The sequence below is a fragment of the Microtus oregoni genome, unplaced genomic scaffold (genome assembly GCF_018167655.1).
Source record: "Microtus oregoni isolate MIOR12 unplaced genomic scaffold, Mior012 000009F_ref0000495, whole genome shotgun sequence".
NCBI classification, from domain to species: domain Eukaryota; kingdom Metazoa; phylum Chordata; class Mammalia; order Rodentia; family Cricetidae; genus Microtus; species Microtus oregoni.
This window is the reverse complement of record NW_024543068.1, coordinates 16,206,416-16,493,502: the sequence shown is the minus strand read 5'-3', so window position 1 is coordinate 16,493,502 and position 287,087 is coordinate 16,206,416. Positions and strand designations below refer to the sequence as shown.

Sequence of the window (287,087 nt, the reverse complement as noted above, 5' to 3'; positions counted from 1 at the left end):
GCCAAAACCAAACCAAAACAAAAATGGTCTCACTGTTAAGTGGTTGCAGCCCAGGAAGCAGAAGGAAGAAATGCTTACGGGGAGCCTGGAGGAATAATAGTAACGTAACAATAATACTATTAGCTGGAGGAATAATATTAATGTAACAATAATACTATGAGCTGGAGGAATAATATTAATGTAACAATAATACTATTAGCTGGAGGAATAATATTAATGTAACAATAATACTATTAGCAGCATCCACGGGACTCATCATTCCAGGCCCTTCATCTACCAATACCTCAATCTTTGTTAAGATCATAAATCAAGCCAGGCGGTGGTGGCGCACGCCTTTAATCCCAGCACTTGGGAAGCATAGGCAGGTGGATCTCTGTGAGTTCGAGGCTAGCCTGGTCTACAAAGAGCTAGTTCCAGGACATTCAGAGCTAAACAGTAAAACCCTGTCTCAAAAAACCATTAAAAAAAAAAAAGATTTTAAGTCAAGTGGTCTGATTTTATTTTATTTTTTTATCTGTGTAGCCCCGTTTTACTTTTTTATTTTTCTTTTTTTATTGATATTTATTGAGCTCTACCTTTTTTGGTCTGACTTTATGATGTGATATTCGCTACAGCCTGTTGTTCAGAGGACTGGCATTCCTCCCGAGGCAATGGCTCCGCCCTTCAGTAACCTCACGAGAAGGCTCTAACACTGGTGACTTGTTCAAAGCCTCGCTTGACCACACTTTGGCACTGTGCCGAGGTTGAACTGGTTCACCAATCCTTGCTGAAATTCCTATAGCTTTATAGATCCTGAAGCTAATAATTCAAAGAGTTCACAGTGGTACCTGTTTGGTTAAAAGCGTCACCCCAGCTGCTAAAATCCATATACCCAAAGAGTCTGGAATGTTTGGGTGGAGATTCCATTCCAAGTCCCCTCCCCTGGGAGTTGCCTCAGTCCAGACTCCACCTCTGAGAAAGCCCACCAAACAGTGACCCCTCTTCAGAGATACTTCAAGATCACTCCCACAGAGTATTTAAACTGCCTTCCAGAGAACAAACACGTGGTTTCCCAGTCTTCCTTCCCCATCTCCTCTCTGAGGGTCTGGAGGGCCACCCGGGAGCCTGGCATCCATTAAACCTGGGCTTTTTCTAACTATCGACTGCAGAATCTTTTCAGTACCTTCAAACAGCTCAGAGTTCTAGAGTTGTACTGAAGAGTTTGGTGTCTAAGTGTGGATATGGTTTTTATTTTAAACAAGTAGTTTTATTTTTATTCTCTCTGTGTGTACCAGGTGTTAAGTAAAAATAATAAGAAAAGGGCAGCTCCACCTACGCAAGAAATCCAATTAGGTCAAATCAAACCAAATCAAAATGTCCAATGTTTTATTAAGAATGACGCTCTCACTTACATAGATATAATCTACATGGGAAATAGAAAGTAGAAAAAGACAAGATCTCCTGAGTAAATTGTGAGCATGGGGACCTTGGGGGAGGATTGAAGAGGGGAGGGGAGAGGCATGGAGGGGAGCAGAGAAAAATGTAGAGTTCAATAAATATCAATTAAATACATAAATAAATAAATAAATGACAATCTCAGGTGGCCAAGTGCATGGCAGGGAGACAGGACAGCAGGGAACCCATACAGACCCGAAAACCACGTGTTTCTCCTCTGGGAGCTCACTTAAATACCCTGTGGGATTGGTCCTGCCCGCCCCACAAGAGGGGTCAGGGCCTGGCCTGCTGGGATTTGGAGTCCAGAGCAATGCAACTCCCAGGCCAGGGAGGCTGGGATGGATGCCAGGGGCTGGTGGCTATGCTCCCAACTTAACAACTTAACACCAGGTGTGTCTGAGAGGATCAGAAAACACTGGGTCCCCTGGAGCTGGAGTTATTGCTGGTTGTAAGTCCCAACATGGGTGCTGGTACCTGAACTGTTCCTCTGGAAGAGAAGGAAGTGCTTTGACTGGCTGAGTCATCTCTCTAGTCCCTGGCTATGACTTTGTACCAGAAAGGCCACAGGCAAGAGTGACATCATTAGCTATAATGTTTAAAGATCAATCTTTAACATCTGACTCTATTTAACCTATTGTTGAAATATTCTTGAACTCTGTGTGATGAGATTGCTATTTGAATAAAATAAGACCCATGAAAAGTCCAGGCGGTGGTGGCGCACGCCTTTAATCCCTGGCACTGGAGGCAGAGGCAGGAGGATATCTGTGAGTTCAAGGCCAGCCTGGTCTACAGGGCAAGTGCCAGGACAGGCTACAAAGATACACAGAGAAACCCTGCCTCAAAAAACAGACAAACAAACAAATAAATAAATACCCATCACCCACATGGCAGCTTCCTACCATCTGCAACTCCAGTTCTAAGGGATCCACTGATCTCTTCTGACCTCTGAGGGCACCAGGCATGCAAGTGGCATCCATAGGTACATGCAGGCAAAACGGAATAGTAGATTTAATTTTTAAAAAATTCACAAAACATAAACCAAACCACTGAAGAACCCAACACAACTTGGTACACACCTGCTAAGACAGGCTCTATGGAGACCAACCGGAAAGTAGTCCTGAGTCTCAGTAGTTTGCCCGAAGGCAGTACCTGGTTTCAAGAAAGACCACTAACTGAGACCACCCAGGCACCACTCAGGAACAAACCATTCAAATGAAATTCCTGTCATTCCAACTTTTGTAGATAGGATCACTTGATGTCCCTTAACCTAGCATATACCTACCCCCTTTTCAGCAGGGCACCCCAATCTTTGCTTCTATAAAAACTCCATTATGCCCAGTTAACAAATCCATTTTAGAGAACCTCTTCAATGTCCCATCTGCCCCTCCCCCCTTTTATTGTGGACAAGGTCTTACCCTGGCTGGTCTAGAACTCTCTATGTAAAGCAGACTGGCCTCAAACTCACATAGATCTGTCTGTCTCCATGTGTTCCCAGCTTTTACCTCTTAAAAAAATATTAGACCAAAAAAAAAAAAAAAAAAAGAGCCCGGCGGTGGTGGCGCACGCCTTTAATCCCAGCACTCGGGAGGCAGAGGCAGGCGGATCTCTGTGAGTTCGAGGCCAGCCTAGTCTACAAGAGCTAGTTCCAGGACAGGCTCCAAAGCTACAGAGAAACCCTGTCTCAAAAAACAAAAAAACAAAAAAAAAAAAAAAAATAGAAGCCAGGTAGTAGTAGTGCACGCCTTTAATCCCAGCACTCGGGAGGCAGAGGCAGGCGGATCTCTGTGAGTTCGAGGCCAGCCGGGTCTACAAGAGCTAGTTCCAGGACAGACTACAAAGCTACAGAGAAACCCTGAATCGAAAAAAAACAAAAATAAATAAATTAAATTTAAAAAAGTTAGAATGTATTTACATATGTGTATGGGCTCCAGTATACTAGGGGTGTGTGTGCGTGTAGAGGTCAGAAGACAGTTTACAGGAGTTGGCGTTCTTATTCCACCACGTGAGTCTCAGGGATCAAAATCACGTCATCATGTTCAATGGCATCTCAAGAGTCTAGTCTCATTTCCTAGTGCCTCATAATGAAAGTTAAATTTCAACAAGTAATTTAAAGAGGGCAATCTGCATTCAAGCCATCAGAATATACGCTGGTTGACTTTTTTTCTTTTCCTTTCTTTTTTCTTTTCTTTTTTTCTGGCTGTGTTTGTTTGTTTGAGACAGAGTTTCCAGGGTTTCCTGTGTAACAGCCCTGGCTGTCCTGGAACTCCCTCTGTATACCAGGCTGGACTTGGACTCTGCCTCTGCCTTGGAGTGCTGGGATTAACGGTGTGCATCACCACACCCAGCCTTTTTTTTTTTTAAGAGGAGAAAAAAACATATTTAATTTTGGGAGTACCACAAAAAGGGACCTGTCTCCAATGGACTTCATGCACTTAAATGGGGCATGTCTCAACTATGTGACATGTTATGCTGCTATCCTCGGGTTTAAGATAAAGATTCTGAAGCCGTTTGTCCAAATCACACTGTTAGCAGTAATAAAGCCTGGGTCTGCAGCCTGGCCGCCCACCATCCACAGAAGAGGCTCATTCCTAAAGCTGCTGTGTTAGGAGCATGCCGGAAGGTAGAGCCTGGAACGTGAGGTGGCTTTGGGGAGGTCAGTACTCCAGGGGAAGTAGTGCGTCCAGCTGTCTGTCTGTCCAACCATCAGGCAGGTTTCCATACAGATAGCTGGGAAGAATCGGTTGTCATGGTGGGCATAAAGGTGACACAGACGGAGAAGTGACTTGAAACCTCCACATACCACTAACAAACACAGGTCAAAATTTTGCTTCAAACTTGCTACAAGGTGGGAGGTATTCTTAAAAAAAAAAAGAGGAGGATAAAACAATTTTAAAATAAGTAAACATAAACCTAAGCAAAGGTCCTGAGTGATGGCTCAGCCCTGAGAGTGCTAGCTGCTTCTGTAGAGGACCTGGGTCTCTTCCCAGCAGGCCACATCAAGCTGCCCACAACTGCACCTAACCCCAGCTCCTAGGGCACTGACAGCCTCCTATGGCTTCTGTAAGCACCTGAATGAATCAGCATACTCATAAATATAATATATATGTATATATAATGTATAAAACAAACAACAACAACAAAACCAAACAACTAAGGCAAAGATTTGTCTCTGGGCAGAAATGTTTTGTTTCTTTCTTTACTTTGTGAGTTGGTGTCGTTGTAGCCCAGGCTGGTGGGGTGTAGAACCCACTAAGTGTAGCCAAGAATGACCTTGAATTTTAGATCCTCCTGCCTCTAACTCCCAGGTGCTGGGATCATAGGCATAAACTACCACACCCAGCGGATGAGCTGCTGGGAAGGATCGCCTGGTTTCTCGCGTGCTAAGGAAGCACTCCAGCAATGGAGCAAGATCTCCAGCCCCGAGGAGACACATTTTAAAGGAGAAAGTATAAGGCAGTTTTGGATTGTGAAGACTGAATTGGCCGGGCGGTGGTGGCGCACGCCTTTAATCCCAGCACTCGGGAGGCAGAGGCAGGCGGATCTCTGTGAGTTCGAGGCCAGCCTGGTCTACAAGAGCTAGTTCCAGGACAGGAACCAAAACCACAGAGAAACCCTGTCTCAAAAAAAAAAAAAAAAAAAAAAAAGACTGAATTGGCCAAAGCTTAAAATAGCACATAAATGGCTTCATACTGCTTGCATGTTGACCTGATACTATTTGTAATATTTTTATTTAATTAAAATATGTCTTCAAATGGAATTACTGTGGGGTCCTTAGCTCACTCCAAAGGGCCAGAAGACACCTGATTGGTAATTGCAGAAAACAGCTTTATTCCCAAAAAACCCAGCATGCTTCGAACCCGAGGGAGAGGGTAAGGCAGACCCAGTTAAGCATGCTTAAGGGAATTCCAACTGTGGTTAAGTGTACTTTGATTAGGTATAGACCCTTCCTGATACAGGAACCATTTCATGATTGGCTCACAGCGCCTGGCCAGCTACTGTGGTTGCTGTGTCAGGAGTATGTCCGCGGTGTCGGGGGTCTGTCTGATGTGTCAGGGGTCTGTCTACTGTGTCTGGGGTATGTCTGCTGTGTCGGGTGTCTGTCTGCGGTGTCGGGGGTCTGTCTGCAGTGTTGGGGTCTGTCTGTGGTGTCGGGGGTCTGTCCGCAGTGTCACGGGTCTGTCTGCTGTGTCGGAGGTCTGTCTGCGGTGTCCGAGGTTTGTTTGAAAATAACAAAAACAGTTCCTACTTGTGACAGGGTAGGATCCTGGTTGGTTGTCAGACTGGACATACTTCCTGAGGGTCTGGTCGAAGCCAGATGAGAGTCAACATAGGATGATGGGGTAATAACCGGGGCAGAGGTCTTAGCAAACTGGCCCCAGGGGGGAAAAAAAACAACTGGCCCTGGGCCTTTCAATTACAACTGTTTAAATTTTATCTTTCAAGTGTAGAGCCACTACAGGTGGATTTCTGAGTTCGAGACCTGCTTGGTCTACAGAGGGAGTTCCAGAACAGCTAAGGTTACACAGAGAAACCATGTCTTGAAAAAACAAAAAATCAAAATAAAGACAAAAGAAGAGGGCCACTCACAGATATAGTGGTTCATGTTACTATGTCTACTGGACAGTGCTGGTTAGAGAATCACTGTGGGCTAGAGACACTTTTAAAAAGTAGCCAAGGGATGTCTAGTTAAAAGTTACCCAAAGCTTCCTAGGCCTAGTCAAAGGTCCTTGGATTTCTCCCAGTACCACAGTTGGCCAAGGGAGCATCCCCATAAAGGCTTCTTCAGCCATAGTATTACATACCTGTAATCCCTGTAATGCCAGAGACAGGAGGATGGCAAATTCAAGGCTATCCTGTGCTACGTGGTGAGACCCCGTTTCAAAACAAAACAACAAAACCAGTCTAGCAGAAAATTGCTCAAGCCTTTCACTAGAAGACGAGGGTCCCATTCAGACTACAGAGTTCCACTCTGGTTGGGATTTGGGACAGTCTCTGGTAAATCTGTTGCCAATGGTTAAGGAAGGCCCAGAGATAATGCATTTTTAATCTTACTTCCCACTGGGGCTTGACCTGCTGCTTCTCTGAGATGCAGAAGCATTGCCCTAAAAGTCCCTTGCAGTTGGGCCTGGTGTGAGTGAGCTCTAGGCAAGTGAGGGCAGAAGGATCAGGAATTCAAAGTCATCCTAGACCCTGTTGTTAGTTTGAAACCAGCTTGGGCTGGATGTTAATGGCGCGTGCTTTTAATCCCAGCAGGAGACAGAGGTGGTTGGTGTAAATTCAAGGCCAGCCTGGTCTACAGAAGTAAATTCCAGGACAATCAGATTGGTTACACAGAGAAACCTTGTCTCGAAAAACCAGAAAAACAAAACAAAAGCCTAAACTTCTTGGGTTACACAAGGTTCTGTCTCAAAAAAGGAACAAAAAGGGACAGAGGATCAGGGCTGGAGAGATGGCTCAGCAGTTAAGAGCATTTGAGGTTCTGAGTTCAAGTCCCAGGAACCATACGGTGGCTCACAACCATTTGTAATGAGATCTGGTGCCCTCTTCTGGCATGTAGAGATACGTGCAGGCAGAACACTATACATCATAAAGAAATAAATATTTTTTAAAAAGGAAGAGGAAAAAAAATGCTTGCTTAGGCTTTTAACCTTGGTGACAGGAGGCAGAGATGTACCCAGAAAGGACTCTGAAATGCCCTTTGAGCCATGTGCTTAGAGAATGCCACTGGGGAAGCGGGGTCAGGTTCAGGCTTGGTGTGAGGCCAGGGCCCAGCATGCTCCCTGGGGACTCTGGGAACTCTCATTGCTTCAGCCCTCTTCCTTGTGTTAATGAGTTTAGCTCAGTGACCCATTGGGTGGACCTCTATGATTGCTGTTTACCTGTCCTTTAAGAGAATTTGGGATGGGGGGGGGGAATGAAAGATAACATACCTTTTCTGGCACTTTACGTTAACATTTAGAACTTTAAACCATCAATCTAGAGAATTACAGATATGGGGCTACTGCTCTTCCAGGAGACCCAGGTTCGAGTCCCAGAGCCCATATGGTGGCTTACAACCGTTTGTCACTCCAATTCCAGGGACTCGGATGTCTTCTTCTGGCCTTCCAGGGCACTGGGCACTCCTGTGGTCCATAGACATACATTCAGGCAAACACATCCCTAAAACAAAAATTTTAAATCTTTGAAAAAAAACAAAACTGCATAGCATAGAGTCTCACTTCCGGTTCATCTGGACGTCCTCTATCCTCTTGCAGCGCCCGCAATCGCTGGCAGCTGGAGGGGGAGGCAGAGATGGCTGGCGTCGCAGATGAGCGTCCTGTGACTCTCCCTTCTCTGCTTCTAATAGGAACGTGTCAGTGGCTCTGTTAGACTAAGCTATCGCTGTATTTGTACTGCTCAAGTAGTTGCCATGACTACTTGCCATGGTAATCTCCGCATCAAAACAGCGTTGTGTCCTGAGGACAAAAGCCGTACTGTGAAAACAAGGTACAGGATTCCACCCTCCCAGCCTCTCCATTCTGTTCTATAGCCGACCTTGGCCCAGAGGAAAAAGAAAATGGGCTTTCGGTGCAGACAGATTGGGGCTTGAATCCCCCGCAGTGGCAAATAGCGCTGAACTTGGGAAATAAACCTCTTGGAACCACACTTCCTTTTCCACCAACCAAGGCCAACAACTGCCATCTTAGGGCTCTTGAGAGGATCACATGGGATAAACCAGTGCAATGAACTGGACAGCATCTGGCGTACGACAGACCTCCAATTACTCCTCCTGAGCTTCCACGGTACATAGGTAATTATTAAGCTGGCTTCCTACGATAGCGATGGTGAAGGAAACGGGCATGACTCAGCAGGTGAAGTGGGTTCAGGCGGCTGCTGCCGAGGCAGAGCCTTGTGCCGGGAGGGAGGATGCTTTGCACTGCTCTGCGGGAAGGTCAATGGGTTGTTACAAGTTGTGAACTATACCAACCCAGGCCAGTTGAAGTTGAGTTTCATGTTTATTCAGCATCTGGGATGCCGGTGTTGAGGTCAGGCCACCCTGTCCTGGGTTACTTCATGATGTGTAAAGCAGTGTTTTGTCAGACCGTCTACTTTATCAAATTTTGACTACATTTTGAGGATGGAGAATGAAATGAATAACATTGTTTGTCAACTTGACAGGGTCTAGAACCAACTGGGAGCTGTGGGCCTCTGCACATGCCTATGGGGGGGATATCTTTTTTTCTTTTTCTTTTTTTTTCCAAGACAGGGTTTCTCCGTATAACAGTCCTGGCTGGCCTCGAACTCACTGAGTTCTGCCTGCCTCTGCCTCCCGTGTGCTGGGATTAAAGGTGTGTGCCACCACTGCCCAGCAAGGGGGATTATCGTGGTAACATTAATTGAGGCCAGAAGCCCTGCCCATTGTGGGGGTCACCACTTCCTGGCTGGGGTCCTGGGCTGTCTAAGAGGAGAAAGGGAGCAGTCATGTGGTCGTTCAGCACTCTGCCTCTGATTATAGATGGGATGCGACTAGCAGCTGCTTCGATCTCCTGTTGCCTTCTCTGCCCTCGTGGGCTGTAATCCTTGAATCCTGAGACTGAACAAAACCTTTCTCCCTTAAGCTGTTTGGTCAAATGATTTTTATCCCAACAAAAAGAAAAGAAACTTAAGACAGATGATATCTGTGAGCCTGAGTGGCATCCCCCAGTGGTACAGACTGATAGATGATTATTCTTGGAAGTAGAGAGGGTGCCATCTTAGAAATGTATTGGGGTGGGGCTTAGCAGGTAAGAGCACCGACTGCTCTTGCAGAGGACCCAGGTTCAAGTCTCAGCAGCCACATAGTAGCTCACAACTGTCTATAACTCCAAGATCTGACATCCTCACTTATACATGCTGGCAAAACACCAATGCACATAAAATAAAAATAAATAAATAAGGATATTAAAAACATTCATTGGGGTGAATTGGGACTGTAGGGGTGCCTAAGTATCTCAAGATTAAAAGCATCTCAAGAAAACCAAGCCTGCTAGAGCATTTGTCAGACACATCAGCCTTAAGAAAGATCACTCCCTTCCCTGGCCCCCATAAAGAGGTGGAGACCTAGTCCAGCAATGGCAGTCAGGCCCCCTGACCTGCCATCTGGCCACCTGGTGCATGTATCAAGGGACCACTGGAAGAGACTCCTGACTGTCCCCGGAGCTTCAGCTCAGCTTGGTCCTGTTGTTTGACGTGAGATTTGACTCTTATCTCTGTTTAACTCTGTCTAGTTGATTGCCGTGTTGTTATAATTGGCCTCATCAACATTTCTCCAAGTCACCCCTTCCATCCAACATCCGACGTCCCGTCTCATGTGTATTATTCAATATTTATTAAAAAAAAAAAAAGAAACAAGCTGGGAGGTGGTGGACACCTTTAATCCCAGCACTCGGGAGGCAAAGGCAGGCGGATCTCTGTGAGTTCAAAGTCAGCCTGGTCTACAGGAGCTAGTTCCAGGACAGGCTCCAAAGCTACAGAGAAACCCTGTCTCGAAAAGAAAAAAGAAAAAGAAAAGAGAAAAAGAAAAGAAAACAAACAAACAAAAGACAGGATTTTTTTTAAAAATTTAGAATAGGAGTTTTTTTGTTTGTTTGATTGATTGTTTTTTAAAGGGAATTAGGCCTCCTGATCATAGGGGCTGAAGGTCCGCTAATAGGCTGTCTGCAGGCCGGAGAGTCAGAGAAGCGAGGAGCATGACTCAGTCCAAGGCCAGGGGCTGCAGAACCAGCAGCCAGCAGTGCACCCCCAAGCCTAAAGCCCAAGGCTGAGAAGCTAGTCTGGAAGCGTCACAGGTCACTCCAGACGGCAGTGCCAGAGTTTCCCCTTTTCCTTTCCTGATCTGCTTGGTCTGGGCAGTTGGGTGGTGCTTGTCCTCACTAAACTAATCCATGCACTGGTTTCTGGAAACATTCTCGCAGACACGCCCGGCACTCTTCAACCCAGGCAAGCCTGCACCCCAAACTAACCATCACACCTCAGCCGGCTTAATACCCTGCTGCCGTTTCACCGCCTTATGTGATGAATGTAACCATTTAAAAGACAATAAACATGTATTTCAGTTGTTTCTGTAGGTGTCTGCCCGAGCTTCTTAGCTGGGTGGCTCAGGCTCAGACTGCTTTCAGTGTTGTGGTTGCACCACCAGTGAGGACAACAGTCGTTCTCAGAGTCTGCCTCCAAGCCCATGCATTCTTCTTGCTGGCTATTGGCTGCAGATTTCAGTCAGTTTTACCATAAATTACCTTGTGGCAGGTGGATTCTCCCCAATCACGGTGTGTGTGTGCGTGTGTGTGTGTGTGTGTGCGCGCGCACACACACATGAAAAAAGAGAGAGGTGGAGGTCTTTTTTTTTTTTTTGGTTTTTTTTGAGACATGGTTTCTCTGTCACCTGGAACTTGCTCTGTAGATCAGGCTGGCCTTGAACTCAGAGATCCACCCCCCCCCCCCCCCCCCCCGCCTCTGCCTCTGCCTCCCTCCCCAGTGCTGGGATTACAGGCATGATGACAAGGTCTTTGTTTTAAGTTGTTCACCTCATATATTTTGTCGGAGCTGACTAAGAGAATGATAAATCTCAGTAACACAACAGTCAGTCCGGTGTTGTGGGATGTTTGTACACTGTGGGAAGGGGCATTGCTGTGATTGGTGTAATAAAAAGGCAGGAGGTGTGGTTGGGGCTTCTGGTCAGAGAGAGAACTCTGGGAAGAAGAAAGGGCAGAGTCACCAGCCAGAGAAGGCAGGATGTGCAGGTGGAGAGCTAACAGCCACGAGGGTTGTGGCAGGATATGGATGAACAGAAATGAGTTCATTTAAGCTCTAAGAGGTAGTTGGGAACACGTCTAAGCTTTAGGCTGAACTTTTATAATTAATAAGAACTCTCGAGTTGGCTGGCTGGGCAGCCTTAGCGGTAGAGTCAAGGAAGAGTAGATAATTAAACTGAAAACACAGAGACACTAGGAAATATTTGATGGTGCTTCTAGAGAGGATCAGAGAAGGGGGGTGAATGGAAGGGACCGGGGAGAGGGCTCATCAATGGTAAGCGCTTGCTGTGCAGGCATAAGTTTGGATCCCAGCACCCATGTAACAACCATGTTACAACCATGTAATAAGCCATGTGGCCCATGCACACCTGCCACCCCGGCTCCATACGTGATAGAGATGAGGGTCACTGGAGCTTTCTGGCTGCCAGCCTAGTTGAGAAAACCCAATCCGCAGGTTCAGGGAGAGAGAGACCTTACCTCAAAGGAATAGATGGATCTGAGAGAGGAGGGCTTTTGACACCCTCTTCTGGTTTCCTCACATGCACACAGGCTCACACAAGAGCAAGCACAAGTTTATACACTCTTGCACAGATACATACAAATAAATAAGCAAACAAATTGGGGAAAAAAGAAACTTCAGTGGAACTCAGGAGTGGATGGTATACACCTGGGATTTCAGAACGTCGAAGGCTGAGGCAGGAGGATAATGAGATCAGGAGGAAGAGGAGGAAAAGGAGCTGATGAAGCAAGCCGACCCCAGATGAAGGTGATTCCTGTGGGAAGCAGAGGCCAAAGCTGGAGATACATAGACTCTAAACTAATCTAAGCCTACAGCAAAGTAATCTAATTAACCCAAGGCAGCTAAGCCTGTCTGTAAAACATTCACTTATATTAGCCAGTAAATAAACCTCCTTTTTTTCTATGCAGGACTGAAGTGAGCCAAGTGCCTTGTGCATTCTGCCAAACACTATCACTGAGCTGTGTTTCCACATAAACTGGATCATGTTATTTTCTTACACAACACCTTGCGGCTTCTATGAAGCTCCCTTCGGTAGAGCCCAGGGTCTGTAGCATGCCCTAATTAGAGTCACAGTGATCTCTGCCTCCCATTTCTTTTTACCTTGTTTCTGGTTTTGAGTTTATTATACCTTCTATCCTTGCCCAGTGTGGTGGTGCACACCTTTAACCACAGCGGTTGGGAGGCATAGGGAGGCAGATCTCTGTAGGTTCCAGGTCAGTCAGGGCTACGTAGTGAGACCCGTCTTAAAAAACACACTAACAGCCAGGCGGTGGTGGCACACGCCTTTAATCCCAGCACTCAGGAGGCAGAGGCAGGTGAATCTCTGTAAGTTTTAGGCCAATCTGGTCTACAAAAGCTAGTTCCAGGACAGGCTTTAAAGCTATAAAGAAACCCCGTCTCGAAAACAAAAACAAAAACAAACAAACAAACAAAAAACTAACAAACCCAAACAAATACACCCTGCCCAAGAGGGACATTGACAGTGAGTTTTTGAGGTTTAGTTACCATAAAACAGTAGAAGCCACGAGCAAGATGACCATACTCAACCTCATCAGGATAGCCTAGACACCTAAGAGCTAGGTGCAGAGGTTGGACCAGTTTTATCTGCTAATGAGATCCAGGCCTCTGGCTGTTATGGGTGTTTTGTCTGCACGTACTGTGTGCGTCATATACATGCAGTACCCGTAGTGGCCAGGTGGGGGAGGCAGATCCCTTGGAACTAGAATTATAGACAATTGTGAGCTACCATGTAGGTGCTGAGACTTGAACCCTGGCCCTCTATAAAAGCAGCAAAGGCTTTTAACCACTGAGCCAGCTCTCTAGGCCCTTACTTTTTTTTTTTTTCTTCGAGACAGGGTTTCTCCGTAGCTTTTTGGTTCCTGTCCTGGAACTAGCTCTTGTAGACCAGGCTGGCCTCGAACTCACAGAGATCCGCCTGCCTCTGCCTCCCGAGTGCTGGGATTAAAGGCGCGCGCCACCACCGCACGGCCCTTACTTTGTTTTTGAGACAGTCTCACTACGTAGCCTAGGCTGATCCCGTACATTCTATGTTGCCAAGGCTGGCTTTGAGCCTGCACCAGTCCTCTGGTCTTTTCACGAGTACTGGGATTGCAGACCTGCTCCAGCCTGCCCAGCTTTAGTAAGCCATTTCTTCTGTAGTAAATGTAGCTCATGAGTGGATATTCTGATTTATTAATGGATACGGTGAATGAATGAAAAATAAAATAAAATAAAAAGGAAAGGAAAGGACATGACCGCTCCTAGATATGGTGGAGGAGAAAGTTTATCGTAGATAGGTGGGAGAGCATAGTCAGAGGTGGGGACATCGGGGATAGTCTAGAGTGGACATGCCCAGACTGAACTGTACCACGGGGTGGGGGAGAGGAGAGGGAGGGGACCAGGTGGGACCAGTTAGGTGCCCAAAGGTGCAAAAGGGGCAGGTAACCAAAATGTCTGGATTCTTTAGGGAAGAGTCTCTGGGAAAAAGACAGCCCAGCCCCTGGGCTGGAGAGTTCGGGGTAGAGGGTGGGGTGTGCCATCCATACACTGTAACAGGTAGGGACTGAGGGATGCCGGGAGAACCTGGTGGCTAGGTCCTCTTTGCTAGTTAAATAGGCACCTCAGTCATTTGTCGCTGATCCTGGAAACCCTGTCAAGGAAAGAAGGATTGAGAACTGGGCCCCGGGCTGGCAGGTCTGCAGTGGTCACACTAGGAGCTAGATCAGGCACTGCTATCCGAAGCTTCCTTCTTGATATCAAAGATGGCATTAATTCAGCAGGTGATCAATCCCAGTGTTGATCAGCAAGGCGAGCAGAGGAGGTTAGAGGGCAGCTCTGGAGGACGGCCCTTTGGATAAACAGTTCATTGAGCACATTGCAGAGGGGCATGCAATGGGGCAGTAGCTACAGTACTGTCTGCAGCACAGGAAAATGGGGCTGGATTTAAATGTGTAATTTGATATTTGTATTAGACATCCACTTAAAACTCAGTTTCAATGAGGAACCATTTACACACAATAAAATGTACCAATTCATATCGAGAATTTCATGCGTGCTTAAATGTTCGGATCAAATTCATCCCCAATTCCTTCCCCTTTCATCTCCAATTCCTTCAACATCCTGCCACTTTTCTTCATATGAACTCTATCTCTATATCTGTATATGTATATGTATATATATATATACACACACACGCACACATACATACACATATCCATATATATACAGACACATATATGTGCATACACGATCTATATATTGCCCTCTCCCTCTCTCCCTTCCCCCTCCCCATTATGTCCACTTAGTGCGGTCTGCATGTACCTGTAGTGTGTGTGAGGCTGTCCACAGGAGCGTGGGAGCCACTTCAGGAGTTGCATCCCTGAAGAAAACTTCGTCTTTCTCCTTCAGCAGCTATCGATTACCAATCACTTCTCTCTCTCTCTCTCTCTCTCTCTCTCTCTCTCTTTATTTTTAAGCTTTATTTATTTATTTTTATCTTATGTGCATTGGCATTTTGCCTGCATGTGTGAGAGTGCCAGATCGCCCGGAACTGAAGTTACTGTCTGTAAAGACAGTTGTGAACGCCATGTGCTTGCTGGGAATTGAACTCAGGCCCTCTGGAAGAGAAGTCAATGTTCTTAATTGCTGAGCAATCAATCCCCAGCCCACCAAATCACTTCTCAGCTAGGGGATATTTTGGGAGTTTTATTTTGGTCTGTTTTTATTATAAAACAGAGTCCTGCTGAGTGGTGGTGGCGCACGCCTTTAATCTCAGCAGTCGGGAGGCAGAGGCAGGCGGATCTCTGTGAGTTCGAGGCCAGCCTGGCCTACAAGAGCTAGTTCCAGGACAGGCTCCAAAGACACAGAGAAACCCTGTCTCGAAAAACAAACAAACAAACAAACAAAAAAAGACAGAGTCCCAGACTGGAGAGATGGGTCAGTGGTTACGAGTACTGGCTGCTCTTCCAGAGGTCCTGAGTTAAATTCCCAGCACCCACATGGTGACTCACAACCATCTGTAATGTTATCTTGTGCCCTCTTCTGCTCTTCTGGCCCGCAGGGCAAGGACTTGGGAGCCTGGTTTCTCCTGGCAGCCCTGAGCAGGGGCTTTATAAGCACAAGCATCACAAATTTGTTGCCAGGTTACAGTTAAAATGCTCACCCATCAGAAGTCAAAGATTAGGGACTTTTCTTGTGTGTTCCATCGTTATCAATGGACACAAAATGGAGCTTTTCAGTCCAACCAATCAGATACTTGTTCTTTCTGTTGTTAGGAGCAGCCACAGTGTATAAAGAACTAAGGAGCATAACAGACTATTTCTATTGCCTAAGGAGGAGGTTGGTCAGCTACTGGAAAGTTCCCAGCTCCCCTAGGGTTGGGCACCTGAACTGTGTTTCACCCCTCAGATAAAATGGATTCTGAAGTCAAAATGACAGTAATTAGGCCAAGGTGCTTTTGTCTGCTCCCTTCGTGTCCCATGTTCATGTGGTGCCCAAGGGGGAGTTACAGACAACTCGAAACCCCATATGGGTGCTGGGATTCAACTATGGACCCTGGATCTTAAGTCCTTTGGAAGTGCAGCCTTTGCTCTTAACCACTAAGCCAGCGTGTCTCCAGCCCCTGCTGTAAGGGGTTTGATTCCCCTTGGAGCAACTCCTTGAGCAACTTCTTTCAGACCCACAGGCTTGGCTTTACTTCAAGGCTCCACCACTTGTTGACTGTGTCACTCCGAGCTTTGGGTTCAGTGTTTCTTTAAGGGGAGGTTATTAATTAGTGTCAGGGAGTTGTGCAAGGGCCAAGTAGGCTAATTAATCTAGCACTTCAAGCCCTATGCCATCCCATAGTATGATAAATGGCAGTTTTTATGAAATAGGATGATGGTTATCAAGATGCCACTGAATTTCGCAATTAGGTGGAAGGTGAACTTAGAGACCAGTTTCAGTGGGAAGGCGGGGAGGAAGTAGCAGGAGGTGAAAGAGAGCTCGAGAGAGTGGCATTCCAGAGAGTAAAGACCCCACGAACCGCTCTGATACATAGGAAAAAGAAGTTTTTTTGACATCAAGCTTTAGAATGAAAACTGTGCGTATTTGAAAGGTCAGATTAAAGTGGTTGTGGACAGAGTGGGACTTGAAGATCGAAGCAGACAGGTGTGTGTCAAAAATCAAAGCCTTAGCCAGGCCTGGCGGTGCAAACCTGCAAGTCCCAGCCCCTGGGACGCAGAAGGAGGAAATGTAGGTGATCCTGGGTTGTGGGGCGAGAATGAAGGGAGCCTTCATTCAGCTCCGTGAGAGCCTGTTTCAAATCCCAGGCTGGGGAGATGACTCAGCATGTAAGAAAGCTTGCCATGCAAGCCTGACAAGTGAGCTGGAAGCTTGAACCCACAGCAGAAGAGAACCAGCTCTGAAAGCTGTCCTCTGAGCTCCACGCGTGTGCTATGGCGTCCGCATGCTTGCGTACACACACACATGCACAATTATTTTAAAAATAACAATAAAATAAAGTAGAATAGACGCCTTTAGAGCTGGGCTTGGTAGGAGACACCTGTAATTCCAGCCTTTGAGAGGCTGGACTGGGAGGAATGTGAACTTGAGGCTAGTTTGGGGAATTCTTTCTATAAATGAAAACCAAAATAAAAAGCAAACAAAACCCCCTCACACCTTGGGAAGATATTAAGCTCTTTAAGGCAGCTGAGCAGCAGCAAGACACAAGCATTTGAATACTTTCCAATAGGTCCTCTGACCACCCCACTTCTTTTTTTTTCTTTTTAAATATTTTTTATTTATTTATTATGTATACAATATTCTGTCTGTGTGTATGCCTGCAGGCCGGAAGAGGGCACCAGACCCCTTTACAGATGGTTGTGAGCCACCATGTGGTTGCTGGGAATTGAACTCAGGACCTCTGGAAGAGCAGGCAATGCTCTTAACCACTGAGCCATCTCTCCAGCCCCACCCCACTTCTTGTTTTACCCTCCCATGTTGGACTAGGGCTGAGCTGTGTGAATGTGATATGAGAAAAACTATGTCTTATGAACTGTATTGTGTTCTTACAAAAAGTGTATGCTCAAATCCTCCCCTCTAGTGCCTCAGAATGAGACCTTATATAGAAATAGGGTCATTACAGAGACTGCTGAGTTAAAATGAAGTCATTAGGGTGAACCCTGGTCCAATAAAACTGGCATCCTTTTTAAAGGGGAGAAGACTTGAAACACAAAGACAAACATGCACAGAAGGAAAACGACATGATAGCATTTAGGAAAGAGCAAGCCATTTGCTTGGAGTGCTTACATCTACAATCCAGGAATACTAAGGCTTGCCAACAAATGCCAGAAGCTAGGAAGAGGCAAGGGAAGGCCCTCCCTGGAGCTGTCATAGGGGAAAGACCCTCCAGACACTCTGAGTTTTAACTTGAAGTCTCCCAAAACTGCAAAATACTAAATCTTTGTTGTTTGATTCACAGTGCTGGTGCCCTAGGAAAAGTAAGTCACTGGGTGGTGATAGCGCATGCCTATTATTAATCCCAGCATTTGGGAGGCAGAGGCAGGCGAATCTCCTTGAGCTCAAGGCCAGCCTGGGCTATAGAGCAAATTCCAGGACAGGTTCCAAAGCTACACAGAGAAACCCTGTCTCAAAAAAACAAAAACAACAACAACAAAAATAAGTTGAGGTATTCTCTTAACCAACAATACTAAATACCTAGTCCTATATTTCCATGATCAAGTACTGTATACTGTGCAGTACTGTGTACGCTATGACTGGCTGCAGGGCAGGCTTGTTTACACCAGCATCGCCACAAACACGTGGGGAATGCCTTGGGAAGAGATGCTGTCCCGGCTAGTACACCTCACTAGGCAATAGGAATTTTCAGCTTCTGTTGTGTGATGTTTCTTGGGTCAAGAAATAGAAACATTCGTTTACCTAAGAGAGAGGGATCCAGTGGACAAAGAAAGGAGCTCACCAAGTTCCAGCTTGGTGAACCAATGAGCTTGCTGGAGTTACTTACCGGAGCATGTGTGATTCAGAGGCAGCTGCAACCCGAAAGCCTCCTCCCCAGTAATTATTTACTACTTATCTAACCTTGGAGCGGGGTCTTGTGAGCCACCTTCATCCCTTCACTTAGGAGTGTAAATAGGCCTGGCCCTCTGAGAGTCTCCTTGTAGGTGATCAACAATTGCTCTTATTCGAGATGGCAATGTCCAACCCAGAGAGACAACTTTATCATATAGAAAGGGCCACCCTCAAATACTGTAGTCTACAGTTGACAGAAACAAAATGTCTGTTCTCTATGACTCTAGTGCCATGGATATTTACGGGTATTTTAAATACTATGTAGGTTTTTTCTTTTTGGCTTTTTGAGACAGTTTCTCTGTAGCTTTGGAGCCTGTCCTGGAACTCTCTCTGTAGACCAGGCAGGCCTCGAACTCACAGAGATCCGCCTGCGTCTGCCTCCCAAGTGCTGAGATTAAAGGCATGCACCTCGTAGGTATTTTTAATTAAAAAAATATTTAACAAGAGATAGATAGGCTTGTAGGGGTGAATCTGAGTCAGAAACAGACATTCTTATTTTTCTCTCTCTCTTCTTCCTTCCTTCCTTCCTTCCTTCCTTTTTTTTTTTTTTTCAGACGGTCTCACTGTGTAATTCTGGCTGACTCTGAACTCACTATGTAGAGCAGGGTATCCTTGAACTCACAGATACTTGACACCTCGGGCTCAGAAGTGCTGGATTAAAGTGGTGTGCAACTATACCCAGTCACCGTTTCATTTTTGACATAGGGTCTCATTCATTTTGTAGCCCAGGCTGAACTCTAACGCTTGCCAATCCTCTTGTTTCAGCCTCCTAAGGTGTGGGGGTTACAGGCAAAACCCAGGATTTCAACATCCCAAAGAAATTATTTCAGGATAATTATTCTTTTGAGAAGTCATTTGGGCTAGAGGGATGGCTTAGTGGTTGAAAACATGTACTGCTCTTCCGTAGGACCCAAGTTTGATTCTCTGCCCCATTGGGCAGCTCACAGCTGCCTATAGCTGCAGCTTCAGGGGATCTAATGCCACTGGCCTCCAAGTGTCCTTGGACTCCTGTGCACAATACCTACACATATACATTTAATTAAAAATAATGAAATAAAGAAAAACTTTTGGAACAAAATCTGGAAGAAAGTTAATGAAACTTTTTGCTGTTTTGTTTTGACACAGGTTCTCACTATGTAGCCCTGGCTGGCCTGGAACCTGTTATGTAAACTAGGGTGTCTTCAAACTCAGAGAGACTGGCCTGCTTCCAGAGTGCTGGGATTAAGGACATGTTCCACCACAACCATCTTGACATTTTTTTTTTATTGTCAGAAATTTTAAGAGTTTGGTTATATTGAGGAAACTGTCAAAAAACAAAACAAATAAAATAGACGATCTGGTCAGAGTGAAAAGTGTCCTTAGGAATGTATGAGATAAGAAGAAAAACAGTAGACACTTGATTGCACATGACCACGGATATATTGAAGCAAAAATAGTGGAAATGTCCACAATTCTACAGAAAAAACCTCTTGTCACACCAAAATTATGTGCAGAAGGTTGGTGCAGATCTTGAAAGTAGAACTGCGCTTACAGAAGAAACTTAGATGCTTAGTAATGTTACTCCTTTGAAAGTTAGGAGTAAAGATTTAAAAATATTACATCTATCTTTTTTCTTTTTAGATATATTAACAATTTATTGCATCACAGAGCAGTAGTGGTGCACACCTTTAACCCCAGCACTCAGGAGACAGAGGCAGGTGGATCTCTGAGAGTTTGAGGCCAGCCTGGTCTTCAAGAGTTAGTTCTAGGAGTCAGGTTCCAAAGCTACAGAGAAACCCTGTCTCAAAAAAAAAAAAAAACCAAAAAAAAAAAAAAACAAAACACCCAAACCAAACCAAACCAAAAAACAAAAAGAAAAGAAAAAAAAAAAAGAAAAAAGAAAGCATGCTTAGTCACCATGCCTAGCTACTGCAAACTTTATCAACTCCCTACAGCTTCAGGGAGGGTGTGACCTGATTTCTGGGAAGAGAGAGGCAGCTAGCAGGTGTGATGCGAGGACAATAAACTTGCTCTGACTTCATGATCTTTGCATCTTTTTTCCTCTACTAGAAAAGTTATTTACTTGGATGTCTTTGGGAAGGGTGCCCATGCACCTAATAGAATGACTTGGGAGAAGAATGTTCATACAAATACGGGTCTGTAAGGAGTTGTCCTCCTTCCCCAGGCATTTCTGGAATGGTACATGTTTTTAGTGTGTGGTGTACATGCATGTGTATGGGGCAGAGGTTAAACTCAAGTGTCTTTCTCAATCACTCTCCATCTTATGTATTAGGGCAGGGTCTTTCACTTGGTCTCTGAACTCACTGATTCTGCTAGTCCAGCTAGCCTGCTTGCTTCAGGGACGGCATGCTGGGGTTGCAGGTGACCTGCCATGTTGGACTGACACTTCACTTAAGTAGGTGCTGGGATTTGAACTCCTGTCCTGATTGCACAGCATCCCTCTTAGCCACTAAGCTCTCTCTAGTAAGCTTTAAAAATTTTATTTGATAAATATATATCTTGTTTTAAATTCACACCATAGATCACTGTAAGTTTTATTTATTTTTTAATTTTGTTTTGTTATTTGAGACAGGGTTTCTCTGTGTATCTCTGGCTGTCCTGGAACTCACTCTGTAGACCAAGCTGGCCTTGAATTCACAGAGACCCGCCTGCCTCTGCCTCCTTGCGTGCTGGGATTAAAGGTGTGTGCCACCACCACTATAAGCTATAAATTTTTTATGGACCCTCTGATGCTGCTTTTATTTGCATCCCTAACTGACTTGACAAGCTTATCCCCTGTGAACCAGTCAAGGTCCCAGGTGCTCTGAGATCAGAACTAGGGCTGCGCTTCAGCTTCCTAACTACTAATTATCTCCTTGAAACCCTAGCCGACAATCTGTGACCCTATTCTAGGGACATCTTAAAATCGAGATGATGCTTTGGGTTACAGATAAAACACTAAAGAAAAGTAGCCTTCTCACTACAATGGCTTTTTTTTTTTTTTTTTGCCAACGTTTCTAGATCTCCTGACCTTACTAGTGGAGGCAGAATGGAGTTAAGGATGTGGAGGGCTTCACCCTGGAACCACATTTTCCATTTTATGTGTTATACAGAAAGGACTGGATAATGGCCAGTTGGATTGAGAAAATAACTTGAAATCTGTTCCAGCAAGTTGGAGCCCAAGAGTGGTACTAAGTTCGGTGCAGGAGCGTTACTATCCACAGTCACTTCACTACCTCATCATGTAAAATCCCTTCGTTAGTGGAAAAACAATTCAGTTCTTTAGCTTTAGAACGAAAGCCCAAATTGAAAGAGGAATTCACTTGAGACTCAAGGAACACTCCCTCCTTGAAGCACATTGGGAAGAACAATTTGCAGGCCTGGTAGTTCAGGTTTGTAATCCCAGCACACTGAAGGCAGAGACACATGGACCTCAGTGAGTTCGAGGCTAGCCAGGGCTGCTTAAGGAGACGGTGTGTGTAAATAAATTTATATATATATATATATATATATATATATATATTTTTTTTTTGGTTTCTCTGTAGCTTGTCCTGGAACTAGTTCTTGTAGACCAAGCTGGTTTTGAACTCACAGAGATCCACCTGCCTCTGCTGGGATTAAAGGCGTGCGCCACCGCTGCCCAGCCAGTAAATGAACTTTAAAAAAAAAAAAACGGGTGTTTTTGTAAATCCTGGGTTTCTTTTACCTGTTTAAAAAACAAAAAAATCTAAGAGAGCTGTGTCATGGTGACTTTTTGGGGGCCACTCACTGTCCCCACCACCCACAGACAACCCGCTGCCGCCGGCTGGGGGAGGGGCCACCGTAAGGAAGCCCCGCCCCAAGGGGGACTTCCGGCTCTGCGGTAACTTCCGTTCTCGGCTCCGACTGGGCGTGCCGCCCCTGGAAGTGACGCAAGGACGTTCCTTCCATTTTGTGCACCGCCCGAGCCGCTAAGTGCGTCAGTTGTGGAGAGACGTAGACGAGAGGAGGTCGGGTCTGTAGGGAGGCAGCCGGCTCCGTCGCAGACTACGGACCGCCCCGGGTCCCAGCCGCCAAAGACCCCGTCCGGTAGGTGAGTGGCTCTCTTGGAGGGCAAGGCTTCTCGGATCGAGGCTTCTTCATGGCCGCTCGGGTCGCGAGCGGCCGGGGCTTCGCTCTGTGCGGAGGACGGCGTCTAGAGAGCGGAGTTGATTGAGGTGGGCGCTGGGGCACGACTCCCTCTTGGTGGTGCTTGAGGGGGCCACAAGGCGGAAGGGAGGGTGTTCGGGGGAGGGCGTTTTAGAGGCGTTTTAGGGGGAACCGGGGCGCTTCTCCCCGCCACCCTTCGGTGCTCCTCCTCCGGCTTGGGACGCCCGGACGCCGGGAGCCGGCGTCGCCCAGGGCCGCTAGGGGCTCCCTTTCGGTCGGCAGGCGCGGCGCTCGGAGGCCCGGCTCGTCTGAGGCTGAGGACGGAGCTCGTCCTGCTCGCTCCTCCCCCGCCGCGGACCCCCGCCGCCGCCATTTTGTGCTGCGAACGCGCCCGTCGCCGACTGCGCACGCTCGGCTGTGGCGTCGCGAGATTCCGGCTTGTGACGCTCTGGGAGGCCGCGGCGCGTGCGCGGCCAGCTGCGATTGGACGGGGCCCTGCGGAGGGCGGGGCCGGCTTCGCCCGCATTTCTCGGCCTTTCCGAACTGCGGCAGATGGGAGGGGGCCGGGAGCCGGCCTCGGAGCGCGGCTGCGCAGTCTAGAGAGGTGGCAAGTGGGCGTTGCGGTCGGCCGCGGTGTGGGAACCTGGGGGAGAGGGGGTCGTTTGGGGAGTGGAGTTTAAATTTGAATTTTGAATGCGAAAGGGGCCTGAACTCTTGCCACAGCCGTTGGTAAACGTCTTGAGGCTTTTGTATGTATGTTTGACTGCTTGACTGATCCTTTTGATTTACTTGCCTAACAGGAAACACTAGCCGGGCATCATGAGTGGCTGTCGGGTGTTCATCGGGAGACTAAATCCAGCAGCGAGGGAGAAAGATGTGGAAAGATTCTTCAAGGGTTATGGACGGATCAGAGATATTGATCTGAAAAGAGGTTTCGGGTTTGTGGTAAGTGTTGCGAACTGAGTTCCGTTAACTGTCGAGAAGTGGGTAAACGGGCGGTGGTGGCAGCTTGGGAAGGGGAGGCAGCAGATCTCTTGAGTTTAAGGATAGCCAGGGCTACACAGAAACCCTCTTTCGAAAAACAAAACAAAAAGTAGTTAGAACTTTTGTGATGAGCACTGGTTTTTAAATGGATTGAGTCTTTTTTTAAAAAAATATTTATTTATTATGTATACAATAGTTTGTCTGCAGGCCAGAAGAGGGCACCAGACCTCATTACAGATGGTTGTGAGCCACCATGTGGTTGCTGGGAATTGAACTCAGGACCTTTGGAAGAGCAGGCAATGCTCTTAACCACTGAGCTATCTCTCCAGCCCCCTGGATTGAGTCTTTGTGTAATGTTTTTTCCAGAAAAAATGTTAGTTGCAGTCTTGACAGTGAATTCCATTAGGTAGAATTAAAAATAATGGCGGAATGGGGCTCGTTCACAATCACCCCTTTCTATGTATTGAAGATATACCTCATTCTGAAACTTGTCACGATTTTAAAAGGCTGTAGAGTACGTGTCTAAATGCTGTTTAGTGTCTTACTGTAATGTAAATTTTAGGAATTTGAGGACCCAAGGGATGCAGATGATGCTGTGTATGAACTTGATGGAAAAGAACTTTGCAGTGAAAGGTAGTGAAAATCAGTTTCTATCTACTTCCCCCAGGATAACAGGAAACTGTTGGGAGTGTCGGGTAAGCATGTCATAGGCTCTTTGATGTCTTCATAGGGTTACTATTGAACATGCTCGGGCTCGGTCTCGAGGCGGGCGAGGAAGAGGACGATACTCCGACCGCTTTAGTAGTCGCAGACCACGAAATGATAGACGGTACGTGGTGCGCAAAATAGTCTTAAGCATAGGAACCGTTAGCAAATGGTTGTGAGGCTTGAAGTCTGGTTACTTAGTCCACATCCTGGGAACCCTGAATCTTGGTGGGAGTGCTTGCTCGAGTCACTGTCAGTAGAATGTTCTGGCACAGACCATCTGACAGTGCTTGTTCTCCTCCTCAGAAATGCTCCACCTGTAAGGACAGAAAATCGCCTTATAGTTGAGAATTTATCCTCAAGAGTCAGCTGGCAGGTTTGTTGAAATACAGTTTTGAGTTATTTTAATGTGGCATTTAAAAGTGTTAATGGGTAGTTAATGTTTTATTAATATTAAAAGTTTTAAATTAATGGATTTAATTGAACTATACTTTTAAACTTTAATTAAATGTAACTGGGGGATGTTTCAGATATTAATATTAGTGATCAAATGTAATTGTTTTGAGGTTATTTTTTTCATGTTTTTAAAAATCAATTTTAACCAAATATTAAACCCTTTATTTGCCAGCCTATCTGTGTCGTTGGCCTTATGACGAGGAGTGCCTGTGGGTTATCCTAATCGTTGTCTTGGTCACTCTTGGTTGGGCCTGGTTGACTTTGCCAGTCAGCTCCTACAGTGATCAGTTGGCCACCTCTAGATCTGTGTTTGCCGGTCTAGACGTAATCGATGCACTTACTTGAAGTGCCGGGTTGCAGCGATCCCAGAACGTTGATAACGTGATCTGATCCCTAAGTTGAGAGCTGTCTTCCTGTAACGCTTCCGAATAAGAGGTCCTGGTCGAAAGAGTTGAAAGATACGCAATTAGTTGGTCGTTGGAATCCTGATCGCAGTAAAGTGGTCCTTGGTAACTGCACAAGAGTAAAACATGTCTGCATCGCCAGTAGTCTGCTAATAGGGAGGGCTGTGCGATTAAAGGCTTCCATCGATTGGGTAGTATCCTTCAAGTGGGTGGCGAAGAGCCAGTCGGGCCTATGTCATGAAGGTTTCTCCGACCGCTTAATGGTTTGCTGCTTGACTAGCCTAGGGAAATGTTAATAAAGGTAAAGTAAATTTTTTTAATGACATATGGGGCACAAAATAACTGGTGTCTTTGTAAATGTTTTTTTTTTTTTTTTTAAATATAAAACTAGTCTTTAAAACATGTACTGTTCCTTTTTGGTTTTTTTTTTTGTTGTTTGTTTTGTTTTTTGTTTGTTTTCCCCCTCTTGTACTGAGCTCAGTTAGACTAATACTACTATAATGTTAAAAATTGGAATTTCCCTCTAGCATTTTGCTTAAAAGCAATATGCTATTTGCTTATTTCGTGCCCTGGCATAATTTTTGAACTCTGATAGAATACAAGTGTGGTATACGCCATGTTTGTACTTTATCTAACAACTTCTCTTTCAGTAGTCTTGTTTTTATACCGTGTGGTTGTTTGTGTGTCACTTTGCCCTTTCTCTCCTTAACATGATTGTCTTGTGTTAAGGACCTCAAAGATTTCATGAGACAAGCTGGGGAAGTAACCTTTGCGGATGCACATCGACCTAAACTAAATGAAGGGTGAGTATGCACTGGAGTTGAGCCTTTCAGTTATCTGGGACTTTCATGGTGGCATTGCTAGGATCTAAAGTATGCATGTGCTTGATTGTGGTCGTTTTGCATTTGGCAGTTTTGGGAGAAAGTTTTTTATCAGGGGATTGTTGGTACTGCCATTTAGTAGGGATCTGGCATCCTGCACATCTGACAGATAGTACATGGTAAGACACCTGCAAGCAGTTGTCTGCCTCAGCACTCACAATAATGGACTGAGCAGGGAATCTTCTGAATGCTTGTCTTGATCTGTGTAGACGCATCTACATGGCTGTTGGAGATACAAGCTTTAAAGACATTTCTTTCCCTCCCATTTTCAGGGTAGTTGAGTTTGCCTCTTATGGTGACTTAAAGAATGCTATTGAAAAGCTTTCTGGAAAGGAAATTAACGGGAGAAAAATCAAATTAATTGAAGGCAGCAAACGTCACAGGTATTCTTTTGTTAATATTTTTAAACCAAAAACTTTATGTAACTAACTTTTAGAGCTTTATCATACAGGTTAATTTCCCCTTCTTTCTTTCCTCCCCATTTTTCATAGCAGGTCAAGAAGCAGGTCACGATCTCGGACCAGGAGTTCCTCTAGGTCCCGCAGCCGATCTCGTTCCCGTAGGAGCAAGTCTTACAGTCGCTCAAGGAGCAGGAGCCGGAGTCGGAGCAAGTCCCGTTCTGGTAGTAGGTCTCCTGTGCCTGAGAAGAGCCAGAAACGTGGTTCTTCAAGTAGATCTAAGTCTCCAGCATCTGTGGATCGCCAGAGATCCCGGTCCCGGTCCAGGTCCAGATCAGTTGACAGTGGCAATTAAACTGTAAATAACCTGCCCTGGGGACCTTTTTTAAAAAACAAAACAAATTCCCAAACCATACTTGCTAAAAATTCTGGTAAGTATGTGCTTTTCTGTGGGGAGGGATTTGGAGGGGGTTGGGCTGGATTTCTTTGTAGATGTGGACCACCGAGGGGTTGTTGAAAACTAATTGTATTAAATGTCTTTTGATAAGCCTTCTGCTCACACTTTTGTGACTGTCTGAAGTATATAGTTTGTGTATATTGACAGAGCTCTTTTATAACTAAAGCATTTAATTTTTTGTACTAGAAAAACTTTTGAACATTTTAGTTCATTGTTCAGATATGTTAACTCAAGATTAGTTTAATTACTCAATTAAACTAATAGCTTTGGACACTTTAAAAGAGCTCTAAATTTGCGTGTATATAAAGGCTTAATATGAGTTTTCTTTGTTAGGGTCGTGGGTGTCTTCTCACCCGTTAACAGCTGTAGGACAGACATTAAAGCAGCTGTTTGTTATTGATAATAAAATATATTAAGTATTATACAACTGCTTTTGGTGTTTTCCTCTCAAGAAGTCTTGTATGTTTATTCTGTTCCATTTTGTGTTAAAAACACAACACATGTAGAACCCTGAAGTAGTGTGTGGGCTATTTTTTGGTATTTGAAGCTAGTGAATGAAAGAGGGCCCCAGGAGCCAGTGAACTGTTCAAAGCTGACAGCTGAGTGGAATGGCAGTTAACATTATTTCTGTTCCTCCCCTGCTGTCTTATTGTCACCTGACTTGTGTCGTCAATGGGTTACATATCCTCAGAGCACAAAGGGCGGTGATTTGGTAACACATACCATCCAGTGCTGGTGTTGGCTTGGCTTCTTGATGATAAAAACAGTTGGCTTAATCGTAATTTCTTAGTGGTCGATCTTAAGGAATTTTCATGTGCTGGTTTGGTTTTAGTTTTGAGATAAGCAACTATAATCATGTTTTCACTAGGTTTTTCAAGTCAAGTTTCTCTGTGTAGCCCTGGCTATCCTGGAACTCTCTTTGTAGATCAGGCTGGCCTCTGCTTTCGATTACTGGGATTAAAGGCATGTGCCATCACTGACTGGCTCTGGCTAATACGTGATTCTATGTTAGTGAGGAAATAAGAAAAATACTGTATAGATGACTGTCTTAACTGCATGTATGTGTGTATACCACTTGGATTCCTAGTGCTCAAGGAAGCCAGCAGGTGGTGCAGGATTCGTTGGAAATGGAGTTAGATATAGAAGCAGCTGTGTGGATGCTGGGAATCAAACTCCAGTCCAGATCATGTGGGATCTGGGAGAGCATTAAGTCGTCTTTAATTGCTGAGCCATCTCTCTAGCTCGGTTTTAATGGGTACTCATTTAGGTCTACTCCCATGTCATTTAATAAATATCCCTGTGAGAGTGAGAGCCACCCTAGAAGTGTAGGAAATGATTTATATTCATCTTGAAAGCCTAGTTGCCAGGTACTAGCTTGGTGTATTTGATAGCAGAACATCTTACTTCAGCTGCATTACCACTTAGGGAATTTAGGGGCTTTTCAAAGGACAAGTTAAGGGCAGCTGTTAGGGATCCAGGATTTCAGGTTCTAACGATCCCAGGTCTATAGACAGGCAACACTCATGCCTGCCTTGTGGACTAGAAGTAGAAAAAATGACCTTGTTTGCCTCCTCAAAGTGGGCCTTTGGAGTGAGAGTTGTCATTTGGGAGCGCTTGTTAGGAAGGCTGGTGACTTGCTAGTCTAGGAAGAGAGTGGCCATGAAGTACAGCTAATTCTTAGAACATTTCAGTGTGCTTGCTTACTTAGGGACCTGTTGCCATAATACTGGCAGAACACAGCCATCTCTTTATTGGTCACCTCGCCTGCCCTTCATGGGAACTGCATCAGGTTGAAGTTTTGCATTGAGCACAGACCTAAGGTTTGAGAAGTTATGATCAGATTCTTTTGAGGCAAGGTTTCACTTTGCCTGTGGGCCTGGCTGATCTGGGACTTGCTATGTGCAGGCTTTAAACTCAGATGTACCTGCTCACTGTCTCTTGTGCTGTGATTCAGTGTGCCAGTCTTAGAATTCTAAGGGAGGTTTTAGTACTAGTTTTTTGGTGTTTTTTTTTTTTTTTTTTTTTTTTTTTTTTTTGTGTGTGTGTGTTCTTTGATCTATTTCTAAGGATACTGTGAAGTCCCAGTTCAGTCTTTCCTAAATGCTAGATTCTTACATAAGTTAACACATCTTGCAGTGTTAGGACATCATTGATCAGATGAACCCAAAATGTAAGAAAAAGGTTAAGTATTTTGTGGTAAGAGTTGATGCTAGCGTATACCCTAGACTGATATTCACTTTACTATGTAGCCTCAGTTGGTCGTCATTCTATGCTCTCCCAAATTGGTGGTGTTAGACTGCCCCAACATGTATGTAACCTTTCTTTGGTTTGAAATTTGGGATTGCTATGTAGCTGTGCCTTGCTTCGTACACTATGTAGCTATGTAGCCCAGGCTGGCCTTAAACCTGAGACAAACCTCCCACTGCTTTAGCAGGCATGTGAGCGTGTACTTTAAAGGGCTATGGCACCATGTTTTTTGTTGTTTTTTTTTTTTTTAATTAATAACAGCCCAAATGGTCAGTCGTTTCTTCCTGTTCTGGTCCCAGGAATGCTTGTTAGTCTCGCAGCTTTGTCAAATAAGTGCCTTAATGTGGCTGCGGTTGCACCTGATCACTGTTAAGAAAAACAAAAGTAGCTATGTTCAGCTGTATGCAATGGGGAGTTTGTTCATCTTTCAGTTCTTTTTGGCATCCAAGTAAAAAGTGCACAATGTTTAGGTATAGAGGAAATATGAGGGTGCAAACATTTTTCTGTGTGATAGCCTCCCAAGTTTTTGGAGTGCCTGATGCCACTGACAGGCAAGCTGATAGAGTAGTTATGAAGTCATTGTGCTGGCTTGTTTCTTGGCTTCTTAGGAATTTATCTTTCTTCTGATATTTGAAGCCCTTTCATGTGGTGGTGGGTGGCAGTTTTGTCTTGCTTTTTATGTGTTTAGTTTTTTTTTGAGAAAGGGTTTCTCAGTAAGTAACAGCTCTGGCTGTCCTGGTGTTGTAACACTTTGTAGACCAGGCTGGCCTCGAACTTCTGAGTGCTGGGATTAAAGATGTGTGCCACCACTGCCAAGACACTTTTGTGGGTACTTGGTATTGGTACTTGAACTTGAACGCAAGTCATGTGCCACAGAAAAATAACAGAAATTTTGTAAGTTAGAACCATTGTGTTATAGTTTATTTCCTCTTGAACAACATACCCACCAACGGGAAAGTAAATAGTGAAACCAGTATAAGTCAGATACTGCTGTAGAGGGCAGGTGAGTGCCTTCATAAGCATTCATAGCTACTGAAGAGTATGTTTGGTTTGACAGTCTTTCTTCATACTTTAAGGTCGACATTTCAGTTACTGAGCATTGGGATTATAAACATGAACCACTTTGCCCAGTTCTTGTTTGTTTTTTGGACAAATAGCAGATTTCATGTTGAATGGGTAAGGGTTCCTGGGTAGGTTGCCCATTGTTATGGCTTCATGATTGTGCTGACGAATTTCCTGGAAGTGCTATACAGACATTCGGGCAAGCCTGGTGGTCTTTTTGTTGCTGTATCTGATCTTTTACAAGGCATTTTAAATTGCCACCTGACCAGAATCCAGGCCATTGGGGGAAGGGCTAGGTTGTGTAGAAGGAACATTCCCATTGTGGGTACCTTTTTCTGGAGCTTCTGGAATAGTATCTTGAGTGGCAGCAGCCTTGTAGGTCACCTTGGTTTCATCTGTGAAGGTAAGATGGAGACTGAGTAATAATGTGAAGGTTTATAAGGATGGCTGCTATAGGCCTGTAGTTGATGCTTGGTTTCCATTGGAGGAAAGATTAGACTGGGTGGCCTTGTTGGGTGTGTCAGTGGGGGTGGGCTGTTGAGATTTCAAAAACCTTAATGCGGCACCATTCCTGGTTAGCCTTTCTCTGCCTGTTTGTGGTTCAAGATGTAAGGTGTCAGTTTCTGCTCCAGGGCAGTGCCTGCTGCCATGCTGCCTGCCATGATGATCGTGAACTCTTTGAAACTGACCTCCTGTAAACACTTCTATAAGTTGCCCTTGCCTGGTGTCCAGTATCGTAGTAATAGAAAAGTAACTAAGGCAAACACAAAACTTACTCAGCTACAAATAAAAAGGCACTTCAGAGGGTATGCTCTTCTACCATCCCATCCCTGGTGTGTTAGCACCTCAGATGCTTTGTACATTTTTTATCACTCTAACCACTCATAAAGCAAAGTCGTAGAGGAAAGGTGGGTAAATAATAATGACTTCAGTTATGAAGGAAGGGAAGGCAGGAAGTTTAGGGGAATCCTGACGTTTCAGGCTGCCAACCCCTACCTTCCTTAATCTTTTTTCTTCTATGCAGAGTGGTGAGGAACTTAGACAGAAGTCAGACAAGGCAGGGTCTATCCTCCCTGCTCTCACACTTTAGAAGTGGTGGGTCAACTGTTGGCACAGTTTTGGTACTGGGATTTTCAAAATTGGCCTTTTTAAGTAAGGTCTTAATTGAAAATCCATAGAGTGTCACACTGAAGGCTATTACAGGTCTTCTGGAACCGTCTCTGGAATCTGTTGGCTCTAGAGGTGCCATTTATTATAGTGCATATTGAAAGGGTAACTACTAGGTAGTGAATGACTGAGTTGTTTAGATGAGACTCAGACTTAGGCTTTTTCTGCCCCCAGCTGGTTTAGAGCTAAGGCAAGGTTTTAGTGTCCTGTAGTGTACTCTTGGCTTTCCTTTTTGGCTTCTTGATAACCAGGATTACATCTCAATTGCCAAGGGAACGTTGGTGTTTGCTAGTTGAGTAATGGGACTTCCACCAGGCAGAATTTTCTGTATGTGTTGAGGTACAAACCACAGCTTCTGGGTTCTAGGAAGAATCTCAGCCTTGGTTTTACTGGCAATACGATGCAGAAGAAATTGGGTGATTAGGCAAAATGTTAGGAAATACATGTTACAAAGTATGTTGAGCTTTTTGTTTAAAAGATTGAGGGGTCTGGGGGTGTGACTTGGGAATGCTTTCCTAGCATGCCAAGTCCTGAGTTTGATTTCCACTACTGATGACAAGTCTGGACATGGTACATAATGTTTCATTTGATGATCACTTGGAGAATCTCCAGTTTGAGACTAACCTGAGCTACAGAAAACAAGGTCAAGGGTCTTTGCTTTGTACACATGAACTACTCCAGTGCTCAGTACCTCAAAAACAATGGTTAGAGGATTCGGATGGCAAGGACTCTTAGCAGGTAAAGGTGATCACTGCTAAGCTATCTGACTACATGGGTCTCTGCGTGTAAACATGTAAACAAGTACTTTCAAAAGGCCGATTTGTTTATATGTATATGGCTATTTCGATGCTTGTCATTGCACCGCATTCATTATCAATGTAGGCCAGAAGAGGGCATCTCCTAGGACTGGATTGTGAGCTGCCTTGTGGATCCTGTGGAAGAGCAGCCATGTGTCCTTAAATTGCTGAACCATCTTTCCAGCCCCTGAAAGTGCTCTTGACTATCCAGTTGCCTCCAACCACTCAGAAGCACTTTAAGGGGAGGGATTCTAATCTATCTAGGCTTACGTTCTGAATGTTCTCTAAGCCACTTGGCAATGGAACGAACACATCTTTAGTCCCAGAATGCGAGAGGCAGGTGGATCTCTTGAGTTTGAGGCCAGCAAGCCTACTCTACAGAGCAAGTTCAGGACAGTCAGGGCTACACAGAGAAACTGGTTAAAAAAAAAAAACCAAAAGAGCTCTGCTCTAGTAATATGTACAAACCATACCAGTTATGTATTTAAGAAGCTTTATTTTAAGAAGATTAAATTACTGTGTAACCAGAATGGACTCTCTGGATTCTTTTTTTTTTTTTTTTTTTTAATTTTCGAAACAGGGTTTCTCTGGTTTTGGAGCCTGTCCTGGAACTAGCTCTTGTAGACCAGGCTGGCCTCGAACTCACAGAGATCCGCCTGCCTCTGCCTCCCGAATGCTGGGATTAAAGGCGTGCGCCACCACCGCCCGGCTGAATCTCTGGATTCTGTTGTATTAGGGCTATCCTGTGTTTTCCCTATGGGGGTGGTAGGGTTCTGACCTCGTTACAGAAAACTGAATACTGTAAGATTGCTGACGCTTCCCAAACACCCTAGAAATAGCGTAGGTCCAAAGTAGTTTTTCCTATTACAGTGGGGAATGATCTCATATAGTGAAGGTTCTCTTGCTTAGACATAATGGCCTCTTACTGTCTTAATCCCTTGAGGAATATTCCACAGGGTGATTTTTCTCAACTACTGAGAAATGACCCTTTTAAAGTCTTGCGTACTCGGTACTACCTTGGTTTCCTGCTGAAATGAACCCTGGAAGCTCAGGTCCAATGTGGCAGTACTCACCCTCGGGAGGCTTGAATTTCTCATAGCACCGAAAGATAATAATGAAGAGAATTCCTTCTGCAAGTTGGAAAATCATATACAGAAGAGGAAAGAAGAAAAGTGGTCCAATGACTTCAGGGGGAAAGGTCACGTTGAGGATGGTAGAACAGAGTTGAACATTTTGGAATCCTGTTTCCATGCTGATGGTGCGGCTGCAGCTGTGAGGGAGGGGAAAAATTACTTAACAGGAGGCATTTGGCTGCTGCTGTGCCTGCCCTTCCTGTTTGTGAGCCATTAGACCTAAGCACCCAGCATAGGAAGGTGGGAGGAAACAGGTGGTTTGTTGATGTTGAATTGCTTGGAAATTTTGTTTGGTCCTCTTTTATAGAACTAAGTTAAAACTTGAAAGGGACTGGCAGATAATTGAACCTGGGAGCCAGTATCACTCATTAGTTTGTTCTGTTAGTCTTACATGATGACAGTTGCACTTTTGCCTATAGACAGCAGTAGATTGTTACATAGCTCTAGCTCCAGAACTTGTCGTTAAAAGCAAATGTCAGCCCCACTGTGTATCTTTGAAAGTTTTTCTTTCCTAATTTTGCCTTTCATTTTGTGGATGTTTAAATTTAATGAATACATATTCCAAGTGTGTTAATTTACTAGCTTTAGTGCATTTTGAGAGGACTGAGATGACCTTTGTGATCTGGAGCTCCCAGAAATAGTAATACTGCAGCACTGTGGTCATAGGGAAGGCCGCCTTTTGCCTTGTGTGGAATATGCACAGTAATTTGGTCTTTATCAACAAGTTTGTAATAGTGGGTTTTGTGTGTGTTTAGTTCCTCGCTGGGTGGTGGTGGCGCACACCTTTAATCCCAGCACTCAGGAGGCAGAGGCAGGTGGATCTCTGTGAGTTTGAGGCCAGCCTGGTCTACAAGAGCTAGTTCCAGGACAGGCTTCAAAGCTACAAAGAAACTTGTCTCGAAAAACCAAAAAAAGGGGGGGAATTGTAAGGCAGTGGTTCTTAACTTGGGGGTTGAAATGACTCTTTCACAGAGGTCACCTAACACCATTGGAAAACAGACTTTGAAGTAGCAATGAGGTAATGTTATGATTGGTCGTCACCACATGAGGTGGTGTGTTAAAGGGTCGCAGCATTATTAGGAAGGTTAAGAACCACTGTGTTTTAAACTCTACGAAAGTTTATTTAGGGTAGCGGGCCTCTGTTCCCACAGACCCTCAGGTTGATGACTGTATTTGTGAGTTGGGTTGCATTGTAAAGACCTGAGTTTTGGAGTACCACTTAGCATATAACTTCCATCCTGTATTCTTAATTGTCAGAAGAGCAAGAAGAGTGGGCAGGGAGGAATATTAGCGGAATTGAAGCTACCCCAGTGCCATCAGTTGCGAGGCAGCTCCAGGAAGCACTATCTCGACAGAGAGCAGGCTTTGCTGTTCAACCCCCACCCCCACCCCCAGTATTTCAGTTGGCGCCTTTGACCATATGCCAGGAAATGCTCAGCCCTTTAAAGGCCCTGAGGAAAATGGAGCTTCAGGAACCTACCGTGGATTGAGCTGGAAGAGGGCAGAGAGGATGTAGCCCAGAAGGAAGCCAGCGAAAGGCATCAGGGAAGAGGTGGCCAGCAGTGGTGGTGTCATGGCGAACACAATGCTGTTGCCCACATTGATGACAGACAGGACTGTGACAGCCACACTGAGGCAGAAAGTGATGATCAGCCCTCCCTGGATATGGGGGACAAGAAGAAACTTAGAAGGGTGGGAGACGGGAGTTTGTACCAGAGGTCATTTTTATTATAACAGGAAAGATAATCTTTACCTCCCATCTTTTTTTTTTTTTTTGGTTTCTTAAGTAAATGTAAACATTTTGCTAGTGTTTTTATGACTAAACATCAGCCAAGCATAGCCAGTTGCTTTTGACATAGCCCAGACTGCTGGGAAATTTTCAATGATCTTCTGTGGAGGGATGAGATTTCCTGGTCCTATGAAGCTGATATTTATAAATGACATTTCCAGTCTGTAAACATTCGCATAAGACCCCCTAAAAACACTTTGGGACTTTGCTCAGTCTACATTATAGGGAGGGACTTCATTGTTTAGGGTAGCAGTTCTCAACTTATGGGTTGTACTCCTTGTGTGTGTGTGTGTGAGGGGTTAAATGGGTCTTTCACAAGGGTTGCCTAAGGCCATTAGAAAACAAACGATACTTTTTTAAAAATAATAAACTAGCTATGAACTAGCAACAAAAATAATTTACTGGTTGTGGTTTGCCACAGCTTGAAGTATTAAAGGTTACAGCATTAAGAAAGTTGAAAACCACTATTTCAGGGTGAGCTGGACTCTACTACAGCACTGTGAATCTTTAATAGGTAGGTTCTGGTGAAATGGCTGCTCAGGGTTTTCATTGTGAAACATAAGGATGTACGTTTTCTTGAGTGCTTTTTGCAGCATGCTCCAAAATGGCAAAAATGTGTAAATTTGTGCCTTTCTCATCTTTTAAATAAATAGCAAAAAATTACTGATTATCAACTATATGCTCAGCTTGACTCTAGTGTCTATTCCTGTGTGTGACGCTTACTTGTTCTTTGGAGACAGGGTCTTGGCCTTGTGCTCCTAGCTGACCATCTAGAATTGTTGTGTACATGAGGCTGAGAAGGTTGGAGGGTATGGGTAACTTGACCAGTTTCTCATTCTTCTAAGGGCAAGCAATGATGGGTGCCCTGTCTGTGCACAATGTTTCTGTGAAATGCTGGAAGTGTTTGTTTCCTCTTAGTCTCGTTGCTAAAGTTAGCCAAGTTTGCCCTATTAACCTCTGTTCTCTAGTTGGCCTCTCTCCAGGCTTTTGTAAATCCTAGGCTGTGTGTCTGGCTCAATCCCCATTCAGGCCTTCAGCGGTCTTAAAAGACCACCAGGCTTGTTTGCTTGCTGTTGTTGGACTCTTATTTTGCATGTTACTTTACCTTCAAATATGACAAACTGAAGACAGCAAGCCCTTAGTGTATGGCATCAAAGAGGGATTATAAATTTAATTATACTATAATTAATGTATACTGTGTTCACTTTCTCTTGATGCTTCAAAAAGGTTTTTTTTTTGTTTGTTTGTTTTTTTTTTTGGATTTTTCGAGACAGGGTTTCTCCGTAGCTTTTGGTTCCTGTCCTGGAACTAGCTCTTGTAGACCAGGATGGCCTCAAACTCACAGAGATCCGTCTGCCTCTGCCTCCCGAGTGCTGGGATTAAAGGCGGTGCGACCACCGCCTGGCTGCTTCAAAAGTATTTGTTCCTATTACAATCCCATGAGGTACTATAGAATAGACTTTATTTTACTTCTGTAAGGAAAACCTGATGTGTGTGATCTTCACCCACCTCCCACATGTCTTTTGATTAAAGGCAGATCCCTGGGGTGACGCCACTAGGAAGTACTGTGGGCCTCTCTGCTCATCTTGGGATGTGAGTGCCCATCTGACAATGAGTTGATGCTGTGATGAACTGCTGTTGCCAAGTGACCCAGCATCCAACCAGAGCACCTAGTGAGCGAGTCAAAGAAGAAAGAGCTCTCCTAAGTAGCCTGTGGTGGTAATGGCTCAGTCACAATACTTTATTTAAGCAGGGCCCTGAGTTTTCTTACCTTGATGATGTAGGGAACATATTGTGGCTTTTTGGTTTTGAGGAAGATTCCTATGCTACAAGGAATGAGAACCATGACCAGCGATATCATAATGCCTTTGTAGGGCACCTTGTCCTTAAGATCCCCATCATAGATCCCTTTGGTGTAGATGTACAAGAGGAGAGGCATCATGCCCAAGGCAGTGAAGGAGGAGCAGGTGGTCATCACAATGCTGAGTGGAAGATAACAGGGAGAACAAAGAAACCAATTAGATGTTTGAGTACCTTTTGTATGCCAGACACTGTTGGGCTGCATACCTTATCCCATTTTCTTTTTTTTTTTTAAATATTTATTTATTATATATAAAATATTCTGTCTGTGTGTATGCCTGCTGGCCAGAAGAGGGCACCAGACCTCATTACAGATGGTTGTGAGCCACATTTTCTTGGCCAGCAAACATGCAGCCTTTTTTTTTTTCCCCAAAAGAGTTTTGACTTAAATTGCACATAGTAACTGTTAGAATAGAAAGCAGACCCCTTGTGCTTTATTGAAGAAGATGCCATTTCAATTTAAATAAAATTACTTTTTTTTTTTGATTGGTGATTGATGCTGGGGGGCCCATCTCACTGTGCATGTCATCCCTGGGCAGGTGGTCATGAGCAAGGCATGAGGAATAACTTAGGAAACAGCATCCCTCCATTGATTGACCAATACGATAGAGTTTGGATAAAAGCCCAACCATGTTTGACTAATAAGAAGTGGTACTAAATAGTATTGGTAGAAAAAAATGAATGGTTCTAAAAATATTCACATGGAAATGTAAGATTAGCAAGTTCCAGGACAGCGAGAGCTGTTATAAAACAACAAAACAATTCCATGTGAAAGGCTGTTTTTGTTGTTGTTTTTTTCGAGACATGGTTTCACTGTAGCTTTGGAGCCTGTCCTGGAACTAGCTCTTGTAGACCAGATTGGCCTCGAACTCACAGATATCCTCCTGCCTCTGCCTCCCAAGTGCTGGGATTAAAGCTGTGTGCTATTGCCCGGCTGAAAGGTAATTTTCTTCTTTTTTTTAACCACCTAGTAGCTGTGTAAAGGTAATTTTTTAAAAAAGAACATAGGACATATTTATTAAACCTCTGATTAGTCAAGACAAAGCAGTATAGAGTTCAACATATACGTGTAAGTCCCACGCTGTGAGGAGATAACATTCAAATCACTTTGCAAATCAGTAAAGTTCTTTGAGAACAACCCCGTAGAAGCATAGCCCATCCCATTTCCAGATGAGGACACCCAAGTGACTAGTTAACCCGGAAAAGGTGCTAGGCCTCGCATGACATCCATTGGAAATGTGGTTTGCTGCAACTGACCGGTTGGCAAAAATGACAAAGCCCGGCGATTCCAAATAAAAAGATGTGGAAAACAATTCCTATGTGTGAAGTCGAACAACTGGGAGCTTCCTTGCTGACGTGGGAATCCCATGATTTCCAATTCCTGCTTTTCCTATCCATACTTTGACCAGGGAAAAAGAGACCCATGCACAGGGCTGTCTATAGAAGCAGGCCGTGGAGTCAGGAATGTGTCCCAAAAGGTAAGCGCAGCAAACCACACAACAGTTCAAATACACACAGTAGGTATTCTACTGACAAGCCTAACTGCTGGCTAGTTTTTGCGTCAACTTGACACAAAGTAGTGTCATCTGGGAAGAAGGAATCTTGATTGGAGAAAATGCCTCCATAGAGTTAATTGGCTCGTTGATAAGCCTGTAGGACATTTGTCTTGATTGAGGATGGGGGAAGGGCCCAGCTCACTGTGTGGTGCCCCCTGTGGGCTGGTGGTGCTGGGTGCTGTCAGAAAGCAGGCTGAGGAATCCATGAGGAGCAAGCCAGTGAACGGCTCTGCTCTGTGGGCTGTGCATCAGCTCCTGTCTTGAATTCCTGCCCTGACTTCCCTGGATGATGAAGTAGCTGTAATGTAAAATAAACCCCTTTCTCTCCATGTTGCTTTTGGTCAGGAAGCTAAGGCACTGGCTCTCAGAGCCAATTGCCAAATATATGATCCAACTATATGATACCAAATTGAAAACATGCAAATTCAGTAGATTATCTGTAATAGTTTGAAAATATCTTGTATGTATAGTGATAGTTTTTAAAGAGAACTGGGGGGGGGGGGAGATGGTCAGGGGTTAAGAACACTAATTGCTCTTCCAGAGGTGATGAGTTCAATTCCCAGCAACCACCTATAATGAGGTCTGATGCCCTCTTCTGGTGTGTTTGAAGTACAAAGCACTCTTGTACATAAAATACATAAGCCTTAAAAAAAATACAAAGGGAGAGAACCAAGGCCTGGAAAAATGGTTTAGCACTTAAGAGTGCTTGCTGTTCTTTCAGAGAACCCAGGTTCATTTCCCAGTACCACACTGGGTGGCTTAGCCCCCTGTAACTCCAGGAGTTCTGACATCCTCTTCTGGCCTCAGCAGGTACATGCATACCCACGGCACATACGTACACAGACACATACATTTAAACAAAGAGCCAGGAATGATGGCCTCTGGTAATCTCAGCAGAGGGTTGGAAATCAGAAGTTCAAGGTCATGTTTGACTACACAGTGAGTTCAAAACTAGCCTGGGCTATGCTAGATTCTGTCACAAACAGCAACCTAAAACAAAAGTTTAAAAATGCCCTTGGTGGGGGTGGGGGGTTGCTGGAGAGATGGCTCAGAGGTTAGGAGCACTGGCTGTTCTTCCAGAGGTCCTGAGTTCTATTCCCAGCAACCACATGATGGCTCACAACCGTCTGTAATGAGATATGGTGCCCTCTTCTGGCCTGTAGACAAACACAAAACAATGTATACATAATAAATAGATGTTTTAAAAAATGTCCTTGGAGTTGCTGGAGCCAAATCCTGGGAGGTATTCCCTCTGAGGTGTGCTGGAGGGAATGAGATTGAGAAGTGTATGGGTGCTTCTGTGCAAGCTGTTGGTCTCTTGGTAGAAGACTAACTTACAAGTCATGTGCTTGTCCTCCTGTCCAGAGAAATGCTTACTTTGGCTTTGTGTCAGGAGTTCTAGACTGTGTTCTGGGACTTTGTGTGCCTATGTCCCCTTAGATGTGTAGAGCCATGTTTCCAGAACCTCGGGCATTTTCCTCCACAATCATAGATACTGGGGGCTGTCAGAGGTATCACATCCCCAACCTACCGGCATCTGTTACTTGCTATCCTCAGTTTACCCTAAAGGACCCGGATGGGAGGTGACCTCCAGATTCTAGCTCCTAAGATTGGGACCGTTGCAACACTGGGGACCTTGTTTCTGGTTACAGTGGGATAGCATGTTTATGTTTTCATTCTTTCTTCCTATATATGATCTTCGTTTTTGCTTTTTCAGACAGGGTCTTATGTAACCTACAACTCCCTGTGTAGTGGAGGGTGACCTTGAACTCCTGATGCCTTCTGTCTTTGCCTTCGTGCTGGCGTTACAGGCCGGTGCCACCATACCAGGCTTACTTCCACGTTCTTTTATTTTGAGATGGACTTAAGCTTTCGCCTACCTCAGTCACCCGGGTAGCTGGGTATGCACCGCTGTACCCAGCCCCTTCTTAGCTTAAGAATAATCATGTTACATAGGCCCTGCTTTTTTTTTTAATCTCTAAACTTGATTAGAAAGATGAGAGGTACAAGCTGAGGCCACTGTGAAGTGACCATCCAGTCTCTATGGTGAGGTGGGAAAGGTATAGGAATCCCAGTTGCTTCCCAAGTCATAAGTGGGGAACTTGTTGGAATCATGGAGTGATATCCAGGTCTTTTGTCTCCCCGAGGCACTGGCTCTGGGCTCTTTGGGGACCAGCAGGTTACAGGGAGCAGGGGAGTTAGAGGATGGCAAGAGTAGTCAGGGTTGTTCCAAACAAGCTCACTTCTTATAGGTGTTTTTCTCTTCCTGTGTCTTTGAGGAAGGAACTACCCTGTCTGGCTGTCTGGTGTCCCCCCTCAGACTTAATCCATTTGGAAGACAGAATAACCGGGAGAGAGGGCTCTAGCCTGCTCTGGACACAACTTTTGTTGTTGTTTTTTTTTTGTTGTTGTTGTTTTTGTTTTTGTTTTTCGAGACGGGGTTTCTCTGTAGCTTTGGAGCCTGTCCTGGAACTAGCTCTTGTAGGCCAGGCTGGTCTCGAACTCACAGAGATCCGCCTGCCTCTGCCTCCCAAGTGCTGGGATTAAAGGCGTGCGCCACCACCGCCCGGCTTGGACACAACTTTTGCTCAGCTCTTAGGAGACCGTTGGCAGGTTTCCTGACTTCTGATTCCTAGTGGGTAAAACAGGAGTACTAGGAGTCTCACCATTTACTTCTAACTCTTAAGTGGGACTTAATGAGCTTAAAGAGAGGCTTCAAAGTAGACCTTGGGGCATCTGACCCTTAGACACTGCTTGGTTTGCACAGCCTTTTAGGTACATTCGTATGACTTTTTGATGTTTGAAGTTTTGGAGATTTTACCTAAAGTTGGAGGTTCAATTTTCTTTTGAGAAGCAGAAAACTTAGGGCTGCAGAGATGGTTCAGCCCAGGGTTCAACTCTTAGCACCCACACAGTGACTCACAACCATCTATGGCTTCAGTTTCAGGGGATCCAGTGCAGTCTGCTGGCCTCTATGGACACTAGGACATGTACACAGTGTCCTTACATACACACAGAAGAAAAACACTCATACATATAAAATAGAAATAAATATCTTTTAAAAAGAAAAGCAGAAAACTGTGATGACTATGGATTCCCCTCCTGTACAATACGCATGACTGATCAGTGGGACCAGGGCCTTTGAGCCTGGCAGGCAGCCTCTATTCACTCTGCAGTGAACAGGCTAGCTCGCAAAGCAGCCAGCCAGCCAGCCCCCGGCCAAAGGTGTTAAGCCCTACGACTGTTTCCTCATCTGTCAATGTGGTCAGTTATGGTACTCCCTGCTGTATGCACCTGTCTGCGCCAGCCACCGAAACAAGGATCAGTGCAGGAGTGTACCGTGGACAACAGGGTATTAAGAGAATAAAATAGGCTGTGTGGTGGTGGCGCACGCCTTTAATCCCAGTGCTTGGGGGTCAGAGGCAGGTGGATCTCTGTGAGTTCAAGGCCAGCCTGGTCTACAAGAGATAGTTCCGGGACAGGCACCAAAGCTACAGAGAAACCGTCTCGAAAAAACATAAGCAAGAAAGCAAACAAACAACAACAAAAAAGAATAAAATAGTACTTTTGGGGGAGAGGCGCTGGAGAGAGCTCAGTGGTTAAGAGCACTAGCTGCTCTTCCAGAGGATCTGGGTTTGATTCCTGGCACCCACACTGCATCCCATAACCATCTGTAACTCCGGTTCCAGGAGAATTCAGCGCCCTCTTTTGGCCTCTTTGGGCACTAGGCACACAGGCAATGCAGAGAGCCATACATGCAGGCAAATCCCCACCTGCATAAAACAAGTTTAAAATTGACTGTTGAAAAGAATATTTAGTACCCACTGTCATTGCTATAGCGCATGTCGCAACTTTTCAGGACAACTGGGATTCAAAGTCTGGCAGGGCAGGAGAATAATATTCCCACTCAGCCAGTGGGAATCAAGGCATGGTTAATGTGTATAAGCAGGTCAGTTTGCTTGGGAGAAAGGGACTTTGACAGAAGATGGCCACAGCAATACCTGTGGCAGAGTCTGGAACTTGGAACCAGAGGCTGGGCAAGCAGCAGCACACAGGAACCCTGTTCTTGATCTCACCACAAGCTGGGGGTAATTGGAGGCCTTCCACCTTACAGAGCAGCTGATACTGGAGAGGTCTCCTTAGCAGTCACCAGGTGGTGAGAATGGGGCACTTGATTACGCTTAAAAGCTCGCCCATTGTCCTTCATATGGTCCCCAACCCCGTTCGTGTTCTGCCGCTTTCACAGATAACAGGTTCCCTCAAAGTCCCTTCTCTAACTAGTGTGACTCAAATTCCTTCTGCATCGGAGCTGAGTCTTAACCTGGGGTTCTTGGGACACATAAGATACAACAAACCTTGCCCCTCCCCCTAGTTAAACTAGTGTTGCCTCGCCTCAGTGGGAGAGGCTTCTTGGTTGGGTTTCTTTGTAAAGTTCAGCCACAGGCGGGATGCACATGGACCCAAGTTGATAGCTCTAGGTTCCCGGCTTCACCTGACACTGAACATCTCCATTCAGGACAGACCTAGAGGAGACTGGTTTAAGTCTGAGGCTTTGCTTCTGCTAGTGAGTTCAGCCATGGCATGGATGAACCAAGCAGTCAAGAGGGCCTCCTCTGGTAGGCAAGAGTCACACCTGTGTGAAGGACAGATAACCCCACCAAGCCCGAGGAGTCAGGCTGTTCAGGAGAGGGACCTTGCTGGTTTCTGATCAGGATGTTTTGAGCTCAGGCTGCTGTTGGCTTGCTCTCTGATTGTTAGACTAACCTGGGCAAGTGCTGGGACCTCAACTCTACCTGAGGTGTCTTCAGAGGGCTCTCTCACTACATCTGTCAACTGGCTGATGGGTCTCAGCATACCTTGGATGCCCATATACTTGGGGAGAACCTTTGGAGTCTCTTCTCTGCAGGAATTTGGGATGCTCATTTGGTCCAAGTCACCCTGGTCTCCCTGGAATGTTCAGAACCCATATTGCCCCTTCTAGTTTTTCAGCTTCAGAGCCACATGCCACAGTTAGGTGACTTCAGTTCTCGGGGACCCTGGTTGAAATCTGTGCTCCTTTACAACATTCTTTGAGACACTTCTGTGAGTTCCGGGGTGTCTAAGATGCCTCTTGACCAGCTTGACATCTTTCACTTGGTACTTAAAGAGACTCCAGAGCCTGTTCTGACTTAGCATAAGCCTTTGACTAGCAGTGCCAACCTTAATCAAACTCCTACTTTCAACTTCCCCCTTTCCTGGTCCCCAGCCCAGACTTCCCCCAGATGATGATATCTCCGCCTCACCCCATCCCACCCCACTCCCTCCTAACCCTCAGTCCTACCTGAGGTTCATGTCCCCCTTCATGGCCAGGGTGAAGAGGTTGGACAGGTTCCCTCCAGGAGAGCAGCCACAGATGAGGATGGCCAATGCCTCGATTGGGTTTAGACGGAAGACCTTGCCCAGGACAAAGGCAGCGAGGGGCATGATGCCATATTGTGACAACATGGCAATGATCACCCCTTTGGGCTTTAAGAAGTGAGCCTTGATCTTGCTCAACTCCATGGTGCAGCCCAAGGAGAACATGATGAATAGCAGCATGAACACCAGGATGATGCTCAGTGCCTTGTCTGTGGCGCGGTGGCCAAAGCCAGGCGGCAGAGAGAAATTGAAGGGGACCGATACATTGTGCACCTCCATCCTCTGGCACGGCGAAGACCACCCTTGTTCTCCGCTGCTGGCCTTCCTTGCCCAGTGCTTGCTGGATGTTTTCTTTAGTTCCCTTTCAGGACAGAGTTTCTGGACAAAACGTAGCTGTGGGCAAATAAAAGATGACGCAACCAGCAGAGCCAGGGCTCAGGTTGTGGCTCCACTCCACGGGGAGGAGAGTCACAGCCTTATCTCCCCGGATTCCCTACCTTGCTCAAGTTTCCTGACCTCTGTGCCTGCTGGGTGCCACTCACACCCAGCACAGGGCTGGTTCATTCCTCTGCCCCCAATTGAGCAAGCTTCTCTAGTGTCTCTGAGACCCACCCAAGGACCTACAACAAACCAGGTCTACTTTTTCCTCTTCTTTTTAGCTCCCGCTTTCAGCCCAGTCCCTGATGCCTCAGGTTGTTTGCCTGGGAAGGTGCCCGCCCCAAGTCCAGTGAGAATCACCATTTGTGCCCAAGTGAAAGGGACCACGCTGCCTTTGGTTCCCTCACATAGGCATGGCCCCAGGGCAGTGGGACAGTAGAGGGGCCTGTGGTGTTGCTGCCTGCAGGAGAGGATGTGTTCAATGCTTTGCTCCTGTGAGACCTCGTTTTGTGCCCAAAGGTGTCCTGCGGGGGTGGGAGGGGTCACACAATGAACCCCTGAAAGGCTTACTTACCTCCAGAGGGAAGAACTTTCTGGAGTGCGGTCGGATTCTTGGAAGACTATGCAAAGCACCACTCAGAAGGAACTCTTGTGGAGGCTAGCTGTGCCCGAGGCACCTGTGGCTTGAGAAACTTGTGAGGAGGGAGGGAGGATGAGCAATCTTTTCTTGCTGAGCTCCTGAGGGCTCTACTTTTGCATGTTGAACCTGTGTGTCCTTCCATTCCTGCCAGGTGTGGGAAACAGTGGCTCTTTTAGAAGCACACTTTTCGAGGGCCTGAGGAAACAAGCTACACCAGGAGCAGAAGCCAGGAGCAAATCCAGTCCTGGAAGCCAACCCAGTCGGGGCAACTGGCAGATCAGGATTGAGCCAGCGACCAGATCCAGAGTAAGTGATCTCCACCAGAACAGTTCCAACTCCAAGCCAGGGACTTCTGCAGGAGGGGATCCAGACCAGGATTTACGGAAATGGGGCAAAGCTGGCAACCTAGGCCAAAGTAGGCCTGAGACAGCAAACTGCAAGGGAGAAGAGCAAAGCACAGGAGCGCTGAGCTATCTCCAGGAACACCAAGTAACCAACGGGGTAACTAGAACTGTGACACTAACTGTACCACGAAAAACAGCCATCTGAGCTTTGGATTCACTGGCACCTAGAAGATTATTTTACTGAATCTCAGACAGCCCCAACCACACCTATTAGATAAAAAGATGAGTAGAAAAAGTGAGATCATATGCTACACCACAAAGAGCAACACAACATCAGTAAAACCTAAAGACCCTACAACAGCAAGACATGAACAGCCAAATATGGATGAACCAGAAGAAAATGACCTAAACAATACCTTCAAGAGAATGTTTGAAATTTTTATAGATGAAATGAGAAATTCTCTTAAAGAAATTGAGGAAAAGACAAACACAAAATTGGAAGATACCAGCAAATCTCTTAAAGAAAACCAAGAAAAAGAAATCAAACCTATAAAAGAAACTATTCAGGACTTGAAAACTGAAATAGAAACAATGAAGAAAACACAAGTTGAAGGAATTATAGAAACAGAAATCATGAGAAAAAGATCAGGAACCACAAACACAAGCATGAACAGCAGAATACGAGAGTTGGAAGAGAGAATCTCTAGTGCTGAAGATACAATAGAGGAAATAGACTCATGAGTCAAAGAAAACAGTAAATCTAACAAAAGCTTAACCCCAAATATCCAAATGTTGAACATTCAGGGCAGTTCCTGAAAGCAGGCAGAACCCACAGGCTTTTCCAGCCAGCTTGGAAAAGGCTCTCAGAGGAAAGACTAGGGTTCTAAGGCCATGCCTATTCTGCTACATATTTTTTCCTCTATAAATCCCATAAATAGACAGGATCTCAGCATATATGTGGCTTAAAGTTAAAAAAAATAAAGTGTACAGTGAAAAGCCAGGCTTCCCCTTGTGCTCTGGCCAATCAGTTCCTTCCAAAGACACTCAGCATGTAGTTTCCCCTTATGCTTTTAAGAAAATCTGCGCATGCAGACTTATTCTAATATGCCCCAAAGAATGGGATTCTTACTTCAAGAGAGAGAGCATAGAACAGCAGAAATAACAGCTTGTATGGGGGCTCAGAACAACTCTGGGAGAAGTGGCGCTTCTTTTCATCAGGAGAGGAGGGGTAATTTGAAACAAATGCAATGAGAATAGAGAATATAAGTTAAACCCAGAGAATTCAAAGTATCCTAGTTTAGCTAAACTGGTTAACAAAAACCTTAGCAAGGACCTTGACTCACAATAAGAGAAGCTTGCTATATGTTTAAGGTTCTTAACAAAAACAGTTCAGTCTAATCTAAGACGGACCAGATTATTTCAGCAGTATAACAAAAGTAAACTTAATATAAAATTATTTTGTGTTTATCTATGAAAGCCATTCAAGGTAGCAAGCTGGAATACAATAGGTTCAGCATCAAGACAGACCCGGGTTCAGGAAAAATAAAGAGGCTTTAGAATAAAGGGTCAGAAAACAACAGGCAAAGCCACTTTGAGGTATCAATGGTACACATGCAAAATGTTCTTTAGTCCAAAGAGGGAATGTGGCCACAGGAAAGATAAAATATAGGCCTTCAGTGAAGCCTGAAGTTCACAGGAAAGGGAAGACCATCCAGGGAAACCAAAGCCCACAAAGCAGATGAAATACTCAGTAACTTTGGGAAGCCGTGGTCCTCCTGGCCAGGAGGCTGACAAGCTATCCTTCAGATTTTCATGGGAAATTCCTCACACAAAGAGGGAATTTCTTTTTTTTTTTTTCTGGTTTTTCGAGACAGGGTTTCTCTGTGGTTTTGGAGCCTGTCCTGGAACTAGCTCTTGTAGACCAGGCTGATCTCGAACTCACAGAGATCCGCCTGCCTCTGCCTCCCAAGTGCTGGGATTAAAGGCGTGCGCCACCACCGCCCGGCAAAATATCTCAAGACAATTTTTTTTTTTTTTTTTGGTTTTTCGAGACAGGGTTTCTCTGTGGTTTTTGGAGCCTGTCCTGGAACTAGCTCTGTAAACCAGGCTGGTCTCGAACTCACAGAGATCCGCCTGCCTCTGCCTCCCGAGTGCTGGGATTAAAGGCGTGCGCCACCACCGCCCGGCTACAAAGAGGGAATTTCAAGCTTTGTTCTTAACCCTGGGAATAGAATGAACTCATCTGATTTGGCAATATTACTTAATTTTTAAGAGGGCTAGAAAGCCAGACGACTTACAGGGGAAAAGATTCATTCTCCTAGCTGCTGTCTCTGAACTCTATCATCTCCCACACATACTTAGGGCCCTAGTGTTAAATGGCTTGTCTCCTCTGAGACTTTCTCAAAAGGAACACTCAGCTCCATAAATTTCAAGTAAAGCAATATCTGAAACTGTCTTGTCCCATGTTAAGTACATGACTGATACAGATAATTCTTTGTTTACTTTCACATAGCAAAGTAAACCCTCAGGGGAAGGGGTTGACCTATCAGAAGGCAGTGTCTCCAGGGGAAGCTAACATAACTCGCTGTGAGCATTCAGTGACTTTCTAGCCAGGCAGCACTGGGAACATAAGTTAGAGAGAACTGATCCAGCCAAGTTTCTGCTTCAGGTTCACCTTGGCCTCACACATGCCTCAAAAGCCAACAAGAACCCAAAAGCCCTTCTAAATGTCCTGCTTTTGTTGTTCTGGTGCCCAGTCTTTCAGGAAAGAGACAAATTACAGCAAATTTTTATAACAGCTCAACAAGCAAAATTAAAACTCCAGGAAGGGCCTCGGGGTAAACAGAACAAATACTTGAACCCTTTCAGACAAGTAGGAAGCTATAGAAAGTAGGGGTATGCAGCCAGCCCCCAGACTCTAAGGGATTAGAGGTGGGAAGGGCCGGCAAACATTTAAATATCCAGCATGTTTTCAAAAGACTAAACAAAAGAGGTTTCTGGCTTGTAGAGATGAAGCGAACAGGCCTGCTTTTTGTACTGCCTGGCTCCAGCTGGCTAGCTTAGCCCCGGAAATAATAACACGGAAACTGTATTTGAAACACTGCTTGGTCCATTAGCTTCAGCCTCTTATTGGCTAATTCTCACATCTTGATTAACCCATTTCTATTAATATGTGTAGCACCACGAGGTGGTGGCTTACCAAGAAGATTCTAACCTGCGTCCATCTCGGAGAGGAGAGCTATGGCATGTGCCTGTCTCTGCTTCTTTCTCCCAGCATTCTGTTCTGTCTACTCCACCTATCTAAATCCTGCACTATCAGAAAGCCAAGGCAGTTTCTTTATTAACCAAAGAAAGTAACACATAGACAGATGACCCTCCCACATCATTTTCTCCTTTTCTGTTTAAACAAAAAAGAAAGGCTTTCACTTTAACATAGTAAAATTACATATAACAAAACAGTTATCAAGCAAGAATTACAATTACAATATCTAGATCCATTTTATCTTTTACCATAACAAAGGAAAACTATAACTATAACTAACCATTCTTCAACTCCCTCAAAGACTCCACAAGGATATAATATTACCTAAGTAAACAAGAACTAAGCACCTTCCAAAACTCTAGAAATGACAGAGACATCTTGTTGCCTGGATAGTCACCCAAAGTTCCTCTGTACTGTTGGGGCATTCATCTTTGGCTTACAGGTCCATAGTATCCAGCAAACATTACCACGAAGCAGGAAATTCCAAAGACAGTTCAGTCACTATCTGCTGTGTCTTTCAGAGTGTCTCGCAGAATCTTTCATGAATCAGGAACTCTGAAGGATTAAAGCCGTGGCTTTGCTGGCTAGATCCCCATTCCTTAGCTTTCCAGCCTCATGGAGGAGATACTGCTGGAACCATTTTTAATGCCACAAGTCAATGGTGTTTCAAGGTCCCTGACAGCCAGCAAGCTGCAGCATTCTGCTCACAGACCACACTCAGTCGGACTGCCTGCCTGAAAGAGACAGAGTTTGCCCAGGCAGGATGGCCCAGAAAGCCAGCATTTTAAAATGGCGCAGCATTTTTACTGCTATGGCTGAAAACCAAAAAATATGCATTCAGCTTTTCATCAACACCATTTAAGTGTTTCGTGGCAGGACCTCTTAAAAGAGTTTAGCTGCAGAGTTTTGCAGCTAACGCTGAGTCAGGAAGCCTCTCTTAGATGAGAGGGTTTGCTTGCCTCTAACAAGCAGAGCAGACCTGAGAAATTGCTGCTACTAAAAAAACATGCTTTACTCTCTTCTCTCCCAAGCTTTCTCAGGATTCCTGTAGATGCAGTTATCCACATCTGGGCAGCATTTGTAGTGATAAGGCAAGCAGGACTGCTTTTCGTCCCACTGGGCTCCCACATGGCTAGCTTAGCCCTGGAAATATTAACATGGAAACTGTATTCTTTTAAACACTGCTTGGCCCATTAGCTTCAGCCTCTTATTGGCTAATTCTCACATCTTGATTAACCCATTTCTATTAATGTGTGTAGCACCACGAGGTGATTGCTTACCAGGAAGATTCTAACCTGCGTCCATCTTGGAGAGGAGAGCTATGGCATGTGCCTGTCTCTGCTTCTTTCTCCCAGCATTCTGTTCTGTCTACTCCACCTATCTAAATCCTGCCCTATCAGAAAGCCAAGGCAGTTTCTTTATTAACTAAAGATAGTAACACATAAACAGAGGACCCTCCCACATCACTGGCTAACAGCTACCAAGAAAATATTACACTATGAAACACAGGAGCCTCAGGTTTAACAAACTGCGTTGTGTTTAAGTGTTCACTGGAGGTCTGAAGCAACACAGTTTCACACTAAAATGTGTTATCATTCGGGATACAAATGAGCACAAAGAAACAGGTGTTTAGAGGACTGGAGAGATGGCTCAGCAGTTAAGAGCAATGACTGATCTTCCAGAAAATCAGGGTTCCTTTCCTAGCAGCACACGGGGTATCTCACAATCCTTTATAACTCCAATTCCAAGGGATTCAATGCCTTCTTCTGGCCTCTACAGATGTTTTATGCATGTGATGTACAGACTACAAGCAGGCAGAACACTCATACACATAAAATAAAAAATAAATCTTGAAAAAAGTGTTTAATTTGAAGGAAGATGGGCAGAGAGAAGCTCTTCTGGGAACTGACAGTGGGGGAGGGAAAGAGAAAGAGGTCCCAGACCCAAGTCTCAGTAATCACTGGAGCAGGGGCTGAGGTAGTACTGTAAATGCCCTATTGAGCTATAGTTACAGAAAACAATTAGAAGTAACAAGAAAGAACATAACAGTATGAATAGAACCTAGGGTCTAAATTCCTTGGTCTGTTAGCAGCATGACCTCCTTCCTCCCATTCCACCTTCCACCTGTCTCTCTTTTTCCTGGCTACCCCCAGGAGAAAAGAGCTGTTTCATCATGTTTTCCCTTCCTTGCTACAGGCTCAAATGACTGTGGGCTGAAACAGTGAGCCATTGTCTTCTTTTAAGTTGCTTTTCTCCAGGACTTTGTCACAATAACTGAAAGCTAACAACAGGGCTAGGAAAGGCTTAAGTTAAAGGTCAGCAGAGTCTTAGTGAAATGAGTTCTTGGCTAAATATTGGAAGATAGGTTTGTGGACCCCCCCCCCCCAAAAAAAAATAAACCAGCAAAGATCTATATGATGAGCATGAGACATGATCAGGTGTGGTGGCCACACTCCTATAACTCGACCATCAGGAGGCTGAAGCAGGAGGATTCTGAGTTCAAGAGGACAGCCTAGACTATACAGTGAGATGTTGCCTCCCCTACTCCTGAAAAAAAAAAAACAGTCATCCAAAAACTCAGCATTTCCTGGCGCACGCCTTTAATCCCAGCACTCGGGAGGCAGAGGCAGGCGGATCTCTGTGAGTTCGAGACCAGCCTGGTCTACAGAGCTAGTGCCAGGACAGGCTCCAAAGCCACAGAGAAACCCTGTCTCGAAAAACCAAAAAAAAAAAAAAAAAAAAAAAAAACCAAACTCAGCATTTCGCACAGAGGACCCTTTAAGGTTATTTAGCAGAGGACTATCTATTCACCTGTAAAACTCTTTCTTCATGTGTAAAGGTTCAATTTCTACTTCCAGTTTACTAGCAGTAGAGCCAGAGAAAAGACAAGGGGATTATGGAAAGTAAAGCTGTTCCAATATGTTGTGTAGCACGAATAATAAAAACCCAGAGACAGATATTGTGGCTCAAGCTGAAGATCAGAAAAGCAAAGCAACCAGCCACTCTAACTCAGATAGAAATGAGCAATCCTGTCTCCACAAATCCTCAGACCGAGACCGAGACTTGTCTCCTTCCTCCCATCTTACACTCCTCTCTAGTGCTGGGATTAAAGGTGTGCACCACAACTGCCCACCCCCTAGGGCTAACTAGTATGACTGCTGGGTTGAAAGGTGTGTGCCAACAATGCCTGGTCTGTATAGTTGACTAGTGTGGCTGCTTTGCACTCTGATCTTCAGGCAACCTTTATTTATTAAAATACAAACAGTACAGTTTGGGCATGAGTGAACCTGGGACCTCCGAGGGAATAGGCAGGAACAAGACATCTCACAGCTCAGCAGGGCCAGGTGTGAGTCTGAGTCCTCAGAGGGAGTAGGCATGAGCCAGGACCTCTGTGGGTCTGGTCATTTGTCTGGGACATCAAAGGTGATAAGCAGGAACCTGGAACCTCTATGGGTCCAAGCATGAGTCTGGGACCTCTGAGGGAGTAAGCAGGACCTCTGCGGTCTGGGAACACCCGAGCCTGGGACCTCCAAGGCAGTAGACTAGAGCCAGAAACCTTTACAGGTCCAACTCCAAGCCAGGGACTTCTGCAGGAGGGGATCCAGACCAGGATTTACAGAAATGGGGCATGCCAGGCGATGGTGGCGCATGCCTTTAATCCCAGCACTTGGGAGGCAGGGGCAGGCGGATCTCTGTGAGTTCGAGACCAGCCTGGTCTACAGAGCTAGTTCCAGGACAGGCTCCAAAGCCACAGAGAAACCCTATCTCGAAAAACAAAAAACAAAAACAAACAAACAAACAAAAAAAAAAACAGAAATGGGGCAAAGCTGGCAACCTAGGCCAAAGTAGGCCTGAGACAGCAAACTGCAAGGGAGAAGAGCAAAGCACAGGAGCACTGAGCTATCTTCAGGAACACCAAATAACCAACGGGGTAACTAGAGCTGTGACACTGACTGTACCATGAGGAACAGCCATCTGAGCTTTGGATTCACTGGCACCTAGATTATTCAGCTGAATCTCAGACAGCCCCAACCACACCTATTAGATAAAAAGATGAGTAGAAAAAGTGAGATCATGGGGGCTGGAGAGATGGCTCAGTGGTTAAGAGCATTGTGTGCTCTTCCAAAGGACCCGAGTTCGATTCCCAGCAACCACATGGTGGCTCACAACCATCTGTAATGAGGGCTGGTGTCCTCTTCTGGCCTACAGATATATATGCAAACAGAATAGTGTGTCCATAATAAATAAATAAATACTTTAAAAAAAAAAGAAAAAGTGAGATCATATGCTACACCACAAAGAGCAACACAACATCAGTAAAACCTAAAGACCCTACAACAGCAAGACATGAACAGCCAAATATGGATGAACCAGAAGAAAATGACCTAAACAATACCTTCAAGAGAATGTTTGAAATTTTTATAGATGAAATGAGAAATTCTCTTAAAGAAATTGAGGAAAAGACAAACACAAAATTGGAAGATACCAGCAAATCTCTTAAAGAAAACCAAGAAAAAGAAATCAAACCTATAAAAGAAACTATTCAGGACTTGAAAACTGAAATAGAAACAATAAAGAAAACACAAGTTGAAGGAATTATAGAAACAGAAATCATGAGAAAAAGATCAGGAACCACAAACACAAGCATGAACAGCAGAATACAAGAGTTGGAAGAGAGAATCTCTAGTGCTGAAGATACAATAGAGGAAATAGACTCATCAGTTAAAGAAAACATTAAATCTAACAAAAGCTTAAACCAAAATATCCAGGAAATATGGGACACCATTAAAAGGTCAAATCTTAGAATAATAGGTATAGAAGAAAGAGAAGAAGTTCAACTGAAAGGCACAGAAAATTTATTTAACAAAATCATAGAAGAAAACTTTCCCAACCTAAAGAAAGATATGCCTATGAATATACAAAAAGCTTACAGAACACCAAATATACTGGATAAAAAAAAGTCCTCTTGTCACTTAATAATCAAAAACACTAAATATACAGAGTAAAGAAAGAATATTAAGAGCTGCAAAGGAAAAAGGCCAAGTAAATATAAAGGTAGATCTATCAGAATTACACCTGACTTCTCATTGGAGATGATGAAAACAAGAAGGTCATGGTCAAGAATTATGCAGACAAGCCGGGCGATGGTGGCACAGGCCTTTAATCCCAGCACTCGGGAGGCAGAGGCAGGCGGATCTCTGTGAGTTCGAGACCAGCCTGGTCTACAAGAGCTAGTTCCAGGACAGGCTCCAAAGCCACAGAGAAACCCTGTCTCGAAAAACCAAAAAAAAAAAAAAAAAAAAAAAAAAGAATTATGCAGACATTAAGAAACCACGGATGCCAGCCCAGACTCCTATACCCAGAAAACCTTTCAGTCACCAAAGAAGGACAAAACAAGATATTCCATGACAAATCTAGATGTCACTAATACCTAGCCACAAATCCAACCATACAAAAAAAATTTCCTATTGATGTCCTTAGATGTTAAAGGACTAGCAAATGCTAACAACTCAAGACTGCATCGGGAAAATGCCAGTGCAGGAACTGTCCAGCACTATGTAACTGAATTTTAACAATGAATACACCTTAATCTAGACCCAAATCAAAGAATAGAAAAGAAAGTCATCATATTGCAGCCTTTTAATGCAATAATCGATGAAAGTGAGCATTGCCAATTGATGCTAAAACCCTTGTGGGGAAATGTGGTTGGTGATTAGAAGGTTCACATGGGACAGGGTCTCACCCTACAGATTAGTCATCAATTACAGTGGGAAGGCATGTATTGAGACACTGGGTAGTTACTCACCATAACCAGTAACCGGTTCAAATTAGGAATTACTCTATTGAGATAGATTCTTGTTACATGACTCCTAGCACATAAAATATAAGATGTCATTATAGGCACAATGTTGGATCCAAGCCTAACCAGTCTTTAGACCTAGCTGGAAAGGTAAATGCTAGAAAAGGGAGAGAGATGAAATGTAAAGAAACAATGAGACAACTTTAGGACATTTAATAAAAACAATTGGAGGCTGGGCCGTGGTGACACACGCCTTTATTCTCAGTACTTGGGAGGTAGAGACAGGTGGATCTCTGTGAGTCTGAAGCCAGCCTGGTCTACAGAGCAAGTTCCAGGACAGTCAAGAGTTATACAGAGAAGCTCTGTCTCAAAAACTCAAACCAAACTAACCAACCAACCGAACAAAAAGTTGTCATGTACTTTTTAAGAAAGTAAAATCAATTCACTTATTATTTGTGTGTGTGCACATGGCACATGTGTGGAGTCCAGAGGACAGCTTTGGGGAGCCAGGCCTCTCCTTTCACCTCTATGTGATTTCCAAAAGTCAAACTCAGGCCACAAAGCTTGCACATTAAATGCCTTTACCTACTGACTTCACCTGCCCTTAGCATGTGTTCTTGAATACAATCTGTGAGTGATTATTGATTTGAAAAAAAATATCTAAAAACCATTTTCAGGGTAGCTGCAGATACACGAATGTATTGTGTATTAGCTGATTTGGGTATAATTCTTGTTATGTAAGTATTCATGTTAGTGCTGCTAGTTTCTAAATGTTTCTGTCCTCCCAAAATTTGCATGCTGAAATCTAGCCGCCAGTGTTACAGAAAGGTGGCCTTAAAGTCATCCCTTCATGGGTAGGATTTGTGGCCTTACCCTGGAACCTTATAGGGTTGTCTTGGTTCCCGCCCCCAGCCATGTGAGCAGCCCTTACCAAATGCCAAACACACTAGGTCTTGGACGTCTCATTCTCTGGAAACTGGACCCATGGCCTCGTCCATGAGCCCCACCACTGTGCTACACCTCCAATCCCAAGAAAAAACATGTTTTAACTGTGAGCGAAGTGTTATTGACTAACACTGGGTAAAAGAGGAAAGAAAAAAGAAGAAGAAGAAGAAGAAATGCACAGAAGTTTTCCTTGTTCATTGTGAGGAACAAACAGATAACTGCTTAATCATAGAAAAATAGAGATAGTAGTTTAATTACAAAAGTAGTAAGTAAGCCGGGTGGTGGTGGTGCACGCCTTTAATCCCAGCACTCGGGAGGCAGAGGCAGGCGGATCTCTGTGAGTTCGAGACCAGCCTGGTCTACAAGAGCTAGTTCCAGGACAGGCTCCAAAACCACAGAGAAACCCTGTCTCGAAAAACAAAAAACAAACAAACAAAAAAAAGTATTAAGTAGAACTCCATGAGCTGGGAGTGGACATAGTTCAACAGTAGGATACTGGTCAGTGTTCACAAGGCTCCTGGTGCTGTCCTTCGCATGTTGGACTCGACACAAGCTGGGGTGAGGAGAAAGGAGGGAAGCTTAAGTAAGGAAATGGCCCCCATAAGACATAAGATCTAGCTCTAAAGCATTGCCTTCCTCTGCCTCCCCAATGCTGGGATTAAAGGCTTGTGCCACCACCACCCAGCACAAAGCATTTAATTAGTGATTGACAACGGAGGACCCAGTTCTAGGTTTTATAGGAAAGCAGGCTGAACAAGCCACGAGGAGCAAGCCAGTAAGTAGTAGTCCTCCATGGCCTCTGCATCAGCTCCTCCTCCAGGTTCCTTCTCTGCTTGAGTTCCTGTCCTGGCTTCTTTCAATGTAGAAGTGTAAGTTAAATAAACCCCTTCCTCTCCAACTTGATTTTTGGTCATGGTTTTTCATCATAGTAATAGTAACCCTAACTAAAGACACTTTGTACCACCAAACAGCCAACCAACCAATCAAAACCCATTAAAAACAGCAATCAGAAAAACCCTTCTGAAAATTGAGAATTACTTACAGAAGCAAAGATAATAGACCACATAGTGTTAGCTTCTTCAAAGTTACAAAAACAGAAGTAGTAGCATATTAATGTGACAAAATTAGGTCGAAGGTGTCTGTCCTGTCAATAGATGTTGATGTAGGTTTAACTCACCTGTCAAGAGAAAACAGATATATAGACTGTATCTAAGTAATACTTCCCTTTATACTGGGATCAAGCAATTGACCAGGTAGGAGAAGGTGTTTTCAAAAAAATTGCTTGTGAGTTGGTGGGTGAGTGCAAGCATACATGTGTGTATGTGCCTGTGTGCATGCATGAGTTCGTGTGTGTGTGTGTGTGTGTGTGTGTGTGTGTGTGTATGTGTGTGTGGTGAAGTCCAGTTTTTTTTTGAGATAAGAGTCTTGTGATGTAGCCCCAGATAGCCTAGAACTCACTATGTAGTGCAGGTTAGCCTTGAGGTCACTGCCTGCCTCTGCCTCTTACCTGTTCGGATTAAAGGCATGGGTCACCATGCTTGGTCAAAAAAATTGTTTGGTGCTGGGAATTGAAGCCAGGGCTTCTCATATGCTAAGCACGTATTGTGCTATTTAACTACACTCCCAGCTCTGATCACAATTTTATTATCCTCTAAAGTGGAGATGAAGGAAGGCTATTTATAATGCAGTGAGCAATAATTGGATAAATGGTCATCTGTGCATAAATAGCAAAGTGCAAAATTTACAAAGTCAGAATTATAGGAGATGCAGGGAGGCAAACGCATAGCAGGTGACTTTCGTTGAACTCTTTGATCAATGAGAGATCACTGGGAAAATGAGCTGGCATAGAGGGTCTGAACATATTTGCAGAAACAGAGAGCCTTGTCTCTCTCCTAAAGAACCTCACAACCTTCCCTTTTTAAAAGTTAATAATATACTATAGTTGAAAAACAGCTTTATTTTTTTTTAAACTTTTTTTTATTTATTTACTTAACTTTATTATGTTTGTTGGTGTGAAGGTGTCAGATCTCATGGAACTGCATTTTCAGACAGTTGTGAGCTGCCATGTGGGTGCTGGGAATCGAACCCGGGTCCTCTGGAAGAGCAGTCAGTGCTCTTAACTGCTGGGCCATCTCTCCAGCCCCTAAAAAACAGCTTTAAAAGGAAGTATATATTTTTAAAATTTAAGTACTTGTTGTTGTGGTTTCTGTCCTGCCCAGTTCCTTCAATCGTTAAGTCCCAAAGAAATCACACAGAGGGGGCTGGAGAGATGGCTCAGTGGTTAAGAACATTGCCTGCATCTTCCAAAGGTTCTGAGTTCAATTCCCAGCAACCACATGGTGGCTCACAACCATCTGTAATGAGGTCTGGTGCCCTCTTCTGGCCTACATACATACACACAGACAGAATATTGTATACATAATAAATAAATAAATATTTAAAAAAAAAGAAATCACACAGAGTCAACATTAGTTATAAACTGATTGCCCACTAGCTCAGGCTTTTTATTAACTATTATAACTTATTTTAACCCATTATTTTTGTCTATGCTAGCCACATGGCTCAGTACCTTTTTCAGCGAGGCAGTCACATCTTGCTCCTTCTGTGGCGGGGCTGGGACTGCATCCTCCTTCCCAGAATTCTCCTGTTCTCATTGACCCGCCTCTACTTCCTGTCTGGTTGTCCTGCCTATACTTACTGCCTGGCTACTGACCAATCAGTGTTTATTTAAAATATAATTGACAGAATATAGACCATGGTCCCACACTAAGCACTGAGTGCCTGTCTGCATGATTTGTTTGCACTAATGTGTGCAGGTACCCTTGGAGGTCAGAGGAGGGTGTTGTATCCTCTGGAACTGGAGTTAGCAGCAGTTATGAGCAGTCGTGTGGGTGATGGCAACTGAACCTGGGTCCTCTGCAAGTGTACATTTTTGGGAGCTAAGTTATCTCTGCAGGTCCCACAGTTCCCCAAGGCAAGGAAGGTGACATAGTAAACACACTGTATATTATCTGGGTGCAATTGTATGTTTTTTTTTTCTGTGTAGCTCAGGCTGGCCCCGAGCGTGTGTTCTTTCTGCTGCCATGCCCTCCAGGTGTCACCATGCCTGGACAGGACTGTCCTTGCTGCGAACGCTGTGGGGTGAATGGAGGCTTCAAAAGTCACCAGAAAACGTTTAGTTTCCGAGCACTTTCAACTCAGGACTTGAGGCAAAGCAGGAAGGCAGCCCTATTTGTTTTCACATACAGGAAATATCCTAGCCTAGAACTCTCTAGAACACTTTGGAAATGGCCATCTCTGGGTCTGGGGTGTGTGGGGGAGAGGGTCAAAGTGAGGTGACCATTTTTGCAGGCCTCACACTTCAAGTGGGGAGCTGGACAGGAGGACTCCAGAGTCATCTTCCAAGCTGAGGGGATAGGGTGTGACTAGCTGGGAAAAGGCAGCCAGAGAAGAAGGCTGAACACAAGGAAGGTTTCCTGTAACTCTAAGCACCATCTCTTAGTTCTATGGCTGTCAAAAGGAGCTCAGGCCTCTACTGTGTGAGTGGGGCATGTTGGTGAGGATGACAGGGAAGGAACTTTTCATGAACTCAGCAAGAAAACCATCCTAAAACAAGCTGTACTGAATGGTGGTCACGAGAGAGGCTTTGAATTTCAATGGGCATTACTAGGCATTGCACCAAGGACCTCGCACATCTTACACCCTAAACCTTGGCCCCGGTCCTAAGACAGCTAGCTTGTCTTCTTGTTTCCCATGGTTGGACATACTGCTTTTGCTCTCAGGGCACTTCTGAACTCTGTCCCACAAAATATACATACAAATGCCAGACTCTAGATCCAGAAAGCCGGGCCAATGACAGTTCAGGTGATAGTGGCAGTGCTATTAATCACAAAGGACATGCCCAGTCTCTGAAAGCTGACAGTCCAGTAGATTCTGACAAGGCACAGAGGAGGTAGGTGGCGGGCAGAGGGGGTTGGGTGGTGGTGGTGGATGGGGACACCAGATGTTGCCTGATTTGATGATTTCCAGCTAGAAGAGAGTCCTTTGGTGCCCGTTAGTACTCTGTGCCATGAGTCAGTGTCCTCTTTCCCAGGCATGAGGCTTCCTCATGGCTATGGGCTTTTCTTTAATTTCATCAATCCATCCATCCATCCATCCATCCATTGCTGAATTACCTAGTTAATTCATTAGTGCCAAGGCTTAAACCCAAGACATTGGACATACCAAACACGTGCTCTTTCACGGAGCTTATCCCTTTGTAAAAGTTTCCAGTCTCTTTGGAAAGAAAGCATTAGTACGTTCACTGGACAAGTTCTTTCTGTTTTTCTGGAATTGCCCCAGCAGGGCTTATTGCCACACTCCGATCCTCCACCGTTTAGCCTTCAGGATGACCTTTTTCTCATCACCTCCTGAGTGCTGAGGCTTACACAGGTATGCACCACTGTGCCCAACTGGAGAGGAGTCAAGACAGCTTTCCATACCCGCGTCTAAGCTGAGGACAGTATGCCAGAAATCCCAGGACTTGGGAGACAGAGGCAGGAGGCCCGGGAGTACAAAGTGTGTGCTCATGTGCCGTTCACGAGGCTGTCTCAGCAGAGGAGAGCTTCACCCCAAAGAGCTTTGACCCTCTTGCAAATTTCAGTGAGTACTTCACGGTCTGGCGGGAGCAGAGGTCATGGGGGTGGGTGTTAGACAGCAGCGAGACCCGGGGGTCAGAAGTCCTCTCCAAACATTGATTTTTCTCCCCTGACTTACATAAAATGAGGTGATTTACAAGGGCTCACTTCAGAGGCGGCAGAAGACAAACAAGCATGACATGCAGAACATAAACCTCGCTGCTCAGAACCTCGTCTGCGTTTGGTGCTTCCACCTTGGACTTTTAGGAGCACTGGGGCTCTGTGAAGGGCCTTCTGAGACTCTGCAAATGCAGCTTAGTATTTAATTAAAAAAGTGAAGATTTAGACTGTCTAAACCACTCTAAGCAGATGATCGGGATGGAGCAGCAATTTCGTAGAGATTATGAGCACGTGTGTCTCTCAGTCTGTCTCCAGTCTCATCCTGGTGTTCACTTGTAACTGTCAACGTACTGGGTCAGAAGGCTGGAGCCTCACAGTGCCCAGTCCTGCCTGGAGGCTCAGGATCTGCTCTTCTAGACGTGTTACATAGTAAATTCAATCCAGGCTGGGCTACATAAAAATGAGCCGGGCGGTGGTGGCACATGCCTTTAATCTCAGCAGGGGCAGGTGACTTTCTGTGAGTTCAAAGTCAGCCTGGTCTACACACACACACACACACACGAGAGAGAGAGAGAGAGAGAGAGAGAGAGAGAGAGAGAGAGAGAGAGAGAGAGAGATAGTTTCAGTATAGCTAGGGCTACACAGATAAACTCTGTTTAGGAAAACCAAAAAACAAACAAAACAAAAAGAAAAAGAACAAAACAGATATTTCTTGGCCAAGGGGAGGAGGTTGGGGCCTAGAGGCAGGAGGATCATCTTGAGTTCAAAGCTAGTCTACATAGTAATTTCTAGGCCAGACTGGATTACAGAATGAAACTCTGTCTCAAACAGAACAGAATAAAGGAACAGGATTGTAGTAAAAGGAGCAGTGAGCCGCTTCCTGCCGCCCGGCTCTCTGGCTAGTTTACACCTGAAATAATTACATGGAAACTGTATTCATTTAAACACTGCCTGGTTCATTCGTTCTAGCCTCTTATTGGCTAACTCTCACATCTTGATTAACCCATTTCTAATAATCTGTGTACCATCACGAAGTGGTGGCTTACCAGGAAGATTCTAACCACCATCTGTCTTGGGTAGGAGAAGCATGGAGTCTGCCTGACTCTGCTTTCTTCCTCCCACAATTCTGTTCTCTCTTTCCCACCTACCTATGTTCTGACCAAGCAATTTTCTTTATTAATTAACCAATGAAAGCAACAGATATATAGAAGATCCCCCTACATCATTGGAGCTGGGCGGGACGAAAAGCGGGCCTGCTCGCCTCATCACTACACATGAAGAGGGTTTAAACAATGGTCTCAGAACCATGACCAGTCAAGGAAGAGTAAAAAAATCAGATGAGAAGGAAATAAGGTCTCTGCTTCTGTCCCCACTTTCCCACTTGGATTGGGGACAGTCACCTGGGTAAATCTGGGGACTCTGAGTATAGAGGACATGTTCTCTCAGGTGTGGCCCAGGAACATTGTTTGAAATCCCAGACCTTCAGTGGTAGGTCCTAGTCATGTAGAGATGGCAGGGTGGTACATGTGGGCAGAGAGGTCCCCCCTGCAGCCTCCAGGGCATGCCCTTGGCTGGCTGGCTGGGAAGAAGATAAGAAGGTTCTGTGGCTGAGGGGAAGAGTCATTGTGGAGGGTGAGGGCTGGGGTTCCTCACCTAGCTTGAGGACAGTGAAGTGGGTAAGGCTTGGAAACAGCGGAGGGCAGAAGAGTAAGTGACAGGGAAGGAAATGGAGAAGAGACGAGATTTTATTCTCAGAGTCATGAGAAGCAGGGAAGATTCTGAACAACGGAAGTGACATCATCTGACTGTTTGACTCTGGCTGCCTGCGTTCAAATCCTTCAGGAGCTTCAGTTTCCCCCATGGCCCAGGATCACGGTGGGAAGGAGGACCCCACATGGAAAGTTCGTATCAGGCAGTTGTGTATCAGTATCTGTGTGGGAGAGAGCAGAGACCGACCCTGGCAGCCAAGGTGTTGAAGTGACTCACAGGCCCGGCACCTGCATTTTCCAAGTGAGATACATGGGTAGGTCCTATGGCATCAGGAGAATGAAAAGATTGCTGCTCGTGGCACAGTCTGTGGATCCAAGCAGAAAAAAAATCCTGAAAAAAGGTCTGAAGGCATGGGAGTATGAGTTATCCCAGGTGCATCTATATATGTTTTTTTCTTAGGTTTCACCTAGTTACTTAGCTTCTCTAGGGTCATGGACTGCAGGTTCATTATCCATTTCTTTACAGCTAGTATCCACTTATGAGTGAGTACATACCATGTTCATCTTTCTGGGTCTGGGTTACCTCACTCAGGATGTTTTTTTTCTAGTTCCATCCATTTGTATATGAATTTCAAGATGTCATTGATTTTTACTGCTGAGTAGTACTCCATTATGTAAATGCCCCACATTTTCTTTATCCTTTCTTTGGTTGAGGGGCATGTAGGTTGTTTCCAGGTCCTGGCTATTATAAATAATGCTGCTATGAACATAGTTGTACAAATGTCATTGTAATATGATTGAGCATCCTTTGGGTATATGCCCAAGGATGGTGTTGCTGGATCCTGAGGTAGGTTGATTCCCAATTTTCTGAAAAACCGCCATACTGATTTGCATAGTGGTTGTAGAAGTTTGTATGCCCATCAGCAATTGAGGAGTGTTCCCCTTACTCTTCATCCTTTTCAGCATAAGCTATTATTCATGTTTTTGATCTTAGCCCATCTGATTTTATCTCAGAGTCATTTTGATTTGCAATTACCTGATGGTTAAGGATGTTGAACATTTCCTTAAGTGTATTTCAGCCATTTGAGATTCTTTTATTGAGTATTCTCTGTTTAGTTCTGTACCCCATTTTTAAATTGGATTATTTGGAATTTTGATGTCTAATTTCTTGAGTTCTTTATGTATTTTGGAGATCAGTCCTCTGTCTGATGTGGGGTTGGTGAAGATATTTTCCCATTCTATAGGCTGTCATTTTGTCTTATTGGCTATGTCCTTTGCTTTACAGATGCTTCTCAGTTTCAAGAAGTTCCATTTATTTATTGCTGTTCTCAGTGTCTGTGCTACTGGTGTTATATTTAGGATTGAATTCTAGGAAATTTTAATTTCTTTATTTATTTCTTCTCTTGACCCAGGAGTGGTTTTATTGAGCACTGTTCAATTTCTATGAGTTTGTACGCTTTCTGCAATTGGTGTTGTTGTTAAATTCTAACTTTCAAACATGGTGATCTGATAAAATACAGTGGGTTATTCCTGGTTTTTGTATCTGTTGAGGTTTTCTTTGTTACCAAGTATGTGTCAATTTTAGAGAAGGTTTTATAAGCTGCTGAAAAGAAGGTATATTCTCTTGTGTTTGGGTGAAATGTTCTATAGATGTCTGTTAAGTCCATTTGAGTCATGACTTAATAAATCTGTTAATTCTCTTATGTCTCTGTTAAGTTTCTGTCTGGTTAACCTGTCCATAGTGTAGAGTGGGGTGTTGAAATCTCCTACTATTAGTGTGTGAGGTTTGATGTGCAATTTCAGCTTTAGTAATGTTTCTTTTACATATTTGGGTGCTCTTGTATTTGGGGCATAGATATTCAGGATGGAGACTTCATCTTGATGGCTTGTTACTCTGATAAGTATAAAGTGTCCTTCTTGGACTCTTCTGATTAATTTTAGTTTAAAATCTGTTTTGTTAGCTATTAGGATAGCTATACTCACTTGTTTCTTAGGTCCATTTGATTGGAAAATCTTTTCCCAATCCTTTACTCTGAGGTAATGTCTGTCTTTGAGGTTGAAGTGTGTTTCTTGTATACAGCAGAAAGATGGATTCTGCTTTTGTATCCATTCTCTTAGTCTGTGTCTTTTTTATAGGTGAATTGAGTCCATTGATATTAAGATATATTAATGACTAGTGATTGTTAATCCCTGTTACATTTCAGTGGTAGTGTTTGTGTATTTTTCTTCTTTGGGGTTTGCTGGTGTGAGGTTATCTGTTGCCTGTGTTTTTGTGGATGCAGTTAGCTTCCTTGGGTTGGAGTTTTTTTTCTAGTAATTTCTGTAGGGCTGAATTTGTGGATAGGTATTGTTTAAATCTGGTTTCGTCATGGAATATCTTGTTTTGTCCTTCTATGGTGATTAAAAGTTTTTCTGGGTATAGTAGTCTGGGCTTGCATCCGTGGTCTCTTAGTGTCTGCAACACATCTATCCAGGACCTTCTGGCTTTCATGGTTTCCATTGAAAAGTCGGATGTAATTCTGATAGGTATGCCTTTATATGTTACTTGACCTTTTTCCTTTGCAGCTCTTAATATTCTTTTTTTATTCTGTATGTTTTGCATTTTGTTTATTATTGGCGGGGGGACTTTTTTTTTGGTCCAGTCTATTTGGTGTTCTGTAAGCTGTTTTACTTTCATAAGCATATCCTTCTTTAGGTTGGGAAAGTTTTCTTCTATGATTTTGTTAAATTTATTTTCTTTGCCTTTGAGCTGGAGTTCTTCTCTTTCTTCTATTTCTTTTATTCTAAGGTTTGGTCTTTATATGGTGTCCCAGATTTTCTGGATGCTTTGTTTTAAGAATTTGTTGGATTTAACATTTTCTTTGACCAATGTATCAATTTCTTCTATAGTGTCTTCAATACCCGAGATTCTCTCTTCCATCTTCTGTATTCTGTTGGTTATGCTTGCCTCTGTAGTTCCTATTCATTTACCCAGATTTTCCATATCCAGAATTCTTTTGGTTTGTGTTTTCTTTATTGCCTGCATTTCAGTCTTCAAGTCTTGAACTGTTTGCTTCACCTATTTGATTGGTTTTGTGTTTTTTTTTTTCCCCTTGGGTTTCTTTGAGAGATTTATTGAGTTCTTCCAATTTTTTTGTTCATTTTTCCCTCCATTTCTTTAAGGGAATTTTTCATTTCCTCTGTAAAGGTCTCCATCATTTTCATAAAATTATGTTTAAAATTGTTTTCTCCTGTGTCATCTGGGTTAGGATTATCAAGTCTCCCTACTGTATGACCATTGGGTTCTGGTGTTACCATGTTGCTTTTTAGGTTATTGAATGATTTCTTTTTTTTAAATATTTATTTATTTATTATGTATAATAATATTCTGTCTGTATGTCTGCCTGCAGGCCAGAAGAGGACACCAGACCTCATTACAGATGGTTGTGAGCCACCATGTGGTTGCTGGGAATTGAACTCAGGACCTTTGGAAGAGCAGACAGTGCTCTTAACCGCTGAGCCATCTCTCCAGCCTCCTATTGAATGATTTCTTAATATTTATTTATTTATTTATTATGTATACAGAATTCTGTCTGTCTGTATGCCTGCAGGCCAGAAGAGGGCACCAGACCCCATTACAGGTGGTTGTGAGCCACCATGTGGTTGCTGGGAATTGAACTCAGGACCTTTGGAAGAGCAGGCAATGCTCTTAACCTCTGAGCCATCTCTCCAGCCCCTGAATGATTTCTTGCATTGGCATCCACCCATCTCTTCCTTCACTTAGTGCCAACAGGATTGCCTCTTGGTCCAATCCTTGCAGTGGCTGTCTGTGTCTTTGGGAACTGGTCTTGGTCTGCTCTGTACTGTCACTGTCTGTGTCTCAGGGAGCTGCTGAGGTCTCTCTTGGCCTGCTCTCTTGGTTCACTCTCTTGTGCAGTCACAGCCTGTGCTTCAGGGTTCCTCTCTTGGTCCTCTCTCTTGGTCTTTTCTGTGTAGTTACAGCCTGTGCTTCAGGGTTCCTCTCTTGGTCCTCTCTCTTGGTCTATTCTGTGTAGTTACAGCCTGTGCTTCAGAGTTCCTCTGAGGTTGTGGGGGATAGGAGAGTTGGGGGTGGAGTGGGACTTGTAGCTTACAGGGTCCCATCGATGGGATGGGGTGGTTGGAGCAGCCTACCTGCAGGAAACTTGCCTGTTGCCTGGCTAGAGAAGCTAAGGCAGGTGAGGAAGGGGCCTGGGGTATGGTGGACCTAGAAAGTGGGTGTCCCACCGGGTGGGTAGTCACTCACCTCTTGATCCTTTCTGTGAATTTGCAGCCTGTGTTTCAGAGCTCCTCTGAAGTTTTAGGGGATAGGAGGGTTTGGGCAGCATTTTTTTTTTCCTATGTTAAAAAAAGTGGTTTCATTTTCTCAGTGGGAAGATAAGAACAGCAATGTAGGTGCTGCTTTCCAGCTCAACGTTTGCAAATGGCATCCTTTGGCTGTGTAAAAATGACTGGAACTTCCCAAGGAAAGGTGTCAGGAATTCTTTATTAAAGCAGCATGGGTGATATATGTTATTTAAAAAATACAGTCCCAGTCTTGATGTGTTAAGTGGTGAGCACCTTTAACCCCAGGTTCATAGAGAATTCAAGGCCAGAATGGGCTATATGAGATGCGTTTCTAAAAATTAAACAACCAAAAAAAAAAAAAAGCCCAAGGAAAACCACAAACCAAAATCAAAGCAGCAAAATAAATACAAACAAAACAAAACAAAACAAAAAACAAACCACCATATATTGAACTAAATTGAAGAAGTCCCAAGGTTGGTTGTCAGCTTCCCAGAAGCCCTGTGTGGTGGTTTGAAAGAAAATGGCTACTAGGTGTAGGGCCAGCATCCCAGTGTGTCTTTAGTGCTGGTAAAACAGAGGTGCTAAAGGTAATTACCGGGGTAGTGTAGGAGGTCCTTCTGTTCATGTGTTTGCTTTCATTGGTTAATGAATAAAGAAACTGCCTTGGGCTTGATAGGGCAGAACTTAGGTAGGTGGAGAAGACAGAACTGAATGCTAGGAAAAAGGGCAGAGTGAGAGACGCCATGGATCTTCTGCCTGAGATGGATGCCGGGTTAGAATCTTGCCAGTAAGCCACAGTCACGTGGCAATGTACAGATTACTAGAAATGGGTTAAATTGGGATGTAAGGATTGGCAGTGGGGGGCTGGAGAGATGGCTCAGAGGTTGAGAGCACTGACTGCTCTTCCAGAGGTCCTGAATTCAATTCCCAGCAATCGCATGGTGGCTCACAACCATCTGTAATGGGGTCTGGTGCCCTCTTCTGGCCTGCAGGGATACACACAGACAGAATATTGTATACATAATAAATAAATAAATCTTTAAAAAAAAAGAATTGGCAGTGGGAAGCTAGGGCTAATTAATGGGCCAAGCAATGTTTTGATGAATACAGTTTCTGTGTGGTTATTTTGGGTGTAAGCTAGCCAGGAGGCTGGGACAAACAAGGGGCCATCTCCCTCATGTAACACGGGGTGGGGGTGGTTGTGCTAGTAGTTAGCTTGGGAGGAGGGGGAGGCATCTTCTTATCTGAGCTGGGGTTAATTACCTTATTGAGGCCTAATGCTACGGTCACAGTCACGGGAGGTATTGCAACAACTCGCAGGGAGAACAGGATCCCTATGTCTTCCCCTCCTGAAACATACAATTGTAACCCCCACGTCTTGCCTGCTAATCAGTTAGCTCTTTTCCCCTCCTCAGTAAAGGCGATTGTGATTTTAGACTCTCCTGGTGTGGTACCAGTGAAAGAGACTAGGTCTCTTTTGCTAGTCCTCCACTGGGAGGTGCTGGTTTTACATCCCCAAGCAGCACAGTAAAACATTTCAGGCCCACCACAGTGGCGAGTTTGCTTACCCCCTGGACAAATATACCAGTCAGAATGTCTACGTGCAGGGTAAGAGTCCCGGAGAGTTCATTCAGTGTTCTCCCAAGAGTCCTTTGATAAAGCACATAGGTTGAAAGTTACCTGAGGGTACCATGTATCTAGGGGATGAACTTCAGTGGCCAGCCTTAAGGCTGGCCCAGTCTCGGGGTTAGTCAGGGTGCAGGTCAAGTTCCAGTGTGTATGGGGGTTTTCAGTATTCCCCGGGCACAGATGAAGTAGCAGGTACCATGTCAGCAGGGGGAACGTCATCTTCAGGTTTCCGTGGTAGCTCCAGCTACAGAGGATCGGTGGGGTGCCTGGAGATCTCCCAGGTCCCGTCCAGAGGCTTCTCTGCCACAGATGCCACAGGTCTGGCATGGGAGTGGTGAATCCAGGTGGAGATGCCGTCCACCTTGAGAGCAGTTGGGGTAGTCAGGATGACAACGTAGGGCCCGTTCCACCGTGGATCCGGGGACTTGTGGTGGTGTCTGCGGATCAGGACCAGTCACCAGGCTGGAAACTATGGGGCTTGGGGAGAGATTGGGATGAGTATAAGGCCAGCAACCGAGGTCAGATATCTGTCTGTATCTGGGACAGCGCCCTCAGGCTCCCTAAAAGGTCCACTTCTTCTGGAGGCAGAACCAACTCGTCCTGCAAGCTAGGCACAAGAGGTGGGGGTAGACCATGCATTATCTCAAAAGGAGTCAGTCCCATCTGGTATGGGGAGTTCTTCACCCTGAACAGGGCATAGGGGAGGAAAGTCACCTAATCACCGCCATTCTTTAAGGCTAATTTGGTAAGGATCTCTTTTTAGGGTTCAATTTATTCTCTCAACCTGCCCTGAACTCTGAGGATGATAAGCACAATGTAATTTCCATTCAGCCCCCAGTGCAGTGGTTATTCCCTGGCTTACCTGAGAGATGAAGGCCATTGTCTGACCCTAACATGTTTGGAAAGCCAAACTTGGGAAGGATCTCTTTAGGTAATTTTTTAGCCACCACATAGGCAGTCTCGTGTTTGGTAGGATAAGCTTCAGTCCATCCTGAAAAAGTGTCTATAAAGACCAACAAATATTTATATCCGTATTTACCTGGCTTGACTTCTGTAAAGTCCACTTCCCAGTATATACCTGGGCGAGTTCCTCTCATCCGCACACCTCTTGTTCCTTGTGTTTTATAGGAGTTTACTAACTGACATGCTTTAGAGTCACTTACAATTTTATCAATTAGACAGTTTGCTTGTTGAATCTTTAGTGGAGATCCGGAGATGAATTCTCTAAGCTTCCGGGTTCCCAGGTGGGAGGTTCGATGAATTCTTTGGAGTAGGTGCTTCCCTAAGAGTTTTGGAAGGAGCACCTTTCCTGTTGGAAGTCTCCACCATTTATCTTTTTTATAGCCTCCCTCTATTTGGGCAGCCCAGGTTTCTTCATCTGAATTATAGTTTGGCTGGGGAGGCAAGCTACGAGGACCTGGATCAGTTAATATGGGTAGAGTCACTGTAGCTGTCATCAGGGCTACCTCTTCTGCTTTTTGGTCTGCTAGATTGTTTCCCCTAGAGATAGCATCTGTTCTCTTTTGGTGTCTGGACAATGCATTACTGCTAGGTTCTTTGGAAGCCAGAGTGCTTTTAGAAATTTTAATATTTCTTGATAGTCTTTCCCTTTGCAGTGAGCAGCCCCCTCTCCATGTAAATCTCCATCTCCATGGATGTGCAGGGTAGCAAATGCGTACCTGCTGTTCGTGTAAACGATTCTCTTGTTTTTCTCTAGCTGCAAGGCTTTGTTAATGCTGTCAGTTTGGCCCTCTGGGCTGAGGTACCAGTGGGCAGGGCCTCTGCCCAGACTACTGCGTGGGCTGTTGTCACTCAGCCCCAGCATATCTGTGTCCATCTCGCACGGAACTGCTCCCATCCGTGAACCAAGTCTCTTCTGCATCTGTTAATGGCATATCACTGAGGTCAGATCGAATGCAGTACACCTGAGCTAGAATTTTGGCTCAGTCATGGAGAGGAGCCTCTAGGTCAGGGTCAGGCAGCATGGTAGCTTGGTTCAGGGTAGTTGGTGTTTGAAAGGTTATTCTGCTAGGGTTTAAGAGAAGAGCTTGGTAATGAGTTACTCTGGCATTACTTAGCCACCTGTCAGGAGGCTGCTTTAAAATAGATTCCAAAGCTTGTGGGGTACATGCCTCAAGAGTTTGTCCCAAAGTCAGTTTATCAGCATCTTTGACCAGCAGTGCCACGGCCGCAATGATGCGTAAGCATGGAGGCCACCCAGAGGCCACAGTGTCCAGTTCCTTAGATAAGTAGGCAACTGGCCTCTTTCACGATCCAACATTCTGAGTCAGCACTCCCTTTGCTATTCCCTTGTTTTCATCCACGTATAAGAGAAAGGATTTATTGATATCAGGGAGGCCTAGGGTGGGGGCCTCCCACAGTCTCTGTTTGAGACTGTCTCTCTGAGTTTTAAGTTAAATTTTTCTCCTTTGTGGCCTCATAAAGAGGGCGGGCAATTTCAGTGTACCCTGGAATCCACAGTGTGCAAAATCCTGCAGAGCCTAGGAATTCTCTGACTTGTCTCACTGTCTTAGGCAGAGGTATGTTTTAACACAGTCTCTTTTCTAGCTTCAGACAGCCATCTCTTACTTCTTGTAGTATATATCTTAGATGAGTCACTTGCTTCCTGCAGATCTGGGTCTTCTTTGTTGACACCTGATAGCCCAATGTTCCCAGAACTGTCAGAAGGTCTCTGGTTCTGCTCAGGCATTCTTCTGCTGACCTGGTGGCTATTAATATGTCATCTACATGTTGGAAAAGGGAGACATAGGGTGTAGAGCTCGGTACTCTTCCGGTAGTCCATTTATAGGGTTTGGTGCCCATCGCACCTTGCACCCCAGTCTGTTTTCTAGACAGGGGGCCCTCAGGTGTCAACAATACTGAACTTTTTGCCCCAGTATCCGCCATTAATTGGATAGGTTTCCCCTCCACGCTTAGGGTTACCCTAGGCTTGGGAAGGGGGACCTAAATTGTTGGCCTTTCCCCTGTCTTCCTGCCTCAGTGGTGAGGAGAACTTTTTCCATCTGAACTTGTTGTCCATCTAATATCTTGGTTAGGTTCCTCGCTTGCCTTTTGTCTTGCTCTTCCTCCCTTTTTTTGACGTTCTCTTTCCCTTCTCTCTTCTTTCTCATCCCCTGTTTCTCTCTTATTGTAAACCTTTCCCGCTACTGCTATTAAATCCCTTATATTTTTTCTCCTAGTCTTTCTAATGACTTTCTTAATATCTGGTGCTGCTTGATTGGCATAGGCTAAGATAACTGCCTGCTGCGCTTCCCCAGACTCCGGGTTGAAGGAGGAGTATTGTTTAAAAGCCCCCATCAACCTCTTCAGGTATGCAGCCGGGCTCTCTTCCTCTCCCTGCTTTACATCATAAGTTTTGTCATATTAGTGGGCTTGAGTGCTGCTGCTTTTAGACCCCCCAATAGAGCCTGGCGGTAGATACGGAGACTCTCCCTACTTTCTGCCATGTTGAAATCCCAGTTAGGGCATGTTGCTGGAAAGGCCGCCCATGGCTAGCACAGGGTCCATTAGGGGGGCGCCGGTAGGTCCTGGGACCAGCTTCCGGGGCGTTCTCTAGGATCCTGTTTCTTTTCTCATTCGTGAAGAGAACTCCCAACAACTGCTGGCAATCGTCCCACGTAGGGGCATGGGTAAAGAGAACAGTTTCCAACAGGTTAATCAAGTCCTGTGGGTCCTTGAGAATGGTGCATTTTGAGTCTTTCAATTATATAAGTCACTGGTAGCAAAAGGCCAATAATGGAAGGGTTGGTTTCCTGAATCATTAGAAGGGCCAGCGGGTCTGAGGGGGAGGGCCAGCGGGTCTGAGGGGGAGGGCCAGCGGGCCTGAGGGGGAGGGCCAGCGGGCCTGAGGGGGAGGGCCACCGTGGAGTCTTGGTGTGGGGTCTGCCCTCCTGCTACAGGTAGATAGTGCTGATGGCCCTTCTCCCTCTGCCCCTGACTGCTGGGGGGCTGGGGCCTCTTCCACAGGAACTGTGGGACACTCAGCTGAAGGAAAATAAGGTGGTGGGAAAAATCTCTGTCTCCTCTGTTCCTCCCTGGAATACAGTAGCTGGCTTTGTTTTATTCTCCTTTGTAGCTGCTGGAGGAGCCCTGGTCTTAGCAGCCAAGACTTGGGTCCGCTGTGGAACTAAGAATGGTGCAATCCAAGGGAGGGGCCTCCTATTCTATCTGTTAACCCTGGCCATGTGACAATCTCCTTATACTGGGACTTGGTCAGGGTGACCACCACGGGGGCAGAGAATTATCTCCTCCACTCAGGGGATGGTTGCTGCATCGAAGGTCCTGCTGGCTAGCCATCTGACACTAAACGTGGGCCATTCACCTGTACAAAGGGTGACCCACTTTTTCTTCTTGACAGTTGCACTGTGATTGCTGGTGGTGTCCTGTATATCTTCCCAAGGTGTAAGAGTTAAGCTTAGGGGTGTTGACTGGGCATTCCCCATTTCTGAAGAGGAGGGTTTAAGGAAAGAGCTAAGAAAGATAAAGAAAAAACCAACAATTAACACAACAAGACACAAACAAATTTCAATACATTCCCTGGATGGAGCACGAAGTGGCGCTTCCTCTTCTTCCCTGTGTGGATAGATGCATCCAAATATAGTCCTAACAAGCTGCTGAATGTCCAGGAGGGGCTCCTCTTGATCACTTCTTGGTGCCTGAAACCAAATGGCTGCCTCTGACTCAGGGCAAATGACTCAGGGCAGGGAAAATGCCTGCATCTGTCTACTGACCCAGGACTGGGAGAATGCCCACCCCTGTCTACTGACCCAGGATTGAAGGCATAAGTCATAAAACAATCCCACACCAGTTTGGAATTATGATTAATAAAAGGATTATTTATTTAAGGGGAAAAACTTACAGATCACCGTCCTAGACAACAGCTCTCTGCACGACCAGGAAAGGAGTCTAGTAGCCAGAAGTGGAGCTGGAAGCAAGAGAGCGAGCACATGGCTACCATTGATTTTTAAAGCAAATGAGACCACGCCCAAGTGGGCTGGTATCTTAAAGGCTATTGGCTGAAGAAGTGGAAGGAGCTCCTGAAGCACCTCCCCCTTTTGTTTAAGTAAGAGAGTTCTAAACCCAATACAAAACAATATACACTAGGAACAGATATTAAGTATAAGATTAGAATTACAATCAGCATAAACAATATTAAGCAAGCAACATATGCTAAATGTTTTAATAAACCTGTGGCTGCCTGGGCTAAGCTAAGTGACCTTGTGCTCAGGGAATCTCCCGAGTGGGAGGGGGGAAGGAAAGTGCTGCTAGTCTGTGTTTCTAATTTTAAAACATTCTGCTAGGAAATTCTCATCCCTTTGAGAATAAGGGATGTGGGTCTCTCAGTCTCTTGATCTTAGAAGCCCCAAATCCTTTCTCTCTAAATCCTGACATCTCAGGAAAATCTCCAACAAAAAAAGGCACCAAAAACCTAGTTCCCCATTCTTGGCAGCAGTGGTAGCTCCTCCCCTGAAGCTGCCAGCAGCCCAAGTCCCTACCCAAAGCATTAGAATTGGGCACAAACCCAGTTTATGGAGGACACATCATCGACCCTGGCCTACAGGGCATGTAAGCGCCCTGCTTTAGGTCAGACACTTGATTTCTCTCACCTCTTCTCCGTCTCAATCTCTGAGGACTGGAGAACTCATCTGGGAGTTGCATTGCTAAAAATAAACCTGTCCTTCTACTTTTTCAATTTGGCTTGCTCTGGTTTACTGTGGCAGTGGAGGAACCTACTATCAAAGCCTATTGTCCTAGTGCTGAAAACCTGGGAGGTGTTGAGCTTTCCCACAGGTGGCCCTGGTCCCTTTACTTCCCTCTCTGCCATATGGGATTGACTTTTGATTTATGGAAAGTCACCCATTTCTAAGCCACCGCCTAAAGGAGGCACCAGGTAGCTCTCCCGGTCAAGACCTCTTCTGGGTCAAGACCCTCGGGATATTCTGCCAAGCCTCGGCCTCACCAGAGCAAGCCTGATCTGTTACCAGAGCAAAGACTGTCTTTGTTCCAGGGACCTTTACAGAGGAAACATCCTCCCCAAAGACCACTCCACCGCTTGACCCCGAGCTATCACGAGGAATGCTTTGCCCTAGTCTCCCATCTCTGGCATAGGCTTGGAAATCTGGCAACCCCAGGAAGTCTGTCAGATCTTCTGGGTTTGGCAGCTGACCTCTCTCCCCAGCGACCATGAAGGAACCTGGGGTAGCTGTCTAGGTAGTCAGTAACTGGTCCCTGTCATTTTTAACAGACTTGGAGGCTGCTTGGTCTGCACTTCCGCTTACTTGGGTGAAGTCTGTCCTTCTTAGATGCGATGGTGTTTGAAGACTAGGTTACTGATGGCTTCGTCAGTTTAACAGCCTCCCCCCCCAAGACTGTAAAAACTGTAGCTATGTACTTTGGTAGTTCATTGGTTAAATTTATTGCTTAAAAAAATACACAGGCAGGTTTGTCTTGTTTACAGGCTTCATAGTAAAGGGTAAACAGGTTTTAGATGTCACTTCCACTAAAGGAACACAGAAAATCATTGAAGGTATATCAGAGCAAGCTGCGAAGGTGTAAGAAAATGATTTAAGGCATTTAAAGGTGTTTCAGACGTCTGTCCCCTTGCTGTGCTGTTATACTGGGATTTCGGAGGTTCAGAGTTTTAGCATTGACAGATGGAGTTCTGATAAGCTGAGGAGCTCTGACTATTTCCTACGCAGTCAAAAGCTCAAGATTGTAAACTCCCTCTGGTTGTCTTCTAAGTACAGACTTCAAGGTATGTTTCGTCAGCTAAAACCAGACTCTCTAGACGTAGGGAAAAATGTTCATACCTTTTGACCCACTTGCTTTGACACCAGCATGTGAATCTGCTGCAGCTGTTTTACAGACAGCTGCATGTGCCTGGGGAAAGAGTGCTGTTGCTGGATCAAGGAATCTGGCCTGGTGGAGACTGATATCGAGTCGCTCCACACATTGTCTGAAGAACTTGGTCAATGCAGCCAGGGTGTGTCTCTGTCCCATTCTTCTTCCTGGCAGTCTTCACTCTCCCCGTTCAGAGGGCTGGTGTTCATAATCTATTTTCTTTTTGTCCTAGCAACTTGCCTTCTCTGCTTCCACCTGGACCAGATTCCTGAGGTCTTGGTGGCAGTTAACTAGATGCTTCTTCACCCATACCTCCCGCTGAACATGAGTCTACCAGCTTCCTACTCTCCCTCCCCACATTGTCCTATGCCAACAGGAAGTGGCCAGATTTGAACCGGTGTCCATCTACTCAAAAAGGTCGGGGTGTTCATTTCGGCTGGAGATGTCAGCTCCTTCCCGCTTGGTCTGGGAAGCCCCGTTCCTCTGTCTCCAAACCCTGCCTTCTCACCTAGGAGTTGCTTTGCTCAAAAAGAAACGTTTTTTTTTTTTTTTTTTTTTTTTTTACTTTTTAAATTTGGCTTGATCTGGCTTACTGCGTCATGGGGAAACCTACTATGGAGGTGCAAAGAGCCTATTACAGCCTCGTATTGATTCCCCTGTGTGGCTATTAGTAGTCCCTCTTAAGATTTATAATGAAAAGGAGCAAGCTGAACAAGGAAAAAGTGCAGAAAAAGGGTATCAGGAAATGATGGAGATAAAGCCCGTGTTCAAGGAGATGAACAGGTTAAAGAAAAGGAGTAAGGCCCCACCCAGCTAAGCTAAGCTTCTAACCTGTGAAGATGAATTAAAGGGGTGGCATACGCCTTTAATCCTAACACCCCAGAGGTGGTGTGTGTGTGTTTCTGAGTTTGAGGTGAGCCTGGTCTTCCACCAGCGAGAGGGCAGGGTTTGGAGCAGGAGGAGTGGGGCCTACGTGGAGCTTCCAACTGAACAGTTCCCCACTTTCCTTCAGTTTGTGATGCGTATCCTGTGCCATGGTTTGTTGGAGGGATGTGCTCTGCTTTTCATCTTGATTTTACAGGGGATTACAGTTAAGAGACTGGATTTTAAACAAGTAAGAGAGTGTTAGAGACTTTGGGGCCTGTAGAAGTTGGACTGAATGCATTTGCAGTAAGACACAGCTACAAGCCTATGGGGATCAGGGAGTGAATGGGGGGCCTGGAGGAAAATGGTCCCCATAGGCTCATAGGGGGTGTCACTGTTAGGAGATGTGGCCTTGTTGGGAGAGGTGTGGTGCTGTTAGAAGGATGTTGCTGTCACTTCCTGTTGCCTGCTGACCCAAAGCCCTGAGTTACCTCTATGGAACCACATCTTCCTGCGCGCTGCCACGCTTCCTGCTGTGAGGATAATGGACTAAACCTCTGAACTGCAGCCACACATCAGTTAAACTTTTTAAAAATATTTATTTATTTATTTATTATGTATACAGCATTCCTTCCATGTGTGCCCACAAGCCAGAAGGGGGGTGCCAGGTCTCATTATAGATGGCTGTAAGCCACCATGTGGTTGCTGGGAATTGAACTCAGGACCTCTGGAAGAGCAGTCAGTGCTCTTAACCAATGAGCCATCTCTCCAGCCCCCTAAATTTTTTTTTTTAAAGTAAGAGTTCCTGTGGTCATGGTGTCTTCTCACAGCAAAGAAACACTAACTAAGACACCTTGTCTTGGACCTGGTGGTGGTGGTACATACTTTTAATCCCAGCACTCTGGGGAGGGCAGAGTCAGGTGGATCTCTATGAGTTCAAGAGAAGCCTGGTCTACAGAATGAGTTCAGGACAGCCAGAGATACACAGAGAAACCCTGTCTTGAAAAATCAGAGAGAGAGAGAGAGAGAGAGAGAGAGAGAGAGAGAGAGAGAGAGAGAGACCCTGTCTTCATGTAGTTCTGGGAAGGAGTATAGACTGGTCTGTCTCTCTGTTCCCTGTAGCTGCACCATGGATGGCGGTTAAATAAGTGATTGATTACACGTGTGATGTATCCGCGACAAAAATCTTAGCTGCCCTTACCAATTCTACCACTAGATGGCGACATGGCCCCACAGATGGATTCCTCTGGGGCAGTAAATGGTGTGCAGGCGCTAGTGAAGGACAGGTGTTTTGAGATGGAGCCTCACTGCCAAAAAACAGAAGTCTTATAAGTACAGCTCAACTTTAACAAGTTAATGCACTGTGGACAAACAACTTTCTTGTAATTTTTCCTGTGTTTACACTCTGCCCATCCGTCCATTTCTTTTAATCGGTTATGTAGTGTAGTTCTGAAATAACACATGCATCTCTAGATTGCATAGCTCAGACATCTTCTTCTAAGCTCCAAGACTCTTTAATTCATTAATTTCTTTAACAATATGGCTTTCTCTTAGCCTCTCTGAGAAGTGGATGGGGGTGGGGTGGGGGAAGGCGGGGGAGCAGGAGGAGGGGAGGGAGTGGGGCTGAACTAGTTAGGTGAAATGAGAAAAGATCATTTAGAAAATTAAAAATTAATAAAAACAAACAAACAAAAATCAATAGGGCTTTCTTCCTTTCTCGTTTAAGGGCTCCTTTTATTTACCGAGGGCCTGCTGTGTGTATTTGTATATATTGAGTTCTCTTTATGTCTCACAATGACCTTGTGAAAGAATTTCCATTAATCCAATTTTACAAATATGAAAACCGAGGTGGGGGGGGCAATAAAGCAGTTGGTTCCAGAACAAGATAGTGGCAGAGATGGTTTGGACTCCCAATCGATCCGCTTCACCTTCGCCTGCCTCTCAGAGCCTTCCTCCATCTGTTGATATGTAGGGCTGGATAACTCTTTGGTGAGGAGAATTCTCAGGGCGGTGGCTCTCAGCCTTCCTAATGCTGTGACCCTTTAATACAGTTCCTCATAAAATTATTCTGTTGCTACTTCATAACTGTAATTTTGCTACGCTTATGAATCCTAATGTGAATATCAGATATACAGGATCTCTGATATGCGACCCCTGTGGGGGTCACGACCCACAGGTTGAGAACCACCTCTTTCTCCGCCTTCCTTTGTCTCTTAAACTGTAGGGATCTCGCTAGAGCTGCACCCGCATCTAGTCTTTCCCATCCCCAAGATGAAGCCTGCTCCCTTCCTCCTCCTTTCTTGTCCCTTAGGACCAACCCATTTTTCGTATTCCTTGGGACTTGCGCAGAAAGCTCTAGCCGTATTCTCTTTTGGTGGCGGAGGTGGGTGGGAAGCCAGCTTGGTTTGTCACACTCAATACTCAAGGTCTAATATTTGCATACTATTTGCATATTGTTTTCATTAGCTGAAATTCATTCTTAAATTTTCCATATTCTGGGAGTATGTGATATGCTACTCTAGTGATATAAGCAATGCGTGCAAAGCTTCCTAGTGATTTTGCTGTTGTAAATCTGTGTGTGTGTGTATGTGTGTGTGTGTGCACACGTGCTCGTGCGTGCATACTTGTACATTGAACTTGGTGCCACAGCCTGTGCTCTGTGTATTTCCTGTTTGCTAGGCTGGGGTTTAAATCTTTGGCATGTGAGCCAAGTGCTCTGCCACTGAGCTAAGGCTTCTAGCAGCAACTGTGTATTTTCTTTATTGATCATTTAAATTGAAATTTCAAGAAGGTTTACTATGTTAATTAAATTAAGCATTGGACAATTTATGCAAATTCTTACTCTATTGTGGGTTAATGCAAATGTCAGCTGTAAAACTCATGGAAAACAGAGCCAGGACTGGGAAAATTGCTCAGTGGTTAAGGGTGCTCTGGAGAATGAAGTTAGGATCCCAGCATCCATGGAGCAAACCAGGTGACCCCACAAACTCCTCTCACCCCTCTAACTTGCTCTAAAGAGCAAGGCCTGGAGGATTGCTGGGACTGACTGGCTTCCAGTTCAGCTGCGAAACACGAGCCCAGTGAAAAGTTTTTGTACCCTGATAAACCTTTCTGCCGACGCAATAATCCGAATCAGACCTATTTAAACCAAATTAGAAAAAGCCCAGGTTTATTGGGTACCAACGCTCCTGGGTGGCCTTCCAGCCCCTCAGAGAGGAGACCAGGAAGAAAGATGTGTTTGTTCTCTGGGGGGCAGTTTACACACCCTGTGGGAGTGATCTTGAGCATCTCTGGGGAGGGGTCATCATTTGGTGGACTTTCTCGGAGGGAGGTGGAGTCTGGACTGAGGCAACTTCCAGGGGAGGGGGCTTGGGATGGAACTTCCAACCAAACACTCAGGTTCCCAAGGAGACCCTGCCTCAAAGAAATGGGTTGACAATGATAGAGGACCCCCACCCCTGCAACAGCCCTATTCTAGCCTCTGCATCTGACCAGGCATGTGAACCTGCACACGTGTGTGTATAGTATGTGCATACACACAAGTAAAAGAAGCACCAAACAAGGTTTAAAGTTAAGCAACAGAATCTGCCACACGGGCAAAGTGATTTCCAAAGGCGAAGCTGAAAGTCAGGACCTGGACTAGGAGCTGTCCGGGGTATGTGGTACCTCTCGCCTTTATGTGTTATAGATAGAGCTCTGCCTACATGTAAACTCAGAGGGGTTGAGGAATAATCTTTTTGTACACTGTGAAGATGAGTCTTTGCCAAAGCGCCTTCTGATTGGTTTAATAAAGAGCTGGGTGGCTAATAGCTAGGCAGGAAAAGAGGTCAGGTGGGACTTCTGGGGACATTGTAAGCTGAAAGGAACCCTTTCCTCCCCAGGTTGCTGCTGGTCATGACATTTATCACAGCAACAGAAATCTAAGTAGGATACCAACTACCCTTCTCTCTCTGTCTGTGAAGGTGTGTGTGTGTGTGTGTGTGTGTGTGTGTGTGTGTGACTGGAGACTGAACCCAGGACTTTGTACACTCTAGGGAAGCAATTGTTTTATCACTGAGTTACATCCTCAGCTCTCTTCTCCTTTTCATTTTGAGACAAGATCTTAAAAGTTGTTCACAGTTTGGCCTTGAATGTACTCTGTAGCTAGGCAGGCCGTAAACTTGGGATTTCAGCTTCCCCTTCTAAGTACCTGGGAGTACAGGCTTTTGCCATTAATCCTGGCAGATGTTCCTTTCTCTTGAGGTCAGAACACCTACACCAATTATTTTATATTCTTCTGCATGGGGGAGTCTCTGTTTTCTTTCTAACTTACATTATTTAGTCTATCATTTATTTATACCAGTATATAATCCTATTTGCATTTTTTTAGTTAATATAATTACACTTTATTTTGTTATTCACACCATTGCAGATTGGGGTATTGGGAGCTTTTCAGTTGGCTCTTGGATTCCTTTGATCTGTGTCCATCATTGTGCATGGGAATAGCTTTCTTTACTTTTTGACCTCCCTGTCTTCTCTGGGTACCACTTCTTTCCTGCTTCATTTCCTGCCTAGATTCCAAAGCCAGGAGTTCCTGGTGTACTCTTGTCTTTCCACAAGTGAGTGTCAGAATCTTGGCCACTTTGACTTGTTCTTGTTCAGAGAGACCGTTGAGCTCTCGGTGTGACCTGGTAAGCTCCCATTCTCTGTGGTGACTGCTCTCTTATGCTCAACCCTACTTCCTACACCCTTGGCATCTATTTACTGGACAACTTCCCAGAGCCTCAAGGCAACCGAGCAAAGTAGAAATCATTTCTCCTGTCGTTCCTGCTCTGCAGCGGACTCTGCCCTTCCCTGCTTCTCTCTCCCCAACTCTAAGGCTGGAACCTTGGGTGCTGTAGGCTGACAGAACTCTCACCTTCAGCATGGCCTCTCCCTTTTCTCTCTTGCACACCCAGTTGGTGGCACTGCCTTGCCTGTTCTCAAATGCACCCCCTCCTCCCCACCCTCCCTGCTTTGCTTTGGTTCTACTCAGCCCTCAACATTTGAAGGGTTGCATTTGACTCCTCATCATTCTGTTGGTCTCTGGATCCGTATGCTTCTTTCAATCCAAAGATCCCCACTTTTCCTTCTAAAATACAAACGTCAAGATCCTCTTCCACTGGGAAAGTCTCAGGGTGGTGACTGACACCTCCTGGCCTATGTTTCTCCAGGCTGATCTAATGGTCCCACCTGTGAGACCTGTTAAACTCAGACGGCTAAGATGACCTCAGAACCAGGGCATCTGTGTTTGGAAGATACTCCAGGTGGGTTCTGATTCCTGGTGGTGTTTGAGAACCATGGCTCTATGGTGTAACCCATGTTTTTTTGTTTTTTTTCCTAGACAGGGTTTCTCTGTGTAGCTCTGGCTATCCTGGAACTCTCTCTGTAGGCCAGGCTGGCCTCGAACTCAGAGATCCACCTGTCTCTGACTCCCGAGTGCTGGGATCAAAGGTGTGTACCACCACCACCTAGCAGCCCATGCCTTTTATCTGACTTATAACTTGCACCCTTCCCTCTGCTAGCTCTAGACACTTAGCTTCCATGGATGCATGGCTACTAGATGATGAACCCCAAGCAGAACTCTATAAGGACTGAGGCCAGCTTCTTTTCCTCTGGAGATGCCTGGCTCTTTGTTGCCTGTTGAGAGTCATCTGCCTGGCTCAGAGAAACTAAGACTCAGAATGGTAAAACACAATATAAGACGGCAGAGCTAAACAGGGCCAGGGCCGGAATCAAGCCCAGGCATATCTGTTGTGGGTGTCTGAGCTTCTGAGCACCCTAGTGAAGTAATAAGAGCGGCGGCGGGGCTGCGTCCCCAACACCCCATCCGCCTGCCCTGCTAGCTTATGCCCCGAAATAATTACACGGACATTGTATTCTTTTAAACACTGCTTGGCCCATTCTCTTCTAGGCTAATTCTCACATATTAATTTAGCCCATTTCTAATCATCTGTGTGTAGCACCCCAAGGTGCGCTTACCGGGGAGATTCTAGCCTAGTCCATCCTGGGTCAGAGCTTCATCCCGGGAGAGGGGCATGGCGTCTCTCTCAGGCGTCTGCTCCCGAGAGGAAAGCGGTCGAGTCTCTGAGCTCACTTCCTCTTCCTCCCAGCATTTTGTTCTGTTTACTCCTCCCACCTATCCTCTAACCAATAAAATGGGCCAGGGCAGTTCCTTTATTAGCCAATGACCTTCCTCCATCACCTAGTGTGCTGATCATAGAGACTGATCCCCCCCATAGTCAAGGCCCTCACTACTTCCCCTGTCTATATCCGAGTTTCAGCTCTGTCTCCTCCTCCTGAGCCTTCTCACCAAGGGGTCCTTGTTTTCTTTTATCTTCAGTGTAAATGACTGTCTGCTCTTCCTAGCTGTCCACAGACCAGGCCATTTCCTCCTTGCCCACCTCCTGCTATCAAGCTGCAGAGGGGCTCAGTAATGGGAGATGGGAGTGGAAGAGGTAGAGCCAGGAGGGGGAGGGAGAGGGAGGCAGAATCAGGGCAGAGAAGGATGGAGTCTGAGCAGAGGGCCAGAGCCACAAGCCTTAATTTAATCGCAGGGCCCCCACGCTCAATTTAGCAGACACAAGGGCTCCGAATGGGGTCCCTGTGTGGCGGTGGGGCAATCAGTCCCTGCGGTTCCTTAGAAAGTATTAATTGGGGATGACAATGTGTAAACAGCGGGGAAGAATGGAGTGTGCAGGTGTGAGCTGCTGGGGCCAACCCCGGGCTGTTTTCACACAAGCCAGTGAGCTGCAGCTCCACTGTGGTCCTTTCCCGGATTAGAGGCAGCGGTTGGGGAACTATTGAGGTGTTGGAGGTTGGCCTGCAGAAGGTGCATGAACAGTGTGGGAGAGCCAGGGGCCTGGGAGGTGGACTGTGGCGGGGTGGCGATGGGGGGGGGTGACTTCCATGCCTGTTCACATGTTCACATGTGTGTTTTCTGGCTTACCCTTGAGAGGCCATGGGCTCTCCAAGATTCAAGGCTAGATAAAATTTTAAAAAAAAAGATAAATGAAGTTGTCAGGTCTGTATAGCATGTGGCAGAGTTGGGTCTGCTCTCCATGTGGGCCAAGAAAGTCGATGGATAGTGGAAGCTGAAGGGACCTACCTGGTCTGCAGCTGAATTCTTCCTTAAGAGACCACATATCAGCTTGGGAAGGGCAGCCAGTGCTGAGGTCCAGCACTTGATGTGGGAGACAGACGGTTGCTCAGAGCCAAGTCTGGGGTAATTGAGATATTTGAACATCTTTCAGGAGTTCAAAGCTCTGTTTCTTTCTTTTCTTTTTTCTTTCTTTTTTTCTTCAAGATAGGGTTTCTCTGTGTAACAACCCTGGCTGTCTGGGAACTTGACACTATCAATCAACTCCTTCTTGTCAGTTTGTGCTAAGAGTTCTGTCACTTACAACCAGAAGACTCTTAACATATTTTTAAAGGAGAGATGGTATTTGGTTGCATTACTTGTGAAAAACTGTACATGTTGCTCCCATTTCTCTGAAGTTAGAGCAGGTGACTGGCGATTTTATAGAAGGCACAGATTCTCCCTCGGGTCGTAGGGAGCCCTTTCCCGGGCTCTATAACAATCCCAGGAGCCTGGGGGCTGTGTGCAGCTTAGTTTTAAGCCCATGATCTTAGCAAGTCAGTTATCCCCTAAGCTATAAATGAGGTGACATGGTGGGCTGACAAAACGGCTCAGCAAGGTGCTTGATGTGCAACCCTGGAGACCTGAGTTCGAGCCTGGGAACCCAAGGATAGGTGAAGGGAGAGAAGTGACTCTACAGCATTGTCCTCTGACCTCCATACCCAAGTCACGCATGCATGCACTCCCCCCACCATCATGAATACATACTACAATAACCAATTCTGAAAAGAGATGACCATGTCGTTGTGATGCGATCTGGTGGCTAAGAAGTGTTTACAATTATCTGGTGACTAGAAGTATTTCCCAAGTTAGAGATGTCAGATAAAATATATGGTGCTTAGTTAATGTGGAGTTTCAAATAAGTAATGAAGAGTTTATTTTTGTTTGTTTGTTATTTATTTTTGAGGCAGGGTCTCACTATGTAGCTTTGGCTGGCTAGGAACTTGCTATGTATGCCAAGCTGGCCTGGAACTCATAGAGATCCCTCTGCTTCTGTTCCCAGGGTGCTGGAATTAGCTGCCATGCCTGACATAATAAAGATTTTTAAACATATCTTAAATATCACATGAGATTGTATTTTATACTAAAAATCTATTTTTCCCCCACAGACAGTTTATTGGGAAAAACCAAAGCCAGTGAAAGGGTGAGAGGTCCTGTTTTAACCTCTTGTAGAAGCTGCTGCCACCAGCAATGATAGGATCCAATGGCAAGGAGGGCCATAGAGATTCTGGAGACTCCTACCTCTCCATAGTCTCTTAACCTCAGTGCCCGAGTATGAGAGAAGACCCACGCCAGGAAGGTGCTGAGGAAACAGCTCTACCCACCCTGTCCTCCTTCAAAGATCTCAGGAAGAAAGGCCAGCATACTTAGCCCTGATTGGCCAATCTAATCCTCAGTGTGAAGACCTGGGCAAAGGGCATTGCTGGTGGGTCTATTCAGACCTCAGGGATCTACACTATGAGTCAGTATCTAACATTGGAACATGATTCAAAACACGCAGGACAATTGACTTGTTGGCAGAAGCTGCACCCCAGATAACAGCTGTCCTGCCTCACTCTGGCTAGAGATAGAAATCCTAGCAGACTGGGTGTGAATGCATGAGGAAACCTCTCTTGCCCAGACTCAGCTTGGGCCCAGACCCTGGGTTTCTCACTACCGAATGCCATCAGTTCCTCCCTGGAAGGCGAAAGGGAGGAGCAGGCAGAGAACATGTTGAGAATCCACCCTCTACAGGGCTGGAGGTCAGTTCTCCTGAGGGGAAGAAAAGGCCACAGATGGGCAGGACACCGGAGAGGGAGCACTGGAACCTTTCTCAGATTCTGGCATGTCATCCTGGAAGTACTCAGCCTGGCGCTACTGCCAAAGACGCAGGCTCCCATCCCACCAACAGCCGACAACCTTTTCTTCAGAGGGGTGCCAGCTGACATCACGCCCACATGCCCTGTGGTTGGTCAGCTTCTTCACAATATGGCCGCTTAGGAGGTCATATACCGGTGGGTTGTTTCGATCTCCAAGGCGACCGTTCCAGGCACTGTCATACTCTTCCTCTGAGTCTGAGAGGACCTGGATGAGGTGTGAATTCGCTGTGCCTTCTCCTCCTTGCACCAGACTCACTTGGCCTCTGCAGAGGAAATAGGCCAGTACTGGGGCCGGATCCACATTGTCATCCTTTTCCTCTTCTTCCTCTTCCGGACAAGCTCTGGGAGGGCTCTAAGGACCCGGATCCTGCGCTGCTGCTGTTCCATGATCCCATCTTCTGGTTACAGCATCCTTATGCCCTGTGCAAGGGCTCCTCCTCTTACCAACTTGGGTTTAGTGAAAGTAATTTCTGCTCTAACAATACCAGGGTTTTCAGAAATGGGGCAGTGGCTATCTTTAGAGGGGTACCCCCTGCTGGAGACAGAATTCCTTCTCTTTAGCTATGACAGATTCCGAGGTTTCGGGAATATAAACCTTCCTCAATTCTGTGAAGCAAAGAAAGCCATATGAAACCTAGGGTGCAACCCTAGCTTACTAGTGAGTCCATAAAGAGGAATTTCTCATTTTCCTACCGAAACTCACCTAATCTAGTAACTGTTGATCTAAACTTCAATTTAACTAGGTAGGTGGCCTGTTCTCTTTTCTTTTCTTCTCTCCTCTCTCCTCTCTCCTCTCTCTCTCTCTCTCTCTTTCTTTCCTCCTCTGCTCCTCCTCCTTTTTTTAATTTTTGAGACAGGGTTTCTCTGTGTAACAGCCCTAGCTGTCCTGGAACTCACTCTGTAGACCAGGCTGGCTTCGAACTCACAGATATCTGCCTCCCAAGGGCATGCGGCATTTATCTCAACACCTTATTCCCTCTCTGAGGTCCCTCAGGAATACACTTTCCAGGAAGGTGACTCTGCAACTCATTTTTGTGGATAACAGAACCCAAATCCTATGGTGTCTTAGGAAGAGAAAGACTGTGTTCAGATTGCCATAAGGCCAGTCCTTTGAGTGAGCGTTTTTATACCGAGTCCCCTGGTGGGCTGGTAATCCACAGATGTCGTAATAATGCTTTGCAGGGTCTAACATCTAGTGGGGACTTGGTCCGTGGCGGCTGCTAATGATGGCAGCACTTATCTGGACAAATAAATAGGAGGTCCCAAGAAGGTGAGGGAGGAGATTAACGGTTATGGGAAGGCAGCCTTTTCACTTCTACCCTGTCCCGCTCTTTGAGCCAGGGGGAAAGCCAAGTTCAGAAGCAAAGACGGTGCTGCAGGCAGAGATGGGAGAGGATGTTTCCGGGCATTCAGCAGCTCTTCAGGACTAGGTGTGGATAAGGGGCTTTGAAGGGTTAGTCCTGAGAGACGACATTCCTGGGGGAGGCTCATCCTACTCTACAGGGCGGCCAGAGGGACTAGGAGACTTGACGGGTTCCACACCATCAGTAAGTGTGACAGTGTGTTGTGTCCCGCCACATGCTCAGTACTGTGTGCGGCGTGGTCACTGCAGCCCTTTGGGGGGTGTGTGTGTGACGGGCTCTGCCATGCACCTGAGGATGCTGAGATTTATGTAGTTTACCCAAGGCTATAATATTACAGGGGCCATGATTCAAATGTGCACTTCCATCTTGCAGGTGCCTGGGGGGTGTCAGGCGGGGGAGGAGGCCAGGATGACCTTTCCCCTCTGTCATAGTCTTAGGAAGTCTTGCAAGTGCCTGCCTCATGCCTTTGATTTGTAGTGGGGAACAGATTTAGGTTCGGCTGTCAATTTGAGAAGCCACTCGAGGATTCTATTTATTTATTTTTTTTAAATAGCCCTCTAAACTGTGGTGTTGGGGAGAAAGCAACTGCTACCACCTAAACACACGGGGGCAACAACCTTAAAAACCACAGCTAGAGGAAGGGGTTAACTCAGTTGTGGAAAAGCCCATGATGCTGTGTGTTGCAGCTGTTTAAAAACATCACATTTTCAAAGACTATGAACATACAAAAACGCCCCGATATAAATAAAGACAGGAGATAAAACCACATACACAATGTGACTCCAATTATACAATGATAATTTTATTCATGACTTCTAATGCTCAAAGAAGAGCAAGGGAAAATAGTCTGCAAAGCTGAGGGCTTGCTTTGGGCTGTGACATTAAAGGCTATTTAAATTGTCTTAATTATTCTATCACGCACTTGCCAAATGTCTCACAGATCTGCCCCCCCCCCCCTCTCAATTTTGGGGTTGAAAGCCATCAAGGTGGCTTCCAAACAAGCATTTTAAAGATGGGAAAACTGAGTTTCAGATCTGGGAAGGTGGCTCAAGCCAATGGTAGACCAGGTTTGTTTGCCCAGCTGGTCCAGGCCCATACAAAGGGATACACGCGCCTCCCACAGGCATGAGGGAGCAGTGGTAGAGGAACATGGGGAACCCTCCCCCAGGGGCACAGCTGGAGCGAAGCGAGGTGTGTAACGCCCCCGCCCCACCGCCCCGCACTCGAGTGGAGGCTGGGTGGAAGCAAAGATTGGGGAACCTTTCAGAAATGGAAACCAGATGAGCCGTTCAAAGGGGAGCAAATTCTCCACGGCGCCCTCCTTTGTTGCGAGCGTGTGAGGCGGCGGCAGCTGCGCGCCTCGCCGCCAGCCCACGGCTCGATGGGGCGGACACGGATAACTGCATTAGATGCACTCAGCTCTTTTCAATAAAACGCCCTTGTTGGAGGCACAATAGGGGGAACGGGCAGCAACCCCAGGCCGGGCTGGGGGCACCCTGCCTTCCCCTGGAGAGCAAACTCATTTTTCAGACTCAGCTAATTGGTATTGGACCCGCTGTGCGGTTCCAAAGGAGAGGCGCGGGCTGTTCAAGTCCACTGTCACCGGAAATGAAGTCGTCCACGTCCACCCGCGCCGTGGGGCTGCGGACGCAATCCAACCGTGATGCAGCTGGCGTTGCAGAAGTCTCAGACACCCTGGGGAAGACAAGGAGGTGTGTAGGGTGTAAGGGCGTCAGCCCCAAACACTGGGGAAAGAGGCAAGGTGACAGCTCCAGATGTCAAACACAATTTCCGGGCTGAAGGACTTCATGTGTGATCACCCAAGTGTTATACCCTTTAAGTGTTTGTTTGTTTTTTCTCCCTTGAGATAGGGTCTCTCTATATGGCCCTGACAGTCCTGAAACTCTCTCTGTAGAACAGGTTGGTTTTGAACTCAGAAATCTGCCTGCCTTTGCTTCCTGAGTGCTGGGATTAAAGTTGTGTGCCATCCGCTTGGCTTTGAGTGGGCTCTCTTTTTATATTTTTATTTTTTTATTTTTTAAAGAATCTTTTACCATCCCCAGCACAGAGATTGCTTTAACTACAAGTGCAGTGTTTACTCACCTTTGCTGATGCCGAGACCCAGGCTGGAAAGGCTTGCTGAATTTGTACAGCTGCAGTTTGAACCCAGGTGCTCATGACTTGAAAGCTGGGTGTTTGCCACTGTTGACATTTTCGCTGGGATCATTCTTGGGAGGGCTGTCTTGTGCGTCTCAGGATGTTTGACAGCATCCCTGGCCTCTGCCCTTCAGGTGTGACCCCCAAACATGTGTTCAGACATTGTCTAAACCCCCCTGGGTTGCCCCTGTGGAGAGCCGCTGTTTTAAAGTGGTCTAGCCCGCTGCATTTGCTGGCGAGCAAGCCTTCTTTGGGCTCATTAATTTAAACTGTAGGGAACCGTAGGATACCTCTTGGATTCCTCAACTTTAGTCCTGTGGTTTGTAGTCTATATGGCAGAAGGGTGGTCAGAATTAGACAAGTCTAGATTTCATACCGAATCCAAAGCACAAGGCGTTTTGAATTGAGTGTCTGTCAGCATTTTAAGGTCCACACTGAGACTGTCCCAAGTAAGGCACATAGGCCACCGCTGGCCCCTGGAAGAGCCTAAAACACGAGGGAAAATTCTGGTGAAGGCGGCATGAAGGAACCGGACACTACCAGGGCAAAACAGAGCCTCACCTGGCGCTGAAGTCAGTAAGGAGAGGACCTCTTTTGGGGCAGTCTGTCTGTCGCTGGTCCACCATGCTGGAATAACATGTGACTCGATTTTCATTCTTGACTGCAGCTTGTGAGCGATCCCCATTTTGCCACCTCCAGTCCCCGACCTACTGTGGCCTTCTATGCTGTCACCCACTGAACAGTTCCATTCCCCAGGTCCCAAAGCTTACTGGGGCCTCTCCAGAGCTAGCCCAGGCTCCAGGGCTACACTGACCTGAGGCTTGCTTCAGATCGACTGCTTTCTTTTCTCGTCCACAGTTGGCCTTCAAGGTATCAGAATTCATATTCCCATTCAGTCCATCTGACAGAAAGGCCATCCACTCAGGGACACCTCGGGGAGGTCCTTTCCACCCGAAGGGGACAGATGCCAGGGATGACCAGAATGTAGGCTTGTCATCAGCACCCTCCTGGCTTATGTCTGGGTGAAGGTGCTCAGAGGACCGAACCCTTTGAGTAGGGGAGGGCCTCAGGGAGAACAGGAGAGGAACAGTGACAACACTCAGAGGGTGGAAGGTTAGGGTTTTCTTTTTGGGGGTTTGGGGGTATCTCACAGGTAAGTGTACTCATGCCGAGAAGCAAGCAGTACTTATGCAGATCTGCTTATGCTGACAGGTGATTGACAATCTGTTTAGTGTATACAAGTAAAGCTGGTTAGTGGGGACGGAGCAACTCAGGCTAAACTTTTCAGCTTAGCTTTTTTTGGGGTGGGGGACTGCGGGTTGGTTGACCTGGGCTATGAGACTATGAGAATTGGCTTTATTTTTTGAGACAGGGTGTTTCGGGATATCTGTTCACACTGCGACACCCCAAGACCGTGTTAATAAAGTTAACCTTGAACCAGTGACTAGCTGACCGGAATTAGCCTTACCTAGGAATATGGATAGAGAAGACGAACAGGAAGGAGTAGGGAGGGACTTAGAGATTTTGAGGTCTTTCCGATCTGTGAAGTGTGGAGAGAAGGTCAGTCAGTTGGTTGCTCCTCTGTTGCTTCTTTGATCTATCAGGGTTTTCCCCCAATATCTGACTCCCCAGCTTTATGGGTAATAGAACAACTTAGATAAACACAGCATCACGGTCTTTCTATGGAGCCCTGACTGTTCTGGAGTTGTATAGCTTCTACATAAACCAGGCTGGCCTTGATCTCACAGAGATCCTCCTGCCTCTGCCTCCTACACGCTGGGATGAAAGGTGTGCACTACCATGCCCCACCCCTTTACCAACACTCTTGATTTTTATAAATAATAAAACTTGCTAACCCCACTCTACCCAAATCTTGTGAGCTCAGGCATAGTATGGTTTTATGGCTACATTGCTGATGCTTTCATGCAGTTTGGTTCTCAACCTTCCTAATGCTGCAACCTTTTATTACAGTCCCTTATGTTGTGGGGACCCCCAGTCATAAAATAATTTTTATTGCTCCTTCATAACTGTAATTTTGCTAATATTATGAATTGTAATGTAAGCAGTTTCGGAGATAGAGGCTTGCCAAAGGAGTTGTGACCCATAGGTTGAGAACCACAGCTTTTTAAATTAATTAATTTACCTTTTTATTGATTGATTTTATTGAGCTATACACTTTCCTCTGCTCCCCACCTTCTTCTCCCCTCCCCTTTAATGCTTCCTAGATCAGCATCAATGGCTCAGGCTGCAAGGACTCCACACTGACTTGGCAAGGTCACAGACAAAGACTTTTTTTTCTTTCCCCAAAACCAGTAGTCTTGACTGTGTAGCCCTGGCTATCCTGGAACTCACTCTGTAGACCAGGGTGGCCTTGAACTCACAGAGATCCACCTGCTTCTATCTCCCAAGTGCTGGGATTGAAGCATACTCAGCAAAACTTTTACTTATTTATTTATTTTTAAGAAAACAAAGCAAAACAAGGTTTCATTTTGTAATCCATTCTGGCCTTAAAGTCACTATCCTCCAGGCTAAGCTTCATGAGTGCTGGAATCACAGGTCTGTTCTGTTGTCCCTAGCAGAAGTTTTGGTAACCGAAGTCCATCCTCATCAGTCTCTCTTCCCCTAACATGTCCATATACATAAAAGCCTGTATAGAGTGCACTCTGTAACACCACCGTTTTCCTCTCAAAAACTCTTGGTTAGTTAGGTGCGGAGCTTCTAGATTCCCCTCTTAGATAGGAGTGCACTTTGGTGGCCATGACTTCTGAAAGGGTCATTTCACAAAAGGAAGACACGAAAATAAGTGTGTGAGAATGTGTGTGTCTGCCATGTGCAACGGCTTTCTTTTCGTCCCTTTGAGTGTCTCCCCTCCCCTGGGTGGTTTCCATTTGCCCGCCTTTTGCTGAGATAATTCACACTCTCCGGCTTCATTAGCCGCAGCCCCCTCCTGCCCTGGGACAAAAAAATAGAACCAAACTGTTCAAAAGAACACTTGGAGACCCCATTAATGATGGCCCTAATTGTGCCAATTCAAACCCGTCAATAACTCTAATTAGAACCTGTCTTATAGGAGGTGCTGAGTGGGAACACAGCTGCTGCTCCAGACAATCCCCTCTCTGGGCGGGGAGGAAAAGAGACTCTCCGTGAGAGAGTTTTGGTGTTGTTATGGAAAGGGTCAGTGAAGGAGGATTAAGACAGGGGAGTGCAGTCAGAGTAAGGAACCTTGAAAAAGTCTTGGGTGTCCGGTCACAGTTTGAAGTCAGGAGACCTTTAGCTTTTCCCCTCAGCTTCCCCCTCACTCCAGGGTGACACCTGCAAGCTGACTGCAAGGAACCAAGGCCACCAGACACATGGACACCACAAGTAACAGAAACACCCGCAAGAAGAGGAGGGGAAACCTTGCCAAAAACTCAACTTAGCAAAACGACACACCAAGCCAAGCCAAACCAAACCAAAACAAAACAAAAGGAAACACCAGAGTCGCCCGCTGCCCCCAACCTGCTTCCAACTTTGTCTATTAGGATGCAGCTGGTCTTTGCTGGGCGCGGTAACGAACTCTGCGATTACCTGAATTGGTTGCATATTTGTTGACACTAAGGCAGAAGCCCTTGCCGTTGGGAGAGGCAGGTTGCAGTTGTGTTATGACACTCTCCCGTTCCTCTCTGTCTGATTTCCAACCTCCTCATTTTGTTTTCCTGAATCAGAGGAAACGCTATGCCAGCAGACCCATTTCTGCAGAAGCTTTGTCAGCTCCCTATCAGACTCATACCGCATCTGTTGACTACCCCTGGGCCTCTAAACCCACTGAGTGGATAAGTTTTGTTCCACAATGGGAGAATTTGAGAAATGGATTTCTGGTACCACTTAAGAGTTTAATTTCTTCTGGAGGGTAGGAGTGTAATAAGCTTATTAATAAACCTATTATTTGGATTAAGTAGGAATCAGGTTGATGGTTGCTTGGATGCCCAGGCCTAGCTTGGATTTTGGAACTGCAGTCATCACTAGTGTATGCGGACTTTCCAGAGCCATGTGAGGATTAAGAAGCTCCTGGGATATTACTATACCCATAGATCTGTGTCTCGCACAGCCATCACCAGAGACGCTTCCCACAGCTGGACAATGTTCAGAGAATGAAAGTCTTTGGAGCTCAGTCCATCAAACACCTCTGCTTTTAGGCTGGGGGTGATGGATGACATCAAAGAAAACAGCACCTCCAGGCACAGCAGGACTGATGCACAGATGGACCCACAGACTATGACAGCACACACAGGACCCTCACAGGTCCAAGCCAGAGGGGTGCCTAGCACTGAGAGGGAGAAGTAGACACAGGGTCCTACCCTTAACCAAGAAGCTATTTGCAATTGATACCTGGTGGGAAAAGAGAAAAACAACAACAACAACAACCCAGTTTTCTCCAATGCAGTGTCATTGGGTACATCAACCACACGGGGGGGTGGGGGGTGGGGTGGGGTGGGCAGGCTTCACACCCAAGAGGAGTTGCCAACAGAAAATAAACTCCATATTTTATTTATTTATTTATTTATTTGTTGTAGGCTTTTTGTTTCATTTTGTTTTTGTATGTCTGTCTTATTTTGTTGTTATTTGTTTTGATTTTTGTTTTAGTGGTTTTTTTTAATTTTTGAGAGAAAGAAAATATGAAGTTGGGTGGGTAGAGAGATGGGGAGGATCTGGGAGGAGTCAGGTGAGGGGCGAATATGATCAAAATATATTGCATGACATTTTTTAATTGAAAAAAAAAAGAAGCTCATGCGATTTAATATAAGCAAAGTTCACCCCATGGCTTTCCCTGTGCAGCTGCTGCATGGAGTGCAACCCTCGAAATCCTGGCCTCTGGTTTCCTCACTGTGGGCTAGGATACTGTTGTCCTGTAGGGTGGGGAAGGGCAGTGCTGGATCGACCTGCCAAAAGCCTGGCAAGTCTGGCCCCTATCCCCCACTCTGAAGCATCCTTCTACCAGATGGCGTCATGACTCTAACCCATCTCTGCTCTCCTGTCACCAGAGGGCTTCCCCGTGGAGGATGGTAGCTATCCAGAATAGCAGCTTCCCTCCCCCACCAGGTACCACACACACCATTGCTTTCCTGGTTTATTTTTCTTTGTGGTGTTCAGCACTCCTGATAAACTGTGTATGGGTTGATTTGGTATCTACTGTGCTGTTTGGTTGTTTCGTCAAATTGGCACAAGCTAGAGTCATCTGGGAAGAAAGAGCATCAGTTGATGGAATTGCCTCCACCAGATTAGCCCACTACTGTGGGCATTTTCTTGATTAATGATTGATGTGGGTGGGCCCAGCCCACGGTGGGTGGCGCCTGAGCAGGCAGTCCTGAGTTGTATAAGAAAGCAGGCTGAACAAATGGGTAGAGCAAGCCCGTAAGAACAGCACTTCTCCATGGCCTCGGTGTCAGTTCCTGCCTCCAGACCCCTGCTCTGACTTCCTTCTGTGATGGAGTGTGATGTGGAAGTGTAGAGAGAATAAACCCATTCCTCCCCAAGTTGCTTTTGGTCATGAAGTTTCATCACAGCACTAGAAGGCTAAGGCATCTACCTTCCCCTCTTCGTCTCCGAGCTTTATGAGAATAGAAACTTGTTCTGTTCTTTGCTGTGATCACAGCGCCTCACATTGTGTCCCACATAGAGATACTTGATGAGCATTTTACTGAAAGAGTGGCTGGACGGAGGGGCGGTGATATTTTTGCTCACTTGCTGAGAAGATAATGCCTGCCACTAAGTATTTGCCGTGCTGTGTTTCTAATCTAGGTCTCTAGAACAGTGAGAAACCTGTTAAGGTCATGATCATTGGAGGAAGGCAGATGTGGGGTTAACAGTGTGGATTGAGCATCACCTCCTCGCCTGGCAATAAGAATGCCCAATGAACACTATGCTTGTCTTAGGGATTTACAGCTGTGAAGAGACACCATGACCATGGCAACTCTTATAAAGGAAAACAGTTAACTAGGGCTGGCTTACAGTTCGGAGGTTTAGTCCATTATCATCATGGTGGGAAGCATGGTGGTATGCGGGCAGACATGGTGCTAGAGAGGTAGCTGAGAGTTTTACATACAGATCGGCAGATAGCAGGAAGAGACACTGGGCCTGATTTGAGTATCTGAGACCTCAAAACTTGCCCCTAGTGACACACTTTCTCTAACAAGGCCCACCTACTCCAGCAAGGCCATGTCTCCTGACAGTGCCACTCCCTATAGACCAAGGGAGGCCATTTTTTGAGGTCAAAACACCACAATGTTTGACAAGTGTGGTTTTTTTTTTTTTTTTTTTTTTTTTTTGATTTTGATTTTTCGAGACAGGGTTTCTCCATAGCTTTTGGTTCCTGTCCTGGAACTAGCTCTTGTAGACCAGGCTGGCCTCCAACTCACAGAGATCCGCCTGCCTCTGCCTCCCTAGTGCTGGGATTAAAGACGTGCGCCACCACCGCCAGGCTTGACAAGTGTTTTGAACAAGCCTTATGACAATGTGCAGGACGGATAGATTCCACAACCATCACCACTATTGTTATAATTTTATCTTGACATCAAGGCCCTTCCACCCACCCGTATCTGAGAGTAGCATGAAGGAGGTGGCGAAAAGGGGTGTAGGGTTTTATTTAAAGACTGCTCTCTTAGCGAAGCCCACTTTGGAAGGCAGGCGCCCTGCTTTGTGTGTTGCTCTGCTCTCTTGCTTTTGAAGCTTGCACTTGGTCGTCAGTCACACAGTCACGTAGACACAGGAGGACCACAAATTCCTCACCAACTTTATTCTCTCCGGCTTGAACAGCTGGCAGAGAAGGTCCCTGAATGGTATGTAGGTCATTGTCACCTCAGTGAGGAATCAGATTCCAAGGGCAGACTAAACACTGTCCCCTTAGAGGCAGACAAGATGAGTCAGGAGCGCACACAAGCTCTGTTTTGCTCCATTCCTGTGAGTGGACACACTTTCTCACCACGCCAAATGCTGGCGTTAGGCAAAGGGACTGGAGGCTGAGCCAGCCCTGTGTAGACGTCTGGCTCTTCTGGGACCTGTCTGTCTTGCCTGATGACAGCTATGTATCTGTGTGGGTCTGGTACTTAATAACACCTATGACTGCAGACGTACGTGTACATGCACATGTGCGTCTTAGGAAACACATGATACAATGGTAGCTGTTCTTTCTTTTGGAGAATCAAAACAGAATGAGATTTTGAGTGATCTAAACGTCAGCTTCAAGTTCTGGCTTTGACATGGAGTGGTTTGGTAACTTCCTTTCCACAGGAGTAATTGGCTGAATGAGGAAGAACAGGGAAAGGGACAGACTTGGTGAGGGAGAGACTAGTGGGTGTGGAGAGTGTTTGTGCAGTGGCAGGGGCAAGGTCCCCCATGCTCTGGCCTACTTCATACAACCGTACCAAGTGCTGCTCGCCTGGATGCGCAGCCCTTCACAGTTTGCAGTCTGTGCCAGGTGTCACTCTGGCTTTTGTTCAGCGGGAGATGGAGTGAAGTGTCAAGAAAGATCTAGACTAGAATAAGATCTAGGGATATAGTGGAGAAACAAGGAGCTTTATTAACAAAGGGCCTCTAAGTGGTGTCCACCATTAGGGCAGCCTCCATACCGTCCTCAGGGTGGGCAGGACAAGACTAGGAGGACTTCTGTTTCTGTATGAAGTCTACCTACAGCGACAAAATTGCTTCTTAATGATTAGTCGGAGTGGCTCTTACTGCCTCTTCTAGTCCATCCTTCAGACAGGGCACACACAATGTGAGCATAGGTAGCAGCAGAAGGACCAGAGGGCTCGCGTGGCTCACCTGATGATGAGTCACAGTGCAGTTATGTTTACTTGTATCTTATTCAGATTACCCAATGTCTGTCCTCACAAGATGGATAACAGAACAAGGTTCTTGAAAAAAAAACTTTAAAAAATAAATATTAAAACTGCAAAATAATATCAAATCATACCAGTGGTTGAGCAGATACTTTTCTAATTTCACTTATGACCTTTCCTTTTTCCACAGCATGAGGCAAAAACAACAGTCTGGCGAAAACAGAGCAGAGACCCAAACAAATTAAAATGACTGTGTGTGTGAGCATGGTGTGTGAGTGTGTGTGTGTGTGTGTGTGTGAGTGTGTGTGTGTGTGGTGTGTGAGGGTGTGAGTGTGTGTGTGTGTGAGCATGGTGTGTGAGTGTGTGTGTGTGAGGGTGTGAGTGTGTGTGTGTGAGTGTGGTGTGTGAGTGTGTGTGTGTGAGGGTGTGAGTGTGTGTGTGTGTGAGTGTGGTGTGTGAGTGTGTGAGTGTGGTGTGTGAGTGTGTGTGTGTGAGGGTGTGAGTGTGTGTGTGTGTGTGAGTGTGGTGTGTGAGTGTGTGTGTGTGAGGGTGTGAGTGTGTGTGTGAGTGTGTGTGAGTGTGTGTGTGAGTGTGTGTGTGAGTGTGGTGTGTGAGTGTGTGTGAGTGTGTGTGTGAGTGTGTGTGTGAGTGTGTGTGTGTGAGCATGGTGTGTGAGTGTGTGTGTGTGTGAGCATGGTGTGTGAGTGTGTGTGAGTGTGAGTGTGTGTGTGTGTGAGTGTGGTGTGTGAGTGTGTGTGTGAGTGTGTGTGTGAGTGTGTGTGTGTGAGTGTGTGTGTGAGGGTGTGAATGTGTAAGTGTGTATGAGGGTGTGAGCATGTGTGAGATAGTAAGGGTGTGTGTGTGAGTGTGTGTGTGTGTGAGTGTGTGTGTGAGTGTGTGAGGGTGTGAGCGTGTGTGAGTGTGAGTGTGTGAGTGTGTGAAGGTTTGAGTGTGTGTGAGTGTGGTGTGCGAGGGTGTGAGCATGTGTGAGATAGTAAGGGTGTGTGTGTGAGTGTGTGAGTGTGTGTGAGTGTGTGAGTGTGTGAGTGTGTGAGTGTGTGAGGGTGTGAGTGTGTGAGGGTGTGAGGGTGAGTTATCGGTATTTGAAGCCAGGGCACTCTACTGTTGAGCTACACCCTCATCAAAATGATCTCGGAGTCTTCTTGGAACAGATTTACTGCAATGATGATCATTACTGATGGATCTTCTCCTAAGTATTTTGCCTTGAACTGTCACCAAGGAGACACTGAAGCCACCATGGTTAATCAAACACATGTTTGGTTTTTGAGACAGGTTTTATGATCTCAGGTTGGGTTCAGATTTGCTAAGACCAGCTGACCTGCTTCTGCCTCCAGAGTGCTGAGAGTAAAAGCATCGTTGTGCCTGCTAAGCCACAGCGCCAGGGCCTATCCTTTGGCATTTTCTGTACATTCTTCACGTACTATGCCCAGAGTTTCTACCGGCGTGAGATTTTGCTTGTTTTTACTAGTGACATAGCACCTTCCTGCCCCAAAACATTTACTAGCGTGCACAAAAGCCGTTTACAATGTTGCTATTCTCCCCCTTCCTGCATTTTAACAGTATCTGCCTGGCCAGGATTTACTCTGGTAAGTCACCTAAAGAATGAGGGCTTTTACTGGAAGATCTCAAGTTCAAGGTCAGCCTGTGATCTTTAGCAAAATACAGTGAAAACAAAACAAATGCCATTGATAATAACAAATCAACAACGAAACCCAGAGCTTACTCTCCACTAACTAACGCATGGACTCCATTTTATTTGCATCTATTAAAGACTTTCAGAGCTCTTATTCTGTGTAGCTCTTAGCAGGCAGCGAATATTCTGGTATTGAAAAAACATTTCTCTAAATATCCTATTCACCAGTGTTTTACACAATCAAATTGTTCTTCCTGTGATTAAAGGAGATAGAGAAACATTTGCTAGAGCCTAGAATCTGGATGGAGCAAGGAGAGGGCCCTGCTAAGCCTGCTCTGGAGGGAAGATGGGGAGAACTGAGCGGACAGGGAACAGCAGGGAATGAGATGGGGAGGCCTCCCAACGGAGTCCAGGGAGGGAGTAGGGAAGAGGACAGAGCATGGAGGGGGAGACAGGAAGAGATAGGGTGGGTGGAGGGGTACATGGTGGGAGGAAGGGCTGTGGGTTCACCCCACTCCCTGCTTCTATTAATACAATTAAAGTGTTGAAAATCAGATCTCATGTGGAGCTTTGAACATGAATTTTTCATTACAGCATTGGGGGCGGGGAGGGGATGGAGTGGACAGGGAGAGAAGCAGAGGCACGTGGTCATGAGAGAGGCAGAAGGCCTCTAAGCCCTACCTAGACCACATGGTCTGTGTGATACTGGCCAGGCCCATTCTTCTTTAATTTTCTTTAGTCCTTGGCAAACCCTGTTTCATTGGTGGGGTGCTTGGCAGGAAGGTCCCTGCTGCTGCCCCAGAAAGGCCAGTTCCGCTGTCCACACTGTGAGGACAGTGGCCTCGAAAGACAGGAGAACAGAGACATCGGTACTGGGACCATATGTCCAAACACCCATTTGCTTAGAAACTTGAAGTGAAAAAATTAGCTGAAGAGCTCCAGGCATTCAGGTACAACACTTCTGATCCTGAAAACAATGGTCAGCAGGCAAAGAAAAGCGTGCAGCCCTATCGTCAGCCAAGCCTGCCCTTCCTGGGTGCACCCTCCCTACCCAGTTCAGTTGTCCTGAGAAACTCAAGGTGTCTTGGCTGATGCTAACTGTGGGGTCTCCAAGGCTGAGTGACAGGGCAGTGAGCCAGACATCCTGGGGGAGGTGAGACAGACCCTGGACAAACCTGCTCCTTTCCAAGGGTGTTAGAGCAGAGGCTGCGGCCAGCAATACACTGCTTATCTGCTTTGTAGCCTCCCCTCAAGGTCTCTGATCAAAAAGCCAATCGCCTGCAAGTTAGGCCCAATCTTTCAGCTAGCAGGTGGGCCTGGGGTGAAAACTTAGACTGTACCCCTCCTTCTGTTTTCCCTCCCTCAGGACTTCCTCCGGGATTAGGTTTGTTGTGTGGTCAATGAATTTGTTTAGATTGGAAAAGGGGGCACGTTTCACCTCTTGCAATACAGGGGAGGGGCTCGCCCCCCTGTGGCTTTGTCTGCCACCCCTCCCCCAGCTGATTGCATGAGGGACTTGAGAAACTGAGGGAGGGATGGGGGTCTCACGGATGGCCCTCTCCCTTATAGCCTTCCCTGGGCAGCCTGTTTTCTGGAAGGGGGCCTCCCCCACCCCTGCCGACCGCCTGGGGTTTAATCTCTGCCAGGCCCCCACGCTCTGGGCTGCTGGTGTGTGGTCCTGCACACTGATGAACCTCAGCAGCTGGAATCAGTGAAGAAGGGAGCAGGGACCCAACCCTGGCACTTCTCAAAACAAAATGAATGACTCCAGTTTCAATCAGTTTATGGCAGAGGCTGGAGAATTATATATTTTCAGGGGTGGGGGTGGGGTGGCCATGCAGTGTAGCTTAGACTGGCTTGGAACCTACAGTCTGCCGATGGCCGTGCTGGGTGTTTAGGTGTGATAAAGTGAGTCCCTCCTGAGGTTTCTGCAGAAGGATTTGTGTCAGTCCTTTATGAGGATGGTGGCAGCATCACAGGTCACAATGCTGGACCCAGGGCGGGAGACCAGACTTAAAAGGCACACATAGAGATTGGGCGGCCACTAGCTTCCTCTGCTGTGGAGTCAGGGGCCAGGTACCCCCTCTTCTATCAGAATCCAGAGGAGTCGCAGCTTTGGGGCCCATGGCCTATTCTGTTCTACATTACATTGTCATTTTTAGCCCAGAACTTGTTAAGTTGCTGTTGACAGGCCTTCCACAGCAGAAGAATCCCCCTGTAAAGCTGGGCGCTCAGTCCCATCTCCCGGCTCTTCTCTGTCTTCAGATACGCAGCTGTCTTAGAATCTTGTCATAGATTGTGCGGAGTGCTGAAGGGTGAGGCAGGTCTCTGGCCTAGGATGGCCAGAGTTAAACAAAAAAAGTAAGAACACTGGAGATTCAGTTTGGTTTGAATTTCAGATAAACAAGGGAATGCTTTTTAGCCTAAGTGTGTGTCATGCTATAAAAGAGAGGTAGATGGTTCTTATGAGGAACTCCTGCTAGTGTCTCTGTTTGGCTGACATTCAGATGACATTCGGAGGGTTGCCTCTGCCCTGCAGCTCTCTACTGGCCCTCTTTCTTGGTCAGTTGTTTTAGTGTTACCGTGGCCATATACCTGAGAGAACCAACCCGGAGGGAGAAATGGTTTGTTTTCCTCATGGTTTCAGTCATGTGTGTGTATGTGGTGGGGGCGGCAGAACAGAGCTTACAGCATGATGGCGGGGTTGGTGATGGATGGGTGAGGGAGAGGGGGAGAGGAGGGAGACAGACATACAGAAAGACAGAGAGACAGAGAGACAACAGACAGAGACAGACAGACACATAAACACACACACACACACACACACACACACAGAGAGAGAGAGAGAGAGAGAGAGAGAGAGAGAGAGAGAATCACACGAGGCTTGACTGTCTCCTTTCCTGGCTCTGTGGGCCGATGTGGCCTGTGGGTCTGCCACCCTTAGTTCATTCTCTCTGGCAATGCCCTCATCTCTAGATTTGCTTAATTAATCTCCCAAGGGCTTAACCATCTACTCAAATTGACATTCACTGCAGTCCCAGGCTGGCCTTTCTCTTCCTGTCTCTTTCAAGTTCTCTCTTTTTCTCTGGAGCATTTCCTGTCATCTTGAGATCCGCACTCCTTCACGTTTCTGTCTTCCTACACCTCTCCCCCACATCCACTGAGTTACTTTCTACTCAACAACTTTCTTTTTGTTCATATACTTATAGATCCTGGATGGGTTCAGGTTCAGCCTTCTGAAAACTAAAGGCAACTGTGGAGATAGCTGCTGAAGGCAGTGGGGGTGGTAGCTGCTGAAGGTGATGGGGATGGTACCCACTGAAGGTCATGGGATTGGTACCTACTGAAGACCATGGGGGTGGTACCTACTGAAGGTCATGGGGATGGTATCTACTGAAGGTCATGGGATTGGTACCTACTGAAGGTCATGGGGATGGTATCTACTGAAGGTCATGGGGATGGTACCTACTGAAGGCCATGGGGGTGGTACCTACAATTTGGCATTCCTCTCCCAGCTGTGCTCCAGGAACTGTTATTTGCTTCACTGATGTCAATAATTTACCCTTTGTAAGTATAAGGATGATAATTTTTATTGTATGAAAATGTGTAACTTCTAATTTGCTATTTCAACTGTTTTCTGGAATGCGGCTCAAAGCCATTCAGTAAGTTTTCACTGTGTGATCATCACCCTCATTCTGAACTTCATCTTCTCAAATGGAAACTCTAGACCCACTAAACCTAGTCCCTTTTTTCTCCAGGCTCCGGCAGCCACCATTCTGCTTCCTGGGTCTTGGAATTTCACAGGTGTAGTCAATGGATTTTTAGAGTCTTTTTTGTTTTGAGTCAAGATTTATTCACGCTGTTACAGTGCTGTAAACTCCTTCCCTTTAAAGGCTGAAACAATCCATTGCTTGCAGAGACCACATTTTGCTTCTCCATTCATTCCCCCCCCCCATTGGATCTTTGGATGATTTCCACCCTTTCTTTGGCGAGTGTGAATGAACTTGCTACGCACTGTAGGGTACACATAGTGATTTGAGCCCCCGCCTTTATTTCTGTTGGGTAGATAGCCAGCAGGGAAATTATTGGATTATATAATAATTCTGTGTTTGAGTTTTTGGAGGTGGTGCCATGCTATTTTTCTTAGCGACTGTATCATTTTACATGTTCATCAGCAACACATGAGAGTTCCCCGCTCTCCACACTCTTGCCAACATTCTATCCAACCTTGGATGATAGCCATCCATGGTAGGTAGAAATAAGGAAGGCACTTTTAATTACTGTTTTTACATGCGAAATCTGAGGTTCAGGGAGGTGGAATGGCTCGTCCAGCATCAGCCAGCTAGTCAGGGATGGTATTGGAATCAAAGGCTTGCCAAACTCCCAAACTGGAACTCTTAACTGTTATGTCCCGTTTCCTGTCTGGAATACAATTATCCAAGCACAAACTTTTCCTGTCTTTGGGCAGATGTCTAATTGCACAGGACATCTGGTAAAGGAACGAGTGTAAGAACAAAACACTTCTGAGGAGTTTTTGTGTATTCTTATTGAAGCTATGCCTCGCACACGGGAAAACAGTGATGATGGATAATTTCCCTTTAATTTACATTTCCTTCTAATAATTAAAAAAATAGTCTGTTCAGCTGGGCCACTCTGCAATTCTCTACCTTAATGTCACATGACCTTCATAATGGCCCATAGCTGCATCCGGGCAAGGCTTTGACCTTGGGAGTATGAAGAGAGGCTAGTGAACCTGAAAGTAGGAGATAAATTCAGCCGATTGGCCAGAGAGATGCCAGCCCCTCTGAGGCATTACCCAGAGCACAGGTGCAGGAGGCACCCAGCTGCTGGAGAGAAGGCAAGTGGACAATTGTGTGGGGGGTACCCAGAGTGTAGGTGCAAGGACCCCAGGAAGCACCTACTTTCTGGGAGCAGGAAAGTGAGAAGCATGGAGGGGTAGCATCCTTGTGGCCGGCGGGAGTGCAGGGTAAGGCTACGCCCTTGGCTGGGTGTACAGCCTGGCACGAGTTCATAAAATAGAGCATGGATCAGGAAGCCCTGGTTAGTTAACACTGCATTTTAGAGCCTAGCTTTCTTTGAAATGCCACTTTGCCCAGAGACTATGCCCCTATTCAGTTGATTCACTGACTTGGATTAAAAATATTTAAAAAAATTTAAGTTTATGTGTATGGGTGTTTTACCAGCATGTGTGCCTGGTGCCTAGTACCCACTGAGGCCAGAAGAGGGCATTGGATCCCTGGAGTTGGAGGTACAGAGGGTTGTGAGTTGTCACGTGGCTGCTGGAAACTGACTGCAGTCCTCTGCAAAAGTGGCCGTGTTTTTCAGCGCTGAGCCATCTCTCCAGCCCCATGCTTCATTGGCTTTGAGTGTGGCTCCAATGGCTTCCTCTAGTGCCAGCTGAGTTCTTAGAGGGACCCCAAACCATCTGGTTATCTGGCTTCAACCAGGCCGGTGACAGGGTTAGGCATACTCAAGTTGAAAATAACGCCGCCACGGGAGCCTGTGAAGCCATAGGAGACTGACTTAGATGGTTTCCCCATCTCAAATCCGGGAGGGATACTGGGATAATGAGGTTGTCCGCGGACTGAATTAAGATAGTTGTAAAGTACTCCATACATTGTGTTTGCTAAGCAAACTGTTAAAGCCCATAAAAGCGAAACTTGTAGGAGCGCATTAGATTCATTCCTCCGTGCTGAATACACATGTCAGTCCAGCTGTACCACCACGGTCGTTCTGTGGAGGATGCTCTGTCTTCTGAGCAGGAAAAAGTGTCCCAGATGGGGACTGAAGCTGAATTATGCAAGGTGAGGGCCTCACAGCCAGTTGGTGCTTGCTGAATATTGGATGAATCGCCATTTCAGTCAGGATCCGGGGTGGGGGCTGAAAAGGATAGCAGTGACTTTGTCTCTCTGGCAAGGAGACAGCCCAGGAAGGCATTGAAGTGATCTTCTCTGGCAGAGGACAAAGCTGGGGCAGGCAGAGGGAGTCTTCTGATGTTACTGTTGCTTTAGGGGTAAGATGCCCTTATTTGGCCGTGCACAGAGCAGGCTCTGCTCTTTGGTTTTTTTTGTTTTGTTTTGTTTTTTTAAAATTTATTTATTTATTAAGGATTTCTGCCTCCTCCCCGCCACCGCCTCCCATTCCCCCCCCTCCCCCATCAAGTCCCTCTCCCTCATCAGCTCGAAGAGCAATCAGGGTTCCCTGACCTGTGGGAAGTCCAAGGACTGCCCACCTCTATCCAGGTTTAGTAAGGTGAGCATCCAAACTGCCTAGGCTCCCCCAAAGCCAGTACGTGCAGTAGGATCAAAAACCCATTGCCATTGTTCTTGAGTTCTCAGTAGTCCTCATTGTCCGCTATGTTCAGCAAGTCCGGTTTTATTCCATGCTTTTTCAGACCCAGGCCAGCTGGCCTTGGTGAATTCCCAATAGAACATCCCCATTGTCTCAGTGTGTGGGTGCACCCCTCGCGGTCCTGAGTTCCTTGCTCGTGCTCCCTCTCCTTCTGCTCCTGATTTGGACCTTGAGATTTCTGTCCGGCAGGCTCTGCTCTTTGACCTGTGCCCTGGTTACTCAGCTTTCCAAACCTGCCCTGGTTCATTCACGAAGCTGACCCCTGGGTGATGTAGCACCAAGAGGAGCAGGTCTGAACAGCCCCAGCCCCAGCCTCAGGGTCCCTCTTCCTTCCCGGTGGCCAGTTTTTCTTTTTAAAAATCTCTCTCTCTCCATATATATATATATATATATATATATATATATATATATGTGTGTGTGTGTGTGTGTGTGTGTGTGTGTGTGTGTGTTCGTGTGGGTCAGAGGACAATTTGTGGGAGTTGTGGGAACAGTTTCCTCCTTCCACTGTGTAGATCCTGGCCATTGAACTCTGGTCATCAAGCTTCACGGCAGGTTGTTTTACCTACTGAGCCATTTTGATGGCCCGCTGAATTGTCTTCCTTCCTTCCTTCCTTCCTCCCTCCCTCCCTCCCTCCCTCCCTCCCTTCCTCCCTCCCTCCACCCTCCCTCTGTCCCTCCTTCCCTCCCTTTCTCCCTCCCTTCCTTTCCATAACCTTTTATTTTATGTATATAAATATTTTCATCTGCACATATGCCGCAGTTATGCCTGAGGCCGTTAGAAGAGAGCATCCCACCCCCTGGAACTGGAGTTATGGACAATGTGAGCTTCCATGTGGATGCTGGGAACCTCAGTAGGGTCCTCTGCAAGAACAATGAGTGCTCTTCCCTGCCTATCCATCACTCCTACCCCCTTCCAGCCTGTTTCCTCATCATGACCATACAGTTGAGTTTTCACAGATGCTTATCCCTAGCAGATAGCAAAGCATTCATAATGGTTTTAGAAAGCTCCTTTTACTAACGACTTTCCAAAGCAGCATTTCTTTCCAACTATTCTCTGTCACCCTGAGGTGGTTCTCTCGTGGTTTGGTTCACTTATTTCTCTGTCTTGACTGGATGGAGTCTATGGTGTGTTTGTTCTCAAGGCTATGGAGAGCATCTTTATCAGTGACTTCAGGCCTAAGGTGCTTTATTCAGAGAGTGAAGCTCTGTCCCACATCTTGGTGAAGGTTCTCTTACAGGCAAGATCCTAAGACAAAGTGTTCCTGTACGAGCCCTCGACTGGAGATTAGGGAGCCCAGTGAGTGACTGGAGAACACAACAGGCAGGTAGGAAAGCTTATAGATGGTCCATTCACAAGAGAGGCACAGATGGCAGCAAGAGGGGCTCCATTCTGCTGGGACCCAGTGGGAAAATTCCCTGAAAAATAGTGAGGATCCTGGATAATTTATTCATCGATTCTGGTTCCCGTTGTGTGAGGGCTATTCTTACCTTCCAGGTACTTCTGAGATGTTCTATGCATAGGGTGACACATTTGTGCTACCAGGCACAGAGGAGACTCCTTGGGCCGAGGAGAAGTGAATAAGACATGAACAGTGTCTTCTCAGGTCACCTCAGGGTATTCTTTCTCCTAATTCTTCCATTAGTTGTACTAATGCCATCAGGGTCCACTGGGGGTTCAATCAGTGGTTTTTTTTTTTTTTTTGAGACAGTGTTTTATGTGGCCCAGGCTGACCTTGAACTTGCTGTGTAGCCAAGGATGTCCTTGAACTTCTACTCCTCCAACTTCTACGTCCCAGTTCTGGGATTGTAGTTGTTGGTCACTGCTTAGTGTGTGAGCTGCTGGGAGCCAAACCCAGGGCTTCACGTGTGTCAGGCAAGCTCGCTGTCAACTGAGCTGCCTCCTCAACTTCTTAGCTGATTTTTAAAAAGAGCACTTCTAGCCGGGCAGTGATGGCGCACGCCTTTAATCCCAGCATTCGGGAAGCAGAGGCAGGTGGATTTTGTGAGTTCGAGACCAGCCTGGTCTACAAGAGCTAGTTCCAGGACAGGCTCCAAAACCACAGAGAAACCCTGTCTCGAAAAAACAAAAAACAAAAAACAAAAAAGCACTTCTAGTATATAATTAAGTTTAAAAGTATTTATTTTTATTATTTTAAATTATGTGCCTGTGTTGTGTTGTGGGTATGTGTATAAAAATGCAGGTGCCCACAGATTTCAGTACATGTTCTTAGCCACAGAGCTGTCTCTCCAGCCAACATCTAATTAACTTTTAATTTCGATATTGCTTGACTTTTACCTTTAGATCTCTTCCAAAACACAGCGGTAAACTTTACTTATTTTCAAAAGAGGATAAAACCCATCCTGTCTTGGGTCATAGTATTTATGTGGTACTTAGGACTGGACAATTTGACAGGATCTAGAATTACCTAGGAGACAAGCTTCTGGGCGTGCCTGGGAGAGAGTTCCTAAACTGGGTTAATGGAGATGGGTATACATCCCCCCCTAAATGTGGACAGCATCATCTCATGGGCAGGGGTCTTGGACTGAGTAAGGAGAAAGCAGAGGACCGGCAGGCATGGCTTTCTGCTTCCTGACCAGGTACCTTACTCTCCTGCCTTTCCTGCCATAGAGGGCTGTGTCCCCTCTAACTGTGAGTCAAAATAGACCTGTCCTTTGTCAAGTTGTTTTTGCTGGGTGCTTGTTCATAGCTATGAGAAAATGAATGCAATACCGAGTCCTTTCTTACTATCTGAGACTTTACACATAGAACCTTAGTGTCTTACTCTTCCTGTCTTAACACACTTAGTTGTCATTTAAAATCATTTTCTTTACTTCTCAGTTATTTCCAATGATGCCAAGAATGTCTAAAATGTGCAAAGGGAAAGAATGATAAAACCACCTAGAATGTAATGAATGCACTTTTTCATTAGAGTTTATATCATCTTTCAATTGTTTACTGTATTGTCTAAAATGTTATATTCCTTTTAAAGCGTGTATTCAATAAGGCCAGATCTGCTTTTTGGCTTTCATTATACAGAGTTGAGCCTGTTATGGGAAAAAGAGGAAAATCCCTAGAGGAGAGATGTATGTAAATATTAGGTTAAACAGTAGATGAATTCAAAGAGACAAGGGCTTAGGAGGAGAGAGGAAATAATTGATTATCCAAGTGGACAGCCTAGATGATTCCTCTCAAAGTCAAGAATAATGAGCAAAGATTATATTTTTAAGGACAGAGGGAATAAGAAGTGGTCATCGAGTTTGCTCCCTAGAGAGGCGAGTCCTGCTGTGTAAAGATTTGTGCAAACGCATGACCAGGAGAAACAGAGAAGTGAATCTCCAGATGCTCACGGGCCAGACAGCCTGGCATCCACATCAGGAAAATAGCAAAAAGACCCTGCTTCCGAAAGGATGGAAAGCTTGGTCGGTGGCACACGCGAGCTGCTTCCACACACGCTAAATAACAGTAATTACGCGTCGGCCAGGTTTTAGGAGTCTTGTTTGGATGACGTAGACAAATGAACACAGAAGAGCAATAGGAAGGACACGCTGGAAGTGATGAGACCTACATTTGAAGTCTGAAATGTTCTCAGGGCGTGACATTTGATGAATTCGTGGTTCCAGTCAAACTTTGGGTTTGTGGCCTCCTCCAGGCACATTACTTCAAAAGTGGGATACAAATTTGGTTTTTATTATACTTAAGTTCTCTTTACCATTTATAATGCTGTTTTATTTATTTTCTGCTCTCTGTGGTAGTCAGGTTCTAACATGTTCCCAAGAGCCTGTCCTCCTGGCATTCGCACCTTTGTTCAGTTCAACACAACTGATGGACTATGGCACAGATGAAGAACTCTCGAGGACGGGTTAGAGGGGCCCTTGCCTCCCATTCTAGTTCTATGGTCCCATCACATGCTCTGGGTGGGCAGACAGCTGTGAGCTCTATGTGGACAGGGACTGTGCTTTCCTGGCAACAGCGTGGACGTGCTGAGGTCTGCTAACAACCATATAAGTGAGCTTAGAGCAGCCAATCCTAGATGGCTGTAGCCCTGGCTCCTAAGTTGATGTCAGCTGGTGCTGGGTGCATAATTTAGAGGGAAGAGAGGCTCCTTGTTAGTGGAAAAAATTCCAGGCAGCAATGGTAGACGATCAAACCACGTATGAAGTCTCTGGGATTGCGCAGTTGGCCTGCTCTGAAGTTGGACTTGACCATAACTTTGTGAGAACCCTCGAGTCAGAACTGCTCAACTATGCTATTCCTACATTCCTGACCCGCGGAAACAGTGAGGTAATGGTTCTGAGAGACTAAGTCTAAGAAGGAAGTTGTTCTTGAGCAGTAGATAACTAACTCACCACCCTTTTATGCAGCTTTCTGTAAATTCGTCACTAAAGGACTTGAGAATGATTATCAGGCCTGGATGGTAGCTGGTGATGACTGTTTTTCATGGGTTGCCAGTGGCTGAAGGGTTAGAGTGATCTCATCAGTCATAGGCCCAGATCTGTCTTCTCCCAGCTCAGTGCCTTTGCACGTGGTGTTTGCTGTGGCCAGACTGTTCTATCCTCCAATACTTACTTTAGCTTAGGCTCGAGAGCTTTTAGATCACAGTCGCTTCTTCAGGAAACTTGTTACTAAACTTGTAGCCCCTTTGCACCAAACTCCCGAAACATCCTGGACCTCTTTGCGGCACTGTGGAAACAGGGAACTAAGGACTCAACTGCTGACAACTGGTTGCCTAATGTCTACCTTTCTACCTGACTGCAGCTCCTCAAGGTCAGGTATCCGCTTGGTTCCCATTGTACACACAGTGTCTGGTACAGTGCCTGGTGCACAGTAGGGGTCAGTGACTTGCCTCAGTGCCGCTGAATTGGCACCGAATAGAACATTTAATCCCAGACTGAGGGAAGATCTTATACAGGCTGTCTCAGTAATTTTTCTACTGCAATGACAGGACACTGTGATGGCAACTTGCAACTTGTAAAAGAAAGTGTTTAGTTGGGGACTTGCTTACAGTTCAGACGGTGAGTCTATGACCATCATGGAAGGGAGAGCCGCAGCAGGCAGTCAGGCATGGCACTTGAGCAGTAGCTGAGAGCTCACATCTGATCCACAGGTATGGGGCAGAAAGAGTGAGATACTGGGCCTGTCTTGGCTTTTGAAACTTCAGAACTTACCCTGAGTGACACACCTCCTCCAATAAGGCCTCCTAATCCTTCTCAAACAGTTCCACCAACTGGGAACCAAACATTAAAACATATAAACCAATGGGGTTCTTCTTACGTTTTTTTTTTCCCAGACAAGGTTTTTCTCTGTAGCCCTGGCTGTCCTTGAACTCAGTCTGTAGACCAGACTGGCCTCAAACTCAGAGATTCACCTGCCTCCACCCCCCGAGTGCTGGGATTAACGGTGTGCGCCACTACCATCACCTGGCTAGGTGTTCTCATGCAAAGCTTTACATTTCAGTCCTGATTCTCAAAGGCTGATAGCATATCATAATGCGGAATACATTCTGTCCAACTCCAAAAGTCCCCATCATCTTTCACAGTCTCAACACTGACTGAAAGCCCAAAGTCCAAAGTCTCTTTTCAAGACAATCTCTTAACTGTAACTCCCTGTAAAATCCAAATCAAAAAGAAAATTATATACTTCCAATATACAAAGGCACAGAATATGCAGTACCATTCAAAAAGGGAGGAATGGGGGATATTGAGGAAATACTGGACCAAAACAAGACTGAAACCCAACAGGGCAAACTCCAAATCCTGTCACCCCATGTCTGATGGCAAAGGGATTACAGGGACCTCTGAATCTCCATTTCTATCAGCTTTGTTCTCTGTAGCACAATTCTTTCTCTTGGGTGGGTTCCATTCCTGTATGAATTTTGCTGTGCCTAGACTAGGTGCTTCTAAACAATACACACTTAGTTCGCAAAATTCTGCAGGCTAAGAATTCAAGACCAAGGTTCCAGCATGGTTGGGCTTTGTTGAAGCCAGAGTGTCAACTTCTCTTTAGGACCTTACATGGTGGAGATCTGACAGTCTTGAGAAGCAAGCTTTCCTACGACTCGTATAAAGGCATGAATCTCATTCCTGTAGACTCCTCCTTTATGACCTCATCTAGTCCCAAGGACTCCTTGAAATCCTGAAGGGGATAGGGTTTCAAGAGATGAATTTTGTGGGAGGGGCACACATTTAATGCTCAGCAGCCATATATATATTTAATATATTTATATTATATTTAATATAAGGGAGTTGAAGACCTTTCATTTGGCAACTGAGCATCACAATGTTGATAGCCTCTACTGCCAACTGTGTCTCCTTCCTTAGTAACCATTTGTGTTTACCTGGATACCTATAGAGCTGCAGTCAAGGAAATAGAATACAGTGTAACTTCTGGCAAGTACATATTCTTCTTTCTCCCTTTTCCATCTTGTTTGCTGGAAAACAGATATGATAGCAAGGACTTGAGCAGCCATCTTGGGCCACCAGATGGAAGCTGTTTATTATGATAGACTGTCAATAGGAATCTAGATTAGAGGCAGATAAGTTTCTAATTTTTTTTTTTTTGGTTTTATTCAAGCAAGAGCTTTGGTAAGGTTAAGCTCTGTGGATGAGCCTCATGTGCAAAGTTAGAGTAATGAATAACCTTAACCGAATTGTAGGCTTAAGCTTGGTATCCCAAACTCCTGACTGAGCTCGGAAGTGCCTTTGCAAGTCCTCACCTTCCACACCTCAGCTCGGGGCTGCTGCAACAGCAAAGCAAACATTGAGCTGACATTATCGACACGGTACCAGCACTTTGTTCCCGATCCCCTTCAGGGTTAACCGCTTTCAGGGGTCCTTCCTGCCGGTTAGATATACAGCACCTTGCTCTTTGAGTTCCCATACAATGCAATCTTTACTCTTAGATATGGTCTCCAGGTACCTCTCTGTTCCCTGCGTTAAACTGTAGGACAATGTGTGTGTGTGCCCAAAGATCCCATTTAACAAAGAACATTGTGTTCGCTAGAATGAGCAGAATGTTGCTTTTCTGAACAGGACAAAAAGGGCAGACATTTCAGGCTGCTGTTCCCCACTAGTGCTACAGACCTGAGTCCCCCAAGACCTAAGTTATGATATAAATAATTATTTTCTTCCGTTAAGATATCCTTTTGAAAAGAGAAGTCGCAGAGGGCAGAGTGTGACTAAAACTGGACAGGGCAGTTGCCAGGCCAGCTAGATTTATTCTGGGGTCATAAACCTGGCCTCCAGGGCAAGACAGCGTGTCAATTTTACTTTTTTTTTTTTTTTTTTTTTTTTTTTTTTTGCTTGGATCACAAGATTGAGCCTGGTTGGCAGGGAGATGCTGTTTAGGACTAGGGGTTCTCTTGGATTTCGGAGTTTCTCTGGGCTTTGGAGGAGTTGGGAGAAAATGTGTCACAAGAATGGCAACCGGAGTCATGACAGGCCCTGCATGCCGACCAGCAGGAAAGAAAATACTCACTAAGCAAAGTAACTGGAAAGCGGTTGCTTGTATTTTAAATTAAGCTACATGGTTGAAGGCCAGCACGATGTCGACTTTTGGACCAGTGACTGTTTGGAAATGAGTTTTCTGGCTGGAAAGCAGCATTTGGGGTTGAGGATGGAAAGCTCTACTGTAATGCTTCTCTCTGGGGGCTGCGTGCTGCCAGATACCAGGGGCCATCTGAACATGCTCGCTGTCTCCAACGGCTTTCTCAATAATTCCAACACCAGCAGGCAGTGGGTCGGCTCCATGACTGTGTGTGCCCAGGTGGCAGAGTCAGGAAAAACCTACAGCTTGCTGCGCCCCCTGTGGGTAAACACTGAAGGTGCACCGAAACTGCCCAGGGTGCTACCGGGACACTCGGGGCTGGACAAGTGTGGCAATCCAGCTGGTTAAATCCCCAGTATTCTGTACCATAAGGGCTGTTCCAGGACGGCCCGACCTTTGCTGCTTAATGTCTTTTCTCCTGGTGCTTGGTAAAGCTGAGTCTCCATAGAAGTTCCCAGTGACACAGTAACAGGAGACTCCATGCGACAGAGGCAGGATAGGACTCCAAGAGCCTAGCCTAGAAATTTGGTTCTGTCATCTACTAACCAGATCAGGCCACAGACAAGTCAGTCTCATGCCTTGCCCGCATGAGGAATATTTAAAGTAGGAATATTTGCTTTATGTACTGTGAAGTCCTGGGCTGTTTTCTCCATATGTCATTATAAGGGCTGTACTCATTCCATCTCCTTTAGCCTTGCCAATGAGACACACCTGGCGTGGATGTCATTTTAACTCCCGTTTTACAGAGGGGGAAACAAACCTCAGATGAGTCCTGTTCAAGGTTTGACCACTAGATGGCAGACCTGGGAATCCCATTCCCCCCCACCCCCCACCCCCGTGCTGATGGTGGGATCTTGCTCTAGTGTCTGATCAAGGCGCTGGCTTCAGCCCTGAAAAATGACACTTCTTTTTAGAGATGTTCTTTACTTTTGTTTGGAGTACCCTTTTTTCTTACCTGGGCATTTCTGTCTGAGGCCGATGGGGGAGGTGCAAAGTCCTTTGAGCTTTGAGCAAAGTGGTGCACTCCGGTTTGTTGTTCAGGAAGACTGGCTGTATGTAGGGTGAGTGTTGTGTGCAGCCAGATGGTGTGGTGTGGTGTGGTGTGTGTGTGTGTGTGTGTGTGTGTGTGTGCGCCCGCGCCCGCGCGCCCTTTGGGAAGCTTGCTCATATAATGGAGAAGAGAAACTGGAAGGGAGCAGAGCTAGTCTTTGTCAGGATCTCTCAGGGCAGCCAGGGAGCTGCGAGCCTGTGCTTTATTGCACTCTGGTTGAAGAAATGGATCTCTCCCCACCATGGGAGGGGCCCAGACCGGTGGAAACCAATCTCCAAGAGCTGGGTTCCACACTTGGAGATAATCATGGGTCTCTTGTGGGGCAGGCAGCAGACACCTTGTAGCGTCGAGGAGCTGATGGTTACATAGCTGTGGCCATGTCTAGGTTGGTCTCTGGGACCATTGTGGGCAGACCTCCAGCTCCTGGCGGGTCTGCTTAGGGCCAAGTTCCCCTCTCCAAGACTGGGCTCCCAGGAAAGATTGCTCCTTCCTTGGAGGAGTCTAGGATTTTTGCTCTCACAGACCCTTTTCCTTCATGTCTTGTCCTGCTCCCCATATGAAACTAGGGTTCCTCCGACCGGTTTCTTCAGTGTTGGTAGGCCACAGAGACTCTGCTCCTGGGGACTTTCAGTTCAGATGGGTAAGACAGGGTGCCGGGATTCTGATCCCAGGTCATGTGGACCACAGGGCCACAGGTGTGCGTTAACAGAACCTCAGGAAGCCTCCACAGCCTCGGATGCTTCATTTTGCCTCAGTGAGACTTCTCTCAGGCAGCCTCTGTGGAACTCGTATGTCACCCACAAGGAGATTTTTTTTTTTTTTGAAAAAAAGTGAACACCCATTCTTTCTAACAAAGGTCACAGCTCATCCTGTGGGCGGCAACTGGTGGCTTTCCAGGTTGTGTCCGCCGGGAAACATTTCTCAAGGTCTTTGTGTCATTTGGAAAACGGAGCTATTTTTTCCCTGCCTTCTTCACGGAACTGTTGAGACAACTCCAGCCTACAAGCTGAAAACCGATAAGTGTTCAAGGTTTTCTTATTAACCAGGTGACCAATCTGGAGGGGCTAAAGTTGCTGGAGGGCTCGGAGGTTCCCAGAGTGGACTTGCCAGGAGAAAGTTACTCTGCATCCCAGCCTCTGCTGGAGTTCAATCCGACCGGGAAACCAGTGTGCCTCCTAGGTGGGGGGCTGACCACGAACCGCCCCTCTTGTGTCTCTCCCATTGGCTTCCACCTGCCGTAGGGTCGACTGCTACAGGCCTCGCGACCCGTCAGTCAGCCCCGCCGGGCCCCGCCCCTCCCCTCCCGGGGTTTAAAACGGGAATTCCCATGGCCCGGGCTCAGGCATCCAACCTGCTGTCGCCCCGGCCAGGCCGAGCGCAGCAGGCGCCACGCGCAGAGCACACGCTCGCGCTCCAGCTCTCCAACTCCGCCGTTCATGACCGTGACCCCCGGCCGCAGGCTCCGCCAGCCCCTGCTGCAGGCTCTCTTGCCGTACCCCGCCGCCGCAAGGGTCCCCCCTCGCCCCAAGCGCTTTGAAGCCTGTCCGCACCCCCTGCCCGCTAGCGGCTGCCTGGCTCAGCTGGCACCATGCTGTCCGTGCGCGTCTGCCTGCTCACGCCCCACTTGCTGCTCGTGTTGGTGCAGCTGTCCCCGGCCAGCGGCCACCGCACCACTGGCCCCAGGGTAAGTGCGTCTGCCGGCAATGCGCCCACCTGCGCGGGGAGAGAGGTCTTTTGGCCGCTCTTCGACTGGAGGGGGAAGGGAGGTGACAGACCTTGTCCCCGACTCTACTGTCTAGTCCCTTGCGGGCCTCTTGGAAAAGTTGCTGAAGTAAAATTTCATTGCCTCTCCCCGCCCCCCGCCTTTTCTTGCAGTACCGACTCCCACGACCTGTCACCGGTGGGTTTTCTTTCCCGAACTTCTCCCGAGTCTTTTCCTTCAAGATCCCGCCCCAACACCAGGCGCCTCCTAGGTCGGTGGGAGCTCGGCCTTGGCTGGAAGCAGAGCTTCCCTATGGTGTCGCTGCACTGGTCCCCGCGCTGGCGTTCTTGGCAGGCGGAGGGTGTGTGTGTCTGTGTGTGTGTGTGTGGGGGGGGGATAACGGGGGGGGGGAGGCTACTCTGCCTAGAGAGTTTTAGGTTACCCGTGAGCCACACAACGACCCTGTGTTGTTGTTGTTTTAAAAAGCAATCGCTACTCGTAAAACCCACAGCAGATAATTTTAATGCCCCCTCGTGCCGTCCTGGCCCTGGAGGAGTGGCAGGGGTGGGGAGCTGTGGAGAAGTTGGGAGAGCTGCACAGTATTCCAGGATCTCCTCCCCTGGGTTGGATCGGTTGAACCTTGGTCTGACTGGAGTTTCTGAACCACACGAAATGTGCCAATTCTGTGCACAGGACGGATTGTCCAGGGCATTGTAAAACGGGAACCGGCAGCATTGTGTTCATTTCTGGTCTAGATTATTGCCCTCCCTGCCCCCTCCTATTGGTCTAATAAAAAATTTCACTGCCTTAAAAATGTATTTGTTAAACCACCTAGTGGTTCCTCTGGTAAAACATAAGGAAGGCAAGCTCTGGGCAAACATCAGAGGTAGTCAGATCAGAGCCTGGACCTCCGGGTAGCAGTTTGCCCGCACCCTGGGGGAACCTCCCTGGGAAAGTAGCTGGGACCTCTGAGCAAACAAGGTTGGCTTCTCAACCAAACTGTGCTTTCTTTCCTGGAGATCCTCTGGCCCCATTTCCTGGATGGCTAGCCCCATTACCACCTGTTCCCATAGCTGCTTCTTTATTCCTGGCTTTTGCTATGCGGGAATCATCTTTATAGCTGTCGTGCATGGAGGAAAAGCTTTGCAAAACCTGACTTAACTTAATGACTGCCCAGATGCTGGGCTGATTACATCTGAGCCCACCTATCACTGGGAGATCAGATTTGCAGCCACTTAGGAAAGAAAAGTGTTTGTCCCCGTGTTGGGCCGGCCCTTGCTTTTATGACCAGATGTGCAACAGCAGCAGTTAAAGTGTGGCAGATTAGATCCAGGGTGTGTCATAAATCCTCGACAGCATTCCCAAAGCTGGGGCAAGCCAGGGCTGCAGGAGCGACTTTTATGGATGCAGATGAGGATGCCTTTTAAATGAGGCTGATGGTTTGATATGAGGACTCGGAGCTCTTAAATTCTGAGGTCAGGCAAGAGAGAGCCACGGCGTTCCCTCCAATAATTAGGAACAGTCAAGACAGAGACGCAGACCAGAGCACCCCTAGCGCAATCTGGATGCCCGCCCACACGAGGGTCGAAAGGAGAGAGGCCCTCCGACAAATGGTGGGGGGGCTTGTTTGCTGCCGGGCATGTCTAACGTCTCAAGCCATATGGCTTTCCTTCCCTAACTCCTGGAACCGGAGAAAGCACCTTTTAGGAGCAAGCTAGGACTTCGGGGCAAACAGATTCTGACTAAGCTTCCCGACCACTTCTTTAGTTTGTTAATTTGACCAACGTGATGGAACATAAGCAGGACCTGTAAGTAGGTTTGCTTACACCCTAGCTCACTCCGTGTCAAACACACACACATTTAGTACATACTAAGGAGACATGGCTCTTTTTAAGAAAGACTTATTTATTATTTTTAGTTACATGTATATGTGTCTATCTGTAGGTGAATATGAGCCTGTGAGCGTAGGTGCCCTCAGAGGCCAGAGGCATCAGCTCCCCTGGAACTGGAGTTGTGAGAGACCCTACAGGGGTTCAGAGAACTGAACTTGGCCCTTCTGGAAGGGCAGCCAGTGCTTGTAACTACCGAGTCATCTTTTCAGACTGGAAGCAGCTCTCTTAAGCTTCTGGTTGTCTGGTTGCATTTATGGGCAACAGTAAGAGCCACCATTTATGAACATTTGGACTTGGTATTTTATACAATCTCTTAAGAACAAGAGGGGCAGTCTTTTTAGACCCACTGTAGAGTCAGGGAGGTGAAACACGGGGGCTTACTGCCTTGTTTGTTTCCACGTGATGTATGCATGGCTCTGGGAGGTTTTCATGGATCACATTGTATGCATGAACTATATTGTATTTTCCAGGTAAATGGAAAAATAGTTCCGTGAGAAAATTCTAAACCCCAATACGCCAGACAGGGTTGCAGAGGAATCTTTTCTATCTGTATTGATAAAGGTTATGTTTGCATTTCAACCCTGGCTCAGAAGATGCTGTGGCTTCTTGGTGGCTCCAGAAATGTGACTCTGGTTGAGGGCAGTGGAATCATAGGAAGAGCAGAGACATCTGGCTTGTTGAAGAATTCCCTCTGGGCACCCTGAGGTCTCCTCTCTTAATCTTTTGAGTGACAGAGGCTTAAGGATTGCCATCTTTTCCAGCTGGCTTTCTAGGAAACTGAGAACCTGCCCTTTCGCTTTAACTATCTGATTCACTAATTGAGCTCCCTTGAGGCCTAGACCCCCGTCCTTGCCCCCCTTTCTGCTTCCTGCCTTCCTTCATAAAATTCCTGACATTTGTTTGACTCTGGAAACCACCAGCTATCAAGTATCAGATTGGAGGTTGCTCGGTGGGAAGCACCTGATGCTTGGGTCTTGGAGGTCTGAAGAGCCACTTGGCTACCTGGGAAGCTGTGCAGGATTCTTCCAGCTATGGGGAAAAAGGGAGAGGCTGTCTCAGGCTGATAAAGTCTGAGTGATAGACAGGCCAAGTGAGCAGTCTTTGTTTAATCTTCTGTCTACCCTTGAAGATAGGGAATGGGAATGGGGCTGAGACTGAACCCCATCTTCTTCATCTGTGTATCCCCAGAGCTCAGTACAGGGCTGGCCACCTGGTAGCAGTCTGCTCCGTCAGTGTTTGTGGAGTGAAAACTAAAGAGAATGCCATGATCCTGGGTCTGTAGTGAGGAGCCCCGAGCTCCTCTGGTGTCTGAGTGTGACCAGAGCTAGGAGCATTTAAGAAGTGTGAGAAAGCCTGGGCAGTAGTGGTGCACATCTTTAATCCCAGCACTCAGGAGGCAGAGGCAGGTGGATCTCTGTGATCTGCAGAGTGAGTTCCAGGACAGCCAGGGCTACACAGAGAAACCTTGTCTCAAAATAACACCCCACCTAAAAATGTGAGAAATAGGAGACTATGCAAAAATCAAGGGGTGTGAGTCAGAAACTGAGTTTATAATTATTTTAAGTATATTCTTTGCTCCCTGCCTCCTCCATCAGGGTCTCTGCGAAGGCTTCTGCAATCCTTAACTTTTGAGTCCTTCGACAGTGAGCATCTTCTCCTTCCCAGCACTGTGCCCCCTCGGGCACTTCATGCCTGATCCTGTCTTAGAGAGCTTGCGAGTTCCTTGAGGAAGAATAGGGACTTGATTCATCTGTGAGCTGGTCAGACTGGAAAACACTCAGCTTGTGGGTATAGAGATGCGTTAGACTGTATGGTGATGTCCAGTCTGAGCCTCCTCCCCACTGTCATTTGAAATCATGTGACTTACACACTAGGCTTTCCGTTTTCAGGTTTTTGTTCTTTGCACAAGCAGTGATTGTAAGAATGAGGCAGAAGAGGCTGAGTGAGCATCTTAGATGGGAAATGAGCTTTAACTCTAATGTAAACATTTATTTCTCTCTCCCATCTATGTAAATGGAGACTGCGCTCTAGTTTCCTGGCCACCCAGACCTGAATAATTACACAGAAACTGTATTAATTACAACACTGGCCAATGGCTCAGGCATATTCCTAGCTAGCTCTTACATCTTAAATTAACCCATTTTTATTAATCGATGTGTCACCACTAATGGTAGTAAAGCATATTCACAGCATACAGAGGGGAATCCCACATCACATTTGCCAAAAGTAGAACAGCTACTGGGCTGTTTCTTCCCATTGGACTATCCTACCTCAATGTCTAGACTAGGTCTTGGCTCCACTTAGGTTTCCTTCCTGTAGTCCAACCCTCTCTTCCGTGTAGGAAAATTCACCCGAGATGCTGTGCAAGAACTTGATTTAAACATTTTGGTAGAGCTGATATCTGATACTTAAAGAAATCAAATGGAAAGGGTTGGGGGGGGGGGAATGTGCATTTAAGACGTGCTCGGCACCATAGACGGTTTGCTACCAGCTTGTCCCCTGAAGTCACGGGGTCACACTTGGTGTGGCCTAGCAGTTCTATTCCTAGGCATGCGTGCCTTAGAGAAACTTGGGCTGAGAAGGCAGCGACTGTGTGCCGCTGTGCTGTTATCCCCACGAGCTTGGAAGGAGTCCAGCTCCCCATTAGTGGGGAGACAGATGAGCAAACTGTGGTGAATTCACGCCGTGAAAAATTCTGCTCAGGCCAAGCATAGGAGCAATAGCAACAGGTAAGCTCTTGTCAGGAGATAGTTCAGGAAGTAACGTGCTTTGCTATGGAAATATGGGACTTGAGTCCAGATTCCCAGAATCCATATTAATTAGTCAGATTTGATAGTGTGTGTCTGTAATTCTGGTACTCCTATCAAGAGATGGGAGGTAGGCACAGGAGAATACCTAGAAACTTTTGGGATAGCTAGTGAGGCATCTGTAGTGGCAAAGCGACAAAGAGACCCTGTCCCTCAGAAGACAAGGTGGACTATGAGAACTGACAACTGAGATTGTTCTCTGACCTCAACATGTGCATCTGCACACACACGCAAGCACACACATGTACACATATACACACACAACAACAACCACACACACATTGTACATACGCACAAGAGATCAAAGTTGATTTCTCTTAGCAATGCAATATTAAATAAAAGAAACATACCAAAAGAGGCAGTGTGACATCTTTTGTAAATTTATAAATAACCGAAATTAAAAAAACCTTTAAAGAAATACCTGTAGCTACAAAAAAATATAGAAAATCAAGGTTTTTATATATACTGACTTGGGAGTCATGGGGTGAAGGGGTTAGATTGGGGGGATACGACATAATTGGCTTTGGTACTTTAGTGAGAGAGGGTGGGCTCCCAGCTCTTTGTCCGCTATTAAAGTTCTAATAGCCGATTAAGTAAAAAGTAAACACAAGCCCTGCACGAATCAAAGGGTGTCATGAACTAAGGGCTCTGATTAATTCAGTTCTTTGCATCCGAGGTCAAATGCTAGTTCTCAGGGTCGGGGGCTCTTTCCTCACTTCTGTTTCTCCTTCCTCTCCCAGATGTGTCCCTATCTAACATATTCCACGGGGACATGAGCAGAGCAGGCCCAGGTTCCAGCACAAATATGACATCAGTTGGCCCAGCCCAGAATAATGTTATTGTATTATTTATTTTTTAAAAGTGTAATTTTCTTTAGTAATTTATAAATTTATAGAAGACGTCACGCTGCCTCTTTCGGTGTGCCGGCGAGGACGGATGCTAACAACGAGTGTCTGTACCCTTAGCTCAGCCGAGTAGAGCCACCTACCAGCTGGTGTGGCTCTTGAGCTGCCTCTCTGAGTGCAGCGGAGGCCGAGGCCTGTTTCTCATTTGACTGGGGCCTTAGGTCCCACCTCCTCCCTTCTCTCCACTCTGCAGGGGCTGAGTTGGGTGTATAGCCCTGCATACATCAGGTACAGGGTGGCCTTTCTCTCCAGACCACATAGAGATTTATTGTTCAGGCGGCCAAGTTCTGGCATGGCTGCCAGTGGTGAGGCCTGGCAGTGTGGAAGGCCCCCTCCTTCTGTGTTTGTCACTGAGCTGTTTGCAAGAGGACAAGGGTTGAGTTGCTGATGAGAAATCGATCGGAGCTGCTGTGAAGCCTGCCAAACAGGGTTAGCATTGTGCACAGGCCGTGCTTTGCACAGCTGTGAGTCACCAGGGGGATGAGAGAATTGGGTCTCTACGGACTCTTCCAGTCGTTTCCATGAAGACCCGAGCCTCACAGGTCATTCTAGAGGAGAATTGGCTTTTCCTTCGCTCTGACATCATTCCACACTCAATTGCTAGATCACAAAATAATCTTCCCTGTGGCCACTGCCTTAGCTTGTTAGGTCTGGAGCTCTGTGGACTTCCTAGTATTGCTTTGGTTGGTTTACTCCTCCCTTTTGGGGGCCCAGTGTGGGGCACCCTGCACTCAGCAGAGAAGGCAGCTCTGATCTTAGCAGAGCTTTCCCCCAGTTAGCCAGGCAATTTGTCAGGTGACTTGAAACGTGACAGATACCTCATAGCTGCGAGCAAGCTTGCCCCTCTGATAAAATCAGCTTATAGGTAGAAGATAAGATTCCACAAGGTTGATATTCTCGAAGGTTCTGGCAGTGGGAAACCCAGGGGCTATCTTGCATGTGTGTACACACATACGTGCAAGTGAAAGTGGAAGCCGGAGGACAACCTTGGGTTCATCTTTGTTTTTAAGGGTCATTCACTAGTCTGGAACTTGTCAAATGGGTTTGGCTGGCCAGCCTGGGAGGCCCAGGAATCCTCCTGCCTCTGCCTTCCCAATGCTGGGGTTACAAGCCATCATCATACTAGTTTTTTTTTTTTTTTAAATGTAGATTCTGAGCATCAAATTCAGGCCCTGGCTTGCAAGGCAAACTGGTAGGAATTGAATAACCTACTCAGCCCTGGGTGAATGGTCACTTTTAGTCTAGACAAGCATCTCTCCAGGTCAGAGCCTAAGGTTTAAACTAATTGCTGCAGCTAGTAGTTTATTTATTCATTACTTATTATGTATCTGTTCTCGAATCCCTGGCACGGGGGAAGGAAGTAAAAGCGGGAAATATGCAAATGAGGTACTGAGTGTTGTGAAAGGACAGAGCCATCAGCCAGCTCACAAGCAATGATGGAGGTGCTGTCCGATAGAATGGGGGTCTGATGTTAGCCACACCGACAACAGCCATTACCCACCGGAAATGTGCATGATAGACCCAAGGGACGGAAGGATTGTCGATTAGCATATAATAATTACACATAACGAACTTCATTTTGACATGTGCATACATGTATATAATGCGTTGCGATCATATTTACACCACCGTAACCTTCTCTTGCACCCCCTCCACTCCTGTGGACCCTATTCCTCTTCCCCACTTTCCACAGTCACCCCCTCCCCTCCCCTTCTCTCACTGCACCCACTGATTTTAATTCAGTATTGGCTGAGAGGAGTCGCTTATATAGGTGCATGGGTGGCGATTATTTACAGAACCCTGGGTACCTTACCAGTGGTTACACCCTGAAGAAACAGTCTTAGGCTCCTCCAGCCGCCATCAGGGGCATGGTATTTATATCTGTGGGGTGTGTTTGGTGCCTTACCGTCCTTTCCCCATTCCATGCCAGAATGTTGCTGGGCCTTGGTGTTGTGTGGGTAATCACAACCGCTGAGAGCTCAAGAAGGCAATGGCTGCGTCATGCCCAGATGAAAGTGATCTGCCACACTCTTCCCCATCCCCGGCTCCCCCTTCTCCTCAATAGTCCATGAGTCCTGGATGGGGGGGGGGCGGAGAGACATAGAAGTTGGTTTTTGAAGCTGGGTCTCTTGTAACTCAAGCTTTTCATGAGTGCCCTATGTATCTGAGGCCAGCCTCGAAGTCCTGAGCTACACTTCTTTACCCCAAGTGCTGGAGCTGCAGGCGTGCAACCACTATGCTTGGTTCAAAAATTTATTTTCTTGCCCCTTTCAGCTTCTGGGAACTGCTCACAGTCCTTAGTTCATGGTTCCTTCCACCTTCAAAGTCAGCAGCGAAGGTCAAGTTTTTCTCCCCTGGGCTGTCTCCCTCATCTGCTGTCTCTTGTTGTTTAAGGAAGGACCTTGTGATAGCACCAGCTCTTCCTGGATGGTACAGACTAATTTTTGGGTTACCCAATGAGCAACTGTGATTCTCTGGCACATGACATAGTCGTATGAGCGATAGAACATAGGCATCTTGGGTGGGGCTTGTTCTGCCTGCCACGTTCATTAGGGGTCCAGTATGACTGCCAGGCCACGGAAAGCATGCGACAAATGAGGTTGTTATTGTGTTCTGTGTCTGCAGTCTCTTATGGTAAAGTTGCTTAATTTTTTTTATGGACTCTGCCTTGCCCAAGAGCAGGTGCTTAGTGAATGTTTATTGAATAATGGAATTTTCAATAAATGCAGATGGTTTCTTTCGTTATAAAGATATACTGGACAATTAAAAAAGAAAGTAAAATGCCAACCAGAATATATGACTGTCTTTGTGCAGAAAGAAGAAAGTCAGTTCACGTAAGAGTCAGAGGGCTGTGCTTTGCCGGAAGTGGGGCTATCATGGGGAAGTTCAGCACGTGCGTGCGATGCATCTTAGCAACCATTAAACCAGGTTCATGTACAGGGAACATCTTCCAATCCTACAGGAACCTAATACAAGTTAAAGCAGGTCTGTGCATGAGATGGTAGTGCCACTTCTCTAGACCCTCTGCCCAGGGTTGCCTTTGTTTTCTCAGGAGGCTGTCTACCTTCAGGAGTGTTCAAACCTGTAGTCTCTCTTCCCACCACAGCTGCTGGCCACCTTCCTGCTGTTCCCCCCACCCCAAACCCCTGAGCTCATGGCAGGTGCAGCAGCTGCTTCCTCGTCCCTCAAATGCCTTGTGGCAAATCTCAGTCCAGGCTGATTCATGGATAACCTGCAAATTTAGTCTACATCATTGTTGGCTGTGCCCATGGCAGGTCTGCATTTTAAGGCTAGGAGCTATTAGCACCAGGCCTCCTGCTCATTTTGAGCAGGCTTTGAACCCCTCTAATTTAAAGGGGCATTTTCAATTAACCTCAGCAGGACATGACTATAAAAATTATTTATTGCTACTGGTGGGAATATAAATTAGTACGGTCACTTTGTAGAATTACGGTTGAAGTTGCACACACTTCTTGACCTTGTAACTCTACCCTGTTATATGCCCTAGAGAAATGCTCTTAGACTCTATGAAGAGATGTGTTCAAGGATGCTCATAATAGCATTTGGTGATAGGAAAACATTGGAAACTACCTAAATGACTATCAACAAAAGAATATAACCAAATAATGGACTATTACATAGCACCAGACATGATGATTTAATGATTAAATTGATTAATTTCATTATTAAAAAGGAGCATGAACAAAGGAGCATTGAGGAAGAATACATAGGCCAGGCTACTATTTATATGAAGGTTATTAAAGTTAAGGATATGCAAAAGCCACACATTGTTTAAGGGTACAAATAAGTGTGAAAATGTATGAGAAAATTAAAGAAAATTATAACACAAAGATCATATTCCTGGATCCCTAGGGTAGAGGGTGAGGATAGAGAAGAATTCATTGGAGGGACATAGGAGACTTTTAAGGAATTTATATTTTTTGTTTGTTTGTAACTGGGTTATAAGTACATGGGCTTTAAAGTCCCTTTGTATATGTTCAATAACACATAAGAAAGTTAAAAAAAGATTGCAATGCATTTAGATCGACCACAATAGAGTTTGTTTTGATACTGAATAAAAAGCTTAGAAATATATATACTTTTTGCCTGTGCCTTATGTGTGTGTTTGTAGGAGAATGTGTGCCACAGTGTGCATGGGGAAACATGACAGTCTTGGGTGGTGGCTTTTTCTCCCCCACTCGAGACAGTCTCTTACTGCTTACCACTGTGTTAATCTCATCTTGCTGTAGGAGCACTGGGATTCCAGGTTCACCAGCTCTATCTAGGCTGCTTTTTACTCAGGTCCTCATCTGTAGTTGCCAAGTGAGCATCTCTCTGCTCCACAATGAGGTTCAAGAACAAAAGAAAGGGTTGCTTCTTTGAGGGACCTGCTGCTAACAGGTGGGGAGCATGCCTCTTCTCTCTTCAGATATATATATATATATATATATATATATATATATATATATATGAAACAAAAAAGTTTCTCTGATAAATGGAAAGAACCCAAAGACAAAGCCTGAGTCTATTCTTTACCAAAGTTCTAATGCTATTACCAGGACAACCAGCTTACCAATTCACACTTTTTACATAAAGTTTCCCAAAAACCAACCTTCCCAAAATGCTTACAACTGACATGACATACCTTCTTTTCAAATGCTTCTGGGAAATTTTGAAACACAAGCCAGGCACATTCCACAGGGTTGCAATAAGGAGTTTAGTACACAGAAAAATACTACTTAAATATAAACATTAATAAATGGACCATGAATAACATACTGATGGTTGTTGATGCAGTCCAAGTCTTAAAAAACTTATTCATTCTAATTTCTCTGATCACCAATATTGCAATAATAATAATAATAATAATAATAATAATAATTATTCCTATACTTATAAGAATCAGACTTGCATTCAGACAAATGGTGAATAATTTTTATTTGGGTCTTTCTTTACTGTCACTATTTGAAAGGATTAAACGAATAGTAGTTATGGTCTTGTAGGAGGAATTGTGTCACTGTATGTGAGCTTTGAGGTTTTAAAAGCCCATGCAAGGCCACGCCCTCTCGCTCCATCCCATTCCCCACCCCACCCCACCCTCCCATCACGACCCCCTCCTGGAGGATCAGGATGGTTAATACCATGCCTGCCTGTGTGCTGCCACGCCCCCTGCCATGATGGTAATGGACTAAGCCTCTGAAACTGTAAGCAAGTCCCCAATTAGATGCTCTCTTTCCTAAGAGTTGCCTTGAGCATGGTGTCTCTTCACAGCAACAGGACACTTACATTAAACTGTTATCTGTTGTTGTTTTTCTGAAACTCAAATTTAACTGGACATATTGGATTTTCACTTGCTAACTTTGAAATTCCTAAACTAGTTGCCTTAAGTTTGAAGGAAAAAAAAAAAGACTTCTTCTTAATCACCCAGAGAGAGCTAAAGAGGCTGGAGTGAGCAGGGAGGGACGCCATACTGCAAGGCTAAGGCACCTGCCCAGAGCTCTGGGGAGGAGGTGTGGTCTCAGAGCCTCAGGCAGGGGAAGAGGGAGGAGGCCAGCAGATGTGGGGAAAGGGTTTGAGTTTGGATGTACATTCCTTCTGAAGAGAGAAGAGGCATGCTCCCCACCTGTTAGCAGCAGGTCCCTCAAAGAAGCAACCCTTTCTTTTGTTCTTGAACCTCATTGTGGAGCAGAGAGATGCTCACTTGGCAACTACAGATGAGGACCTGAGTAAAAAGCAGCCTAGATAGAGCTGGTGAACCTGGAATCCCAGTGCTCCTACAGCAAGATGAGATGGACATAGCGGTAAGCAGTAAGAGAGTGTCATATATATATGTATGTATGTATATATATTTTATATTGATTTTTATTGAGCTCTACATTTTTCTTTGCTCCCCCCTGCCTCTCCCCTCTCCTTCTACCCTCCCCCAAGATTCTCATGCTCCCAATTTACTCAGGAGATACTGTCTTTTTCTATTTCTCATGTAGATTAGATCTATGTATGTCTCTCTTAGGGTCCTCATTATTGTCTAGGTTCTCTGGGATTATGATTTGTAGGCTGGTTTTCTTTGCTTTATGTTAAAAAACCCCCTATGAGTGAGTACATGTGATAAATATCTTTCCATTTCTGGGTTACCTCACTCAAAATGATGTTTTCTAGCTCCATTCATTTGTCTGCAAATTTCAAGATGTCACTTTTTTCTGCTGTGTAGTACTCCATTGTGTAAATGTACCACATTTTCCTTGTCCATTCTTCGGTAGAGGGGCACGTAGGTTGTTTCCAGGTTCTGGCTATGACAAACAAAGCTGCTATGAACATAGTTGAGCACATGTTCTTGTGGCATAGTTGAGCATCTTTTGGATATATACCCAAAAGTGGTATTGTTGGGTCTTGAGGAAGGTTGTTTTCCAATTTTCTAGAAATCACCACACTGATATCCAAAGAGGATGTACCAGCTTGAATTCCCACCAGCAATGCAGGAGTGTTCCCTTTTCCCCACAACCTCTCCAGCATAAGTTGTCATCAGTGTTTTTGATCTTGGCCATTCTTTTAGGTGTAAGATGGAATCTCAGAGTTGTTTTGATTTGCATTTCTCTGATGATTAAGGATGTTGAACATTTCCTTAAGTGTCTTTCAGCCATTTTAGAATCCTCTGTTGAGAGTTCTCTGTTTAGATCAGTACTCCATTTTATTTTTATTGGATTACTTGTACTTTTGATGACCAATTTCTTGAGTTCTTTGTATATTTTGGAGATCAGACCTCTGTCTAATGTGGGGTTGGTGAAGATCTTTTCCCATTCTTTAAGTCTGTTGTTTTGTCTTGTTGACCATGTCCTTTGTTTCACAGAAGCTTTTCAATTTCAGGAGGTCCCATTTATTAATGAGAAACTTATTTTTTAAACTGTCAAGGAAATATCTAAGTGCACATCCAGAGGGTAGTGTGATGACTTCCCATGGAATGCCACCCAGCTTCAGTGATGAACAGCTCAGGGTCAGTCTCCTTTTGTCCGTCATCTTCCTAGTCCCCAGTTCTGATTATTCTGAAGTGAATTTGACATCAGCAAACGTTGTCACTGACTGGATGGCCCAGGGCACCCCACTCCAAAGTGCTCTGTTTCTAACTCTGACTCTCAGTGGACTGGTCAGATGAACTCACATTCCTGTTACCATATTGTCTATTTATGATGAGCTGGTTGGGGTGTGAGACCCACAGGAAGGGATGCTTGCATTACCTTTAAAAGACTGGGATGGACCAACAAAAATCTAATACAGAGGCAGATCACAGCCAAAGAGTATTAACAGTTCTTTAGTATAATCTAAATAATCAGAGTTCAGATCTTGAACATTATCTCAAAACTTTTTTTTTTTTCTGTTTGCTTCATTCAGGATCTGAATTAGTGCCACATGTTGGGCTCCGAGGCTCCGTCTTTTAAATTTTGTTTGATCTCTGGGTTCTTCCCTGACTCCTTCCTTCCTCCGTAACTTGTTTGGTTGAATAGAGAATCGTTTCACCTTAGATTTCCTGTTTCCATTTAACTCTGTTTTGTATCTGTTTGTCTCATTATTACTTTTGATTTTTTTTTGGAGTCAGAGTCTTGCCATGTAGCCCTGGTCCTGTGTGCATGGCAGGCTGCTCTCTATTGTCTGTGATCCTCCTGCCTCATCATCCAACAGGGCTGGGACTGCAGGTGTGAGCCGCCACATCCAGCTTCCCATTGGGTTTTAAATATGGCCCCTCTGTCCTTTATGCTCCTTGTAAAATCTGTAGGCTTAATTAGATACAAACGGATATGTGTTTGGGGGAATGGGTGTGCACTTCCACCAGGAGGCGTGTAATGCCCGCGACAGACATACCTGTGCCACCCACTGTCATGGAGAGACCTGCTGTTAGCGACCTTTAGAGTTATTGGAACGACTCTACAGAAAAGGGTCTCTGGTTTTGTGTGTTTCTGCTGTGGCTCTGGCATTATTGTGGAGGGACGGGAGGAGGGGTGAGGCTGGGTGCCATGATTCCCTTCTTAGTGGCCTAGATGGGCAGGCTGGACGTGACTGCAGAACTGCAGGAGGGGAGCTCTGCCCCAAGGCTGGCCCTGGGAAGGACGCTTCCTGAGTTCTGGTTGAAGCTGAGAGAGCATGAGGAAGTGCGCTGCTGGGTTCTCTTTTGTGAACATGGAGGACTCCAAGGTATGACTAGACCCACTTGTGAGACCTTGGGTTGGTTTGTGGGAATTCATGTTCCAAGAGACAGACAATATCTTTTGGAGCTGTCTTAGACAGTAAAGGTGTGGTGGGCTGAACTGTGACTCCTGCAAGTCCCCTGAAGCCTAATCCCCCAGTATCAGAATGTAAATATATTTAGAAATAGGGCCTGCTAACTTAATTTTTAATTTTAAATTCATAGTTTAATATTATGCTATATAAAGAAACATGACATATTACTACACTAATAGAAGAATATTCTTGCAATGTTAATATCTTTATGTAGTAGTGAAAATAAATCTTAGTATAATAAAATTTAAAAATGACAGAGAAACTTAGCCAAGTTAATTATAATAAAATAGGGCCCTTACAAAGGTACGCAAGGTAAGCTGGATTGTTTAGCCAGATCCTCCTTTAATCTGACTGGAGTCCTTATACAAATGGGTTCGTGTCTGGGCATGTCACTCAGTTGGTGGAGTGCTTGTCCAGCTGTAGCTGGATCCTTAGGAGTGAAGGCGGGTGCCTATGATCCCAGTACTCAGATGGAGGATCTGAACTTCAAGGTCACCTTGGCTGTATCAAGTTCTAGGCCATTCTGGGATACAGGAGGAGGAGGAGGAAGAGAAGGAGGTGACTCGTGGAGAGACACCAGGGCCATAGAAACCCTGCAACGGGGTAGTCAATGAGCAGCTGTCTGTAAGCAAAGGAGAGAAGTGTCCGGAAGCCAACCCTGCCAGAACCTTGATCTTGGATTTCCAGCATCCAGCGCTGAGGGGAAATGGTTTTCTGTTGCTAGTCGCCCAGGCTATGGCCTTTTGTTCTGGCAGCGCTAGCTGCCCAGCACAGGGCTTTAAGACTTGTTTACTTCAGCGGTTCCAGAGTGATATTGAATACTTTCTCTCCCTCCTCCCTGCCTCCCTGGAGCCCACTTTATCCCGAATCTAGCATTTCCCATGGCTGCTGGTCATGGTGAGGGAGTGAAAGGGATACCGAGGCCACAAGCACAGGGCACATTGGGGTCTCCATAAAATGTAAAGACCTGTGAGTGGGGAGGGTGGGGGGAACGGCGTTGGACATTGGCGGTCAGAGCCAGCAAAAGGGTTGTATTCAAGTGTGACCAGTGCCTTCACCAACTGAATGCAGGTCAAATGACCTCCAAGGTTAGTCCCAGGGTAGACATTTCAAGAGGTAACAGGGAAAAAAAATGTACAAAGACTTTGAAAGCTTTCAGAGTACAATAGATGGGTCATGTGAAGACTATTCCCGAAGTTCTGGAACAAGGAAATCGTGATCATGTAAGCCCACAATTGGAGGAGTCTCCTGGATACTTTCCTCTTTGGCACGAGGCTGAGGACCCTCTTGACACTCACAGCTAGCTAGGGGCAGATCACAGGACTGTTACCCCCACCCCCACACCCCATTGCTCTGTCCACAACTTTTCCATTCAAAGATGCCCTGGAACACTTAGAAAGTGGATGAGTTCCAAGAGGAGGAAATAGCTTGAATTTTTATAGGATATTGTGTTTCTGGGTTGCCCTTGGCCAGTCCAGCCGTTTCCAGCAGTGGGGAGGAGACAGGTGGCCCAAGCCTCAGGCCACAGGGACTCTTCACCTTCTCTGCCGCCTGGCTCCAGAGGCACGCACTTTCAGTATTCTTGCCTCTGTCAGAGGGCACAGCTGCTGGTTTCTGCAAACATTGTGGGGGAGGAGTAGGTTCAGTCCGGGGTAGCTGGGTCAAGGGGCCAGCAACGCAATTTGAACAAGGAAAAGTGGATCTGGGTATCACGCTCATCGAGGTTGTTCACAGCCCAGAGGTGGCTGTGACAGGCCCCAGGGACTGTGCTGGGGGACTCTTCCCGCCTCTCTGGCAATGACTTCAGAAAACCTTAACGTCAGGGACTGAATAGCGAGATTCATTGCTTTCACCCTTCTCGTCTTCTCCCTGCCTCTGAAGACCACAGGCACCTTCTTGGTAGCATAATGTTAAACTTTCTCCCACTGAGGCAGAGGTAGACTTACAGCCCCATCCCATGCGTCTCTTCTTCTGTGGCTAATGACAGGTGGATCTTCTTTTCTTAAAGCTGTCTTGACAGGGAAAAGGAAATGTCCCTTTGGTCTCATGCTGGGTGTCACGGTGGCCCAAGCCTCTGCTCTTGGCTTGGCTACCCACTTCCCAGTCCCTCAGAAGACACTGGGGCAGAGTGCATTGAGGCCAAAGTGACCCGAGATGAATTCGGTCACAGCTGTGCTGTTTTTCAGTGGTGTGCTTTTGGGTGAACTAACAGAACTGAAGTCTGCCCCACCTTCCTTGTCTGTACGTGGAAGATATTACTAACTTCATTGGGTCATTGTGTGATGTGAGATTCCCTCTGTATGCTGTGAATACCATTGGTTAATAAAGAAACTGTCTGAGGCCTGCACAGGAAATAGAGGTAGGTGGGGAAAGCTAAACTGAATGCTGGAAGAAAGGAGACAGAGTCAGAGAAGCCATGGAGTCTCTGCCCAAGACAAACACTTTGCTGGTAGGCCATGACCTCGTGGTGATGCACAGATTAATAGAGATGGGTTAAACAGAAAAGGGGAGGTGATGTGGGATTCCCCTCTGTATGCTGTGAGTATCATTGGTTAATAAAGGAATTGCTTTGGGCCTATGGCAGAGCTATAGGGGAACAGAGCTAGGTGGGGAAAACTAAATTGAATGCTGGGAGGAAGAAGGCAGAGTCAGGGAGAAGCGATGTAGCTCTGCCAGAGATAGATATCAGGACTTTTCCTAGTAAACCACAGCTTCGTGGTGATAAACAGATTAATAGAAATGGGTAAAATTAATATGTAAGAGTTAGCCAATAAGAAACTAGAGCTAATGGGCCAAACAATGACTTAAATAATATAGTCTGTACGTGATCATTTTGGGGGCCGAGCAGCCGGGAACCAACAAACAGCTTCTCACAACAATTGTGAACTCAAATGAAGTTATGGCTGGACACTCAGGAAGTATTAATTATTCATAAAAATGATGGATGAAACAAAAACATGAATGATTCTCATAAAAACTCTGTAGAATTTGTTTCCTTTTGTTTCCTGTCTCTCAGAAATATATAATCTGTGGCTCTGTTATCTTCTGCTTAAAACAAACCCGTGTGGGTATGTGTGCGTGTGTGCACGGGCATGTGAGATAAATAAAATTCTTCCCCTTTCTTTGCCTTAGACAGTTTAGGATGTCTTCTTAGATGGAAATCAGTGGAAAAAGGATGCCCCTCAGTGTGGTCTTCCTCCACAGGGAGCGTGGCTGTCTTTTCCTTTGGCAAGTAAACACCCCGTCCTTACCAATGTCATATTTCATTTTTTATGTTCCCTGGCTTCACAGGTTGTTTCCCCGAATTCAGAGTCTGAAAGCAACTGGTGGAGTGGTGGCTACCTTGTTATTTTCTAGGTCTGGGAGGCAGGCTGCTTTTCCAAAGTCTTGTCAATTGATGTACCCTCCTGGTAACTTCCTAGGTTTGGAGATATGGCTGGTGACCACCCAATGCACTCCCAGTTCTGGTCCAAGAAAATTCGGGGGAGCTGGATAGAGGAGCAGGGCCTGCTGCCCACTTTCCCTCCTCCTTGCTCTCCAGCAAGTCTGTCCTCTCCTGGGGGTTAGGATGCTGCTGCAACAGCAGGGCCTCCAGGCTGCTATCTGGGATGTTTGCAGACATACACTGCTTCTGGAAGTTTATGACGTCTTGTAGCAAGAGTTCCAAAAAAAAATGTGGCTGTGCCAGCTAGACCCACTTTCTTTACTTTCTAGAAACTTTTACTTGAGTGCGTACCATTGCCACTGAAGATGATTATTCTAAGCAGATAATATCTTTTGTTTGTTACTATTTCCTGTTTATTCTTGTTCGATGTTCTTTTTTTTTGGTATTTGTTTTTCTCTACTCTTTCTCTGGTCTATGTGTTTCTACTTGAATATTTTATGTGATTTGTTTTGTCTGTGTGTGCATGTGTGTGTGGAGCTCAGTGGTCAACGTCCTGGGGTCTTTTTCACTTACTTCCCCACCTTGTGTTTTCGAGAAGAGTCTCTCACCGAAACAGGCCTCCTGAATGACCAGCCTGGCTGGACAGCCGTCTCTGGAGACCCTTCAGTCTCTGTCCCCTCAGTACTGGATGACCGGCTGGCACCACTACACCTGACTTTTAATGGGATTCAAACTCGAGACCTCATGCTTGCCCCAGAAGCATTTTTACCAGCTGAGCCATCTCTCAAAGCTCTCCCCTGCCTCCTTTTTCCCTCCCGTTTTTTCCTTGGCCCCAGTGTGGAACCCAGGGCAGTGCACATGCTCATAGTTTCTCCTCTCCAAAAGTCTTGTTATGGAAGAATGTGCCTAGACCTTCCAAAGGGTTACTTCTCCTCTCTCTGCTGGAAATACAAGGGAATTTTTTTTATGTGACACCATTCTGAGAGCCCTGTAAGGCTCCTGGAGGCAAAAACCAAACCAAACCGACCCACTGAGGGGTAGACATCCTCTTTAGCCTATGTCTCTGGAGTTTTAAATTCTGGGCCTGTCCACACAGAGCCTCTAGCAAGTGGTCCATTAGTTTAGGTTTTCCTACCACACTGGCTCCCGTGCAGGTCTCTGCCCTGTGAGCCGAGATTCTCTCTACCTGCCTGTCTCTCCAGTTGAGAGGCTAGTGGTTCACCCTGAGACTGCCTTTCTTCGGAAGATCTAAGAAGAGTTGCTGGGTTTCATTCAGATTCTTCCTGGATGCTGGGATGAGTGGAGACCTCTCATCTCCACTGTCATGGTCTCCATGCTCACCATGTTGATCCAAACACACACACACACACACACACACACACACACACACACACACTTGGCGCTCAGCAGTGAACCTCAGAGATGTCTTCCCAGTTGCTGCTCAGGGCTGTGCTTTGCAAAGGTTGTCAGTGTGGAGGGAGGTAAGGAGTGATGGGAAGACTGGCTGCTCCTAGCGCCAGCCAAAGCTGCCACCCAACTCCGTTGCTCTGGGCTGGGGAGGGTGGACAGAGACTGTGATCAACTTATTTTCTTCACGTTGAAGCACAAAGCTGGGGTTTCCTGCTGTCTGAACCAGACTCTGCCAACATCTATTGAGCCAGTGTGATGACACTGGCTTGGTTCTTATGTTGTAGGTGTCTATGTAAGCCCCTCACAGGCTAAGTCATTTCATTATGACCACCAACCTTATGAGGAGGCTTTGTGATTATCCCTGTTTTAGAGATGAGGAAACTGAGGCACCGAAAGCTTCAATATTCTGAGGTGTTCACTTTCAGTGTCTCTGTAGGTGTCCACTTATAACTCAATAACACGAGGAAAGCATAAAGAGGCTGAGCCTGTTTTACTCCCTTTGTGTTCCACAAGACACTGAACCGCAGAGAACAGTGCGCCCATAGCCTGTGTTCACCGTTACCGATGAGACACAGGACGGCAATCTCAGTGGCTCAGTCCTTCACAGACTCTGTAGCCACGTCAGCCTGTAGCTGGACACCTTTAGCAAAATCTTGACCCTGTTTCCAGGGAGCTGAAATAACACTTGTGGGTCTTAGGATACCTTTCACAGAGGGTGTTTGCCAAAGGGCAGTCTAACTCTGCAGGGTGAGAAAAGTGAACGTCTCTAAAGTTCCACAGGCGGTTCTTAGGCAAACATCAGCCTAAGACCTGCTTCAGGCTAAAATGGCAGAAGGGAATAACATCTACCAGGCAAGGCCTGTGGCCCATGGCCTGGGCAAATGTGGTTTGAAGGAACGCAAACAATGACGCATTTCATTTGTTCTTAGCTGGGCATGGTGGCGCACACCTTCAATCCCAGCACTCAGAAGGCAGAGGCAGGTGGATCTCTGAGTTAGAGGCTAGCGGGTATATATAGTCCCAGGGCAGCTAAGGCTACACAGAGAAACCCTGTCTTGAAAAATGAAACAAAGCCCCCCAAATTTCATCTGTTCCTGCCAGTAACTACTTACACGCACCCAGACAAACCCCTGGGAGAGGAGCCTCTGCTGATGTCTGCCTCTGTCCCCAGATCTTACGCTCATAGAGGAGCACCTTGCTTGTGGGCCAGAACTAATCAGTTTCAGAGAGAAAGATTTAGTGTGGTTCATGGCTGTAGAGTTGCAGCCTTGACTGAGCAGATCTGTTGCTTCTGGACTCTGAAGGGAATGGTGGATGGCACTGGGAAACCATGTGGAGCAGCAGACAGCTTACCTCATGGAAGAAAAAGAGGAAAAGAAAAGAGCCGGGGTTCCTCAATCTCCTTCAAGGCCACTCCTCCAAAGAGGTCTGACTTCCTAATACCATGCCGGGGACCAAACCTTTAACACATGGACCTAAATAGGAACCTCACCCCAACATTTAGCATGCCCAGACCTGAAGATAAGCTACAGTATATGGGTCAGCAACAGCCCAAGAGGCAGCAGAGAGATGGATGGGTTTGATTGCTTAGGTCCATGCTCCCCCGACAGTCTGCCTCAGGACCTGAGAGCTTTGGACTCAAAAAGTACAGCGATAATTAGGATGGGGGCTGGGACTCATTTGCTCATTCTTTCAGGTTCTGTTGTTGTTGTGGGGGAGGGCCACATTTCTGCAGGTTATACTGTAGCATTTTTGGGGATGCAAACATTTGGGGAGGTGGTGAGGAAATACACTACCTTACTGCAAGCACAGATCTCCATCGTTCTCCCTCACTGTCAGCACAGGCGCCTCCACACAGTCGTCTGAGTTGTCCTATAACGGAGCTGCGGAGCTGCGGTAGGCCAGGGGGAAGTGGTGTTTGCTCTCTCTCCTCTAGGAAAACCACGGATTAAAAGACAAAGCATCCTGATTCCGTTTAGGGTGGGGCGCCTGCGGAAGCCACTTGACAAATGTCTGAGAAAGGCCGCCTTCCGCCAGGCAGGAGGGTTGTGTAAGTGGGTGTTGCAAAAGGCTTTGTTCTGTGTCTTTGTTTCCATATAACATGACGAGTTATACGGTGATGCACATGCCACCCTGCTGGGTAACTGGGACTTGTCAGCTGGCAGAGTTGCATGAGGCATTAGGAGAGGGAAGTTGAAGGCCTTCTGTGGTGGCTTTCGCCCTGTCACCATCTGAGAGCTCTATTGTAGGAAGCATCTGTTGATTTGGCCTACTGAGCGTCTCTTTTTCTCTCTCCTTCAGGGAACACCCTTCTTCCCTCAGCTTGAGTCCCCATTGCTTCAGTGGACATACCCCAGCTCCCAGTTCCGGTGATCCAGGCTGGGTCAAGTAGTGTCTAGGTCAAGGATGGTCATGTGACACAATGTGAGGCATTGGATTTAATCCTGGGACTTTTCATTGAAACCTTTGGGAGAAAGAAGCCGTGGGATTATTACACACTGAAAAGAGAGGTCGGGAGTGGTTGGTGGTCGGTTTGTCACTAGGAAGCAATACCCTTCCTTGGCATAAAGCTAACCCGGCAAAGCAAAGCCGCAAGAGAAAAGAGAAACTTTCTAATCACATATTGTGAGCCCCTGGCCTCAGCTATGCCTAAGACTCCTTTGAATTTCTCATTTATATGGAGCAGTGACTTCCTGTGGAAGTTAAACAAGGCACCTTTTGTCAAGAGGTGACACCTATTTCTCCATTTCTGGGTCCTAATCACTGGACCTCCAGGGAAGAGGGTTATTTCTCCACCTCTGAATTTGAGCTGTCTTCATGATGTGTGGATTCCACTCCTAACAATGGTGAGAGTAACTTACACATAACGGTGTAGATTATGGAGACCCAGCCTCAAAGGTCTTCCTGCTTCTGCCTTCACCCTCTTTGTTCTCGTCCCTGAGACGAGATCAGGAAAGCCAATGTAGCCAATGTAGCCTGCTGGAGCAGGGAGGACCCGGTGGAGGAGAGCTGCAGCCCCCAGCCACTGTTTGTATCAGCTGCTATACATGTTGGAGAAGTCATCATGGACTCCTGGTCTTACCGACTCTCTGGTTGAATGCAGTTGCATTGGCGAGCCCAGATGGACCAGCGCATGTTCCACCCCGTCAACTCTGGGAACCAGAGTTGCTATTTTAACCCAATGGTCTTGAGTGGTGCATTGCATACCAATGAGTAACTAATGTACTTCCTTTTCTTTCTTTCTTTATTTTTTTTGTGGTGTAAGTCACTTTGATTTTTCTATTTGGTCATTTGTAACAGTGTTCTGACTGTAGTAGTAAATTGAACCCCAAGATGTGCTTTTGTAAACTTATTTTGGTCTCTGAATGAAACCAGCTGCCTTGAGAACATGTGTGCATGCGTGTGCATGCACGTGTGTGTGTGTGTGTGTGTATTTAGTAGAATCCCTTTCTTGTTTATAACTGTACAACTCATCTTATCGACAATGCCACAGTCTCTGGGAGTGTGTACTTCTCTAGTGCATGCTCCCGAGGGACACTACTCAACTTTTTCTACTGCTCACTAATGGGATTTACTCTATGGCATTCCTCCACTTCATTGGTAGATTCTTTTTGTAGGCTTCCACCCCGCAGAGTTCATTTCTGAGTTGCCTGATCTATCCTAGATGCAGTGAGATCACATGGGCTCGTGAGTTACACATTAATGGTCTTAAAGCCTAACTCTGTCACCTGCTAGCTGAAGGCCTGCTATATACCATTTAACCTGCAGAAGCCTTTTGCTTCCTTCTAGAAAAAATGGTGATATTTCTTGATGGGGTTTTGGTAAACAACTCATCAGATAAGCAGAGGGAAGACCTGGTAGGCAATGCTGGTGGCCTAAGTTTAATTGCGTTCTTTCAACGTTGTTTCTCTTGAAGTAGGATAGAAACCTACTATTTTAAAATTTTTATTAAATTCTTTGTGTGTGTGTGTGTGTGTGTGTGTGTGTGAGTGAGTGATAGCACAATGTGGATGTCAGAGGACAACTTGCAGGAGTTAATTCTTTCCTTCTATCACATGAACTCAATGTCATGCTTGGTGACAGGTATCATTACCCACTGAGTCATCTTGTTGGTCCCCATCTCCCTTTTAACACTACAAAGACTCATGTCTTGGTTTGCTTTCAGATTTGCAAAGGGTTGCCTGTGATTAAGAGGACCTTTGCTGGCAGCAAATCCTTTCAAATAGGCACATATTGTTACGGTGACTGCAATAGTGATAAAATATAACCACGTTATAATACATGTGATAATGTTGTGTGTGAGGGAAACACAAGGTGTTTGTCAGAAGTGGTAGAGCAGGAGACACAGCCAGCATGCAGCCAGTACCTTATTCTTTACGAGCGACACCAAGGAAGAAGTGGCTAATGGTATTCTGGTGGCGGAGTCAGCGCAGCCCCACCGGCTGCGGATTTTTGACCTGGAGTAGTGTGTTTATGGCAGACGTTGGAGAGGAATATTCAAGCAGAACTTAGAGCATGGATAAAGGCATGGAAGAATAAAAGAGCAATGCAGTATGTTCTAGAGACCTACAATGTTCAGTATACTGTGCTGGAGCGTTACCGTGAGATGCCAGGAGGATGGAAACTGGAAACCCATCAGCCTTCAGTGACAACGCAACTGTATGCCAGGGAATCTAGACTTGATCCTATAGGCAGTGAGCATCACTGGAGGACTTGGGGCAGAGAATGATACAGATGTGAGTTAGAAAGACCAGGTTGTAAGGGCTTTTGAGGGCCACAAGGCTAGAGGTTTGTGGATGAGTCGTAGTTTAACTACAGAAGTCCTTTGGAGATGGTGAAGACGTAAGTTCAGAAAGCGGAGGGAATAACTGTCAGAGCAAAGGAAAGACTAACCACATATTGAAACAATATACTGTTAACAGGGTGGCTAGGTGGGTGTGAAAGGGTCATGGTGGAAGGCAGGGTAAGATGTGATACCTATTCCCTTCCACTGAGGGGACTTCAGAAATTGATGGAGTCATGAATCACACTGAAGATGAGAAGCAGACTTGATGAGGCCCAAGGAAGGGGTGTTTTGGATATTACTAAATTTGAGGCACCTTAAGAAATGAGTACCTTAACCTTTATTCTAAGTCAGATGTACACCACAAATTCGTGAAGGGGAGTTGAAGTCGTCTGTGTGGATAAAGTTGGCCAGAGTCATCCAGCGATCAGAGTTTGAAGCATGCTACCAGGGAGTATAAGAAGAACCCCGGGAGATTAGAGCAAGCTCCACTCAGTGGTGTCACACCGATACCCTCCTCCCCATGTGTGCTGCTCTAGTGCAGTGTTGACTCTTCTGTCTGAGAAGGTCTTATGTCTATTTCCCATGACCAGAAAGAGGTCATCACTCCATTGGGGGTGATGCTGTGAGTCTTGAGACTTAGGTACTATGAGAAGATACAGCTTCTCCTGGTTCTAGGATATTTGTTTTTGGAGCCTTGAATAGAGGGAAAATCTGGGGCTTCCACGAATTGAAGAACTCAGGTCAAAGCGAGAAGCTCTGTATAGGTGTTCCGGCCAACAGTCCTGCCAGAAGTCCTAATGATAGCCAACATCAGCAGCTGCTGGTTAGCATCAGTAGAGAACTCTGTCCGCAGTCATGAATTCACCCACAGCCTGGGAGCGTCCATGGATCTGGGCTAAGCCATCCCTTCTCTGTGTCTTCTAAATTCCTGGTCCTTAGACTGAGCGTTATGAAACTGTTGCTTTAAATGACTATGTTTTGAGATAATTTCTTATAGAACTAGATAAGAGGGACCAAAGAAGAACAGGGTACATCCAAAGAGATGGGAAGATAAAAGAGAGGGAGGGAAGCCTCAAGCATGCCTAGACAGCTAAGATCTAAGAGCCAGTATCAGGACACCAGCAGTGGCCTTATAAGGAGCACTTTGCTGGCTATTGGGAGGTCAAGGCAGATGGCCATGAGGGAGAAAGGAGGAAACTGAGGGCAGTGTACTTTTTCCAAGTTTGTCCATGAAACCTGAGACAGGAATGATGAGATGTGATGGGTATGAAGGTTAAAGAATTCTCTATAAAGGATGACAGAGAGACATGATAGATGAGTGAAACTGGAGATGCAGAAAGGAACGCTACTTATTGGAGGGATAGCCGGAGGGTAGGAGAACTTAGATGCAACTAATCCCAGTGATGTAGATATGGTCTTGAGCAACTGTGGTGAAGATGGAAGGAGAGCTCCCGGGTGGTGGAGACAACCATTTCTGAGGTCGAGAATTATATCTGCTGGCTTCCGCAAGGAACAAGCAAAATCCCCTCAGAATATGGGCTTGACAATAGCAATAATATGTATGTTGTCAATTGTCAAATGTGTGCATGCACATGCGTGTGGAGGTCAAAGGGCACTCTGTGGTAGTTGGTTATCTCCCTCCACCACGTAGGTCCTGGGACTTGAACTCAGGTCATCAGGCTTGGCAGCAAATACCTTCTACACCCTGAATCTTCTCACTAGCCCAATTAGTGGCAGTCACTGAGGGCTTGTATTAGTGCTTTGATAGCCAAAGTTAAATAAATTCACTATTTATAAAATCTACTACAGGATAATCGTCTTTTGGCTGTATACTGATAAATTCTTTCCATGATGTTCTTACAGATCTTCTGTTATCTTACTTGTCTACAGAGAGTGTGTTCTCTCCGTTAAATACAGGGTTAGGCTTCTTAGTTGTCTCTTATTTGTCCTTGTTCCTTCTTTGGAGTTGTGCAGAACAGTAGAATCTCACATTCCATTTTTTTCTTATAACTAATGCATGGAATAGAAATTAGAAGAGAATTAAGATGAGTTTTAACTAGACTAGGTATCTTAGGCCCATAGAGCTGCTATGGCAAAATACCACAGCCTAGTAGTTTATCAACAACAGAAGTCTGTCCTCATGGTTCTGGAGGCTGAGAAGTCCATGCTGAAAGAAAAAGTAGTTTTGGTGCCTAGGAAGGTCCCTATCTTCTTACACTAACTTTAAGGGGTGAGGGGGGATGAGATCTCTCTCAGTTTCCTTTAACGAGGCTACTAATCACATCCACAAAGGCTGTACTCTTGTGACGAGTCGCTTCCCCAAGGCTCCACTTCCTAATATTGTCACCTTGGGGATAGGGATTTGAATGCGTAAATTGTGGAGGGACACAGACATAGACCACAGCAGTAGGTGAATGAGTTCTGGCACAAAAATCTCTAAAAATAGGCTGTGTGTGTTTTTTAAAAGCTTATTTTATTTTTATGTGTGTGCTTTTGCTTGCGTGCATGTCTTGCACCGTGTGTGTGTGCTTGGTGCACTTGTGTCAGAAGAGGGTGGTAGAACCCCTGAAGCTAGAGTGATGGACAGTTGTGAGCTGCCACGTGGTTGCAGGGAATTGAAACTTGGTCCTCTGCAAGAACAACACACATTCTTAACAACCGAGCTATCTCTTCAGGCCCCAGGTAGTAGTCTTTTTGACATGGATAAGTTCATAACAGGTACTGCGTGGGAGGAAAAAGCTAGGTTACAAAACATGTTGTAGACAGATACAGAGAAGGCTCGTAGGAACACCGATGGTGGGAGGGAGCATGGCGGAAAATTAAATTTTCCATGTTTAAAAGGAACATATACTTGTAGTGTGAATGCACACAAGCAATAAAATAAAGCCATCACTGCATGTTTGCTCAAGGGTTATCTATACGTGCAGCTAGAGAAGACGAGACAGTTGCAGCCTTTGCTGAGTTGTGCTTTTGTCCGGGTGACTGCTGCTCTAGAGGGCAGTGGGAAGGGGACAGTCTCTGTCACAGGAATGACTGTGTTTAGACAAAGCAAAGGGGAGAAGCTGGCAGGATTCCCGAGGACCCGGCAGCAAGGCTGCCAGGCCTGGACCCCAGCATCCTCTTTGCTTGCTCTGGTTCTCTTGCTTTCTTGCAAACTGTCTAGCTTGGATGAGTCTCTCAGTCTGTCAGAGCTGTCGGTTGTATGGGTGCTGGACTGGCCTGCTGGTGTCCTCTGAGAGGTCTTTCTGTTGGTGCTGGAGGCTGAAGGAGGGAGAGGACGTTCTGGCTTACTGTGGCAACCTCTGCAGTGGCCATTACAGCTCAGGGCCCATGGAGGTCAGAAGAAACAGCTGCCTTTTCCTGTTGTTATTGCTTTATTTAAATATTCTTTCTCTTTTAAAATTAAGCATTGGGGCATGTATGTGTGTGCCCGTACATGTATGTTTGTATAAATGTGTGCATGATACCAAAAGCTACGGAGAAACCCTGTCTCGAAAATTAAAAACAAGTGTTCATGAATATGTATATTTGTGTGTATATATGTGTGTGAATATGTGTGTATGTATAGTTGTATGTGTGTTTCTGTGTCTATGTGTGTAAATGTGTGTATGTATATTTGTGTGTATGTGTGGTATGTATACACATATGTATATTTGTGAGAGTGTGCATTTGTGTGTATATGTATATATATTGTGTGCATATATGTGTGTATATTGTGGGTGCATGTATTTGTGTGTGTATGTATACATATGTATGTGTGCGTGTGTGTATTTGTGTTTTTAAAATATATATATATATACATATATATTTGTGTATATATGTGTGCATGCATGTGTGTATATTTGTGGGTGTGTGTATTTGGAAATTTATATGGAAGAATTCTTTTCCCTTATGTTCTTCTGAAATGTCCCTTTCTACTCTTCAGCTCCTTCCCTCCTTTCCTCCCTCCCTCCCTCCCTCTCTCCTTTCCTCCCTCCCTCCCTCCTTTCTTCCCTCCCTTCCTCCTTTCCTCCCTCCCTCCCTCCTTTCCTCCCTCCCTTCCTTTCTTCAGTTTTCACTATTGGAGACTGAACTCAGAGCCTCACAGATGTTAGGCAAGAAGAGCTTTGACACTACCCAGAGTACTTCATTTTCATCTGTGCTGAAGCCCATGGTGATGGTTCTCTTGTTCCCTGTATATGTGTCTCATTGCCCTGTTAGGCTAAGGGTGGGTTCCTTGAGAGTAGGGGGGCTGTATTTCTGACTGCATCAAAAGAACTCAGAAGATAGTGAGCTGTCTTAGTGTCTTAACCCCAGTTTTGGCCTTTTGTGAATGACTACCTATTAGCAATAGCATCAAGCAGTCTTCATCACAAGACAGCTCCTGTGGGCCTGGGTTGCTGCACTTGCGTACTCTCTGGTAGGCTCTTTTACCCTGGTGTGTGCAATATTGCCTTATGATCTGAGCCTGAGACATCTGACAGCGGGGATTGGATGAGCCCTTCCCTGTGTGGTGACTTCCTCCAAGCCTACTTCGCTTCCAGTGGACTTCACTGCGATTTCACAGGCAGATGCACCCAGTGCTTCTTATGAAGCTGGAAAGTCTGGCTGAGGAGGGAGGCACCTGCAGCTGAGTGTAGCCCCAGGAAGCACAGTTTCTGTTGGAAGCTATGCAAAGGTGTTTTTTTGTTTTGTTTTGTTTTTAGAACCACGATGTATCTTTAGTGGATGCCTGCAGAGTTTTTTCTTTTAATGAAGAGCTATTTATTGGAAAACAATCAGATTTTGCTTTATATTGTGTAAAAAAGTTTCCAGGTACTTTCCAAGGGCACCCTGGAAGGTAGGAACAATTTTTAAAACACAAGAAAACTCTCTTCTCATTGGCCGGCCATTTAATTAGTTGTTCGTTGTTGAGCCCAAAAGGATTCCAGGTGGGCATGAATGAGGACGGGATGAGAGAGCAGAGGCTCATGGGTCTCAGTTCCTAGCTCTGGCCTGCCTTAGTTATTACTCAAGGGAGCAGGTGGAGACCAAGTTGAGTCTGTGCTCACATAACATGCACACCTTTGAGCCCCATCCCCTGGCCACTCATCTTGCTCCTGTGTTAACTTAGGATTTCGGCTTTGCACACAATGGCTCCAGACAAAGGGAATTAGGGAGAAGGAGGACTTAAAGTGGTGTGAATGTCTCAGGAAGCAAGGCCTGGGTTAGATCTTCCGTAGACTCTTACTCCACTGACAAACTTGCTAACCGGGCTTGTTATCACTGCCACTTAAGAATAGGCAAACCAAAGCTCAGAGATGTTGGGGAAAGTGCCTGGGGTGCCTTGGAAGAGTAGATCTGAACCCAAGGCTGTCTAGTTACAAATTCACCATGGCTTCCCGTCAGCAGGTGACTTTACTTACTCCTGACTAGAAGGCTCAGGTTACTGGACAGGTGGATGGAAACCAGCAGCCAGGAAGATGACTTTCTGGACAGGTTTTATGGTTCTGGCAACTACAAGATGCTGTGGACTATGGAAGGCAGCTGAAATGATTTATGCCTGAAGGATCTGTGTGTGTGTGTGTGTGTGTGTGTGTGTGTGTGTGTGTGTGTGTGACCAAAATTCTCCTATTGCAATAAACCTTGGATTTTAATACCCCAGACTTAGCAGTTGTGTAAGGTTAAGGGACACAGACTGTGTTTACGCAGAGGAGGTATTAGGGCAAACGTGTCCCTGGTCAGAATCTCTCCTGAGCGGATAGAGTTTTCCATGGCCTGACTTGCAGGGATTAGCCTTCGACATTGAAAGCTTTAGGGTACATTGTTCCCTGGAGGTCCTCAAGGAAAGCTGTTAGGAAGCCTGAAACTGGGGCTCTGTAGGCATGGGTCTGTTGATTATATTATTGCCAGGGAGTTTCCAAGGACGGAGACTGTTATGAGCTATAGATTTAAGACTGACACATTGAACAGTATCCAGACTCCATTTTCCCCTGGGCAGATCCTCAAGTCCTGGGAGTTGGGCAGCTGCAAAGGGCAGTAGCAGGGAGTCACCATGGAACTCGTTGCTAATGTTTATGCAGTGACCGGTATGGAGCAGCATACAATATAGCTATTGTTCTGTGTTTCGGGAGTGCCAAGAGTGGCCGGTGTTAAAATGTGTCCAGGATTTGGATGGAGACTCCTCTCTTCCTACCACCGTATTCAGCTCTGGAGAGCCATCAGCCACGCCTGGGGCTAGAGGGTGGGGGTGGAACAGACTGAGTAGATGCTGAGAGTAGGTCCGAGGTGGATTGCCTAGAAGAGCTGTGTTGTCAAAGGACCATTCTTTTCAAACATCGCAGCTTACATACAGTGAGCGAGGCAAACTTTCTGGTGGAAAGGTCTGTGGAAGTTTTGTTTTTGTTGTTTGTTTTTGTGGTGCTGGAGGTTAAACAGAGCCTTGTGCATGCCTGGAAAGTGCTTTACCACTGAGCTACACCCCCAGGCCCTAAGTCTGTGGATTTTAACAATACATGAGGTTGTGGTAACTACCATAGCCCAGGGTCAGAACACTTCCATGGCTATTCTCCTCTCTCAGTTGGTCCCGCTTCTTTTAACTAATCCACTTCACCTAACACCTGGTAACCAGCAGTCTGTCTCTTGTCTCTAGAGTTTGGCCTTTCCCACAAAAATGTCCTGTAAATGGGATTAGGTTGTCTTTGGAGTCTGGCTTCTTCAATGCACCAGAGGCTGTCCATGTCATTGAGTGTGTCAGATTTGCCCCCCCCCCCCCCCGCCCTTTTCACCACTGGAGCTTGAACCCAGGGTCTTGTGTATGTTAGACAAGTGCTGAGTCCCAGCCCCAGCCCATTAACTCATGCCTTTCTATTACTGGGTAGTAGTCTGTGGTGTTATATGTAAGTTTTACCTACTTATCAGTTGAAAGTTGTTTGGTTCATTTCCAGCTTCTGATGATGCTGAATAAAGCCACCAGCAACATCCATGCATAGCTCTCTCTCTCTCTTTCTCTCTCTCTCATGTGTGTGTGTGTGTGCGTGCATGCGTGTATGGACATTATCAATGTATGTTTGGAGTTGTGCACATGACATGTGTGCATGACTGTGTGGAGGCCTATGGGTGATATCAGAAGCCCTCTTCCATGGCTCATCTATGCTATTTATTGAGGCAGGGTGCCTCAGTCAAACCCAGAGCTCACCCATATGTTAGTCTTGTTAGCTAGCTTACTCTCAAGATCCCCTGTCTGTACCTTCCAAAGCTGGAATTACAGGTAAGCTGCTGGCATTTACGTGGATTCTGGAAGTCTGAATTCTGATCTTCTTTCTTGTAAAATAGCCACTGAGCAATCTCTCTAGTTCACTTACCTCATTTTTTTTGAGACAAGTTTTCTCGCTGAACCAGGAACTTAACAATTCAACCAGACTGACTGGACATCAAAAGCCCAGGGACCCTCTGTCTCCCCAGCACAGGAATTGCAGGTGCCTAGCTTTTCTCACTAGTGCCAGGGATCTGAATTGAGGTCCTCATGCTTGTGTGGCCATCTCCCCAGCCCCCAGTGTACAGGTTTTTATATGAAGATAAGTTTCATTTCTCTTGTGTCAACATCTTGAGTGAGATTGCTGGACCACATGGCTAGTGTTTGTCTAACTTTATGGGAAACTGCCAAACTCTTTTTCAGAGAAGCTGTACCATTTTTGGTTCCTACCACTATGTATATGATTTTAAGTGACAGTATCGAATGTAGAGGGAAGGGTAAGCATGAAAAAGCAACAGGAACCTTGAGATATATTTGATATCGTTGCTTCACATGTTTATTTATATTTATTTTCAGGGTTCAAAAATAGGTGTATTGGCGTCTCACTGTGGTTTTAACTCTGATTTCTATTTAGATGTTTTTGATGTTTCTAAGTGAGCTCCACGTATGCAGTCAGTGTTTTCAGGACTGGAAGAAACAGCCAGCCAGATTACACTGAACTGTATTTTTGTGTATGGAAAAAACATTTATCTGTCAAGTTTGTGTATTTAAAATTTACCACAATTTTGATTCCCTTGTTGTGGTGTTTCTTTATATTTTAATATACCCTGAGCCTGTGGCATTTAAGAATGGTGTCTGGCTGCCATTAACAGATCCCAACCGTGGAGGAAGCATAATTATACATAATTCACATAAAGGAATTCCAGATGTGGACAGCTTAGGGCTGGCAAGGTGGTTCCACAAAATCTTCAGGGACCATTTCTCTCTCTCTCTCTCTCTCTCTCTCTCTCTCTCTCTCTCTCTCTCTTTCTCGCTCCCGTTACTTTCCAGACAGGAGAAAGACTTGGAAGATTGGAAGAGACTCTTCCCATTTTTTTCCCTTATGGTGGGAGAGACTTACTCCCCTCTTTGTGCAGGTTCTCTCTCTCTCTCTCTCTCTCTCTGTCATTCTCTCTCTGAGCATGTCCATTCCACAAGTGTCACTAATTTTTTATTCTTCATTTTTGAGACAGGATCATCCCATGGTCTGGAACTTACCAATTAGGCTAGCCTGTCTAGCCAGGGAACCGCAGGGATTCACCTTTCTCTACTTCCCCAGCACTGGGATTATAATAAGCACCACCACGCCTAAGCACCACCATGCCTAACTTTTTTTTTTAATTTTAAATCTTTCATGCATGAGCCATGGGAATTGAGCTCAGGTCCTTGTGTTTGCAAGGTGAACACTTTACTGACTGAGCCTTGCATCCCTCCACCTTCCTCACTGTGATCCTGATCAAGCTGTGGTTTATAATTATTACCCAGTACATTTGACTACTTTCTGCTTTGGGGGAAATATCTAGGGATTTACTTATTTCATTAGGAAATAGCTAGGCCTGTTTACTTCCAGTGAAAACTCAGCTGGGAGAAGTATGCTTCTTTAAAAAGTTCATTTGAAAACTGGAAGCATCCAATTAAAAAGTTGCAGGAGGGATGGTAGGAGCTGGATGTGGAGACACTGATTGTGGGCAGCTGGATGACGAAGGAAGAGTCGAGAACAAACTCGATGAGAGCCAGAGGCCAACTAGTGTGGGGACAGAGGCTCTGTGCCATTCCCAGCCTCTGACATCTTGAGCGTGTAGGTTGACTGATGGATTGTGCAGGGACCTGGTGGGTTTTCCTGCCCACATCTCATGTTCTGCCTCGGTATGCATGTGTATTGTGTACTCTTGAAAGCCTCCTTGGAAGACCAAATGAAGCAAAATGCGAATGCTCTGAGATCCTTATCCTAGAGCTGCTAGGTAAAATACAGTCTACCTAGTTAGATTTGAGTTTCAGATGCATAACAAACGTTTTAAAGTGGACGCATGTTCTAGATTGTTCATGGAACGTACTTATGCTCAAAAATCTCAATGGGTTATCTGAAATTTCGATGGACTAGCCAATGTGTATTTTCTTTGCTGAATTGGCCAACCCTGGAGTGTGTCAGAGGGAGGCCCTGACCTAGCTGCTACAGTAGAATCCTTTTAAAGGAAGCAGTCTTGCTTGATACAGTGACAGAAACACCTGGGGGATCTCTGAAGCTCTTCTGAAGCAAAGAAAAGTTTCTCCCCTCACAGCCTCTGATTAGCCAACTCAGCAACTCTTTTTCTCATGTTGACATGGTCAGCCCTTTCCCCAGTCAGCGGTCCTCAGAGTGTGGTCCTTGGATCAGTAGCATCATCATCATTTGGAAATGTAGACCCCTTGAATCAGAAAGTCTGGGAGTGGTGCTCAGAGCTCTGTCTTCCAAGTCCTTGGGTGTGTGCAATTCAGATGCATCCTAAGGTTGGAGATGCTGAAGTGAACAGTCTGTAGACTTACCCTGGAATGGAACAGTTGGAAAATGGTGTAGGCTCTGTGGGTCAGAGTCTTTGCTGAGTGCTTTAGTGGAAGAGAAGCCACAGTCACGTGAAAGAATGGTGCGGCTGTGTCATAAGGTAGTGGTAGGTCTCCGAAGAATGGGGAGCAGGGCCAGATTTGTCCTTCCTGAGGGGTTTTCTGGCCATCTGGCAATGAACGAAACCTGAACAGCTTCTCAGCCTGGTGAAGTAGCTTCTGTCCTCTGAGAGGCCCCAGGTTGCCAGAAGCATCTTCCCATCTGTGACTCTGATACTCGTGAATGAGACTATTCTTGCTGTTCTCATTGGAATTGTTTTGTTTTAGTAATTGCTTTCATTAAATATTTAAAAACATTCTGACAGTTTGATTAATACATGCAAGCAATGTACCTTGAACATATCCACCCCTGCTTCCAAAATCCCCACAAAACACCGTTGTCTCAACTTCATCTCCTTTTGTCTTTTTTAAAATCCCACTGAGTCCAGTAAGTGCTATCTACCTGTGCATGAGGTGGGGTCATTCACCAGAATTTGGGCAACCCATCAAAAGTGGTCACACCCCCAAATAGAAGTGACACCCCAGCAGCCATTCAGTGCCAAAGGCTTCTCAGCTATAGTTGGAACCTCGCGAGTCCCTCCCTCATCCTTGATGAAATGTTGCTTGGATTGATAGGCCTTGTGTAGACATCCACAATTGCAGTGAATTTGTGAGGGCACCGTCCTGTCACGTCCAGGGGAAATATCTCACCACTGTCCTCCTGGTCCTGTAGATCTCACGTTTCCCCCCTCTTCTGTGATGTTCCCTGAGTTTTGAGGTTGATATAGATGTCCCATTTAGGGCTAAAGAGTCAGCAGTCACTTATTCTAAACCCTGTAACTAATTACAAGTTTCTGCATTAACTATTGCCCCCACCAAACAAACAAAGAAAAACAAACAAAAACAAACAACCTTCTCTGGCAAAGCTTGAGAGCAACACTAATCTTTGGGTATAAATATAAATATTTAGAAGGTGGTTTGAGAGCATTTTCATTTAGCAAACACCAATGGTAGACTCCCTAATCCCAAGACCTCCCCAGTCATGGGGCTATGTTCAGGCTTAGAATATCCGGCATGATACTCTACTCTTGTGGACTAGGTCTCAATCCCAAAGCGGTTAGTCACTTCAATAATCTTCATGGCACGATTTCACCAGTGGACACATTCTGCCTGCCAGGTTGGCCTCGTCACATGCAGGATCCATTGCTGGGTAAGACCATTGAGGACTATTTTTCTTCACTGACCTGCATACCACCTTCTGGCACTAGGGAAGCCAGCCAGTAGGGAGCACCTTTTCAGGCAGATGTGGTGGCATATGTCTATAATCTCAGCACTCGGGAAGCAGAGGCAAGCAGATCTCTGGGTTCAAGGCCAACCTGGTCTCTAGGACAGCCAGTGCTACACAGAGAAACCCTATCTCCAAAAATGAAAAGAAAAAAAAAAAAGGAAAAAAGACCCAAGCCATTTCTATCTTTGTCTATGTCTTGCAATCCAAGCAGAATGTATCTTCAGCAATAGGGTTTTACAGTCAAGTTTTCATTGGTAACCAAGAGCAATGACCATAGCATAGCATATGCTGTTTTGGGGTCTCCTGGGGCCTCCTTGACCATGACACATTTTAATAGCCCATGTTTTCTGGGATAGCTTTGTCCATTCAAGCACCCACCCACTAGAAATTTGCTTCTGTGTACCCCGGTGCTACCTTTCGCTAGCCCCTTTATGCTTCCATTGTTTTAGAAGATACATTCACACATTTTCTCCTCAACCTTCAAACACACATGCCTGCCTTCTTCTCTCCCAGAGGGTAGCACTGCTTTCTGTCTCATAGAAAACAGAAGAGAATTTATGTGGGCTGCCATTGCTGTTCTTCAGAACCGACCCATGTCTATATCCAAGTCTTCCCTCACCATGGGTGACCGGGCGTTTTATCAGTCTATACCCTTCTATGTCTGTGACAAATCTCATTTCTTGTGCTCACTAAGGACACTGTTGTAGTTGCACAGAATCCAGCAAGAATCATCTGTACCCTACCCCAATTGCTTGTATCATCACTCGGTCCCACAGCTTGCGGAATCAACTGTGCTTTAATTTCTCCCGGCTCTCTAATCTCTCTGCCCCTTTGGCAGGGCGACTCTCTCAAATGGCTGTCCCTGCTCATGTCCCACGGTCTCTTGCTTTTCTCTTGTCTCGAGCCTATCAGGCTTTTGTCTCCACCATCTTCTTCTCGGAAGCAGCTTGCGTCACCTGTGACCTCTGAGCTGATTAGCCTGTGGTCAATGTGCAGTGCACAGTGTTCTAGACCTGCGGCGGCACGTGGCATAGTCAATCCCCACTCCTTCATGAGATGCACTCCTCACTCGCAGGCACATCCTTTCTTGGTTCTCTTCTGCCCTCCAGAATATTCCTAGTCACTTTCATTTGCGGATTCCTCCTCGTCTCCTGCTTCTTCTTTATTTCTTGGTTTCTTCTCATCTCTCCCTTCTCTAAATGTTGGGATTCCATCTTGTTTCTTCCACCATTTATAGTGTTCCACCTATTGATGTTGGAGTTTTTCTGAGTTCAGCTCTATGGAACTCTCTACTCCTTTACTAACTATGGCCTGGATAATTTCTGTATGCAGTTATCTCAATCTATGCCTCTAATCAGAGTGTTTAGTATGGATCCATACAAAAATAGTTAACAACTACTACCTACCTCTCCTTCTTCGGGTTTCTGAGACATGGTTTCTCTGTGTAGCCCTGGCTGTCCTGGAACTCACTCTGTAGACCAGGGTGGCCTCGAACCCAGAGATTCGTCTGTCTCTGCCTCCCGAGTGCTGGGATTAAAGGCCTGCACCACTGCCTCCCGGCTCATATTCACCTTCCTACTCAGATATTTGTATGGATTTTTAATAGCACCTAAAACTTAAAATGAAGCTAAAATTTTTTACCACCGACCCCACCAGACTTATTTTCTTTCCCCCAACTCCTAAGTGACACCTTCATCTTTACAATGGGGATGAAACCTTTGTAGCTGCAGAGGAGAGACCCTTTCCTCTGTCCTCTATGCGTACAAAAGAAACAGACAGGATAGAAACAATGTATGGGTTTATTACATGGTGGGCTACCCTACAGGAAATAAATACTAGGAAGCATAGAAGCTTGTTTACCCCCAGTGCAGTGTGTAGGCAATTTATGGCTGAGCAAGTGACTTCTGGGAAAGATGAACGAGCCCGCAAGAGAATACAGGTGATGGCCTGTCACAGGTACGGGCACGACGCTTACCTGTCCTCTTCTGCTTGCTGGTTTCATCTTCCCTGGTGATGGCAGAATTCATGACAATTGAGCTCCCTTTGGAGGTTCTGTCTGGAGATAGATAAGAGAAGTTCAGCAGGGTGGTGGCACGCCTTTAATCCCAGCTCTCGGGACGCAGAGGCAGGAGGATCTCTGAGTTCGAGGACAGCCTGGACAATAGAATGAGTTCCAAGATGGGGGGAAAGCCCCTTCCTGCACTGACTGTTCCTCAACTTCTCTATGTTCGAAGTCTCAAGTAATATTTTGGGGTGACATTTCTTTCCTAAACTCCTTATTTCCGACATTGGAAACTCTGTGGAAGTTCTGCACATTAGAAGTTAAGATGGAGTCTGTGGAGAGAAAGCAGGTTGGAGGCCGAGCGCTAAGAGGCTGGGGATGGGCCAGCCCGACTGTGCAGCTGGGTCTGCTTCAGGAAGTGGTGCTGCAGGTGGGTTCCCAGCCAGAGGAGAATTCTCTATGGTGCAAGCAAACTGTTTACATAGAGGCATTTCTATGGAAACAAAGGTTAATGTTTGGAGCAATCTGCACTTTCTCAGTCTGTAGTGCAGCGAGCTGAGAGATTTCTAGATGCTGGGCTCCAAGCATCTTCAATGGAATAAGGGAAGGCAGGGACAATCGGAAAGATTTCCCCGGTGCACTATCTGAGCAGCCTGGACATCAGCAGGCACGAAGCTGGTCCATCATAACCTGCATTGAGTTGTTCAGCTTCAGCTTCCGTTGCTCCAAGAAAGGGTAGTTTTATTTTCGGTAATTTCAAGTCAGAGGTGTGGGGAAAAAAAATACTAGTTTGGAGGATCATTGTGGAACTGGAAGAATTAAGGGTCCTATCCTGTTTAAGTATAAATTAGATCTCTAGAAATAATGGGTTAGTATTTTTATTTTTATATGTGACTCACGGGGTCAGAGGGAAGAATTAAATATGGGTGCATTATATTTTTTCCCTAACATAGCTTTTCTCTTGGTCATCTCTCTCATTTATTTTTATTACAGACAATCACAATAGGCTGCTCTTTGAAAAACAACTTTATTCTCATTAAACTTTGCTTGATTATTTATGATACATAAGTGCTACAATACTGATAATCAGCTGCATGGACTGTTATTGCTGCAACTTTGAAAACTCTGTGTGTGTGTGTTGTGTGTGTGTGTGTGTGTGTGTGTGTGAGAGAGAGAGAGAGAGAGAGAGAGATTTCACTGTGGGGAACATGCAAATGTATGTCATGGTGCATGCATGGAGGTCCAAGGATGACTTCAGGTGTCGATCCTTACTTTCCGCTTTGTTTGAGACAGGGTCCTTTGTTGTTCAACGCCATGTATACCAGGTGATCTGGCCAACAAGCTTCCAGGGATTTTCCTGTCTCTCTCTCCCTTCTTATTGTGGTAGTATTGGGATTATAGATGTATGTGTGTATATGGCTTTATGTAGGTTCTGGGGTTTGAACTTAGTTCTTCATGCTTGTGTGGCAATCACGTGATCCACCAAGTATCTCTGAGTTCTTTTGCAGGTTGTAACAAAGACTACAGCCTGTGCTTTTGAACCCCACTGAGGCTAGGAAGCCAAGTCTAGGACTCTTCAAATTTTACCTATACAACTCTAGATTTGGGGGAGTGCCTGTCTTCTTGGGGTTCCTTGTAATATCAGAGTTTTCTCGGCCTGCTAGGAAGAAACAAACATTCCTTACCCACTTGTTAAGGAACCATACAAACTGAAGTATTTGAGGAAGCAGAAGGACATTTTTGGCCACATAAACTTCTGGAGTGGTTCCTTAAAATTGTCTGCTCTATCAGAAGATGATGTTCTAGTCAAAACCTCACTAATATTTTCAGTTGCATATTAGGACAACAGACTCATATTGAACTTGTATAAGTTAATATGTTGCTGTAAAACAAGGGCTCAGACTGATGGTCCCACAATCCTGGAGAGAAAAGGCAAGGAGGGAAATCAAATGTCTCAGCTCTGGGCCGAAAGCATCCTTCACGTTGCTGTAACTCACCTGCAGCCCTACAGGAAAATGTTTCTTTAAGCCTGGGAAACAAAACGGAAAGAGAACCAGCAGTTCTTCAAGCAAAAATTTCACAAAGATTTCCAACCCTTTGTGCATTGAGCTCCATGTAGTTCTCCTTCTCCTGGATGTTGGGGTGGCGGGTTTGTGAGTTGCTTTCTGTTAAAATTTTGAAAATTCTTACTCAGCTCAATGGTGTGATCTTAAAGAGACCAGAATCTGACATTCCAGGGTCCTTGTCAGAATATGTTTTATGGCTGCCTCTAAAGAATCGCAAATGCCATCGGAAAGGAATCAAAACCATACCCCGATGATAAACAGCCAGAATGGTCAGAATTAAAGATCTCATAAGAGTCTATTGTGATTATCTATCCACAGGGTCATTTGGCTATTTGGCCCACAATCTTTTAACATATCTAAATCGTTAGGTTTCTTGTACTTTCAGGTCAACTTTTGAAATTTTTTTGTTATCATGTCAGCAACATATATGGAAATATAATTTAAAGAAATTATAATAGCATTTGTCTATCTATCTATCTATCTATCTATCTATGATACAGTGTCTCATGTAATTTTTCACTCTTATAGGATAAGATGGGCCATTTGGGTTTCCCAGGAGAACCCCAAGTTATTTCAAGATCAAGAGAGAACTTAGAATTTGATTTTAGGAAAACTGTTGTAAATGTCAAAAGGGCTTCTAAAGTCAGAGGTCCCTTTATCTTTAACTAGAGCAACTTGATTGACTTAATTTGGACTTCAAGGTCAAATATAGAATTGTCTAGTTATTGGAAAAAGCCTTAATCGGTCGATAGAAATAAATTTTTTAAAAATAATCAGACTTGATAAAGGATATCATGAATCACAGAAAATCACCACCACCATCACCACCACAATCATTACCACCACCACTAACAACACCCACCACTACTACTATCGTCAGCACCACGACCACCATCATCATCATTTTTGAGATAAAAAAGTGTCACACCGTAGCCCATGCTGGTTGAGAACTCACTATGTAGCCCAGGCTGATCTCACACTTAGGGTAACTCTCATGACTGAGGCTCTGAAGTGCTGGGATTGTAAATATGGGCTACTACAGCCGCTAGAAAATTATTTTGATAGGACACACATAAAAATTTCAGGTAGACAACTCAGAGGTGAAAGAGAAAGAAAAATATTTGTGCTGTCTATAAGAGTTTTCATTTTATAGAGAATACTAAATTCTAATAGTTTTAAAAACCCTAATGCTCAGTGAAAATATAGGAAACAGTTTGAAAATGTCATATATCAGCATCTCATAAATATTCATTCCATAACTTCTAGAGATACATGCTTCCTCATAGGACAATTTTCCTTTATTAATGATGCAAATATCTGTAGCTCCTTTGCAATAAGCCAGAAATAGAAAAGTGAAGCCCTTTGTTTAGCAATTAATGTTAGGGAATTTCATCACTTTTGGAAATGATGTCAATATCCGATGGATATCTCTCAATTAATTGAACTTAACAAAACTTCAAGAGTGCGGTTGCCAAAGAGATTTGGCAAAAATTTCAGCAAGCATGAGACACAATTATCCTAGAGCCATTCACCTGAAAACTTTTATCCCACTTACATCTTATTTGATTTATTTGTTCTTAACAACGTGCTTGGGTTACTTATGAGCATTGTTTTCTCATTAGTGACTTTCATAGCTCATTCCCTGGGCAAGGGCCCTGCAGGTAAACACACAGGTTTTTCTCTCACAGCCCAGAGACACCAACAATAGTGAACTATCCTGATTTACATAAGTCATGTGAACCTGGAAAGTATTGGGGTGACTTCCTTTATTCCAGCAGTTATAAGCTTATTCTTTTAAGCAGATTTGAATTAAATCGCATACACATCTATACACACACACTGACATAAACATGCATACACTGAGAAGCATAAGATGCAGAGCATTCCTTTTAAAGTTTTAGCCATGAAACAAGTCAATATAAAACACTTATTTCTAAGGGTAGTTGGATCCAATTTGTGGTTCTGGAAAGGGCACAAATTAAGAGAGCGTGGCTAAAGGTCTTTACTAGCATTGGGCCTATCAGGCTTTTATTTGTTACTTTACAAATAATTCTAATCCCCCCTTCCTTGTAGAATTATCTCCCTGAAGTTTGCAAATGGAATGGAGTTTTAGGTAAGGTAGGGTATGCCTTTTCAATTTCATGGGCATAGAGAAAGAACGCAGGTTTCCACAAGGAGTTTTGAGGGTGTGTTGCCTACTAGATGTCCAAGGTGTTCAATATTTACATTTTTCTTATTTTTCTTAAGTGCAGGGCACTTTTGTTTCCAATAGCTTGAATTTCTTATTTTACAATTTCTGCAAGCCTTTTGAGTGAGAAGATGAGGCTGGAGGCCGACTTGGAATTGCTTCTAGAAGCACATTCCTTTAAAGACTCAGTTTGTGAGACAAGAGCAATTATTTTTAGTTCTCCGAAGAATTTGCTTGCAGCCCAAAATGTTATCAAGGAACAGATCCCTTTATCCAATTGCGTTATCTTTACTTTGTTCCTTAATATTAGGGTGCACATTTCCAACTAAGATGGAAATCAAAATATTTCTCTATTCTAGGGTTATATAGCTGTTCTTCTTTGGAATGTTCTCATAAATGACTCTCGTTCTTTCCGTGTGCGTAGTTCTACGCTTTGGTTTGAATTCAGAGGAGGGGAACTCAGGAAACTGAGAGTGCTGTAGGGTAAAGGTCAGGGAAGGAAAGAGGGCAGAGAAAGTGGGTATGAAGGATTTTAAACTTAGTTCTAAGTCAGGTTTTTTTTTCTCTTGCTAAGAGCATCTCTAAGACCAGCCCTTATCTTCCTTTTGTGCCCCCTTTTTCAAGGTGATTGTCCCCTGGGGCTCCTAAGAGATTTCTAAAACTTGTTTTAAAACGTAGTAAGCTTATTTATTTTAGAAGTGACTCAAAATAATGAAGTCTTTTCATGGAAACACTAGGAGGAACTTTCCAGATTTAGAATACAATGGCTGTAAAGTGCATTTCCCAAAGAGGGTGCGGACGCCACAGCCCCATGGTCCAAAGTGTAGATAGATTAAGAAGTCGGAAGCCTTCGCCACCACTGGGGGCTAATAAGTGTGTTTATGAAAACCGACTTTGGTCTCTGCTGGAATGTGGGGGAATACTGGTCGCTCACCCACTGATTTGTCACGCTGGCCAGGTGGTACTGAGACAGGAGGATTGCAGCACTAACCATGAAACACAGAGAGGAGATAAAAGACCCTGTAGACAAGACTTCATAGGAAGACCAGCTCCCCTCTGAGCTGGCATGGTGGGGCAGAGAGAATGTTGCATGTTGTTTTATAGCTTGGGTTCCTCTCCTATTTGACTAGCTGCTGAGGCAGCTGACTTGTGTCTTTAGCTGGCAGAGACCATGATGAGTGGCCTCACTTGTCAAATAGCCAAGTTTTCAGAATATAAAACAGGATGCAAAGAGAACTCCATCCAGTTTTTGCCTAGTGGGACTGTCTTCGTTACTTTCCTATGCCTGTGACAAACACCATGACTAATGCAACTTATAGAAGGGAGAGTTTATTGGAGGCTTGCTATTTCACAGGGTTAGAGTCCACGACCATCATGGCGGGGATGTGGCAGCAGGCGGGCAGGCATGGCGCCCATGTAATCCCATGGGGGCCATTCTCATCAAAACCCTACAGGGAACTGCCACAAAATTGGTAAGAAGTTGGTTTGGTGAGGACCATGTGCTCCATTCCATAGCTTATAGCAGTGGACCTGAGTGACAGGTGCCTGTGTTCTTGCTTTCATTTCTCTATGACACGTGGTGTGGATCATAGTTATAGGAAAACTAGGATTACCTGTGTGAGGAAAGGAAAATTAGAACCTTCACATGTTTGAAACCCTGAAGTGCCTACACCAGGAATTGAACCCGTACAAATGCCTTCTTCTGCTAATCTAAATTTGTAAGGGAGGAAGATAAGGAGACTCGTAGCATCCTTAGCTGATGGGTTGTATGATGGAGATCCAGGTGACCGAGCTCATAAAAAGTCTTAGTTTTTGCTTCAGAGGGACGAGAACAATAGCCCCTTCCACCTTCCACTGTCATAACTGTAGGGTGGTCGATATTCTAGCTACCATGCTGTGTCATCGCTCTCCAGAACCTTTCCCTTGTGTTGCTTTCATTGGCTAATGAATAAAGCTGTTTTGGCCAATGGCTTAGCAGAGTAAAGCCAGGTGGAAAATCTGAATATATGTATACACACACACACACACACACACACACACACACACACACACACACACGTAGAGAGAGAGAGAGAGAGAGAGAGAGAGAGAGAGAGAGAGAGAGAGAGAGAGGGAGGGAGAGTAAGTGGAGTCAAGCAGACACCAGCCAGTCAGTTGACTGCTAAGCAAACAAGACATGTAGAAAATGAGGTAATCTTTCATAAGATCACAGTTTCTATCTGGGAGACTGAAGAGGCCTGTGGGCTCCTTTCCCCACTTCCATACGCCTAGACAGGGCTGTCCATGAACCGGAAATGTGGTCCTTTTTGGACACTGGTATCTTGTTCTTGGACTTCTCAGAGACATTTCCAAGCCACCGAGATGTTTATAAGTGTCCCAAGTGATGGTAGTCTGTGGCAGCATCACAGCTAGGCTAAGGTAGGGAGAGAGAAGCCGGGACCTAGAGCACTGCACAGAGCTGCTGTCATGGACTATTTATTGTAACTGGGCAAACATATGTTACATTTGTTTGTGCTGCAGAATATTACCTTTATGTGAAAGTGTGTTACATTGTTTCTGTTGCCTTTGTTAACAACGTAAGGACGTGTTACATTTGTTTCTGCTGTCTTCCTTAATGATGTAAAGATGTGTTACATTTGTTTGTGCTACATTTTTTAACTATGTAAAGATACGTTGCATTTGCTTTAATTAAATAAAATTAACCTTGGCTCAGAAAAAAAAGAAAAAAAAAAAAAGAAAATGAGGTAATGCCATGACCACATGGCAACACATAGGCTAATAGAAATGGGTTAATTTTTTTTTTGAGACAGGGTTTCTCTGAAGTTTTTGGTGCCTTTCCTGGAACTATCTCTTGTAGACCAGGCTGTCCTCAAACTCACAGAGATCCGCCTGCCTCTGCCTCCCGAGTGCTGGGATTAAAGGCATGCGCCACCACCGCCTGGCTTAGAAATGAGTTAATTTAAGATTAAGTGCTAACTAGAAATATGCTTGAATCATCGGTTAAACAGTATTATCATTAATATAGTTTCTGTGTGATTATTTGGGTCCGGGTGGCTGGGAAACAAAAGCCCAGTCTCTGTTTACACTCCCTACTCCCCAGCTAGTGACTATGGCCAAGTAATAACACTTTCTCATGTCTCAATTTCTTCATCTTTGGAATATGTAAAAAGAATCCATTTTGCAGGGCTAAGGAGATGACTCAGCCAAGAAGATGCCTGCTGTGCCAATATTCATATTTCTAGCATCCTTGTAAAAGCATCATAGGCAGTGAATGTCTGTAATCCTAGACCTGGGGCCCTGAAATGGGAGCAGAGATAAGTGGACCCCTGGAGCCCATTGGTCAGTCTAGCTGAATCAATGGTCTCCGGGTTCAGTGAGAGACCTTATGTTAAACAATAATATGAAGAGTGATCAATGAAGATACATGATGTTTTATCTCCACATGTATCCCATACCCCAACATGCACATGTGCATCCATAATATACCTTCTCCATCTATATACACACACATATAAACATGAAATAGTACCCATTTTACAATATAGTTAAGAGTTAAATGAATACACAAGGAGAACGTGAGGAACAGTGCCCACCAATAGAATTTGTTGCTGTTGTTTTCCTTCCAAGAGGTAATACTTTCATGGCTGTTCAGTTAGCCATTGGTTGTGGCATTGAGAAACACATCTTCTTTGCCCTCTCTGGATGGCAGCATCAAAAAGCATTTCCAGTAATTCTTGGGGCACATAGTGCAACCTGGAAAAGTATACAGGCCTAAGGAAACTCCCATTGTTTTTTCTTGTGGATAATGAGTAGGTGGCTGTGTTGGATAATTTTATGTAAACTTGACAGAAATTCAAGTCATCTGAGAGGAGGGAATTCAAGAAAATGTCTCCATAGGATTGGGCTGTAGGCAAGCTTGCAGGGAATTTTCTTAACTAGTGATCGGTGAGGGAGGGCCCAGCCCATTGTGGGTGGCACCATCGCTCTGCTGGTGGTGCTGGGTGAAAGTAGGCTTAACAAGCCATGAAGAGCAAGTCAGTGAGCAGCCCTCCTCCATGGCCTCTGCATCAGCTTCTGCCTCCAGCTTCCTGTCCTGTTGGAGTTCCTATCCTGACTTCATTCAGTGATGAACATCAATATGGAAGTGTGAGCCTCAAATAAACCCTTTCCTCCCCAACATGGTTTTGGTTATGGTATTTCATCTCAGCAATAGACACCCTGACTAAGACAGTGGTCCAGGGTTTAGTTCTTGCTTCTGCCAGGTAAGCCTGTGGTATTGCTGTCATCTTGGACAGTATTCAGTGGACAGTATAGCTCACCTGAGGGGAGGGTGGAGGGCTGTGGAATCAGGTTTTTAATTTGTAGAAGAGGGTAGGGTTTTCTCCCCAAGGCTGGCATTACCCACTGGGAAATCCTGTCGCTTGTTGAGACTCATGGATGTGCTAGGATTCTACAATTTCACATTCTGGAATGGAGAGATACTTAGAAACTCAGGTGTTTCACTAAAGATGGGGAATAAAGCCCGGATTCCTGGTGAGCTCTCCCAGCCCTTCCTTTCCTCCAGCTCTCTCCCACTTCTCCTGCTCCGAGTCTTGTCCAGCCACGAGGTCAGCACTGCCCTCCTCACATGCACCTTGAGCCTTCTCCTCTTTGGACTTTAAATAATGATAATGCTTTTTATTTTAACCACAACAACGATTACTTCCATTCTAGTATTTACCAAGACCCAGATGGTACCAGGCACAGAATACTATTATAACCTACTTATATCGGCTTGCATTGCATGAATAAGCAGAGGAACTGAGATACCCTTGACCCAAGCCCAAGATTACTTGGCTTGTGAATGGGAAGCTGAGCCTCACCTCTGAATAGCTTGAAGCTGTAGTGGGAATAGAGTGGACCTACAAGGACCCTGCTTCATTCATTCTTTGGCTCTAACAACATCAATGGAGATCTGCCAGGAGCAGTCTTCAAAAACTTAATTTTAATTATGCAATTATTTAACAATAAATTTGGATAGCATTTAGTGGATGAAGATTTCCTAATCTTAAATTAATATAACAATCTGTTTTAAATCATCCTATTAGCACTAATACTTTTGACCCCTGCTCCCTTGGTTTGAAATCTGTGCACATCGGGTCTTAAGTGGAAGTGGGGACCATCCCTTATCCATTTGTTTCCTGCAAGGCAGTGAACACATTCTCTCTAGTGGCCGCCTAAGCTGTGGCTGTGGACTGGATCTCATGAGAGCAAGGCCCAGAGATTCTAGAGGGGACTCCATCTCAGGCTGAAGGTCATCAAGTCCCTTGCAAAGGGACAAGGGCCAGTGAGCCCCACATGCCCAGGAGAACTTACATTCTGCGGGGCACACACTGCCTGTGCACCCCAAGGACTGTGCTGTGATAGTCCTTGTACTAACAAGTGACCCCCAAATGTGCTGATCTGCCATTAGCTTCTGATTCTGTGAACCCCTGTTTCCGTTGACCCCTGCTGGAGATTTAAGGATGACTGATTTAGGGGAGACAGAGTAGGTAAGGTTCTTACTGAGAAGGCCGCTTTCTCAGGACTGTTCAGTGTTTACTACATCGCTGAGTGACTACATCTCAGCAACCTTTCTCCATATTCCAAAGATCCTCTGCACAGACTTCAGTACCACGCCCTCCCAAATCCCATCCAAATATTCCTTTAGCATGCTTGCCCTGGGCTTTCATTCTGCCAGACCCAGAGTCAGTAGGGAACATCACGAGGACCATAAAAGTGACGTAACTGCTGTCACAGGAGAGTTTGCAGCCCTTAGGGGAGAGGTAGAGTTATAATCACACACGTGAAATAAACTTCACTGACACTGAGAGCCATGGAGATGTTCTTTGCCTTGGGGCTTTGAACTGCTCAGGAGGGTCTTGGGGTGAAGGCCTGGGGTGAAGAGGGAGGTAAGAGCTCCAGGCAGAGGGCACAGACCGGAGAAGGCAGTGGTTGCAGGTGGAGGTAGAATGTGGAAATTCAGCCTTTCCTTTCCCTCTTCTCCTCTCCCTCCACTTCCTTTTTCCCTCTCCTCTCCCCTCTCCTTTCCTTCCCTCCCCTCCTCTCTTCTCCTCTCCTCTTGTCCCTTCCCCTTCACTTTTATTTCTCCTTTTTCTCTTCCTTCTCCACTTTCTCGTCCTCCCTTTCTGTTTCTGAGATAGAATCCTATGTAGCCCAGGCTGGACTGAAATTTATGCTCTTCAAGTCTCTGCCTGCCAAATATCGAGATCACAGTCAACCACACTGCTTCCCCTATTCCTTAAGTCAGTCAGTTAACAGTTACTGTTCTAGGGGGGTTGTGCCTCTGTATCCTGGCTCCCGAGACCCTGAATCCTTATAGTGAGGCCCACATTTGGTTGCCTAGAACCTATGGTCCCCCTGGTGGCTCAAGAACTTTTTGAGTACCCAGGCTATGAACCAGCTTCTTGTCACAGGGCTGGCCAGAGGCTCCTGAATTTGGAGTTTGCATCTTGTGTAACCACCTGGGGAGAATGAGGTCATCGAGGGGGTGAGGTGAGTGTGTGTGTGTGTGTGTGTGTGTGTGTGTGTGTGTGTGTAGTAGGGCAGTGAGAACCAACAGAACATACCCTGGGCCCTAAGCATCCCCAGTCTTTCTTTGCTAAGTGAGGCTGGGAGCTTTCTTTACTGTACACTCTCCGTTCAAGCCCCTTGCCTAGCTCACAGAGGGCTCTGTGGGTATTTGAGTACACGTAGCAAAACTATGTCCATATAGCAAACCCCTTGTGCTGTTTCTGAAATCCAGACACCTCATGGGCTGGGGTGGCGCAATTACGTGAGACAAGCTGTGACAGCCTGCTTGGCTCTTCTCCCATACTGGGTTTTCTTTCTTGATCTCCTGTGCTGTCTCTTCCTTCCATCTTTCTTGTAGTGTATGACTGTTCTGGCTCCTCAGTGACCATCGAGACTCTTCCCCGAGATGATTTCACCAAATCTCTCATCTTTAAATACAAGCCCTGGTGACTCTCTCTAGCTCTGGCTGTTAGAGTCTTACAGCCAACTTCTTATTTGATACCCACCCCCCCCTTCAGTGTTGTCTGTGTTGCAGACAGAGCCTGAGGCAGAGATTCTGATGCATGGGATTTATTGAGGGCAGGAGAGAGAGAAGGGCAGAGGGGAAGTAGGGTAGGGTGAGGATACAAGCTAAACACGGATTCTAGTGCCATCATGTCTGGTCTTGGTCAGATCTCCTGGAGGGAGGTGGTCATGTAGCCTCTGAGGTACCCTCTAGTGGGTGGCTGCCATTATCATGGTAGAGAGAGCTGCAGGACTTTCTTCAACTGGAGGTGGAGACAGTCTGCTGGAGGAAGGGAGTTGATAGGATGCTGAGAAATCTACCTTGTTGCTCTTCCCTGGCAAGCTTCTCCTTCTCTTCCTCCCCCTGCCTCTGCTATCCAAGCAAAGAGCACACTGCTCTCCCGTTTGCTCAGATTTACCCAGAGGTCACTCTTGGTTCCGTTTTCCCTTACTTCACCCCTGTACTTGTTCCTTTAGGAATTCTGTTACATCTGCCTTTGAAGGTTATCTCATCTGCACGTGTCCTGTGTTTCCACTTATGCCTCCTGTGATAATTTACCTTAATTGTCAGCTCGCGTGGAGTGAGGAGTTGGATTGGAGATGGGTAAAGCACACCTCCAAAGTGTGTCTGTGATGTGGTTTCCAGAGACTGTTCACTTAGGGGGATTCAGCTAATGAATAAGTTAATCCCTTGAAAGATTTGTAAGATAGTATTGTGACAGGTAAAAGGGAGGCCTAGTTGGAGGAAGTAAGTTTCTTGGGGGGTGGGGATGCCCTTGGTCCCTTTCTGTAAGTCCGGGATACCGTGATGTTAGCTACTTTGTTCTGCCACACCCTCATACCATGGCACCCTCACTGCGATGAGGAGCGACCTCTGAGACCATGATCCTACAGAAACCCTTCTTTAACTTGTTCTTGTGAAAGGGGACGAACCCACTGCCTTAAGCGATCAGGCAAGTGCTCTACCTGGAGATACATCTCCCACTTTTAAAGTTGTTTATGCCAGGCATTTTGTCACAGTGATGAGAAGACTAGTAAACCATTCCGTTTGAAATTGCTAGTCCTGACTTCTCGATGGAAACTATGAAAGCCAGAAGGTCCTGGATAGAGGTTCTGCAGAAGCTAAGAGACCATGGATGCAAACCCAAACTACTATACCCAGCCAAGCTATCGTTCATTATCAATGGAGAAAACAAGACATTCCAGGATAAGAACAAATTTAAACAATACGTAGCCACAAATCCAGCCCTACAGAAAGTAATAGAAGGAAAATCGCAACCCAAGGAATCCAACACTGCCAACACTGCCTACAATAACCCAGGCATCTAATGACCCTTCACGAGCACATCTCAAAGAAGGGAGACACACAATCTCTACTACCAAAAGCAATAAGAATAACCGGAGTAAACAACCACTGGTCATTAATATCACTTAATATTAATGGGCTCAATTCACCTATAAAAAGGCACAGGCTAAAAGATTGGATACGAAAACAGGATCCAACATTCTGCTGTTTGCAAGAAACACATCTCAACCACAAAGACAGGCACCTACTCAGAGTAAAGGGTTGGGAAAAGGTCTTTCAAGCAAATGGTCCTAAGAAAAAAGCAGGTGTGGCCATACTAATTTCTAACAAAACTGACTTCAAACTAAAATCAATCAGAAGAGACCGAGACAGTCACTTTATACTCATAACAGGAACAATTCATCAGGAGGACGTCTCAATCCTGAATATATACGCCCCCAATATAAAAGCACCTACTTATGTAAAAGAAATATTACTAGAACTCAAGGCAGACATCAAACCACACACACTAGTAGTAGGAGACTTCAACACACCTCTCTCTCCAAGGGACAGGTCAATCAGACAGAAACCTAATAGAGAATTAAGAGAATTATTGGAGGTAATGAAGCAAATGGACTTAACAGACATCTATAGAACATTCCACCCAAATAGGAAAGAATATACCTTCTTCTCTGCAGCTCACGGAACCTTCTCAAAAATTGACCACATACTTGGTAACAAAGGAAACCTCCACAGATACAAAAAAATATCAGTGTCCACCTGTGTCTTATCAGATCATCACGGATTAAAGTTAGAAGGCAACAACCACGCTGCCCCCAAAAAACCGACAAACTCATGGAAACTGAACAGTCAACTACTGAACCACACCTGGGTCAAGGAAGAAATCAAGAAAGAAATTAAAGTCTTCCTTGAATTTAATGAAAATAAAGGGACAACATACTCAAACCTATGGGACACAATGAAAGCAGTGCTAAGAGGAAAGTTCATAGCACTAAGTGCCCACTTAAAGAAAACGGAGAATGCATACATTGGGGACTTAAAAACACACCTGAAAGCTCTAGAAAAAAAAGAAGCAGACGCGCCCAGGAGAAGTAGAAGACTGGAAATAATAAAACTGAGGGCTGAAATCAACAAAATAGAAACACAGAAAACAGTCCAAAGAATCAATGAAACAAAAAGCTGGTTCTTGGAGAAAATCAACAAGATCGACAAACCCCTATCCAAACTAATTAAACGACAGAGAGAGAACACGCAAATAAATAAGATCAGAAATGAAAAGGGGGACATAACCACAGACACAGAGGAAATTCAGAGAATCATTAGATCTTACTACAAAAGCCTGTATGCCACAAAACTGGAAAATACAAAAGAAATGGACATTTTTTTAAATAAGTATCATATACCAAAGCTAAACCAAGACCAGGTGAATGATCTAAATAGACCGGTTTCTCACGAAGAATTAGAAATGGTTATCAAAAATCTCCCTTCGAAAAAAAGCCCAGGACCAGATGGTTTCAATGCAGAATTCTACCAGAACTTCCAAGAAGAACTAATACCTATACTCCTTAATGTATTTTACAATATAGAATCAGAAGAGTCATTGCCAAATTCCTTTTATGAAGCTACAGTTACCCTGATACCAAAACCACAAAAAGACCCAACCAAGAAAGAGAATTACAGACCGATCTCACTCATGAACATCGACGCAAAAATTTTCAATAAAATACTGGCAAACCGAATCCAAGAACACATAAGAAAAATTATCCATTATGATCAAGTAGGCTTCATCCCAGAGATGCAGGGCTGGTTCAACATACGCAAATCTATCAATGTAATCCACCATATAAATAAACTGAAAGAAAAAAACCATATGATCATTTCACTAGATGCTGAAAAAGCATTCGACAAAATTCAACACCCCTTTATGATAAAGGTCTTGGAGAGAATAGGGATACAAGGGTCCTACCTAAATATAATAAAAGCTATTTACAGCAAGCCAACAGCTAACATTAAATTAAACGGAGAAAAACTCAAAGCCATCCCACTAAAATCAGGAACACGACAAGGATGTCCACTCTCTCCATACCTCTTCAATATAGTGCTTGAAATTCTAGCAATAGCAATAAGACAACATAAGGAGATCAAGGGGATTCGTATTGGAAAGGAAGAAGTTAAGCTTTCGTTATTTGCAGATGATATGATAGTGTACATAAGCGACCCCAAAAATTCTACCAAAGAACTCCTACAGCTGATAAACAGCTTTAGTAATGTGGCAGGATACAAGATCAACTCCAAAAAATCAGTTGCCTTCCTATACACTAAGGATAAGGAAGCAGAGAGGGAAATCAGAGAAGCATCACCTTTCACGATAGCCACAAATAGCATAAAATACCTTGGGGTAACCCTGACCAAGGAAGTGAAAGATCTACTTGACAAGAACTATAAGTCTTTGAAGAAAGAAATTGAAGAAGGCACCAGAAAATGGAAAGACCTCCCTTGCTCTTGGATTGGGAGGATCAACATAGTAAAAATGGCAATTCTACCAAAAGCAATCTATAGATTCAATGCAATCCCCATCAAAATCCCATCAAAATTCTTCACAGATCTGGAGAAGACAATAATCAACTTTATATGGAAAAACAAAAAACCCAGGATAGCCAAAACAATCTTATACAATAAAGGATTGTCTGGAGGCATTACCATCCCTGACTTCAAACTCTATTACAGAGCTACAGTATTGAAAACAGCATTGGCATAAAAACAGAGAAGTCGACCAATGGAATCGAATAGAAGACCCTGACATTAACCCACAAACCTATGAACACCTGATCTTCGATAAAGGAGCTAAAAGTATACAATGGAAAAAAGAGAGCATCTTCAACAAATGGTGCTGGCAAAACTGGATGTCAATCTGTAGAAGAATGAAAATAGATCCATATCTATCACCATGCACAAAACTCAAATCCAAATGGATTAAAGACCTCAATATCAGTTCGAACACACTGAACCTGATAGAAGAGAAAGTGGGAAGTACTCTACAACACATGGGCACGGGAGACCACTTCCTATGTATAACCCCAGCAGCACAGACACTAAGGACATCATTGAATAAATGGGACTTCCTGAGGCTGAGAAGCTTCTGTAAAGCAAAGGACACTGTCACTAAGACAAAAAGACAACCCACTGACTGGGAGAAGATCTTCACCAACCCTGCAACTGACAAAGGTTTGATCTCCAAAATATATAAAGATCTCAAGAAACTAGACCGTAAAAGGCTAATCAACCCAATTATAAAATGGGGCACTGAGCTGAACAGAGAATTCTCAACAGAAGAAGTTCAAATGGCCAAAAGATACTTAAGGTCATGCTCAACTTCCTTAGCGATCAGGGAAATGCAAATCAAGACAACTTTAAGATACCACCTTACACCTGTCAGAATGGCTAAAATAAAAAACACCAATGATAGCCTTTGCTGGAGAGGTTGTGGAGAAAGGGGTACACTCACCCATTGCTGGTGGGAATGCAAACTTGTGCAACCACTCTGGAAAGCAGTGTTTCGGTTTCTCAGGAAATTCGGGATCAACCTACCCCTGGATCCAGCAATACCACTCTTGGGAATATACCCAAGAGAGGCCCTATCATACAACAAAAGTATATGCTCAACTATGTTCATGGCAGCATTGTTTGTAATAGCCAGAACCTGGAAACAACCTAGATGCCCTTCAACGGAAGAATGGATGAAGAAAGTATGGAATATATACATATTAGAGTATTACTGAGCAGTAAAAAACAAGGACTTCTTGAATTTTGCATACAAATGGATGGAAAGAGAAAACACTATCCTGAGTGAGGTAAGCCAGACCCAAAAAGAGGAACATGGGATGTACTCACTCATATTTGGTTTCTAGCCATAAATAAAGGACATTGAGCTTATAATTCATGTTCCTCGAGAAGCTAAATAAGGTGAATCCAAAGACAAACACATAGGCATCCTCAGGAATATTAACCTTCATCAGGCGATGAAAGGAGACAGAGACAGAGACCCACACGGGAGCACCGGACAGAAATCTCAAGGTCCAAATCAGGAGCAGAAGGAGACGGAGCACGAGCAAGGAACTCAGGACCACAAGGGGTGCACCCACACACTAAGACAATGGGGATGTTCTATTGGGATCTCACCAAGGCCAGCTGGCCTAGGTCTGAAAAAGCATGGGATAAATCCGGACTAGCTGAACATAGCGGACAATGAGGAATACTGAGAATTCAAGAACAATTGCAGTGGGTTTTTGATCCTACTGCACGTACTGGCGTTGTGGGAGCCTAGGCAGTTAGAATGCTCACCTTATGAGACCTGGATAGAGGTGGGCAGTCCTTGGGCTTCCCACAGGTCAGGGAACCCTGATTGCTCTTCGAGCAGATGAGGGAGGGGGACTTGATCGGGGGAGGGGGAGGGAAATGGGAAGCGGTTGTGGGGACGAGGCAGAAATCCTTAATAAATAAATAAATTAAAAAAAAAGAAATTGCTATTCCTAATATCCTATTTGACCCCAAAGTTGTTTTTTTTTTTAATTGACAAATTTTGCCTATGTTTTTCATACGATATTTTGAAAAGTGCATGCATCATGGGATGGGTAATTGGGCTAGTTAGCATGTATATTAACTCACAGACATGTGGAAGCTACTCTCTCAAGCATTTTTCAAGACCACAGTCTATTGTTACATATGGTGCTGTGTTGTGTAAGAGATTCCCTGAGCTTCCTCCTGCAAGTGAAAGTTTGACCACTCCTCATCCCTGTAGTGTTTGCTTCTTTGCTTCTCCTTCATCAGCGGCTGGGGGATATTTATGTGTGATAGCAAGCATGCTGTCCTTCTGGATACAGCTCATCAGTTCCTTCTCGTGGTTCTTGGGAGAGAAAGTCCAACTCTTCATCATGGCGGGTGTCAGTCCTCAGCAATCTCTCCCCTCATCCTCCCCTGACTCCTTCCGAAAGATAGGCTATACTCAAGTAGGCTGTGACTCCTAGATTTGTGCATGTTTTCTCTTCTGCCTGAGAGGACGGAGCCATGAGCTTCCTTGTTTATGTGTAGCACTTAAGTTGACTTTCATGTATGTATTTAACTGTTCTCTGTCTGGTAAGGGAGCCTTTCCTCGGGCTCATGATCCGGTAGTTGATGGTTCTCTCGCCCCGTCTTACTTTTTTCAGGGCACAGTTACTGTCTGAAACTGTGCTGCCCATTGGTTTGTGTGGTTATCCATCTGTCCTGACTCCCTGACATGTCAACTGAACCCAGGGACTTAAGGTTTCTGGCTCACTAAGCGCAATGGTGAGCACACTTGATCTTAGCCAAAAGGCCGAGAAGCGATGATGAACACATAGTAGGCTCAAGGATTTGTTGGCTAAATACCTGCTGCCTAGCAAATGGAATCAGGGCTGTGAGCACTGACAGTTCTCCGGAATCTAGAGGGGCCCAGTCAAGGTCAACAAAACTCCTTCCAGAAGGTTGGCTGTTTTTTAGAGGGGTTTCTTTCTCAACCCTCTTCTTATCAAAACTAGCAGAGCAGGAAATGAAACCCAGTTTCCTGCTAGTACCTCCGACCCCCAGAAAAGATAGAGAACTCTGGGAAGTGTTGAGTTCACACAGAACAGTTTCCTGGATTCTTCCAGACACCCTGTCCCTGGGATATGCTTCACTCCTCTTAAGAGCCCTCTCTGGACCAGATCCAAGGAGCCAGTGGTAAAGACGCGCAACTTCTGGCTTGGTAGAGCCACAACTCTGATGGTGTGGAGCTGAGTGTTTAGGAACACGCATCACTCAGCCATGTTCTGATGACAGCTGAAGAAGGGGGAACAGGTTTTCCTTGATGGGGTGATATTGAGGGAAGGATCCCCCCCCCCCCGCCGTCAGAACTCTGGATTGTGTCTGGAGAAAGGGAGCCAGGAAGAAGCTTATCCAGAATGCATTGTACTTTGTGACCAGCTGGGTCGGTTCTCTGCATTTATTCTGTGCTGGGGGCCAGGGTGACCCAGAGCTTCAGGTCAGGCTGAGGGCAGCACAGACTTCTGGGCCTGCCAGGGCTTAGTTTCTTGGAAAGTGTTGGTGGACAGTGGGGTTCAAGGGGCCCAGCGACTGTGGGAGAGACTAGTTTCTCTCCCTCTTGGCTTTGAACCTCTATAAAGGGAAAATCAAATGCTCTTCTCTTCAGAGACAAGCAAACCCCATTTCTTTATTTCCTTTATAAAATTTTGATTGAGGGATTAAATGGCACGCGCCTTTAATCCCAGCCCTTGGAAGGCAGGCGGATCTTGGTGAGTTCGAAGCCAGCCTAGTCTACAAAGTGAGTTTCAGGACAGCCAGGATGGTTACACAAAGAAACCCTGTCTTGAGAAACAAACAAACAAACAAAAAAATTGATTGAAATTTTTCTACATGCATATAACATGTTTTGGTCAAGTCCACCTGTCCAGATTCTCCCCCTACAGCCCCCCCCCACCAACCCCACATCCATTATTACCAACACTATTCCCGTTCAATCTCATGGGTTCTCTAGGTTTAAACCTGTGAATTCTATTTCGTCCTTTGTGTAAATATGTACATGGGGGTAGGGGCATCTCCTGGAGCCCAGGTTGACTCTCAGGGACTGAACCCTTGAGGAACACTGACTCCTCCCCTCCCAGGAGCCATCAATCACCAATGATTCTTCAGTTAGGGGTGGGCTTTGCTGGTTGAGTCCACACTGGGATTTTGTCTGGCTCCATCTTTCGCAGTCCTGTGCATGATGTCACGACTGTTGTGTGCTCATATGTGCAACTGCCAAGCTTTGTCCAGAAAACACTGCTTGGTTGAAGTCATCCATTACTTCCGGCCCTTACCATCTTTCTGCCTGTTCTTCTGCAAAGACCCCTGAACTTTGGGAGCAGGAGGTGTGTTAGAGATATCCCACTTAGGACTGAACAGTCTGAAATTTCTTACTCTCTGCATCTTGACCAGCTGTGTGATGTGGGATTCCCCTCTGTATACTGTGAATATGTTTTATTACCATTGGTTAATAAAGAAGCTGCTTTGGCCTATGGCAGGGCAGAATAAAGCCAGGTGGGAAATCCAATAGAGATACAGAGAGTAGACATAGTGAAAGGGACACCATGTAGCTGCCAAATGAGACAGATGCTTGAACCTTTCTGGTAAGCCCAGCCTCATAGTGATACACAGATTGATAGAAATGGGTTAATTTTCGGTTTAAGAGCTAGGTAGGAATAGGCCTAAGCCATTGGTCAAGCCGTGTTGTAATTAATACAGTTTCTGTGTGATTATTTGGGTCTGGGAGACTGGGAAACATAAGCTCAGTTTCCGTCTACAGTTGTGGGTCTTTGCAAAAAGAAGCTTCATAGAGAAGGGTTGAGAGGGATGCACTCATCTGTGGTTATAACAATAAGTCTTTAGGAGTCAATTTAATACTGGATTCATTTAGCAGAACAGTAGTGGGTTCTCTTCTAGGGTTTGTGGCCTACATAGCCTTGGGTTCTTGGCCCTGTTAATGGTGGCAGGCATGAGTTCTCTCTTGTGTTCTGGGTCTTAAATCCAATCAGAAAGTGGCTAATTACTCCCATAATGTTTGTGCCACTATTGCACTAGGGGACCTTTTTAGTCAGGCCAGTTGTTATTATAGCTCACAGGTGAGCCCCAGATCTGCCCTGTGCATGGCCATATTCATCAGTCTGCTCTTTTCCTCATGCAATCTGTTCCTCACACGGACCTGTACCTGCCTTGGCCACTGTCTTCTTCCCTGGAGCAGGATGGCAACATAGGAAAGGAAAATTCAGAACTTGGTGCAGAATGGTGGGAAGTGTGCTGGAATCGTTCGCCTTCCCTGAGAGCTGTGGTCTACGATTCTTTTCAGGGTGTTCAATCTACAGCCTGCCACACGGCACAGTTTCCAGGACAGCTCTGAATGCAGCCCAACACATCTGTAGATGATGCCATGTCGTAATATCAAATGGTTAGACACCCCTTCCAGTTTACATGGTGACCACAATGAAGTCAGCTGGCCTCCCTAATATTCAGTTCACAGCCCGGGATTGTTTCTGGGCTGCTGCCAGAGCCTGAATGTGGTATGGTTACAGTGATGATGGCAATGACTAACTAATTCTGAGAACTTAGTCTACGCCAAGCATGGTTCTGCATTATTTGTGTGACTTTACTTGGACTCCACTTGGCTCAGAGCATCCTTGCGGGGCAGTTCATTCTGCGGGTGTGAGAGCTGAGGCACCGACAGGCTAAATGCACGGGAGAGTACATGCTAGAGCTCGAGTCGGAATCCCTGTGTTTGTTTCACGTGACCCTACCTGGCTAGCCTGCAGAGCATCCTTGCTTTGTTTACCCTGGACTGACTTCCAGTGCTTCAGCTTTATTCTGGAGCCTTCAGGGGGATGGGGCTGGCTTTTGGAGAGCACCAGCCTCTGAGTACTGGCTTTGCGTCCATGCTGGAGCCCCAATGCTAGACTGGGGGGCTTGCCCATTACTATGTAGTGTATGGGGTTAGCAGGGTAGGGAGGTGATAATGGAAAACCCTCAGAGGAGGTGTGAGTTTTCTGGGACTGGGTTCTCCTCCAGTCATTGTTCTGGCTTTCTGAAGGGAGGTGGGAAGGGCCTGGTCTTCTAGGCCTGCTCATACCTGAACAGCGTACTTGGTAGAACTGAGAGGCCAGGAACTTCCAAGCTACTTCAGCCAGGGCTAATGGAACAGAGTTTCCTTATGTCATACAAAGTGAAGCTGAGTCCTGGAGGAATCAGAGCAGGGGATGAACAGATGGGTGGAGAGGTCAGGATAGGAAAGAGGCTGACAGAAGAACTGGGCAAGAAGGGAAAGGAGGGATGCTAGGCTCTGGGCAGTGGGATTCCTTCAAGAAAGAAGGGCCTTCAGGAGTAAACTCCAGGAGCTGGAGGCTATCTACCTGCACACATTCCACTCTGCCACTCAGAAAGCTGGTGCCAGGCCGGGAAGTAGAAGGTTAGGTTGACCCTGAGCAGCCCTCTTTCTCCTCCTCCTCCTCCTCCTCCTCCTCCTCCTCCTCCTCCTCCTCCTCCTCCTCCTCCTCCTCCAGGAAGCAGCCTGTGTCCAGTTCTGATTTATTTTGAGACTTTTTTTTTCTTGTCTGAATCAGAGATGGTTTTTCTTGGCAAATTACAACTTTTTTTCAGAAAGAAAAATGCAGTCTCCTCATAGTCTGGGTCAATGTAATCCCTTGTTTGTTTATGCAGGCTCAGTGTGTTGAAAGCCAGGGCCAGAGCCAGCCGAGGTGAGGGTCTTGCCCAGAACAGACAGCGTTATAGTGGGATCTGCAAACTAACTCCAACTCTCTGCACCCTTCTAGTTCTTGATGGTCTGGAGGTTGGGTGCTGTCGCTTTTCTCTCAGTGTGTGCTCTACCTTGGGCGTTCCTTTTATTAGTCTCTGGGCTCTTTAGTTCATACTAAAAGTGAAATAAGAGCCTGGGGGAAATCGAGGCAAATCCAGAATTCTCCCAGCTTTATATTTTACCCAACTTGTGTGGCCATCTGAGCCAGAAATATAACGTCACATATTGTCACAGGACCAGAGCCACTTAACTACTACGTGTCTCTGTGCTCCTCCTCTTCCTTCTTAGGTTTTTGGGTTTTTTTTTTTTTTTTGGACATGGATTCTCTGTGTAGCTTTGACTGTTCTGGAACTTGCTCTGTTGACCAGGCTGGCTTTGAACTCAGAGATATGCCTGCCTCTACCTCCTGAGTTCTAGGATTAAAGGCCACCATCGCCTGGCTATTTTGTGTTCACTCTTATTCTGCCCTTTTCATAATTTTCCCAAGACTGTTTAGGAAAACACATCTCTCTTGTCTCCAGGTGTTACAGTGGACACTTGGGGTACAGCACAAGAGGGCATGGGTGTCTGGAAGTCTGTATTCTGAAGGACAACTCTGGGGAGGCCTGGATCCCTCAGAAGAGCCTCCCCAGGAGTGGCAAGTTGATAGCCTATCATACAGGAAGGGACCTTCTTGAGGTGGCATCTCCTGACTTTGTAGCAACTGGCCAGCACCTGCTATGACAGTGCTCCTTAGAGATGCTGACCTGTGAGAAGAGGCAGAGGAGGAAGGCAGCTGGAGCACTTCCGTGTGCTCACGTTTTCCTCTTATGCTCCCTGCTCCTGTCCGCACCATCCAGTTGTCACTCAGGGTTGTCAAGGAACTAACAAACATAGCTACCATCTACCCAGTGTTTGCGGTGTGCACGGCATGCGGTTTCTGGACAGGGCATTGTTATTAGTTTGCAAAGGAAGAACCCAAGGCTCAGAGAGGCTGCGTGATCTGCCTGATACCACCCAGCTAGTGAGTGGTGGAACTGGAGTTTGAGATTCTGCTCTTCCTAAAGGTCATGTTTTTGAATCTCATGCTACATTGGCTACAGAACTGTCTGAGAAACGGAGTACATTCCGGGACATTGGGGTGTTTGTTTTAAGTAGATCTTTTGGAAGTCATGTGAAAGTTAAGTCTGGGCTCAGGGGAGCCAGGGGATTGAGGGCTTGGAGGGTTCCTTAGGAATCAAGATCTCAACGAGGAAGAGAGAAATTTGATTTTTAGTAACTGTACACATCAGTCAAGAGCATCTTAGGTCTGAATTCCACACAAGTAGGACGCCTCTGTGGTAGCTGGAGCTCGGATGGCAGGCCTGTGGGGATGTCTCAGGACATGGTACATGTGGGATCTTGGACAGAGGAGTGGGACTATTAATGGGTGTGGGCAATGCAGGAACTTGGATAGGCTTGTGGGGCTGTTTCTGGTGTGCTGTAGAGATCAGTGGTCCCTAAGTCACTTTTTTTTTTAAATGAAGAAACCCTTTTCTAGGTGAGCTGGGATCAGTCACTGTTTGACATTCAAGTCTGACCTGGTAGGAAGATGATCATCACACTTGTGGAGACGCCCTTGTTAAGGAGGTAGAGTCCAGAGCTAGGTACCCATTTGTATCAGTCAGGGATCCTTAGAGGAACAGAACTGATAGAATATACCCGTATCTGTATCTACATCTTTATCTATCTACCTACCTACCTACCTACCTACATATCTACCTGTATCCAGAGAGTATTTATTAGAATGGCTTACAGGCTGTGGTCCAGCTAGTCCAACAACGGCTGTCTGGCAACAGAAAGTCTAAGAATCCAGCCGTTGTTCAGTCCACGAGGCTGGTTGTCTCAGCTGGTCCTCAGTGTGTACTAGAATCTGAAGACGTGGACTCTAATGTCGGTGGGAGAGTAGACTTGCCAACAGGAGTGAGAGCAAGCAGGCAAAGAGCATGCTTCCTTCTTCCCTGTCCTTCATGTGGGCTGTCAGCAGAAGCTGTGGCTCAGGCGAGGTGGATCTTCCCACCTCAAAAGATCCGGACTGATGGTGGATCTTCCACTGCCAAAGATCCAGATTAGAACTGGGTCTTCCTACTTTGAATGATTTTATTAAGAAAAAAAAAAATCCCTCCCAGGTGTGCTCAGCTGCTCGGGTCTTAGTTAATTCCAGATGTGCCTGCCCCATCCGCCGGTTTACAGCAGGGGATGCTGAACACACCCCAGTGCTCCTCTTGTCCTTGTTTCGTGGTCACCCCTGGTTCTCCTCATCACTTGCTCCTGCCTCCCATGGTCCCCGCTGACTGCACCTCTGGTCAGGTCTGCCCCCACCCCTCACACCTCTCCAACCCTGTTTCTGAACCATTGCCCTGAGTCCCACGAGTGTGTTCTGAGTCCCTTCACTCGTAAAAGGCCATTTACTGTGCTCGTTTTCCAGGATGGATAGGTGTGCTCTACTGTGAGGCGAATCTGAGTCCTTTCTTGGGGAAAGTTATGATTAAATGACCTGTAGCAAGCTATAGTTTGGGCAAAGGCCTCTTCTTCCCCACAACAGCCAACTTGGGTGGTGCGAAGTGGCCAGCTGTAGCCACTTCTGGGTTAGGTGGCAGTAGCTGGGCCCCAAAGCTGGACTTGGAAAGGTAGCAGGTCTGAAGAAAGAATCCTGGGGACATTAGAGAAAGAATCAGGGGAGGACATCTTTGGACCTTGAGAGATGGATTGAGAGTAGCCTGCTGGCTGGACAGGGGGGCTTTAGGAACTCACTGTACTCTCACCCCCAGGGCCCAGGATGTTCTAGGCCTGCAGCAGGGAATGCAGGAGGTGACCCAGTTCCTCTGCATTTACTGAAGTAGGCCAGAGCCCAAGAGATTTCCAGACTCTTCCACTAAGCCTTCTTCCATGCTGATGTTTTCTTTCCATCCTTGCTGCCCTGGGCAGCTCAGGCCCCTGTCAACACCTCATGCTTGTGTTCAGGCCAGCGCCTCATCACTGGCCATTTTCTATGTGGTTCTCTGTCCTCTTTGGTTCAAGTCTTTCCTATGGCTAGAATAAGAAGCCAGAATCACCAATTTTGTGAGAGGTTTTCTTCCCTGAGCTCCCTGACCTGGGGACCTTCTGGTCCTTAGTCGTCTTCTTCTAGTGTTTTGACTCTAGCCAGTCAATCCTCCTCTGCATCCTGTTTCCCTCTCCCCCTCTTCTCCCCCTCCCTCTCTCCTCCTCTTCCTCCCTCCTCTATCCTCCTTCTGTCTCTCTCTCCCCATCCATCTCTTCCTCTTCCCTTCAGTTTGTGACACTTCATCAACATGATCTTCCTCCCCTCAGCCACAAGCATAGGCCATGTTCATGCTTCAGGGTGTAGCCTGAAACCCACTCCTTCCAGAGGGCTCCTTTATCACATAGCCCCCCATCTTTGTTCTTCCGACCCAGGGCTCTGGGGCCTTTGGGCAGTTCATTGGGGAAGGAGTGGATGGCTCTTGCCTGTTGGTCCCTCCTCTCCAAGCAGACCACTGGTTTCTGAACCCTCTTTGACAGCCTAAGGCAAGCCCTGGGTCAGGTGTGGAAGGCATATCCAAGAATTAATTGGTGAATTGACCAACAGGAAATAACTTAAATTATAGTGTGAGGGATTTAGATTGGACTTAGGGAAGGATTTGTGGAAAGTAGTCAGCTGTGGTGGGAGGTGGTGGCAGTGCTAAATAGGCCTTGTTTGCGAAAAAGAATTCAGTGTCAGCAGTAGAAGTGTGTCTGCAAAAGGAGACTGGGGGACAGAAAGAGATGGAGCAGGTTTAATGTCCAATGCCCTGGAGCTCTATGCTTATTCCCCAGCTCCCAGCCCAGAGAGGGTTGCCCTGCTGCCTGGGCTCCTGTAACTCCTGAGCTCAGGTCTGGTGTGTTGGGCTGCTCGGCTTACAGGAATGGGCACACCTCATCCCTAGGGTGTTGGCCTGTGGGCCAGGAACCTTTAAGGTGTGTCTGAAAAGGTGGAGATGTTGGGGTCTGGCCAGTTTCTGCCCTGTGTAACCTCCTGTGGAATGCCCAGGAGAGGGACTGGACTTTGTTGCTCAGTGCCTTGGGCGTTGTTCCCAGTGGCATGCTTAAGGGTAACTGGGTACCACGGAGACATAGCTTCGTGGTGGTTTCCCCAGAGCTGTCATTTCTGGCAACCCTGTGCCCCCTTTTGTCTCCTGGGGTTGGAAGAGAAAGGAACTGGGAATCGGGGAAACAAAGCGCCCCTTTGGGTTTCCCGAGCCGCATTGTTCACAGTCACAGCTCTCGCTTCTGTTTTCAGTGGCTAGATTAGGCCATTCAGGTTTTGTTTCACACTGTAGTAGCTCTGGGACCATTCCTTTCACGGTGACTTTGTGGGTCTCGGAACTCCACTCTGGGCTGGAAGACGGAGAGAACTGTCAGGCAGGGGTGGTTGTCTCCTGCAGACTCCACCCAGAGCTGCGATGGGCTGGGCTGAGGGTGGCAGGACAAAGGCATCCTGTCAGACTAGACATGTTGGAGGTGCTGGTACCCGTCCTGTTTCTGTCATCTCCTGTCACCCCACAAGACCATCTGAGCAATTCTGGGATGAGATGTCAGTGATTAGTGGGGGGAGGATGAGGAGATAGCTCCCTAGATAAAGTGCTTGCAATGAGATAGAGTTTGAATCCTCAGCTCCAAAATAGATGCTAGGTAGATGTTGCAGCTTGCCCTCAATGCTGGCATGCAGAAGGCAGGGACAGGGAATTCTCAGAGCAAGCAAGCTTGTTAGCCAGACAGGCAAGCTCTGGGTACAAGGTAGAGAGGGATCAAGGAAAATAATCCAGCTGTTGTGGGAATTTGGTCTGACATGTCAATGGTGTTGGGGTGACTAAGCCCTATGGGCATGGTTTTCTCTGGGTACGTGATCGGATAAGAACTAAGGAGCCAGGGTCACGCGCTCTTGCTTGGACTGGGACGATGTGGGACTGGCAGAGCTTGGAGTTCCTTTGGCCCTTTGGGAAAGAGATTATGGTACAGCGGCAGAGAGCTGATTGCCTGGATTCCTCCTTCTGTCTTGTAATAACTGTGCATGGATTTGATTTAATAAAAGGTAAAACAGTCCTCAGATTTCTTGCTTTATCCAATAACCTCTAGCCAGCCCTGCCCACCCCCCACAAAGGTACACAATGCACCCCCCCGTCTTGCAAAAGACTAGAGAAGCCTGAGAAGTAGTCTCCAGACTTCTTGAAGGCATCCAAACTTTCTTGCATACAAGCAAGTTCAATTCTCAGAAGCCAGATGCTGGGGGAACTGTAATTATAAGTATGTGTCGAAAGACAAAAATTGAAGCTGTTCTTTGAGCTGTATATATAGAATAATACAAGCGACCCCCAAAAGAATAAATGTTACTGCAAAATACTTTTTTTTTTTATTAGATAGGGAGGGTTTAATTCTGTAACCTAGGCTGGCTTGGAACTCACTTTGTAGTCAAGTCTGGTTTCCAACTGTATAATCCTCCTGGCTCAGCCTCTAGAGTGCTAGGATTATAGGCGTGAGCCACCATACCTGGCTGCAAAATACATCTTTAAAATAAAGGCTTTTGCTTTTCCATGCTAGAGCCAGAGCCCAGGGCATCACAGTGGTAAGTGAGTGCCCTACCACTGATTGGCACACTCCCACAGCAAGGTTTTGTTATCTTAATTTTTTTACTTTAAGCCAGAGATTCTTGTGGGATCTAAAAATAAAAGATAAATATTTATACTGGTAATATTAACTAATTGTAAGATTCAGGACAGCAATTGTAGGGCTGGAAAGTCATTATCACCGTGTCTACAATACAGAAGTCATTCCCACTACAGTTAGCAACATTGTATTCTTTTTTAATTGGAAACTTTTTGAAATTTAAAATAGTTTCCATTCCTTTCTGCTATGGTACTTTCTACTCCCATGGGCTGAAAAAAATCATTGTGTTATGGAATTAGAAAGAAACATAATCACACAAATATGAGCCACGGAGAAAACTGTCCATTTCTCAAAATAGCCAGAGTTAGCTTTGTTAGCAGACTCGTCCCTGGGATCTTCACTAGCTTTGGGGAGAGTGTGTTGACTATGGAACACAGTTTGGAGACTCTAATCTGGTTGGTAGTAGCAATCATAGCATAATCACACCTAAAATTTACCAGACATTTGTATGCGCTGACACACATTTGATGTCTTCAGAATAACTGTCCACTCCGGAACTGCTAGTATCGTCGTCTTAACAGATGGGGAAACAGAGGCACATAGTGGGATGTATCCTGACCAAGACCCAGGGTCTAAGAGCAGGATTTCAGGTCAGGTCTGCTTCAGTAAAAAATAATAATGATAATAAAAAAAGAAAAACAACATCCCACGTCTTTAACATGTGCCTGGCATTTCCTGGCAGCACAAAGCCTTCCCAAGTAGTAACACCTTCACCACTGTGCCTGCTAACAATGGTCCAGATGATGAACAATTAGGGTACTGAGTTAGGCTGACATCCAACCCTGCTCTGTTCCTGGCCTGTGAATGAGGACGATCCCTTTCTTTCCCATGGGAAAGAGAATGGCAGAATTGCCTCTGAGGTTTGTCTGTCACATTGTAGGATCAGCTCATTCTGGAGACAGAGCAATCCCAGTCCAAACGGGGTAGGGCGGGGGAGGGCAGAAGAGGTGGGGTGGTGCCGGCCCACAGAGATGGAAGCATTGGATTCCTGGCAAGTCACTGGTGGAATTCAAGTGCTTAGGTCCGAGAAAGACTCAGAATCGTCACTTCATCCTCTATTTCTCCTTTGCACCCCTGCCTCGGAGCTAAGGATCGTATCTGGGGCCTGGTACAGGCTAGGCAAGGGCTGGACCACTGAGCTCTGCCCACAGCTTTCCTTTTAATTTCTGTTTGTTTTTATATTTTCCAGGCTGGTTTCAAACTCAGTATATGGCTGAGCTAGTCCTTGAATTCCTGATCCTCCTGCTTCCACCTCCTGTGTTCTGGGATCCCAGAGATAACAGCAAGCTGTCTGGCATGCTGCCTCGCCTTGTTTGGGGTGGATGGTGAGGATAGGGAGAATGCTATTGCTAGGGTTCTCAGCAGTTTATCTTTCCCACTTAATTATGCAAGGATATAACCATATCAGAATAAAAACCTGAAGCTACTGAGCCTCATGTAGTCCAGGGCTGGGGACTAGGTCTCTTGGGTCATGCTTTGGTCTCTGATATCAGGATGTTATGGAGTCACAGGCCTGGGTTTAAATCATGACTGCTTTCGTCTTGAGAAATTGCTTGATGTCTCTCAACTTTTCAGTCTGCAAGATGGCATACAAAATATTGCCTTTGTGGGGTTGGAGAGATGTCTCAGTGGCTAAGAGCATGTGTTGTTCTTGCAGAGGACCTGGGTTCGATTCCCAAGACCCATACGGTGGCTCACAGCCTTCTGTAATTTCAGTTCTAGGGAATCCAGCAGCCTCTCTGATCTCCTCAGACACCAAGTACTCATGTGGCACACAGATATACACTCAGGCAAAACACTCATGCATAAAATAAAATAAATAAATCTAAAAACGTGCCCTCTTGGGTTGTCAGGATTCATTAAAATCATTTACTTAAAGCCCGCAGCCTTGTGCCTGGCACATGGAAGGCATACAGTAAATGCCCCGAAAATTTATTTCGATTGTGACCTCTTCCTCTCCAGATCCCTCGTAGAATGCTTTGAAATTTTAGCCCTGCAATTAGCTGTTTTATGGTCCAGGTCAGATAAATCTAGTCTCCTTTCTTGAAGCTTCTGTACTGATGTGTGGTGTGTGGAGGCTGTTTTCTGGTGGATGCTCAGAACCCCTCCCCCCTCCCCACACACACACACACATGTAGATTTAGGTTTGGCATAGAGAATCTATCAAAACCCAAACTGCTTCTACTCTGTATAACATCATTAGGCACAGGGATTATCTTCTATGGAGATAAGGTAATATTTAAAAAAATTTTTTTTGAGGTGTTGGAGAGATGGCTTAGCTGATAAACTGTCTACTCTGTGAACTCTAGAACCTGAGTTTGAATGCATAGTACCCAGGTGAAAGGCAGCCATGGGGGTGCAGATCTGTAATCCCAGCACTGGAAAGACAGATGCAGGAGGAGGAGGATTGCTGGGGTTTGATTGACAACTGATCTAGCTGAATTGGTGAGCATCTGATGTCAACACACACACATTCCAACACACACACACACACACACACACACACACACACTCCCCCCCCCCCCTATTTTCCTTGTAAAAACCAGTTTCTGTCATAGGGTCAAGTGCTCTAGCATACCTTACCTTCACACCGTCCTCTTGGGGGCTGGACTGGGAGGCAGTCAGCCCTGGATCCTGACAAAGCCTGGATCTGAAACGCTCGGGCAACCCCTGCAGTCTACCCGGTGGCCCTCAAGTTCTACTTTCAACTGGTTTTCTGGTTTCTCTTTAGATTAGGCTTGACCTGCTCTGTGTATGATCAGGACTGGAGTCAGAAGGGTCCTTGTGTGCCCAAGACTCTGCCATGTGTGAGTGTCTGGTTCGTCAATGACCCGAGCTCTTTTCCTGGGATGTGACTCAGTAGCTTAGCCATACCAAGTAACTAAAAGCATCCACATACACTTGAAATATGGACGCAAGGATTGTGGAGACTCATCGCAGTTCAGGAGGGTCACACATGCTCTTTGCTATACTCACTATCTGGCCTGCAGACTGAGAATGTTAAATATTTGTTAAGTGAATGAACGGGACAAACTGTGAGGCTAGAACGTAAAGCTACCTTGCGAAGTTTGAATTATTCTGCAAGGAAGTACATACAGAGGGACATTTGCTCCAAGGGCATCTTTAGGACTAGATAGTCTTCTGCTTCTCTTCCACGTCTGGACCCAGTGCTGCTTGTTCACTGAGGTCTCATTTTTTTTTTTTTTTTTCGAGACAGGGTTTCTCTGTGGCTTTGGAGCCTGTCCTGGAACTAGCTCTTGTAGACCAGGCTGGTCTCGAACTCACACAGATCCGCCTGCCTCTGCCTCCCGAGTGCTGGGATTAAAGGCGTGCGCCACCACCGCCCGGCTTGAGGTCTCATTTTTAACTACATGATTTTCATGTCTTTCCCATCTCTCCTGCTGGCAACCATCGCTCTCCATCTCCATGTCTAGTGTGATGGCTGATGTGCCCTTGAGGGGCTTCAGGGTGCTCCTGCCAGGCCTTCCCATTACTCCTTTGGACCGAGAGACAGGTCATCCTGACTGTGGTAAGGTGTTTAGTGTTGCTTCTTTAGAAGAGGCCATGGCAGGTGGACCCAGTGATGCCTGAGACAGCACCCGGGCTCACAGAACTAGTGACATCATGTGGGGAAGATTCTGTCTGGCTCTGCACCAACTTCACGAGAGCTATTGAGTATGATGCCCTAGGATGAGAAGCTCAATTAGTTTTCTCAAGACCAACCAAGCCCTCCTCTTCCTATGTCAAGTTTGGAAAAGTATCTTCCAATCCCTGGCTGTGGATGGACCACTGATGGTTGGACTTTGGTGATCCGGAAGTGAACCGGAGTTGAGGAGAGATTGGACTTGGAAGCAACCCATATTGAAGGCAGCATGGGTCAACCTGCCTGGAGTTTTGTGTTGGTCTCTCCCACTCTCGTCTTTGTACAATAGGCACGTTGTACAAAACTTGGAGACGGCAGAGAAGTGCAAAGAAGTTATTGAGCCCATGTTTGTTGGATGCTCTGCCCTGACTTTCAACTTTGTAATGTGAACTTGCCCTGGTTAAAATGCTTGAGAATTCCTTTGGAAGCTTCTCGAGAATGTTCAGTACAGAGTCTTTGTGGGTGCTGTCTCTGGTGTCTGAAAGCAATGAAACTCAGAACTTTGGGAGAGATTGGTCTTGCTTGGTGCCTCTGCAGGCTCCCCTGAGCAGCTTCAGCTCACCCTTGCCTTTTCATCCTCCCGGGACTGCTTGACAGATGGGACCTGCTAAGTGCAAAGTTAATTTCTGCCAGGCTGTCTAATCCCTTGTTTGTGGGCAACTTGAACCTTCGAGTTCATATGCCTAGAAGACATTTAAAAAGGTCTTTGCCAAAAACATCTAGGTTTCCATTCTTCAAGGAAAGATGCTGTCTCTGGCCAAGAACTCCAAGGCTTAGGGCATGGGAGACTGGTTCTTACTCTTCAGGAGTGGGTTTGCTTTGATTGCCACAGGTCACCCCCACCCCCACCATTCCTGCCTGTAGAACTGGTCATGGTTTTATTTACTTTTCCTTGGCCCAGTTTGGGTCAACAGGATTTCTATCCTGCTCAGAACAGCCTCACACTTGTGTGAAGTAAGACAAACCCCGGCCCTGGACAGCTGTAATCAATCCTTGTCTGGGGACACAGTGGGGATTTTCAGCCGGGGATGGTCTAAAAGCCCCAGGTTTACTGTGGCGCATGGCAGTTTCACATGGGGCAAATGGTTTCTTTGCTTTTGCCTCTTAGTGCCTCTGTGGGCCTTTTGGTGTGCCCATGTGGATATATACACATGTTCATATGCACACAGGTGCTCCTGCATTGGGTGATCTGAAGCTGGGCTCCAGTACCGCAGGGTTTTAAGAGGACTGTGGGGATTTCAAGAGAAGGAAGCGAGATTTACACGTGTGCCCCCGGCCGAAAGCCCTGAGAAAGCTAGCAGAGCCCGGGATTTCCTCTTCTGCTCTCTTCCTTCTACTCTTGCTCAGTGTCATCCCCAGGGCTCCGGGCTGGAAGTGAGAGGATTTCTTTAAGTGCTGAGGATAGAGCATAACCCCCTGGTTATCCCCTTTCCCAGTGAAAATACTCTACCATGCAGTGGATATGAAGAGGAACCTCTCTGTGTGCCCCATGATTACGCCTTGGTAAAATGCGTGCCAGCGACGACCCTGTGACACTGGATGCATACCAGCTTCTCCATTCAGTCATGGTAGAACCATGAAACCATTCCCAGGGGTTGAAAAAGTGTGATTCCCCCCCCCCCCCCGCGCCCCATATTCTGTCACCATTCTCTTTAGGATTTCTGCAGGTCTTTTATTGTGGTGGACTAGAGTGAGGCCGATTGAGACCCCTGTGTCAGTGAGAAGAGTGAGCAGTAGAGAGGGGCCTGTTGTTCAGTTTGTGAGCAGACACGTATCTTCTCAGGTCAGAGAGTGGACAGCAGTGATACCAAGGGTGCCAAGTGGTGGACTTGAGAAGGCCAAGGCAGGATGGGAAAGGAGGATATGTCAGGGTAAGTGGCCCAGTTGACAGGACGCTGTCGGGTGGTTGCTGTGTTAGGGCTGGCAGTAGGAAGACCATGGGGGTGGGGACCCACCTGGTATGGCTGCCCAGTGAAGAAGGGGCCAGTAGTGTCTGTGACTTCTGCGAGTGTCATGGGGGTTCACTAAATATGCTCTCTTTTCACCTCATGTGGGGACCATATTGCAACTTCAAAGAGCTTGCTTCCAAGGGCACAGATCCCCAGAGGACAGGAAGACAAACTTCCATTGATATTGTTTTGGGTGTCCCAAAGGATTTTCCCTGAGTGTTCTGATTGTGTGTATGTGTGTATGCATATGCGTGTGTGTGCTCACACATGCGCATGTGGCCACGTGTTCATAGAATGGCTATTCCTATGCTTCAGTTCATGGACAGGCCCTTTATTTGAGAGACTGTTAAACTCCTAACTCTTGCAGCCCTCCCCTTCCCTCTCTGGAGTAACCCTCGGTAGCTACCTTTCAGCTGCATGGTGAGTTACTGGGGCATTCTCTTTCCTAGTCATCCCGGAAGCATAACAACTATTCCCCATGCAGTCATTTCGGAGAGCTTATCTCTGCATTGAAAACGGCTCCAACTTTGTGGATGGCTTGAGTATTTCCTACACAGGGCTCTGGCAAGTTCTTCCTACTTTCAAGGCTGCCCCTCTGAATCTCATAGCTTGCTAAGTAGACCTGGACTCCCTTGGCAACTGTTCTTCCCGCTGGTATTTTTATCTCTCCAACTTGTGGTTACAACAGAGTGCTGACATTTATTCCAAATTGCAAAGATTTCAAGACTTTCAGTTGTTCAAACAGGCCTTTTGTTCCTTACTTTGAGGTGACTTAGACACTTCCACGAACGGGTCACACCTTTCCCCTTTGCCCAACGGACACTCATTGCTGGCTGTACCATCATAAGAATGTGTAGGTTATATGCCGGGGGGAACTACTTACCAGCCGCTGCTAAAGCTGTTGATTCAGGTGCCAGAGCGGCCTAGACTTCATGCCGAGGTGGGGACAGGCCTCTACATCATTTCTGTGTCTCTTTGTCACGTAGGCTGAGACAGCTCTGTGGGTGCTCAGAGTCTCTCAATGGGTCTTTAATCTTTTCAACACCCCTTTAGGCTTCCACACCTCCCACTTTGCTCAGAATCTATTCCCATGTAATAGTGTCTATTCCTCATGTAACCAATACTGTTTGTTTCTGAATTCTCCCAGCTGCAGGGCTCAGTCCCTGCTCAGAACCGAGCTGGATTGGGATCAGCTCTGGTCGTCGTCGTTGGTCCTGACTAAACCCGCCGTCTCCCAGGTGTGAAACACATGTTACGTACCGCTGGGAGTAAACACAATGGTGGTAGGCTAGAGCATGGCAGGACAGGGACAACCGGTGTTGCCCGGTGTTGCCAGCAGTCTGGATGCCCAGTAGCATGGTAGGTATTTCTTACTAATGCTCCAGGGAGTCTTGGAACACATCACTGGGCAGCGCTTGCTGCAGTTCTCAGGATAACCTTGTAAGCAGCCCTAGCCATGGTTGAATAAGCTGTTCCTGCCATCTGGAGAGATAGAGCCAATTTAGCAAGCCCTTATTGCCAGGTGTGTGTCATAGGGATCAAGGGCAGGGCACTTAGAACAAAGCAGGCCCTCAGGAACACCTTCACTGTCCTCTTGGTCTCTGCCCCCCTCCCCCCCCCAAGGTCAAGTCCTACCTTGTATCCCCACAATCTCTTGGATGACCCCAAGTACTCGACCGCCCTATGGCTCCCTGCTCATGTTATCAATTTAATCCTAACTTTTTCCTAGTGCTAGTGGTCTGATGGGATTAGAAAACCTGGGTCCTGGGTTCTGTCCTCTGTTTATTTGATTTGAAACAAGAGTTTTTATTTGTGCTGTTGGAAGAGTGAGTGACAAGGAAGGGGTGGGCACATGGCTTTTTGCAGCTCTTGTTTCTTGAGTTCTGTTGGCTGGTATTTAGTGTCTGGGCTTTTTAACTAGGTAGTTAGTGACTGGGGATGGTGATCGGGAAACAAAAACAAATGCTTTGCTTCTTTGTCGAAAAGGTTTGGTGCCCTTTGGGTGCACAGAGACTGAAACCCAAAGGGAGTTGAGGCTGTGAGACTCTTTTCACCCAGTAAAAGGCAGGCTGATAGCATTCCATCGTTCCCGTCCTGGCCTCATGAAAGCCCCACAGGGAATGATGGAAGCGTTGCCTAGGAGACAGCAGACCCTTCCTCTGTAGATAGCTGCTTAGTTTCTAGAGCTCTTAGGATGACTGGTGGCTTCAGACTTCTCCTGGTGCATTGCTTGCTTTTTAGCCTGAGACAACCAGCTTCGAGGGAGAAGGCGGCACATTAGGCTTCAAAAGTCAGACTTGCTGTGGCGAGTCTGAGGCTCTGGGAGGTTGCCCGTGGCTTTAGGTTTGACCCTTCATAAGCCCAAGCACACTCCATTCTTTTCATTTCTCCCTCTGCCGTGATCAACCTCCTTGTTGTTTCTTCCCGGCCCTGCTGGATATTTCTAGAACTCCGATCTAATCTGGTCCTTTACTTCCCTTCCATGACTGGCAGTTGTTTAAAGGTGAAATAAAAAGAGGCAGTTTTGGGTTTTTAGAGCCCTGTAAAATGAATGCCATGCTCAACATGGCCCTAGAGTCTTACTTCTTCCCCACAAGGTCATTTCTGAACTGTAGCTTGAAATCAACTTGCTCTACCCTTGTTCCCATTACTTCAGGTTTTTTGACAATGCTGTCTACTTGTAGAACCCCTTCATGACCCAGGTTTCAACCTCCTCCCTAAGAAATCCTCCCAGATCTTCTCAGTTTGAATTCATCTCTCACTGGGGACTCTCTAGAACCCAGGCAGCTGCTTTGTCCCCAGAACTCAGTGCAGCCATGGGATGTCACAGACACCTAGCAATTCTTCCCTGACCAGATACCTTCTTTTCCCTTCTCCGCTTCCCTCTCCCCCTCTCTTCTCCTTTGGAAGAGTTAGCTGGGGTCTTGGATCTTTGGCATCCCATTTTTACACATCGTGTTGTTTTGTCTGCTTGAGACCGGTCTCTGCCTCCTGAATGCTGGTTTCAAAATTACAGTTCCCATGGAGTTGGCTGCACCCATGTCAGCCTTTGCAAGTAGATTATCAGCTTTTGGGCCCAAAGCCTGCATTCTTGTTTATTTTCATAATCCCCAGTGTACGTAGTGTGATGCCTTGTGATTAAAGGATGTGGATGGAGATGTAGCTTCTCTGAGATGAAGCTTCTCTGAGTGCCAGTGGTGGGGGCTCTGAGGGGCCTTTCAAAGCCAACGTTCTTAGGAACTATTTTTATTTAGTTTTGTGTTTTATGTTTTTCTTCTTTTTGTTTATTGACATGTAAGTTACCTGCAGTGCAATCGTTGTTTTTAGGCATGCCCTTCTGTGAATTTTAATAAATCCATAGCTGTATAACAACCACCACCATCCAAGAGAGAGAGAGAACATTTCCACCCTCCTTCTTTTCCAGGTCCTGGCAATCACTGATTCCGATTTCTGTCTGTTTAGTTTGGCCTTTTCCAGAACATCGTAGAAATAGAGTCATTTGCTCTGTTGATTTTGATTCTGTCTTCTTTCACTTAGAATAATAATTCATTGGAAATCTGACTACCTAAGTCCTGGCCCACATTACATGTATACTGCCTTTGTGGCTGGCATGGGGTATGGCTTGTGGGGTACAGATGTGGTAGATATAAGTTGCAACGTGGTGTCCTTCCTAGCTGCTTGCTCAAATCTGCTGAGCCCCACACTGTCCTCCCTGGTGTCCCCTGGTGAAAGTGTCTTCTTCCTGGCTTTGGCTCCGGATGGTCACAGCGGAGTAGGGAAGCTAGCTGGGTGGGTGAAGCGACCATTGAATTCTTCCCTTGGGGAGGGGGTGGTGGTGGGGTGACGAAGGTCAGGCTTCTCCTGACTAAAACAACAGAAGTGGTTCCAGCTGCCCCACAGCTGTAGGTGTGTGTGTGTGTGTGTGTGTGTGTGTGTGTGTGATGTGTCTGCTTTCCCTCAGCAGTGTGAAAAGCCCTTTAATGGGGGTGTGCTGTTGTCAGGTTGGTGATGGAGGTACGCGGAGGAAGAGCAGAGCAGCAGGCTGCCAGACCTCCCCTTCCCTTTGACCTCTCTTATCACCATTCCTCCATCTCCAGCGGCCCTACTCTGAAGCTGCCGGCCAGGGCTCTCCTTTGCACCTGTGTAAATGCAGTGGCCATGGGGTCAGGGAAGGGTGAGCGAGAGCTTGCTGAAGTGGGGGTGTGAGTTTTACCAGGGATGACGGATTTGATGGTGGGTAGGTGAGTGATGCTTTAATGGGAGGCTGCTCTTTGTCTCAGTGATGCGGCCCCAGAGGAAGAAGCCAAGGCCTGCCGATACAGATGGAAGAGCAAGGGGCGAGAGGCAACTGGTCTTTTGGCTGGAGGAGAGGAGATGGCAGCTGGACCCCACTTTGAGCATTTTGTACAATGTGTTTTGGTCCCATTTCGTCCTCTCCTCAGCTTACAGACCTCAACTCCCAGGCCCATACCATCCCCACTTCTCTACCCACCCAACTTTGTGTTCTCATTTTCCAGAAAAGCCCTGTAGTCCAGTTTGTGCTGCGTATACACTCCTGGATGTGTGGTTTTTCACTGGAGTGTGCCCACCTACCATGGACTACACTCTTAAAAACCAAACCAAACCAAACCAAACCAAACCAAACCAAACTGACTCTCCTCTCCCAGTAGCTATTAATTACCAATAACTCCTCAACTGGAGGTGTAACTACGCCCAACCCATTTCTCCATGGCTGGGGTTGGGTCTGGCTTGAGTTTGCACAAATCTTGTACATACTGTCACTACTATTGGGAGTTTCTATGTATCACTGCCTTATCGGGTCTAGAAAAGTTTCTTTGTTGTCGTCCACTGCTTCTGGCTTTTGCCTTCTTTCCATCCCCTCTTCTGCAACGATTTTGCAGCCTTGGGAGAAGAGAGTGTGATTTAGATGCCCCACTTTGGGTTGAGCCTTCTCTGCAGGTCCACTAGCCTCTGTGTTAACCACCATCTACTGCAAATAGAAGCGTCTCTGATGAGGATTGAGAAATGCATTAGTCTATGGGTACAGTGCCTGTGTCATGAGGCGTTAGCTTGATACTATGTATGTGGGGTAATAGCAGTAGGTTCTTTTCTAGGGCCTATGACCCATCTACATTCTGTTTCTTGGCCCTATAATGCTGTCAGGCATGGCTCTCATCGTGTGCAGTAGGACTTAAATACAGTTTGAAAGTGTTTGTCTCTCCCGTAACCCTCATGCCACCGTTGCACCCGTGGGCACGTCTTACTGTGCCGGTCATTATTGTCGTTTTGCAGGGTCCCTAGTTGGATAAGACTGATGATTAGTCTTGTCCCCTGGGAGCAGGCCTAGGGCCTTTCCACACTATGAAACCTAGCCAGTAGTGGCGAGTGCCAGTTTGATTTCTCCATGTTCTCTGACTCAAGCATGCAATCTCTTCCGCACTAGAATCTTGCTGTCAAGTTCTGGAGGAAAGGCAACAACAATGGCCTGTAATAATTGGGGGTCTAAGGGACCTTACTTGTCAATAGCTCTAAAAGAGCCTACTCATTCCCAGAATTGGTTGTTTTCTTTGTTAGCCTGTATTGGCTAGTAGGGGCATTGTTGCCTTTTATAGGGTGACTTCATTTTAGTGCTCTTTCTATGTATCTCTCTGTGTGTTTGTGTGTGTGTGTATATGTGTATATACACATATACATACGTATCACACATTTATGTATACATATATATGTATGTATCTCTATATATGTGTGTGTATGGATATATGTATGTGTATGTGTATATGTATATCTATGTTTCTATAGTATGTTTCTCTGACTTAGTGTTTGCCCTTTTGTCCCAGGCATTCACTCCAAGAGGACCATTTTCCTTTTTTGATAGCAAATTTACCACCAAAAAATGCTAAAATCTTGAGATGACCTTTGAGAAAAACACTCTTCTTTTAAGGAAGCCCCTTTCCCTTCTAAAGCCCTGCCCTCCTCTCTCTGCCAATCAAGGGTTCAGCATGGCTCTTGCCCCTTGGCTGGCCTCTGCTGCTCCTACACTGAGCACTGAGGGTGCCAAAGGTGTAAAGTGAGAGAGTCTGGCCGCTAACCCCAGACCTCGGGGACTGTGTTACTGAACTGTATTAGTTCTCTCGTGCGTCCTCTCCTCCCCATTCATCCGCTCAGTGAATGCTTCTGTAAGGCCTGTTTGGGTAAGCGTCCTGCTGGATAGTGGGCGGCCAGTGGTGTGATACCCAGATCGTAGGTTCTACTTGTGGGGAGCTTTCAACCTGGTGTACAAGAAAAGTGCAATTAAATGGGTCATTTAATCATAGGCCCCAGTGAAGAGGAGAGGGCAATATGGAGGCTTGTGCCCAGGCAGTGGTATTTGTCCTGGGCGAAGAGGAGGACGTGGGAGACTATGAGGCAGAGACATGTTTCAGGGAGGGTGCTCAGCACGTGCAGGGTCCTGAGGCAGGAAGGGGCGATCCAGCTGTCCTATAACTGTGATGGGCTCCTCATTTATCCAGCAGGCACGTGGTAGGGTTGGTCACCTTCCCTTCTTCTCAGGAAGGTAAAGTGGGCCCTTGCAGACATAGGTAATTCCCTGTAATTGTCTGCATCTGTGGAAAAGTGAGTTCCGCGCTTCAAAACCCTGATTTAAAAAGGAGTCTCTTTCACCATCTGGCCCTTGTTCTCCACCAAATGCATGTGTCCAGCAGCTGTCAGAGAAGCCAGTGTCCTAATGATGCTGGCTGCGCAACTGTCGGCTTCCCACCCTGACATAGACTCATCGCAGGCGCAGTAGCCAGGGCTAGCTCAGGTTCCAGCCCAACTTGAGGGTGAGATGTCTCCTGTCCAGGATGGCGCAGAGACTTCTCTCAGGTCTCTGTAAGGAGAGTGAAGCCATGATCACGGAGCCTGAATCTCATGACCGTCTAGTGACTCCTGCTTTGGGACAGGCACACTGTCTCAGCCACAATGGCACACACCTTTCAGTGACTTGGGAGTTTTCTTTTTTCTTAAATTTTTGCCGCCGGGGGTGGGGAGAACACTGTTTTGGTATGGGCTTCCTTCTCTGGTAGATGTTCTGTAAAAGAAAGGAAAGAGCTGTTTGTACATTTGAAAGCTTTAAACTTTAGGTTAGAGAAGAAGCATCTCTTTTTACAATAAGTGATGGAAAGGGAGGCAGTCCCTACCTTCTTCCTCCTCCTCTCCTTGTCCTCTTCCTCCTTCTCCTCTTCGTTCTTTCCTCTTCCTTTTCTTCCTGTTCTAGAGAGTGTTTATTTGAGGTTTATTGTTCCAGAGGATTAGAGTTCATGACCACTGGGGTGGGGAGCATGGCACTGGAGCAGTAGCTGAGAGCTCACATCTGATCCACAAACACTAGATAGAGATAGATAGATAGATAGATAGATAGATGATAGATAGATGATAGATAGGTAGGTAGATAGATAGATGATAGATAGATAGATAGATAGATAGATAGATAGATGATAGCTGAGAGCTTACATCTGATCCACAAACACAAGATAGAGATAGTAGATAGATAGATAGATAGATAGATAGATAGATAGATAGAAAGGCATGTGGGATGGCACAAGCCTTTTGAAATCTCAAAGCCCTCTCTCAGTGACACACCTCCTCCAGCAAGGCCACACATGAAAGGATCTTCTTATCTATGACATTTTAGGTTGAAGTTTGATATTTATCTGTTTAGTCTTCAGACATGTATTGAGCAATTGCTTTGGGTTAGACATTGTGTTATTCCTTACATATACAAAGAGAAATAAGGCTCAGCCTTTTATAGATATGTAAGCTGATAAATGTTAATGCAGTGTTGAGGATTTTTGATAGGTAATGATCACAGTGCAGTAAGATCTCCAAGGATGCTAATGCTCAAAATATGAAAGCGTTTGCTATTTAAAATTTTATTTCATTAAAGTCTATTTATTGATATATGTGGGAGGGGGCATGCCTAAGGAGGTCAGAGAACAACCCGTGGAGTCCTTCTCTCCTCCCATCACGTGGGTTCCAGAGACTGACAGGTTGTTATGCGGGGCAGTAAGTACCTGCTTAGCTCTCTTACGATTCTGTTTGATGCTTAGATGATAACTTTAGGAGCAGTGTGGAACTGGAACTTAATGGGAAGGGAAGGCCGGGGTCCGAGTCAAAGAGGTGAGCGGTAAAGGACTAAATGAGTCACGATGGATACGAGAGTCCTAGCCAGCCCTCGGCTATTCCAGACATCCCAGATGGTAAGGTCAGCAAGGGGGGAAGCACAGTGCATGGTCCAGCATCGGCCGAGCTCCCGGTCAAACGCAATCAAGCTCACTACCTCTGCTTCTACTCTGTGGAGCAGTAGAACCTCCCAGCTGAGCCCTGCCAGCCTGCAGAGTTATGAGCAAGAAATTGTCCAAAGCTATTAAACGCAGGGGTAGTTTGCTTTGTAACAATGGATAAAAAGGAAATGAAAAGGAGCTGTGCTATATGTGAATTCATGGGGGGGGGGAGCCTCAAATTAGTTTGGATTTAGTTTGTGATATTTGAGTATGCTATTACAAGGAGAGATGCCACTCCTACTCCGTAATGCCGGCTTCATTCTCCCAAACCCACTGACTGGATTGTTTAGTATGGCTTCTGCTACCTCTTTAACAATAAAAAAATCTCTGTTATCAGATAAACACCTGTTTAAAAACCTAGCTGGGGTGTGAGGCTGGAGAGAGCTCAGTGGTTAAGAATGCTTTCTGCTTTTCCCAGAACCACACACCCAGACACACACACGCACACACGTGCATACACAACACAACAATGATAAAATAATAAAATTGCAGATGGACGTTAAGTCTAGGGAACTGTTTGCGTTAGAAAGCATTGGACATCTCCTCCCAGACCGAGCCTTAGGCTGGCTCTGTTGTTCAGTACGTTGTCATGAAGGCTTGGCAGCCAGTCAAGTCTGACACAGCTTGCGGTGTTGGGGTGGTCTCTTCAGGCAGAAGCTGCAGCTGAGGTTTTTGACTCTGCTCTGCTGGAGACCAAAGGCAGGGACCAGCGTCTATGCATTTCAGGTGGAAGGGATGATGGGTGCAGCCTTGGATTTTTTGTCTGCCCTCATTCCTCCCCACGGCAGAGGAAATCTCTGGTGAGCAGCTTTTCTAACAGGAAGGGTGGTTTGTTTATGTGGATGTCAAGTGTCGGTCCCCCTTTGCAAGTGTGAGCCCCATACAAAATGTTTGGAATTATCCAGTCCCCAGGGAGAGCGGGGGAGGGACAGTTCCAGCTGCACAATTGTCCTGGCCCCCTTTGTTGGTGTCTATATTATGCAATCATATTTAACAACATTATTAGTTTGCTTTTCTCGTCTCTTGGTTAGGAAAGAGTTGTTGTTGTTTTTTCATTAGAAATGTAGGTTTTCATCCTTAAGGGAAATGACTAAGTGTTTGCATCATTGAGGGAGAATAATTGACCCTGCTGCCATCACCAAAAAAATCTTGCCAATCAATGACAGTTGCTTCAATTCTCCTGAGTGTGTGCTGTGAGCACTAACCATAAACATGGTTTGATTCACTGATTCCAGCCTGTACCTGCAGGATGGGAGTAAAGCTACCCTCATGACTTTGTTTGGACGATGACAGACAAGTTACTGTCCATTTTCAGAAGGCAGGAATTATTTTCAAGATCTTTCTTTGCTTTAGTTCAGTGAGTCTTAGCCTGATTCTAGGAAAAACTCACTTGAGATTGAATATGGTTCTGCACACCTAGGAGACTGAAGCAGGGAGAGTGCAAGGCCGAGGTCAGACTGGGTGATGATAATGAGACCCTGTCTCAGAAAACACAAGCAAAAACTCAGTTCGGGACTATTCACCTCCTCCTAATTTATTTATCCATGGCTGGATGTTTCCGCGCAAAATAAATGCAATGCAGATATCAAAGAATATTTACCACTTTAATGATAAACTTACAGAACCAGAGTTCCAGTGTAGTACAGGAGGTAGGGAGGAAAAAAGGGCCGAGCCGCCTCCCCGAGAGCCCATTTATTGGCAGGCATTCACCAGAGGCAAACCCCGCCCCCTAAAGGGGCTGTCTTAACCCTACAGCTGGACTATTGCATATGGTAGCTACAATCCACGCATAGTCATCTGGAGTTAAACACAACTACGTGCTTGGTCCCTTAGTTGCATTTGCTATATATCGTGTGCTTTTTATGGCCATTGTATTAGATTAGGCATGGACACAGAATATTTGATAATCAAGAAAAATTCATTGGAACCATGTGCTTTTGTAGTACTGCAAGCTTCTAGGATCATACCTCCTCTTAGCTTCACGGCTCACATGTTGTGTGGTAATTGCCTGCCTGGCGTCTTATTCTAGGGTGGAAGCTCACCATGAGGAGGGGCTGTGTTGAGTGTGTTGCTTCTTCCACTAGTGTCCCTCCTCACCCCGACTTCCTGGCTACAGACTCAATGGGCCGATGGGAGGAGCACCTCGTTCTGAGTATTGGAGGATGAAGGGTGCTCTCTTCTGTGAGGGCAGAGGTTCCCTGTTAAAGCCCCATTTTATAGAGCTCAGCCTGTGTTTTGAAAGCAGTCACAAATACACACAGTTCCCAAAACACACAAAAACGAGAGTCTACAGTTGATTGAAGATGGTCTTTAGCCACTGCCCTATGCTGTCCCTGAAGATTTTATAGCACCCCCGGGACCAGTAAATTTGAGACAGGAATCTTGTGGGAGCCCTACTGACACCGAGACCACCTCCGTGGGCCGGGAAGGTGGGGCTCAGAGGTTCTGTAACCTGTCTGTCTGCACACAGAGTGCTCCCCTTGTTGTCAGGCTGGTCTCTGGCACAGCTGCCCTGAGTCTCTTTTGGCTCAGAACAAGCCATTTCCAACTTGAATTTATGACCTGCAGTTCAATGCCACGGTGACGCCTGTAGCTGTCTTCTGTGAGCGGCAGAGCAGACAAGGGAACCTCTGCTAGTTTAAAAAGACACATTGTCTCTCCCTCGGTGTGTTCTCTTAAAAGGAAAACCACACTGTTTAAATATCAAAGATGAGCAAAAGCTAACATATGATTTAGGTGCTGTTAGCTAATTTGATCCTCACAGTAACACAAGACAGATATGTTAGTATCTTCATTGTTGGCAGATGAGAAAACATTGTCGCGGGGCCAGAAAACACAGGCAACTCCCCCAAGACTCAACAGTGTCTGTGTGGGTGCTGGAATCTATGCCCATGGTCTGTCTCCATGCTCCCAACTGCCAGGGCACACTACACTCACACTACAGACCAACAGAGCAGGCCAGAATACCCTCCTTGTTGCAAAAATCCACTCCAAGTCAACAACTAAGGGCCTCACATGCGATCGTTCTGCCCTCAAGAGCCTCTGTTCTGAGGTGACATCAAGACAGAGAGCCCTGGGCCACCTCTGTCTGCTGCATTGTCATGGGGAGGTCAGAGGAAAAGACATGGTTAGAGGAAGTCAGGGCTCAGAGCCTGGTGTTTGAAATCTGGGAGAGGAGGCTAGGCCCAGTGCTATACAACTCAGTTCTGAGGTAATTCCACGTGTGAAGCACCTCTCATAGCTACACTGGTTCCACAAAGAGTCAAGCAGTCCAGCCTTGCACTTAGATACTCGGATGTGTTTACCAGCAACACAGATTAAATTCTTCTTGTCTTGAAGCTCCAAGTTGGGGATCCCACTGTCTATCAAGTCACACAAAGTCATCTCAGACCATACAGGAAGCAGGAGTTGTGAGAGATTGTGATGGGGGCTCTCCTTGCCTGGGAGCATCGAAGAAGCCTCTGAAAAAAGAAGGTGGAGCCCAAAGGCAGCGCAGGGTGAGAGCAGCTAGATGGAGGAGGGGCACCTCTGAAGACGGAGCTGGCTAGATGATCAGAGAGGCTTTGTAAGCAGTGGTAAGCAGGGGGCACACAGATGCCAGCACTGAGGCCAGGGAGGGCCTGGGGTCGTATACTGTCAACCTGGAGCATCCCTGGTCTGTCCCAGGGGCAGCTGGACACCTCAAGGGTTTTAAGCAGGGATCCAGGGCGAGGATGTTAGGCAGAGGCCACGGCTCCCTCCATCCCCATTCAGGCACACTCAGTGTGGCAACCAAAGGCTTCTGAGATACCAAACCACATTGTCTCTCCTCACCGCTGTCTTCCTGCGTTGAGAGTCACACCCTCATACAGGGTCCTGGTGGGACCCTGTAGCTGGGATGTGTTCTGTGGACCAGTGGACACCCTGGGGGTCATCAGATGTATGTGGCGGGCAGTTGTTGCTAGCATTTGCTTTTTGTGGTTCTGTGAAAGTGTCTTCAGGCTCTTATTTGCTTGCATCACACAGTGGGACTACAGTACATCACACAGTGGGACTACAGTACATCAAACAGTGGGACTACAGTACATCACACAGTGGGACTACAGTACATCACACAGTGGGGCTACAGTACATCATACAGTGGGACTACAGTACATCAAACAGTGGGACTACAGTACATCACACAGTGGGACTATAGTACATCACACAGTGGGACTACAGTACAACACACAGTGGGACTACAGTACATCGAGACAGACCTGTGCCCACACCTCCCACCATCTGTGCACCTGGTACAGTTGTTCAGTCAACACCAACAGTACCCATTACCCACGTGTGCTCATGACCTTGCCTTCAAGTTCTACTGAGAGAGCGTGTAGCAGCAGCGGTTCTCAACCTGAGGGCCATGACCCCTTTGGGGGCTACATATCAGATATCCCATAGATCAGATATTTACATTATGATTCATAACAGTAGCAAAATTACAGTTATGGAGTAGCAAAGAAATAACTTTATAGTTGGGTATCACCAGACATGAGGAACTGTATTAAAGGGTCACAGCATCAGGAAGGTTGAGAACCATGGGACTACAGTGTCGGCCCAGGGCTCTGCTGTGGGTCCCATTCCAGGCCCAGCTGGGCTCATCAGGGGCCACTGGGTGGAAAAGTTCATAGCTTGTACTCGAGCAATCACAGCTGTTAACAGTGGTACATGGACAACCATCTCTGGTTTGATAAGTCTGGAAGATTCACTGTCAAATGTGCTTCTCAGTCTTGTTACTAATCGCTGTGCGGCACAACCACAGAGTGTACCAGCTCCAAACAGTGGATTCGCAGGGCCAGTTCCGGACTGTTTCAGGACTGGGCTCAGCTGGGTGATCCTTCTCATTTTCATCTCTGACAGCTGCAGTCAGTTGACAACTGGATCTCGCTCATCCTGAGGTCTATCCACGCACCGTTCCTGTGCCTGGGCTATTTTTTTTTTCTTCCTGTGCTTTGCACATGTGTCGATCATAGAGGGAATTCTGCAAGAACCTAGCTCTGTGACTTAGTGGCCTCTCCAAACATCACTTTCTCAGTTTTTAGCTGGTCAGATAAGTAGCTGAGAGCAGTTCAGCTTTAGATTGGATCCTACAGCTCAGTAGGACTAGCGGTGAGCACTTTGTAGTTACTTTTAGGTCACTGTAGAACTTGGGGAGTCGCTGCACATGGGGTTTATTGACAGTGACTGAGAATCCCGATCCTAAAGATTTCTGCTTCACACACTGTTTCCCAGGCTGACTATTATCATGGCCAGTCTTGAAATCAGGAAGTGCTTTTCGGCCAGAAATTCACTCAGCTTATATGTACTCCCCTGGAGAGCAATGACAGATGATAGATTTGGGGTTCAATGGTATTTAATACATAAAGTTTTCTGCACAGAAATTGGAGACTGAGATCTGCTTTTAAGGAAAAGACTAAATAGTGGTTGCGAGAGTCATGCCTTTGGGTGGAGAGGATGACGGTCTTCCAGGTCACAACTTTGATTTTATTTTCCACAGATTTAGGCTTGGGCTGAGATCCCCACTCTTCAATGCTGCATGACATTGGTCCAGTCACACCTTTCCGGGCTGCTATTTCCTTATCCACAAAGTCAGGGTAGTTGTGAAGTCTGACAAAATCCTGCATGTGGATCCCTTGGCACAGCCTGTTTATGGGCAGTCAATGGACCTCGCTATCCTTAGGATGTGACAGGAAAGCTTCATCAGATAGATTTGGTGTCTGCTTGGTTCCTGCATCTCTGGGATTTTATAGCAAGGTTTATCTGGAATTTGCTTACTAAGGACAAGCCAATACTGGAAGCCATGGGTCTCTCCCTATTTTTCTTGCAAAAATAACCTCTGTGCCATTTCATTTTTTTTCTCTTGATGTAGTTTCTCATAAGTGACCGTGATCCTCAGTGCAACCTCCACTGCTCCAGGACTCAACCCAAACCCATCTGTGCCTCTGATGGCAGGTCCTATGAATCCATGTGTGAGTACCAGAGAGCCAAGTGTCGGGACCCAGCCCTGGGCGTGGTCCATCGAGGGAGATGCAAAGGTGAGTGACCGCACTGAGCTGCGAAGGATGCCAGCTGGGGCTGCAGCTCCTGTGGCGTGATAGCCTCATTGAAAGCTTGAATGCTTTTGGCTTACTCTTCTGTCCCTCTGTGTCTTCCATCAGTGTGAGGGGAGGAAGGGAGCGGTGCCTGAAGAGATGAACACTTCCCTGCTTCAGACACTGCCACCAGTGTGGAGCGAGGGTCTCTCTGGCCAGTGTCTTGTTTGTGGTTTTATTTCAAGATGGAGACCCAGTACATTACTGCTGGCCCTGGGGTAGGGATTCCAAATCATTGGTTCATGGAAGTGTTTTCTTTGGACTGCTTTAAAGCATGGAAAGTATTTGAGATAACATTTATAAAATTGGGAGATCAACGACAGCAACAAATCTGGCTTTCTGTTCCTCTCTTCCAAAGTCATCAGGTCTGGTACTATCCGGTTTGTTGGAGCAAAGCAACACATAGCCAGAGCTGAGACACTTGCAGTCCCTAGAGCGGAGCTTGCTTTCTGGTTCGCTACCATCCTCAATCCTCCTTCGGGTTTCTGAGCTCTGCATGTGATCCTACTCAGACATAATCTGTGTTGCTTTCCCGAGTCCTGTAGATATTTGAGCTTGTGACCCTCGATTGCTTAAAGCCAGCATAGGAAATGCAGAGGGCTAGCAGGTTGTCCCAGACATTTGATTTTTCTCAAGAAGCGAGTGCTAGCATTGCTGTGTAGCCCTGACCAGCCTGACACTCACTATGTAGCCCAGGTTGACTCCAGGCCTTCCATCAGAGCCTTCCTAGTACTGGCATTACAGATGTGCACCACCACACTCCTCTCATAGTTCCTGGATTTATTAGCTTTAGAAGAATCCTGGGAGAATGGCTGGAAATGGAAACCAGCCCTCACCTCATGGGCAAAGGGACATTTGAGAGAGAGAGAGAGGGAGAGATAGAGAGAGAGAGGGAGAGAGAGAGAGAGAGAGAGAGAGAGAGAGAGAGAGAGAGAGAGAGAAGCAGAGCCTGGGCTAATATGCTTGCTTCTCTTCTACTTTTCTGGTATTGCATTAAGAGGACGGTGAGCTCGAGTGGCCATCTTGGGCACAGGCCCTGCGCTCTCACTGCTGATCAGGCTGGTAGCATGCCGCCCCTCCCCAAGGCGGAGGGTTTTGCTCAGCGTTCCTCCCATGGGGCAGCCATTTTGGGCCCTGGCTTCTGTGTGGAATCCAAGGGAAACATACGATGTCCTCCTCTCCCCGTTTAGATGCTGGCCAGAGCAAATGTCGCCTGGAGAGGGCTCAGGCCTTGGAACAGGCCAAGAAGCCTCAGGAGGCTGTGTTTGTCCCAGAGTGTGGTGAGGACGGCTCCTTCACGCAGGTGAGGTCTCAGAAGGGTTTCTCGGGTTGCTTGCTGGACTTAGGCAGAAGGGGGATGTCCAGAGAGCACTAGGGTCATTTGGCACCTTCACTTTCTGCCAAGGGCTGGGCGAGTGGCTCTTCAGCTCCCTTCTGTATTGTCTTTCCCCTTGTGGGCCCTCCACGCCACTCCTCGCGCCAACTGGCAGTGGGCCCTGACAAGATGCATGGGAGTCTGAGCCAGGAAACTGGTATGGCTGGGTCCTCGTCCTCCCTGCTGGCTGTCTTTTCTGAGGGCCAGACCTGCGTTTCTTTTTTTTTTTTTCTCTTCTGTCAAATATGGGTTGATTATTTTCTCTCATCCCTGCCAGTTTCTACAGGCAACCCCAGTATTCCCTGCACTATTTATTGCTGCCCCTCCACACACTCTTGTCATGTACCCCCTTGAATGAAACAGCGCCCTCTTTGAGCACGAAGTCTGCCAGGGCTCCAAGCACACGCCCTGAGATGCTCAGATACTCTTTCCGTAGTTCCAACGTCTCCGGCTTGGTTTCCTGTCTAGTGCTTTGCATAAAAGCAGGGGAGGATACATTTCGTAGCAGCTGTGGGACGGTAAGATACAGCTTCAAAAAGCTTCTAGGCTGCTCCCTAGGGCGCCCCTGGAGTAGGGAGAGCCACAAGACACAGTAAACTTAGTCAGGTTGGAGATTTGTCCCTGTGCCTGCCACGCCCCTCACCTCAGGGTCCTCTGATCCGTTTAGAGGGAATCTACCCTTTCAGAGTTAGAAGTGACAACTTTGGGTTTTAAAAGCTTCTCTGTAAGTCTGGATGGGGGCGGGGGGGGGGGGGACACAGGGTGGGGATGGTCAAAGGGGCTTCAGATTTCACTTCTTGGTGAGGTCTAGGGCATTATTGATTTCAGACCAATACCCTCTTGGGTAGTAACATAGAGAGATGATTGGTGGGGGTTGGACTTCTACATTGTTAATGTTTCTCAGTTGACTGAAACCTGTAACCAGTCTGGAGAGCAAGGCTGGAGAGAGCACAGGGATAAAGTGACCTTGGCCATCAGCCCTGGGTGAGGTACTTGTTTTGACTTCCTGTTTAAAGCTTTGCACAGCCATGGGAGGTAGCGTCATTATCCCTATTTATGGAAGATGAATGCACCGTCATGCCTTGGAGGGGAGAGCTGGGTTCAAGCCCAGAGCACATCCAAAGATCTCTATGTTCTGCTGCTCTCTGAACTGGCAGACCCAGAGGAGACTCTGAGGAGCGCACCAGGAAGATATAGTCTAGGGCCGTGGTTGGTGCCCTTACCTGGTTGGGGCTGACTGTCTGGGCTGGAGGCCAGCTCACATAGACAAGTTACCTAGGTTCTCAGGGTGCTTATCTGAAAAAAACAGAGACGATTATCTGCACGATTGTTATGTTATACATATGTGATACATTATTATGATGTCATGAGCATTATATATTACTCTTATGTTCTGCATGACATATTACTATTATTAGTGGTTATTATTCCACTTCCCTTGTAAGGCTGTGAAGAGGATTAAATGAGCTAACACAAGGGAAATACTTGGAACATATGGGCGTCATGTAAGCATTTACCAGCGTCCTTGTGATTCCCATCTCTGCTGTGGGTCTCCAACTTAGATCTCCCCAAGATCTCATGGCCGGCACTACTTAAGAGTGGGAGAGGGCACCCAAAACCTTTGGGTAAAGCTTCCCAAGCTTGGAGATTCATGAGCCCCCCCCCCTTTTATTTTAAAATCAATTTTGAAGTTTGCTATTTGTTCTAGTAAAAAGAAGGTGGTGACCTCTGTCTGTATTTGAAAGTGCATCTGAGAAGCCATACCCTCAGAGGGGAAATCATTTTGGGCTGAGACCTACAGGAGAAAGGTGATGGGGAGCGGGGGCGGGGGCGGAGCTGGGTGCAGCTGCTCTCTCCCATCTGCAGGCTCCTGTAGTCCTGAATGTGTTGCTTATGGGAGTGGTTGACCTCTGCCCTCCTGATTCTGAAGTGTTTGCTGTCTCATGACAGACAGCCACTGGCCAGCTTTTGTTCTGGTGAGGCCAGGCCCTACCAGGTGGTGTTTGCTTAAGGAAAGGAACTTGCAGATTAGTCCAGGCTGACTTGCTAAATGAGAGCGCCCTGGAGTGCAGACTGTCAGGTATCCCTTGCTCCTGTGACAGGCTAAGCACTGCCATGTGTCCACAGTTCAGGCTGGCTCACCTTGGCGGACAGCTCGACAGCCAGGCAGTAGATCTTCCCGGCTCGAGTGATTAAATGGAAGTATCTCCCTCCTCCCCCGCATCAAAGATGCTGCAGTAACTTCACAGAAAGAACTGCCGTTCTAAGTGCGATTCAGCCACTGGGATGAGCACTGTGAGAGAGGTGCCTGTCTCCTTCCCCCATGGCCCATCATCACTCAACCAGCTCCTTTTATCCCCCTAAGACCAAAGCCCAGAGACAAGCTCCATTGCTCTAATATTCCTTACGATATTGGCATGTATGTTTCCTGGAGTTAGTAGCATTCCGTGGTCCTGGGAATTGTTACAGATGTCACTCTCCTGAAGAACAAGGAGAGAATGGTGGGACTCGGTGAGGACTGGCTTTATCTGGCATGAGGCACAGCTGGAGGCCACATGACTGAGTTAGCGTTAATGAGGCTCATATGGGGACTCTGTGGCTTCTTCCTTTGTCTCCCCTTGTCCTCTTTCCTCACTACACCCAACCTCAACTCACACATGGACGGCTCATCTTTGTTTACAGCAGAGATGTTACATGTTCATCGCTGTACTTAGGGCAGTCCTAGACCATGAAATCTAACTCTGAGGTTCCCATTCAGACACAAGTATTTTTGCGAGTATGTGTTTATGTGTTTGGGCAGGTATACGTGTGCATGGTTATGTCTGTGTTTTTTGGGCATGTGTGTGTGCAAGCACAGGTATGTATGGTTGTACATGCATGCGTGTGTGCAGGTCAGAGGAAACCTTGGGTGTTGTTCTTATTGGAAACATCCACCTTGGGTTTTGAGGCAGTTTCTCACTGGCCTGGAACTCACCAGTTAGCTTAGGCTGGCCTGTAAGCCCTTGGATCTGCTTATCTCTCTGCCCCTACAGCATTGGGGTCACAAGGGCATGTCACTGTGTCTAGCCTTTTTATGTAGGCCCTGTGGTCAAACTTAGGACCTTGTACTTGCAAGATTGAAGCACTTTAATGAACCTTCTCACCTCCCCCCCACCCCCCGGATGATGTCAGTATATGTTCAAAAATTCAAACCTGTTTTGGAAGTGGTTTGTCTCTCTGGTTTCTTGAATGCATCGTTGAGATGTGGGGTTCAGCTCTTTGGGGACCTGGAGTGAAATCAGTTGCTCCAGGCTTTGTCCTTTATGGTGGTGGTGTCTTATTTCTTCTCTGGGTACTGGGGACATAATTCCTAGTATCTGTCTGTCCCTACCAAGGTCTCTGTCAAGTGTTTGTCCACTGCCCAAGTGGTTTAGCTGAAATCTGTGGTGACCGGGAGTTGAATTGCCACCATCAGGAAGTGCTGGCGGGAGTTTGCCAAGCGTCATTCATCACCGAATGACAATGATGGTCACTGTTGAGTGTGCTGGTGCCAGCCAGGGTTTTATACTCGCCCATCTTCACGGCAGCCTTTTCTCCGTAGTTATTAGCGCCTTTGTATAAAGAAGGGCTGGGTTTTGGAGGGAGAGAGCAGCAGTTTGAGGTCACTGAGCTGGAAGGGGTTTGTCCTCCAGCAGATTAACTTCAGGGCTCCTCTCGGGCTGGTTTCGTGCAGAAGCGGCCTTGCACATGCATTTCATTTTCACCCCCCATTGTTAGCCCGCAAGTTCCCTCTCTTGTTGCCCAATCAATCAAACACACATTTAAAAAAAAGCCCTTTGATTATGGAAATTTTAAAAAAGTACAAAAGAGGAGGCATAACAGTATAATGAGCTCCATGTACCCATCACCACTTTCAACAATGACCGACACATGGCCAATTCTGTTTCATCTTTGCCCCATTTTCATCTCCCATCCCAAACTGAGTTTCTTCAAAGCAAATCTCCAGACACAATATCTTTTTATTCCAGGCAGGCAGGCGTTCTGAGATCTACTGTGTTTTGGGCTATGTGCTGGTTGCTATGAGGGATTAAAAAATGTGACCCCTGCCTTATGCAGAAAAGATAGCAAGCCACGTGAGAAAGTAACACAAGTAAAGATTGTGTGTGTGTAGCTGGAGGTTTATTTTTTAAAGTCCTCGTAGGAGTCTATTGACTAGAATTCAGGATGCATTTCGTTAATGAGAAAACAAACACAAATTAATTTTTTTAAATGTGTAGCCCAGGCTGACCTTGAACTTGCGATCCTCCCGCCTCTGCCTTCTTTAACAAGGCATGCACCACCACAACCAGCTACATTTTTTCTTACAAACACCTTAAGCTGAAAGGAAATGATACACATTAACCTTAATGACAAAGAACTGGTCTTATATAGGTATCACTTGCAATTGGAAAGGAAAAAACCCTAGTGAAATGCGGTCAAGAGATACCAACAAGGAAGGTATGAGCGATAAGGCAACAGCCTGTAACCAAGGCTGGGAGGTCACGTGATGAAGGCATTTGCTCCACGCATCAGGCCCTGGGTTCAGTCTCTGGTACCACCATAAAAAAAATGAAAATGGCCAATAAGTGAATATATGAATGATGTAATCTTCTCTACTCATTAATTATATAATTAAAATAATTAATATTAAGTATTAAAGTATATCAATCAAGTGAGGACAGTGTTGGGGAGACGGCTACGTGAATAAAGCACTTGCTTTGGAAGCATGAGGACCCAAATTTGCTCCCAGGAACCCAGATGAAAAGCAGGGCATGATGGCGCACTGGTAATTCTTGCCCTGGGACGGCAGCAGAGGAAGGGTCCCTAAGACTCGCTGGCTGGCCAGCCCGACCTACTCAGCAAGAGTAGGATCAACAAAGGACCCTATCTCAAAAGGCAAGGCAGAAGAGATCTGTTTTAATTTGGGTTTCTATCGCTGTGAAGAAACACTGTGACCAAAGCGACCTGGGGAGGAAAGGGTTTATTTGACTTCCACTTCCATAGCATTGTTCCTTATCAAAGGAAATCAGGACAGAAAAACTCAAATTGGTGAGGAACCTGGAGGCAGGAACTGATGCAGAGGCCACAGAGGGGTGCTGCTTCCTGGCTTGCTTCTCATAGTTTGCTCAACCTGCTTTCTAATAGAACCCAGGACCACCAGCCCAGGAATGGCACCACCCACAATGGGCCAGGCCCTCCTAAATCAATCACTAATCAAGAAAATGCCCCACAGGCTTGCCTACAACCTAATCTTATGGAGGTGGTTTCTCTCCTCTCCTCTCAGATGACTTTAGCTTGTGTCAAAATGACATAAAACTACCCAGTACAGAACTGACCTGACTCACACATATATACCCAACAGGAACACACACACACACACACACACACACACACACACACACACACTCACACACACACATATGGGGGGGAGAGGAAGTGAGAGAGAGAGAGAGGTGGATCATTTTGTGTGCCAAACTTATAACAATGGGAGAAGCCAGCAGCATTCAGGATTGAATGGAGGGAAATGGTTTACCCCTATACTGCTATTGGGAAAGTCAACTGGCACCTGTTTTGTAATGGGATCCTTTTGCAATAGGGTCAGAAGTCTTAAATGGGCTCACATTTGGAGCTTGCAATTTTACTTCTAGGAATTTATTCCAAGGAAATAATTTTATTTTTAAAATTTTTTCCCAAGGAAATAATTTTAAATTTCTGAAAATGTTTAGGGGCAAAGGATTTCCCATTTTGTTTTTAGCAAAAACTTGGAACTGACCTAAATGTTTAATACCAGAGGATTGTCTAGACAAATTATGGCCAAACCCATCATCGTCTGCCGTAAAATATGTGTTGTAGAGATATATGTGTATATGCGTGGGTGTTTAATTATTTCCTAAAAGAATTCTTTCATAGTTATGTTGAAAAAGAATGTTGAATTCTTTTCTAAACAGTAGCGTTTTTTAAAGGAAGCTTATTACACTCTGAGAACCAATGATACAGAAATACATAGGGCAGGAAGATAAAATGAGAGATCGCATCCTCCTAAAATAGAAACTGTTAAGTCTGTGACCCTCTGGACCTTTTGGTTTATGAAGTAATTTGTCATTATTTAGGACAAAGTAGTACAATAGTATACATTATTTTATAACATTTCTTTAGTTATATTGTGAGCCTCCTTTTAGTTAAGTTGCATATGGCTTGCCTCTTAAAAAAAACTGCTATATTTTTATTTCTTTGTATAATGGGATGAATCCTGGAAAATCAGGGATAAGATTTTTGGAAGGTATGTACTGGGCCAAAAGAAGGTCTATTTTGTCTTATTTTTAAATATTATTTTTACTTGTTCTTTGACAACTTAATGCACACACCCAATGCATCTTGATCATATCCACCTCAACCACCCCCCTCATGCTCCCTTTAGGCCCTTCAACATGGCCATTCCCACCTTCGTATCCTCTTTCTTCCCTCCCTCCCTCCTTCCCTTCCTCCCTCCCTCCCTGCCATGCTGTTTTTTATTGCCATAGCTCTGGAGTATAGCTTGCAATCAGGTATGGTGAGTCCTCCAGCTGTATTATTTTTAAGCAGCATGGCTTTAACTGCCTGGGGTATTTTGTCTGTTCAAATGAGCTTTCAGATAGTGAAAAAGTACAGTAAAATTTTGATCTGATTGTTTTGGATATGTACCTTGCTTTTGGGAGGATGGACATTTTTGTAATACTGATTCTACTTATCCATGAACATGGAGGCCTTCTTACATCCTGGCTCTTCCTCAATTTCTTTCTTCAGTGTTTTAAAAGTTTCATTGTAGAGATATTTTACATCTTTTATTCCTTGTTAAATTTTTTGAAACCATTACAAATGAAATTATTTTCTTATTTCTTTCTTAGTATGTTTGTCATTGGTATATAGGAAAGCTGCTGCTTTTTGTGTATTAAATTTTATATCCTGACATTTTGCTGAACTGTTTATCTGCTCTAAGAGTTTTCTGACTGAATCTTCAGGGTCTTTTTAGTGTAGGATCACATCATCATCTGCTCTAACTTCTTCCTTTCTTATTTGTATCTCTATTTGCTTTTTTTTATCTTATTGTTCTAGCTAAGACTCTAATACTGTACCAAATAAAATCAGAGACAGTGCCCTTGTTTCTGATTTTAGTGGAAATGCTTTCAATTTTTTCCACTGAGATAAAGTTGGCTATAGGTTTGTCACATGTAGCTTTTGTTATGTTGAGTTATATTCTGAGTTTTTCAGGACTTTTAACATGAAGGGATGTTGGATTTTGTCAGAAGTCTTTTCCATGTCTATTGAGACGACCATATGGTATCTGTCCTTGAGTTCACTTATGTACCTTATAACGTTTATTGACATTACATATATCCAAATCATTTTATAGCTCTAGAATAAAGTCAATTCTAGACAATAAAACCATGGTGAATAATCTTAGTTTCAGGCTTTTTTTTTTGAGAATTTTTGCATCTATGTTCATCAGGAAAGTTATAGTCCTTCCTTCCTTCCTTTCTTTTTTCTTTTCTTTTTTTTTTTTTTTTTTTTTTTTTGCTTCATCTTTATATGCTTTTGGTACCAGGGCAATACTAACTCTGTCAGAAGAGTTTGGGAGTGTTTCTTCCTTTCTAGTTTTATGGGATAGTTTGAGAAGTATTGGTGTTAGTTCTATGAAGGTCTGGTGATATTCATCAGTGAGTCCACCTGGGCCTGGGCTTCTTTACTTGGGAGATTTTTTTCATTCCTGCTTCAGTCTCATTTCATATTATAGATATGTTGAAACTGCTCATCTTGTGTTGGTTTCATTTGGTTATTTCATTTCATTGGTTATTTATTTATTTTTTATTTATTTCTTATTTATTTATTTTATTTTATTTTATTTTAAATTTATTTATTTATTAAGGATTTCTGCCTCGTCCCCGCAACCGCTTCCCCTTTCCCTCCCCGGATCAAGTCCCCCTCCCTCATCTGCTCGAAGAGCAATCAGGGTTCCCTGACCTGTGGGAAGCCCAAGGACTGCCCACCTCTATCCAGGTCTCGTAAGGTGAGCATCCAAACTGCCTAGGCTCCCACAAAGCCAGTACGTGCAGTAGGATCAAAAACCCACTGTGATTGTTCTTGAATTCTCAGTATTCCTCATTGTCCGCTATGTTCAGCTAGTCCGGATATATCCCATGCTTTTTTAGACCTAGGCCAGCTGGCCTTGGTGAGTTCCCAATAGAACATCCCCATTGTCTTAGTGTGTGGGTGCACCCCTCGTGGTCCTGAGTTCTTTGCTCGTGCTCCCTCTCCTTCTGCTCCTGATTTGGACCTTGAGATTTCTGTCCGGTGCTCCCATTTAAAAAAAAAAAAAAACACCAATGATAGCCTTTGCTGGAGAGGTTGTGGAGAAAGGGGTACACTCACCTATTGCTGGTGGGAATGCAAACTTGTGCAACCACTCTGGAAAGCAGTGTTTCGGTTTCTCAGGAAATTCGGGATCAACCTACCCCTGGATCCAGCTATACCACTCTTGGGAATATACCCAAGAGAGTCCCTATCATACAACAAAAGTATATGCTCAACTATGTTCATGGCAGCATTGTTTCATTGGTTATTTAATAGTCACCTAGAGATTCATCTATTTCTTTTAGATTTTCCAGTTTAGAGGAATATATATTTTTAAGGTAAGATCTAATGACTTCCTAAATTTCAATGATATCTGTTGTAATAGTTCTCCTCTCATCTCTAATTTTATTAATTTGAGTTTTTCCTTGCTCCCTTTTGCTTAGTTTGGCCAAGAATTTGTCAACATTGTTTATATTGTCAGAGAATAGATTTAATTTCACTGAGTCTTTGAGTCTGTCTTTGCTTTGTTTCCATTTTGTTGCCTGCTGCCCTGATCTTAATGATTTCTTTCTACCTGCTGATTTTGGGGTTTGGGGCACCTCTGTCCTACTACTGGAGGGAAGGTATTCCCAGTTTGGTGCTGTGTTTTCTATTGGTCAGCCTATGACTTTTGAATAAACAGACTCCTTTGTGTGTGGTAACTCCAATTAAAAATACAGTTTAATATATTAAATATATGTATTTATATGTATGAAGCTTATAAAATAGTAGGTTTTTGGAAGACGTTCTCCAACATCCTTAGGGTTCGTACTTAAACCCATTTCTTTTTACTTTCCTTTCCCCCTTTGTATCTCCACTCCCTTAAGGTCATTGTCCCCTTATTCAGAAGTTCTCACCCTTCCTAATGCTGTGACCCTTTAATACAGTTCCTCATGTTTTGGTGACCCCCAGCCATAAAATTATTTTGTTGCTACTTCATAACTGTAATTTTACTACTGTTACGAATTGTAATGTAAATATATGATATGTAGGATATCTGATATGCAGCCCCTGTAGAGTCACAACTCATAGGTTGAGAACCACTGCTCTATGTATAAAGAGGGTCTTTATGTATGCCTAAGTACTGAGTGACTTTATCCAACTCCTGATTTCTTAATGTAGGCGCTTAGACCTATGAACTTTCTTCATGAGCTGTTTTTATTGTGTCCCACAGATTTCAGTATACTGTGGTTTCATTTTCATTTGATTCCAGGAATTTAAACATTTTCTTCTTGATTTCGTCAAGAACCCAATTCTCTTTCAATAGTGTCTTGTTTAGTTTCTGTGAGTTTGTGTATGCTCTAGGGTTTTGCTTGCTGTTAAGACTTGATTTGTGATCTATTTTGAGTAAGTTCCATGGGCTGCCAAGAAAAGTGTGTAATCTGCAGTGTTTAGATGGAATGTTCTGTAGATTTCTGTAAGTCTCTTTGATTTATGATATCCTTTAATTAATATAGTTCTCTTTTATTACTGTTGAGAAGACCTGTCAGTTGGAGAGAGTTGGGGTGTTGAAGCCCCCTACTACTGCTGTACTGGGATTAACTTGTAACTACATGTAATGGTATTTGTTTTATGAAATTAGGTGCACTGTGTTCTAGACATATGTGTTTAGAATTATGGTGCTCTCTTGATGGATATTCCCTTAATCAGTGCAAAGTGACCTTCTCTTTTTAGTTTTTTTAAAAGCCTATTTTTTTTTTCGATAGAACAATGACACCTACCTGTTTCCTAGGTCCATTTGCCTGAAATACCTTTTTCTATCCTTTCACCCTAATGTATTATCTGTCTTTTATGGTAGGACCCATTTCTTGGCAGCAGCAAGTAGATCTTGTTTTTTAAAAACCCCATCTGCTAGTCTGTGTTTTTTGATTGTGAATTCAGACTGTTACTATTCAGTGTTATTATTTAATAGTGTGCGTTGATTTTTTTTGTCATTTTGTTGATTTTATAGTATTTGATTTTTCTCTCTTCATCCCTTGCTTAGCTGTTATTCTAATATGGCTTATTCTTTCCTGTGGCCTCATGAATGGGCCTGTGGGTTTTTTTTTAAAATTTGTTTATTTATTAAAGATTTCTGTCTCTTCCCCACCACCACCTCCCACCCGCCACCGCCTCCCCGGTTTTTTTTTTTCACTCTGAGTCAAGTATCTTATGTAGGGCTAGCCGAGTGTCATTAATTCCTTTAATCTGTTTTAATTTTTCTTCAATTATGACAGATAGCTTTGCTGGGTATAATAGGCTGGGTTGGCTGTTGTCTTTCAGAACTTGAAATCCATCACTCCAAACCCTCCATCCTTTGCAGTTTCAGCTGAGTAATCTGTAGCTATTACGAGGGGCCTCCTTTCTGTGTTGCTTGGTGCTTCTTTCTTGCGGCTTTCTTTGTTCTGTATATTTAGTGTTTTTATTATAACATAATGAGGAGAGGTTCTTCATGGTCTTGCCTGTTTGGTGTCCTAAATGCCTTCCGTATCTGGATGGACATCTCCTTCCTCACTCTGGCAAATTTTGCTGTGATTCATGTTCTATTCCTGTAGAGTGAGATTTTCCCTCTTCTCTGCTTATTGCTCTTGGACCTGGTATTTCAGAATCTTTCCCATGGGTATCTTCTCAATATTTTCTCCTTCTTGTTGTTTGATTGTGCCAGTCTTTCATCTTGTCTTCAGATAAGGTATTCTATGCTTGTCTTGACCCATCTGTTGCCGAGGCTGCCCATGACATTTTTCACATTTCCTGGTTTTCTTTTGGTGTTTTAGATAGTTTTTCCTTCAGTGTTTCTTTGGTTGGATTCCTCTTCAGGTCTTACATGACCTTCACTGTTTTATTCAGCTGTTTGCTTGTATTCTTGATGAAGAACTTATTCCGCCTTCTGATTTCTTTACTGATAGTTCTTATTTTGAGTTCTCTGTCTGGGATTTCATTTACTTCACTCCTCCTATATGCAATCACTGTAGGGTTAGTAATTTTCAGAAGAGTTCTACTTTTTTGGTGTTTTGTGTTTCTTATCTTATTGTGTTGGGATTTACATATCTGGGGATATTTCATTGCTTGATATATTTTCTTTACTTTTTAATGTTATATTCTTTCAGTTGAAGTATTTGTGATGCTCAATTGGGACTTGGACTTGGTGAAATTGATAATGTAGCTCAGAAAATAATTTCCTGAGTTCAGGAGCTCTGGGTGCCTGCTGTGAACTTTGTTGTTCCCTGGATAGAATAGTAACTAAGAACAGCCATAGTAGCTGGATATACCTCTCTGCAAATATTGTAGTAGTCAATGTTTGTTTATCCTGCACCAGGATAAACAACAAGGATAGCACGGAGTAGTCTCAGATTTTAGTAAATAAGATTATGATCAGGATGGAAGTAAAATGAATGAGAATAGGGATTATATGTTATAGATTAACTTTGAAAAGAATAAGATGGGAAAAGTAGTTAGAAAGAGAAAGTTGGGGCACTATTAGGGTCTTCATTTTAGAGTTTGCTAGAGCTATGAGAGGCTAAGAAGTAAAATGAAGTGGATGTAAAGATCAAAAAGAAGAGAACGAAATGTAGAGAAGAGAGGGGAAGTATGAGAGACATGAATGAATAGATAGCAAGGAATGCCTTGCGGTAGCCTGGGTGGAGAAACAGGCTCAGCAGTCTTAAACCTGACTGAGCAACTAACAGACAGAAGGAAAGGCATCATGAGACACTTATGCAAGAGTGGAGATTAAATTATAGAAAATAAAAAAATTGAGGATTTACTGAGCAGGTTGGCTCAGTGTAAGGACTTGAATGAGGCTCTTCTCTGTGCTGTGTGTAGATTAGTGAATAGGAGCAGTTGGCCTTTGTAGTCTGTGTGTTCTGTGCGGTTTTGTTGTGTCAAGAAGGGGAAACTGAAAATTCCTTCTGGTAGTGTGTGTGTGTGTGTGTGTGTGTGTGTGTGTGTGTGTGCATGTGTGTGTGCGCGCGCGCGTGTGCATGCATGTGTGTGTGTGTGTGTGTGTGTCTTTTGCTTGTTTGTTTTTTAGTCAGGATCTTCATAGCCTAGGCTGGGCCTGGAACTGGCAATGTACCTGAAAACGATATTGAATGGGTGACCTTGAACTTCTGAACCTCTTGCCTCCACATCAGGAGTGGTGTGCTGGGACTACAGGCATTTGCCACCACACCCATTTTTATGGGGTCCTGGGGAATCAAACCCAGGTCGTATGCACGCTAGGCAAGAACTCCACCAGCTGAGACACACCCTCCCCCAGTCCAGGACGTTTGCTCTTTAAGCCATTTAACACAAGCATCCCAAATTGCTTTCTGTAATATTCAGCAGGGGTGTGACAATTATGAGTGACAATTATCAGGTACAGTGGCAAGGTATTTCAATTTTTGCATTGATTATATTTTTAATATCATTAAAAATGAAAACCTTGCATTATGTTGCTTCAAGGTGAAATGGCGTGTTTTATTTCTCACCTTTGAGCTCCCTGTTCCAGGAACAATTTTTCTTAATAAATTCCGGAGACGACTTTCCCCATTTTCCACTCATTCTAACTACTGCTCTTCCCAGCAGTGCATATATAAGCTGTGTCAGTGCATATATTGACTTTTCCTGAAAACAGAGGTCTCAAGAGCTATAATTTCTTCTTGGTGATTGCTTTATTCTTTTTTAAAATTTTTTATTTATGCACATTGGTGTTTTGCCCTGGAACTAGAGTTCCAAACAGTTGTGAGCTGCCATGTAAGTGCTGGGAACTGAACCCAGGTCCTCTGAAAGAGCTGTCAGTGCTCTTAACCCTTGAGCCTTCTCTCCAACCCACAATTGCTTTATTCTGAAGTTGGAAACCCAAACAGAAAATTGTTGACTCTTTGATGAAGAGAGCAGGTTCCCTTGTGATTTCTTCAGCACCAGAAGATGCGACACTTGAGGACCTAGAGTTCTTCCTAGTTAGCACTCTCAGCCACTCCCATGGTACAGAACGTTCTTCCTAGAGACCTGTTGCAGGACCAGTTCATTCCAGGAACAATTTGCTTTACCTTGTGGCCTCTCATCGTCCGGACTGTTAGAGTCTAGTGGAGATATCAATCCATCCCATGCACTGTGAGCCTTTATTTACCTGGTTGATTAAACACTGACAGTCTGGAGTGATTAGTCTCCCTGTGGACAGGACATGTCTAGTCTTACTTCTTAAAAGACATGTATGAATGTTTTGTTTACATGTATGTGTGTGTCATATGTATGCCCAGTTCCCTTGAAGGTCAGAGAGAGAGTGTTGGATTCTTTGGGACCTGGGTTATGGCTGGATAAAAACAGTCATTTGGGTGCTGGGAACCACCTCAGGGCTCTTAGAAAGAACAAGTGATCTTAACCACCAAGGTATCTGTCCAGCCCTGATTTACCCAATCTTTGTTGAGTTTCGAAGTCCTCAGAGTCTGGAGGCAATGGTCTTTTGTCTTGCTGGGGTGAAACCATATGTAGCAATGCCATAGCTAAGTGATGAGAACAGAGTGTGTCGGTAAGCTGGCTCTTCGAGAGCCTCTCCAGCCACAGGTAGATCCCTGGGCGCCCCAGACAAAACCAGTTCTTAAAAGTGGGTGGCGCTCTGCATTAGATCTGAGCCTTATGGCCAGGTAGAATGCTAACTTTGTCTGTCTGTCTGTCTGTCTGTCTGTCTGTCTGTCTGACCCTCCCTTCCTTCTCTCCCACGGGTAAACATTCAAATGCTACGTGGACCTAGTGTTAGGCAAGTTGTTGCCTTTCTTTTTGGTTAAATGTTCAATGAGAAAATTGTAATGGTTATAATTTGAACATTTATGGATAAGACTTGTTTTAAATGTGTTTTTTTTTGTGGTTGTTGTATTGCTTTTGTTCCAAGAAACCCAACATTACACATGAATAATGTATACGTATGTATATTCATAGTCACTACTAAACAGATGTTAGTTGTTCCCCCACTTTAGTTCCCAAATCGATGAGTTGTGATTTAAGAGAGTTGAGCTGGTCTAGAGGTTGGCGAAGTGATCTGTAGTCTCACTTCCTATTGTTTTAAAAAGGCTTATTAAGATGCAATTTGCACACTGTAATACGTATCTCTTTAAAACACACAGCAGAGTGATTTTTAGTGTAGTCACCGGGCTGCACAACCATTGCCCCCATCTATTGCCAGAACATCCCCATCACCCAAGAAATCCCAGCCCTTTAACAGCCCTGCACAAGCCCTCTCCTCAACCCTCGACAGCCACTAATCTACCTTAGATCGTTAGGGTTTGCATGTTCTGGACAGTTCATATAATGTGTGGTTCTTTTTTTAATGGTTTCTTTTTAACCAGCCCATTGTTTTAGGGTCCATCCATTTTCTTTTATTATATGGTACCCCATTTCTTTTTGTTTATTCATCAGTACCTTTGAGTAGTTTTGACTGTGGGGAGGTTATGAATAACTCTATTGTGTACATTGGCGTGCCTGTTTATGTGACATGTGCTTTCAGGAATCCTAGTACATACCTAAAAATAGAATTGCTGGGTCATTCACTTCCTCCTGCTCCTGCTGTTGAGGAATCACCAGGGTGTTTTCTCTGGTGGCCACACCATTTTACGTCCCCCCAACAACACCTGAAGACATTCACTTCTCTGCCTATACTTGGTACCGTCACGGTTTCCTATGACTTGGTATCTTGTTATGCTCCTCTTTTCCCCCAGTAACTAGTGCTGAGTCTCTTCAGTTATATATGATGTCTGCTCAGTTCCTGTCCCCATTTCTCAGGCCAGTTGTCTTTTTAGTATTGAGTTGTAAGAGTATTTATGCATTCTATGTATACAATTTAAGATTAATTAACTGACTCCTCCCCTCCCCCTTCCTTCCATCTTTCCTCTTTTGTTTATGCTTTTGTTGTCGTAGCTTTGAAACCATGACCTTATCCAAGGCAACAAAGGTTTACCCTTCCATTTTATGCAAGTTTTATTACTTTGGCTCCTACATTTAGGCCTCTGATCTCTTTTAAGTTTGTTAGTGTGGGGGAGTCGGGACCCAGCTTCACTGTTCTGCATGTGTGTGTTCGGTGACCTCAGGACTGTATAATGAAAAAACTGCTGTCCTCCCTCAGTTATCTCACTGTCCTTGTCAAGGACCAGTTGGCCATAAATGTGAGGCCTCCTTTTTGGCTTGTTTTACTGGTCTTCATGTTTGCTGTTGTTCAGCTGTAGTGACCTTTGAAACACTCTCCTTCCCTTGCAAGTGAGAGTGGGATGTGTAGGGTGGATGCCAGCTCTTCACCTCAGGCTTGGGCATCTAGGATGGGGATGCTCTAAAACTTGTAGCCTGTGTTGTGGTCCAAGATCCTATGTCAATACCAGTATTCTTGGGTTAGTATTTCCAAGGGAAGGGAAGCATCTGGAGAGAGAGAGAGAGAGAGAGAGAGAGAGAGAGAGAGAGAGAGAGAGAGGCAAATTAGGGCAGGAGACACCAACCTTGACCATGTATCTTTAAGAGACCTCATTATTATTAAGCTAATTCTTTCTTCTTTGAATCTACTAGCAGAGAAGAGATTTCTATTTAAATTAGCAAGTGTTTTGGTTACAGCAAGGCTTGGTGCCTTTGAGGGACATTGTTCTGATTAGTTTGTCAACCTGACACAAGCTAGTATCATTTGGGAAGAGGGATGTCAATGAGAATATGTCCCTACATATTAGTCTGTGGACAAGTCTGTGGTTTATTTTCCTGACTGATGGTTGATGCGGTAGGGCCCAGCTCTCTATGAGGCTGAGCAAGCCATGGATGCACTCCAGTGAGCACTACTTCTCTGTGGTGTCTGCTGTAGTCCCTGACTCCAGGTTGCTGCCCTGAGTTTCTACCCTGACTTTCCTCAGGGATGGAATAAGACCTGAGAGTTATAAGTTGATATTGGTCATGGCATTTCATCACAGCAATAGAGACTAACTGACAGACATGTTGCTGCCTGTTCAAGCGGAGCATGAGGCTTGCGGTGGCTCCTCTCTCTACCCTGGCATTTGCATTGCTTGCTAAGGTCTTTAGTACATGGAGATCTGGGAAGATGCCAAAGTTGAGGCTTTGGTGAGAAGCAGGCAGCAGCCAGCTTTCTGAAGTCAGTCTCTCTTTCATCTTTGTGCATGAGCTCTAGGTAGCACATAACTTGTAAGCTATCTAAGTTTCATACTTAGAAGCGCAGTACGGTAATATTTATAAGTGGTAACAGGAGCAGTGTCTGATCTGTTCTTGTGTAGCAAGGGTTTGCCCAATCCTCCAGATAGGGTAGAAGCCACCACCTTCATCTTTTCAGTGGAGAACTGGCATTCCTGGACATCTGTTAGAGCAGGGTTGTGCAGAGAGACCAAGGAGATGGGGGCGTGCATTGTGCTTGGGGAACTGTGTCCACTTGGTTCTGTGGGACCTGCCTGTTCTAGCCTCTGCCCTGTTCTCTTCATCAGACCTGGCTGCTCACCCTCTTCAGACTGGCAAGCAGGCAGGGTCTGGGAGCTCTCTGACTGGCAACAGAGCTCCCCAGAGTTATTGGGGAGTTCCCTTCTATCACTTGTCTACTGTGAAAGCAACAGCAGGTTTCCCTGGGAGGTATCTTCAGCTGCTCTTCTGTGGGGGGGCTGGAGTTGGGAGCAAAAGGAAGATGGAAGCTACCTACTTCTTTAGCCTTTGCAGTGCTTGTGGGGTGCAGAGGATCTGTGTGGGACTGGGGTCCTTAGTCACTCTCTACTCTCATTTCTTTTTCAGACAGCAGCGACCATCACCGTACGATTTTCTTACTCATATACTGTGCCAGACTGTGTTAAATGCCTAACAAAGTGACTTATTCCATCCTCACTACAACCCATGAGGCCAGTACTCTTACCGTCGTGTCTTAGAGATGTGGAACCTGACACTCACAGAAGCCATGTAGTTTGCTTAGGGTCATACGACCTGCAAGCGGTAGAGTCCGTATTCCAACCAAAGTGACCTGATTCGAGCTCAGCTCCTCACTGTCTCCACAATGTTGCCAAACTAGGGCACACTCGGGAGCACTATGCGGGGGGTGGGGGGGAACCACAAAGTCATGTCACATGAATGATACTCGGTGAAATCAGAGATGTTTAGTGCAGAGGTGAGAAGAACCAGGAATAAGTGAAAAGAAGATGGGCAAAGGGATGTATGAGAGACATTGTCACATCTTTGTCTGTAAATGACAATAACTTTTGGTATAGCCCCAGAGGCGACCCAGAGGTAAGATACTATCTATCTATCTATCTATCTATCTATCTCTCTCTCTCTCTCTATCTATCTATCTATCTATCTATCTATCTATTGTATATGTACTTATATATATGTATATATATATGTACTTATATTCATATATATTAATATTCTGACTCAAAATAGGGGAGAGCTTTTTGCAGGTTGAGAAATGCATAGATGGAGAGACAGGCTCAAAAAGCCTTAACTTCTTATTTGGGGACGCTGGCAGACAGAGACCCCATGAACATCCCATAAGGATATGGTGCTACCTACCCTCAGGGGCTGAGGAATGGGGTTAAACTGATGACCTCAGAGGAGTTAGCCTTCAGTTCTTAGGATTTTAGGAGGTAGTGGCTAACATTCAGTGAGGTGGCTAGATTCACACAGATCAGGCCCTTAGTCAGGACCTAGTCAAGAAAGTTCTAGGTAAAGCCATCATCTCTCACACACTTAACAGCAATAGGGCTATTGCTGCTTTACTGTGAGTTCACATAATATGCTAGGAAGGTACTGGAATTTTTCTGTGTGAAAGGAGAGAAAGATCAGAAAACCAGCAGAAAAGTTTAGTTGAAAGTTGAGTCAGCCATGAGAATACTGAAGGAGTTCTCGCTTTTGCAGCTCACCTTTGGCCTATCACCCGCCAGATGGGTCAGTTCTGACCGGAACAAAGCCCTACACATGAGAGGTTTTCTTCTTGGTTATTTTGGAAGTGTACAAACATTTTTTATAGTTCCCTGCTAAATGCAAAAGAATTTAAACGAGTAAAAGGTATACATTGGCCGTTTACAAACTGTGGACCGTTCTGGGCACTGAACAGAGCAGCAAGACTAGAAAGAGTGAAGTTTCTCAGGTCCCTGAACTCCCAGTGTGCTGTTTTAGAAGATGTTTTTACGTGGCTGTAGGAAAGATGTGTTCAAAACTTTCTGGAAAATGTACCTAGGAAGATCCTTCACTATGGACCAGCAAGAGCAGTCTCGACAGTTCCAACTGAGTGTCAGTTGTAAATCCACATCTTTTCTAAGCTGCAAGAGTTTGTAGAATCCTAGATCTGTTCAGATAAAGGGGACCGCAGCGGTGTCTTTGTTGTCTTTGTTCTCTCCCATCACCCACTACTCATGGCTCCATTTTGTTGATATACACCAAGCAGCATCCACCTTCTGCTTGCTTGTCATCTGCTGCAGGAACTTTTATTACCTCAATGACAAAATTCATAATGCATGTTGAGCTGCTCTCAAGTGGAGTGGCCTTCACAGGCAAGCCCTTCGTATTGAGTTGGGAGCTCTCTGTTTATGATTTCCAGCACATGGCCCCATTTCTGTCTATGGGAGTCACAGAATCTCATTTCCACAGGTAGATTTGAAGATGGGTACCATTATGTCTTGTGACATTAGCCAACAAATATTCCTGTTTGCTCTGGACAAAGCCCTTAACTCCACAACCCACTTCCATGCTGTAGGGATTTGTGTCTCTTTCCTCAAGTTTCTTTCTTCTGAGTCCCATCTGCATGGCCCTTCTGACACCCCCCTCACACACACACACACACACACACACACACACACACACACACACTAGACCCAGGATTTCAGCTATTCTTAGAAACTTGGGGGAGAGTGGCATTGTCTTGTTCTAACTAATGTCCTGTGGGCAGCCTTTACATATCATAACTCACTAAAAATGGGGTCAGCAATGACTCCCATACTTGGAAGGATTTGAAATCACACTCCATGCTTCTTCCCTTAAATTCTGGTGGAATTCCTCGTTCCCCAATGGATAATCCTCCCTAGACTTGGCACAGAGTCAGAGACCATGTCTACCGCCGAGGAATAGCTTGCACTTTGAGGCTGTAGTCTGCATCTTTTCCGTCAAAAGGGAAGGGAAAAGGACAAAATTGACATGGGCCAAGCATATCCCAACACCAACACGGTGCTAGGCGCTTTATAGGCCCTGCTGCTGGGAGGACTTTGTCTTCTTGGTAACCTACTGGATGGTGCCTTGTTTGATAGCTGGATCTCTGAGAGTAAAGTGCTAAGCAATTTGGACCAACAAGCAGATTAAAAGGAAAAGCGGTCATATTTCCACTGTCAAAAGTTCAGTTCAACTCTTTTCTTGTAGAAGATGCCTGTACCCACCAGAGTAATCCCATCATCACAAGTTCAAGATGATGTGTCCAGACCAACTCTTCACACATAGTCCTTGTTTTCCATCTTACAGAAGAGGGACAGGAGATAGTTGGGAGGGGGGTTGGGAGTGAGAAGGTCTGGTGTGTGGGAAGAGATCCCAGTAACTTGTCCTTGAAGTTGTGAGGCAATTCAAGGTGGATTTTAAGAGATACAATTTGAGAAAACCCTTTTGGGGGGAGGGGGCTTGTTGGAGGCAAAGTATTCTAAATAGAGAATCCAACGATGACCTAATATCTGGAATGTAAGAAGTAGGATTTGGGCACAACAAAGACATGAAGCCAAGGTCCATGGTTCATTACACCATGGTTCATTTAGTTTGGCCACTAAAAATCGATCAGAACACTGGTACCATCAAAGGCTTCTAACACAAAGATCAGAGGGGAAGCCCCTGCTTCAAGACGATTAGGAATTGCTACAAACATGATCTTCCTTGTACAGATGAAGTATCCACCAAGTTAAAACGAGGAGAAATTGTACAGTGGCAAAGTCTCCTGACCCAGTTTTCCTCAATATTTCAAAAAAATACTTGACCAGATAACACCATTGTCTCTGGCAATTCCTATTCACATTCCATAGTAATCATGTTTATCATACGTGCAAGGCAGAAGGAAAGGCACTGGTAGCAGTCTCCTGGCACTGCTGAAGTGGGCATGCTCCAGAAGGAGTAGATTCCCAGAGACGTGGGTGTGTGTTAGGAATCAAGGCAGAAAGACCAACAGCAAAGGCTTCTCTGGAAGGTGAGGTCCCAGGCTCCTGAGAAGCTTCCAAAGAAGAGCTGGTGGCCAGTGGCCATATGTGCTGGCTAGTTTTATGCCAACTTGACACAAGATATAGTTATCTGAGAGGAAGGAGCCTCAAATGAGAAAATATTTCTGTAAGGTTGGGCCGTAGGTATTTTCTCAATTAGTGATTGATAGGGGTTTTGGGTACTGTGTGGTCCTGGGTTCTCTAAGAAAGCTGCCTAAGCAAGCCATGAGGAGCAAGCTAGTAAGCAGCATTTCTCCGTGGTCACTGCATCAGCTCCTGCTTCCTCGTTCCTACCCAATTTGAGTCCCACCTTGGCTTCCCTCGTGGACTGTGGCTTGGGATATATAAGCCAAATAAATTATCTCTTCCCCCAAGTTGCTGTTGATCATAGTGTTCCATCACAGCAATAATAACCCTAACTAAGACATCATGGAAGTCCCAAGGTATTACCAACCTCCATAAAATCCCTCTGAACCATCCTGGAGGGAATGCTTCTATCCAGCTATCCTCTCTATGAGAATCACTTCCCCATCTGCCTCCCTGGCAAAGAACAAGGCAAAAAAAGACTCAAGTCCCTAGACCTCAGCATCTATAAACACCTCCTTTCTCCTTCTCCCCCTAGACTGGAGTAGGGATGAGAGCCACACCTCTTTATCTTTGGGCCTCTCTGAATCCTCACTTGTAAAATGTTTGGGTTAGATTGGTGAACTCTGAGGGTTTTTCCTGTTCCTTGGTTTCTGAAATGTTACGAAGACCGGGATATCAGGACTCTAATTTCCTGGGCTATTACTAGTAGTTAGAAAATTTACATAAATAATTCTTCCGTGAAAGGCTTTCCAAAGAGAGTAACTTTGAGGCCCAAATGAGGAGATGCAGAGACCACTAGGGACTGACAAGCTGTTGTCAAAGTCGAAGGTGGTATTTTCCACTTGGGGCTTGGCACCTGGGGGTGTCGGTTGCCATCTGCCTCTCTATTTTTCTCCACACTCTCCTCCCACTTGTCCTTGTGAGCTGGTGTTTTCTCTGCCCGCTGGTCACTCATTTGCCTTTGTTGGAAGTGCTGGCCTCCCACACTCTCGCTGGGTGGTCAGGAGTTGGACTAATGTTGATGATTCGCAGGCTTAAAATAATTTCAGATTTGTCTTCATTTGGGTGGAGGTTGAACTGCAGTATACCCCTGGCCTGTTTATGTAAAAAGACTTTTTGCCAATGATATTAAAGCACATGAGTCAGAGATGGAACCTATTTATCTAGGAGCACAGTGTTTTAAAGTTGCTGGAGGAACCCGTTATATCCAACAGGACCCTGGCAGCAGAAGCAGAAAGTAGCCTTATTTTGGATGGCGTACACTTTGTCCCCAAAGAAGGACCCTCCAGCTGACACTCCAGCCTCTGCAGGATACTCTAGAGAGGGCTGGGAGCCATTTTCTGACAGTCTGAGTTTTGACAACTCTATGACAAGGTACTAGAAATAGCCACTGGCCTTGTCAATGCCTCTTGGCCTGGGCATATCCTGTTCGTTACAGGTCAAGAGACAGAGTATTAGTTACTAAGTTAAATTATAAATTTGCAAGGGGAGCTAGACCGGGCACACTTTGTGTGTTGATTGTGTCTAGCTAACTTGCAGTTCAATAGAACTTATGCGTTTCCCTGGACCAGGATTCTTACTTCCTGGGATGTTACTAAGGAGTTGAAAATTTGCATAAATAATTCTCCTATCAAGGACTTACCAAGAGAGTGGCTGAATGCATCAAACAACTATTTCTATTTAAAGTAAACTTCCTCTCTGCCCAAACTTCCTCAGACTTTGCTGATTTCAGATCCCTCATTCCCCACACACTGGTCAGAGTGTGCTCTTTGGTTCTCACCAGTTCGGTTCTGGCCTTTTAAAATGAATGGGTAGTTTACATATATATATTAAATATTAGAATAAACAACTAAGTATTTTTTTCTTTTTATGTCTGTGTGTGAGGCACATATGCCTGCTTGTGCGCGCGCGCGTGTGTGTGTATGTGTGTGTGTGTGTGTGTGTATGTGTGTGTGTGTATGTGTGTGTATGTGTGTGTGTGTGTGTAGATTTGATATTGAAGTTGGGAGTCTTCTTTGGCCACTTCTCCATTTTATTCATCAAGGCAGAGTCTCTCAGTTGAACCCAGAGTTCACGGATACAATTAGTCTAGCTAGCCGGTTTGCCCTGGGATTCCTTGACTTTGCCTTCAGAGGGCTCGGATTACAGATGGGCTGCCCTCCCCACCTATGGACACCAGTGCTGGGGCTCAGAACTCTGGTCTTCATGTTTGGTGCTTCCAGGGCAAGCTCTGTAACCACGCAGCCTGAAACAGCTAAGTTCCACTGGTCCTGTCCTTCATTCATATTACACCATCAGCTCCCCGACAACTGAGATGGCTGTTATTACTATTATCTCCCCCTTTAAAATACACACAGCTATCCGAGCTTAGACTGACGGGATAGCTGCAGACTGTTCCCCCCTCCCCCCCCCCCCCGCAGCTTCTGTTCTGCAAACATCGAAAAACACTCCAAGGCAACTTAAAATCTCTCGGTTTGAATCATAGGTGATCAGTTGCCTTAGGGTTCCTTCAGCAAAGAGGTCTTGCTGAGCTACCTCAATGAGTCCCTCAATCTGAGACCCCACTAGAGTCCTTGGGTCCTATTTTGCTCCCTCCTGCCACCTCCTTTTAACACAGCTGGGTTATGCCCCAGACCTCAAAGGAATGGGGCAGCATTCTTCATTCGCTTGTTATGGAATTTGGAAGCAACTCCCAGCCTGAAGATTTTGGTGATTTTGTTTGTTTGTGTGTTTGTGTGTGTGTGTGTGTCTTTTCCTTGTAGTGTGGTGGGAAGAAAAAGCTGAGGACCTGGGGGAGAAAGGATTGTGTTTGGTTCTGTGGGCCTGGCTAGAGGACTGGCTAGCTGTGCCCATGTGCACACAGGCAGACAATGGGTACACTGAGTAAGAATGTGGCCTGTGGACCCTTGGGCCCTGAGGTCAAATAGTGTCCCCTGAAACACAGCTCTGAGCTTTGCCTTTTATTCATGTGTCCGGTTCTGCCCCAGTAACCTCAGGCGGAACTCTGCACATGCTCAACCATATTGCAACACACAGCATCCGGCCTGAGGCACGGCCTTGAATGCTGCTTGATGCACAGCCCTTATGTGAGAGCCTCAGCAGTGGGCTTCCAGTGCTTAGGAGGGAGTCAGCTGGGCATCTCAGGCCTTGGGACAGTTCCCCAGAGGTGACTGTTGGCCGAAGTGGAGGAAGCTGCCAGCCAGATCCCATTAGTCCCATTTCAATGCGGCCTCTGGGTAGGAATGCGCTCTAGGAAGCCTCCCCTGCAGGGCTTATGTGATCTGCAGTGAAGCCAAGTTTCCAGAGGCACTTTCCAGCCTCACCTGTGGAGGTTACTGGAGGCGGTCTGGCCCTTGGGGAGACACCTGGCAGGTGTTCCTGGCGTGACTGAGAACAAAATTACTGCTGTGGCCACTCCAGCCTTCACCCCGTGCCAGGTGTAAGACTACCTCACCAGGGCCCCCAGCTTAGGCAGTCATTGCCCGCAGTATACAGAGGAGGCTCTAAGAACTGGTGATGCACCTTGTCTGTAACGGGCCAGACGAGGGTTTGATCCCTGGCCTGTCTTGATTTCTTTCTATTCCACCAGTAATCTCACTGGGATAGTGCTACCAAGGCTGTGACGTTGATGGTGAGTGAGCATCTCGGGTGTCATCGTGCTATAAGGTGAAGAAGGAGCAGAATGTGGCTTGGGTTCGTGCGCTAGACAACGTCCCTGCAGAGATGTGAGCGAGTGCTCCATTCGACAGCAACCGTGTTACCTGTAGGAATAAGAGACTGTTTTGTTCTACCCTGACACCTGTGGACAGGCTCTGGGTGAAACAACTTGGCAGGGGGAACTTACTGTGTCTGATACCCACACAAGCTTTCCATAGCTTTTTTTTTTTTTTTGCCTTAGTGATAACTTCTGGCTCCCAACCAAGCTGTCTGCATTCTCCTTTTACCATCCCTCCCCCCTCAGTTTGTACGCAGTCACTGCCTGGCCTCAATTTCAACATGTCCTTGATCCCAAATGACACCCCTCCCCATTTTAATATCTTTACAATGGGCACACATCTTATCCTTGAGATAGACACTTAATGTGGTGTGGCCTTTTAAATTGATGTTGCATTTTAGAGTCAATGGGAGACCGAGAATGGAGGAAATATGGGAGTCCAGGCCTTCATTCAATCCATCAGTCACCTGCGGTAGATGTCAGCATCATACTAGATTCTGGGGACTCTGAAAGAATGACTTTGCAGTCGTTGAGGTTTTAATCTAGAGCGGCAAGATGGACCTGCCAGATCAACAGCGGCTCAGGCTCACTAGCTTGCCATGGGAAGGGCTTGGAGAAAGCAAGACTGGCTTTGAGTATCATGGAGGGGAGCAGAAGGATGAGGAAAAGGTTGGGAAGAGGCGGCCTGAGCCGGTGTTGCAGATAAACGGAATGGTTGGGGCCCAACAAAGGCTCAGAACCAAGAGAAATGAGGCTGTGTTTGGGAATATCAAAGGGCTCACTGTGGCCAAAGTGGAGGGTGTTTGTGGGGCTTTGGGTGTAAAAATGACACCAGAAGGATGAGCAGGGACAGATTGTTAGGGTCCTTTAAGTGTCATGGAATTTAGTTTAATCTTTATCTCGAGCCCAAAAGTGAACCACAGAGGAGCTTTATGCAAGGTAGTCTGTCTTGATAGATGGTTAGTAATTCTGCAGAGAAAACAGACGCAAGAGGGCGGTGGGTAGGATGGGAGAAGGTGGGTAAGGTAACAGCTGTTGGAGGATATCGGAAGCTATTCTGGGAGAGTGAAAGAAGGCCTCATTTTAATTAACCATTCCCAGACTGCTGCTCTGATCCTACAGGCTTGAGGATCACCCCGTGGTGCTAGAAGCTGGGCTTCTGGCAGAAAATCCTGCAGGCACAAGGGGGCTCGGTGCTTGTCTTGGGAGAGCTGTGTTCTCACAGGACAGGCTTATGTTGCTTACCTCACTGTGTTACTTATGAGCAAAAAACTTAGTGTTTGTCTCTACTTGTTCAAGAAAGGCCCCATCAATCCCTAATGGTGACATTGCCACAGATAGTTGCCAGATTAGTTTGCGGCTCGGGCGGTTTTACAGCTGGATGGCATACAGAGCATATGTCAGCTCTGGGGGGAAAGTATGGGAACTGGAGAAATGTATCCCAAGGGAACCACAGTGGACCTTTCTCCATAGGCTATCAGATGCTAACTGGAGTCATGAGAAAGAAGCAGGTAATTGCTGTGGGCTGCACGCAAGGATCATAAAGCAAACATGACATCAATGCTGGGTCCACCTGTCTGTTCCACCTGGGAGAGATGTCCTGGGACAGACGTGGGAGTGGGAGGTGGGAGGAGATTTTCTGATGCTCAGATGCTTGGCCACACAGCAAGGGATGATTGAGTGTGACCCGAGACTCACGACTCTCCTCCTTGTCCACTCTTCTGAACAGGTGCAGTGCCACACTTACACGGGGTACTGCTGGTGTGTCACCCCGGACGGGAAGCCCATCAGTGGTTCTTCTGTGCAGAATAAAACTCCTGTATGTTCAGGTACCGTAGGAAGGGGTGGGAGGAACGGAAAGGGCTGAAGAGAGACTTGGTTGGGCCCTCAATCTTATAGGCAAACCTTTAGCAGGGCGGTGTGGGAAACGAGCCCAGGTCAGAAGGTTCCACTCTTCTTTCTCCATAGTTGGCTCAGTGAAGAGTGTCTATCAGTGTATGTTTATTTATTTTGAGTTTTTGTTTCTGGTCCAGCATTCTTCTTCTAAGTATTGGCTATAGCCCCTTAGATCTGAGATGACATACATCTAGGATTTTGTTGTTCTTTGTTGCCTGCGGTGGGCCTTGAAGTGTATTATTGGTATGGTTTTGAAGTTATGTGAGAGTTCAACACCAAAGGTTTCGGTGATTGATTAGTGATGTCTGTCATGGACACAGGCAAGGAGAGTATTAGCTTCTCTCCCACATCTGTGCCATCCTTGAACATTGTACCGCACAGCAGTGGAAGGTTGTCCTGACAGTGAACCATGTGTCTGGCTGGTCGTCTGTAGAAACCAAGTGTCCTAGCATCTCCTTGTATAGATTAGTGGGTACTAGATCTGGAATGGATCTGACATCCTTTGTTCTTATGAAGCCTTTCTGATAATCAGGCAAGTTTGATAACCATCCATTGGGTTAATCTGTAGCATAGAAAAGATTACGTTTCTGCTCCCAACTTTGTAAGCTTACAGAGTTTGCTGTTAGGTCAGTTTTATGTGTTTGTGGCTATGGATCCACACAAGCCCCATGTTTCCCCCTCATTAGTAACTTCCTTAAGGTCACCCTCAAAACAGGCATTTTTAACCCATCCACTATGTGTGGGGCTTGCATTTTACTTATTCCCAATTTTAAGTGCAAGCAAAGTATTAAACATTATGCTAAAATGTAGTTCCAGAGGCCCTTCATCTATGGTAAGTTTTCCCTGGTTTTTAAATTTTTAAAATAAAATTTGTTCTCTCTCTCTCTCTTTTTTTTTTTTTTTAAAAAAAACAAACCTGGCCCATCTGTTTAAAAAGGAAAGCAAGTGGTACAGGCAATAGGACTGTATGTAAGAATGTATGTTAGGGATCAAAATTTACAGGCCAAAAGGGAAGTTTACTTTATTTGTGGTTTACACAGAAACTGGAAACCTTAATTGGGTTAGGGCGAGGAGGGGCAGGGCAGGACTTGGTCCTCCTTGCAAATGACCTGGAACACTTTATTTAAAGCAAACAAATGTACTAGACACAAGCCCCCTTCAGGATAACAGAATCCTCACAAATCTAGAGCATGGAGAAGGAGTGTAATGTGGGCCAGGACAGTCAGGATTCTCACTTTCCTCTCATGGGCAGGATCTCCACAGAGGTCTTTCTGTGGAGTGGGTTCTGTCTTTGCACATTTGATTTGGGCTCTAAGGAGAAGGCAGGCGCCACAGAGCCAGTCCTGGATGATGCGGGCACGCGGCATCGCAGAAGAGATGGGGCAAACGTTTGGCCAGCATACAGGTTGCCCCCCTCCTTGAAGAACAGGCCTTGTCTAGAAAATTGTTTCCATGCCTCAGACTGTTTGGCCCATTCAGTACAATTGGGCCAACAATTTTCTACTTAACGCAGATGGAAAATCGCCGATTTCCTGCCCTGACCAGCAAGGGGTGTCAATCATGGCATTTTCAGTAAGAGGGGGGTCTCACCAGTTGTCCCTGGTGACTGGATATGGGTCAGAGCACGGAGCTGGTGAGGAGAGGAGGTGCGCAGGGGTGTATAAGTGGAGGACAAACACTGGAATGTTTGAGTTACATGGATGTTGAGTTTTGTAAAAACCCGGTCAAGATTGGTTCCAGGGAACCTGGGAATCATAGTTCATCTCAAAACAGTCTGGGTTATCAGTGACATTGACGTTAAACAAACCCCACTTGACATGCATGTGCACACTAACTTTGTATATAATATCCCCGGTGTGTATACAATACATATATACATGACCATGTGCTCATGACATCAGGCTTTGCCAAGTGTTTGACGGAAACCAACCACAGTGCGATCTGAATGTTGTGCTTCTGTTTCCTCTCTCGTCCAAGGTCCAGTCACCGACAAGCCCTTGAGCCAGGGCAATTCAGGAAGAAAAGGTGAGTGGAGTTCCATGCTTCGTCTAAACGTTTGCTTCGAAAGCCAGTGTGAGCAGGGGTTCTTAGCTGAGAGAGAAGGAGCCTGGGGTGACAAAGAAACGCTTTTCACGTTTCCAGTGTCCTCCCTGAAGCACTAGAGGTAAGGAGGGCCCAGACAGTGGTGATGACCCAGCTGTCACTGTTTCTGAGGAAGGAGCAAGAGTGTGGGGCATGGAGCTGGGTAGGGACCCTTATGGGAGCGCCCCATTGATCTCTGCTCTCTGGGAAGTTCTGTTGGCCAACTACCAACAGATCCAGCATTCATTGGAAGAGGAGGATCAAGGTAGGGTACTCGTGTCCTCTCCTGACATTTTCCTTGATGGTGTGTTCTAGTACATACATCTAGAGTCTCTTCCTGAAGACCAGGCTGACTTCATGGGTATGCAGCCAATTTTCTTGTCCTTAAATTCTTAACCATGTTGCTTTGATGGCAAGAGGATGGTAGTGTGTACACGGACCAAGGAGACACATATCCCATGAGTGTCTGCTGCCTTGGTGGTGGCGTGCACATGGCCGAGGAGACACATGTCCTCTGAGTGTTGGCTGCCAGACCTTGTTATCTCAAAGCATCACGTAGTTTGTAAGATGTTTACAATTTGGCTTCCATAGCAAGCTTAAGGGTTTGACTCTTTTGTTTAAACCTAGAAGAACACTAAACAGCAAATTAAACACTACTATTGCAAGTTGAGAGAGAAGAGAGAGAGAGACTTTGGTAGAGAGGGGGTAGAGAGCTTTCTGTTTTAAACTTCTAATGACAATTTTACCCTCTCCTTTTAACAAGGACCCACATTTTTCTTTGAGTTGGCTTCGTCTATTTTATACAGCTAGTATTTGTCTGGGGGCTGTTTAGTGGACCCTGGCCTGCAGCCCTGGCCCCTTCTAGCTTGGAAGACAGTGAGGCCCAGGGCTCACAACTGCTGCTCCTGAGATAGTGCACACAGCGATTTTGTCATATGTGCAGGTGCTGTCAAGTTCCCCTCTACCTCAGGCTGAAGTGGGGGCTTCCCATCTCATCTATGCTCTGGAAGCTGCGTGCTCCTGAGAGTCCCTCAGTGGGGAGGGTACTCTGAGCCAGTGTGCAGTTCACCGTGTGCCACACAGAGGCAAGGGCAGCCACTGGCTTCTACCACTGCACAGAGGGTGGGAGTTAAGGATCAGAGCTGTTGTCCTGCGTTGTGGTCCTCCAAGAAGGGGAAGGTGGTATCACCACTGACTAAAACAATGGGCTCACAGGTGGGTGGCTTCTCTTCCCCTGAAGAAGGAATGTGGGAAGAAGGGAGCAGATACCTTGCCTGGTCCTTCCCAGAGCTGGGGATGCAACCGGGGCTGCTGTGGTGGGACAGTGGGCATGGGGGTAGGGATGTCTCTGTAGAGACCTGAAGTCACCAGGACTGCCAGTGGCATGTGCTCAGAGGGTTTGGGCATAGGAGCTGCTTTCATTCTGTCTGCCGCAGGATGAAATGCCCCAGGAGCCTCGCATTTGTTTCTGGGTTGTTTCTGAGGACCTCTTGGCTGAGAAAATCTGTTGACAGGCCTGTGAAACTGACCACCCATCAGAACTGATCCTTCCCATTGAAAGGAATGGGGGGAGGGGCGAGAAGCTTATAAAGCCTGCTGTCCAGAACGGCTGCCTGGGAGATAGCAAGGGCTCTCCTAGGGGCTGTGGCCTTGCCCTCCACGGGTAACAATGACAGATAGCTTGTGGTCACCCCGGCACCTTTTGAGCCAGCTGAGAGAGGGCAGGTGGACTGCAGATGGCATTTCAGGAGAGAGCAGTGAACACCCTTTGTCCCCTAGGACCAGGGTCAGCCAGCAGATCTGGAGGAGGCATCAGGGTAAGGCAAAGAATAAAGCTCCCCCCTAGGGTAGTGGTTCTCAACCTTCCTAATGCTGTGATCCTTTAATACATACCGTTCCTCATGTGGGGGAGACCCCCAACCCTAAAGTTATTTCATTGCTACTTCATAACTGTAACTTTGCTACTGTTATGAATGGTAACGTAAATATCTGATATGCAGGCTACCTGATGTGCAACCACCAAAGGGTCCACAGGGTTGAGAATCGCTCACCTAGTGGGAGAAGTTACTATCAGTTCCCAGTTCTTCGCTTCCTTGCCTTACTTCCTCCTGCAGGGTTCTGTGGAGGCACAGAACAGGGCAAGTGGCACGTGAGTGGGGTGTGTTTGGTCCCCCTCTCCTCTGGAGATCTGAACTCTGCCCTGGGGTCTCATTTCCCCTCCACTTGGAGGATCAATTTAGGTGCAGGACCTGCTTTCCTTTGTCTGCCATGGGGGTATGGAGAAGGCAAGTTTGGGCCACCTGTCGGAAAGGCCACTTGAAGTCACACCTGCCTAGGAAGGCCGAGTTTGAATGGGGACAGAGTGTGAGAGGGCATTTGTAATATCCTGTGTCGACCTGCAGAGGTTCCTCTTTCAGCTTCACTTAAGAATGGAATGTGCTCTGCGGGGCCGCAGGTGGGACCACACAAAGGCCCCTTGTCTGAGCCCATGCCCACATGTGGCTTCTCCCAGAAGGCATCTCTCTAGAGTTGGGGCTTGCCAGCCAAAGGACTTTGTCCCGGCCCCTGGGAGCGTAAGGGGTTTGGTTGGAAAGGAGGTGCGGCCATGGGTCTGTGGGTGTGAGGGATGTGGGTGCGAGGGATGTGGGTGTGAGGCAGGGATGGGAGAGCTTCTCTCTTCCCCCAAGTCTCTTGCCCTCTTGAATATGCCCCACTAATGGGCTGCGGAGGATCAGTTCTCTCTGCCTGGAAAGGATGAAAAGATGCATTGTGTGACCAACCGCTCCGAGTCTGGTCGCCAGCCAGGAATTAGGCCTTGGAAGGAGAGGAGGAGAAAGGCAGGGTGCAGGGAGCTGGGGGTGAAAGACCAAAGAGATAGCATGAGGGAGGGAGGCCAGGCGGCAGCAGGTCACTGCTGCCTGACCAGGCTGGGGGGTCTGGGTTCACAGGTGTGGGGCCCGAGGGAAGAAGTGGGGGAGGGGGCACTGTTATCTTCCCCAGATGCACGTGCTCAAGGAGGGGAGGAGGGTCACAACTTGAGACTATTTACTTAATCCCCTGGAATGTCCCCTCTTCCCTCTGTTCTTTGTACCCCTTGCATTTAACGGACTCCTTTATGGGCACATGTGTGGTAATTAACACATGCGGTGTGGGTCCTGGGCCATGTGTTTGGGTTTCAAATATCCATTGATCTGGGGCAATCCCATCCTGCTGCCCCCTCCGCTTCTCCTCTGGTCCTGGTCCTTGAAGACAGATGGGGGTGGTGTGTGTGTGTGTGTGAGTGTGTGTGTGTGTGTGTGTGAGTGTGTGAGTGTGTGAGTATGTGTGTGTGTGTGAGTGTGTGAATGTGTGTGTGTGAGTGTGTGTGTGAGTGTGAGTGTGTGAGTGTGAGTGTGTGTGTGAGTGTGTGTATGTGTGTGTGAGTATGTGTGTGTGTGAGTGTGTGAGTATGTGTGTGAGTGTGTGTGAGTGTGTGTGTGTGTGAGTGTGTGTGAGTGTGTGAGTATGTGTGTGAGTGTGTGTGAGTGTGTGAGTGTGTGTGTGAGTGTGTGTGTGTGTGTGTGAGTGTGTGTGTGTGAGTGTGTGTCTGGGCATTGGTGCACACATACACTCGTGTGTGTTTTATTGACACCATGGAGGTATATCTGAAGAGAGGACGGGGAGCCCAGGCAGTCCCTCTAGCTCGGAGGCTCTGCTGCTCCAACAGTTGAAGGCTGCCGGGGTTGAGAGATGGACTGGTTTGAGGTTTCCACTGATGCAGTGCAAGTGCAGGTGACTGGGAAGCAGGCTGTGTTTCCTGCCGCCGATTGCTCAGGAGCAGCCTGTGTTGAAGCCTGTGGGCTTTCCCGACATCCCTTTTTGGGGTTGAGATATGAAGAACTGCAGGCGTGCTTGCAGGGGGCTGCCTGGCTGCACCGCCTGTGCGGTACCAGGATGACAATTCTCGGCCTCTCAGAAGGGACTGGGGAGTGAGAAAGGATGGTGGAGGGGAGGACCCCAGACAGCATGTGCAAAGTGGCTTTTAGTGGTTCTCAGGAGTGCCGCCAGCCCCTCCCCGCAGCTCAGAGTCCCAGAGTCCTTGGAACTGATGCTGCTGTGACAAACAGCAAGTGAAAAACGAGGGTCGTCAGAGAAAACTTTCCAAAATTTTCTCATTTTTCTCTGAGAGGTCTGGCAGTTTGCTATTTAACAAAAGTGATTAAGAGGCAAAACCAAGAAGAATCTCTTCTTAAATTTTCCTTTAGGGAGTTCTGTATTTGTCCAGCCAGTCTCGGAATAGGGTAGAGAGCTCCTCCCAAAGTCCAACTCACCTTTAGTTGGCAGGGAGTTCTCTCTAATCCCTTATTGGCCACTCCACAGTGTGTGCCTTGAGTAAGGAGTGAGTCACATTTATTTCCCCAAGGTCTCTGTCTATGTCTCTATTTTTGGATGCTCTTGTGGAGTCTGGTCTGCAGAATGGTGCCATCCTGGTACCTGTGCCCCTCACGAGGTGGATCAGAATGTACAGCTGGGTGATTTAGGGCAGGGGTTGGTCCCAGGTAGATTGGACACTGCAGCCTTCAGCCTTGGTCTCACAGTTGGGGGCAAGAGCAGTGAGCACACCGGAAGGAGGTGTGCCCCAGTTCCCTAAGCCTGGTTGAGGGATATGTGCATATGATTTTAACCTGTACTGCGTTTAAATTTAATAGTGGAGACAAGCAACGATTATCTGCATATACCCACTCTAATACTATCCTGCTGAACAGAAAAATGCAATCTCCAATGCAGGGGATGCATGTTGCTGCTGCGTCCTATGCTCTATGCCACCTTAGCAGAGCTGGGTATGTTAAAAGGCAGCTTTGTAGAGCTCAGTTTCAAATGGTGTGCACAAATCACAAATGAGCATGAATGCCCGTGCACACACAATGCCTGTCTCCTTTCCACAGTTGCCCATTTCCCCTGCTTGGCCCCAGTCTCAGTCCCCTGCCTCATGGCTCAGCCCTTACTCCAGATGGCTGAATCCCTGTCAAATCACACCTCCAGGGACTGGAAAGGAATCGGAACTTAGGGATCTGGGAAGGCTTCACAATCGCTTGCGTGTTTGAGTCCTTGGTGATATTAGCAGCTGTTGGTACTTATGAACGCTGCTTTTATTGGGTGAATATTCATTTGGAGCTTTCTAGGTTGTGTTTGTTGCAGCCACTGAGGCTATAGTCGTGAGTGAAAATGTTCAGAACTCCAGCCTCACTGTGTCGGTTCACCCACATCCGGTCTGTTAGGTTCTCGGCCTTTTGTGATGGAGACGATTTTCAAATGGACTTGGAGCTTCAAGGGACCAGCAGTTTCTAAGTTCTTAGAGCGAGCCACTTCTCCAGGGAAGAGAAGGTGGGTGGCATCTTCCAAACAGCTCTGACTGGTAGCTGTTTTTTATCATTCTGCTGAGAGGGGAAGCCTGGAACGAATAGAGACCATTAACAAATGCTTGCATGCTTTGGCCGATGCTTCTTCCCAGAGCCCCTGCGGTTCAGGTAAGAGAACTCAGGCTAGTGGGAGTAAGTGTGCTTGCTCATTGGTCCAGAGTGAGGTCCAAAGTTGAGAACATGACCTCAGAGACAGCCAGGAATGAGGCTATGAGCTTGGATGTATCTCAGGATTATTTCTTTAGTCCCAGCTCTGAGGGCCACCCAGCTCCCGCAGTGACAGCAGATGCACTGTCATTCCCAGGTCTCACCGGGCTGATTCTGTACCTGCGGGAAGGAAGGGATGAGATGCAAAACTGCTTATCATTACATTTCCATGCAAAGGAAAGAGATCAGAGTAGATAAAACACTTTATTTTTTTTAAAGAAAAGGTGACAGAACAATTTTTATCTGCTTTAAGACATAAAACTGTGACAGTTATGACCGTGTGGTGTTGGTGGGACAGCAGCTAGACCTAAGTGAATGGAGAATAGAGAACCAAGAAATAGCTACACCAAACTAGATGTCTGATGACAAAGACACTTCAGTGCAGGAAGGACAGGTCACCCAGCCAAGGGTACTATAGCAACTGGCATCCACAGACCAAACACACAATAGAAAGACAGAGGCTGGAAAGATGCTGGCTGCTCTTCCAGAGGACCTGAGCTCAGTTCCCAGCACCTGCAGCATTAGGTACCTCCTAACACCAGTAACCCCAGCTTCAGCCAATCAGACACTGTCCTCTGGTCTCTGTGGACACTTGTCCAACACAGACACATGTGTAGATGGCTAATTAAAAATAGAAAAACTCAACAAACAGAAAAATTGGAAAATTCTTAAAACCTCAACCTAAATGTTCTGCCTTGTAAAAAATTAATTCATAGTGGATCATAGTCTGAACTGTGGAACGGAAAGCTGTAACAACTTTTTAAAGAGTCCTCGTGAGAAATTTTATCATTCAAGATGTGCGGGAATATTTGCAAAGTTTATGCCGGAAGCAGGGCTTGTGTCGAGAACATACAAACAGCTCTATAAACTCAGCAGTTAGAAAAGCTTTCAGTGAACGAGTGGACAGGGTATACACACAGATGTGTCACCAAAGCAGTCCTGCAGAGGGCTAAGAGCTTGTGGAAGATGGTCAAGGTTATAAGATACGCAAGTGCAGACCGCGGTGAGCTGACACGGTTAGAAGGGTTAAGAAGGATCCTCATACTAAGTGCTGGAGAGGTGACACCAAAGCTACCTCCCTCCTGGTGAGGACTTGAATAGAACAGTCACAATGGAAGATGCTTGGAAAAATCCTCCCCGCTTCTCCCTCTCCCCATCTCCCCTTCACCTTTCTTTCCTTTGTTCATTTGATAGAATCTAACCATGTAGCTCAGGATGAATCTTTGGTTCATGAGTCTATGGCTTTAGCCTTCTAAGAGCTGGGATTAGAGGTGCAAGCCACCATGCCTAACTGGAGGAAAAAAAAATCTAAGCATATACTTAACCCTAATTTATCAATTATGTTTCTGACCAATTATTTTAAGGAAATAAAGATCCTTAAGATATTTATTTTAAGGATCCACAAAAATCACCCATATGTAATATATAGCAGCTTTATCTATAATGTCAAAATAGAGACAACCCAAATGTCCTTCGGCAGGTGAAATGAGCCTGGTCACATAGGCAGTACAGATGATACTGAGCAGTATATGTAGCAGCAACTCCAGAAGGTCTTGAGGGTACTGTGCAAAGTGTGCTCCTGCAAACACGCATGTGCGCACACACAAAGCTGATTTCAGATCAGATACTATGCAAATCCATTGTTACAACATTCTAGAAATGACAAGACATGATAAGGTGGAGGACAAGTGAGGAGTTGTGAGGTGTAGAGGAGAGGAAGCCCATGGTAGCCCTCGAGGTGATGGGATCGTTCTGTATGAGTCTGATGTGACCTGAATCTGTACATGGATAACATAATTCAGAGCTGCACACATGCAGACAGGTGCACGGGAAACTGCTGAGGCCTGGATAAGGATGGACCATGCCAATATCAGCTTCTTGATTTTGTACTATAATCTTGAATGACTTAATTAGTCATCCTTTAGCATCCATACGGGGGTGGGGGGGGGAGCGGGATTGGTTGTAGATTTCCCCTATGTATCCTAGCCTAGATTTGAACTTCTGATTTTCCTGCCTCTCCCTCCCTAGTGCTAGGATATAGGTGTACACAAAAGACTTAGTTTATGCAGTGCTGAGGACCAAACTCAGGGCTTTGTGATGCAAGGCGAGCACTCTACCAGCCGAGCTGCATCCCTAGCCTGTGCTGAAGTCCTCATAGAAACTGGTATATGACGTTGTGTTTACGTAAATTTAAGCACATCTTTTCATGACAAAAGTTTTTAAAAAGTTAGTTCTGAGATCTGTGTGAATCTGGTCTTCAGCTGACTCAGTGTTACAGGTAACTTCTCCTCTGCTTCTTCCTCTGCCTCTTCCTGTTCCTCCTTTCTCCTCAACTTCCTTTCCTTTCTTCTTGTCTATCTCTCCTATGCATTCTTAGCTAGCCTTGGGATTTTGTTCTTATTCAGAGGGATGCATGACTTGAGGGTATGGGGAAAATGCTTGTGAAAGTCAGCTTTAAGCTTGTTCTTAAGTTGAAGAGGAAGTGTTTGGGTGGATGGAAACCTCTGTAAATAGACCTCTCACTCTCGAGCGAGTTTGAAGTGCCCAGACACTTTCTGCTTTCATGGGTCAGCACAGGGACAACGTTCATCCATCTTAAAAGAACACCATTAATCAGGCACCATGCCTCTCCGGAGATGCTGAGACTAGCCAGCTCTTTACCTTCCCGGTGTGATCTAGGCCAGCTTCCTAAGAGACTTCTGTAATCAGGATGCCTGAAGAAGTCACCTTTACTTCCGTACTGAACCTTGAATCACATAAGTTTGGTGCCTGCACAAGCAAGAACTTCTAGGTATACCAGGCTTTAGTTTATTCCCACAAGAGATAGACAGTGGTGTGGTCAAAGCAAATAAAGGAGGATTGCAGTAGTGGTTTGGGATGAGTTCAGAATCTGAGGGAACTTGGGCTTGTTGAGGAACCTTCCAAATCTCAAGTTGGGGTGGGGAGTGTTGTGGAAGTTGCTGTTTTTTTTTTTTTTTCTATTTTTTTTTTTTTTTTCTGATTGCTCAACACTCCACCTCGGGAAACCCCAAGAGATGCCATTAATACAGATTCCTCCTCTGGCCCCTTTGACACACTTGCTTTTGAAGGACCTGGAAGAGAAAGCTCTTTGTATGTGGTCAGAATAAACTCATTGTACACCCGGACAATTAACTCCTCAATGGACTTGCCAGTCCCTTCAAAGGGCCAGGCCTGCTTCCCTGGATCTCTTGGGCTCTATTCAGTCCCTTAAGCGCACCAATGTTTTGGGGTTTTTATTTTGTTTTGTTTGTTATTCTGAAAAGTCTTTCCTTGAGAATAGTCAGAGCGGATCAACATTGTCTTCAGCCCAGCATTTATCTCCCCTTGCCAGCGAATGTCAATCAGAAATCAAAAAGCCAAACAGAGGAGGCTTTGAACGGTGTCATCGGGGGTCGAAGTGACTTCCAGCTGTCTGTGCGTGGGCCAGGCCTTCTCGCAGGGGAGGAATTGTGCTGTCACACACACCCCCTGTCTTTATAGGCTCCCAGAGCCCATGCAGGGGCTGCACCTGCAAGGACAAGGCGGGAGTGGGGGCTGGGCAACCTTGGAAGGCCAAAGGCAGTGGCTCTGGGGCTGGGCAGTTTCCAAAGCTGCTCGCTGCCTCCGAGGCCTGGCTTGTGCTGGAACTTGCTTCTCCTTTCATCTGCCTGATGGCTTCCTCCTTCCTGGCTGATGGTGCAGGTGGGAGGCGGGAAGCCACCTGCCAGAAACTGAGCTCTGTAAGATAGAATCCTGGGACTGTGGTTGCTGGTCCTAACTCACCCTGGAAGAATCCTCTTGTTTGCCTTATTTGTCTGTTTATTTTTATTTTCTAATTTGTATTTTTTCTCCCTCTCTATAAGAAATATTATGTTTGAAACCCTTCTCTGTTTGAAACACTGTTTCTCTATCTCTGTCTCTCTCTCCTTAGTCTGGAAGTCATTTTGAAATCAAGGAGAATAAAATCTATTTGAGCTCAGAAAGAAAGGAAGGAAGGAAGGAAAGAAGGAAGAAAGAAAGAAAGAAAGAAACCAAGCAGAATAAGCTCCAGGCAAAAAATTATCAATACATAAGTAAACAGAGATTTAGATATATGTCTTTAAAATATATGAGTGTGTTATCTTCCTCTCCAATTTAACCAATGACCTAGCTGCTGCCACTGGGTGCTTTTTCCGCTAGTGACTCTGACACCCCCTCATTTTGGCTCAAAGAGCTTTTATTGAAATGTAAGCAGAAAAACAAACAAACACCCCACTCATTCTAAATGTAAAAATCCAGTGAATTTAACAAATTCCTAGAGTCACTCAAATATTACCAGAGACAATTTCCATCGCCTCCCTGCACGGGAAGTTCTTATAGTTTATAACCGTTCCCAGCCTCAGACTCAGCATCCATGGAGCTGCTTGCCTTCTCGAGGCACAGACTTTTGTACATCTGTGCTGTCCAAATGTGTCCTACCATAGGCAGGGGTTACAGCTTGTCTTCTATCTATTGTGTTTTCAAAGGTCATCAGGTGTATATTTTCATGTTTTAGTATTTATTCCTTTCTATTGCTGAATAGTGTTCCTTTAAATGGGCATATCATAATATGTATGCTTACTGGTTGATAAACATTTGGATTGCTTAAAACTTTGAGACTTTTTGGGTCAGTAAGATGGCTCAGTGGGTAACGGGGTTGCTGCCAAATCTGCAGCCCACATTCATTTCCCTGGAACTCACATGGTAGAAGGAGGGAACAGACCCCCATAAGTTGTCCTGTGAATTCTACTCGGCATCATGGCATACATGTGCCTTCCTCTCCCAACAAATACATACATACATACATACATACATATAAAAATCCAAATGAAAAGCTTCTATATTTGCTATATTTGAGTAATGCTACTACAATTGTGTACATGTCTTTCCTAGAGCATTTCTCTTTCATACGTTCCCAGGAGTGGAATTTGGGCCTTGAAAATTTAATTGGTGTTCATTTTTTTAAAGAAATTGCCAAATCATTCTTCAAAATGGCTGCCCAGTTGTATATTTCCACCAACGGTGAACAAAGAGTTCCATTTTCTCCACTTCCTTGCCAACACTTGTTATTTTCTGTCTTCTATTTTAGCCTTTCCCGGTACTTAGTGGTATTTTGGGGGGTCTTTGGGTTTGTTTGTTTGAGACAGGAATTTGTTGTGTAGCCCTAACTGATCTGAAGCTCACTGTGTAGCACAGGCTGGTCTTGAATGTGTACTAATTCTTCTACCTTTGCTTTACAAATGCTGGGATTACAAGCAAGTACCTTCATTGTGTCTATTTGTACCTCCTATGATAAATGACATTGTACATGATTAGTGTGTTAACTATCATCTCTGTGTCTTTGGTGTATATGTGTGTACATGTGTGTATGTACATGTATGTATGTGTGTACATGTGTGTACATGTATGTCTCTGTGTGTACGTGTGTGCGTACATGTGTGTGAAATGCTTATTAAAATATTCTATTCTGCCAAGGTTTAAAATAAAGTTGTCGTGTTATTGAACTGTAAGGTTTATCTAATTTAAAAACTTTGATAGGAGCTTAATTTCACAAATCCAGTCTCAAAAGTAAGCAATTCAAATAAGAATGTTAGTACGCACGGAGCCGAGGAACTCCTTCAACGGTAGTTTAGGGTTGTGCACACCCACAGAGCGCCAGTGTCCTGATGCCTAGTAGGCAGGCATCTTGCATGTGTAACAGATGATACGGCTGCCCAGATAGAGTGAGGGGTTTAGGTTAGGCCATGTACGGATGTCAACAAGGGCCAGTGTGAGGTCCCCCTAGGGATCTGGAAGTTCAGTGTGGGGCCTGGTGCTTCTCCAAGGATTGCCAGTAAGCAGAACGGCTGTGGACCTTGGACCCAAGCCTTGAACCTATGTTTATTAAAAAAGAAAACCAAAACGAAAACCTGTGCTTATTTGGTGGGTCAGAAACCAGGTGCCCAGGTGCCCGGAGATGATGGTTGGAAGGTTCTGTTGGATTTGGCGTGGCTTCCTGGCTTTGGGGTGTGCTGGCACCTAGACTTTTCTCACTCCATAAAGCTTTCCATCGGGGCCTCTCTGCACAGAGCAGCTGTGCCTCTTCACCCTCAGTGACCCTACCCAGCAGGAAGGCTCAATCTCCTGCCTCAGCTTCATGCTCGGTGGGCTTCCGTGCTGAGGTCTGAGGTTCCCCGGGAAGCCCTCCCTTGTTCTCTGCAGACCTTCTCTGCCGATGGCTAGACCAGGCGCTCAGACCCAGGCTCTCATCTGGATGCCAGGAGAAGGAGGCAGGTTATTTTTAGCTATCTTGCTCCAGACAGAGAGCTAGCTCTCATGTAGACTTTTTAGTGTCTACATCAAATGTGAAATATCACATACCCTGTCGGATCTGAACACTCACTGTTGACTTCTGACCTCTTGCTCTTCCTTTGTTAGCTCTCAATGGAGCCACCCTGCACGGAGGGACTGAGTAAGCTGTGCTGAACTGGTCACACTGAATGCTGCATCTGGCAGAAGTGACCAGACTAAATGTCTCTGCGGCTGCCAGGGGAAGCCACTCAGTGGCTTGTTGAATTCAATGGAAGGAGGTGTTACTAGAGTCGGGGGAAGTGGTGCTATTTTAAAAAAAAAATGACATTGTATAGCTCTGTTTGGTGCTTATTCTCCCTCAAAGACTTCTAGATCAGCTTACATGGTTTGATGTAAAAAGATGCACATTAGGGAATCCAGTTTGAGGCAAATACGATATTCAATGTGTTTAAGTACTGAAGCCTCTTTCTTCTCTGTCTCATTTCTTGGGATGGTTGTCAGATAGTCCGGGTTTGCTTTGGCCCCAGTGAGAGTTGGGTCTTGGTGTCAGCACAGGACAGTGATACCAGGGTCAAGTGCCACTCACATGACTGTCAGATTGCTGGCCTCAGTCTCTAGGGAGGGTGTGGGTCTCCAAGGGTTGACACCAGCAAGAAATCTGAATTATTCTCTCCCTCCCTCCTCTGATAAGATCCAGGGATGGGGGGGGGAGGTCAGGGAAGACACAAGGAGGTGGGACACTGTTATTACTGGTGGTCTGATTGGTGTCTCATGGATTATCTGAGAGCCAGGGTTCTCTATAAATAGTTAATGCCCAGAGAACATAGCACATAGCGTTCCATTCTAAATGATCTCTGGGGGGTCTTGGTAGGAGAACAATGTGGTGTAATCATCAAACTGACTGAAACAATAGTGCTCAACCTTTCTCTTCCCCTGAGGGAGAAAACAAAGAAAATCTCTAAACTAGTCTTGAGATAGACAGGATAACCCCCTCCTTCTTTACTGGGAGTGGGTGGGTGGGTGGAACAGTGGCTTCTTGGGGACTGAGAAAAATGTACTCTTTTTACATATATAGTACAAATGGGTGTACACAGCACAAGATTTATTATCTTCTATCCACTAACATTTTCTTAGGAGGTGATTGGAGAAAATGGTCTAAAAATACTCCTTCAAAGGGCAATAATGAAAACGGTTGCAAAACACGTTTCTAAGCCGAGGGTTTTGGGGCTTTGATGAAAGCATAGTCCTGGCAGGTAAATAAACAAAGTCTACGCTAACTCCTGACACATGGAAGTTCTTCTTGCTCTGCAGAAAGAGCTGCCCAGGGTACTGAGTGATAAGCACTGGGACATCGCTACTGGGAGCATCCCACTCCCATCATTGGTGATAGAAATGTCAAAGGGAGGCCTGGGTGATCTCAGCAATTTCCTGTGTTGTTTCCCTTCCCGTTCGCTGACCTGCTGCTGGGAATTTCAGCATGTGCTGCTTCGCCGTGTAAATGTTCACTGGGCGGCCCTTGACCCTCTAGTGTGCGGGAGAGAGCAGTGCTTTCCAGCACCTCTATTTAAGGCAAGGATGGAGAGGCAGCTAGGAGCCTGGAAGAGAGTAGCGCTCTGGTCTAAGCTTTTTAGCCAGGGCCCTTAGGAAAGGTTCTAAACAGCTTGTCTTGTGTCGGAGGATGGGAATTAAAGGGGAGACACCAGGCTCTCAGGCCATAGGGCTGTCAGTGTTAGCCTGCCTAGACAAAGCTCAGGCCGCAGGCTGCAGGAGTCTTCCCACCCTACTCTGTTGTTGGGGCGTGGAAGGCTGGAAGACTCCTACAGAATCCTCAGATTTATGAGACAGGGACCTCCATTGCTGTGAGTCCCAACTCCTTGTGAGTCCCCTGGATGAGCACATACCCGGATTTGCTTTATCGTGTCTCTCTCTGGCTCTGCTTCTCTCCTGGCCTCTTCCTCCTTCCTCTTCCTTCTCTCCTGGCCTCTTCCTCCTTCCTCTTCCTTTTTCTTTGACCTTGTACAAACCCCAACCAGTCAACAGTTCTGGAGAGTAGATAGCATTTACCTCAATAATGGTAGTCTCTTTTCGTTTCTTTTTAACTCTCAATTCAGATGATGGCTCTAAGCCCACACCCACGATGGAGACCCAGCCTGTATTCGACGGCGATGGTAAGCCATCATTTCCTTTCCATTTTATATGTTTCTTTAACTCTCACTATTATTTTTTCTTTTTTCATTTCAGAATTGGGTAAGATATTAGCTTTACATGTTTGTTTAAGTTCCCATTATCATTTTTTTTCTTTTTTGATTGTAATTTTTTCCCCCAGTGTAAGTTGGTTTGTCCCAACCTTTTAAAAAATGCGAAGGCTCCAAGTGACCAGTGCAGAGTCTCTACTTCTGGAACGGCCCTCTGTTCCTCCCAGGCTTCCAGCCTTAGCCCAATGTCCAACAAAAACATGGTTTAGACAGACCCTCAAAGCTGCCAAGACCAGGGAGTCATGGTGAGAAAGGCTGGCGAGGGCAGTCAGTCTTCGGGAGCACGTGACTCAGAACTTAGAACTGCCCACTCTGTGCCTGGGCTGGAGGAGGGGTAAGATGGAGGTATAGGAATGTCTTCCTCCCAGTACAACCACTAGAGAGCTTCATGAACTAAGCCCTAGGTCCTGGTCCTAGAACTAAGTACCGTGATAGATACTTAAGGAAGAAAGAGTTGGCATCGTTTTGGGAAGAGTTGGGAAGACACGGGACTTGAGCTTGCAAGCAGAAAGGAAGAATCAGGGTATTCCAGACAGCAAGGACTGGCCAAGAACAAGGAAGGAGGGAAAGGTAATGGGTATGGGCTACCGTTAGAGAAGTAGGAGAAAGAGATTGGCAAGTGGAGCTGGCTGGGTGAAGGCACAGGGATTTGGGGAGTTGCACTAAGACATTTGGGAGAAACATTCTAGGTTAAGGGCGATAGTGGATGTTGGCCAAATAAAGGCCGGGAGTCCCTGGAGGCAAGGCCAGTGAATTGGAAGTGCTGGGGTGCAGAAGCCTGGCCCGTGTTCAAGGCAGGGGGCACTTGGGCTTCTTTTCTACAGGGAGTTTACCCAGTGCTCCAGATTCCTGTGACAGGAACAGGAAGTTTGGCAGAATAAGGTTTCCAGAAAGTGTGATAATGAAGTTCAGCTATTAGTGTACAACCTATAGCAAGATTTCAGCCGCACTCAGCGGAGAGTATCTGGGGCACGAGAGAGTAGAACAGAGAAATGAAACAAAACCATGCCACGGCAGCATGGATGGGGATGTGCCTAGGGTAGGCTCAGCTCAGTGAGATCAGAATCCGCAAACATCCCCTGTCACTAGAAAACCTGAGCCCTAGGGGATTGGGTGCAGGATGCAAATATGACACCTGGAAAGATCGTCTCGCTGCTGTCATTGAAGATCTGGTTGCCACATGGTATGTTCAGGATCAGGATTTCCACATTCTCAGTCTGCTTGGTGACCCTGGTACCGAGAGCCTGCAGGCACCCTGGGGCGCCCTAGATGAAGGTGCTTGCTGTGTGCTCAGCTTGACTGTGAGAAGGGGTTGGAGTATGTGTGAGACTCACTCCTCTCTCCCCACACAAAGCAGAAGCCCAGCGGGCTGAATCTGCCCTGCTTCAGCTGTTTCCTCTAAAATGGTCTCTGCGGTGTGTTTGGCATCCGTTTGTTGATTTATCCCCTTTAAATCTTCTCCCAGGGAAGCAGCTGAGAGGGACTTGGCTTGGCCCATGTTCCTCACCTCCTGGGATAATATTTTTATTCCTTGATGGAGTGGCTTGGTGCCTCTGAATTCTGACTACTCTGTGTCCCAGCACAGGATGCCCTGGTTGTCTCTTAAAAGCTGGGGGCGAGAAGCGCTTCCGTCACAAGGAAGAGAGAGTGCGTTGGCACTGGTATGAGGTTGATGTGCCAAGAGGGAGATAGCTAAGCTTTGATGCGTAGGCCTCTAAAAAGCTTGTTACAAGTCTGGGTTACACTCTGTGCTGCTTACTTCTCTCTCCATGTATGTACACACTTTTTTCTCTCTCTTGTTTTTTTTTTTTTTCTAGAAATCACAGCTCCCACCCTATGGATTAAGCACTTGGTAATCAAAGACTCCAAACTGAATAACACCAATGTAAGAAATTCAGGTAAATAATCTTCCTTCGATTGTGTATTTATTCAACTCGTGGTCCCTAGGAGCTCCATTGCTGCCCCATGACTACTCCTCATATGATTTTGTTTTCTTTTCTGCTTCCTTCCTTCCCTCTCTCTCATCTGCCTTCCCTTTCCCTTCCTCCCCCTCTCTCTTCTTTCTCCTCTTCCTCTTCCTCTGACTCCTTTTCTGAGACAAAGTCTCATTATTTAGCTAAAGCCCATATCAAACTAGTGACTTTTTCACTCCAGCCTCCTCCCAGCGCTCAGCTGGGGTGGTGTCACTCTGCCCAGCTTTATAGTGTGGTTTGGGATGACTTGTATCTTCTTCATTTTCTGCAGCTATAAAATAAGGAGTCTGATGAGTTCGTCTCTTCCAGCTTTTGTTTTTGCCTTTTATCATAGCCAGGATCAACTTTTATGAGTAGTTGATCTGTTAGGATGACAAATTTTGTCAAGATGTTTTTAGTATTTTGATTGACTTTCTAAATGCCACACAGGAGAATTTGAAAGGAGCAGGCTGGCCATACAAAAGCAGGGCTTTAAGCTTCGACAGAGACTTAATTCCTCTGTTTTGAGGCATTCAAGCTGCTTACAGTCATGCCCTTCCTGTTTTGGTCTTCTGAGGTCTCAGGAATGGTCAGGGTTTTGGCACTGCCTTAGCAGAAAGGTGATGAATTGTGAAGAGCGATCACATTCGTAGGGTTTACTTGAAACATGATTTGCCACCAACAAAGATCAAACCCAACCAAGTTCACTGGCCATCTATCAAGACTAAATATTCCCCAACAGAAAATGTCCTAGCAGACCAGAGCTGAGGTATTGTCGGGGAGGAGCGTTCTTTCGCTTAAGCCATGGTAATGAGAACTAGCTAGCACTTGGCATAATTTATGTGCTTGGCTGAGTCTAACTTAGCCATATCCTTCCTTTATTAGTGTCAAGGACTAAGGACAAAGGATTCCTGCCTTTGAAGGGGCAGGCAGAGCTGTCCTTGGCTCCTCTACTTTACTCCTGTACCAGCTCTGTGCTATAGGTGGCGGTATGGAGGCCAGAGTTCAGGGAAGGAGACAAAGAGGTGAATGGTGGGCTGGTCAGTGTTTCTCCGTGTGATTGGCTTACTGTTTGATGTAAGATGGAGGTATAGAATGAGATAGTGACATAAAAGAGGCCCTGTGAACAGCCTTGGGCAAGATAGAATAGTCAGCAGTTAGAGCACAGGCTTTGGAATTCGCAAAACCTAGGTATAGCACACAGAGAGTGACTCTAGCCAGAGAAATTCCCTGGGCCTTAGTTCTTACCTACAGGGCAGGGCATGGTCTGTCTCTCAAAAGGCTCGCCACGTTAATGTCTGTATGTTTTTTTGACTGTTGCCTGGCTAGATGATGAATTGTTGGGTGCATGCATTTATTACTGTTCACATTGATGATGACAATACCATGAGGCTTTTGGTGGTGCTATGCATGCTATGACCCAGTGGATGCTATGTAGGTATTTTCCCACTGACATATATCTGTATCTCTTGATTTTGGGGATAGCACCTTGATATATAGTCCAGGGTAGCCTGGAACTCACGTCTTCTTGCCTCAACTTCCTGAGTGCTAAGATTACAGATGTGTGCCACCATGCTTAACCAATGACAGGGTATTGCAGTTAGACTGGAGGAAGCAAGGGACACATGTCCTTCTGAAGTGTGTTCTCTGAGTGTATTAAAGTGACAGCGTCAGGTTCTGATTGTGTCCCCTACTGGTTTATGTAGTTTTCTGTTGTACGATCATAGGGTCATGTTGAGAAATTGTTTCTAGGTAAGTACAACTATCTTCCTCTTCTTGTAGTGGCCCGGCCCCCTTTGTTTCCCATAGTTGGTGACTCTATAAGGTTAGTATATAGAACAGGATAGTTGCGGGAGAGTTAGTTGCTCTTTAGAGGAGACACATCAAGGAAAATGACTAGGCTTTGGTTTCAGTAATGGCTTAACAGATTATAATATTCTAAGTCATTATTACCTGGCCATACTGATTGATACCTGTCAATCTTATTGATGGATTCAGATATAAAAGACATGGTTCTGTGAGAGTATTTAGCAGATAAGATGGCCACCTGACTTTGTGCAAATAAAGTTTTAATGGGACACAGCTACACTGCTGTTCTTGACCATTTTTACCCACGAGACCAGGCTTGAATCGCTACCCCAGAGTCTGGATGGCCTGCAAAGCTTAAGATATTTATTTTATGATCTTCCACAGAGAACATTTTCTGGCCCCCTGGTATCCACAGTTGAATAGGGCGTTTGAGTGGGAGGTACATGCCTAGGGTTGTCTTACTCAAGGTTTTTGGCCCCTACATAGAGCAAGCAGACGTAGGAGCTGTGACTCCTGAGGAGTTTCCTGATGCTCCAGGTAAGCCTGTACCGTCCTAGGAAGTCCTGGGGCCACTCACAGGCGCATCATCTCACACGGACCATTCTCAAGCTTGACCATCCTGTTCCGGGGTATGCAATCGCAACTCATTGCCAAGGAGGCATCATAAGGTCTGGATTTTCAGGCAGTGGAGTAGGGTATCTTTCACACACCAGCCACATACTGGTCGAAGCATGGCCTTTGGAATCAGATGGATGTGCACATCTGGTTTCCCAGACTTGACTTTCCTTACCTTGGAAAGCCAATCAGCTTCTCTGAGTCTTGCTTTCCTTATATATAAAACTAAGTTATTGCCCTTCGGGATTTTGTGAGGCTTCAGTTTTAGACCTGTAATTCATGGGTTTACCATAAGTGATTTAAAAGGAAAACAAAGTGAAGGAAGCTGCTTTGGTGGAGTGTTTGCTTGTCCTGTGCTCCCCATCCTCTCATGTTGGCACATTCGGTCAATGAGGCAGGCAGACATCCTTTGATGGACTTGCATATGGTCCATGGCTTTAGGTGAGGACTGGAGCCTTAGAGTTATGCGCCTGAGGCCAGTTTTCATTAGAGTTTGATGGAGGATTGTGCATTCAGATGAACTTCAGACCACGCTTGGGGAGGTTGGAGTCAGACTCTGTGAAGTACGCCTGGGTGAGAGCTCATCTTCTCAGCCTTCTCCCAGAAGGGGAAAAAAAAGGCAATTCCAGTTTCTTTTACACCCCAAACATCCTTTTTTCACACTCAGACCCTGTGACGCCAGGTTTGTTTTCTGGCCTGGGGACTGTTGATGTTGGAAAGGTTCCACTGGGCGCCTGAAAGTTGTGCAATAACATGACACACGCCTGAAGACGTATCCAGTCTTCTCCCCTCCTAGAGGTTCTGGCTCTTTCTGGAAAGCTCTGCCGTGTGTTCATATGGCCGTTATGGACTTTTGAGTCCTTGGCAACTTTGGCATATCCCAATTTGTCTTTCTGATCCTCTCTTCCTTGACCACCTCCCTCATGCCTCACCTCCCAAGTATTCGTGGCTCCAGGAATCCTTTCTGTATCTGGGAGGATGATGTTCCTAGCCAGCTAACACCCCAGATCTTGGGAGCAGTGTGTCCTAGTAGAGTGCTGGCCAGAGCTTCTGCTGCTTTTTCAAGGAAATGTGAACTCCTGCTGAGTTTTTTTTTTCATCCAGAGTTTGGTATCATGGCATTTCTTAAAATACTCGACATTTAAAATATGTTTAAGTCATATCTATTTATAGAAGAAGGTAAAGCAATAAGACAAATAATAAGAATTAGCCTTCATCAAACCCCTTTCACCCCCCTAGGTCTAAGCTGACTACATAAAGATACTTTATAAGCTTATAAGTCTTTTTTGTCTCTTTATAATTTCTGTCTTTTTGTTTCTATATGACAAAATACCATGCTTCCTCTCCCGAGAAAGTGCTATCTCTCAGGAACTGGGGTCATGGATGTGGCCACCATGCTTGCTGTGCACCATGGCAATGCGCCAGGGCTGCAATGTTTCCTTCTGTCCCGGAAGCCCAGGCTAGTGATCATAGCCTCTGGGTTTGTCTCTGCATCCATATCTTTTCATTTCCTTGCTTCTTGTCTTTCTTGCAAAACTCTTTCCTGATGTGATCAGGGTACCCAGAACCTGGCCCCATGAGTTAAATTCGAAAGCCTTTCCTTTCTTGCCTCCATGATCGGCATTTGTGTCTCTGTGGATGAAGCAGTTTATGGTCACTCTGTTCCCTGGAGACAGAGCTGCCATTGAGGACCCAAAATGGAAACACGGTTCTTTGACATTTTTCAATAAAATAAGATTCTCATTTTTTCTTGCATGAGAATATCTTTCTGTGTTTGCTCAAGGTGCGGTCACATGTCACAGGTAGACCAGTTGACAGTATTCGTGCCCTTACTCATTTGGGCACCGTTTTTCTTGTAGGCTGGCTGCTGGGCCATTGGCTACAGTTGAGATTGCTTTCCCACCCAGGACATTTCTGCTGGGAGAGCTGCTACGACTGGGGTTTAGGGTCATGGAGGCAATGGCACCTCCTGACTGGATCCCCACCCCCACAAGTCTATACTCTTTGCCCAACTGGAAACTGTGGGCTGATGTAATGACCCGAGGCTGGAAAAATAAACAGCTTGCAAGGAAACCAGTGGTAGCCGTTGTAAGCAAATACCCCACAGCCACCTGGAATCTCACACATGACGTGATCGGGAGGAAGAATGAGTAATCCACCAGCATTCGCAACGGGGACGGGCCTGGGCTTGTGTGCATTTAAAATATCTATATAAAAACACATCCTGTTACTGGCCTTCTTGCTGTCTGCCCTTTGGACTCATGAAGATGCTTTGGTCAATCATGGCCAATAGGGTTGAGATGAGGATGGGGCCAGATGGTCTTCCAAGGCTTTCCCTTGGCAACAAAGGCTTTGCCCTTTCTCTACTATTTTCCTTTGTGGAGAGGAAAGGTGATTTTCACTGGGGGCCTGGGAGCCAGGTCTATGGTCCAGTTTGACCTTGCTTTCATATTGGCTTTCTTGGTTACGTTACTCTGTCGCCCCACTGTCTGTTTCTTGTAGTGTTGGAATGAGAAGTGTGTAGTCACAGGATTCAGTCTTTGGGACTCCCCCTACTAGCAAAAGTTTTGTTTCTAGAAGTGAATTCATATGCAATTTGATGTTCGGTAACAAAACCATGTCCCAATATTTTCCTTTTGTCCTCAGTTGTTAATAAGCTGCTATCAAAGAGCTTGCTCAGGTATCGTAATTGGTTTCCTCCCAGTTTCTGAAAGTCAGTGATGACTTTGGCTTTAGTCCGAGACTCTTCATTATGTGTTTGTGAAATGACTGCAGGATATCGGGCTGTGCAGTTTATCAACACACGCATGCAATGTTAGTATTTTGGGAGGAGGAAGAATAAAGGTATACTTAATTTTTATAAATTAAAAAAAAATCTCTCTTTCACCCTCCCTTTTGTCTGTACTCCTTTCTTCCTCTCTTGCTTCAACTTGAATTTTCTATAATTTTGTTCTTCTAGCACAGAGCCTGCAGGTCAGGGTCATTGAAACTACCAAGAAAAACTGGGGAGGGATAGGCTACTAATTCTTGGCACTTGTCACTGCAGAACAGCTGTGAAGGATTTCTTAGAACCTTTGGAGGAAAGGGCATCTCTCCTGGCTTTGTGGATGAGTCCATAGAGGTGGGGTGTGAGGAGGGTGACGCTTTAGGGGGAAGTTGAGAAGAAAGATGTTTATGTGCTAAATTGGGGCAGTCCGTCCCAGAAGAAACAGACTCTACCCATCCCCCCTCCCCAGGAGCTCAGTATCTGTCTGTGTGGGAAGTGGGTGTTTACCACTTCAGACCATGGTGAGCCATGCATGGCCATTTTAGGTTTTTCAGAGAATCTATTTACACAGGCTGGTTGTACTGTTTTCTTATATATCCTTACTCATGACTATTCCGCCTAAGAGCCTGTTTATCCTGGGGGTAGAGCTGCTCCCAGCCAGCCTTCGGGATGTGGGATGTTAGTTCTGCCTGAAGGTGGAACTTTGGAGGCACAGCAAGCTTGCTGTGGTTTGTGGACCACATAACAGTTTCTCAAGAAGTATGAGGTACGAGGGACAGGCTGAAGACTCCCAGCATGCTTACCCTTGACTCAACTCTTCCGGGCGTTCAACTTCCGGTGACTTAGGCAGCTAGGTCTGGATTAGCCTCCACAGTATAGGAAGGTGTGCTTGTTCTGACTGAACTGTGTGGGCTGTTAGAGGAAGAAGCGCCTGAGAAGCTTCCAGTACCACCCCTGACTTTGAAACTAAGAAACAGGAGTCCAGCTAGCTGAGGGCTTGTGCAGGGCTCTCGACCCATCAGCAGCGGTGATACACTAAGGCCTGAGAGGGTGGGAGGGCAACACAATGAGTATGTAAGGAAAGGGTGTACCAAAGGCAGGGCCGGTGATGTGCTCCTCTCTAGTAGATGATGAATGCTTTGTCAGGGATGTTGCTTTGGAGTTCTGGATGTTATTATAAAAAGCAGACAGATTTTTTAAGATACCTAAATATAGTTAGAGACATAAATTTCCTCTGTAGGTTATGTACCCCCTTATTGCATGGACCAGGGCAGACTGCTCCCACAACCAGATCCTTGGCCAGCCATTACAGGCCAGTTGAGGAGCCAAGCTAAACATAGGTATAAGAAGATGAGCTGTAAGCCGGGCGGTGGTGGCGCACGCCTTTAATCCCAGCACTCGGGAGGCAGAGGCAAGCGGATCTCTGTGAGTTCGAGACCAGCCTGGTCTACAAGAGCTAGTTCCAGGACAGGCTCCAAAGCTACAGAGAAACCCTGTCTCAAAAAAACCAAAAAAAAAAAAAAAAAAAGAAGAAGATGAGCTGTACCCCAGATGTGACGGAGGACACTGCCCTTGGACCAGATAGTTATAATAGCACCACCCCTCTCACCTTACTGTGGCACCAGGTTAAATGTCCTACGTATATTTTGTGGTGTTAGGTATCTGAATCTAGGCCTCGATCATGCTGAGTAAGCCCCACGCCACTGAGCTACAGCTTGTCTCACATATTAGTACATCTTACCTTCATAAGCACCTGTAGGGCACAGGTAGGGGCTACTCTACTTTTACAGGTGAGGAACCTGGGACTTTGAGACTGTCCAAGCTCAAGAGCCACGTGGGGGAAGCCAAAAGGTCTGTCCTCGTGACTGCTGTGCTATACTGCCTCTATTCTGACTGCTGGCGACATCTATGAAGGCTTCCACTACGTCAGTCCCTCAGGTGAAGTGCACTGGAGTTGGAGCAGCGGACACTTACTGTTGCTTCAGCCACAGGGCCCTGGAAGCCCAGGTCTCCATTAACCCCATCTTTGGCTCCTGGAGCATTTCATCTGAATGTCCCAAGTTCCTTCTGGCTTGGGGAAACAGCCACCCAGTTGAGATCATACAGCATCCCAACTTATCCCTCTGGGGTAGAGCTGAAGGTGGTCCTTTGTTAGCCAGTTGGCCCATCAAGGGTCCTCCCAAGCACTCTCCAAAGTCCCTTCCAAGGTAGGAATGAGGATGAGGGATGATGCTATCTTTTATTTTCATTCTGTTTTGTGGCAGACTATGCAGAAAGAGGATTTTTTTTTTAAAAGATAGGGATGAGGAAATCTATTGCAATAGAAGAGGTGACTTTCTTAAGTTTATGCAAATTCGGCTTCTGATACCCCACCTCTATCCATTTTGGTCTGAACAACCAGGGGCTGATTTTATTCTGTTAGTAGGTGACTTTTGCTTTTCCTTTGCCCCAGCTGGGTCTGTCTTCTGGGTGCTTGCATTCCTTAGCCGATGGTCAGTCCTGGGAGCAGTGGCTCTGTGGAATCTCCCTCTCTGTGGGGTTCTCAAAACCACATGGATGACTCCAAGTCACAGGATATGGAGAGCTGGGAATTAGCTGTGACCAAGTGGCCCGCACTGACAGAGGTGGTGGAAAACTCGTGGTGAGATGGCAGGCCAGCTTGGCAAATGGTGCTTGGAAAAATTATCCTCTGAGGAGCACTTAGCCCCTTCTGTGAAAAAATTGCAAAGTCCCCAGTGAGGCGATAACCTATTCACATAATTGGCTTGAAACCATAGGTGCCAAAACCCCAAGTGGCTGAATAAACAGAGTGTCTCCATGATGTTCCATAAATCATTCCTAAAGATTATGACTCCAGCAGGGCTCTCCCCTCAGCCTCCCCACCCACAGTCCCCACCCCAGCCCCTTCAACAGTGAAGTCAGCCCCTTAAGACCCAGGCCCACCTTTTTGTCCTTCTCCTGCTGTTCCACTCTCCACCAAATCCTCAGATGGTCCCAGTACCAGACACCCACGTGTTGTCAGACCTGGAGAGACCTGCGGTGGGAGTCGCACCATTCCTTCCACCCCTGGAATTTCATCTCGCTTTTAGAAAGGTTGTTTTAAGTGTATGGTTTGTTATTGTGGGTCACCGGTCAGCATTTCATTCATTTTTGATAAGAGACGAGATGGGCGGGAGGTATTTGAAGAGGTTTCAGGGTCGTTGTTGTCGACACAAGGCCAGTGTTTTCCTTAATATTCTTGGCCCAGCGAAACGATTCCTTTTGCAATGAAATACAAGCAGGCTCCTCTCATTTTCTCAGGCTGAATCACCCTTTATTGATGTTTATCCCCATAAGAGATTTAGTCTCGATGGTCTGAGGGTTGAGCGTAGCGTTTCCCAGGATGAGCTGGGGTCAGAGATTCTTGTTCCAGCCCCTGCAGTCTCATATAGAACAGGCTGGCATTTATTCTGCTGTGGGTGGGCCCCATTTCTGGAACACTGGTTAGAATAAAATTCTTAGACTAAATATCCTTCATGGATTCCTTCTTTGTGAGGGTCTGTGGTTTTCTGAGTGAGGAGCAAACCAGAGTGGTGGGCAGGAAGGATGTGATGGAGAGCTGGTCCTTAAGTACACTGGTGGGGTCAGAGTACAATGGGTAAGGGGCACAGAAACTCAGCAGGAGCCATGCTGTGCCTTAGCCTCCTTCCAGGGAAGAGCCCTCAGAGATAGCTTCAGGGATGAATGGAGGAAGACCTTGAGTGAGGATCGCCGGACAAGTCATGGTTAGCTCTTCCTGATTCATCACGTGTTCTCAGAATTGTTCTGGCCTTCTCAGGGACTAATATGATATCAGACTAAGGTACAAATATATCCATTTAATAGCCTAGGTTCACATATGTCCCCAGCACTTCTTTTTAACCTCTGCCTGAGCCCCAGACATTTTTTTTTGTCACCCAGAATCTTGCATTGGGTCCTCCTCTCAAAGACATTGTCCCCAGCCTTGCTAGTATCCCGCTGTCTTCCGTTGCCTATCTCAAGGAAGAGAAGCAATTCTGTCAGGATGGCTAAAGTAGCTCCTTAAATAACCACTAGGTTTTTATCAGGAGAGGCCACATCCTTCGCCAGGGCACCCTTCCAGTCTACAGATTTTGTTTGAGCTATGAGATAGGATCTATTACATAGCCTAGCTTCAAACTTCCCATCTCTCTGTCTTAGCTACCCCCGCTCCCTCCACCACTGCTCTGTGGTGGAATTACAGATGCAAGTCACCACATCAGGCTCATGACTCCTCCCTTCCCCTCTATGTAGGACATCTTTCCTGAAGTCCTTACGATGCTCCTTTCAGTACATCCGTTTGTATGGGCAGCCTGACCCTGTTGTCTGACCCAACACTATTGAGCTGTTGTGACATGAGCATCCACAGTTGGTTTTGGTTACAGCAGGTTGTTCTGCATAATGTGGGCCAGCCTCATGTGGTCAGTTCCAAGATTTAAGTGAAGAAATTGGAGTTTACTGAAAAAGAAAAAAGGAAGAGGAAGAGGAGAAGCAAGATGAGAAGGAGAAGGAGGAAGAGGAGGAGGAGAAGGAGGAGGAGGAGGAGAAGGAGGAGGAGGAGGAGGAGGAGGAGGAGGAGGAGGAGGAGGAGGAGAAGGAGAAGGAGAAGGAGAAGGAGAAGAAGAAGAAGAAGAAGAAGAAGAAGAAGAAGAAGAAGAAGAAAAAGAAGAAGACAGCAACAACAACCTGGAGGCTGCCGTGTGAAGGCCCTGCTTTTGTGTCCTACAACTGTGGGCATTAGCTATTGATCTTGGTCCAAAATTGCCTCATCTTGTGTACCTGCATTTCTACCTGACTGATTTGCCTATGTTTTTTAGATTTGCTATATCCTTAGTTCATGAACCTAGTCCTTAAAAATATCCCTCTCATCGTGTGTGTGTGTGTGTGTGTGTGTGTGTGTGTGTGTAGAACCCTGAGTGTTACAGTCCCTCTGCCTCCTCTCTGTCTACTGTTTACTTTCCCCGCCTTGAAATTCGTTTTGTCTCTCACGGTAAAGCTCACAGTAAGGTCCGCCCACTGGTCACTGATGACTTGACTCAAAGATGCAGAAGTGTTGATTACCCAGGAGACTCAGCTTCCTCTTCCCTTCCTCCTCTCAGATCTTCCTTCTCTGAAAGTCAATAGCCTGAAAGCAAGACCAGCCCAAATCCTGTAATGTTTGTTTGTTGGTCATTTTTGCTTTTAAAAAAATATGTAAAAATTAAGGAAAGACAAAGAAGGAGAGTCCCGGAATAGAGGATAAACTCTGGGCTCCAGTGAACACTGGGGATTAGCTGAGACTTGGTCTCATTTGTGCTCTCCTTTGCTCCTAATTACCGTGGGCAATCATGAGACACAGACCTGAGCCAGTCCTAGCAGATAGAGATGTCCTCTATGCGAATCCCAACTTGGCTGACACACGAAGACCTGGGCTCTGGGCCCATAGACAGGGTTGACATTCATCTAGCTCATGCTGGCCTTTCCAGCCCTGTCTCCAACTTTGCTCGCTGCTGTTCTCTGCTGGTCCCATTCTCTCCCATACCATGTGTGACCAGGGAGAGACACACTGTGTGTCTTCTGATGGCAAGGCCTTGCACCTTCCCAACCTGAGATGCTTTTCCATTGTGTTTCTTCTTGAGGTTCCGTTGCCAGGTGGAGGATGACTGAGCTCTTTCTGCTCAGCGCCATCTCGGGGGCAGGTTTGGGAAGGGCTGTGTGGAAGTGTCCAAGTGTGTGTGGTTCCATCCCCTTGTTCGCTCTTCTCTGGTGTGTGTTATATCTTCCAGGCATATATGGGCAGCCATGGCCCATTCTCATAGTTACTGGGTCATACCTTCGTATCTTATCTCTGTTTCCCAAGTTTTCCTAAGCAGAGATGAGGCATTTCAGAGCAGTGTGCATCTGAGTCAGCAGAGCTCCTTGATCTGTGAGTTAGTGTTGCTGAAGGGACCCTTGAAGTCATCCTGGCTTGCATTCTGTAAGCCAACCTCTGAGATAACTCATAGAGGTAGGTGGTAACCCTCATTTGGGAGGTGACGGAGAAGGGGAGAGGGTAGCTCCAAGGATGGAGTCCTTCTGGGTCCTCAGATATGTAGCAAGTCTACTTAGGACTTACTAATTAGTATTTGTATCACTTTCAGGCTTCCAGGGGCTACGAGAAGCCCTCTGGCGTAAGGTGACAAAGAATTAAGCAGGTCTAGCTAGATATTTGGCACCCATTGTTAAATAACAAGCTACCCCAAACCTACTAGTGCAACAGATAAATGAATTGTTCTTGCCAGTGTGTCTGCAGTTGACAGTGTGGCTGTCTCACAAGTTTTACATGAATTGGCTCCTCAGCTCATTCAAGGGGAGGACCAATGGGGCTGGAACATCCAAACTGACCTCAGCCATGTGTGCCAGCAGGCTGTGCGATTTCCCTTTTTCCTTTTGTGTGGCCTCTGCTCCTCCAGAAGGCTAGAGTAGCCCCCTTATGTGGTGTCCTTAGGGCTCATTGACAGTGAAAGCAGAAGCTACAAGACCTCCAAAGGCCTGGCTTACTCTCCACCATCACCACACTGTTCTCCTGTGTGTTAAAACCAGTCAGCTAGAGCCCACGTGGACTGGCCAGCGCAAGAGCACAGAGACACAACCGTTGGAGACAGTGACCCTGGAGGGTGAAGTCAAAGAAAAGCAGAGAACAAAATAAAGCTTGGGTTAGCCTGTAGCCGTGGAAGATGTCACTGTAGGGAGGGAAAGAACACAGCTGGGCTGGACTGGAATTCCACCTCTGCCTCCTCCTAACTCTGATTATTATTATTATTTAAATAGAGCTTTGTGTGTCTTAGGCTTGTCTTCTGGTCTTCCTGCCTTCTTCTCTTGAGTGCTGGGATTGCAGGAATGCACCATCACGCCGTTTCTGGAGTGCTAGGGATCAAACCCAGGGCTTCTGGCATGCCAGGCAAGCATACCAACTGAGCCACAGCCTCAGGCCCCTAATTCATAATCTTGATCATTTAGCCAGACTGTGTCTCTGATGTTAGTACCTATTTCAAAGATTGGAAGCAGTGCGAATTGAATTAATACTAATAGAGCTCCCGTCGCCAATCTCACACTAAGTACTCATATGCTTTCTCTTCTATAATGGTGGGTGAGCTACGCATTTGGTTTTCGGTTTTCTAGTTCTGAGTCAAAGAGACAGAAATCCTGAGGGCCAAGCTTCTTGCGCTTAGGTTGAGAGGGAATGATCGCTCAGAGGGAGGGGTGTGTGTGAACACATTTGCTTTTGAATGGAGCTCTTGGAGAGTCTGCCAGGTGCCTGTCCTGGAGGAACCCAGGTCAAAACAAGTGTGTTCTCACTGTAGAGCAGGTGGCTAAGGCTAGCAAGGTGGACTGGATGTCTGCCATCCTCCAGGAGAGTCCAGGTCTTCCATCTTGGAGTGAACTTGAGAAAAACGCATGCTCTCCAGAGTTTGTTTTCTTCTTGTTTACAAAGCTGGAGTCATAATAGTGCCCAACATGGGTGGGCTAGGAGGTCAAAGTTCTTCTTCTGCTGGCTGGTGCATTTCATCCAAGGAATATTTGCTTGCATCATTAGTTCTAAAAAGCCATTTTAAGAGATCTCTTTTTTTTCCCTTTCTGGAAGACATATTGCCTATTTTTCACAAATGTTCGGTACTGTGTGTGTGTACATATTCATATGGGCGTGGGGGTGAGGTGCACATGTATGTACTCAGTGTGAAGGCAAGTGGTCAAAGTCAGCTGTCCCCCTGGATTACTCACTGCCTTATTATTATTATTATTTTCTTTGAGACAATGCCTCTCACTGAACATGGAGCTCGTCTGGGATGACTGGCCAATGAGCTCCAGGGATCCTCCTGGATCTGCTCCTGTCCCACCGATTGGCGGAGCTGTAGAATTGTGGTACCCATGCCAGGCGTTTTATATGGGCGATGGGGATTTGAACAGAAGTCCTCATACTTGTGTGGTAGGCATTTTACCTACTGAACCATTGCCCTGGCATTGCTGTGTTTTTCTTACAGGACACCCAGACTTTCAGAGTGGATGTTAAAGTGATAAATCCTATATTTAGTCTTCTCTTTAATTCCACACTAATTTGTATTTTTTATAGATTTAAGAGCTTCCCTTTTTATGATTTAATTATCTATATGTGTTCACAGAAGCTGACAGTAAACCTTTAAGAATTTCCAGAACTCCATCCATGGGATCTGCCCTTCTTCCTGCCTAGCTCTTGTTCCGACTTCCTCCAGGTTTCAGGCCTGCTGGTGTGAAGTTAGGTTCATCACGGCTGCTGTGGAAGGGGGAGGAGTTCCTCCTCTTCCCCTTTGCATCTTGCTATGGTCTGATTTATGGCTGGAGAGGCTGGCCTTAGAGAGTCCTGATTTAAAGACCCTGTCAGAGGTCGTTACACGAGCGTGGTGCCCGTAAAAGCTGCTTTCCTTTGCCTTTGTTTCTTGGTCAGCTCTTTCATGGCATGAAATACGAGGTAGGAAAATGAGGCTACCAAATTGGATCTGGGAGAGCTCTCCCAAGGCTCTGGTGTAATCCCCTTGAAGTTGTATTGGTGTTTGCCTGACAAGATCTAAGGAAGGTGGAGGCGTTACGTTCGGGGGCCATATGGTTTGTACAGATTTTATTTTTTTAAAATGTTATTTGTGATAAGGAAACAAGCTCAACACTTTACTTTCTAAATAATTAAAATAAACAAAAATTTAAAATCAAACAATAACCCTTCCTACCTCCAAAATAAAACCCCCAGTCAAAGAAAGAAAGAAAAAAAAATCAGGAAGAGAAGCCAGGGTGATTTAATGGGCAGGGTTTCCAGTGAAGGGCCCTGCAGGAGTGAAGGCTTCTGTTAGAAGGCTGCATCTGGCGTAGGGCCCCAGTTACTGTCTCTGGACCTGGCTATGGAGAGACTTGGTTTGGCTGTTTGGACATGCTTGCGTGTTCCTGAAGCTACCAAGTACAGACACCTTCTGCCTCTGCTGTTTCTGTTCCTGTCGGATAGAGGAATCTGCCCACTAGCTTTCTTTCTTTGTCTGCCTGTATTGGAGGGTGAAAGGAGCCAAGGCTGGCGCTTGTTGCTCTTCCATTTGTGTATAGAACATCACCTTGGACAAGGGTGGTGGTCTCTGGTTCTGTCCTGACACGCCTGGACTAGGGAGTCTTTCTACTGCCTCTCCTGAAGCCTGTAGACAGCGTATCTAGGCAGGGAGGGACACCTCTGAAAATGGAGGAACATTCCAGTTCCGAAGCAAACTGCTACTTGGAGAAGTAGCCCCGAAGCCCTGGCTGGTTTGCTGCTACATGCGATCCTCTTTGGTGAAAGCGCCGATGAGCCTCTGGCAGTGAAGACGCCCATAGGGAGGCTCTGGCCCGCTGAGGTTTTTACCTTGGCAGAATGCAAGTCATGGTTGTCTGGGCAGATTCATTAGTTTCTTGGGGACAGGACTGGTCCTGGCTATTTATTATGGATTCTGGACCGAAGGAGGCATGATCGTCACCAGAAGCTGCATCTTCTCTTACAGAGAAAGTCCACTCTTGTGACCAGGAGAGGCAGAGCGCCCTGGAAGAGGCCCGGCAGAATCCCCGCGAGGGCATTGTGATCCCAGAGTGCGCCCCTGGCGGGCTTTATAAACCGGTGCAATGCCACCAGTCCACGGGCTACTGCTGGTGTGTCCTAGTGGACACGGGGCGCCCAGTGCCTGGGACGTCCACACGGTAAGACCTCTTCTCAGAGCATCACACGGGGACCAGCTTCTGGTTATGCTGCCATTGTCGTCAGAGCCCTGCTTCTCAGAATCAGGTCGTGGGAGACAGATGAGGGTCTAGGGACCTGGGTTCTGACCACAGACCTGTTCCTTTCTAACTGTGGACCTTGGAAAACTACTTCATCTCTCTCAACCTCAGATCCCCGACGAAAGGCTTGTTGTACCACCCAGGTTATGAACAAAGCCCTATATATATAAAAAAAAAGGTCCCATGTGCAGATTGGAGATGGCATTGTTATCACGCTTGCATGGCTAAAGTGACATGCCTAAACATGTCTCAATGGGAGCATTTATGCTGGATCGTCTTGTAGCTGCCGGACAGTTCAGGGACTGTTTTATTTTCCTCCCTGAGGGCTCTCAGCTTAGTGGTTACACAGATCATTCCCGGGCAGTAGTGGCTGAAGAAGACTCCGTTGCCGACCCCCCACCTCGTTTCTCTGTCTCTCCTCCCAGCTATGTGATGCCAAGTTGTGAGAGTGAAGGTAGAGCCAAGAGTGCCGAGGCGGACGACCCCTTCAAGGACAGGGAGTTGCCAGGTAGGGGACACTGCCCTGCTACTGCCGACACCTTCGCTTCTCTGGACTTCTGGTCCCCTCGCCGTGCAGAGGCCACTCTCTCCTCTACGTCTGTTTTCCCAACTGGCAGCGCAGAGCAAGGCATGCTGGGAAGTTCCATCATAGGAGTATAGACCCAGAAACCATAGAATCTGCATCGGGAATTAGTCCTGTGCCCTTGAGAACATTGCTCCCCTCCCATGCTCTTTCCTCCTCCTCTTAGAAATATAGTCATGCTCTTAAAACTCTGTCCCTGGAATTTGATGACGATTCTCCTTCTTGGTGAAGTGGGTACAATATTTTGAGGTCTGTGAAACAAAGGCAGCTTACAAGGAGTGGCTTCCCTGAGGGGTCTGGGTGGCATCTGCCACCTGTTCTGCGGGATGCTTTTATGATAACCCTTGTTGACGCAGCCTGGCCACTAGGGGTGACATGAGATACGCTGGCAAGAGCCTAGGACCCCTAAATTGCCACTAGATTGGGTTTCCCCTTATTTGTAGTGAACTCTGAGTCACCGAAAGAATTCTAAATACAGGATATGTGGATTGCAGACTCTTCCCTGCAAGTCCCTCTTTTTCTCGAGAAAGCCCAAGCACAGGGATGCTTTCTCCCAGGTCTTAGACCCACACAAGGAGCATCGCTGGAGAAAACACCCCCACACCTCTGTAGAGGTGGGAGCCATCCAAGCTTGTGCTTATTAGCAGTTTTTACTCAGTACAAAATTAGGTCTCTACTGATGGGAACCGGTGCCATCTTCCTATTATCCGTCAGGACTCCAAAATGAGAGCTGGGAGCAGAGAGTCCCGAAAGTCCGGGACTTTCCATGTGAAGTCAGTAGAAATTACTGTCACGAAATTGGAGGCCAGGGTACCTTCTTCTGGCCACCCCTCAACAGGGTGAGGATAACTATTCTACTTTGTGCCAGACACGGTTTAACCCAGTGCCCAGGGACATGAGGTTCACAGAGTAAAGGAGACGAGTCATGTGATGATAAAGGAAGGCATGCACACAGAGATTCAGGAGAAGAGGGAGGCACTGTGGGCATGACAGCAAGAACCCACTTTAGGGTCTACACTGCCCTAAGAGATCATAATTAACTTGAGACCTCGGGCGGGGCTCGAAGAAGGGCCTAGCTGCTGCAGCGGTAGAGGCGGGGCTGCGGCTGTGCAGGTGAGTAGGGCTCTCGTCGCTGCAGTGGTGGGGGGCTGTTTCCCCAGCAATGCTCATCTTTGTGGCGTGGATGTGGGACAGGCACACCTGTGAGGAGACTTAGCCATGTTTGGGCTTTTGCTGAGATAGTGAAACAAGACGAGGAACCGTGGGAATTCACGGAGGAGTCTAGTTTATCATCTCAGCTGGGAAAAGATGGGCAAAAAGAGGCGTTTTAAAAAAATTTTTGGTAGGTCCACTCAAATCTGCTGGCAACCATGAGGATTCTCTTCCTCCTTTTTGCTTCCACAATGCTTAGTTCTTGCCCCTAGAGCGGTGTTTTTCATATGAACAGTGCCCGTCTGGTTATTATCTTGGGTCCTTCGGCTCGGCACATTATTGTGAAGTCTGTGAGGCCAAGGACCCAATCTGCTCTCTCCCTAGCATTTACATGGTGCCTGCATTGGTACTCAGCAGGACGTCGTGGGATGGAAGGAAGCTGACAGCCTTATTATCCTTTGGGTCTGGTGCTCCCCTGTGAATTAGGCATAGGGGAATGGCGGAGGCTTGTAGCAATCGTTTGAGCAGTGAACACATCCCCAGTCTTTGGCTGGACAAAGACTCCAAGGGGGTGGTGCTCGAGGAAGCTGTTGCCTTGGTAAGTGACCTGGATTCTGCCTTTAAATCTTCTCTTGTCTTTTAGGCTGTCCAGAAGGGAAGAAGATGGAATTTATTACCAGCCTGCTGGATGCGCTCACCACAGACATGGTTCAGGCCATTAACTCAGCAGCGCCCACTGGAGGTGGGAGGTGAGAATGTGAGCGAGACTCAGGTGCAGTACAGTGTAGTCCTGGACTCTTCAGATAGGACGGGAGGCTGGGAGAGAGGTCAGGGGCTGGGAGAGAGGTCAGGGGCTGGAAGCTTGTACTTCTCCAGAGCCTGTGCCCACAGCTTTGTTCTACTTGTCGGTGAAAACTTACCTTCTTCTTGGTCTCTGAAAATATTGATCTGCTTTCCTCTAGCTTTGATAACAGGGTTTGCAGGCCTATAAATACAGATATTTTACCCAAAAGGGGGGACATAAGAGTGAGAGTCTTTTCTGCAGTAGTGGGGATTGAATCCAGGGCTTCACAGATGCCAGGCAAGCATTCTTCTGGAGATACATCCCCAGGAGTGAAAATTCTTAAAAGCAAGAAGGGTGGTGGGCATCAGATGAGGACAGGGCACCCAGCAGAGTGGAGAGGACCACAGGCATTAGTGATTTCTTTTCTCCCCTGGGAAGGCAGGAGTCATGTGTCCCTTTGACCTCCTGGCAATCACAAAGAACTGTGGACATTAGAATCTCATCTTCCCGTAGACAAAGTGGACTTGTTTCAGGAGTCAGTATGGTAGCAGGAGTAGTACCAGAGCTGAAACACACACATTCTCCGGTAGCCAGACTCTCTGGAGCCAGCTGATTTGGGCCCATTGTGCCAGTGGTCGAAACATCCGCCATGCACGCATCCATCCTCTGAGCACTCTTTGAAGTATGTCAAGTCCTTGACCATGGTATCCAGGAATAGGAGGATGTCCCTCCCCTCAAAGAGGACAGAGGAGTGAGTATACTAGCTCATAGACAGATATTAGACATATCTAATGTGTGGTAAGTGTAGTTTAGTATGGTTGGGCTGGGGGATGGAGAAAGAGAAAGAATAGGAGAAGCAGAAGGAAGATGATAGAGCGATAATGAAGAGATGGAAGAGGATGGTAGACTCCTGGTCCCAGGCTCTGTGAGACATGCGAAGGAAGACTTGCACTTACAAAGCCAGAGAGAAGTCATAGCAGGGGCAAGACGGGTCAGGAAGGAAGAGTGGGGGTTTTAGATTCCGTAAAGCAGCAGAAGGGGTACCAAGGCATGGACCAAAGATGGGCAGCATGCACTGGGCTTGTGTGGCTCACCAAAGGGGCCCTGATTCCCCAGCATCTCCCTGGAAGCAGAGCTGCTGCAAAGAATGACAAGGACTCCAGTCCCCTTAGAAAGACAAGTGTGGCAGTGGCCACTGGCTGGGATTTAGGATGGGACCTTGGACCATGATCACAGCTGTAATGGTTTTGCATCCCCAGCTGGACAAAGTCAGCCAGCTGGAGAATTCCACTTGCATTGCATCAGAGTTATAGCGCTCCTGACCCAGGTGTGTAATAATCTAAATTCCACCAAAGGACGAGTTAGTAGAGAAATGTGTGGGCGTGTGTATAATGAACTAGTTTTTCGGTTTCCAGTAGGCAACTGTGTCACACTGAGGACACTATGCTAAGTGAAATAAGTCAAAGGACAAGTGGCCATGGTTCCACTTGTGTGGGCCAAACCTGAAGAGTCAGGGTACAGAAATGTGCTTGTCAGGGCTGTTGGGAGGGGGAAATGGAGGTTTGCTTGTTCATTGATTGATTTATTTTTTTAATCGATTTTGAACAATGGCCTTGTTCTTGCTGTGGTTCCCCTGCCTCTGCCTTCTGAGTGCTGGGATCACAGATGTGTGCAATGATACCTGCAGAAATGGGGACATTTTAGTCAATAGTCGTCACATTTCAGCCAGTCACGATGGTTAAGTAGTACCATGCTCTTATTATCCTGTTCGGAGCATAGAGTTCACGATCTGGGATCTCACATAGACAAAATTTTAAAAAAACCGTGTACACTGGCTATATTTCTTTAAACTACTTGTCTGGGTGCCTAATCTGAGCACTTCAGGGTTCCATGAGGTCAAGGCTGGTTTCTGGTAATGGTTTTGTTTCCTCTCACCTGGGGCATGCCGGCCAGGCCTCCCTCTCAGGGAGCACAACACAGAATCTGAGAAAGATGGAGACAGGGTCTGACAGATCATGGATGTGAGCTGCTCCAAGGCTTCCCCCGGTGTCAGCAGCTCACATCTGAAATAGGGGCGATGCACCTGGTTGTCAGGAGAAGGGGAAGGCTTGAGTGTTGCAAATGCACGCGATCACATGCCTATCAGTGTGCAATTGCCCGGAGCTTGCTCAGCAACAGCTGTGTGATGAAAACCCAGGCACAAAGTGCAGTTGTCCCTTTTTGTCCTCTGTATCCCTTTTCATCGATTCAGGTGTTCACAACCAACTGTAGAGCAAAACAACTGACTGGAAAATTCTAGAAAGAAAGCAGTCTATAAGCTTATGATAACGTTTATTATAATGTTTTGTTATAATGATCTTATTATTGGTTATTTCTGCGGCTTCATGTATACATGTTCTTCATTTGTAAATTAGGATTTGTCAAGATATATATATATATATATATATATATATATATATATATGGAAAAACCAGTGCATTTAGAGTTCTGTATTTTATGTTGTTTAGAAAAGGAGAGAAAACATAAATAAGGGAGAATGCACAGGCACAGAAAAATCGCAGGTCTGGGTGGGACTGTATGGGCCAACCCACCAGCTCAGGGGTTCTGGCTGCAAGTTCTGTCTAGGCCCTGTAGAAACACCCCCCTCTCCTGGCTTCCACAGGGCCACGGACCTAGGGCTGTATGGTCTTAGCTGTAGGAAGGGGATCATAGACAGGCCCCACCACCAAGGGAAGTTAGGATCGGTGCTCTCATGTCGCAGGACAAAGAGATTTTTACAGGCAATAAAAACCAGGAAATTTACAATGTCTTTCATACCAGTGTATCCTTAGGGAAGTATGTGAAAAAAATTAACTCCTCTTTTAGGTGTAATTTTTAGGGTCAAGGAAGTTTTTAAAAAACACTTCCCCAACCACGGTTTTCATTTTAAACTTTTATTAACTTACTCATGCTTGGTTGTGACAGGGTTGAGAGGTTTGGACTATTTGGGTATGTGTTACCCAAGGGCTGAATTTTTAATCAACAGGAAGACAGCATAGACCAAGAAATAGTTTAGAAATCAGGCAAGAGAGTGGAGTGAAGAAGGAAGAAAGTGGGCAAGCATTGCACGGGGCGGCACCAGAGTTGCTAGTCCTCCTGGGCTCTCCTGGATCTTCCCATTGCATTGAGCAGAAGCCCCGATTTGTACCCGAATGGCCCTCAGGAAGGTCCTGCTGGCCTCTTGTTCTCGTTCCCCTCCCACTGTCATGGTCCTTCCAGCTTCCTTCCACAGGTTACAGGGGCTGTCTTGGGACCCTCACACTAGCTGCCCCTTCAGTCGAGAATGTCATTCCCCTTTTCTGGTGACTGTCTGGTAAAGTGACAGATCCCCTTCTCAGAGGTTCTTCCCTGATGTCTTCCTAGAATTTAGGTCCCATAGTAGATACTCAACATGTGCCGACGGATGCTTAGCCAGAAGGATGGGAGATACAGTAGACAGGGGTAGACCTGATAGTTAAGTTACTATTGCAAGTCTAAATGTAAGGCTGAATGCAATAGGGAAGCTCATTGTGATTCTTTTGTGAGCAGGGCCCCCCAGCACTCTGCCTCAGTCTGCTGGACTTGGGATGCTGTATAGACAGACACTTGCCAGCCATTCTTCTGTGATGGAGGGACAGGGGCACGGGGCTCTTGGAGATCAGGCAGCAGATATGGAATAGGGCTGATGAAGCAAATCAGGAAATGCAGAATTCCGGGATGTTGGACTTGGGTTGGACTAGAGAGCAAGGGTTGCAGGCATATCCGAGGGTAAAGAAGCCATATCCAGCCCTTCCCTCTTGGGGTTTAACATTTAAAGCAGGGTATCAGTGGACACCAGTGGGAAACAGTGCCTCATGGAGACTGTGGGAAGAAGGGAGAGAGAATGTTTGGGTGGCATAGAAAGTCAATCATCCCCTCCCCCAACTCATCAGACATGGTGTTTGTCGTACATGGCTTTGTCCTGACTCTTACTTCCCAGCCTGCCCTTGGTATAAGCTCTATGCTTGTTCCCGGGGGGCATCTGAAGAAAAGGGCACTGTCCCTGGCATGGAGGAGAGGTATTATATATTATATATATATTATATATTATATAGCCAGTGTGATCACAGAGGCCGGTAAGAGGTTCCAGGACTCAGGGCGGGGAGGGCATGCGAGAGCTGACAATAGAGGTGACATTTCACTTACACAGGGGGAAAAGCCTGACCCGGTTGTATCAGGAGCGAGGGCTTCCCAGCAGAGGAGCATGTGGGCAGTGGGCGATGAACGAGGTGGGGCAGATGAAGGGAACGGCAAAATGGTATGATCAGATCTAGGGTGTGGTGTGGACAAGTAGGAGATGGGGCTGCAGAGGTGGACAGAGCCCGAGTTGTGTTGGGCCAACTGAGTCATGCCAGAGGCATCAGGGACCATGGTGATTGAGAAAGCACTTTTGAATGACCATCCTGATGGTATTGTATTGCAAAACCAGGGGAAGTTACAAGGGGACCAGGAGAACAGTTGTTAGCAAGAGGGTGATGGAAGCACAACTCAGTAGTGAGGGATGATTGACTGAAGAATCCTACATCCAAATAAATAGATTTCTCTAGACTGGGTAGATTCTGGGAGAGGGAGAGAAGAAAGTGCCAGCTTCCCCTTCTGGCCTCCTAGCCTGATTCAGTGGCCAAAAACAGTGCTGCCCGAATCTAAAATTGACAGTGTAGAGTTAGTTGGGTGTCTGTGGAAGCATCTGTGACTGGGACACCCGCGGGGGCACTGCAAACTTCTTTCAGACCGTCCTTCGCCTAGAAGGAAGGCTATTTATCTAGGTGTCAGTGTCTAGGGCACTATAGGGACAGCCAGCCTTATCTGTGTGAGCCTTCTACTCCCTCACATGTTTCCTAAGGAGAGAGCGGGTGGAGTGGCCTCATCCTCTTGGTTCAGTGCAGTTGGTGCTTGCTGATGGCTTTGCAAAGAAGAGTCTGGAATGTGGCTGACTTGGCATTTCCCAGCTCCACCCGCACAGCTGCTGGGGCTTGGACCCAGCTCCAGATGGGGCTCAGCCGGTCTGCTTGGCTTGGCTCAGGACTCCTGGCCAGCCTTCCTTACCTTCTCTAAAACTGCTTAGGACAGCAGAACTGGGCCCCAGATCTTGGCCAAAGCAGGTTGTGGTAAACGGGCTTGGCTCTTCCAGCTGTGTGTTACAGCCAAAACCTGCCAGGGCCAAGGCCACAGAATCAAAACTGAAAGTGCCGCAGAAGGATGCCTTCACCACCCTGAAAATTGGGCGAAGGCTGAGTGTGTCTGTTCAGGGAGGGACCTGGCCCTCCTGGGTTTCCCTATCCCAGAGGGCAGAAGTTACTAAAATAGGCCAGAGGCAGAGTCACTGAGCTACTATATCCTGAATCTAGAATGAGGTGTCATTTGGGTGTAGCTTTTCCACACTACAACTGAGAAAACTTGGGCATTCTACCTACTCAGGTATCCATTTCAGAAGAACTTCACCCATGGAAGGGGTCCTTATAGGCATCAGTAAATGCGGTTGATCTTAAAGAGCTGCTGGCAGCACCAGCATAGGGTCCCAGCTCCAGTCTGCGGAACAACTCTGAACCCAGCAGTCCTTGGCCCCAGTAGTGTGTGTGTGTGTGTGTGTGTGTGTGTGTGTGTGTGTGTGTGTGTATGTCAGCCTATACTATTGTACCGGCTTAGACCTCTGTAGAAGGATGCCTCCAGAGAGCTGTTGAGATGGCTGTGAAGGAGAAGGTGGCTTTGCCACCAAGATTGAAGACCCGAGTTGGATCCCGAGCATCTCTAGGTTGGAAGGAGAGAACTGACGACCTTGGGTTGTCTGCAGACTTCCATGTGTGTACTGTAGCATGTGCACCCGCATTCTTGTGTTCACACACACATGAATGAATGTCAGAAAAGAAAAATGCAAAAGGTTGTATTTCAGAGAGGTATGAGAATTGGAGGGGCCGCTGGGATATGACTTTGAGGTCAAGGGTATAAATGGCAGGAGTCAGTGCTGTCAGGGTCTCTGGCAAAGATGGATTGAGAGGCTCCTGGAAAATCTGGGGGAAACCTTACATTCTGCCTCACCTCTATTCTAGCACTCCCCTGCAGTGGGACTCTCAGAACTGCTCATTTCACAGAGGTCCCTGGTGTCTTTTCTTGCACATGCTCAGTGTTGGTCTGGCTATCCCAGAACTACTGATAGATCAGAAGTATAAAGGTTCTTGGAGTTTGTTCTGATAGAGATATTGGGTTCCCAAGTTTGCCCCTGCTGTCACCAAGCTTTGGCTAGAATTGAGGTTTTGGAATTTAAGGGGACTTGTGGAGATCAGAAGGGCTCAAAAGCAATGCCTTGTGATCTCTGGGATGGAGGTGGGGATTGGGACAGAGCAGAGCCCTTAGTTCCTACATGGTAGACTGTGGGTTGGGGCTTGGAAGGAACTCAGAAGGCCTCTCCTGAAAAAAAGGGGCCTGCAGATAGCCCAGCATTCTGCTGTGGACTGTCAGCAGACACAGTGTGCAGGCTTGCAGTGGGGAGTCAGGGCTGCTCTGCACTGGGATGTCTTGATGGGAGAGCAAAGAGGGGGTGGAGGAGAGGCAGGATGGCAGAGGCATGGGGCCCAGGTGATGATCACCCCCTGGCCTACTCAGAACTTGCAAGGTAGAAAAAACTGCTTCTTGGTGCAAAATAGCCTCAAGGTAGGTAGCAAGAGCTCTGACCACAGACTTGCAGAGAACAGACAGTCGGACAGGAGGGCGCTCCTGGAACACGTGTTGGAGGGAGACCGCCTTCCCTGGCAGGGCCTCTGGGTGGGATGACCTCATTCCTTCCCGTCTCAGCCTTTAGGTAGACATTACGCTATGCCGAGCCTAAAGGTTAAAGGAAGAGCTGCCTTTGCCTTGGGGCTCTCACAGCTCCCTGACTGCCCCGCCCACAGAGAGCCTTCTGGAGTTCTTTTCTCCAGAGCCTGGAGGGGGGGCTCCCTGATGCTCCCCTTCCTGCACCCTGAGCATCCCTTCAGAGTTTCGGCCTGCCCACCCTGTGCATACTGCAGGGGCAGTCATGAGAGCGGGTGCTGCAGCTAATAAGGAAAGAAGAAAACCACTTAGACACAGGTGGTGACACCCAGCAGAGAAGGCCGGCCTGCTTCAGACTTCCTGCACCTGGCTTCTATAGCAGATTAAGTCAAAGACCAGTGACAACTCAGTGTGGCGCTGTCACACCTTCCCTAAGGTTCTCTCTGGGTGGAAGCTGTCAGGATGAGGTCCTACTGACATCCTTCTTAGAATCCAGGATGCTGGGGGATTTACCCAAGACGGAAGCCACATCATTAAGAATGGACAGGATGGTGGCTTTTTGTTGTTGTTGTTTTTGTTGGTTTTTTTTTTTTTTTTTTTTTTTTTTTTGGTGATGCAGCTTCTGTTTGCTTGAGCTTCGTGTCCCTTGGGAGTTGCTGTGAAGCAAGATGGAGTTTTCCAGCTTGTTCTTGGCCAGGGATGAGTAGTGATCCCCTCCTTTCTAGACCAGAAAACAAACCCGAGAGGGATGTGGGATGTCACATCGTCAAGTGCTGTGGATGTTTCTTTGCATCCTCAGTGTGTGCAAACTAGGATACTCATGCCTCTTTTCTTCTGCTCAGAAACTCCGACCAACCCCTCTGTAACTGACCTATCATTGACTTTAAACACTATAAATATTAGTGTCTCTTTGACTTCTCTGAGTAAAGATGGTGCATGAATAATTAAGTAATAAATGAAACAGGTGGGCCATTGCATGTACTTATACATATAGATACTGGCCTTGTAATTTTGTGGTTGCAGATATGGACTATGTCAGATATGGTCATCGCTTTGTATCTGGGTACAAGGCATGTTCCTGGTCACTCTAGTTTCTCTAAGAATTGGCAGGGGCTCTGGTTGGCATATCATCTACTAAACCCACCCCAGACCTCCTGAGTGGAAACCTTAGGCTGTAGGGACTCACCCTAGATCTAGAGTTTGCTTGCTTTAGAATCTCTGTTGGAGGTAGGGTGGGGGAGGGGTGGTTTGGCAGGCAAAGTACAAGCAACAAACATGAGAATAGAGTTCAGGTCTCAAGAATTAATGTAAATGCTGGGAGCACATCTGTAATTCCAGCATTCAGAAGGTGGGCACAGAGCTAGACCATCTGTGTAGGCAAGATGCGCCTTTAACCAAGAGACTCTGCTTCAATGAGTCAAGTGAGGGAGTGATTAGGGATGACTCCAGACACAAATCTTGGACTTCCACACATAAGCACAAAGCCACCGGTCGTGGGGGCATCGCACATCCCTTGTGCCCATCGTCATATTTTGGATTCTGCTCCTCTGAGTCTCGGCACTGGGTGTGTTGAATACTCAGTGCTGGCTCCCAGACACAAGTTCAGGAAAGCATCCTGTTTGACAGTGATCTGTGGGTCAAGAGAAGGACAGTTTAGATTCTAGACATGGTTTCCTCAGGTGGATTAAATCTCCGTAGTCTGTCTTGAGTGCCTATCTGCACAAGAAATAATCCTGGTTATTTCAGAGGGTGAGGCAGCTAGCTCAATGAAATAAGATCACTTAGAGGCCCCTAAGGAAAGAACTATTGCTACCTGATGGCTGGTAGCCCAGCATAAAGATGGTCTCGGTTTGGTCTCTGTTGCTGCAACAAAAATACTCTGGGCTGGGTAATTTATAAAGGAAAGAGGTTTATTTTGGTTCACGGTTCTGGAAGTCCAAGAGCATGCTAGCATCGGTATGGTTTCCAGTGTGGGCCTCTTCCAGCTTCAACTTACTTGTGGTGGAAAACAGAAGTAGGAAGTACAAGCGAAGATGTGGGGGCGGGTATCTGCATCACGGCAGCCTGCTCTTGTGAGAACTAACCCATTCCCGTAAGGGCTGACCCAGTCTCTTAGGAAAGGGTCTATCTACCCTCACTCCCCAACACAAACACACTGTAACTTCAGTATGAGTTGGCAGGGACAAATGCCTAACTGTAGCAAGTCCCCTGGCATTGGGACATTTGAGAGAGAACCATAGCGGGGTGGATGGTTCTTGCAGGATCCTGAGTGGTGTTCTCTGGGGTGGGGTTGTCTGTCCGTGGCCCAGGTTCTCAGAGCCAGATCCCAGTCATACCCTGGAGGAGCGAGTGGCACACTGGTACTTCAGCCAGCTGGATAGCAACAACAGTGATGACATCAACAAGCGGGAGATGAAGCCCTTCAAGCGCTATGTCAAGAAGAAAGCCAAGCCCAAGAAATGTGCCCGGCGTTTCACCGACTACTGTGACCTGAACAAGGACAAGGTCATCTCATTGCCCGAGCTGAAGGGCTGCCTGGGTGTTAGCAAAGAAGGTGAGTCCTAACCCCCGTGTGCCTGGCCTGGGGACAGGGACCAAGGGCTGTCCTAAGGAATGAGGTCCTAGGCATCCATGTGTTCTTCACTGGCTATTTACTGGGCGAGGGCTGTACTTCAGGGCCAGATGCCTGCTGCAGCCGTAGAACTGACTGATAAGGTTCCTATTCCTACACAGGTCACTGAGGAGATAGAGTAGGTGTTGTTCACGTACTTTGTGATCAGTACTATGGGAATGTATTGGTTAGACCAGACCTCACTCATAATCATAACTCAACTTAGGAGAAATTGCTTATCTTTTATCTTGTCTGTGGAGTAGGGCAGCATAGTTCCAGACTGTGTGTGTGTGTGTGTGTGTGTGTGTGCAAACACGCATGCATGTGTGTTATATGTGGGATGTAGGAGATAGACTAAGAATAGGGACTGTTCTATATACCTCAAGGAATCAAACTGAAAATGACCCTGCTGCCTTCATCAATGGGCCTTCAGGGTCACGATGGGGGTCTGATTTATCCCCCTCCATCACATAGAGTAAGTTTGGACATGCGAGGTAATTCTCTGGGACAGTCTCATAGTTGACGGACCGGAACTCTGTCACTGGGCTATAGCAACCATAGGGAGGATGGCAAGAGACAAGGTAAGGCTAGAGAACTCTTCCCTCGATAGTGAGGAGCCCCTGGGTCGGGAAGGCCCACCCAGGGACACTAGGAACTGAGTGAGAGATGTCGGGGCCAGACCCTGTCCCACTGCATCCACTTGTTGTGCTGGGAGTTCGGGATGCTCCTCCAACCAAACTCAGCCAGAAGCAGGGTGTAGATTTGAGTCATCTGAACAGTTTTTTTCCAGAGGCCCCTGAGGTGTTTCCTGCTTCTTGCCCAACCTACCTTCCTGACCTTCCCTGACCCCCATTCAAAGGTGACTGGAGCACCTGTGTTTGCACATATGATTGTGACTTGCCTGCACGCATCTGTAATTTGCATGTATTTCTCTGGCATGTCTCTGTGAGCATGCCTGTTTAGGTACCTGTCTAAGAGCGTCTCTATCTGTGTGTGTACACACGTGTATGTGTCTATGCCTGCTTTAAAAGTTATTAATATTTTTGTGTGTGTATGAGTGTTTCCCTCCGTGTATGCATATGCCTGGTGCCTGCAGAGGCCAGAAGAGAACCCCTTGGAACTGTACTTACAGACAGTTGTGAGCCACCATGTGGATGCTGGGGACTGGATCTGGGTTCTCTTGCTAGAGCAGCAAGTGCTTTTAAAGTCTGAGCTGTCTCCTCAGCCCTTTATGCCCTATTTAAATATTTATGACTAGACATGTGTGTACATGTGTGTGTGTGTGTGTGTGTACGTGCCTGTGCGCACGTGTGTGTGTGCATGCATGCGTGTGTGTGAGTGTGATAGAATGGGTTGAGCAGAGCATTGAGACAGGAGGCAGGTGCAGGGGTACCATTAAGGTTGGGATGGGAAGCTGTGTAGATGGAAAGCCCACAGAGAGCACAATGGGGTCCCTCTCTCCCCTCTATTCCTCCACACAGCACACAGCACACACCGCTTCTGGAGTTTAGAGCCCAGAGCTCTCTGTTGCTCTGCCATGGAAGAGTCTGGACGAGGTGGAGGGACAGTGGCTTGCACTTGTGAGACAGCCATGTTGCCAGTGCTTGGCTCACCCGTAGGACTTTGAAGTCTAACTTCTGTGTCCTCCATGAAGAGGACCCAGAGTGAAAAGACTGTTTCTTGTGAGCAGGCCAGCCTTGTCTGGGCAAGTCAAGAGAGAGGCCAGAGAGGAATCCGCGGCAGTGGGGCGCAGATGTAGCCTTGTTGTCTGGGCCAGAGAGGAATCCGAGGCAGTGGGGTGCAAATGTAGCCTTGGGGTTCTGTAAGCAGAGGTAAGGCCTGCTGGGAGCTGTGCATCCAGTGCCCGGGCAAGGAAGCCAGTTTTCAGGCCTATGGTACCAGCAGGAGGACCTTGGAGAAGCCCAGGGAAGAGTGAGGCCCACTGTCTAGACAGAAGTAGGGATGTCAGTATGAGCAGAGGCCCCGACATCAGGTTGATTTGACTCTTAAATTCCAGCCCTGTCAGTTCTAGCTCTGTAATTTGACAAGGTAGCTCACCTTTCTGGACTTCAGTTTTCTTCTCTGTCAAACGGAGGAAGTAGTGTCTACCCTGGATATATGATATGAGAACTTAACAAGGTAGTGCAGGCGGAGGGTGGGGAAGAGTTCGGGTGCTCAGGGAGCACACAGGAGCTATCAGTGGCAGAGGAATCTACCCTTGAGTCAGAAGTGCTGCTAGCAGCCCCGAGGCTTTCCTCGGCTGGGGGGGGGGGGGGGGGGGGGGAGACACAGCCATTTGACTGGGTGGTCTGTGGACGCCCAGACACAGGTCATCTGGTATTGTGTGGTGCCCTCTGCTGGCCGGAGAGGGGCTTGCATGCCAGGTGGGAGTCCAAGGTAGGGGAGGAGAGGGCGTGGTACTTGAGGAGTGTAGTTTTGGGTTTGAGGAACCAGAATTTTGGAGATGCCACATGAACACTGCTTCTTTTACCTTCTAGAACTCTCACTGGGGAGCTGAACACCCTGGCAAGCATAGCAGAGCCTGCTGACATTTGGAGGCCTGGGCGTCTTGATTAACTTGTCTTTCCCAACCCATACAACACATTGCCAGGATTATTGTCACCATCCTGTAAGGCAAGCAGCCTGAGGACTAGGGTTTCGGTGGCTTAGAAGTCCCAGATTTCCCTTGGGCTCACGCTTCTCTTCTCCCTCAGAGGTTCCAGAGCATGGGTCCAGTGACTGTCTGCCCATACTGGGTTTGCTACCTCCCATGAATGCTGTGCCATCCTGGTTTCTTAGCTTCATTTCTTTTATATACATCTGCTGAGGCCCAGGGATGTGCTCCTGGCTTTCCATTTTGTTTTGTGGCTCTCGACTGATGAAGCAGGGCCAGAATGGCCTCGGGTCTCCTCTTTCTATGTACTTCATGTGTTTGCCACGGAGAGCCGCAGCCGCAGAGAGGAGCAGAGTAAATGTGGACTCTAAGGTCATGCTGCCTGGCTCTGCTTTCTCCCATCTGCGTGACTTTGGCCTGCTCCTCTTATAGTCCTAGATTTGTGACCTCATCGGCGAACTTGGATATACCAACGTCTACCCTTATTTAATCTGTTTTGGGTCTTAAGAAATGTTGGGAGATGCTGAGCTGTGGGGTCATACAGTCTATAGATCAGCGTGGGCTCATCAGGACTGAATCCCCAAACCTCCATGAATTCATCTGGTACTTGGGACAGTCCTGCATGGGAGGCAGAGTAGAAGCAGCATGGGTGTCATCCTAATTCCATCTTCTGGTCCTGTCCTGTGAGGTCCAGAGCCATGCTCAGAGACACAGGAAAATGGCCGGACTCCTGGTATGTTCCTCATTTGGGAGATCAGGTCTTAAAGGAGCACCATGGCTAGCTTGCTGAGCTGCTTGGCAGCCTGTGCACAGGAGGGGTGGTAGCCCTGTGCACAGGATGGGGTGGTAGCTTGGCAGCCTGTGCACAGGGCTGGGTGCTGACAGACTGTCTCTTGGACCTTGCCTAAGTCACTCTGAGCCTTTGCCTCCAGATTTGGCAAGTGAAGGGGGTAAGGTCCCTCCCACCTCTGATGTTATAGGACCCAGAGATCCAGAACCAAGAAGATTATAGCAATGGTCACTAAAGTCATTCTTAGCTCATAGTCGAAGGGATTCCAAAGAGACATCCCAAGTGGTGTACAATACCACAGTGGGAAAAGGAAAATGAAAATAAAAGGTCTATTTATTCTCTCTATTGGTACCTGCCAGCATGAGTTCAAGGTCAGCCTGGACTACACAGAGAGGGGGCTGCTTCAACTTAAACAGTGACAATGACAACAGGAGTAGCAGCAGCAATAAACCAGAGAAGCACCTGAGCCTGACCTATAGAATCGAGACTACAGTTCAGAGGTGGACAATGGCTTACTGGGCAGAGTATAGCAATAGGCACCCACGGAACAGGAGCACAACCATGCTACTCCGGCTCCTCCCTCACTTCCATCGCTTCTGAAGGCAGAGGGGCCAGGGGCTCAGACACAAGCTCTGCCATCTCTCTGGGTCAAGGCCTCTCCCATGTCATATGTTCCTATTTGTTGCAGGTGGTAGCCTTGGCAGCTTCCCCCAGGGAAAACGAGCAGGCACAAACCCATTCAGTAAGTTGCCTTCTTTCTGGCCCTTCCCTCTTTCTTCTCTGGTTCCCCTGCCGAAGCTGTGGCAACTCAGCAGTAAAGCAATCGGCCAGATCGCTTGGCGTCTGGTGGGAGCGTAGGAGGAAGATGGCGTCAGTGCTAACAGGGTTCTGTCACCCCCACCTGTGGCAGACACCTGCTGTTCCCTCCAGGCTGAGGTAGTGTGATCTGGCTAGAACACACCCTTGTCGTGTGCTTGTTTGGCCGGCAAGGTTTTGGCAGTTCCAAATTGACTCCAGACTCTGTGAACTGACGTGCATGTCAGAAGACCCTGGCAAGCGGTGCCCTGCCCAGTCCACACCCAGCGTGCAAAGGCTGGCCTCGTGTAGAAACTCACTCATGTAGCTGAACGTTTTATGTGCCCGGCTCTAACCTCTGGCTGATCTCTCTTTTCTTTCTTCACTCTCCCTTCCCCTCCCAGTTGGACGCCTTGTCTAAGAAGCCGAAAAATCAAAGGGCCAGTGGAGAGTTCCAGGAGACAGGACCAAGCATCAGACACCTAGCCTTCAGCGCTGCCCACACCCAGCCACAGCCCATGTAACATAAGTGGTGCCCGCCATGTTTGCACTTTTAATAACTCTTTTGTGTGTGTTTTGTTTCCGGTTTCATTTGTACACACCGTCTATCTAATACCACAGCTGCAACAGGAAAGGGAAGAAAGGCCGCTATTCTCTCTTTGGTTAAGATTTTGGATCTGCTACTGACAAATTTTAGGTTATTGGGGAGGGGGGGTTGTTACTGGGGGTGAGAGGAAAGAGATTTATATACTGTATATAAATATATATGTAAATTGTATAGATCTTTTGTACAGGCATTGGCATTACTGTTGCCCCCTCCCTCCCCTTCCCTTCTCTGGACTCATAGTCCAGCCTTCTTGGACTGTATCTTTTGCTTACCTGCGTGGTTTCATTGGAGAGGGACTCTGTGCTTGTTCTGTGGACAGCATCTGTTCTCTTCTGGGTGGGAAGAGGGTACTGTTCCATGCCATCTGCTGCCAGAGTCTACTCACTTGGCCACTGGTTGGGTATGAGCAGAGCCCAGCTCATGTGACGGCCAGCATGGACTTCAAAATTCTTCAGTGGCCCACGTCCCCTCTATCAAGATCCCTTCGTAGTCTAGGGTAAATAACTGAGCACATAATGTTGAAGGGGTTGAGTTAGGCTACTTCAAACATTGCCACCCATGTCTAGCACCTTCCCCATGTAGGCACCAGAGGAGACACGCCAAACGTGTGAGGAAGAAGCACCCAGCAGGGCTTTCCTTTAACAGATGTTTAGCATCCAAGTGTTGTCTGAGTTTTTGTCCTGCCTGGTTTCTGTCCTCCCACCAGGTCCTACAGCTGTTCAGCCCCAAAGAAATCACACAGAGGTCTGTATTAATGATTAACCGATTGGCCCATTAGCTCAGGCTTCTTATTAACTCTTATAACTTATATTAACCCATTATTCTTATCTATATTAGCCACATGGCTCGGTACCTTTTTTGGCGAGGAATTCGCACCTTCCTTCTTCGGTGGATGGGTCATGATTGGGGAGGAATGGGCTTCCTCCTTCCCAGAATTCTCCTTTTCTCATTGACCCTCCTCTACTTCCTGTCTGGTTGTCCTGCCTGTACCTCCTGCCTGGCTACTGGCCAATCAACGTTTATTTAAAACATAATTGACAGAATATAGACAATTGTCCCAAACCATCCAAGAGAATGTTGAAGATGACAAGCTTGCCCCAGGCCTTCTGCAAACCCACAGGAGAGGGTCTGCAAGTGTGTTTCTTCCAACCCTAGTGTCAGACTGGGTTTACTTTCTTACTCCCCCTCCATCTCTCACCCTCACCCACTGGGTCAGCCCCCACTGTTGACCAATCCCGGAGTTGGGTCCCTCAGCTTCCCTCGTGGACTTCCAGACCTATGGACCAGTCCTAGAAGTAAAATTTATGTGGTGTCCCTTCCTTCTGCTTCCCCAAGAGGAATAGGAGGGATAAGCCAGCTACAGGGGAATCTAGATTTGTGCACAGGGAGTCACTGGGATTGCAGAGTGGTCACTCAGCCTTCAGGACAGACAAGCAGCAGCTTCTGTCTAAGTGCTAGGCTGACTCAGATGGTCTTCCATCAGAACATCAAGTGACCCTTAGCAGCTGTTTCCATGGTCAGTCATGGTGGCAGTGAGAGAGGTCAGGAGCTCAGGGCTGGTGCTTTCGCTGACTTGCTCTTGGCCATCTGAGCTTGTCTGGTATTCTATCTCAGTTTCCCCGAAGCGCTTCTACCATGCTAAACCCTATTCTGTCTTGGGTCTGGAAGGCACTGGCCTCGTACATGCTGCCCAGGTGTGGGGACCATAGCCTTTTTGGCACTTGATTTGATAAAGTCTTGGCTTCAGAAGGTTCCTGCTGTTCTGAAGAAAGTCACACATGTTGTCCCATGATGACCAGTGACCCTGTCCTGACATGGTAAGGTGGAAAAGAAGCACTTTCTTGGAGCCTTGACAAAAACAAAAAGCCCACAGTGTGCGGGACCTGGATGACCCTCACGGCAGACTCCAGCCCCATTTCCTGGCCTGAAGAAAACATGTACCTGGAGAAGCTACCTCCACGTGGGAGTTCAGAATCTGCCCAGCTCTCTTCTCTTTCACAGATGGGTGCAGGCTGTGCTGTATCGGTTTCCCTTGGGAGGGAGGGAGCAAGGGAAAGTATTTGTAGCTTGTTTTATAAAAAATAAAAATGGCTAAAACCTTGGCAGCTGGTGCCTCTTTCTTTGGGTGGCCTCCTCTGAAGGAAAAGCCCCATTTCCTAGAAGGTTTCATGGTGTTCCTGGCCCAAACGCTCAAGGTCTGATACCGGAAAGCCGAGGCTGCTGTTAGTGGGACACCAGCAGGGAACACAGTGGCCTCGAGGTGGTGTGTACTCCCTGTGAAGATGCCACTGGTCCTCTTGGCCCTTGACTGCCAGTGTGTAGTCTTTAATTCTCCCTCTTACCTTCACCCTTGGAGATGCCCCCGAAGTATCTCCATTCTGGGATCTTTCCCTTAAGCCACAAGTGGAATGTGGCTGGCGGAGATCCGGGGGCAGGACCCCAGACAAGCTTGTTCTGTGGCTTCAGTCTGGTGATGATGGCTGTGTTGATTATGCCTGGACCCTGGGCTGGAATGCAGACGAAAAGCTGCACCGCAGTGGGGCTTATGCAGGCCAGATCCCAATTCTGTGTGGCACACATGTGCGAGGCTGCTGGTGAACTCTGCAGAGCAGAGGGCTTTGGGATGGATAGGGGTTGTGATGTGCACAGGGCCAGAATAGGGGCCATGTGCTGGGTCCCCCTGAGCGGGATGTATTTCTTCTCACTGTCTCCCCATGCAAGTCTGTCCTTGGAAATAGCCTTTGCCATTACCTACTTGAACATCTTCTCTGGATTCTTCTGGCTGTGCCTTGGGGCTTTGTCCTCTGTGGGTCCACAGAAGATAATTTCCCTTGAACCCCTGCCCTAACCTTTCCTCCTGATAGACTTCCCTGGAAAAGGATCTGAGCTTTTGATTGGCCACACAGTCCCTCGTCATCTGGTACCCCTATCCAGTTGCTCTCCAGTTTCAGAATGGAGTTTCAGTTTCAGGGCCACGGGGATAGCTGGGTTGCTGTGCACTTACACACCAGATGCTGTGTCTGCTGTGTCATGTACATTGTCATAGGTGATAACATAACTTCAGTGACTCGGGCAGCCTTGTTCCCGGTCCTAAGTGTGGACTCAGGTCCAGGGGGAGTAAAGGGATGGAAAGGTAGAGTCGGTGTCGTCTTCAGATTTTCTGGCTCCAGGCCCTGAGCGCTGCTGGTTCCCTCTCTGCTTCCTGGGGGCATCAGAGCAGCTTTTGCTCCCTGTACTGCTTGAGCCTGGCCTGCGTGGGGGGGAGTTCATTTTCTCTCTGAGCAATGAAGGGTCTTACACAAAGCTGCTCTTATGCAGAGGACTGCCGACTGCCATAGGCTTCAGAGAAGTGAGGCCAGCACTTCCCCTGCAGGAACTCCTGGAGCATTCAGAGTTGACCTGACCTCCAGCAGAGAGTCAGCCTGGCATCGAAAGGGACAGGCCTGAGCTCACATTTGACAGCAAGGTTACCCCTGCTCCCTGTTTCTCTGTTTTCTCCAAGACAGCTGCGTCAGGAGCCAAGGAAAAGGCACAAGACAGGTCCATTCTGCTTTTGTCTCACCACGTTCCAGAGCCGTGCTCCATGTCCACAAGGAGGGAACAGTGGAAACATATTCAGCAGGAAAGTCTAGAGGTTGCTGGGGCTGGCTGTTCTTTTAGGACAACTGAGTGCTGACAGAAGATGGGGTTCCAGGTTTCCAGAGATAATCCCTGCTTCCCAAGAGGGTGCAACCTGACAGTCCTAATACCTTTGTATGTATGTATGTATGAATGGATGGTTGTATGGATGTATGGATGATGGATGGGTAGATAGACATATAGAGACATACAAAAATCAAAACAAAAAAAATAGAGAATTAGCAAAGTTAGCTTTCTGGCCATTTATCCCCAGTTTCTAACTGACCTGTAAGATCATGGCTATGCCATTAAGGAGGTTCATATCTTTTCTATGAGCCTTGGCATTTTCTTGCTGCACAAGTGGGGACAGGGGAACTGAGGTCTTCATGAAGTACCACCAAGCCCTTCAACCCTTTAGCATGGATTTCCGTTATTCTTCTGCAATTTTCACGGCATGCTAAGGAGGCCCTAACCTTGGTCACATCCTGCCAACCACTGACTTCTCTTGCTGGGTATGTCAGCCAGGTGCCTCTGGCCACTTCTTGTCAACAGAGAGCAGATCAGTCTGGATGACTCCTTGTGCTGGCCACTCCCACCTCTAGCAGCCTCCTTCATGTAGTCTCGGCTTTGCTCTGTGCCATTTCCCTTCTTAACAGGATAGATTCCCCAAAAGCCCTTTGGCCTATATCCTCTTAAATGGACTATTGATTCTAGTTAATGGTTGATGATCCTCTATGTGGTAAGCAAAGGCATGTCCCCAAACTCAAGGCCACCCTTGAACAACCTACGCACTTGACAGAAGGGTGTACTGCACACTGGGGCAGACAGTTGCCAGACTGCTAATACAACTCAGCCAGGAGAGAGTGGAATGAGGTCACTGGCTCAGGTAACACTGGAGAAGAGTTGACTGAAGACTCTGATGCCCTGTGTCACGCACGGAAAACTTCTGTGTCTTTTATAGTCATTAGTGTGATCCCCACCCTATTGAATCATCTTCCATTGTGTAGCGGGTTCCTTAATGATAGCCAGGGTCGTTTCCATGACATTCCAGTCATTTCAACTACTTACAAGGGCAGTTCCAATCAATTGTACAACTCAATATCCAACTTGCTTCAGATCTTCCTCCCTTCCCAGCCCTAGAATAGTGTTCTGGTCCACGACTGCAAGAAAAACAGTGGAGCTACAGTCTGGCTCTGAGCCAATCACTCTTCTGCTTTTCAGTTCTTCACGATGGGGTCAGGAGGAAGGAAAGGAAGAGAAACCAGGAGGGTCTCTGAGTAGTGTATCTCTCTGTGTAGCCTGTCTTAGTTAGGGTTTTTCTGTTGCCGTGAAGAGACATGATGATCAGGGCAACTCTTACAAAAGAAAACCATTTTATTGGGGTAGCTTAAAGTTTCTGATGTTTAGTCCGTTATCATCCTGGTAAGACATGGTGACATGCAAGCAGGCCTGGTGCTGGAGAAGTAGTGGAAGTCCTACAGCTTGACTTGCAGGAAGTGGTCTAGCTCACCGTGCATGGCTTGAGCATATATGAGGCTTCAAAGCCCACCTCCACCATGTCACACTTCCTCCAACAAGGTCACACCTTCTAATAGTGCCAGTCCTTTTGGGGGCCACTTTCTTTCAAATAACCACACAGCCACTTGTTGGTTTAACACTATCTTTCTTCTCCCATTGTGCCAGGTGTCCATAGACTTAGAGGTCATACAGCGTGCATGCCAGATCCTACAGTAGGTGTACCCACTGTACAGGTGTCCATAGACTTAGGGGTCATCTGGAGCACATGCCAGGTCCTGCAGTAGGTATTCCCACTGTACAGGTGCCCATAGACTTAAGGGTCATCTGGACCACACGCCAGGTCCTGCAGTAGGTATTCCCACTGTACAGGTGCCCATAGACTTAAGGGTCATCTGGAGCACATGTCAGGTTCTGCAGTAGGTGTCCCCATTGTTGGCCTCATTGGTATGGGCAGTTTAGGTTTTGTGTGGCATCTTCCATATTTTTCCACATGAATAGCTTTGTTCTAGGGCCCCAGCTTCTGCTTCCTACTGAGATTGTAGCTGTATCAGGCTCTTCTGGGATGTCCATTTACAAATGGGAACCTTGCCCACCCAAGTCCTGCCAAATACTGGAAATTCAGGCTGGTCTGCAGCTGCTTCCTGTCTTGGATATTTCATCTCCCTCTCCTCTTAGTGTATAGATGAGGCTGATCACCAAGACTGCTGCGTGGGGTGGTGTTGGTGCTGGTGTTGTTGTTGTTGGTAGTGATGGTGGTGATGGTGGTGGTGGCGATGCTGATGGTGATGTTGGTAGTGATAGCGGTAGGGTGGTGGAGGTGTTGATATGGTGATGATGGTGGCAGTAGTCGTAGTGGTGATGCTGGTGGTAATGGTGGTAGTGGTGGTGGTGATGCTGGTGGTGGTGGTGGCTGTGGCAGAGAGTCCAATTGGGACATGAGGTGCCAAGCTTGCAGCTGTGGCTATGTATGTGAAGAGCTGGTGGTTCTCCTGGGAAGCTTTTAAAGAATTTCTCCTGTAGTTCTGGAGAAGACTGGGAATGTAGATCAAGACCAAGTGGCAACATAACTTCAACAGTCAGCTCCATTAGGAGTTGTAAGGATATTGATGGGAAAGGGCTGAAATAAGGTCATTTAAATTACCGATGCAGAACTGGGTACCTTACCCAACAAGCTATACGTTGGTCTTGTACCACAGCATCCCATCTTCAGAATAGAGAGATACAGGGAGGACAGTCCAATCTGGTCAAGAATGCACCTGTGGGTGACATAAACAGCTGGCTGTACCTGCAGCTGTGTTCCCTCTGTCTCAAACACTCTTCAGGAATTTATAAATGAGAAGACAAAAACAGAAACAACCAAAACCCCAAAACCACAAGGTTAATTCAAGAATGCCTCTGTGCAGTGTGCTAGCCAGCACCGTTCAGACCTGGACAGAGCCATGCTCCAGCACTATTGGGGATGATGCTCTGTCTGGGCTAATTTTGGGTCAACTTGACACAAGCTAGAGTCATATGAAAGAAGGGAACCTCATTTGAGAAAATGCCTCCATAAGATTCAGCTGTAGGGCATTTTCTTAGTTTTGATTGATGGAGGAGGGCCCAGCCCATGGTGGGTGGTGCTATCCCTGGGCTGCTGGTCTGAGTTCTATAAGAAAGCAGGCTGAGCAAGCCATGAGGAGCAAGCCAGTAAGCAGCAACCCCTCCCTCCTAAGCCAAGGCCTCTGCATCAGCTCTTGCCTCCAGTTCTTGCCCTGCCTGAGCTCCTATTCTGGCTTCCTTCAGTAATGGACTACAATGTGGAAGGGCAAACCAAATAAACTCTTCCCTCTCATGCTTTGGCTTCAGGTCATGGTGTTTCATCTGAGCAATAGTAATCGTAACTAGGATGCCCTCACAGACTGTGGTGGATGGAAATCCTCTCAGAGGACAGACGTTTAGACACCTAAGTGTCCTATATGTTCACTCTGGCTTGATTTATGGATCTAATTATGGACTCCTACCAATATCTTGGTAAGTGACTAAGGCACTATGATCTGGGTACCTGTCCCTTCCAGAACACACACTGAAGCATCCTCCTCGGAGTTGTTACATATCAGTACTATGTGAAGTAGAGCCTCTGGGAACTGCTCAGAATTAGATGTTAGCAAGTGGTGAAAGCACCCACAAGTGTGTTCATGGTCTCATAAGACAAAGAAAAGCAGGAGAGAGTAGGTTTGTACTGTTTGCCCTTTGCTACCTAAGGACTCTGCAGACAGTGTTTCCATCAGCGAGTTGGCACCCATCAGTATGGCCCTTGAACCTTGGACTTCCCAGCCTCCATTAGTGGAAGACATTCTCTTGTATTTATAAGATATTCAATCTATGGCATTTAGTATAGCAGAAATAGAAAACAGACTCAGATATGAAGAAATCTGGGCAAGATGTGAATTGAGACCCACAGTATTAATCACAGTGTCCCACATGAATGCCAGAGAGTATCCATAGTGGTCTATATTCTCAGTGATCATCAGATGGACCAATGAGCCATGAGCACCAGCTGGCCTCTTTCTTTAGCCACCCTGATACTTGTCCAGTGCACCAAAGTGTGGATGGCAGCAGAGTTGGAGGCTGTATTTTCATCATAATGAAAGAATAAATAGCTACCACGCAATATAGAAGCAAATCCACTGCCAAGCAGTTGTAAAAAAGATGACAGCGTGACATCCAGTTGCAACTGAGGTAGAAGATAGAAAGGACTGGAGACATGGCAAAAATAATTAAGTTCAAGTGCCAGAATCTAAACATTCTGAGGAACAAAAATAGCTGCCATTGGGTCAAGCCCTTTCCAAAAAACTTAGGAAGAATGACTCATCCTCTTTGTGAGTACATGACAGACGTAATGGCACCGGTATTCCAGAGACAGCGTGTACCTATATTCATTGCTAGATTAGTCACAATATCCCAAATACGGAAGCAGCCTAAGTACGTGTTGTTGAATAAAGGAATGAATAAATTAGTGGAGTATTACTGTGGTCGTTTTTGTCACTTGACACAACCTAGAATTTTCTGGGAAGAGAATATCCAGATTGTCTACATTGGACTGTCCTGTGAGCATGTTTGTGAGGGACTTAGTTATGTTGGTTGCTGTGGGAAGAAGACCCAGCCCGCTGTAGGCAGTGCTATTCCTTAAGCAGGGGCTTCTAAACTGTATAGAACTGGAGAGATCAGGCCGAGCACAAACAAGCAAGCAAGTGAGCAAGCATTATTCATTAATTTCTTTCTGCTCTTGACTTTGGGTGTAATAAGGACTAGCTATTTGAGGTTCCTGCCTTGACTTCGCCATAACAATGGACTGTAATCTGGAATTATAGACTAAATCAAACCTCCTTCTCCCCTAAACTGCTAAGAGTATTTTATCATAGCAACAGAAACAAAACCAATACTCAGCTTTAAAAAGAAGGAAATTCTGCTGTGTACGATATGGAGGAACTTAGAAGAAATGAGGCTAAGTGAAAGAAGCCAAGCACAGAAAGACAAATGATGCATGATCTCACTTATATATAGAATGTTCCTAAAAATCCAGATTAATGGAACAGAAAATTTGAATAGTTCTATCAATGGCCGGGGTGAGGGCTATGGGGAGATGCTGGTTAAAAGGTCCAAACTTGCAATTATGAATGCTTAGGTTCTGCAAACCTAAGGCATGGCATGATGACCATTGTGAATAGTATATGGAACATAAACTTCAAATTCCCTGAGGGTAGAACTGAAGTATTCCTATCATACTAAAGAGAGAATATACGGGGTGATGTACACACACATATATTTATATGATATATATGTATATATATGACATGTGTGTATAATATAAGCTTGATTGAAATAATTCATATTGTATACACACATCAATATATCTAACACATTATGCATTATACATATTTTTTATCTATATATTAAACTTCAAATAATGTATAATAAAAATAAAAGAAGGAAGCTTTATGTTTATTAGGAAAGGCTAAATTCACTATTTATAGTATCAGCCTGAGTCTCTCTGTTATGGTTTGGGCTTTGTATATGATATGTCTCTACCAAAGTGCTTTTTGCTTGGGGAAGATTGAACCCAGGCTCTCACACACACTAGGCAAGTGCTACATGTCCATAGACCTCACAATGAGGCTTAACTCCTAACATACCAGTACTGAGGGGGTACCATTAGGACTTTTAGGAGGTAACTGGGCTCCAGGTGCTCTGTCATGAAGGCATCAATATGGTTCCTGTGGTAGTTTTGGGGAAAATGGGTTATTATAATGTGAACCAGTTCTTTGATTCTCTCTGCTCCGCCCCCCCCCCCCCGACACACATGGATTTTTCTCGCACATGCTCACTTGCCCATTCCTTTCTCAGCCATGTTGTAGAAGCTAAGCAAGTGCCAGCAGCACTGTGGTCTTGATCCGATAGAAACGTGAGTTGAATACTTCTATATAAAGCATTCAGATCCAGAAGTTTTTTTTTATAGCAGCACAGACCCCAGACACACCGCTCTGAGTGTCATGTGACATACTTGTCTGGGTAGTTTTCCAGGAATCCTTTTGAATGCCACGATCCCAGAAGATGTCTTTTTGAATTCCCTCGGCCTGGGGCCAGATGGCTTCCCATCTTTAATGATCAATACAAATGATTTCATCAAAGTGAAATTCCCCTGGTTGGCCCTTGAGCTTCACAGGTGCTCAAGTGAAATTCCCCTAAGCAGCTTCGTTCAGGAAGATGAGGATGCAGCATGTGAGAAGACATTGTGGAGGGGCCAGAGAACCAACTGCTGGCTGGCTCCCAATTGCCAACTGGCTGCCTTTCTGTGGGTTTCTTTCACCGGCTACATTCAGCCTGCTGTAATTCTAGCCTCTTCCCATCCTTTGTTCTGGTGTCTGTTACAAGAGGTCATGATATTCTGGAACAAGCACTCTGAGCAAAATTTGGAATCAGACCCATGTTTCTGCCTGATCCGCACCGCCTGTGTGCTCCAGGCTAATCATATAACCACTTGTAACCTGCTTGACAGAAAAGAATAATATCTACCTCTTATCAGACAAAAGTGGTGTATATTAAAGGCTTCGAAAACTGGGTAGACACAGGTCATACTGCTCTTGGCCATTAATATTAAAATATCCGTCCTTAATCGCAAAGGCATTGTGACAGGACAATCATTTACTCTAAAAGATCCTTTTGCGGTTTGGAGAGGTTATGGGCGGCGAGCACCAGCTAAGGATTGTGTTTCACAGTCTCTTTTGCATTTGAATGAGTAAAAGTGACTAGCTCTTACTAATTGGATATGAGCAAGCGCGGCACGACTTGGGAGCTGAGGCAGTTAGGTACAGGCACACCACCTCCAATTTACTTCCCATTTGAGATGACTGGAGAAGACACACAGGGACGGCACTTATAGAATGACAGAAATGGAGCCCCTCAGTCATCACGTGGAAAAGAGCGTTACCTGCTGACAAAGGGCATCTTCCTTAGATCACCGCATGAGTGGGGAACAAACTTCATTTTTCCCTAGCTACTGAAATGCTGGGGCTAATTTATTATGATAGCTTGTGTGTCTTGAAAACAAATGAGGTAAAGGGAGGAAAATGTGGTGGCTCTGTGTGCACACACTGGCTGGTGGTGCCAGCTTCATACTGATGAATGCTCAGCCTGTGGGACCAGGGCACCCTGAAGGGATGCCTGCAGTGTTGCCAGTTATGGCTGTCAGGCAGTTCTATACATCACCTCGTGCTCCCCACCCCCTTGTGTCTATGTCCTAGAATATCAATATTAATATTGGAAGTAATTGGCTTCAGAAGCTGTTGGCTGCTGTGAGCCAGGAGAGGCGTTCACTCAATCCAGAGAACTAGTTGTGTCTAGACTCCCATTAAGGTCCTTCCTCTCTGTGGACACCAGCCTTAAACCTCCTCCATATTCACTAGGGGTCATCCATAGATGGACTTCAACCTCTCTCCACTAAGTCCAATGTCTGGGTGATCTACAAGTGACTCTAACGGGGGAGACATGAGCACAGATGGAGTTCATGCTCCTGTCTCTCCCATAGAATCAGCTAGAAGACATTTCTTTTTCATTCTCAGCTACCAATGAAATAGAGTGAATCTTTAGCTCAGATCTTCCTGCTTATTTATCCTCTCTCCCTACTTATCATCTATCTGTCTGTCTGTCCATCTGTCCATCCATCCATCCTCCACCTAATCTATCATCTATCTATCTATCTATCTATCTATCTATCTATCTATCTATCTATCTATCATCTTC

At 46.2% G+C, this 287,087-nt stretch overlaps 3 protein-coding genes across 8 annotated transcripts; 2 read left to right on the top strand and 1 right to left on the bottom strand.

Annotated features, from left to right (window-relative positions):
• The first annotated feature begins 7,945 nt into the window (after positions 1 to 7,945).
• On the top strand, positions 7,946 to 27,105 carry Srsf5 (serine and arginine rich splicing factor 5). Of its 5 annotated transcripts, none has more exons than XM_041658661.1 (8): positions 7,946 to 8,224; positions 23,199 to 23,343; positions 23,945 to 24,015; positions 24,113 to 24,211; positions 24,394 to 24,463; positions 25,677 to 25,750; positions 26,101 to 26,211; positions 26,320 to 27,105. In XM_041658661.1, exons 2-8 carry the CDS (start codon positions 23,218 to 23,220, stop codon positions 26,579 to 26,581), a joined length of 813 nt encoding a protein of 270 aa, XP_041514595.1. In that variant the 5' UTR covers positions 7,946 to 8,224; positions 23,199 to 23,217; the 3' UTR covers positions 26,582 to 27,105. The 5 variants fall into 5 exon arrangements, with proteins under 5 accessions (XP_041514595.1, XP_041514593.1, XP_041514596.1 ...); XM_041658659.1 differs by lacking the exon at positions 7,946 to 8,224 and adding an exon at positions 22,186 to 22,338; XM_041658662.1 differs by lacking the exon at positions 7,946 to 8,224 and adding an exon at positions 22,193 to 22,342 and having other exon boundaries at positions 26,323 to 27,105.
• A 2,720-nt stretch (positions 27,106 to 29,825) lies between these two features.
• Slc10a1 (solute carrier family 10 member 1) lies at positions 29,826 to 44,056 on the bottom strand. The gene is made up of 5 exons (XM_041658455.1): positions 43,615 to 44,056; positions 36,650 to 36,860; positions 34,570 to 34,748; positions 33,030 to 33,226; positions 29,826 to 30,387 (listed from the first exon to the last, which is right to left on the bottom strand). The coding sequence occupies exons 1-5, from the start codon at positions 43,968 to 43,970 to the stop codon at positions 30,242 to 30,244; spliced, it is 1,089 nt and encodes a 362-aa protein (XP_041514389.1). The 5' UTR covers positions 43,971 to 44,056; the 3' UTR covers positions 29,826 to 30,241.
• A 69,435-nt stretch (positions 44,057 to 113,491) lies between these two features.
• Smoc1 (SPARC related modular calcium binding 1) lies at positions 113,492 to 277,774 on the top strand. 2 transcript variants are annotated; one of them, XM_041658828.1, is made up of 13 exons: positions 113,492 to 113,818; positions 197,904 to 198,069; positions 199,317 to 199,429; positions 225,558 to 225,657; positions 227,702 to 227,749; positions 241,833 to 241,889; positions 243,794 to 243,874; positions 258,662 to 258,854; positions 259,358 to 259,440; positions 261,311 to 261,416; positions 270,565 to 270,809; positions 274,959 to 275,012; positions 275,470 to 277,774. In XM_041658828.1, the coding sequence occupies exons 1-13, from the start codon at positions 113,723 to 113,725 to the stop codon at positions 275,484 to 275,486; spliced, it is 1,359 nt and encodes a 452-aa protein (XP_041514762.1). In that variant the 5' UTR covers positions 113,492 to 113,722; the 3' UTR covers positions 275,487 to 277,774. The 2 variants fall into 2 exon arrangements, with proteins under 2 accessions (XP_041514762.1, XP_041514761.1); XM_041658827.1 differs by having other exon boundaries at positions 241,800 to 241,889.
• The last annotated feature ends 9,313 nt before the right edge of the window (positions 277,775 to 287,087 follow it).

Bases quoted from the DNA above. Each gene is read 5' to 3' on its own strand.
- Srsf5 (XM_041658661.1), top strand. From the start codon at position 23,218: ATGAGTGGCTGTCGGGTGTTCATCGGGAGACTAAATCCAGCAGCGAGG. The intron at 25,751-26,100 runs GTGAGTATGCAC...TCCCATTTTCAG, and splicing joins CGACCTAAACTAAATGAAGG to GGTAGTTGAGTTTGCCTCTT. The intron at 26,212-26,319 runs GTATTCTTTTGT...CATTTTTCATAG, and splicing joins GAAGGCAGCAAACGTCACAG to CAGGTCAAGAAGCAGGTCAC.
- Slc10a1 (XM_041658455.1), bottom strand. From the start codon at position 43,970: ATGGAGGTGCACAATGTATCGGTCCCCTTCAATTTCTCTCTGCCGCCT. The intron at 36,861-43,614 runs GTAGGACTGAGG...TCTTCCACTCAG, and splicing joins AAGGGGGACATGAACCTCAG to CATTGTGATGACCACCTGCT. The intron at 33,227-34,569 runs GTAGGTTCCTGA...CCTCCCTCACAG, and splicing joins CTCTTCCAGCTCAATCCACG to CTGCAGCCGCACCATCAGCA.
- Smoc1 (XM_041658827.1), top strand. From the start codon at position 113,723: ATGCTGTCCGTGCGCGTCTGCCTGCTCACGCCCCACTTGCTGCTCGTG. The intron at 198,070-199,316 runs GTGAGTGACCGC...CTCCCCGTTTAG, and splicing joins CCATCGAGGGAGATGCAAAG to ATGCTGGCCAGAGCAAATGT. The intron at 259,441-261,310 runs GTAGGGGACACT...CTTGTCTTTTAG, and splicing joins CAAGGACAGGGAGTTGCCAG to GCTGTCCAGAAGGGAAGAAG.